General features: G+C 41.3%; 1 protein-coding gene across 4 annotated transcripts; it reads left to right on the plus strand.

The window, feature by feature from the left end:
• The first annotated feature begins 46,589 nt into the window (after positions 1 to 46,589).
• On the plus strand, positions 46,590 to 154,047 carry ST6GAL2 (ST6 beta-galactoside alpha-2,6-sialyltransferase 2). Of its 4 annotated transcripts, none has more exons than XM_036920902.2 (6): positions 46,590 to 46,962; positions 111,496 to 112,484; positions 126,513 to 126,610; positions 129,986 to 130,087; positions 132,403 to 132,577; positions 149,165 to 154,047. In XM_036920902.2, the coding sequence occupies exons 2-6, from the start codon at positions 111,548 to 111,550 to the stop codon at positions 149,434 to 149,436; spliced, it is 1,584 nt and encodes a 527-aa protein (XP_036776797.2). In that variant the 5' UTR covers positions 46,590 to 46,962; positions 111,496 to 111,547; the 3' UTR covers positions 149,437 to 154,047. The 4 variants fall into 4 exon arrangements, with proteins under 4 accessions (XP_036776797.2, XP_036776801.2, XP_036776789.2 ...); XM_036920906.2 differs by lacking the exon at positions 46,590 to 46,962 and adding an exon at positions 46,995 to 47,212; XM_036920894.2 differs by lacking the exon at positions 46,590 to 46,962 and adding an exon at positions 47,307 to 47,822.
• Positions 154,048 to 288,358: the final 134,311 nt, after the last annotated feature.

Raw genomic sequence — 288,358 nt, forward strand, 5'->3', positions numbered from 1 at the left:
GTGCCCTTTGTGGCACATGAGGAGCTTCTGCTGGGATTCATGTAGATAGGGCATCCTCTTCCTGCCATGCCAGACTGCTGCTGGGGCAGGCATGCTGGTCAAGGCAGAGACACAGAGAAGCACCACCATTAGGAATAAACCCCAAAGAGGAAGATGAGAGAGTTTCAGATTTTCCTCTTGCAAATGCCTGACCTGTTGGACTAAAGGAGGGCTTCGTCAATGTTGTCCACCTACTGTTTCTCCTCTGAAGAGAACTCCTCCAACCCTTGGCCCCTCCCACATACTTCCTGCTTCGGGCAAAACTGCTGCCTCTGTGCTGGGTCTCAGCAGAACCAACAGAGTGTGTCTGTCCTCCATAAGCAACAGGAATCTTGGTCCGCCAGAGAGCTCCAGCAATCCTTGGTGTCCAGCCCCACTGATCACCAAAGTTTAATCACCAAAATTAATCACCACAATGCAATGTGGACTCATCTTTCCAGAGCAGGTCTCCAGGGCCTGGTGTGCCAAATTGCTGAGTGTTTATCCCTTCACTACTCTGTTCTCTCCCTACTTGTGGACTTGTGGGCTGGGATGGGGGAGGGGTTTGGGTCCCAGTCATTTGTGGCTTTGCCCCTTTACCCTTCTCAGTGTGGTTCTCTCTTCTTCCCCAGGTGTAGGTAGTCTGTTCTGCAGTCATTGTGTCATTTTTAGGGTTAGTTGTATTTGCTGTAGTTGCTTCCTTGGTGTGTATGTGGGAGGAGGTTTCCACCCTGCCATCCTACTTCACCATTTTCCTCCCATAGTCTCCCTGTCCACGTACTGTCTTTGGAGAGGCCCTTTGTGTAGCTTTCCCTTAGTACAGTCTGTTCAAGAATGGAAGGGGGGAAAAAAAGCAATCCCCTGGCTCCCATTGCTCATTGGGGATCAAAGATATACTCCACAGAGTGTTAATCTTCTCACAATTCCAAGTGCACATGCATCAAGTGAGACCACTGTTGTCACACCTCAGAATTATCAGGGAAGCCTAAAGAGCAGTTGTGGATGGATAAGCAGAAATCACTACCAGCTGGTAGCCACCCAAAATCACTTGGCAGAGTTGGTTAGAACCTTATGGTTCACAAGGCATTGACTCTTTAAGTCTATGGTCACACTGAAATTATTAAAAGTACCTCCTCTTACTCTAAAAACTCTGGCAAAGTATATGGTTATATGGCTGGACCAGGGACAACTGGAAAATCCCTGGAGACAGGTGAATCTGAGACTATCTGGAGAGGCATCTAAGAGGTCCCTGATGCACAGTTTGGAACATTTTTATGGATATTTCCAACCTTTAAATATGCTATCTAGTCATCCACCACTCACTCTGAAAGGATGAGAATGGCTTTTTCTTTGTTCAAAAATGTTAGTCCTGATGTTCTGGGGGGCTAACTCTCTTCCCCCATTTGTCTGCTAATATCTTCAGATATTCACATAAGTAAAATGGCAAAATGTCCATGGTGGTGTAGAATAGTGCTGACCTGATATCCCAAAAGGAGGAGATGAGGTGTTTATGCAGATAAGGTATCCAGTATGACCTTAGAAAAATAACTGTATGGGGAGTACAATATTTAACCTAAAAATTACTGACTTTCAGTATTATTTTAATGGTGAGTTGCATTGATCAAGTTTAATTAACTGGCTTATAATGTACTATTAAAAGGCCTTTGTTAGAAACTACAAGAAAATGTAGTAATTTGGACATTACAGGATGCTAAATGCAAGCAAATCAAGAAAGAATATTATTAAGCAAAATTTATCTTTCTAAATAATCTCTATTTTCAATCAACCCATACATAATACCCTATGTACTGTTCTGCTCATTGTTATTTTGACTTCAAAAGAAAAAGTTAATTGGATGTATTGAAAATCTCAATGAAAGTCCAAAGGGGAGCAATCCACTTTACATATGAAATGTTCAGAGCATATCATGTGAGCTGTGGTCAGCAAACATCCAAAAGGTAGATCATGAGTTGTTCTAATAGGCAAATCACAAAGCAAGGGACAAGGTTTTTTCAAAATGTTTTCTCTCCCACAGACTTGAATATCTAAAAACACAAAAATGAATTATTGAAAGATTGGGGCAAAGCACTAGCAAGGAAAAGCATACCAAGAGGAAAAAGTAGCTATTAACTGCCAGAAAGCTCTTTGCTGAGTCATAAAAGAAAGAGTTGGGACAGGTGGGCCATGGAAATTCTTTAACCAGTGAAGGCAATAGAGAAAAAAATTGAGATATGGTTTTAGATAAAATATTGGAAAACAAAACTGCAAGAAGAGTCTGTGCCTCCTTAAGATACACACGATTTTCTTGATTGCATGACACCATGCAATAGAAGGTTCATCATTAGTGAAATGACAGGATTTTGGAGAAAAAATATATGCATAAGTTTTGTTTGTTTTTTTTAAATAACAAAAGTTTCACACAGATCATATACTAATTAATTATTCTTCCCTTCTATTATTACAAAGTCTTCCTACTTGTAAAGCTAAAGATTATCCTGAATGACTTTTGGCTATCAATAACTGTGGATAAGATTATGGTGACACATTATCTTTCAAAATCCATACTTGTTTGTGTTCCTGACATATTTAGCAGCTTGAAGATTAGCAGCATAATTTTGAAACAGATAATATTAGGAATTTGTCTACATTTCTTATGATTAAAAGGATAACTGAATTTTTTGTCTGATTTGAACTGTATTTTGCTTAAAGTTAAACAGTTCCTTTTGAAAGTCAGACAGGCAACTTGACAGACAAATTCACTGTCTGAATAACAGAAATATGAATTACTTATACCACCCATTCCAAGACCCATATGAGAGTTTAAGCAATTTCTATTACTTTTGATTTAATTGCCTGGAATGTGACAGGCATTTTATTTTTTGCATACAAAATGGTTGTATTCTTACAATATAGTTATAAAGTTATGTTTTTATATATTTTAAGCAATGAATACAGATCCAAAACAAAGTGTTATTTAAAATGCTTCTACTATCTATTTCTATTCATTTTGTGATGTATACATACATTAAATTATTGTGTTATACCTTAAATTTATACGATTTATATGTCAATTATATCTCAATAAAACTGGAGAAATGTTAAAATAAATAGACAAATAAACCAACACATCTAGCACAAATAGTGTATTAAGAAGACACATGAAAACAGTTTCTCTTCAGATAGGAAAAAAACAAAATAAAGACATTATCTTGCCTACCTAAACACCTACGGATGAAGCAAAACAAAACAGCAACAGATTCATAGATACTGAGAAGTGACTGGTGGTTACTGTGGGGGAGGAGTTGAGCTAAGAGGGTGAGATAGGTGAAAAGGATAAAGAGGCACAAAATGTCTCAATCATAAATTAAATTAATCAAGGGGATGAAAGTACAGCATAGAGAATATAGTCAATAATTCTATAACATCTTTCTATGTTGGCAAATAGAAATTACACTAATCAGGGTTAGCGTTTAATAATGTAGCTGTCAAATCACTATTTGTACACTTGAAACCAATATAATATTGTATATCAACTATATTTCAATTAAGAAACAAACCTCTGGAAATCTATATTTGAAATAGCTCTTATGCTTGCACTTCAAGAAAAATAAAGATTCATGAAAATAAGAACAATTGAAATGATTAAGAGAAAGGGATGGGCTAAACAATTAAACTACTCAGATTGGAAAGTCAGAGATTGAATATACAATCAATGGCCAGACCATCAATGACAATAAAACTCTGATCCAAAATCTATAGCAACTTCATGGGAAGATAACCCTTCCCTGCTGCAGCAAATGGCTGGGGATGTTCAGGACCTGGTCAATGACTGATGGCATCTCTGATCTTTGTCTTTGCTTCCAACTTAGGACCAACCAGAGAAAGCCAAATATGCTCCAGAACAGCTACATATGATGGCCCATTTCTGGAGAGCCACATCCAGCTCCCCATGCCAACAAACCCCACTCGGCACACCAGATTTTTATTTTATTCACTATAAAGTTTTCCCGCTCCGCCTGCCTTCATGTCCACCAAAATACAGGTGATGGTGCCTGATTCCTGGCTATGAATAAATAGCCTCTGCTTGTTTTCATTTAGTGACTCAGTTCATTTCCATAAAACAAAAGTTTAAGAGTTTTGAAAAATATCTATAAAATCAGGAAGGATATGCATAAGGCAAGCAGAGATTTTATCAATAGATTTGTTCTCTGACAAGGACATGGGAGGTTACTCAATGTCATCTAAACTTAAAGCCAAGGTCAGGAAACATCCCATATAAAAATGATTGTACTAATGTAAACATGTCAGATAATCATAAAGAAATCCATCTTAGGGCATTATTTGTAAAGCTGATACTGCTATATACAATGTTACCTCTGTTTCTTCCAAGATCAGGCTGTCCAGGAAATCTGACCAAAAGATCAGTAAATAATAAATCTGCAGTGAGGTACAGAAACCAAGGTACTTGAGAGTCAAATCCAGTTCAGTCCTTCTTCTTCCATGAAGTTGTTCCAGATCTTTGAAGCACGCCCCATCCCCTGCCCAACCTCTGTCTTGCCAATGGGTTTCAGCCTCAGGCAAGTTCGCTATGGATTCAGTGTGACCAAAGAAACTGACAGCAGTTCTTTGGGGTGAAAGGTTTTATTACCCGGCTTATTCTCTGGTGGTAGGTTGAGCACTAGCGTCTCTGCCTCCGCCCAGAGCACTGGGCTGAGCTCTCTATATAGCACAATAATAGCTTATTGCCTAAAGGTGTGGAAGCGGCAGCCCAGCAACAGGCCAGTTACATCATCAAGTGGTTTAAGTTCAGTGAGGATCCTGGCCATAGGAATCCCAACTTCCCCATACTCCACCCCTCCAGGATTCTCATCTTACAATCTACAAGCTTTCAATCTTCTGCAATGGTCCCGGTGCGAGAAAGCTGGAGCACTGTAACCAGATTCCACAATAGCAACAGAGGATAACAACAACTTAGAGATAATAAAAATTAAGATACAGCAAGATTCTGATACAAAAATTATAATAATCCTCAAGCCAGAGGAGGTTCCTAATCCACAAGGCTTTAGGGGCGATAAGACACATGTTTTTGTGCCACAAACATAGGCAAATCTTGTCCATCAGGTAGGATGCATGCAAGAGAGTGTTCCTGTGATAGGACTGTAGCAGGAAGGGGGTCCCTTCCAGGTCTAGTATACCACACTTTTACTCCTTTCCCCATGGGGGTTACTGAAGGGTCTATATGTAGTGTTACTGGAGGTGCATGCACTGGCCATAATGATAAAACAAAACTCCCTGGTAAGATGCTATCTTCTGGCCATTCAGGATATACTACTGTGACCTTTGGGGGCCATTCTGCTGTTATTCCAGGAATACACAGGAGGCCAGCTTTCAGGCCTTGTCCCCAAGATGCCAGGAGAGCCAGCCATCATTTGTCCATGTGTCAAAAGGTCCAAGGCCACATCCACTCAATGGAGTCTCTGGGGTTAAGTGCAGTTGGTGCTGGCAGCAAGATGTCATTCTGGCAGCCAAACCTCAGCTTCAGTGATTCTTCCTTGGTTTGTACTTGCAGTTGTATGGGAGAGGCAGCCATATGTGTTAACATGTCTACAGGGCTCAGGGCTCCCTCTCGGGGTCTCTCATTCAAACACTGTAGCATGGTCCATAAGCGGACTGACCATCCCCACAGACTATTGGTATCTGACTTCAGTCCAGATTTTAACAAGCCATTGTGCCTCTCTATCATGCCTGTTGCGGTAGGATTATATGGCACATGAAACTTCCACTTGATTCCCAGCTGTTGTACCCATTCTTGCAGTGTATGTCCAGTAAAATGGGTGCCCTGATCACTCTCAATCACCTGTGGTCGGCCATAGGCAGCAAAGAGATGTTCTAGGCCTCTTTTGGTCATCTGCTGGTCTGCACAACAAGTAGGAAAAGCAACCAGAAGTCCAGTAGCTGTGTCCACACAAGTCATCACATACCAATATCCTTCTGACACAGGTAGAGGCCCAATATACTCTATCTTCCACCTGACAAGGGGTATAGGCCCTTTAGCTATTGCCCCATGTTGCTGTGGAACTCAGTATAAGTCCCTTTTGGAGAACACAACACTATCCTGCTGGGCTCTACTATCTTTGAAGGCCAAAGGCAAGCCCCACCAATAGAGTGCAGCCCACATTGTCTTTTACCCTGCATGCAACAAACGCTGATGCAGCCATTGGACTACATCAGAGGAAGGCTTTCCTTCTAACCAAGATATCTGGGCCAATTTATCTGCTTCATCATTTCCTGGGGATGCCAGTGGCAAATGACCTGTCACATGGTATACTGTAATTATTTTAGTCTGACCACAGGCCCATAAGTCTTGCCCCCAAAGGGGTCAGTGACCAACCAGCCAGTTGGCATGGTACCAGGTTGGTAGCCACAGGGTCAAGCCCTGATAGACAGCCCAGCTGTCAGTGTAGACAAATATAGGGGAGAGCTCCTGGCTGATCACAAGCCACACAGAAAGCAACTCTGCCCATTGGCTGATCTTCCCCTCACCATCTTCCATCCCTATTGTCTCAGTCTTAGGATGGAAAGCTATGGCCCTCCATTTTGGTGGCTGCCCATGGCTGGAGCCATCTGTGTACCATGCATCTTCAGGTATAGGGGCTCTTCCCTCCCAATAGGGACTCTCTGCTACTAATGGTTCAAAAGCAAGTTATTCCTGCTTTTCACTAGTATATGTCACCAGCCCCAACAAGCATTGGAGTTCTTCACTCAAGGGGCTACTAGAGAGGGCGCTACACTGCTGTAGATAAGCACCCCACTTGGCTAGTGTGGGTGTTTGTGCCACACCACTCCTTGGCTTTTGGGTCCAATCTCGTACCCACCCCAAGATGGGATAGGTGGTTATTACCTTTATCAGGGCCAGTCCAGTGATGGGTTCTGTAGCCAGCAAGGCATGATACATGGCAGCCAGTTGTTTTTCTATCAAAGTGCATCGTACCTCTGCCCCTTTCCAGAGTTGTGACCAGAATCCAACGGGTTGACGAGTTTGTTCAAGCTGATGACAGAGACCCCAGCCATAACCATCTTCAGTGACATGAACATCCAGCTCACAGGGCCTTGATGGGTCTATCACACTCAAGGCTTGCACGGCCTTGACTGCCTGTTTTGCTGTAGTAAAGGCAGATGCACATGTCTCATCCCAGTCCCACCTGACGCCCTTTCGTACCAACCGGTATAAGAGCTTCAGAATCTGTGCCAAGTGCAGTATAAACACTCTCCAGTAGCCTAGAAGACCCAGAAACTCCTGTAACAATGCTACAGTTGTTGGGGTAGGAAAGGCCTGGAGTTTATCTATGACTGCTTCTGGTATAACTTTGGTCTTACCCAACCAGACAACCCCCAAGAATTTGACAGGCAAACCAGGTCCCTGAACTTTGGTGTTGTTCACAGCCCATCCTTTCTCCTGTAAATGTTGCAGCAGTCTAGATGCTACACCTTCTAGATCTGAAAGAGAAATGGATGTGAGCATGACATCATCAATATAATGGTACAGCTGCACCGTTGGTGGTTTCTCCCATGTAGCCAAGTCCTGGGCTACAAGTCCATGACAGATGGTGGGGCTGTGGAGGTATCCCTGTGGGAGGATGGTGAAAATCCATTGCCATCCTTCCCACATGAAGGGAAATAGTTCCTGACTTTCCTGCTCAATGTCAATGGTAAAGAAGGCATTAGCAAGATCTACCACATAATGATAGGTTCCTAGTTCATGGCTGAGGGTATCCATCAAGCCTGCAATAGAGAGGACAGCAGCATGCATAGGGGTATGACTTTATTCAGTTCTCTGTAATCCACAGTCATACACCAGGGGCCATCTGGATTTTTTACAGGCCACACTGGGGAATTGAGAGCACTATTTTGTGGCTTTATTATACCCACCTTTTCCAGCTCCTGGAGAATCTCTCCAATCTCTTTATGCCCTCCAGGCAGTTTGTATTGTTTGGTATTAGTCACCCACCGAGGCCCAGGCAAAGCTATGGGCATTGCCTAGCATGTCCCCTCAGAACTGCCTTCACCACATGTACTCCCAGTCGGAACTCACGTGCAGTGGTTTGCAACCATAGACCCTGCAGGATATCAATCCCCAAAATATACTCAGGAATAGGAGATATATGCACAGTATACTCTTTTGGGAATAGACGCCCTATTCCCAAAGGGATTTGGGCTTTTTTTCACCATGATAGCCTTCCTCCCATATCCAACTATGATAGTGGGGGTCCCAGGGAACCACTCAGGGTTTCCATGAATCAGTGAACATTCAGCCCCTGTGTCCACCAGAGCCAGGACACATTGTATGGTCACTGGGGACCAATGGATAGCTATTTCAACATGTGGCCTCCGGTCACCCCCTGGTCCCTCAGGGCAGTTACCTTGACCTTTCCCTCAGTCAAACTGTGTTCCCCAATCACCTTCCTGTGTGGGTTCAAGTGAGGTTGGCTCGTTCTCCAGCAGGAAGTCTTGCAGACACACAGGCTGGACTCGTGGTTCTGTCTCTGATCTTAATTGCTGGAACAGCTGCTCTGGTTTCAGCTGTTGCCACAGCTCCAGTAAGATCCTATTTGACTTCCCATCTAATTTCCTTCCATCTGCTCCTGCCCATATTAAATCAACCCACATCTGGGTCCTCATAATCTTCATAGGTCCCTGTAAATTCTTCTTGTGAGTAGCAGGTCTTATTTCTTTCTGGATTCTCGTTGCTTCTGCCTCTCCTAAGTCTGCTACTGTATGTGTCACCTTGCTTATGGGATGCCCTAAGTGAGGGGAAAGAATGGCCACTAGAGACCCAAAGAGGGATGTAGGAGCCATTTGACGTACAATATTTCTCATCCCAGTAGTGAAAATCTCTTCATCTGGGCCATAATTGTCTGGACTGTAGATGGCATTTCTTATGCCTAGCTCTCGTAGCACCTGTTGGAGCTCAACATATGTCTGCCATCTAAGAGGAGAGGATGGCAGATCACCTGGATTGGGCCACACAGCACGAAGTGCAGCCATAAGCCAATCGAGGAGGGAGTGACTACCTGGGGTCTGATGTGCATTTTCTAATCACTGCCTCAAGGCAGGCTGCACTGTCTGGGAAGGCAGCTTTCCCATCTCTGATCCCGACAGAACAATTCCATCCACCCCCAAGTCCCACAGACACAGAAGCCAAGCTGATATTGACTCGGAGAGCTTCTGCCTAAACCGGGAGCCCAAATCCACCGGCTCAGCCTGAGTACAGGGGCGGACCATAGAGTGCTCCACGACCTGGGGAGGGGGCTGCTCCTCTCCTTGGGGAACTTTCAGCTGCTGGGTCTTTATTTGTTTTACAACCACTGGGCGTGTTTTCAGTACAGGAGTGGCCAGTGCCTCCTGCACCACCCCTTCTTCCTTCCCCAGCTCCTCCATTTCTGGGGCTGATGCACCTTTCTCTCCCCTCCCCCAAGTGCCTCCTCTGCTATAGCCTTTACCTTTTCTACTGTGCCTTGCAGCAATGCTAGCTGAGTCTTCAGAAGGTCTCTTACCTTCAGCTCAATGCTGCGCAGCTGATGTTCTCATGCCACCTCCGCATGTGCTTCCCTCAGGAGCTTATCTTTTCCCTTGAAGGCCTCTTCTTCCTTCAGAGCACCTGGCAGCGCTGCCATCTTGTTCTATAAAGAATTATTTACCTCTCCAATGGCACCTTGCTGCCAGTGCTCTCGTGCTGCCTCCTCCCGCATCAAAGCCATCTCCCTCCTCAGGGAATCCACAGAGGTTTGCAGCTCATGTTCTCGTGCTGCCTCTTGCATCAAGGCCACTTCCCTCCTCAGGGAATCTACTGAAGTTTGCACCTCGCATTCTCGCACTGCCATTTCTTGGGACTCCTCTGTAGGCCTTTTTAAGACTGTGAGAAGCAGCCAACCCACAGTCCCCGCTGCCTCACGGACACTCTACTTCTCAAAGGATCTGCTTACTATACCAAGGGCCACCCCTACTGCCTCATGTGTCACCTCCACTTGCCTCCAGTCCTGGGGTGGGGCCCAGTCCTCTAGGAGGCAAGCCACCTCAGACCACATACCCATTGGGGGACGATCCGCTGTCTCCCCATTCACAGGGGCAGCCCACTGAAGAACCTCTCCCATAAGGGCAGCCTGTCTTTTTCCTTGGTCAACAGTGAACCCTGACAACTTTCACCAATTGTCTTGCCAATGGGTTTCAGCCCCGGGCAAGTTCGCTATAGAGTCAGTGTGATCAAGGAAATTGACAGCAAAACGTTCTTTGGGGTGACAGTGTTTATTACCCAGCTTGTTCTCCGGCGGTAGGTCGAGTGCTAGCGTCTCTGCCTCCACCCAGAGCACTGGGCCGAGCTCTCTATATAGAACAATAATAGTTTATTGCCTAAAGGTGTGGAAGCAGTAGCCTAGCAACAGGCCAATTACATCATCAGGTGGTTTAAGTTCAGTGAGGATCCTGGCCATAGGAACCCCAACTTCCCCACACCTCACACATTCTCATAAATTCTATTTATGTTGTACATGATGCATAATTAACTACTGTCATCTAGTCTACCTAGGGTTTCATGAGTTAATGTCAGCTTCGTCAGGCAAATGTTAATTTTCAGAGGGCCAGAGAATAGAACATGTGTTTTCTTGGACTGCAGTACCAACACAGTTGTCTGACCATTAACACGGATGGCGAAGAGCAACCACCCCACATCCCCACAAAATGCCTGATGTCCTGAATCACAGCTCTTCCCATAGTGTACTGCAGTTGCTTGTCTTCTTGTCTGGGTCCACCACCAACTAGAAAGGTGTTAGGGCAAAAACCAGCTTCTTCTGTTTCCCTGTTTAAGCCACCTGTATCTAGCTTAGTAGGTAGCAAGGCTCCTGATAGGGCTTTGATATTGAATGTTGGCTGTCAACTCCTGAGAAAGACATATGTGTGCACAAGCAATGATCTGACCAGGGCAAAGTTGGTGCCTTTCACATACAAGGGGTTGGCAAAGTCTCTGATAAAAAGGGGGCAGATGGTAAAGTTTGGACTTGCAGGATAGAGGGGCTCTGTGGTAACTAAACAGCTCTGCCCTCATCAGCTGAAGCAACCCTAGACCACAGCCAATAGAGGTGTGGCTGTGTCAGTACCACTTTCTTCACAAAAGCAAGCAGAGACCTGGCATTGGCTGGGGACACACCATCTGCCTAACTCTGATGTAGAATGTCAACACTTCAAAGAGAAGTGGAAGTCAGAAACAGCCAGTAAACCCAAGCAGTACTTCCTTACAGCATAGGCTCTGTCTCTGGAGACCAATCTCAAAGTGATGTCGTCTGTTGCCCACACTCATAATGGAAAAAAATGTTAAATTTCAGAGGTTATTGAAAACAAAAGTGAACCCTGAGAGAAGCCTGCCCCAGAAAGAAGGAATCTCTGCTTAGTCACCACAGTAACACCAGTCACTGAGGGATACATACCATGGGCTGAATACAGCATGCAGCTTCTTGTTCAGTCCTCAAAGAACACTACAAGATCGGCATCTTTGTTTCTACTTTATTCCTGAAGAAACAGTGATGTGAGTTAGCAAAATGTCCCAATTGAGATCACAAGGCTTGTAGAAGGAAAGGGCAATTTCCAGTCCAGGTCTGCTCAGCTGTGAGCTGTGTGCCCTTCAGACTCTTAGGCAGAGAAGCCAGTGTCTTGGGAGGTGTGCTGTGTGTATTGGACACTCTTTTAATTCTTGAAATCTGTCACCCAAAAATTGAAGAAACCCTATATGACAGAAGTAAACAACTTTGATTAACAACTGCATTGAAATCATATTCATTATCTTAGTAAAATGCAACAAATTGCACAGTTTTCAAGAAATAAATCTTCATGTTAAGAGTTCTAGCTATTTCTAAAGTAGAATATATAGTTCTTCTCTAACAACACAGACTATTTTAATTTAAACATATTTTAAAGTTGTTTAAAAGTTCTGGTTTTCGAGTTCTCACTAGCATGAGACTGAGCTTCTGAGGTGTACTGTTGATCTATAGCATTTATATGATGCTATGTACTCAACTTTTGGCAGATTTTCTTATCTCTTCTTCCCTATCCACAGTTTCCACCAGACAGATTTCCTTAAAAATGAGCATGAGGATTTGTGGGGGTGGGGAGTGTAGAATCACAAAAATCAGCCCTATAGTATAACTGGCTAAAAATATGCACTAAAAAGACTGTACATGTTGATTTGTTCGCCCCTGGATTTTGACCTAAGTTTGTTGCTGTCTCCTTTCAAAGGATTCAAACTTTATAGAGACAATGCAGAACCACTGGCTAGATTCCCAGGTGTATGAATGGAATTATTTTTGAGATGTTAATAAGGAAATTGTTTGTTTTTATTTGTTTCCTGAGTTTTAAACACACACCAAGCATTCACACACACTCACACACACACACACTCCAACAGTTTGAACAAATTCCTTGTTAGGGTTCAAAAGCTTCCAAGTCTCCTCTGGCCCAGGATGTCTTCCCACTGACTCTGACCTACCCTTGCTCCCGGGAGCCCCTCCTATGCTTGGCTATCTCAAAATCCTCCTGCCCTTCAGGGCTCTTCTTGCCCTGTAAGCCTATCCTGGAGACTTGGAGAAATTCTCACCTATGGTGTTTTGCCTCTCTTCTTGCAATGGTTAAAGACAGCACAAGTTAAGGCTCCTATAGCACTCTCACCCACGTGGCCCATGTGCTATATTTTGGATATGAAAGATGTTAAATATAAGCTTTAATAAATGCAGCGAGTCTAAATGAAGTCAGGAATCATGATATTTGTGTTTACTGTTTAACCACAATTTTGCTTTGCTGTACCAAGTGAAGACAGACAGACTTGCGAATGAGAAGAAAGGAATGTCATTGTCTGCTTGTTTTTTTTTTACCATTATTTAGACATATAGTATATGCTTCAAGTCTACCATCTAATTTCTAGTCCTTTTTTTTTTTCATTTAACATTTTACTAATCTCTTTTTGCTCTTCCTTCATAGCCTCACATCATGGCTTAAATATATGAAGAAGTAGAGAAATACATTCTTAGATAACAACTCTGTGGTATGTTTGGAGAGAAGATTGGATTGTGGTACATCAGGCTTCCTTGGGCTCATGACTCACGTGACGTGTGCTGTGATGACTATTGTGGTTTGTTTTGTAATTTGAGAATACTAATACGATTATGTAGTGAAGAGCAAAGCTAAGGGGGGGATATATCTTTGTTATTTGATTTCAAGTAGATTCACAAATAGCTTTCAACACTGACAAAAGGGCAATATTCAGGCACTCTCCTTGTCAAGTAATAGCAAACATCTGGATGAAAACTGGAAAAGGAAAATCAAACAAATTACCTATCATTGAATAGTCATGAAGTGAAACAGGTCTTTGGAAACATCAAACACAATCTTCTGATAAATGTATCCCTCTTTGATGCTAAAATTCTATGAAAACTGCCTTGTGTTTCTTGCATAAAATCATGGTGTCTTATGTCACAGAATGATACAAGTTAGAGAGAAGTGGGAGAGCCATGGAAAGGGGTTCTTGGGCTAGTATTTCCTCCAGCAGAGAAGGCAAGAGATGGATGGGCTCATCACGAGAGGTAGTTCTTAAGAAATGGAATTGGGGCAGCATCAAAAACAGACTAACAGCTAACATTTATTGAGGGCTCACTCCCCCAGGCATAGGCCAAGTCTGTGTACACATATCTCGTTTCATCTCAAAACAATCTCAGGATGTAATTTGTTCTGCTACTGTTATACTACCAGTGCTACTAATAATAGTAGCTATGACTTACTGAGTGATTATTATATATCAAGAACTGTTCTAGGCACTTATGTTTGCAGTTACTCATTTAGTCCTCATGACAACCTATTCAATTAGTCCCACTTAATAGATAAGGTCATTGAGATCGACAGAGGTCAACTTACCTAGGCAACACACCTGGGGAAGCCACAATCCATGTGTTGGTCGTGGTCCTTGAGAGTACTATGATGTGCAATGTGTTCTATTTGTCCTTGAAAATCCAGGACAGTCCAGAGGGGTTAATTAACTTGCCTGATGCCAATAACTGCTAAATAGGGGAGATTGGATTCATGCTGAGATTGAAGTTCTACATTAAATACTTCAGTGAGCATCGCCTGCATGAGGAATTTTGAGCAGGTACCCTAGTATAGATGCTGAGGTGAAGGGGCAGGGTCCTTGCCAGAGGGAAGTTAAGGGTCCATTGGAGAAGGCACACATAAACCAATGATCAAAATATCTTAAAACAGTTACTTTAATTAAATGGAAGTGCATCAGGAAAGCACTTTGTATAGGACATGGCACTTGGCCTAGCCTGTGAGGAACGTTGTCTGTCAGAGTGCTGCTGGGCTGGACGCCAAGAGGAGTCCCTGAGGCATATGCATTCTTGTACAGAGCCTTCTAGGGATGCCACAGCAGCAAAAGTTATTTCACATGCAAACGAGATTTCACTTTAAAGACACACAACTAGTAAGAGTCAGAGCTAGGATTCTGGTCCCTAGCTGTCTGGTGTGGCTTTCTTTCCATCACTGCCCCCAAATCAGGCAGAGATCTATTGAACTACTGACCTATGTACACAGGGTTAATAAGTTGAAGAACTGGACCTCCAATTCAAGTATCCTGAGTCCAGACATAATAATCTCCTTCAAAGATAATCAGCTAGGATTTATTTGCAAAGAGGTAGATTGTATATTGAAATGACAGTTGTTAAGACAATGATGAGGAGACATTAGCGAAGCAGAGAGCAATACAGTGAGGACGCTATCAGTGATCAAACAGAACCAGCTGGGCAATGGAAATCAAGGCATTGTGTGTTATTTTGGGTGATTGCCAGGTGTTCACACTTGACCACCTTCAAGATCCTGCTTCTAGATTAGACTCAGCTAGTCTTTTCTAAGCTAGCAAAAGCTCTTCTCCCTCATAAAAATCCTACAGATATCAGCAGTAAGAAAGTAAAGGAGCTTCTACTTTCTTATCTGACATATAAAGAGACTCAAAGTTATGGCTTCCAGTCACACAACCATGAAACTACAAACCAGAAGTCAACAACTTTTGTTAGATGCACCAGAGATTTAAGATCATAGAGCAGAATGCTATCCCCCAAACTGGAGAGACAGACAAGCAAATACAGAGAATCACAGTTAATGAAAGCAGAAACTCCTGGAGCCACAAACTTGTAGGAAAATTAAATTGTAATTGATGAATTGCTAGAGGCTTAGTGTGGACAAACGAGAGATCAGTGTGGAGTCCCCAACTCCCATGCATTTGTTAGTTTTAGCTCCAAGAACCTCATCAGTTTCTGAGTAAAGATCAGAGAAAAATCCCCTTCTTCTTGCAGGGGAAGAAAAGTAACCACTTAGAACTTTGCTATCCTCAATAAAGGGATTCCTCAAGGGGAAACTATTTTACCAGAGCCTAACCAATTTCAGTTTACTAGAACCTAAGGAAAGGGAAATACCCAAGTCCAGCCCCCACTAACCTTTCTGTCCACCTAAGTCAGGGAGGAAGCTGAGAAGCACTCATGAAGGTCACAGCCCAAGGACACAGGCTCACCAAATACTGAGACCTGCTCATAGGACTGTAGAACACTTCCCTCCTCTGAATATCTACATGATATCTATAGGCTCTGAGAATGTAGATAAATTATTCCATGGTATTGCTGCCTCATCATCCATTCTGTTTGGCTGAGTGGCCTGTGAAGGCCTTAAAATGACACTAGCCCCCTCATGAAAGTGCTTGACCTAGATAGCAACTTGCAGAGTCACAAGGAAGTGTTTAAGTTCCTGGTATGACTTCCCCAACAGTCCTTATGATCAACAGTGCCCCCTGACTCTAAGTGCCTGCATGCCTTTTATGCTCCTTAGGTAAGTTCCCCACAGGGCTTATCCAAAACACACTTTTTTGGTTTGAGCTGACCAATCCAGCCCTAGCCCAGGACCCTAATAAAGACCTCTGCCCCAGTTGTTACCCATCTGTCTGCAGTCTGCCTTGGAACCCCCTCCAACATACAGCTTCTCTAAGCATGCAATTTACTTCCTTCAGGACCTGTGAATGGTAAAATCCTCTATCTCAGTTTCTCTTGTGGTCTGCTGTTGGACTTCAGCCCACCATCCAGCACTCTGTGCTCCACTTAGCAGTTATTAATCAAACAAAGACATACCAATAGGGCTCATGTATAATAACTGCAGCTAAAAGAACTGTAAGCCCCAGACCCTACTTCAGTCTATAGGTACCCTAGGCAAAAACAGGGACACTAGAGGAAATTTTAGCCACTGCCACCATGGATACAGCAAAAAGTTAACACAACCAAACCCCTAGCCAGAAGACATAAAACCTCACACTAAAGTCTTGTTTACCTCATTTCTTTTTACCCAGCACATCATTTCTCACCAACAAAAAGCATGTGAACATGCAAAAACAGTTTGCAGAGACACAGCAGGAATAAGAACCAGACTCAAATATGACAGAGATTTTGGAACTATCAGATTGGGAATTTCAAGTAACCCTGACTGATATGCTAAGGTCAAATAGAAGAAAGTGGACCTGTGTGAATAGATAGGTAATATAAACAGAGAGATGGAAACTTTAGAAAAAAACAAAAGAAAATCATAAACACTACAATAGAAATAGAAAATGCCTTTGATGGGCCCATCAATATATTGAATACAACTGAGGAAAATCTCAGTGATCTTGAAGATACATCAGTAGGAATTTTGCAAACTGGAAACTAAAGAGAAAAAAAGAATGAAATAAAGAAAACAAAATATCCAAGAACTGAGAAACAATTACAAAAGGAGTAGCATATGAGTGATACATTTGTACAGAAGGAGAAGAAAAAAGAAATGGTAGAAACATTTGAATGGCTGAGAAATGTCCAAAATTAGTAGCAGGCACTATTTAACTGATCCAGCAGGCCGAGAGAATAGCAAGCAGGGTAATAAATAGCAAAAAAATAATAATAAATACAACTAGGCATAGCTTATTCAAACTCAAAAAAAATTAGACAAAAAGAAAATCTTGAAAGAAACTAGAAGGGAAAAATATGTCTAACCTATAAAGAAACAAAGATAAGAATTACATCAGAATTCTCTTAGAAATCATGCAAACAAAAAGAGACTGAAGTGAAATATTTAGTGTTGAAATAAAACCAATGAATTTAGAGGGCTGTGAAAAGATGGCAGAGTAGGAAAACAAGGTGAAAATCTCCTCCCACACACACTAAGGAAGCAACTACAGCAAATACATCTAACCCTGAAAGTGATCTGAGGACTGCAGGACAGACCATCTATGCCTGGTGAAGAGAAGACTGCAGTGAGAAGGATAGAGTGGTAAAGCCACAACTGATCAGAACCCAAGCCCTTCCTTCTTCCCAGCCAACAAGCAGGAGGGAGAGGAACTGAGCAGGGAAAGGATAAACATACAGGAATAAGTCATATCTGAGATCTGCTCCAGCAACACAAGTCCACATTACACTGGGCTTTGGTGATTAATGGGGCTGGACACCAGGGAGAATTAGAGCATCTGGAGGGCCAGGATCTCTGCCACTTGTATAGGACAAGCACACTCAATAGATCTCACTGAGCTGCATCACAGAGGTGACAGTTTGAAAGATATACCAGTAGAAGGAAGTGTGCCAGAGAGGTGGGGATTGAAAGGGCCCTTTCCAGAGAAGAAAGGGCAGATGGACAATGCTTCTCAAGCCCTACATCAGCCCAACTGGCAGGGCACTCCAGGATTGAGCTCCAAAGGCTCCATATACCTCTCTGGTAGATCATATACACAGTGGTGCTCCCCTGGGCACCTGCCTGCCTGGCCCACTGTGCTCAGCAGCAGCCACCACTACTAATCAGCAGACAGAGGTTAGCCACAATGAGTCCAAGCAGAAACACTTCACATCACACAAATGTCATGCAGAGACAAGCTGTAAGCCTCTGTGATAGAGATTAGTCAATGTTGGCAGACAGGCAAAAAGGTGGGCCCTGCCGATAGCCCACCAACAGCAACTTCAGCTCAGCCACAAAACAGAATGAACCAAAAGTGAGCAAAGAGTCTTGAGTTTCTGGGCACCACAGGACACATCTTTCATAAATCTGTTACTTTCTAGACCAAGAGGCATAGGTGATCTATCTAATACAAAGGAAGAAACACATATCCCCCCAAAAAATGAGGTGGCAGAGGAGTATGTTCCAAACAAAATAACAAAATAAGTTGTCAGAATAATGACTAAATGAAGCACAGATCACCAATCTTTGATAAAGATTTCAAACTAACACCCATAAAGATGCTTGCTAAACTGGGGAAAATAATTGATGATTTCAGTGAGAACTTCAAAAAAGAGGTAGAAAATGTTTAAAAGAGCCACTCAGAGAAGAATACCATAACTAAAATGAAAAATGTAATAGAGGGAATGAATAGTGGACTCCTGGAAGTAGAGGAGAGAATCAGTGTGATGCAAGATAAAGAACAGGAAAGTTACCAAGCTGGGGAACAGAAAGAAAATAATTCTTAAAAAGGGAAGCTAAAGAACTGTGTGACAACTCGAAATGAAACAATATTTGACTAATAGGGGCCCTAGAAAGAGAAGGGAGAGACAAAGGGAAAGCAAGTCTCACTGAAGAAATAATAACTGAAAACTTCCCTAACTTGGGGAAGGAAATAGACCATGTCCTGGAAGTACAGAGATCCCCTAACAGAAGGACCCCAAGGAGGACAATACCAAGACATATAATAATTGAAATGGCAAAGATTAAAGATAAAGAGAGAATCTTAAAAGCAGCAAAAGCAATGCAGACAGTTACTTATTAGGAAAACTATATAAGGATATCAGCAGATTTCTTAGCAGAAACTTTACAGGCCAGAAGGGAGTGGCATGAAATATTTACTGTATTGAAACAGAAGGACCGTCAACCAGCAATTCTGTAGGTAGCAAGGTTATAATACAGAATGGAAGGTGAAATTGAAAGTTCCCCAGATAAATGAAGGCTAAAAGAATTCAGAATCACTAAACCAGCCTTACAGAATATGTTAAAAAGACTTCTGTAGATGAAAATGTTCTTAAGTTTAAATATTTTTCATCAGTGAAAATAAACCTACAGTAAAGGCAATGGACCAATTATTTATTAATCACATCCAAAGATCAAATGAAAAAAGTAGTAAAATCAACTATACATAAAATTAGTCAGAGGGAACACAAAGGATGTAGATTATGACATCAGATACATCAACTGTGGAAAAGGAAGAACAGAAAAAAGTAGTACTTTTAGAATGTGTTTGAAATCGAGTGACCATAAACTTAATATACATTGCTATATATTTCAGAAATAACCTATAACTTCATGGTAACCACAAACCTAAAGCCTATAATAGATACAAAATAATTAAAAGAAAAGAATACAAGCATAGCACTACAGAAAACCATCAAATAACAAGAATATAGAAAGAAAGAAATGAACAGAAAGGAACTACAAAAACAACCAGAAAAAAATTAATACAATAGCAATTAGTACACACCTATCAACAATTACCCAAAATGTAAATGGATTAAATGCATCAATCAAAAGAGAGAGGATGGCAGAATGGATAAGACACAAGAGACTTCCTACAAGAGACTCGTTTCAGACCCAACGACATACATAGACTAAAAGTGAAGGGATAGAAAAAGATACTCCAGGCAAATAAAAGGTAGAGAAAAGCAGAGTAGCAGTACTTATATCAGACAAAATAGTCTTCAAGACAAAGAAAGTAGCAATAGAGAAAAAATTATGTTACATAATGATAAAAGGTTCAGTCCAACAAGAGGCTATAACAATCTTAAATATCTATGTAACCAAAATTGGAACACCTAATTACAGTAAAAAATACTAACAACACAAAGGGAGAAATAGACGGCAACACAAATACATTAAGGTATTTGAACACCCTGCTTACATCAATGGGTAGATCACCCAGACAGAAAATAAATGATGAAAGAGACATGGCATGATACATTAGATAGATGGAATTAAGAGATATATAAAGAGCTTCAATAAATTTAAAGAGATTTAAATTTTATCAAACATCTTCTCAGATCACAATGGTATAAAACTAGAAATCAATTACATGAAGAAAACAAAAAAATCCCAAAACACATGGAGGTTAAACAACATACTTCTAAATAATCAATGGATTAATGAACAAATCAAAGAGGAAATCAAACAATACATGGAGACAAATGAAAACAGAAACATTATAATTCAAAATATGTGGGATGCAGCAAAAGCAGTTCTAAGAGGAAAGTTTATATCAATACAGGCCTACCTCAAGAAACAAGAACAATCCCAAATAAACAATGTAAACTCACTACTAAAGGAACAATAAAAAGAAGAATGAAGGAAACCAAAATTAGAAAAAGAAGGGGCATAATAAAAATCAGAGCAGAAATAAACAAAATAGAGAATAAGAAAACAATAGAAAAAAAATCAATGAAACCAAGAGCTGATTCTTCAAGAAGATAAACAAAATAGACAATCCACTCTCCAGACTTATCAAGAAAACATAGGACACAAACAAAATCTGAAATGAAAAAAGAAATTGCAACTGACACCACAGAAATTCAAAGAATTACAAGAGAATTCTATGAAAAATTTTATGCCAACAAATTGAACAACCTAGAAGAAATGGACAAATTCATAGAAACACACAGTCTTCCAAAACTGACTGAGGAAGAAACAGAAAATCTGAACAAACCAAATACCAGTAATGAAATTGAATTAATAATCAAAAAACTTCCAACAAACAAAAGTCCAGGGTCAGATACATTCACAAGTGATTCTTCCAAATGTTTAAAGAAGTGCTAATACCCATCCTTCTTAAAGTACTCCAAAAAATAGAAAAGGAGGGAGTACATCCAAACTCATTCTGTGAGACTAGCATCACTGCAGTGCCAAAACCAGATTGACACTACAAAAAAAGAAAATTGTAGATCAATATCCCTGATGAACATAGATGCAAGGCAAACAAAAGCAAAAAAAAAACATGTGGGACTACATCAAACTTAAAATCTTCTGTACAGCAAAGGACACCATCAGCAAAAATTAAAAGGCAACATACCATAATGAATAATGTATTCACAAATGATATATCTGAAAAGGGGCTAACATCCAAAATATATAAAGACCTCATATGATTCAACATGGAAAAACAATAACCTAATTAAAAAAATAGGCAGAAGACCTGAATATGCATTTTTGCAAAGACATACAGAAGGCTAATGGGCACATGAAAAGATGCTCCACATTAATAATTATCAGGAAAATGCAAATTAGGACTACAAATAGCTTGCACCTCATGTCAGTCAGAATGGCCACTATACAAAATATAAAAAAAAACAAGTGTTGGTGAGGATGTGAAGAAAAGGGAACCCTCCCAAACTGTTGGTGGGAATGTCAATTGGTGCAGCCACTATGGAGGTTCCTCAAAAAACTTAATATAGAATATGATCCAGTAATTCCACTTCTAGGAATTTACCCCCAAAAAAACAAATCTCTGCTTCAAAAATATAGATGCAGTTTCGTATTTATTGCTGCATTATTTACAATAGCCGAGATACAGAATCAACCAATGTGTTTATCAATAGATGAATGGATAATGAAGTATTGTACATATATACAATGGAATATTACTCAGCCATAGAAGAAAAGAAATCCTGCCATTTGTGACAATATGGACAGATTTAGAGGGTATTATGCTGAGTGAAATAAACCAGGCGGAGAAAGACAAATGATTTCACATATATGTGGAATCTAAAGGCAAAGCAAAACAAAATGAACAAAATAGCAGTAGCTTCATAGACTCTGAGAATTGACTGGTGGTTACCACGGGGGAGTGGCTGGGGTGGGTGAAATAGGTGAAGGAGATAAAGAGGCACAAAATCTCAGTCATGGTATAAATTAGTCACAGAGATGAAAGCCCTGCATAGAGAATATAGTTGGTAGCTGTAACATCTTTCTATGTTGACAGTAACTACAGAGTTGGGGTGAGGATTTAATAATGCAAATAACTGTTAAATCTCTATGTTATATACTTGAAAACCAATATAACATTTTATATCAACTATATTGCAATAAAACTAATATATCCAAAAAAGCCCTCATTAACTTAGAATTCTGTATTCAGAAAAATTATCCTTCAAAAGAAACTATAAAGACTTTCACAAATGAAAATTGAGGATATTTTCACCAATAGACTTAACTTGCAAGAAATGTTAAACTTATTTGGAGAAAGGAAAATGATATACATAATAAATTCAGATGTACATTAAGAAATGAAAAAGCATTATTGGAGGAATAAATGAATCTAAAATAAAATCTTCCTTGTTTTTGGACTTAGTAATCAAGTGTAGCACTTTGCTCAAAATAATAACAATTGTTGAGTGATTATAGCTTTCAGGTAAGTGGAATGAATGATAGAATATCACAAGTGACAGGAGAAAGGAATTGAGAAGACTCTATTATAAAGTATTTCCACTAACTCTGACATGGTATAGTGTTATGTGAATATGGATTTAGTTGTAAATATATATTGTCAACTCTAGGCAACCACTAACAATCTTAAGAAAGAACTATAACTGATATGCTAAGTGAGAAAATGAAGTCAAATAAAATGTTCATTTAAAACCAGAGAGGATAGAAAAATAGCCTAGGAACAAAACAAGGACAAAAAACAAAGGCAACAAATAGAAAAACTACAAATATAGTAGATATCAACCAACTTTATCTACCATCACTTTAAATGTGAATGCTCTAAATATATTAGTTAAAACACAGAAAGTGGCACAGTGGATTTAAAAAAAAAAGACCCAACTGTATATTGTCTACAAAGAACCCACTTTAAGTATAAAGGCATAGAGAGATTAAAAGTAAACAGATGAGACAGATATATCACGCAAACACTGATCAAAATGAACATGGAGTGACTGTATTAATTTCAGACAAAGCAGATGTCAGTGACAGGAAAATTATCAGGGATAAAAAGATGCATTGCATAATGATAAAGAGGTTAACTCCAAGGAAAAAGTAACAATCCTTAATTCATTTAATGAAAAAGCATCAAAATACATGAACTAAAACTGATCAAACTGCAAGAAGAGACAGACAAATCCGCTACTGCAATTGAAGATTTCCAAGTGCCTCTATCAGCAAGTGACAGATCTTGTAGACAAAAAAAAAAAAAAAATTAAGGTCATAGTTGAACTGAATAACACCATTAACAGCTAACTCTGTCTTTTGTACAATATTTCATCTAATAAAAAAATACACTTTTTTTCAAGCTCACATGGAACATTCACCAACATAGAATGTTTCTTAGGACATAAAACACACCTTATCAAATATTTAAGAATAGAAATCACTCAAAGTAAGCTCTCAGAGCAAAGTGGGATTAAACCAGAAATAAATCAGAAAGACATAGCTGAAAAATCTCCAAAATATTTAAATATCAAACAATAACCTATTCCTAAATAATTCATAGATCAAAGAAGAAGTCTCAAGGAAAGTTTACAAACGTTTTGAACTAAATAAAATCAAAATACAACTTATCAAAATGTGCGGGATGCAAGAAAAGCAGTGCTTAGAGGGAAACTTATAGCATTTAATGCACATAAATGAAAAGAAAAAAGATATAGAATCAATGATCAAAGCTCTCATCTTAGGAAATAGAAAAAGAAATATTAAAAATTAGGGCGTAACTAAAGGAAATTGAACAAGACAACAATAGAAAAAAAACAATGAAACCAAAACCAGATTCTATGAAAAGATAAATAAATAAAGTTGATAAAATCGCTAGCCAGGCTAACCATGAAGAAAAAGAGAATACACAATACTCTAATACCAGAAATGAAAAAGAGGCAATCTCTACTGATACCATGGACATTAAAACGCTAATAAAGGAATCTTTTGATTAGCTCTATAACCCAAAATTTGTTAACTTAGATCAAATTGTTGCAGAGAATAAGAGAGAGAGCACTTCCAACTCATTGCATGAGGTCAGCATTGTCCTCATACCAAAACCAGACAAAGAAATTAAAAGAAACAGAAACTACAGGTAATCTCTCTCATTAACATAGATGTAAAGTCCTCAATGAATCATGAGCAAATTGAAGTCACAATGTATAAAAACAATTATGTACCATAAATTAGGATTTATGTCAGGTATAGGATCTGGCTCAGCAGATTACAATTAATATAATCTATGATATCAGCAGATTAAAAGATAAGAATTATGTGATTATATGAATATATGCAGAAAAAACTTTTGAGAAAAATCCAACAAACATTTATGATAAAATCCCTCAGCAAGCTAGCAATAGAAGTGAATTTCCTCAACTTGACAGAGTAGATCAATGAAAAACTTACAGTTAACAACTTACTTAATGGTGAGAAACTAGAAGCTTTCCCCCAAAGATCAGGAATAAGGCAAGGATGTCCCCTCTTACCACTGCCTGTGTGAAGTCCTAGACAATTCAGAAGATAAGAACAGGAAATATAAGGTAAACAGATTGAGAAGAAATAAATAAACTGTCTTTGTTTACAGATAACAAGATTATCTGTAGAAAATACCCAAGAATCAACAAAAAAATTATCCTAGAACTAATAAGTGATTATAGCAAAGTTGCAGAGGACAAAATAAATATACAAAAGTTTCTTGTATTCCAATAATGAACAACTGGAATTCAAAATTAAAACCACAATACTTTTTCCATAGCACCAAAAAAACAGAGAGAGAGAAATACATAAGTATATATCTAACAAAACATGTAGATCTATTTGAGGGAAACAACAAACCTCTGATGAAAGAAATCAAAGATTGAAATAAATGAGAGGTATTTCATGCCTATTGATAAGAAGACTAAAAAGTATCAAAACTCAGTCCTTCCCAAATTGAAATATAGATTCAATAAAATCTCAATCACAATCCCAGGTTACTTTGTGTATAAAAATAAGCTGATCGTGAAGTGCACATGAAAAGATTACAGATCCAGAATAGCTACAAAAATGTTCACTGAAGAAGAAGAAAGTGGGAAGATTGACACTACCAGATTTCAAGATTGACTGAAAAACAAAATAAGCATGGAGGGTACATACCTCAACATAGTAAGGCTATATGACAAACCCACAGTTAACATCATGCTTAACAGTGAAGAGTTGAAAGGTTTTCTCTAATATCAAAAAGATAAGGATGCCTACTCTCACCATTTTTATTCAACATAATATTGGAAGTCCTAGCTAAGGCAATTAGGCAAGAAAAAGAAATAAAAGGCATCCAAATTCAAAAGGAAGAAGTAAAACTGTCACTATTTGTAGATGACACAATATCATATATAAAAAACCCTAAAGATTCCATCAAAAACTATTCAAACTAATAAACAAATTCAGTCAAGTTATAGGATACAAAATTAATACACAAAAATCAATTGCTTTTCTCTACACAAATAATGAACCATCAGAAAAAGAAATAAAGAAAACAATTTTATTTACAATTGCATCAAAAAGAATAAAATACTTGGGAATAAAAATAACCAAAGAGGTGAAAGATCTGTATATTTAAAACTGTAAGACATTAATGAAATAAATTGAAGAAGACAGAGAGATAATCTGTGCTCCTAGATTAGAGGAAACAATATTTTTAAAATGTCCATACTACCCAACACAATCTACAGATTCAATGCAATCCTTATCAAAATCCCAATGACAATTTCAATAAATATAACAAATAATCGTAAAATTTGTATGTAGCCAAACATTTCAGAAAAAAGAACAAGGCTGGAAGCATCATGTGTTCCAATTTTAAACTATATTACAAAGCTACTATAATTAAAACAGTATAGTACTGGTCTTAAAACATATCCATAGATCAATGGAAGAGAGATCTCAGAAATAAATCCATGCATATATGATCAGCTAATTTATGACAAAAGAGCCAAGAATATACAAAAGGGAAAGGACAGTCTTCAATAAATGGTGCTCAGAAAACTGGACAGCCACTTGCAAAAGAATGAAACTCAACAGCTATCTTACAACATAAATGAAAATTAACTCAAAATATATTAAAGCCTTGAACATGACACCTGAAACCAAAAACTTCAAAAAGAAAATATAGTCAGCTGTTTGATAAAGGTCTTAACAATAACTTTTTTCAATATGACACCAGAAGCAAAAGCAACAAAAGAAAAAATAAATAAGTGGGACTATGTCATATTAAAAAACCTCTGCACAGCAAAAGAAACCATCAACAAAATGAAAAGGCAACTTACTGAATAGACTGTATTTGCAAATCATATATTTGTTAAGGGCTAAATCCTATTGCACATAGGTACCTCAGTAACCACAGTTCTCACTGTAGAACTTGGCTTACAGAGAACAATCATGGAGCTCTTCAAGCATGCTGGGGCTCCCCTCTCAAATTTGTGTCTCAGTTGTGGTGACAGGTATATTTTCTGGATGAGTAGATCTTAAAGCATAAATTTACTCTAACATCCCAATTTCCCGGAGCCTTTGAGTGCTTTCCTTCACAGTAAATCAAAGCAGGTCCGGCATTTCCAGTTTTCTCACTATTGATCACCTTTTTGTTCATTTTACAGTAAAACTAATCAAACAAACTGTTAAGAGTTTGAACTTTTTAAACCACCCCCAAGCTACAATATTAAAAGGAGAATCTCTGTTTAGTGGGCCCATATATCTATAAATTCAGCCCAATCCTAATTTATGTTCCTTCTGCCATTAATCTACACCCTTACACATTCCCATGTATATTCCTTAGATTTTGTGTCTGTATAAATTAGAAAATTCAACTTTCAGAAAGTATCCCACCTCCTCATCAGTCACGATTTGCACCTCACCTTTAATGGCCTGCCAGGACTCGAGCGTAGTTACAGGTCTAGAAGCAAAGAGAAGCCAAGTGGTGAGGTGGGTCCTGGGGAGAATCAGCAGTGTCTTGCATGACTAATGCCTCAGGGGAAGCCAGTATATTTTCCTTAGGCAATGAAAAGTTAATTCCCTGATATGAAGATGGAGAGGTATCTTCTACTGGCAAAGAAAATTCATTTGAATTTAGGGGCTTACTGTCTCCAGCTTCATAAGGGTCTTCCTGCAAATCCCCATTCTAATTTTCAGGGTCTCATTCCTTCTTAATCAATGCCCTCAGTTCAACTGTAGACTCCCTCAAAGTCTTTGTTACTCAGCTATTTGCAAGATGAGACTCTGAGCTTGGTTTTCAGCAGTCTCTGCCTGGTGATCACAGGAAATAAGGACCTCTTCCAGGGAAGACATCGAAGCTCTTAGGTCATTTAGGTGGCACTTGAGTTGGGGATTCAAATGGCTGAGGTTCTTTCCCTACTTTGTCCAGCAACATTAGAAGCAAACAGCCAATATTGTTATATCCATTAATTTGACAAAAGTATTTGAAAGTAACATATACATAGCCACCCAAATCTTTGCTCCTTGCAAGTATTTGATCAGAAGTATTCAGGGTATCTGACGTTTTGTGTATCTCTATTGTCAGGTCATGCCATGGACTATCTGTGCTCTCTTGGCTACTGGAAATCAAGTCATTAGTGCCTTTAAATCTAATCAGATTAGTGAAATTAGCGAGTTAATTCCAGAAACCCCAGAATAAATTCTGAAGATTCATCCTTAAGAGTTTGTTCTTCTAGAATCACTCTCAGAACCCAAATGTGTATTAGATAGTATTCTCCAGAGATACCAGACCAATAGGATGTATGCAATTTTTATATCCATAATATGAATGGAGATTTATTATAAAGGAATTGGCTCATGCAAATATGAAGGCTGGCAAGTCCAAAATCTGCAGTGTGGATTAGCAGACTGGAGACCCAGGAGAACCGACAGTGCAGTTGCAGACTGAAATCAATCTTCTGGAAAATTACCTCTTGCTTGGGGGAACAGTCTTTTTGTACTACTCAGATCTTCAACTGACTGGATGAGGTCTACCCATATTATGGAGGGCAATGTGTTTATTGGAAGTCAACCAATTTGAATGTTAATTTCATCAAAATGATGCCTTCCAAATTGACACATAAAGTTAGCTATCATGCCCTGGAGAGCATTACAAAATACTGATGTCCAAGTCCCATCCCCAGTGATTTTTTTTTCAGTGGTCTAACATGTATTCTGAGCATCCAGATGTGTAATAGTCCCCCAAGGGATTCTATTGTTAGGCTGGAGAAGTGCCCTGAAAACACAGGACCTCCTGATGCCTGAACAAAATCGGGGTTCGCAAGAAAGAAGAAGGGGCGGACAGTGGAGCATCATAGCAACTAGTTTGGGACTAGGATCTTATTGTCTCAGCCACAAAGTTTAAAAATGAATTCTTTTCCTAATTGCTTTGATTATTCATTAGTATTCTCTGTCCTCCTTGTTTTATATGTGGCCGCTTAAATTTAAAGCAAATCGATTTAATTTATTATGTCATTAATTATTATCGTAATAATATTTATTTTTAAATATCTATTAATTTTGTATTACATCTTTATAACACTTAAATGATAATGTTTTAATTTTTATTAATACTTGAAGTTAATAATTTAATAATTGATTTGAACTTAATTTAAATAAAATTTAAAATTCAGTTTCTTAGTTATACTAACCACTTTCCAAGTAATCAATAGACACAGATACCTAATGTCATGTGGCACAGATAAAGAATATTTCCATATTTAGAGGGATTTGTAAACCTTTATGTAATGTTGTTTTTTCAAAGGGCAGAAATCCTAGAAAGTGAAAATATGAAGAAAGAATGAGAAGGTGTTTGCTTTTCTGATATACCTTAATTTTACCATAATTTTAGTCCTGCAAAATACATTGGTTAAAGAAGAGATACTGGAATGGATTAAACAGTGGCCCCTTAAATAGTATATCTAATTCCTAACCCCCAGAACCTACAAATGCGACCTTATTTGGAAAAGGGTCTTTGAGGATGTGATGAACTTAAGGATCTCAAGGTGAGGTGATCCTGGATTGTCTGGGTGGTCAGTGTCACAGAAGAGACACAGGGGAGCAGGCCATGTGCAGAGGGAGGCAGGGATGGGAGCAATTCAGCCACAGCCGAGGGTCACCTGGAGCCACCAGACTCCGCAGGAGATGAGGAAGGATTCTCCCTGGGAGCCTCTGAGGGAAGGTGTTCCTACCAAAACCTTGATTTGGACTGCTGGCCTGCAGAACTGGGGAAAAATAAATTTCTTTTGTCATAAACCACCATGTGTGTGACAATTTGTTACAGTAGAATAAGAAACTAAGAAACTAAATACAATGCTAAATGCAAAATAAAAAACATAGTTTCCTGAATCATTCAAAACTTTGGTTATAGGAGGTATACACCTAAAACCAATTTATTTTTGTATTAATTCTTGTATGACATTAAAAAAGCATTAAACCAAATGCTCAATATTTTGCCAAAACTGTTTTCTTTCAAGCTAAGCCAGATTTTGGAAAAAGTCCCGGCCTGATTTCACAAACGGGCTTTGAATCCTATTTCTTAAGTCAAAAGCAATGCCATTTGTGACTGCCACTACAGGTGGCAGAGAAAGATAATATAAGGGAATCTTTATCTTCAAATGAATTTCATATTTCTTCTGTGCAGTAGAGTGTTTCTAACCATGTAAATATTTTGACAGTTACACTTAAGGCTTTTAAAAAGGTTTTCATTATATGGTTCCAATATCTTACATTTCAGGCCAAGATAAAACATGAAAAAAGGATAAAATTGTTATTATCCTTCAGGAAATAAGGGACACAATCTCCTCCATACATTTAAATAGATTTCTTCATATTTTTACATTTTTCTAAGGTTTACAGCAACCAAGAAGCAGAAGTGGATCTTCCTTCTTATAAAGCATCATAAGGTCCCCAGCAAGGAAAGCATCCTATGTGATTGTAGGGAAAATTAAACAGTTATGTTTTCAATTGACTCTTACTACGCCCCAGTGTGGTAGTTCAACATTATTTCTAGTCTCTTGACAGATGAAGAACCAAGGTGTTAAATTATTTTCCCCCAAAGCATTGGTGGCTCAGGAAATGACAGACCTCTGCCTCCCACACATCTGCATTAAAACACCAGGCCCAAGTGTCACTTTACTAATACACATGACTCAGAATCCAGTCTTCAGAGGGCACTACTTGTCCTTAAGCTGGAGCCAGAGGTGGACTGTTCAGGGACAGCTGTAGGTGGTAACCCATCGTGGTTGCTGGTGTGTATTATCAGGCCAGAGGAAAGCGAAGCTGACATTTCCCTGTCACCCTAAAATGGGCAACCACTCACAGAGGCTCCGATGCCTGAAATTATTGTCCGTTAAATGCTCATTCATTCCCCTCTTAGGATGTGACTCAGCCTGGAGTGGTTACACACTCAACTGCTGACATCTCACCCAAAACCTTGTTAAAGAGATGAGGCAGAGGGTCACTTGAGAGGACTAGGGACTGCTCTTGAGTAAGACTGGAATAGGGAATGTAGCCAAAAAGGGCAGTGAAGATGCTGAAACAAGACAGCTCCCCTCCTGAGCACTGTTAATGCAACATACAAAGAAGAAAATATCAGGGAGGGAAGGCTTCAGCTAAAGGAGGCACGTTTTATCTAGGTGTTTTGGTGTGTACCAAATGTGCCAATGGGGCATACAAGTACTGTTCCATTAACTGCTTGGTTGGCACTGCTGATGCTGGTAGTGCTCAGCTCATATGCCATCAGGCCTGTCCCGGGGGAGCATCAGGCTAGCTTCCTACTGCCGTCATTTCATCTCTCTGCTTGGGGACTTCCTCTGATAGCTGGAGTCCTCTAAGCCAGTATCAAAGAATTTAACACCCCCACCCACCTCCACCCCCCGCCAGCAGCCCGTGAGCAGAGACTAATAGGAACTAATGAGTGACCCCCGCTGGTCACTTTGTTTATAAAGAGTGCCCACACTGTTTATTTGCTTCACAATGCACTCTCCAGTGGCTGCCTCCACCTGCAGGCCCTCTCCACTCCCCCTCTTAATGTTGTTTCCTGGGATTGCCTCCAAAGCACTTCAACCATAAAACATAAATAAATTATGATATATTCACCCATGTAATATTATATAATAATAAAAATGGACAAATAACTACATGGAACATGGGTGAGTCTCACATGGTGTTAAGTGAAATCATTTGGTACTTGTCTTTCTCTGCCTGGCTTATTTCACTGAGCATAATACCCTCTAGCTCCATCCATGTTGTTGCAAATAGTAGGATTTGTTTTCTTCTTATGACTGAATAATATTCCATTGTGTATATGTACCACATCTTTTTTATCATGCATCTACTGATGGACACTTAGGTTGCTTCCATTTATTTCTTGGTTATTGTAAATAGTCCTACAATAAACATAGGAGTGCATATGAGTTTTTCAAACTGGACTGCTGCATTCTTAGGGTAAATTCCTAGGAGTGGAATTCCTGGGTCAAATGGTATTTCAATTTTTAGTTTTTTGAGGAACCTCCATACTGCTTTCCACAATGGTTGAACTAGCTTACATTCCCACCAGCAGTGTAGGAGGGTTCCCCTTTCTCCATACGCTCGCCAACATTTGTTGTTGTTTGTCTTTTGGATGTTGGCCATCCTAACTGATGTGAGGTGATATCTCATTGTGGTTTTAATTTGCATTTCTCTGATGATTAGCAATGTGCAGTATCTTTTCATATGCCTGTTGGCCATCTGAATTTTTTCTTTGGAGAAGTGTCTGTTCAGCTCCTCTGCCCATTTTTTAAGTGGCTTATTTGCTTTTTGTTTGTTGAGGTGCATGAGCTCTTTATATAATTTGGATGTCAACCCCTTATCAGATATGTCATTTATGAATATATTCTCCCTTACTGTAGGATGTCTTTTTGTTCTACTGATGGTGTCCTTTGCTGTACAGAAGATTTTTAGTTTGATATACTCCCACTTGTTCATTTTTGCTTTTCTTTCCCTTGCCTGGGGAGATATGTTCATGAATAAGTTGCTCATGTTTATGTCCAAGAGATTTTTGCCTATGTTTTTTCCTAAGAGTTTTATGGTTTTATGACTTACATTCAGCTCTTTGATCCATTTCAAGTTTACTTTTGTGTATGGAGTTAGACAATAATCCAGTTTCATTCTCTTACATGTAGCTGTCCAGTTTTGCCAACACCAGCTGTTGAAGAGTCTGTCATTTCCCCATTGCATATCCATGGCTCCTTTATAGTATATTAATTGACCATATATGCTTGGGTTTATATCTGGGCTCTCTAGTCTACGTGTGTTCTTTTAATAAAGTCTTTGCATGAACCTTTTTTAATACAGTTCAGAGAAATTAGCTATCCCAAAGTTAAGTTAGAGAGAGGCCAGTATGCTATCTCATTTCCATAATCAGCAGCACAGTTTGGGGAGGTGGAGGATGAAGTCCACACAGAAGTAAGGCTGCTGCCCTGCCGTAGCTTTGGTGCAGAGATGGGCAAGCAGTGCCCTCAGATCTGTGTGCTCCTCTGTGCCTATAGCGGGCTTCTACTGCTCAGAATGCAGATAGTGCTCAGCAACGGCTGAGAGAAGATTCACATTTGCACACAAATGAGTTCCAACCCCTCCCATCATTCTTTCATATCTAGGGATCCTGAGAATAAAATGATGAAGTTCATGAGACAATTTACCATGCCTAGCAATGGAGGACTAGGAAAAGAACTCGTAAAATTTTGCTTACTGTTGGTGGAAACAGTAGCCTGAGGAAATAAAGGTGAGCAAAGAATGAAACACCTCCCAGATTTCAGAGTCACCAATCCCATGCTGGAGAGGGTTCTTTTGATCTGTGACAAGTGTCATGATAATGCCACTTACCGCTTATGACATGGGAGCCCAAAGAGGAAGTGGCTAATGTTAACTGTAGACATGGAGAAGGTTTCAGATAAGGAGGGACCACCAGGCAGGATTAGGAAAGACTGATGTATCAGTAGCTTAGGAAGGAGACAAGAGTAAAAACCAAAGGTTCTCAAACCTGTTTAGTTTACAGCACCCTCACTGTCTCAGAAAGTTTTCAAGGTGCTTCTAGGCCAAAAGAAATGTCTAATAGTTTTGCATCATTTATTAATTAGTTAAGTCCAAGCAATGTTAAATGCATATATATATATATTCTAACATCTCAGTGCAGCCAATCCTCATCATTCATGGCTTTCATATTTGAGAATTCACCTCCTTGCTAAAAATTAATTTTAACCCCCAAATTAATGCTTATGGCACTTTAGTGGTCCTTCACAGACTGAGCATTAAAAATTTTGAGTTATGTGATAAACATGTTCCCAGTTAAGTTCCCATAAGGTCACACTCTTTTTGTTTCAGCTCTCATGCTGCAAACAGGTATTTTTACCTGTTCTATTAAGTGCCGTATTCCTCACATTTTTGTGCTTTTTGCTGGTGATATCACTTTTTTAAATGCCCACAACTATAGCACTGAAATACTGGCTACGGTCCTAGAGTAGGAAGCTATGAGATGCCTTACAAAGAAAATATGTGTGTTATATGTTTCCTTCAGGCTGTCAGCTGTGAGTTCAGTGTTAATGAGTCAACAATATATGTTAAATAACATCTTAAACAGAAACACAAATAAAAGTAACTAATTGATGATCAGTTAATGAAAATGTCAGGAGCTTGCAGGAACCAATCCTGTATTTCTGTTAGGAGCAATGATTAGGCATTCACTAATTCACTGTATGCAGGGACATTCTAGAACAAAACTACCACAAATAATGAGAATTCACCAGTTATTTGGAAAACAATACACATAAGTTGAAGGAAAAATAATACTTTTACTTCATTCATGCATACCCCAAATTATTTAATAGTATGTTTGTTGAACCAAACTTCCCAAACTTGGAATCAGGTGGAAAACTGCAGCCTTCATTTCTGATTCCTCTTTGATTTTTACTTGATACTTTTAATCACAGCAAGTACTGGAAACACAATTTCAAGGACATATGATGTCATCAATAATAATGCCGCACAATCTGATGCTGAGACTGTTGAGCTACCTTATCCCACTGTGCTTTCCTTGAATATTTAAAATATGGTGCAGCACCTCTATGAGTTTACTGTGGCATCCTGGGCACCTCGGCACACAGTTTGAGAACCACATGTCTAATTAAAGAAATAGTAAAGATAGTGAAACTGAGTATTCTGTTTAAGGAATAGTCAATTTGGTTATTTTCCAATACGGAAAAAAATGCACATTTACGAGAAATGAAAGATTATAAGGTAGGAAAATGAAGTTTGAACTATGAGATGAAGACTTTAAGACCACTTTAAAAGTGTTTGGTTTTTATTCAGAAGGCATCAGAGAGCCAAAAAAAGTTTTAAAGAGGGACAGGGCAGATTGGCTAATCTGTATCTAGTATATCATTATACTTCTTAAATATGTACTTCCTGATAATATGATATATAGATATATCTATGCACACAGACAAACCCATATATACTTATGTATATAAATATATGAATAATATATGTATATATCACATAATAAATATATGAATATATATTTACATATACAAATATACACAAATATAATTATATAAAATATATATTATATAAACAAATGAATGAATATTATATATATATATATATATATATATATATATATATATATATATATATATATATACACATATATACATTTAAATTTTGGAGGGTTGGAACACAATGTGGAGACCATACAGGATTGATTGAATTGGGGAGTTTAGATGCAGGAAGACCAGACAGTGCATTAGTTTTTGTGTGAGATGATAAGAACCTGACACAAAGCAATAAAAGTAAAAAGGAATATTTTTAAGATATGAGACAGATACAGGAATTAAAGTATTTAACTAGCATTTGCTGATAAAGGGGAATATGTAGTTTTTCTCTTCCAGCTTCCTAGCCTGGATAACTGGGTGGAAATTGATACCATTAACCCAGATATATTCATTCTATATTCTATGTTTAGAATTCTCTTCACTAGTATTAGGTGAGAAAGCTAAAGAGAAGCTCAGTTTTAGTTCACATGACAGTTGATGCTCAACACTCCTGCTGGTACCCAGTCACTGCTTCATTTTGCTGTCAGTGTTACATGATGTGGGTTGAGGGAAAGGACTCACAGACTGCCAGAAGAGCAGCCAGAATTTAGGAGCATGGGGACAGTGCAGTTGGGCGGGAGCCCCGCTGTGCAGCTGAGGAGTGAATGGCAGAGTCAGGCAGTTGGCCCCAGTCATTAGGCCGGGTAATAACCCCTTTCATCCCAAAGAACGTTCTGCTGTCAATTTCTTTGGTCACACTGAATCCATAGCAAACTTGCCCGGGGCTGAATCCCATTGGCAAGACAAGTAGATATTATTATTCTCCAAAAAAGTGAAATCAGGAATGTGTATATATTTTTCCCTTTAACCATTTCCCCATGAGTCAATGCACAGGAGCACCTCCCACAACCCATGAAAACCAGGGGAAAAAGTTGATGAAATTTTAAAAGTGCTAACCTTTTCAGAAGAACAAGCTGGTCACTGCATCTCATCAATTCCTTCCCCCTAAATTATAGGTGAGCCTAATAAGCAAAAGAGATCAATTCTGTCCCTCGAATATTTTTACACATCCCAGGATAATTGCTTCCCTCAGCCAAGTCACTCAAAAATTTAAAAATTATTTCTTGCATATAATATGATGCAGCTTACTTTTGTTGACTCTTTTCAACTTTGGTAGATTTTAGGATTAAGAAATTAATGGCTATTTAAATTGTGCCCCTTAATATATAACTTACAACCAACCTGTCATGTGAGAATTCTCTTGGAAGGCACATATGCATTTTAAACTACATTTAAAAGGAGCTAGAAATGTGGGGGGCGGGGGGAATAACGAATTGGACAAAAGAAATATCAGACAACTTAGCACTTCTCTAAAAAAAAATCTAACATTTACATTAAAAAAAAATTGTCCAAAGTTTCCACTTTGTATTCATGATTCTAATGTCTCTTAAATTAGTGTGATTATTACCCATTAGTTTCTATAGCTAAAGCTATTTTGTACCATTTCTATCACTGACTGAAAAAAAAATTAAATTGCTTTAGGATTTAGACTTCCGAAATGGAATGGTGTTTTCAACTCTTGTAATTGTGCCTTGGCACACGCTGCTTCACTTTAAAATGATTAGAATTTTGTGAGAGTTGTTTAACAAATTGCAGGACTAGTCAATGGGGAGATGATGATCCAGTGGTTGAGGTAGGTTTTATTTAATTGTATTACTAGTTTGTTAGAAAGAGGTTTGAAAAGGTAACCAAAGAAACAACACATACAGGCTGTTTGTTCTCAGGATTATTTTTAAAAAGGAAATTTCTTGACTAATCTTCAGTCCATCAACAAATCTTCCTGAGGGTTGGGGATAGAATTAGGTGTCTTTCTGGTAACTTTCTGATGGATTTCCCCTCTCCCTGTGCATTGAAGTAAATGAAGGCCACAGAAATGAGTATAAGCAAGGGCTCCTTATTCAGAGGCTTGCTGTAGCCAGCGAGTCAGCCACCATCACTTCCATCTGGCAGAGACTAAAGGCAGGGAAAGGAGTGGGAAATCTTTATAGCAGAAAGGATAAGAAGGCTTCAGGTATGCTCTGTCTGAGACTATTGGCATGGGGAAGCTGTCTGCCGATGCATTAATTCGGTAGGGCTGCCATCATAAAGAACAACAGAGTGGTTTAAACAACAGAAAGTAATTTTCTCCACAGTTCAGCAGAGGTTAGAAGTCCAAAATCAAAGTGACTGCAGGGTTGGTTTCTTTTGCGGCCTCTCTCCTTGACTTGCAGATGGCCACCTTCTGGCTGTCTACTCATGGACTTTCCTCTGTGGGAGAGTACCCTTGGTATCTTTCCCGGTGTCCTAATGTCCGCTTCTCATAGTATACCATTCTTACTAGACTAGGGCTAACCCTCATGACTCCACCTTAATCACTTCTTTTTTTTTTTCTTTTAGAAATCAAAATGCCTCTTTATTACATTTTAGCCACTACTGTATTTCTTTTCTTTTTTTTTATAATTTTTTATTAAGGTATGATTGATAAACACTCTTATGAAGGTTTCATATGAAAAAGCAATGTGGTTACTACATTTACCCATATTATCAAGTCCCCACCCATACCCCAATGCAGTCGCCCATCAGTGCAGCAAGATGCCACAGATCCACTATGTGCTTTCTCTGTGCTACACTGTTTTCCCCATGACCCCTCACACCATGTGTACTAAACATAATACCCCTCAATTCCCCTCTCCCTCCCTCTCAACCAACCCCCCCATACCCCTCTCCTTTGGTAACCACTAGATCATTCTTGGAATCTCTGAGTCACACTGCCATTTTGTTCCTTCAGATTTGCTTCATTGTTATACTCCACAAATGAGGGAAATCATTTGGCATTTGCCTTTCTCCTCCTGGCTTATTTCAATGAGCATAATGTCCTCCAGCTCCATCCATGTTGTTGCAAATGGTAAGATTTGTTTCTTTATTATGGCTGAGTAGAATTCCATTGTGTATATGTACCACATCTTCTTTATCCATTCATCTACAGATGAACACTTTGGTTGCTTCCATATCTTGGCTATTGTAAAAAGTGCTGCAATAAACATAGGGGTGCATATGTCTTTCTGAATCTGAGAAGTTGTATTCTTTGGGTAAATTGCAAGGAGTGGGATTCCAGGGTCAAATGGTATTTCTATTTTTAGATTTTGAGGAACCTCCATATTGCTTTCCACAATGGATGAACTAGCTTACATTCCCACCAACAGTGTAGGAGGGTTACCCTTTGTCCATATCCTCACCAGCATATTTTGTTCTTAGTTTTTTCAATGCTGGCCATCCTTATTGGTGTGAGGTGATATCTCAGTGTGGTTTTAATGTGCATTTACCTAATGATTAGTGATGTGGAGCATCTTTTCATGTGCCTGTTGGCCATCTGAATTTCTTCTTTGGAGAACTGTCTCTTCATATCCTCTGCCTATTTGTTAATTGGGTTATTTGCTTTCGGGGTGTTGAGGCATGTAAGTTCTTTATATATTTTGGATGTTAACCCCTTGTTGGATATGTCATTTACAAATATAATCTCCCATACTGTAGGATGCCTTTTTGTTCTGTTGATGGTGCCCTTTGCCATACAGAAATGTTTTAGTTTGATGTAGTCCTATGAGTTCACTTTTGCTTTTGTTTTTGTTTCCCTTTCTTGAGGAGATGTGTTCAGGAAGAAGTTGCTCATGCTTATATTCAGGAGATGTTTGCCTATGTTGTCTTCTAAGAGTTTTATGGTTTCATGACTTACATTCAAGTCTTTAATCCATTTCGAGTTTACTTTTCTATATGGGGTGAGACAATAATCCAGTTTCATTCTCTTGCATGTGGCTGTCCAGTTTTGCCAACACCAGCTGTTGAAGAGGTTGTCATTTCCCCATTGTATGTCCATGGCTCCTTTATCATACATTAATTGACCACATTTGGTTGGGTTTATATCAGGGCTCTCTGGTCTGTGCCATTGGTCTATGGGTCTCTTCTGGTGCCAGTACCAAATTGTCTTGATTACTGTGCTTGAAGTTGGGAAGCATAATTCCCCCTGCATTATTCTTCCTGCTCAGGATTTGTTTGGCTATTCAGGGTCTTTTGTGATTCCATATGTATTTTAGGACGATTTTCTCTAGTTTGCTGAAGAATGCTGTTGGTATTTTGATAGGAATTGCATTGAACCTATAGATTGCTTTAGGCAGGATGGTCATTTTGACAATATTAATGCTTCCTATCCATGAGCATGGTATGTGTTTCCATTTATTGGTGTCTTCTTTAATATCTCTCATGAGCGTCTTGTAGTTTTCAGAGTATAGGTCTTTCACTTCCTTGGTTAGGTTTATTCCTAAGTATTTTATTCTTTTTGATGCAATTGTGAATGGAATTGTTTTCCTGATTTCTCTCTCTGCTAGTTCATTGTTAGTGTATAGGAATGCCACAGATTTCTGTGTATTAATTTTTTATCCTGCAACATTGCTGAATTCAGATATTAGACCTAGTAGTTTTGGATTGAATTCTTTAGGGTTTCTTATGTACAATGTCATATCATTTGCAAACAGGGACAGTTTAACTTCTTCCTTGCCAATCTGGATGACTTTTATTTCTTTGCCATGGCTAGGACCTCCAGTACTATGTTGAATAGAAGTGGGGAAAGTGGGCATCCTTGTCTTTTTTCCAATCTTAAAGGAAAACCTTTCAGCTTCTCTCTCTTAAGTATAATGTTGGCTGTGGGTTTGTCATATATGGCCTTTATTATGTTGAGGAACTTGCCCTCTATACTGATATTGTTGAGAGTTTTTATGATGAATGGATGTTGAATTTTGTCAAATGCTTTTTCGGCATCTATGGAGATGATCATGTGATTTTTGTCCTCCTTTTTTTGATATGTTGGATAATGTTGATGGATTTTTTAATATTGTACCATTCTTGCATCCCTGGAATGAATCCTACTTGATCATGATAGATGATTTTTTTATGTATTTTTGAATTTGGTTTGCTAATATTTTGTTGAGTGTTTTAGCATCTATGTTCATCAGGGATATTGGTCTGTAATTTTCTTTTTTTGTGGTGTCTTTGCCTGCTTTTGGTATTAGAGTGATGCTGGCCTCATAGAATGAGTCTAGAAGTATTCCCTCCCCTTCTATTTTTTGGAAAACTTTAAGGAGAATGGGTATTAGGTCTTCACTAAATGTTTGATAAAATTCGGTGGTGGAGCCATCTGGTACAGGAATTTTGTTCTTACATAATTTTTGATTACCAGTTCAATTTTGTTACTGGTAATTGGTCTGTTCATATTTTCTGTTTCTTCCTTGGTCAGCCTTGGAGGGTTGTATTTTTCTAGAAAGCTGTCCATTTCTTCTAGCTATCCAGTTTGTTAGCATATATAATTTTTCATAGTATTCTCTAATAAATCCTTGTATTTCTGTGGTGTCCATAGTGATTTTTTCTTTCTCATTTCTGATTCTGTTAATATGTGTAGACTCTCTTTTTTTCTTGATAAGTTTGGCTGGGGTTTATCTATTTTGTTTATTTTCTCAAAGAACCATTTCTTGCTTTCATTGATTCTTTCTATTGTTTTATTCTTCTCAATTTTATTTATTTATGCTCTAATCTTTACTACATCCCTCCTTCTAGGGACTTCGGGCCTCATTTGTTGTTCTTTTTCTAGTTTCATTAATTGTGAGTTTAGGCTGCTTATATAGATTGTTCTTCTTTCCTGAGGTAGGCCTGTATTATAATATAGTTTCCTCTTAGCACAGCCTTGGCTGTGTCCCACAGATTTTGTGGGGTTGAATTATTGTTGTTATTTGTCTCCATATGTTGCTTGATCTCTGTTTTTATTTGGTCAATGATCCACTGGTTATTTAGGAGCATGTTGTGAAGCATCCATGTGTTTGTGGGATTTTTCATTTTCTTTGTGTAATTTATTTCTTGTTTCTTACCTTTGTGGTCTGAGAAACTGGTTTGTACAATTCCAATATTTTTGAATTTACTGATGCTCTTTTTGTGGCCTAGTATATGATGTATTCTTGAAAATGTTCCATGTGCACTTGAGAAGAATGTGTATTATGCTGCTTTTGGGCGTAGAGTTCTGTAGATGTCTGTTAGGTCCATCTGTTCTAATGTGTTGTTCAGTGCCTCTGTGTCCTTACTTATTTTCTGTCTGGTTAATCTGTCCTTCAGAGTGAGAGGAGTGTTGAAGTCTCCTAGAATGAATGCACTGCATTCATTTCCCCTTTTAATTCAGTTAGTGTATGTTTCACTTATGTAGGTGCTTCTGTGTTGGGAGCATAGATATTTATGATGGTTATATCTTCTTGTTGGATTGACCCCTTTATCATTACATAATGTCCTTCTTTGTCTCTTGTGACTTCTTTGTTTTGAAGTCTATTTTGTCTGATACAAGTACTGCAACTCCTGATTTTTTCACTCTGTTAGTTGTATAAAATATCTTTTTCAATCCCTTCACTTTTAGTCTGTGTATGTCTTTGGATTTAAAATGAGTCCCTTGTAGGCAGCATATAAATGGGTCTTGTTTTTTTATCCATTCAATGACTCTATGTCTTTTGATTGATGCATTCAGTCTATTTACATTTAGGGCAATTATCGATAGGTATGTACTTATTGCCATTGCAGACTTTAGATTCGTCATTACCAAAGGTTCAAGGTTAGCTTCCTTACTATCTAGAAGTCTAAATTAACTCACTTAATATGCTATTATAAACACAATCTAAAGGTTCTTTTCTGTTTCTCTTCCTTTTTCTTCCTCCTCCATTCTTTATATATTAGGTATCATATTCTGTACTCTTTGTCTATCCCTTGATTGACTTTGGGGATAGTTAATTTAATTTTGCATTTGCTTAGTAATTAGCTGTCCCACTTTCTTTACTGTGGTTTTACTACCTCTGGTGACAGCTATTACACCTTAGGAACACTTCCATCTATAGTAGTCCCTCCAAAATAGACTATAGGGATGGGCATAGTGCACCCAGACAATTTTGTCTTCCTGTCCTTTCTCCTGAGCAGTAAGCTCTGTGCAATCCTTGCCCGTTTAGCAGCCCTCTTGCTAAGGGCTTCCTTGTTAGGAAGTCTCCCAGACTGCCCGTCTTTCTTTTGTCCCAGATCAGCCAGGTATGGATTCCTGCTTTCCACAAGCAGCCAGAATCTCAGTCTCTCCAGGAATTCTGCCTGTCCTAGCTTTCCAATCCCCCAATCACGAGGGTGTCATGAAAGCACCACAAAACATAGGTTTGTGCTCCAAGAGCAGATCTCTGGAGTTAGGTATTCAGTAGTCCCAGGCCTCCACTCCCTCCCCACTCCATTTCTCTTACTCCAGCCTGTGAGCTGGGGTGGGGGAAGTGCTTGGGTCCCGCTCGACCACAGCATTGGTACGTTACCCTGTTCCGTGAGGTCTGCTCTTTTCTCCAGGTGTATATAGTCTGGTGCAGTCCTCCTTCATCGGTGCTCTTTCAGGATTAGTTGTATTAATTACATTTTCGTATTATATGTGGTTTTAGGAGGAAGCCTCTGTCTCACCTCTCATGCCACCATCTTTAATCCTCTTTGCTTAATCACTTCTTGAAAGACCCTGTCTCCAAATAGTAATACTCTGAGGTTAGGTCTTCAACATGTGAATTTGGGGGGACATAACTCAGCTAATAACTGTGGAATAACTAGAAATGGGACAGCTTATGTGATTGGTTAGGGGAACATATTTGGCTTTCGATATATGGTCTTGAGTTGGAAGTGGCAGAAAAATTGGTGAAGTGAGCAGTTACTAAACCCTGACTGGACTGTTTGGGGCTGATTATATAAAGGCTGTAGGTTGGCCTCCTGGTCTGTTTGCTACAGACTGTGGATCAGATCATATATGGTCTGGCTGTTGTTAGTTTGTATATTCAGTCTCTCTCGGAAAAAAGAGAAGGTAATGAGAGCAAGCAGCCGTTCTGTCGTTGATCTATGTCTGCACAGCCTAGAACTTAACCAAGCAGGTAGCTGGCCCTCAACAAATAGTTGCTGAAGGAATGGATTCAAGGCCAGAATGTTCCTTGTTAATAAATAGTCTTATGCATCTCTTAACTTTCTATAACCAGATTTTCTTACCTACAAAATGTTCATACACCCGTGCTTTTAATAACAACTATTGTTTCTTGGACAATTGTTATATGCTCAGTTGGAGTGATCACTATTGCATTTAATCCTGTGAGCAGCCCTTCACCATGGATTATTGCTCTCATATGACAGATGATGAAATAGATTCAGAGTTGTTATCTTGCCTGAGTTACTTACAATGACTAGATGTGAGATCCAGGACAATTCGCTTCCTTTCTCTCTGATCTTTCAGTTTCCTCTTCTTTAGAAAAATGCTGACAAAAACAGTTGCATCAAAAGCTTGCTCTGAAATCAATAAAAGGGGGAAAATAGAATCTCTTCCTTATGGTATAATGCCAGATGCTAAGTGTAAAGGAAAAATGGACCTAAAATTCACTATCATGCAGGGGAGAATCATAAATGGAGGCTAGAACTAGTGATCACCAGTTTGAGGAGAAACAGAGTATTTGCAAATTATTTCCACACAAACTGCTTTAATTATAAAGGAGGGAATAGGAACTTCACTGAGAAAACTGGCAGACACAGCCTCAACCAAGTGATACAAGTCACTTAAGATCACCACTATTGGAACAAATAAACATAGTGCATAATTTTGAAACGAGGCTCTGAGAAGATCATAACATTCTGGTATTTCCAGCCAAAAAGAAGCTAGGAAAAAGCATAACCTGAATCTAATATGAATTTAATCATGAGGAAACAACACACAAGTGCAAATTGAGGGTATTTAACAAAATAAACAGTCTGAATTCCGCAAAAATGTTAAGGGTATAGAGAGTAAGAAAATGTTCCAAATTAAAGAGAGCAAAAAGACATGGTAACTAAATATGGTGGTTGATCCTGGATTGAATCCTGGGCCTTATTATTATTGTTTTACTATAAAGGACATTAGCAAAACAACTGGTGAAATTTGAGTTAAGGTCCAAGATTAGATAATAGCATACCCAATGTTATTTTCCTAATTATGATAGTTGTACTCTGGTTACATAAGAAAACTTCCCTGTTCTTTGGAAAATAAAATGAAGTATTTAGAGATAAAGGGGACATGGTGCATGCCACTCCTCAGGAAAAACATACAGGGAAGGTAAAGGAACAAGAAAGCAGACACAGTGAAATGCAGTTTGGGGACCTGGGGGGATGGTATTATTTGTCCAGTTTTTCTGTAAGTCTGAAATGATTTCAAAATAAAATTTTAAAAATAATAGAGGTTTTAAAAAATCCCTTGTTCTAAGGATTAAATAAACTAATACCTACAAAGGACTTAGAATATAGGCTTAAAATATCTATGACTAGGTATTCTAAATATTACTACCATACAATAAAGAAGTGGCAGGGTCACCTCTGTATGACCCTTAATGCCCTCATTCTTCACTTTGTAATTCAGAGTTGCAGAAAATCCAATGAGATAATAGACAGGAAAGCCTTTACAGAACTGTGAAGTACTGAGCCCTGGTGAATATTTTGTAAGCTTGCGTTGTGAGCTGGGACTCTTGTAACTAACTGTGAAATGGGTTCACTTCTCAGCTGGGACACTCATTGAGCTTCCTGATTTGACTGCTAACCAAGGACAAGTTCCTGAAAACAGGAAGGAAAATGCTGAGAAATACAGACCATCATCAGCTCACAGTGGGTATAAGAAGAGTCCATGGGGGACCCTGAGTTTAAAAACAGAAAAGAAAATTCAGGTTGTTATGAGGAAACAGATAATAGGAAGCAGGTTTCTGATGCTTCCTATTTGTAGGAATAAGCTTCTTCTGTTTGTTGTTATTGTTGCTGTTGTTGTGTTTTGGCTTTGTTTAAAGTACAGGGATATTAAATGTGCCAGAAGAGCCTAGGAATTTCTCATGAATCTATAGAACTAATAAAAAATTAATCTTCTCCTATTTGGGGTGCCTCTAAGCAGTTAAACTAAAGGATGTCCAAATACTTTACTTACCATTACACATTGATGAAAACAGTCATCAAGTAATAGCTTTGTGTACATCAATGGACATCCAATTCTTTAAGAAAGCAGTAGATCAAGCCACGTTAGCCCCATTTCATTTATTAGCCCCAACCACAAATAATAAAGACAATCCACTTAAAATTTTACAACAATGATTTGCTTATCTGTCTTCATGTTCTACAAGCATAAAGTTAATTGTTATTTGGCCACTCTTATTTAACTTTTCATTGAATTTCCTTAGTCAAGACATCAACTTTTTGCACCATGTCTGCAAAGGAACAGGGAGTATATAAAATACAAATACACTGTAAGAGGTATATAAAAATACCTTCCTCCTTCAGCTTTCAAGTGTTTTAATAATGGTTACTATTATTTATTAATTACTACAATTTATTATGTATCACATTGCAGGCACTAGAGGAGACACTTGTAACACACGATCTCTACTTACACCAAATCTTGAGGCTGAGTACTGTTCACACATTATAGGGAAGAGAACCTAGGCCCATAGAATTTGTGATCGGCTGGGAGGGGGGCCCTCAGGTGATAAGGTGTGGATTTTTCTGTATTACCCCCTTTTCCCAGACCCACTAGCCTCCGGACTCTTATCAGGACATTAAAAAAAACAAAAAACAAATAAAACCCCCCAAAGAACCCCCTTAGTCTTAGGCACAGTGCTTTTAAAGCACACAAACAGCATTGTGACATTCTGTCCTTTCACGCAGCTGCACAGAATTCCAGATGGCAGAAACCGTTAACATAATGGGGGAAATACTGAGTAAGCGTTCTGGCCCCCACTTCTGATTGAATACTGTGGGTAAAATTGTAACATTTCCAGAATATCTCGCCTGGCTTTGGTACATCTGCATGTCAACAGGCGTTCAGAAGTGGAAGGAAGTATGGCTTGAGTGCATTTGCATCATTCCTCAGGGGTGGAGAACTTCATCTCCATACAATGGGTAATTACCTGGACTGTGGAGGGCTTATCTGTACCTGAGAGGTGAAGGCGGGGCCGTTTTTGCTGCTGCTGGAGCAGGAGAAAGAGATCGGCCCCACTGCAGTTTTGTAAGCAGTAAACGGGTTTTAAACTTTACTTCACCCTTTGACTGATTTTGGTTTTTAGAGGTATTTTGTCCTCCCCGGACTTACAATACGGAGTATTTTTACTAGTTTTACTTGCACTCCTGTGATATTTTACATTTCTGTAAGCTTCCTCAGGGTAGGAGAGATTTTATTCAATTTTGCATGTCGCATGTCTACTGCCTAACCCAGAGTCCCCAGCACAGAGTAGGCAATCAATAAATACCGAATGCATTGGGTATTTAGTTAATCTTCTAAAAATCCTCAGTTAAATGAACATACATAGGAATTTTTCAATAGTACGCTTAGTGTAGGACTTGTATCTCAAAAATGTTAGCCCCAGCAGGGACCTGGGACGGATAGAGAACGGCAGGTCCCTCGTCCCTCAAATGGGCACTACCTTGCCCCACCTGTGGGCCCTCCCACACCTGAACAGCTCGCTCGGTCCGCGAGAGGACCACGGGGTCCCGGGGAGCGGGGCCACCGCCAGCGGCGCGCAGCCCGTTGAAGTTCAGAGGAACGTGTTTATCAGCAAACAAAGGGCGGCGCGGTCAGCTGCTGCCGCCTTGGCAGAGCCGGAGGGCCGCGGTGACAAATGGACATTCCTCGCGCGGGCAGACGGACATCCAATCTGCGGCTCCCGGCGGCCCCAGCAGACGGCTCCAGCTGCCGGGCCCACAGCCGCCGTCCGCTGCCCCACGCGCGCAGAGAGCAGCCCCGGGCGCCACCGTTCCGCCAACTTTCCGTCCCTCTCGGGACTGGGGGCCGGCGGTGGGGAGGGAGCGTAGGCGGGGGCCTGCTCTGGGTCGGGCGGGCGGCCCCTCCCAACTGCGAGGGGGTCGCTCCCGAGTCCAGCCCAGCCCTCCCGCGCCTCCGAGAAGCTCTGGGAGCCAGGGCCCAGGCGGCAGCGCGGATCCCGCCGAGCGGGAGGAACAAAGGGAGCAAACGGGCCGGGGAGGATGCTGCGCTCCCCTGCGCCCCACCCGGGCAGCTCACGGGCGCTGCGTCGCGCGCAGGTAGCCCGGCCTTCGGCGCCTCAGAAAGGTGTGCGCAACTCGGGTACACAAAGGCTCACCTCCGCGGGGCCAGGCGCCCGGACTCCCCTGCCCGCCACCCACAGCCCGTCCACATTCCTGCAGTCCCGCCGACAGGGACCCGAGTGCCAGCCGGGTTCCAAGCGCGATGCCGGCAGAGCTCGTGCAGGTAACCCTCGGAGGGACCTGGGTCGGATGGGGGCGGCGGCCGGGGAGAGGTAAGCCTTCTCAGGCAGTCGCGCCTCCTGCGCGCCGCACGCCGCCCTGTTTAGCAGTCGCTCTGCCAGAAGCACGGCTCAGCGAGCAACCAGGCAGCGTCCCGCGGTGCTCCCCGCCTGTGCGAGCCAGCAGGCCGGGCAGCGAGGCCAGGGCGCGGGGGGCGTCCGAGCAACTTCCCAGCGCCCGGAGCCCGCCGCTAGGTGAGCCCAGACCCGGGGAAGAGGGGACACGAGCGGAGGCGGCGTTGGGAGGGGGTCGGGGCGGGCGGAGCCCGGGGGCGGGGCGCGGCGCAGGCTCGGCTCTGGGGCCCGGAGCTGCCTAGCCCCGGAGCTCCGGGCCTCGGTTCCACCCGCCGCCCGCGCCGCCGCGCTGCTGCGAACAATGAGGCGCGCGACGAGGGGCTGAGAGCAGCCCCGTGCCGGACCGAGGCGGAGTCCCGCGCCGCTGCAGCCTGCCGCCCAGGGCGACCAGCCCCGGCCCCGGGGAGGCGGTTTGCAGGCCGCCCGGGACAGCAGTGCGGGTCTCTCCGGGCTCCCAACGTGGCACCAGGAGGCTGCTTGGAGGCGGCTACCAGCGGGAGAATCTGAGCTGCGCGCTGGGCGTCTGCAGCCCCCAAGTCCCGCGGCGCGCGCTGGACGCGCCCGACCAGGGCCCCTCTCCGGCGGGCGTCCGTGGGAGCGTGGGAGCGCTTGGCGCGCGCGCCCGAGCGGCTGCTAGAGAATAAAATGTGACACGCACGGCTCCGACTCCAGCGCCGCGCGGCCGACGAGCGGGGGTCGGGCGCTTCCAGGCGCGCGGCGTCCGGAGAAGGTTGGTCAGGAGGCCCTGGGGGTCTGAGGGCGCGATGTCTCCCTCCCGGTCGCCGCAGCCTGTGCGCTACTCTGTACGGAGTTAGACTCGGTGACCAGGAGCCAGACCAGTTGTGGGGGTCTCGGAGGGGAAAGGAGGCGAGCGACGTTGATTTTGGGGGAGAAGCAGGAAATTCTTAAGAGAAGGCGAACGAACAGTAGGGCGTGCGCTTTGGGGACGGGCGGACACAGTTTGCTCACCAACGGTGATCTTTTAATTTGGCCCTGGAAGGGAGATTTTTAATCGTCTTTTACCCCGTGCAAAACTGCAATTCCTAAAGCTTAAAGGGTGTTCTGTTGATTTCTAGTTTTCTGTAGCTGTATTGTTTAGGAGCAGTAAGGATCCTTAGAATCGTAAATACCAGGCTGATAATTCTTACGCACTTGCGCAGGGAAAACCCGTGCTTTTGATTTGTTTTACTTCCCACCGTGTGCAGAGAAGATAGTAGATGCCTTCTTTTGAGTACGGAATATAACCCATTTCATTCAAATTTGACGGTGCTGGGGAACCAGTGAAGTTAAACTCGTGGCTCTCAGTGAGTGATGTCTTCCGAAGCGAGCCGAATAGCTGTGTTTGGAGCAGCCCTGCTTTCCAGGAATTTAAATGAGACTTTGTGATGACCAGCCAGGTCTCCCCTCTCAGTACCGTATTTGTTTTCTCAGGTTGAACTTTTAAAGCTGTTTTATAATCCGAGAAGCACTTTGGGAGAAAAGTAAGGCCTGGCTGGATTTTTGTGAACTTATTTTTAGTGGTTATGCTGAAAATGTGAAGAGAGGAAAACTATATTTGGTCTAAATCTTTGCTTTTCTGCGCCGCTGGCGTCCTAACCGTGGAGGGGTGCGCTGATCGTCCTCGCCGCGGCACTGTGCGTGGGCGAGGGTATTGTTGAACTTGCAAACCAAAGTACTTTCTGCACGTGTACAAAGCCTCATAGGGGTTCACTTGATATTTAAATCTCTTGAAATTTTGGTCACCGTATATTGCCATTTTGAAATGAAATCTGTGACTAATGAAGAATTTCAAGAATGAAAATGCTCTATGTCGTCCTGTTGCAAACAACGTTAATACCTTTTCTTTAAAGGAAAAGTGATGTGTGACCTTGAACTTATTTTACCTACTCTCTTCCATTAGCTTTTCTGAAACTGACAACCCACGTTTTTATACTTGAAGGCTTGCATTTTCTAATAATGCAATTAGAAAAACTGTTGTCAGGTGAGTGGATATTGTAATCAAAATGCAGAACAACCTAATAAAATAGGTGAATTGCCTTGAATTTTACAGCCAGGTTTTAAAAAAGGCACTCAAACATGTTGGATTGTGGTTTTTATTGTGGTTGAGAGAAACTGTAGCATTTTACCTTTTTGCTGATGCAGCTGAAGCTTCTGGAGTTTTGAGCTAAATTCTTGTGGAGGTTATAAGATAAGCTTGAGCTTTTAGGAAGTTCTGAGCCGCACAATTTAGAGAAGCGGTGGAGACAGTTGGAGTACCTGAGAGCAGAGACCAGCCTTTGGTGAGTCTACACAATCTAAGAAGTAAAGGTAAAGAAATGAGGATACTTACACTGGAGGATCAAGACTGAAATAATCTAAAATTTGAAAATAAGGGGATGGATTTATTATGTGGAGAAGGACAATCAACTACACTCAAGGTTCTGATGAAGATGATTAAGAGGGAAAAGATTTACTCCCAGGTGAAGGCTTCTCTTGGGTCTAAGGAAGGATCTGTGGCCAGCAGTGAGATTGGTTAAATAATGCAGTGGTTGTTGAACAATTCCTGTAGATGCTGGTTCCTGGGGATTTTTCCTTGAGATTCTCCTCCTTCTGAGATGATTTAAGTGTGTGAGTCTCTGATCTGTTGCTTGCATGATCTGAAATTTTGTACTGTAGATTTAGAATTTATCCAAGCATTTCTCAAGTGCTTATGCCTTTCCTAAAATGGCAGTCTCATTTCTAGGCCTAGTGAAATAAAGATGGTTCGTTACCCAAAACTTGGAGATATTTGCCCTTTGAGAAACTTTTAATTAATTTTCAGATTTGGCATCTCATTTTTGATATTTTTGAATAAAAATATCATGCATTGCTAATAGGGACACAGTCTTAAAAATATTCACCTTCTCTTTATGTTGTTTAGCTGTGTTTTCCTCCTCCTGATCTGTTACATGTTCTTAAATTTTAATTGTTTATTAAATGAAGTACCTTAATTAACTAGCTTAAATGTCTGAGTGAAAGATAGTGCCCTCATGGTAGGTGTATGTTAAGTTTTGAGTTTTTAAGCATTGACAGCAAGCTCCTCTTTAAAAGAAGAACCATGGGATGAAATTCACAACTGACTGTAAGAGAAATAATTAGATAGAATCAAGTACTAATTTTGGAATTCAGAAAGTGCAAGGGATACATTTAGCAGCAGTGTTCCATGTTCTTAACAGGTTGATGTCTATCTAGGCTGAGCACTGAGTGTACTGCAGAAGGTGACCAGCTATAAAATGAACTACTGTTTGCAGATGAACATCAGACTTTCAATTTCATATATCCTTCCTTTCTCTGAAAATCCACCTTCCTACTTGTGAGAGATCTGCTTGTAAATGTGGATTTATTATGCCCCTTAGCAAATCTCATCCTAATCTGAAATTCCAAGCTTCTCCATGAACTGATGGGGAACAGTTGTGATTTGGAAAGCTTGGCACCCACTCATCCTGTGGGTGGATGGCAGCCATACATTTGAAGCGTGTGAGGTATGAGCTGGGTAGTGCTAAAGGCTTTGAAGAAGTTGGTGATTTGGCCCAGCACTAGCGTTGGTCCCAGATGTGCCACTTGGGTAAAGCTGTTGCCTGGCTGCTATCTTCACTTGGTCACCTACAGGTTCCGGGCAGTCCCACAGCACCAGGTCCCCTCCCGCTTTTGGGGAGGAATTGCTCTGGATTGAGGTGACATCAGAGAAATGCCACCCACCGTCTGGGAGTTACATCTGCACAGAACTATCCTGTTCCCCCTCCTGGTTTCTGCTGCTCCCTGTGGTAGGAAACCTAGAGAACTAGGAAAAATTTCAGAATTGAAAGCAAACATTGGCTCTCACAAGCTAAATGGGTGTGAAGGTTGGGTTTGCAGTTTTGCACTTAACCTTTCCAGAAAGCCCAGCAGCAAGGAAAGCTTGTGGCCAGTACCCTCAGAGTCCCAGGGAGGGTTGGCCCTGTGGTAACCTGCCCCGGAGGAAGTCTGAGACTTGTTTGTCAGTGTCCGGGGCTGTAGGATCAAGATTTAGATTAAATCCTCTCCACAGTGTCTTCTGCTGCTGTGATTTCTTGAGATTGGTAATTGTGTATCTGTCATTCATAATTGCTATACTCAGAAGACAATTAAGCTTTAGTTAACATACTAGGCGTCCCCTGAAATACCATATAGCCCAGGGAGAGGAGTAATTCAAAGACTAGACGCTTCAGACTTACTGTGCACCACACCGTGCCATTTGCTACACACAGGTTATCAAAGTATGCTTGAGCCACAACCCTGGACGATTATCCCTATTTTACAAGTGAGGAGACTGAGGTTCAGAAAGATGAAGTGCCTTCCTCAAAAATCCCATAGTGCGGAAGTGACAGAGCTGGGACTGAACCTGGGGTTATGTGTCTTCAATGTTGTTGCTGTGAGACTCAGATCTGGCTCTACAGGGGAATATGACAGACTCCTGCTGTTCACGTGTTGGGGCCAGAGAAGGACTGTGACTGTGAGCTTCATGCCTCAAAACACGGCCGAGCTTGCTGGTTAGGAAGATTGTACCAGACGGAAGGGGTGGCAGGGGAACCAGTGTAGACAGAAGGCCCACATATTCCCCAGAACCTAGTGGCAGAAAGAGGCTTGAGCTGCAACTTAAAAATGACCCCTGAAATGTGCAATGTCCAGGCAGTGTTAGAATGAAATTCAGGCTCATGAAATGTGTCACAGCAAGCGAAATTTCCAAGGAAAATTTAAGCTAAGATTCGAGAAAATTATCCCTATGCTTTGAATTATTGGGTTGGTGAATTATCTGGTAAGCTCAGAAAGTAGTCTCTTGGGACACTTAGAAATATATTGGTTAACATATTAGAGAATACACTGTAAAGAAAAATCCTGCAATATCTTGATTATAAGCCTCTGCTTTCAGAAGTTTATAATTCACACATTAAGTTTTACTCTAGGCTGCTTCTGGTATTTGAGCCTGAAAGGAAATGCGTTATTAAATTTAAAGCAATTGGTTTTCCTTGTTCAAATTATAAAATTTTTCAAGTAGAGGTTCTTGCATGTTGGTAATTGTTGTGGTTTCTAAAATGACTTAACTGTAAATTAAATTTGGGAGAGGGTAAATCTCTTGGATAATCCAGTAGCTTTCATTATTCAGAAATGAATTTGAAAACTAGCTTCCTCACATGTGTAGTGATGATGTCTCTGAAATATATTACTATGTATACCTATACCTCACACCACAAATGGGTAGAAATAATACATTTGATGGAGGATCTGCTTTCTAAATGACATAGTTGACCCAATTACAACATGGAAATGATAGGTGCATGGTTAAATGAATGAATTTGCTTTTACTATTAGAAGAGGGATCTTGCTATATAAATTATATTTTAAAGTTGGGAAAACTATTCCCCATGACAGATCCCAGTGAAAAAAAGAGTACTGTCTTTAAAAAGAAGAGTGCACACACATAAAACTCTCACAGACGGAACCTGAGCTAGTATGTTTTTACTTTAGTGATGAGGAGTGGGAGGAACTTGAATTAGAATACCTAATTGTCTGGATGCACAGCTGTTCAACAAAAGCCAGGACTAGACCCCTGACCTTCCAACTGAGAGAAGAACAGTTTTTTTTCACTGTGTTATTTCTCTCTGAGAGAAATGCATGTTCCAAATTATCAGTGGCCTGGGAAAGATAGCAAAAATTGTTTAGGGTTTAAACTTCACTCATTATTTATTATAAATAGGATGTGTAGGGGAATGCACAAGTTTTATTTATGTGTGCATATGAGTGTGAGCATGTGTATTTCTAAGTGTTCATTATCCCAGCAGCATCTCCAGCATCCCGGGTGGCTTGCAGAATGTTTCTGACTGTTGAGACAAGCTGCTGAGGCAGGGCTCTCAGGCAGGGCACCCAGCAGACCTGGCTGGTGGCTGCCCAAGGGAGGCCTATGTGTTAGCGGGCTGTTTGCTGGGGTGAAAGAGGCTGAGCCATTTTAGGTGTCTTGGGCCAGCCAGAAGTGTAGGTGACTCCGTCTCTCTCCTGGAGAACAGATAGTTATTTGAAGTTGCCCTGAACTGTCATGTCCTCTAATCAATTTAGACTGTAGGGAAAAGAATTAAGTCAGCTCAAGTATTTTATTAAAAAAAAAAAGTACTATACCCCCTCTAATTCCCAAGATATCTTTTGAGCAATTTATGAATAATGTAAGCTGACAAGTGAAAAATAGTTTATATTTATGCATGTGTATGTAGATATAACTTCCATTCTTCAAAGAGCAGTTCTTTCCCTTTGAATCACAGTATAGTTACAAACTATATTTCTCAGTCCTATGTTCAATATTAGTAGCTAGGAGAGTTCAACTAATTAAACAATTTGCCTGACTAAATACTTGGTACTTTATAAAGACATTCACAGAGTGCCATTAAATAAATTACTCCATTAACTTTTTGAGTGGAAGAGTCAGAAATGGACTTGATAGTAATGGGAAAAGTCTATAAGGTATGACTTAAAATAATGTGATTGGTTCCATAATTTAAACTCAAACATGTCTATACTTACCTCACTCTACACTTGCCACTGCCTAATTACAGCATATCGTACTGTATTATTATCATACCCTAATAGTTCCCCATAAATTACTGTTTGATGCAGACACAGAAAGAGCTGAATTAATTTTTGTTTTTTGGTTTTTTTTCGATATTTTTGTGACCGGTAAGCATTCTATTAGGTATAAAACCAGAAATGGGCAAAAGAAAAGCTTTAACTGTGTTCAATAATGTGTTTCTTAAGAGGTATTCAGGAGAATCTTAGACCAGGGTACCTTAGTTGTTTCTCAGTGGTGTACATAATGCAATTATAATTTGGAACTCTGTGAATGTAATCAAATGCAGGATGTGCCTGGCAGTTACCCCAAATCTCCATGTGGGTCTCTGCCTCTCAGTTGCCCAAGTTAGATCTATCTTGAACTTACCACACCATACTGAAAATGCGAGGTGAGTTTATAATATGGAAATATAGAGAGTGACCCTGCATAGTGGCTGGCATATCGGTCTGGGAGTTACAGGGTCCCTGTGGTGCACGGCAACGTCCCTAAATCTACAGTGAGATCCTTACAGTCAGGCTCCAGATGCTGTCCACTAGGTCCTGCTCAACCCAGAGCATCACAGCTTGGCAGGAGGGCCATTCCTGAGGACCATTCCCTGCTGATCTGAAAGGCATACATAGATTGATTAATTTGCTTTCCAGGGCACATATTTCCTATGAACCAATTCATTTCTTTTTTCTCAAGTAAAAATTCAAGTTTTGTTTACGGTGAGAGGTAGAAATAGAACAGGCTTATAGGAGGTCATGTGTGTTTTGTTTGTTTTATACTGTGGATAGAAAACAGATTGATGATTGCAGTTAGGTATTTAAACATTCCTCTTGTTAAGCCCGTGTAGTTGCTAAACAACCTTTTTTCAGAGATAAAGGTAAAGTCCCTTGGAATATTTATTCACCTGTGTACTTCAGAATGCAGTTTCCATCCTTTGGTACTGACAGCTTGTAGGGTGGAAAAAAAGTGACAGAGTCATAGGTTCCATTATATGGGAAACAGATATTCAAATTTACTAAAAGAAATGTGTGCTCCAAGAATTTGTTGAATTCTGAGTGTTTGGAGGAGTGACTTCCTTGAACAATGCAGGACTGGAACAAGTCTTTTTTGACTTTCTGTGTTTTCATTCACCGGACTACATTTACTTTCCATGTGACATTATGCTTGTCAGATACATTCATACTCGCACATCAGATTTCATCACCCTCCAATCCAAAAGAAAGAGGTGGAACAGTGTCTGGAAACCACCTTTTGGGATCTCAGAAGGCTACGGAGAAGCAAGCTTATAGCTGTCACATTGCAAATCAAATGTGTGGTATGAGAATTTGCTAAAACATCCAGAGCTGGTGCACCAGTCAGGAAGAACTGCCCCAAGTCATGCCTCTTCCCCGCTAGTCCTGACGCTGAAGATGGATGATGTCACAAGGAATTTGGAAGGAGAAAAGAAGTACACAGAGACCTGGCATCCTTACCCGCCTCGCAGCTGCCACTCGGTTTTTCCCTCCGGAGTTCAGAACTCTTCATTTTCTTCTTCATTGAACTTGTCTGCCTCCGTCATGTGCTGCGTGTGTCCACCTAGGTAGGAAGGCAGCTGTACCACTTTTCCAAGCTTCCTTTTTACTCTGGCTTTGGAGCAACTACCTCACCTGTCTTATTTTCCTCAGCTCTTTTCCTAACCAGAGGATTGCTACATAGAAAGGTAATTATGAAATCTTCTGCCAATGCCAACTGTGCACAGGTTATAAGTGTAAAATCTGATGAATTTTCATAAGCCAAATACACTGTGTAACCAACCAGCTAGACTAAGAAACCACCAACTGCTACGAACATCTCGAAGCCTCCCCATGTCCCCTTGTAGTCACTGTCCCCCAAAAGAATAGATTTGTTTTGTGTCACCTGCTTACATTCAAATTTAGACCTAATACTTTTTTTTAAACAATTTAGTATGATTGTCTAGAGATAAAGCAAAGTTAGCCCGCAGTGAGCTACAGGTTGAGCTATTGAAAGCTTGTCCTTTGTTCCTCACTGAAACCTCGTGCTGTGTAAAGTGCAGTTTGTTGTTAACAATGTTAGGGTTGCTCTGCCTGTTGAATGCTTTACTACAGTTCACTATAGCACAGGACCAAAAAGAAATTGTAAAATGTACTAAAAGCTAGTACTTTATACCCTAAGTTTTAAAGACATTTTAAGTATTTCAGTTGATTAACATATCTGAACATACCATGTTTATATGGGGAAAAACACTTTAAAATGAAATTTTCTTTACTAACTGAATTTAATTTCATTTGGTAACTGTTACCCTATGAATTATGAGTTTGGAATGCTTTAATATTACAAGTGGATGCTGATACATGGATAGTTCTATAAGATATTTTATATAATATCATTAGACTCTCTGTGGGGAGATTTTTTTTAAGAAACAGTTTGTAGCAAATTCAGCAGGCCGTAGAGGATTAAAGTCATGCAAATTCCTTACAGAGTTTTTGTCTTCAGAGTCATGGCAATTTGGAAGAAAATGAAAATCTAAAAACTCAAGAAAGTAAAAAATCTAAAAACTCAGTCTAGGCCATCAGTTGCTAGGCCTGCACTTGGAGGGCAGTGACCAACTTTGAGAGGTTTCTGTTATACCAAAAACTAAAGTTCAAAGGGATATAAAGAAAAGTTAGAATTACATCTTAACATTTCGAGGAAAGGAAGAGGATAAGGAATGGAAATGTGATTTGCAAAGGAAAAAGGATAACAGAAGGATCCAATGTACTCAGATTATATTGTACAAGTTCAGGATTTTCCTGAAGCCAAAGAGATTGGCTTAAAGCCAAAGCCAGATGCCTGTAGAACCAGTTGGTATGAGCAGTGCATTTGGCAGCCAAAGCACACGGCATCAAGAGTCTCATGATTAGGTTTCTGTCTCCTAAAAAGGAAGCTGTATCTCTTACCTGCCTCTGAAAAAGCTGGCTTTTCCACAACATGCCCTTGAGCAGGTGCTGTTTAAGTGGCTTGCAAATACACAATTTTACCTCGTGTGCCTGTCCAGTCTTTCCTGATGGAGACAGTGACATTTACAGTTTATGGAGGGCAAAGTACTTCTTAGCCTTTGATTTCTAGGGTTTATCATATTCTTTATGTAAGGAAATGGAGGGAAGGCCTGTACTGCTGGTAGCAAAAGGAGCATTTCATATTAGGAGTCTTACAAATGTCTCCTTGCATCCTTGCTCACCTCCTGTAGCCCCATCCATTGTCCATATTGACAGAGAGTCACTTTTCCAAACCCTAAGCTTGGTCATGTGACCGTCTTTCCTTAGATGCTCCAGTTTCCCCCCATTGCATACAGGACAGAGACTGGAAGTTTTAGAACATCCTGTGCTTCTGGATTGGGCCCTAGTTTTTGTCTCCATGTTTCCACTTTCACACTCTCCTCTGATGCATATTAGGCTGAATCTAAGGATGGACTTGGCAGCAAGCTGTCTTCCTCTCTCCCTTTGTTTCTCACACACCTGAATGTACATACATGTGGTGAGTGGCCCCCTTCTGGGCTACAGCCTCATCCCTCTGTTGCTCTTTTACCATCCTGTATTATAATTGACTCTACTTCTCTGTCACCCCTGCTTACCTGGAAGGTCCCTGCAGGCAGTTCTGTAAGGCCATGTCCCAGCTCCTTAGCACATCTCGAGGGAAGGAGCTCTGTAGGTGCTTGATCAGAGTTTGTTGAATGAACAGAGCTAAAAGTACTCTTAGATTGAAAGGACTCCCATCCACTCCATGATGTCTACAAATTAGGGGGTGTGGGGGGACTCTTCTCTTTTTTTCGGCTGAACCCCATGCACATACTCCTCCAGGTATAGCAATCCATTTATAAACAGGACATTGTAAAACAGGACTGCGGGATCAGGTGGACCATTCTGTACAGACATTATCTTTAGAGTTGCAGTTAATCACTTTGGAGAAACACATTTACGAGCAATGCTAAGAAATCAAAATTAAACTATTCAACTTTATCATTTTTATGCCTCTTGTGAATCTCACAGAGAAATCCTGAAATTCACATTTATTTTCATGATTATTAACAAATGTGGTTGGGCAGCTTCCTTTCTGTAACAAAGTTTTCAGAAATGGGGGACATGTGTAATTGGTAAGTAATTAGTGAATGAATTGGGTGGGATCTGTCTGAGGAGATTTTATGAAAGCACTTTGTCTTGGATTCAAAAATGTTGTATTCTAACAGTTCAAGCTACATACATGTTCAGCACCTGGTGTGATAATAAAGGCTGCTCGGGAGCAAAAGGGCTCAGCACCATTCTGTTGTCAGGCTGTATTTTTTTCTGCCTGTCTATGAATAGATTTTAAAATTTGGAAAAGGTACTTCCAGACCAAGAAGAGTATAAAATATCAGCTGTCCATGAGGAATCATAAATGCCATGCCTTGACCACGAGTCCTTCAAGCTTGGTGCAGATGGGAAGGCTAGTACACACCTTTAGTTGAAGGTCTGGGGAGGGGCTGTGCTGTGTCCTTCTGTGTGTGTCAGACTCCAGGCTCTGACCTTGTTCTGCCAGGGCTTCCTGCAGAGACAGCTGCGCGGGCTGAGCGGCCCTTGCCACAGACAGAGGGTCAGTGTGCATTTGAGGTTGTTAGAGTTTATGTGAACTTGTTGTATTTTCAGAGTACTTCCCTGGACACATATAATCCTGAGTGGTAAGTGCTGTGCATTTCTCTGCCCTCTATTTGTTTAAGAGAGTTTAGTTTTATTTTGCAGTCTCCCAAAAGGTCAAGTTAGAGCCAGGGGCATGTCTGGGATGAGTCAGTTAATTAAAGAGATTCTTTACCTTATTTTGAATCCTGGAATTAAAATTAAATATGTTACCAGTTTGAAGTTTTGGGAGCCCAGTTCTCAGTGGTAAATAGAATTTTGCAGGATTCTAACAAAAGCACATGGAGTTTAAAAACAACAACATGAAGCATTTGAATAAATAATTTCCTTGCTTCATTTACGTGTGCTTAAAATGCAAGGGACCACTTGAGAGTAAAGGGAGAAGGAGCTAAGTGTGTATTTCCATCACCGTGGAAGTGACCTTCAATAGTTTTCGCCATCCAGGTAAGTGGCTTTGGGACTTGTCGTGCATTGGCTGTTGGCCTTGCTCTGCCTGTGGCCCTCTGGCAGCTCTGTGGGACGACCCTGCTGCTGGCCCAGGCTCGGGTGACCCACAGCATCAGCCTGGGACTCGCATCTGTCCCTGAATCCACACATGCGGTGCAGGAAGCTCTTTAAGGAAACTGTCCCCTCGTAGAAGTCTGGGTTAGGTGCCAGAGTGTCGGGGTGTTGGTGTTACTTCAAGTGTGTTACAGTTCGAAACGCTGAGAAAACGAGTTCCTTTTTCTGCGTGACCTCAGCTCTGCATAGCCAGGCCCTTCCTGCTTTCCTCCTGCATTGCTCTGGGCCGGCTTAGTAAGGTTTGCTTTGCCACTGGTTCGCCTGCACTTGTGAATCATATTGTTTGCCTGGACATGGTGTTTGATAACTGGATGTGATCAGAAATTCTGTTACTGTTCTGGATTCTGGTGCCAGCCAGGAAGGCCTAACCCTGTGTTCAAAGCAACCCACCAACTTAAGTTGTTCTCAGGAAACCCATGATTGTCGGGTATCAGGACTTGTTTCGAATGGGTCCCAGGCTTTGGGGCAAGGGGGTGAACTTGGCCTGGGTCTTTCTTTGGTAACAGGTTTTGCCTTTTGCCTGTTAACTTCTTTGATTTCTTTTTGTTCAACTGCCTTAGAGTCCTTGAGAAGGTTACTTTCAGACAAGTAAGCACAAGTGGTGGCCCCCTAGAAACAGGTGACGAATAATAAGAATCTAACAGGAAGTCATGCATTGATTTTGTTTGCATTTCATGAATATCTGGAGTAACTGAAAATTTCAATGTTAAAGGTCCTCTTAGTGAATTTCTACTGACATTCAGTTTGCACACCAAAATAATTGTCTTTTTTTACTTTTTGTGGGTTTTTTTTGAAAGAAGGGCCTTTCATGGGGAGGGAAGACCAGCATCCTGCAGGGTGGTAGGCATATATATGCCTTGGGCTCCCTGTGAAATGAAGCCTTGGCCAAAGGCGGGAGTGCTGCTCCCGCAGCAATGGCCTGTGCAGAGCTGCCTCTCCCTGCCCTCCTGCACCAGTCAGTTTGCAGGCAGATCCCTAGCAGTGGCCCCTGGCGCGTCCGCCACTCCATGCGTTGGGGAATGTGATTCAGCACCCAGGTTGGCTTTATTGATAATAGGCTGCACAAATACATAAATTAAGGGTGATCTGTGTCCCAGGTTCACGCATCAGGGCCTCCTGGGCTGTGCCTCCATTCAGTCCTGCTTCTGTCAGGAAGGGGTGAGGCACAGGCATGGGGAAAGGGTGTCCCCGTGGAGCTGGGGTGCTGCAGCCTGAGCCAGGGATCCTGCATTGTGAGGCAAGTGCGAGGTCTCAGCCCTCAGTCAAGTTAATAAGAAGGGCTCAAAGGCAAACAAATCTCTTCCTCCCTATCCAGGGTCATTCAGCCTTCTGGAAGGTTCTGACTGAGGGCTTGGAAGGCCCCACTGTTGCCCAGGGAGCTGAGGCAGTGGGAGGGGGCTTCTGCATTATGTGAACTGTCAGCCTTTCCCTTTCCTGACCTAGAAAACAGACAGGAACAGGGGCCCTCTGGCCCTGATCTCAGTCGGGACAGGCTTCCTAGGACAGCAACAGTTCCTGAGTTCAAGGGCAGTTGTTACGGGGCTTCTGGAGGAAATGATGAGATGAAATATGTTTTCTTTGTGCTGGAGGAAATTAATAAAGTCATCTGAGTTTGGTATTTCCCGGGATATCTGAGTGGAGGAGGTAGAGCTCTGAGGATAAGGGATGCCGACGTCCTTCCGCTTGCTCACTGGCCTCACGGCGACGGGGCTGCCTGGGTCCAGGACTTCCCCAGCACTGCCTCTGTCCCCCGGGGAACCCCGCTTGTGCCCGTGCAGATTCTGGTCACTGCCCCCAAATCCTCTCTTCCCCCTGCCCCAGGGAATTCTTAGATTTAGGAGTTTATCTAATTTACCTGTGTCCCCAGGGACTAGCAAATTCCTCCCAAAGACATTTGTTGAATGAAAGAAACTTCTTTCATGGTAGACATCAGCTTGTTGCAATCCAGCAATGGATCACCACCCATCTACTTTTTAAATTACTGGTAACTTACATCAGGATCTAATGCTACTCCTCGGAGGAATAGTGTATCTAAGTCCTTTTTTGTTGTGTGCCTCATTCATGCCCTACAGCCATAATTAACATATATGGGAACAGAGATATACAGAATAAAGGTACCTTCTGCAGTTAGGAAATCCTTCATAAGGGAAACAAGCCGGTTTATTATTGATTGTCTCTTAAGCTCCCAAGCTCTGCGCAGAATGGCAGTGTGTTCACACGGGCTCCCCTCGCCTCCCGCCGGGACGTGAGCGCCAGCACCACGCATCGCTGAAGCACCGCCGCCGGGATTCAGAACAGTTATCTTTGCTGCTGGGCTTGGACCGAGATACTAAAAATTTATGACCTGTGAAAAGTTTATTTTCACTGTAACTGAGGTCGGGATTGGACATTTAACCTGAAATCCCCATGACACTGGGTTGCACTGTATGTGAAGCTCTTTGTAAACCATAGAGGGCGGCCTGAGAGGAAAGTCAGGCTTTGGAATCGGCTGTGTCAAACTCCAGGGCCTCCACTTTCGGGGGATTTGTGTGATTTCCTTTCCTTTCATCTTTTGTTTGGACTTTTTAAAAAGTACAGACTTCTAGAGCAGTTTAAAACTCACAGCAGAACTGAAGCAGCGCGTGCAGAGATATCCCGTGGGCGCCCTCCGTGCCCGTACAGCCGCCCAGCTCCACGTCCCCACCGGGGTGGGGCCGTTGGGACAGTGGGTGAACACGCAGTGAGGCGTCCGTGTCGCCTGGATCAGCGGTTTGCGTGACTGCTCACTTTTGGTGATGCACAGCCTGTGGTTTGGACTAGTGGACATTCACAGGTACCCATCATTGCGGTAACCTACAGAGTATTTTCACTGCCTGAAAAATCCTCCGTTCTGCCTATTCATCTTTCTCCCTCAACCCACTGATCTGTTACTGTTTCCTTACCTTTGCCTTCTCCATAATGTTGGGATTATACGGTATGAGGCCTTTCCTGATTGGCTTCTTTCACCTACTGAAGGCATTTGAGTTCCTCCACGTCTTCTCCTGGCTTCTTAGTGCTGGATACTATTCCGTTGTCTGGATGCACCACAGTTTACTTAACCTGTTTAACTACAAAAGACATCTTGGTTGCTTCCAAGTTTTGGCAATTATGAATACAGCCGTTATGAACACCCATGTGCAGGTTTTTGTGTGAACATAATATTGCAGCTCCTTGGAAGGAGCACGATTGCTGGATCGTATGCAAAGAGTACAGGTAGTTTTGTAAGAAGTCAGCAAACTGCCTTCCCACCAGCAGTGAACCGGAGCTCCTGCAGCTCCACACCTTTGCAGAGTGTGGCACTGTCAGTGTTCTGGTCTTGGCCGTTCTCACAGGTGTCTGGTGATATTTCATGTTTGTATTAGTTTGCATTTCCCTGAACTCTTGGGGTGTGGAACATCTTTTCATGTGCTTATTTGCCATCTGTATATTTTTAATGAGTTGTCTAGGCCTTTGGTCCATTCTTTCATCAGGTTTTTTTTTTTATTGTTGAGTTAAAAGGGTTCTTTATGTAATTCAGTACCAGTCCTTTATCTGATGTGTCTTTTGCAAATATTTCTTCCAGTGGCTTGTCATCTCATTCTCTTGACATTGTCTTTCAGAGAGCAGGTATTTTTAATTTTAATGTAGCCCTGCTTATCAATTATTCCTTTCATGAATCATGCCTTTGGTGTTGGATCTACGCAATCATTGCCAAGTTTGAGGTCATCTAGGTTTTTTCCTATGTTATATTCTATGAGTTTATAGTTTTGTGTATATTTAGGTTTGATTTCTTCTACTTTTTGTTCTAACGAAACAGAAAAAATTAACCATATTCCAAGCTTCAGTTTCCACTTCTGTAAAATGAGAGTAAATGTTCTGGGTTTTCATGATGAACAGTATATTTTTTTGGTATCGTTAATGTACAATTACTTGAACATTATGGTTACTAGACTCCCACTATTATCAGGTCCCCCCCACATACCCCATTACAGTCACTGTCCATCAGCGTAGTAAGATGCTATAGAATCACTAGTTGTCTCCTCTGTATATACTGACTTCCCATGTCTGCCCCCCCCCGTACATTATGTGTGTTAATCATAATGCCCCATTTTCTCCGTTATCCTTCCCTTCCCACACATCCTCCCCAGTCCCTTTCCCTTTGGTAACCGTTAGTCCATTCTTGGGTTTTGTGATTCTGCTGCTGTTTTGTTCCTTCAGTTTTTGCTTTGTTCTTATATTCCACATATGAGTGAAATCATTTGGTACTTGTCTTTCTCCACCTGGCTTATTTCACTGAGCATAATACCCTCTAGCTCCATCCACATTGTTGCAAATGGTAGGATTTGTTTTCTTCTTATGGCTGAATAATATTCCGTTGTATATGTACCACATCTTCTTTATCCATTCATGTACTGATGGACATTTAGGTTGCTTCCATTTCTTGGCTATTGTAAGTAGTGCTGCGATAAACATAGGAGTGCATATATCTTTTTCAAACTGGGCTGCTTCATTCTTAGGGTAAATTCCTAAGAGTGGAATTTCTGGGTCAAATGGCATTTCTATTTTGAGTTTTTTGAGGAACCTCCATACTGTTTTTCACAATGGTTGAACTAGTTTACATTCCCACCAGCAGTGTAGGAGGGTTCCCCTTCCTCCACATCCTCGCCAGCATTTGTTGTTGTTTGTCTTTTGGATGTTGGCCATCCTAACTGGTGTAAAGTGATATTTCATTGTGGTTTTAATTTGCATTTCCCTGATGATTAGCGATGTGGAGCATCTTTTCATGTGCAGTATTTTTAAGTGCCAGCCAGCACATCTGGGCTGGGTTCATGGGTGGCATTTGTAGCTTTATTATTAGAACACAATACAATAGTCAAAGGAAGTGGAATTGACTGCATGTCTAGCAAATTTTCTTGGCTCACACTTAAGCACCCCTTGGAAAGGGTTTGGTTTTGTTTTTCTGATACTGCATTACCTTCTTATAATAATAACTTATTTCTAAGTGACTTATGGCTGATGTAACTTACAACGCAGTAAGTCATTTGGGATTCTCGAAAACTCAGAAAGGTTACACAGTGGAAATTCCCTGACTTTGAGTCCTCTATGGGACTCAAGCACACAGAATCTTAATATGCTGCTTTTCATCCACATTTGGTGCTCAGCTGAACAAGCTCTCTTTGAAAAGGAATGCCTGCTTAGCAGCCAAGTGCTCATTTTAGTCCCTCCTGCTTCCAAAACAGCACAGTCCTCTAAAAGATTGCACCTGCCATAAAATACAGCCTCTGGTCATAGAGGTAATTATGTACTGGGGAAAAGAAGCAGAAAGGCTTTGAAGTTACATAAAACTCATCATTTATTAGTTTTTATTAAGATTCTTAGAAATGACTTAGTCATCTTTGTCTCTAAAATCACATACTTCTGCTGATGGTCCATTGGACACCAGAATCTGTATTCCTGGCTTAGGGAATACTTGATAAGAATAGAGAAAATAAGGCTTAAGTGATTCAGAGAAACTAAGAAAGCAAAGAAAAACCAAAGGGACTAAACAATTAATTTTCAGCTGTCCAGACTGCTAATAGTGGAAAAATGCAAACATTTTCTGAAACTATATGAACTCTGTTGCTTTTAATGGGAGGCTAAATCAAATGGTGTTAAAGTGAAGGAGTTTTGGCATCAGACTGGGCCCCTTATAACTTTGTGACTGCAAAGGCTGGCTGCAGGATCCCATGCAAAATTAAAAGGCAGAGCTCCTTGTTCAAAAAGCAGAAAAATAATGTCCTTAATGACACCAACAGCAAAAGCTTTTTTCTTCCCTCCTTTCTTCCTCTTTCTTGACTTGTGTGCATAAAATGAGAGTTCCTGTGGCCAGGATTCTCACCTGGCCCTGGTTGACTAGCTCACTGCACACCTGTGGGCAATACATGGCTGTTGACTCTATATAAAGAGCTCCGTCCAGTGCTCTGAGTGCAACACGGTGGCAGGGCTGCAAGGCTACGGGAGAGCAGAGCAGAGTCTGGAGTGGTGGCAGCACTGAGGACAGAGGCCCAGATGATGGCTGTGCGGGACGACTGTGCAAAGAGTCCCAGAGGACGGCTGTGTGGGACGGCTGAGAGGACAGGACAGAGGGGCCCAGAGACAGAGACTGGCTTGCTGCATACAGCATGGCTCTGAGTGAACAGTATTTTAGTGACTGACCTGCCACCATGGAAATGAAGTTGGGTATAAACCCTTTCACCCCAAGAACGTTTTGCTGTTATTTTCCTTGGTTGCATTGAATCCAGAGCAAACTTGCCCAGGGCTGAAACCCATTGGCAAGACAACTTGTTATGGTGTTTTTTTACTATTGTTCTAAGTAAAGAAAAGTTAAAATGTAGTTATTAGCATGAATGTACTGTTCACCTTTATTCTGTGCAATGCCAGTTCTAAATGCAAATAGTAGAGCATTTAATTCTGTGGAAACACTGAGATCACATGCTTTGTTCCTCACAGCTGGCACATGCATACGTGTTTCATTCTTACCAGAACAGTGGAAAGGCTGCTCAAAAGTAACAGCTATTTTAATTTCACCTTGTGATATATGCACATCCTACTAATACTGTCTTCTGCCTTCTGAGAAGGAAGGAAGGACTTTGCCACAATGCCATCATTTTCAGCACCTGTGGATGGCTAGTACAAGAAAATAAGAAGGTGCCGGAAAGGGCCCTTGGTTAATTTTGTTTCTTAGAACACTGTTGCCTCTTTTTGCTTTTTAAGCAAATTCTGGTTCTAACAGAACTCATGACCTCTCAAGGTGTCGGATCCCCCTCAGTCAGAGAGGTGACATGTCTACTGTGGACTCATTGTGAGTTTTGCTGAGCTCCTTTTTCCACAGGGGACTCTGGAGTTGGGTGCTGGCGGGCACCTCAGAAGCTGTATGTGGATGGGGTGGCAGGAGTGGTGGACTCACAGATTGCATGCAGAGGATCTGCACATACCTGCTGTGCTCATGGGCATGCGCCAGTGTCCCGTTGGCCCACTCTCCCATCGGACTTTACATAGAAAACAGAGTCAAAGACAAGATTATCAAGAACCTCAAGACAGTACAGGAGAGCATTAAACCAAGTGTGGCTCTTCTGAACATGCGGCCCCATAGGACTGCACAGCCCACATGCCTAGGAAGCAGGCTCTACTGATGTCTGGGGGGTTCTTAACTTCAAGGACTCTCTGTTTCCCCATTGTAAAATTGAGGCAATAATTTCACCTAACTCACAGGTTCTTGTGTTTCCAGAAGGAGCCTGCTTGTCCTGTCAGTAGTACCACAGCTGGTACATAGGAAACCTTCACTCAAAGTTCATTCTTATAACTTCGTTACTGAGCAAGTCTTCAAAAAAGGCAGTTCGACTGTCGCAAAGACAGCCTAACGAAGATGCAAGCCAGAGTCATAAGTGTCACCTCTGGAACTGAGCAGACTGCAAAATATATTTCCTATGTCACAAATATATTTTATGATCTCTTTTGAAATGAGTCAGTGTTTGTCCAAATGAACAAGCAAATAAAACATAGTGCCTGAAGGGCTTTGAGAGTGAAGTGGTTTTATGAAAATGTAAGGCATTACGTCTAGTCCCATGGCTCTTCACCTGCGGGCACCTTGCTTTCCTCTGTCTCAGTTTCATCATGTGAAGGGAGAGTCAGATGTCTGGCAAGTATACTGAAAGTTGTCACTGCATGGCCTATGTCTTACAACAAGACTGGGCTTCAGATAAAACAAAGACATATGAATATATGCAGTCAGGACATGATGGGAGAGCAGCAGTAAATTATCACTACCATGTTGGCTGTGCCAGCTGTGTGTCAGCACGATGGAGCTCGCTCTTTCACTCTCCCCCACTCCAGCCAGGGCTTTGCCCAGCAGAACGACACACGTAGGCACTGCCTCTGTACCATACAGATGTGGGGTGTTTGGTAGCAGTGTTTCGTCCTCATCCAAGATCTAAGTATGTACTTTCTGCATCTGTTTAGAGAGCCCTGCCTGCATGAAGCCCTCCAGGCAGTTCAAAAACCCTACCTCCAGGAATTAATACCTTGTGTAGTCAGTGTTTTCTTGCTGAGGTGAGATACAGGGGTGTGATGGAGCTGGCTTGTAAATTTTTGGTAATTTTTGTGATCCAACTGTTAACTTCTATTAAAAACAAAGGTAGTAAATTCTCAAAACTCATCACTTCTACTTATTTCTTTACATTTTACTGTCTATTCTCTTGAAGTCATTTACATCTGTTGTGTCTGTATCGTGCAAAAACTAGTGCCGTGAAGAGCTGCTGTGCATCTCTTCCAACCCTGCTCTCACTGATGGTTTGGAATTGGCTGTGGCAGAAGTATTTGCACCTTGGAAGTGGGCAAATGCAAAAAAAGTCAGGTCTCCTCCCTACCCTTCCCCTTCCCTGAGAGCCAGTTGTGCATTTATCACCACTGTATGGAGTGGGCACAAAATGTGGTATAAAGTTCCCTTTGGAAGATGAGCTACGTACTGTGGCTATTGTAGAGCATTAGGAAGGGTAGAAAAGGAAAAAGAGAAGGAAATAAACATTCTTCACACATCTGTGTTGGCAGTACATTAGTGACTTTCAGATAGAAGCCGACTAAAATCCTCTTCAGGGCAGGCCGAGCTGTGTGATAGTCCCTCAGTTTTGCCATTGAAGAAACTGGCCCATGGTTTGGTAACTTACCCATGTTGATGCAGCTAATAAGGGAAGAAACATACTGGAAAAGCATATGAGTGTCAGTGTTTGTGATTCAACTCCTTATTATCTTTTTGCTGTAGAATGGACATTAGAATACACTTTGCAGAAGCAAATAGTGGTAAACGCTATAGTAAGGTTTTTGTAAATATAATTAATGCTACATATTTTTTCTTGCATTCATTTTTTTGTACATCAAGCATTGAAAGTGCCAGCCCCTTGTTGTGTAAGGGTGCAGCCTGAGGGAGATATAGGTATGTAGATAGGAAGTGATCCAGTGTGTCAGAAGGATGCTCAGCAGGCTGATATGAGGGGACAACTCAAGTTTCCATGTGGATAAAACAGCCCTTGCAGAGGCAGGTGGGTGTGTGCCTGACATCATGTATGGTCTGCAGGGCTTAAAGGGTGTGATGGAGGCCAGTTTTATAACAGGAATTATGGGACTGTGGTCAGAGAGGCATCTGGAGGCAGTTTGGGGACCTGCCGAGCCACCACCGAGGCACAGTGGGAGTGCTCGGCCCCCAGCCTCCCTGCTCGCAGGCAGTGCCGCCTTTTTGGGGCTGTGAGTACCTGAAGGGAAGCATCTGCAGGGCAGGCTCCTGGTTTGGTTCCTCCCCTCAGTTTTGGTTCAGCAAGTTGGGGTGGAAGCGAGGATGTTTCCCTGCTCACACACCTCCGCAGGATTCTGAGGCAGCCCCAGGCAGCCCGCGCTGAGAGGCCCCGTTCTGCAGCCTCTGTCCTGTCTTCACCGGGAAGAAAGGGCCCTCACGCTGGCCATAATGCTCTTCCCCACTTCATGCCACTTTGTGCCCGGGCTCTGTCTGTCCCCATTGTCACTGTGAGATGTTCAGACAGTTAATTACTCTTCTTACTTTATGGTTGAGAGAACTGAGGATGGCAGAGGTTAATTAAGTGGTGCCAGGTCCCACTGATGGCAGGTGGCAGACCCACACTTCCTAATATTTGCCCCAATGTATTTTCTTCAGGTGCATGGAACTCACGGGGAGCTGCCCTGGTGCCCAGGAGGCTGCCTTGTACAGTCAACCCTGGGGCCAACCTCAGAAACATTGTGCCTTGTACAGGGAGTCACCTGTGCTTCCCAGAATATTTTGAACTCCATTGGAGTGACTGCACAGACTTTACAATGTAGTGATTCTATTCTTAACAGTCCTCATTCTCAATTTCTGGAACATCCTGTGTAGCTACAGAACTTTAAAATACACAAAAAGTAAATCCATGATTTCATCTATTGAGTATCATTTGGAGACAAGCAGTGTACTGTGACTGGAGTAGACCTCTGTAGATCTTAAGTATTTCAGCCTCTCTCCATTACTAATGACAGAAAACAGGAGAGAGCAAGAGAGTGAGCTTGGGTCTGGAAACCAGTGTTTTCATTCTGTCTGCTCCCAGCTAGTTTTGTAACCATAGTTCACATGCTTCATTTCCCCAGAAATGAAGTTAGAGTCCTTGTGACATCTGTCCCGGCTTTTGCTAAAGCCCCTGAGCCTCCAGGATGGAGGGAGAAAATATCACCACTGATTTCATATTCCTTGGCTTTTCCAAGACAAATAACACATTTGCATTGTGAGCAAAGGACACATGATTCTGTTGTTGTATCACTTATTTGGGTGTTGGGAAAAATAGGAATGTATTTTATTCACCAAATAATTAGATTTCAAATAGTTCAGTTGTTTGTTTTCTCTAGAGCTGAGTCACTTTTCTCAACTGCCCTGCCTTGCCTCCATCTAGAATGTACTTTTTCTATATGACCTGCCTCCATTTAGTGCCTGGGTCATATGGTAAAGCACAGGAAAATTACACTATCTCAGCTCATGCTTCTCAGTTTTCACATAGAACTGATCATTTGTTTCACTGTAGCATTGGGACTTAAATTTTTGCTAAAATGAGAAGGGCAACCAAGTCAGAAATGCTTTTTTGACACAGAATGCAATGTAAACTCACAGTAGCCATATGGGGCTTAACTTGAACTTTATATTCTGAGAGAGTCAGAACATACTTTATCATATATTCTTTTCCCTTGAATTCAAAGTAATAGCTCCTTGCTGTTCAGAAATGAGTTCCAGATACAGATTTTTATCAAACCATCTGACATTTTAAATAAATTTTAGACTGATGAATTCAGTGTTTCTATGATAGAGAACATAAACATGTTCCTTTTTCAAAAAGCAATCTGGGAGTATATTTGTACTGTAGTTAATGCTGTGTTAAGTCAGTGTAATATAGCTTGCTGCAAACATTTGTGGAGCAAATCATAAAAAAAAAGCCTTTATTTAAATCTTGCCAAGAGCAGAAATAAAATGAGCAAATGCACACTGGAGTGAGAGGAAACATAAAGATAAGCGCTGTTTGATTTCTGTGGTGCACTGCTGTTAACACCTCATTTAAGTTGCATGTAATGTATGATATGATTGCTAATGATTTTATGTCTGAGTGTGTGCCTTACTCAACATGTTTTCTTGACTGAATAAATGTTGGATCAGTGACTTTTTTTACTTTTTTCTGCCATGTTCATTTACTCAGCATGGAAATTAGGTATAGATAACCTAATTGTAATACTATTTGTATACTTACATAGATTAAGAAATAAGACTAAATGAACATCAATTCCACTTACTAATGAAATATTCTTGGCTGACACAGGTACCATGAAGACAACTTGAGTAGTTATTTCCACTAATTATGGACTCATGAGGGAGAAGACTGTAGTATTTTCCTTTTAATCCTCACCAGCTAGAACAGTGCCTGGTCATATAATGTTTAATACATACTGTGTGTGAGAGAGAGGGAGTGGGGAGAGAGGGAGAATATTTCCATCAAGGGTAGGTGGGCAGTTTATATGCCACGACTTATTTACAAAGTAAAAGAAAGAGCTTTTCACAGGCCAAAGAGAAATTACAGCAGTAAAGAAAAGGAGCTGGGCTGGGCTGGGCTGGGGAGATAGCCACATTACTTGTTCACCACAGATAGATACTGAGGCAGAATTCCTAACAGCACATCCTGATTGATGACGTCATCTCAGAGGCACAGTTTTCAGACAGCATCTTTTATCTCCTTTGACATTCTGGTTGGTTCACCAAGTTCAAATTCTGTGGATTTCTCAGCAGCTATGGTCTGAGCCTTCTATTCCTCGTTTAACTGCTATGCCTGACGTTGCAGGAGTTGGGCCACTCCCTCTGCAGAGCAGATCTGGGTGTCCAGTGTCTGGCTCTGGTGCCAACTGTGGGTGTGATGACAGCAAATGTTTGGTTCTGCTGAAGCTCTGCAGAAGTTCTGTGTGGTCAATCAAAGCTCTCACTTTTCTCTCTTCTTCCTAGTTCTGTGTGGCACCAACTAAACTTCTAGAAGTCATACTTCTGATTTCCCATAGCTCAGTAGAATGTGGCAGAGTTTTAGCTAAAACCATCTGTGAGGGAAGGTTTTACTGAGCTCTCTAGGGAGGCTGAAACATTGTTTTATTTATGTCATTATATGCAGTAAGGATGTAGAAATTAGAGTGTTTCTCATAGGTTCTTGTTAGTATATTGTATGGAACCCAGCGTTTCCATATCGCCCTGTGTTTGGAGATGAAGCAACAAGTGGTTGGTATCTTCTAATGAGGTGGTTACATACCCACTGCCTGGCCCAGGCCACCAGACACGGTGCACAGATTCCCCACAGCCTTACTCTCCTCAGCTCTTGTTCTTCCACTTGAAATGCCCCCAAGTACCTAACTCCTCATCATCCATTTCTCAGCTTCATTTTATCGTGTTAGTCTAGGTACACCTTAGAGTAAAAGCAGGCGAAGTCAAGTTAGGGCTGGTGGTGGGATAGAAATGGATTTACATGGAAAGAAGAATCAAGAATGACACCAACGTTTGTGACCTGGGCGGCTGGTGAATGGCTGTGCTGTGTACTGGGTGGGAAGACAAGGGAGGAGAGGAGGGTGAAGTCTTCTGCCGGGATGTGGGAAGTTGGGATTCCTAGAAACCAGTTAAGTGGAGATGCCACGCGGGCAGCTGATTGGATGGATCAGCAGTTCAGGTGAGAAACAAAGGTCATAGGTGTAAATGGGGGTGGTCCCAGGAGAGAGCAGAGTTGTGGACACACCTTTAAGCAGTAGCAGGTGTCTGTTTCCCATCCACACCCACAAGGGCTCAAGAAATGCAGCTGTATCTAAATCCATCTCAAGCTGCATTTTGAGACCCCATTCTGCTCAGTTTTGGAAGATTGGACTGCCAATTCAGCCAACCTTTCTCCATTGATTAAATGGGGTTGACATAAGCAGGTGATTTTGGCTCTCAGTTTCCCCTCTGCCTCCTGGGGGCTTAGACAGCCTCATGACCCCAGTCATTAGCACCCCTACACACGTGTCCTGTTGGGGCGGGCTCCCTGCCTGGCCTTCCACCTGGTATCCAGTCCAGCGCATGCTGCAAGGTTTGGGATGCACAGTGGGGTACATCCCTTCTAGATTCAGCCCCCAAACTGACCTAGGGCTGTAAGGTCTGAGTTCTCTTGGAACTAACCCAGTGGGTCCGGCGTTTGCAGGTCATTAGAACCCTTTTCAGGGGCCCTGGCCAGGATCTAATTCTGCTTTAACTCCTACTTTCCTTTTTCATTAGCCTGGAGATGGTTTTTGTCTCCCCCTGGGCAAGAGAAAAGTGGCTCAGCAAGTGTTCTTTCTAGTTCATGTTCCCCAATCCACTGCTTAAATACAGCATCTGAATTTTAAAGCCCAGAATTAACATAACAGACTTCTGGTTCCTTTGTGAAATTATCCTTTGGGCATGAGGGGTCTTAAATGTTCATCCCCACGACTGGAAAAAAAGGTCATGGGTTGAAAGGGAATATGTGAAAAGAGCCAATTAGGACTGCACAGTGTGCTGCAGGGTTTGTGGCTCAGTCCTGCCTTCTCCACGCAGTAAGCTCAGGGAAGGCAGAAGTTGTACCTAATCGGCTCACCATTGTGCACCTCGACTCCAGTACAGTCGGCGTCCACCTGCCTCTACAGCCTGGGGCACACATCCACGTGCTCACGGATACAGCAAACAATTGTGCCGCCGTTGGCATGGAAGGGGGATGCGGTGACTGGCCCTGATTGTGGTTTTTGGCAAATAGAAGATATTATAAGGGTGACCTAATACTGGAGTTAGAAACTTCAGAAATTATTTCATAAGCTGGAAACTTGTTACTGGGTCTGAAAAATGATAACTGGAGAAGCATAGTGGAGAGAAAACAACTCAGCTGCGTCTGGGTTATCTGTGAGTCTGCCAGGGGCCGCACCGCAACTGCTCAGGCTGTTCAGAGGAAGAGCTCGGGACCGAGATCGTCCAGTTGAAAGCTCTCAATGGAGAAGTTTCTTTGAAGTTTCATGTTTTATATTAAATCTTCAAGTCGATTTTATGTTTTACCTCATAATATGTGTGTGTATGTGTTTAGTATACAAATTCGTGTGTTTCTCCCATGCCAAGCTCTTCTGTTACAATTACCACCCCAGGAAGATATGGCTGTCTTGTTCTGCTACTCTGGGAAGAATGTGTTCTGTCATAAGGAGCATGGTGCAAGGTCATTAACCACTTGGTATTTTCACCTAATATGGTTTTAAAGGGGCCATTCTTAAACCAATCTTTGGCAATGTGAAGGCCGCATCACTAAGATTGCTAATTGGCCTTACAAAGCAAACTACTGCCATCCCTACTTGCCCAGAAAATGTGCAACTGTATATGACTTTCACTGACACCTACCTCTACATCTTTTCTTTTTTATATGTATCAGGATCATGTTTTTACTTACACTTTTTTGATGAAACCAGAAGTCAACTAATATTATTTTGACATGATAATGAACTCTAAATACATGTAATTCCTCTATCATAAAAATGAGATGAATTTGCAAGACACCTAAATTTAGGATGTTCTTACTAGTACATTTTTTCCTTGGCTCTGTTGAACAACCCCAGTAGAAAGGAGAGCAGACATTCTCGCTGTCCCAACTTTGACTGCCTAGTTGTACCAGCTACTGTCCTAGGTGCAGTGTGTATTAATGGTGGGGCTTTTAAGTAAACTCACTGTGACTCAGGTTTCTTATCCCAAATGGGCTTCACCACAGTTCCCAGATCATAAGATTTGAGACACTGAAATAGTGACAGCTCAGTGTTTTGGTTGGTGTGTGGTATATGCATGCCCCACAGACGAGGTAAAGATGCCATGTGCATAACTGAGAGAGTCAGGCATAACTTGTGGCCTGAGTGTGGGGAACATGTTGGATTGCCATGTCCCCCTTTTCTTCCCCAGACTCCCAAATCTAGACTATGAGCCCTAGTTTGGTTCTGCTGAGATTCCTGTCATGATCGCTCTCTCAGTGGACTGGGGGCTCCTTTTCTGTGCAGAGGATTAGGGCCAGAGATGCTGCTCTGAGATCCTTCAGTATGCAGCACAGGGTGAGGAGAGAGTCCCTCTTCCTGGACACCAAGAAGGAAGCCATGTGGTATAGGTCCGTGCCCAGCACAGAGCCTGGCGCACAGGGAATGTGTTTAGACACTTACTACTTGTGGCAGTAACAGTAGATACTTGCTTTGCACTTTCTCATTTAAAATGTTTTTCTATAACAATCCTTGAAGGTCAGAATTATCTTCATAAGAATGAACCTGAGGCTCCAAGAGGTAAAGTAATTTTTATTTTTGCCCCAAATCATGTGGAAAGTCAGAGTGAGGGTGGGAATCCAGGTCCACGGTGAACTCGGTGCTCTCTTGTGCTTAAGTCATTGCAGCTTTAAGATATTCATTCATTTATTCCCATACTGATAATGTTGGCACATGAGAGTTTTAACCAAAGCTGGAGTCCAGTGTAAAATGTTAGATTTCCATCTTGTGCTACTGTATTATTAGCAGGAATTATTACCCAAAGAGATTGGGAAATAAAGAGGTAAATATAAACACAATTCATGATTTCCTGCTCTTATTTTTATAACTGTTGTCACAACTTCTGTTTTTACAACTTTTGTTACGTTGAAACATAAATCTTTAAATCTGTTGAAAACAGAATATAGTAAGTCAATTTCTAAACCCAGATTTAATACACGTTAATGTGTTGCCTTATGGCTTTGGATCTCTTCTTCATACAGAAGGAAGTGTTTCATTGCTGATGGTGTCCTCCCTCCCTCCTCAGAGGTGCCTGCTGCCTCAAGTGTGTATTGGCGGTCTAAAATTCTACACAAATGGCATGATTCTGTCTGTTTGCTTTCAGAATTCTGCTCTCCCCTCAGCCTTACACTGGAGGTTTACCCGTGCCAGCCTGCCAGGATGGAGCCAGAGCAGCTTGCGGGTTTCTTTTTAAGATGTGGCGCTTGCCACATAAAAATCTTTCTGACGGGCAGAGTGAGTGCCCCCAGGGCCTTGGAAGTCTTCTGACCTGGGCTTTCTGAAGCAGTCTTTCTTCTCCGGGTTCCTGTGAGAGGCCTGATTGTCTGGCCTGAGGAGAGATTTGGGGATTTATACTTTCTGTTCACTCTTTTGTTACTCAAGAATTTAAATCTTAATTTCCTTGAGAACTTAATTCATTTCCCCAAGGGCGAAGCATCATGTGATGTATATTCAGCTTTACATTAGGCATAATGAATATTTGTTGAATTATACCAGCATGAATTATAATGAGCTGATGAACCCACGAGAAGGCACTTAGCAGGCGTTCAGTCCATGACAGGTTTCCTGTTTATGACTGAAACACCAGAGAGAGGTCTTTATTCAGCCAGTTTTTATTTAATGCCGACTAGCTGGCGACAGGTGCTAGTGTTCACCTAACGTGGTGAGTCAGTGTGCACAGAGGGATGCCTGCTGGTACCGTCAGGTGTGTGCATGAGGGACCAGTCCTCATATGGTGAAATCCACACTTTGTATACCACTTTTTCACTTTTATGGAATTTCAAAACCTAAAGTGAAAAATAATACTTACTTAGCTTTCAGTGTGGACCAGGCACCATGCCAGCCATGTCCTGTGTGGTACTGTATTCATTCATCTCAGAGAGCAGGGGTGATCTAGGCAATGTGACTCACTCTGGATGAAGAAACAAGGCTCAGAGGATTTGTCCGAGCTTAAACGCCTAGTGAGGATCTGAACAGGCTCTCTGGTCAGCCCTGCCTTGCCTTTAGTCCTAATAGGTAGAGTCGTCCTTGTCACTCTGTGATGCCCAGTGTGTGGACCAGGGGCGGTGGCCCCAACGAACCATGTGCATAGTGCCAGCACCCCATTGCCATCACACAGACCCACTGTGAGCCCACGGTGATACTCAGGACCTGTCTCAGGCTGGGCTTAGGAGGCATGCATTTCCTAAGAAAGGGTGGTTTCTGTGGGCACAGAGGCCTCCATGTAAGAGCTGCCTGCTGGCTACCTGTATTTTTACCTCAAACCCACTTACATTTGAGGACTTAAAGTGAAACTTCCCAGTCTCAGTGGCAGAAATTCAGTGCTCCATATTTTTTACTATTAAACAGTGCTGAAGCTAATTTACAGCTTCTGTCATGAGTCTTGGCACATTTTCGGTATAAAGTATAAATATTTGAATGCTAATTATTACAAAACAAACAGGCCACCATGTCCCAAGCAGACGAGTGCTGTTCCAGGAAGCCCGCAGACCCTCACTAGTAGGCAGCTTGTGTTGTCTCTGAACAAGCAATAATAGACATCTGGCATCATTTCTACCTCCTCCTGCCCCACCAGCACCTGCCACCTCATGGCACAAAGTCCTGAAAGCTGAAAGCTGCCCAGAGTGGCTCACATATGTGTCTTTACCTTTTAAACTGTTTCCCATCTGTCCTGCTATTGAGAAACAAACCTTGTACTGCTGAAGTGACTTGCCAAAAAGATAATACCATTGTCGTGATAGGAGTGGTCCACCCATGTCCAGCCTGAGTTCATCACTCCTGGTCACCTGTCTGTGTACTATGCATGTTCTTATCCTAGGCACCCTTAACTCAGCTTTTCCACTGGCTGCAAATGACCAACTCCTTTCTGTATTGGTGTGTCCTTCAATGTCCTGCTCTAGTCTGCCTCCTCTTTGAAACACTCCAGGATTGCTATAATCCATATTGCTCCTCTGTTCATTCACCTGTCCTAAGACAGAGAAACAAAGCAGTTGGGATTGTTTTGGCTTCCTACCTAGATGGTTAACTTCCTGAGATCATGGGCCTTCACACCTGTTGCCTCTCTGGAAGTGATAGTGAATTGGCTTCCCTTTCTGATGGGGCGAAACCCCCTTAATCTGTGTGCTAGAGCTAAGCTCTGTCCAATGGCTGCTGAGCATGGCAAAGTGTGGATTCTGAAGCCTAACTCAGCTTCTGCAGCAAACAAAAACAGGGATGTTAGGGGGTCATGTGGTCTGGCTGGTGTACAGAGCTAGCCTGAGATTCACACATCACTTTGTGGCAGAGAGAGAAAAGCTCATTAAAATTGTAAGTGTGGTGCAACTTTCCCTGGCTTCCGGATGCAGTTCAAAGAGGTGGGTTTTGGAACAATGAGAGAACCACTTGGAGCCTCACTGTCTTCATGTGTTGAATGAGAAATTAACATTTACTCAGGAGTTTGTTGTGAAGGTTAATCTGAGGATGTAGAATTAAAAAGGCATGTAGATGAGGTGCTGGGCTGGGTGCCTGGCACTGCAGGCTTGTGGTGAATGGCAGCCACTGAGCCCACTGCCCCCAGTTCACTCTGCCACCCCAACTACTACTGTGACTGCTGTTTATAATACTAACCTAATCATACAACAACTGGTTAGGTTTGCCTGGAGCCACCCACACCCTCCCACTGGCCTGGGAAGGATAGCAATCAGTCTCCCACCTCCAAACTCAGCCAAGAGCCCCCATCCACAATTAATTCCAGTCACTTATTTATTTCAGAAATGTTCATTGGGGACCTTGCATGGGACAGCCGGTTTTGTTGGGAATGCAATACAAGACTGCATATAACACAGCTCACACTCTTCCCCACTGAGATTGCTCAAGCATCAGATTTTCAGTTCACCACAAGACCTGGCCTATAGTGTTTTAACCTTACACCTTTGTTAAGCAAGCTCCTTTGAGCTGGGCAGCCCTAGCTGTTCTTCTTCAGATACCGGATTGCTCGTCCACTCTGGAGTCAAGGGGCTCCTGGTCTCAAGGAGGCTTGGCCTGAGCCTGCAGAAGCTGCCTGCCCTGGGGTCACTGTGTGGGGGCCTTTCCAGGGGCTGCCCTTTCAGGGCAGGAATCAGCAATCCTGCACAGCATGTTAGAGGGGGGGCTTCCTTCCCACCACCAGGGGACTGACCTTTCCCTTTCTTTTGTCTGGACATTAGCTTAAGAATGGGTTGGGGCCAGAGGAACAGGTAGGGAGTGGACCCTTCTGTTACACATTTAGCAGTCTGGAGGCTTCCTTACATTTATAGACAATGAAAAAAGAAAAGAAAGGGGTTTTGTAAAAGGAACCATTGAGGTTGTGAAGTGATTGAAGAATCCAGCTGGGGGTGATACCTTCCTCTTTCCTGCAGGCTGACTATTTTCTTGGATATGTGACAAGCTCATTTTAGAGAAATGATTCTTGAAGGCTATTTAGATACATGAGTGTCTCAGTATAGCTCACACACTAAATCTCTATTATTTCAATGTTAAAATAAATACTTAGGTTTAAGATCATTTAGACAACTACACAAAAAAGGACATGTGTTTTTTTCAGACCAAAGAAAACCTGGCAGAGGGCAGTTGTAGCAGATCCATCCATCAGTGTGCTAAAGACTTGCCCTTCAAGAAAACTGGTGATCAAGGCTTGTCAGCCCCAGAGTGTAAGGGGGACATCCTTACAACGGCAAAGACTAGAATTCTCTTTGCCCTTGAACAAAATAAGAAGGTAGCTGAATTAACCCTGAGCTGCCCTGTGGTGTCGTTTGTGGCAGTGCTTATGTTTTATAGTTCCAGCTGACAACCTAATAAATTGTGCCTTTGGAAACTGTGATTTCTTTCTGAGCAACTAGGAGAATTTAAACACTCTTTTGTATTACTTTGAATATCTATGCAAAAAGTGACTCATCTCTTTGAGAATTAGTTTCTAAGGTATGGACACTGAAATTCCTGAGCACGTCGAACAATGAAATTTCTAGCAGTAGTTCATTCTTTATTTTGTCTGTAATCATTGTCTCAGTGTTACCACACAAGGTTCCTAGGCGCTTGGCTAGGAAAACAACAGAATGTGGGAGAAATGCAGCAACGAAGAGGAGTAGTTCAAGCAGGCAGAGAACGTTCACTTGGAATCTTAGCGTTAGCACAGCCAGCTAATATGTTAGAATCACTGTGGAAAAGAAGAGGCCACACCACACAAACTGTGCTTGCAGTATTGCCTACTGTCTTCCCAGAGGAACACTGGCAGGAACTCAACAGCTTCTGTCACTAAAGCCACCGCTGACAAAGCACACAGATGTATGATGAGGGGTACTTCTTCACTGGCACCCGGGGACTCATGACTTTCTGATGGGCCTCGTATGTCCCACTGATGTGATTTATATCACCCCAGTTAATGAGATGGGATACAGTGATGAGTATTACAGACACCGCTTTATTTAAGCTGTATCATACTACTTCAGATGTACAATATTAGAGAAAAAATTTTTTTCTATTGCTTGACCAAACATTTCTTCCTATTAGGCTGAATGGTCAATTTAAGGAAAGGAATGATTTACAGATATAACCTTGGTAATGTCCTCCACCTCTCTCTAACCTGGATTTTTACAAATATGTTGATGATTGGGACTCACATATGTATTGAGAAATCAAACACTTGAGAGACTGGGAAATCTCTGAAATAGGAGGGTTTATGTAGCCTTTACAGATGCAGCCAGAAACAGGACTGAATCCTGGGACAGGAAGTTTCCAGCAGCAAGGCCGGTTAACAGAAACAGCTTGTCTGCTAGACTCAAGAGGGACATGTTTATAATGGGTCTCAAGGCAAGAAAGTTCATTCAATTTACCAGATAAAGAATGTGGGCTAACTCGAAGCAGGAAAAGCCTGGGAATAGGTGGTTAGTCCATAGAGAAGGATCTCAGATTGATGATGGTCAGACACTGGTCACATGCAACAGGGATGCAGTGGTTCTGGGGACTTTCTAGGTGATTGCTCAAGTGACTTCACCCAGGAACGTGGAGTGTCTGGTTAGCTACAGCCCATAGCTACGACCCATTATCTTCTCATCTCTCTCATTCTCTGGCCTGTATGTCACTTAATTTAGGACATCTCAGAATTTTTCCATATCATTTCCCTCTTTTCATCAAGCATTTCATTGAAATCACTGCTGATGAATGTCTGTTGTACATTTAAATATGTTTAAATGGTCCTATGTTCAAGGTGTGGTCCCATGTTGCTAGGAAGTCTCATTCCTAGGAAGTCATGTTCCCTGGGGGATGGAAACTTAAAAGTAACTTTGGATGTGATGAGATGTCCCAGGCCAATATGGGCAACAAGAGGGTGAGAGGGAGGAAGCGACAGAGCGATCAGCCAACTCTTGTCAGGGATCTTCAGTTTTCTTTTGAAGGGTATTTTCCTCTGTAAAGGCATAGGTGGCTAATTCAGTCCGTCGAGCAAGATTAGTGTTGGCTGGGATTTAACAATCAAGTATAAAGTTTAGGTAAAATAACACCAGGCAAAATTAAAAGTGGGACAACAAATACAATCTGAAAGGTGGTTTTAATCCACAAACCTCATGTCCTGAACCATCATTTTAACATCTCTGTTAAATGGGGATTGGATCACTCAGGGCTCTTACTTTTGTAATACCAATAGCCAATTAAACAAATTCTAAAAATTGTGCTCAGGCGGTAGATTTCTGTAGGCTGACTGCCTATCTGTAGTGTCATTATCAACAACAGGAAAGGAAAGAAGGAATAGAGACTGGGGTGACTTTGAACCTCAGCATATCCAGGCCTGGTCCGGTCTCTGCAGCAGACAGCTTCCAGCTGCCAGCAGCTCCTCCTGCTAGTCAGGCAGTCTGAGATCAGAAACGGGAATGCTGGACCATTCGGGTGGCTCAGCTTTTTTAGGTAGGAAACATGAATCCAGGAGTTTGGCTTCACAGGGATTTACAGGAAGGACCTGGAAAAGGTCTTCATAGCAGAGCTGTTAAGAAATTTTATGGAGATGTTTTATTATTACTATTATTATTATTATTAAGGTATCATTGATATACAATCTTACAAAGGTTTCACATGAGCAACATTGTGCTTACTACATTCACCCTATTATCAAGTCCCCTCCCCACACCCTGTTGCAGTCACTTTCCTTTGCTATAGAGCCACTACTTGTCTTCTCAGTGCTATACGGCCTTCCCTGTGACCCCCCAACATTATGTGTGCTAATTATAATACCCCTTAATCCCCTTCTCCCTCCCTACACACCCTCCTTCTCTTTGAAACCTTCTAGTTCCTTCCCGGAGTCTGAGTTGGCTGTTGTTTTGTTCCTTCAGTTTTGCTTTGTTGTTATACTCCACAAATGAGGGAAATCATTTGGTACTTGCCTTTCTCTGCATGGCTTATTTCACTGAGCATAATACCCTCTAGCTCCATCCATGTTATTACAAAGGGTAGGATTTTTTTTGCTTCTTATGGCTGAATAATATTCCATTGTGTATATGTACTTCCTCTTTATCCATTCATCTATTCATGGACACTTAGACTGCTTCCATGCTTGGCTGTTGTAAATAGTGCTGTGATAAACATGGATGCATATGTCTTTTTAAATTTGGGATCGTGTTTTCTTTGGGTAAATTCCTAGGAGTGGAATTCCTGGGTCAAATAATACTTATATTGTTAGTTTTTTGAGGAACCTTCATATTGCTTTCCACAATGGTTGAACTAATTTACATTCCCACTAACAGTGTAGGAGGGTTCCCCTTTTTCCACACCCTCACCAGCATTTGCTGTCCCTTGTCTTTTGGATGCTGGCCATCCTAACTGGTGTGAGGTAATATCTCATTGTGGTTTTAATTTGCACTTCCCTGAATGTGGAGCATCTTTTTATGTGCCTGTTGGCCATCTGAATTTCTTCTTTGGAGAAGTGTCTGTTCATATTCTCTGCCCATTTTTGAATTGGGTTATTTGCTTTTTTGGGTGTTGAGGCATGGGAGTTCTTTATATATTTTGGATTTTAACCCCTGTCGGATATGTCATTTACAAATACATTCCCCCATAGTGTAGGATTCCTTTTTGTTCTGCTGGTGGTATCCTTTGCTGTACAGAAGCTTTTTAGCTTGATGTAGTCCCATTTGTTCATTTTTTATTTTGTTTCCCTTACCCAGGGAGATGCATTTAGGAAGAAGTTGCTCATGCTTATGTTCAGTAGATTTGCCTATGTTATCTTCTAAGAGTTTTATGGTCTCATGACTTACATACAGGTCTTTGATAAATTTCAAGTCTACTTTTGTGTATGGAGTTAGACAATAATCTGGTTTCATTCTCTTACATGTAGCTGTCCAGTTTTGCCAACACCAGTTGTTGAAGAGGCTGTTATTTCCCCATTGATATATTCATGGCTCCTTTATCATATATTAATTGACCATACATGTGTGGGTTTATATCTGGGCTCTCTATTCTGTTCCATTCATCTATGGGTCTGTTCTTGTGCCAGTACCAAATTGTCCTGATTACTATGACTTTCTAGTAGAGCTTTAAGTTGGGGAGTATAATCCTGCCAGCTTTATTCTTTATTCTCAGAATTGCTTTGGGTATTCGGGGTCTTTGGCGGTTCCATATGAATTTTAGAACTATTTGTTCTAGTTTGTTGAAGAATGCCATTGGTATTTTGATAGGGATTGCATTGAATCTGTAGATTGCTTTAGGCAGGATGACCATTTTGACCATATTCATTCTTGCTATCCATGAACATGGGATATATTTCCATTTATTGGTGTCTTCTTTAATTTCTTTCATAAGTGTCTTAGTTTTCAGGGTATAGGTCTTTCACCTTGGTTAGGTTTATTCCTAGGTTTTTATTCTTTTTGATGCAAATATAACTGGAATTGTTTTCCTAATTTCTCTTTCTGCTAGTTTTCAGGGTATAGGTCTTTCACATCCTTGGTTAGGTGTATTCCTAGGTTTTATTATTTTTGATGCAGATGTAACTGGAATTGTTTTCCTGGTTTCTCTTGCTGCTAGTATATAGGAATGCAACAGATTACTGTGTATTAATTTTGTATCCTGCAACTTTGCTGAATTCAGATATTAGATCTAGTGGTTTTGGAGTGAGTTCTTTCAGGGTTTGTTATGTACATTGTCATGTCATCTGCAAATAGTGACAGTTTGACTTGTTCCTTGCTGATCTGGATGCCTTTTATTTCTTTGTGTTGCCTGAATGCCATGGCTAGGACCTGCAGTACTATGCTGAATAAAAGTGGTGAGAGTGGGCATCCTTGTCTCGCTCCCAATCTTAGAGGAAAAGCTGTGAACTTCACTCTTAAGTATGATGTTGGCTGTGAGTTTGTCATATATGGCCTTTATTATGTTGAGGTACTTGCACTCTATACCCATTTTCTTGAGAGTTTTGTCATGTGTGGATGTTAAATTTTGTCCAATGCTTTCTCAGGATCAATTGAGATGATCATGTGATCTTTGTCCTTCTTTTTGTTGGTGTGGTATGTGATGTTGATGGATTTTCAAATATTGTACCATCCTTGCATCCATGGAATAAATCCCACCTGGTCATGATGGATAATCTTTTTGATGTATTTTTTAATTTGGTTTGCTAATATTTTGTGGAGAATTTTTGCATCTATGTTCATCAGGGATATTGCTCTGTAATTCTCTTTTTTTCTGATGTCTTTGGTTTTGATATTAAAGTGACGCTGGCCTCAAAGAATGAGTTTGGAGAACTTTCTACTTTTTGAAGAACTTTAAGGAGGATAGGTACTAAGTCTTCTCTAAATGTTTGACAAAGTTTAGTAGTGAAGCCCTGTGGTCCACAGGTTTTGTTCTTAGGTAGTTTTTTGATTACCAGTTCAATTTCATTGCTGGTAATTGGTCTGTTCAGATTTTCTGATTCTTCCTGGGTCAGTCTTGGAAGGTTGTATTTTTCTAGAAAGTTGTCCATGTCTTCTAGATTATCCAATTTGTTAGCATATGTCTTTTATAGTATTCTCTTATAATTCTTTGTATTTCTGTGGTGTCCGTAGTAATTTTTCCTTTCTCATTTCTGATTCTGTTTGTGTGTAGACTATTTTTCTTGATAAATCTGTTTAGGGGTTTATCTATTCTGTTTATTTTCTTATAGAACCAGCTTTTGGTTTCATTTATTCTATTTTTTTATTCTTCTCAATTTTATTTATTTCTCCTCTGATCTTTATTCTGTTCCTCCTACTGACTTTGGTCCCATTTGTTCTTCCTTTTCTGGTTTCACTAATTGTGAGTTTAGACTGTTTATTTGGGATTGTTCTTCTTTCTTTAGATAAGTCTGTATGGCAATATACTTCCCTCTTAGAACGGTGTTTGCTGCATCCCACAGATGTTGGGCTGTTGAGGTGTTGTTTTCATTTGTCTCCATGCTTGATCTCTGTTTTTATTTGGTCATTGATCCATTGATTATTTAGGAGCATGTTGTTAATCCTCCATATGTTTGTGGGCGTTTTTGTTTACTTCGCACAATTTGTTTCCATTTTCATACCCTTGTGGTCTGACAAGCTGGTTGGTACAATTTCAATCCTTCTGAATTTTCTGAGGCTCTTTTTGTGGCCTAGTATGTGATCTATTCTTGAAAATGTTCCATGTGCACTTGAGAAGAATGTGTATCCTGCTGCTTTTGGGTGTTGTGTTCTGAAGATGTCTGTTAGATTCATCTGTTCTAATGTGTTGTTCAGAGCCTCTGTCTCCTTACTTATTTTCTCTCTAGTTGAAGTCTCCTCAAATGAATACATTGCATTCTATTTCCCCCTTTAATTCTGTTAGTATTTGTTTCACCTACATAGGTGCTCCTATGTTGGGTGCATACATATTTATAACGGTTATATCCTTTTGTTGGACTGACCCCTTCATCCTTTTGTAATGTCATTGTTTGTTTCTTGTTACCATCTTTGTTTTGAAGTATATTTTGTCTGATAGAAGTACTGCAAATCCTGTTTTATTCTCCTTATTAGTTGAATGGAATATCTTTTTCAGTCCCTTGACTTTTAGTCTCTGTAAATCTATACGTTTGAAGTGAGTATCCTGCAGGCAGCATACAGATGGGTCTTGCTTTTTTACCCATTCTGTAATTACATGTGTTTTAATTGGTACATTCAGTCCATTTACATTAGGGTGATTATCGATAGATATATACTTATTGGCACGGCAGGCTTTAGAGTCATGTTTACCAAACATTCAAGGGCAACTTCTTTACTATCTCACAGTCTAACTTAACTCATTTATTACACTATTTCTTTTTCTTTATTTTTTATTTTTTATTTTTTTATTTTGGTATCATTAAACTACAATTACAGAATGAACATTATGTTCACTAGGTCCCCCCTTCAACAAGTCTCCCCCACAAACCCCATTACAGCCACTGTCCATCAGCGTAGTAAGATGCTGTAAGATCACTACTTGTCTTCTCTGTGTTGCACAGCCCTCCCCATGCCCCCCATGCACTATACATGCTAATCGTAATGCCCTCTTTCTTTTTCCCCACCCTTATCCCTCCCTTCGCACCCATCCTCCCCAGTCTCTTTCCCTTTGCTAACTGTTAGTCCATTCTTGGGTTCTGGGATTCTGCTGCTGTTTTGTTCCTTCAGTTTTCCTTTGTTCTTAAAGTCCACATATGAGTGAAATGATTTGGTACTTGTCTTTCTCCGCCTGGCTTATTTCACTGAGCATAATACCTTCTAGCTCCATCCATATTGTTGCAAATCGTAGGATCTGTTTTTTTCTTATGGCTGAGTAATATTGCATTGTGTATATGTACCACATCTTCTTTATCCATTCATCTACTGATGGACATTTAGGTTGCTTCCATACCTTGGCTATTGTAAATAGTGCAGCGATAAATATAGGGGTGCATCTGTCTTTTTCAAACTGGAGTGCTGCATTCTTAGGGTAAATTCCTAGAAGTGGAATTCCTGGGTCAAATGGTATTTCTATTTTGAGCATTCTGAGGAACCTCCATACTGCTTTCCACAATGGTTGAACTAATTTACATTCCCACCAGCAGTGTAGGAGGGTTCCCCTTTGTCCACACCCTCACCAACATTTCTTGTTGTTTGTGTTTTTGATGATGGTGATCCTTACTGGTATGAGGTGATATCTCATTGTGGTTTTAATTTGCATTTCCCTGATGATTAGCGATGTGGAGCATCTTTTCATGTGTCTGTTGGCCATCTGGATTTCTTCTTTGGAGAACTGTCTATTCAGCTCCTCTGCCCATTTTTTAATTGGATTATTTTCTTTTTGTTTATTGAGGTGTGTGAGCTCTTTATATATTTTGGATGTCAATCCTTTATCAGATCTGTCATTTTTGAATATATTTTCCCATACTATAGGATACCTTTTTGTTCTATTGATGGTGTCCTTTGCTGTACAGAAGCATTTTAGCTTGATATAGTCCCACTTGTTCATTTTTGCCTTTGTTTCCCTTGCACGGGGAGATATGTTCATGAAGAAGTCACTCATGTTTATGTCCATGAGATTTTTGCCTATGTTTTTTTCTAAGAGTTTTATGGTTTCATGACTTACATTCAGGTCTTTGATGGTCCATTTGGAGTTTACTTTTGTGCATGGGGTTAGACAATGATCCAGTTTCATTCTCTTACATGTAGCTGTCCAGTTGTGCCAGCACCATCTCTTGAAGAGACTGTCCTTTCCCCATTGTATGTCCATGGCTCCTTTATCGAATATTAGTTGACCATATATGTTTGGGTTAATGCTTGGAGTCTCTATTCTGTTCCATTGGTATGTGGCTCTGTTCTTGTGCCAGTACCAAATTGTCTTAATTACTGTGGCTTTGTAGTAGAGCTTGAAGTTGGGGAGTGAGATCCCCCCCACTTTATTCTTCTTTCTCAGGATTGCTTTGACTATTCGGGGTCTTTGGTGTTTCCATATGAATTTTTGAACTATTTGTTCCAGTTCATTGAAGAATGCTGTTGGTAATTTGATAGGGATTGCATCGAATCTGTACATTGTTTTGGCAGGATGGCCATTTTGATGATATTAATTCTTCCCAGCCAGGAGCATGGGATGAGTTTCCATTTGTTAGTGTCCCCTTTAATTTCTCTTAAGAGTGACTTGTAGTTTTTAGGGTATAGGTCTTTCACTTTTTTGGTTAGGTTTATTCCTAGGTATTTTATTCTTTTTGACACTATTGTGAATGAAATTCTTTTCCTGATTTCTCTTTCTATTAGTTCATTGTTAGTGTATAGGAAAGGTACAGATTTCTGTGTACTAATTTTGTATCCTGCAACTTTGCTGAATTCCAATATTATAGTAGTTCAGTGGAGTCTTTAGAGTATTTTATGTACAATATCATGTCATCTACAGACAGTGACAGTTTGACTTCTTCTTTACCAATCTGGATTCCTTGTATTTCTTTGTTTTGTCTAATTGCTGTGGCTAAGACCTCCAGTACTATGTTGAATAACAGTGGGGAGGGTGGGCTTCCCTGTCTTGTTCCCGATCTCAGAGGAAAAGCTTTGAGCCTCTCGCTGTTCAGTATGATGTTAGCTGTGGGTTTATCATATATGGCCTTTATTATGTTAAGGTACTTCCCCTCTATGCCCATTTTGTTGAAAGTTTTTATCATGAAAAGATGTTCAATTTTATCAAATGCTTTTTCAGCATCTACGGAGATGATCATGTGGTTTTTGTCCTTTTTGTTGATGTGGTGGATGATGTTGGTGGATTTTCGAATGTTGTACCATCCTTGCATCCCTGGGATGAATCCCACTTGGTCATGGTATATGATCCTCTTGATGTATTTTTGAATTCGGTTTGCTAATATTTTGTTGAGTATTTTTGCATCTATGTTCATCATGGATATTGGTCTGTAATTTTCTTTTTTGGTGGGGGTCTTTGCCTGGTTTCAGTATTAGGGTGATGTTGGCTTCATAGAATGAGTTTGGGAGTATTCCCTCCTCTTCTATATTTTGGAAAACTTTGAGGAGAATGGCTATTATGTCTTCTCTGTATGTCTGATAAAATTGTGAAGTAAATCCATCTGGCCTGGGGGTTTTGTTCGTGGGCAGTTTTTTGATTACTGCTTCAATTTCGTTGCTGGTAATTGGTCTGTGTAGATATTCTGTTTCTTTCTGTGTCAGTCTTGGAAGGTTGTATTTTTCTAGGAAGTTGTCCATTTCTCCTAGGTTTCCCAGCTTGTTAGCATATAGGTTTTCATAGTATTCTCTAATAATTCTTTGTATTTCTGTGGGGTCCATCATGATTTTTCCTTTCTCGTTTCTGATTCTGTTGATGTGTGTTGACTCTCCTTTTCTCTTAATAAGTCTGGCTAGAGGCTTATCTATTTCATTTTCTTGAAGAACCAGCTCTTGGTTTCATTAATTTTTTTCTATTGTTTTATTCTTCTCAATTTTATTTATTTCTTCTCTGATCTTTATTATGTCCCTCCATCTGTTGACCTTAGGCCTCATTTGTTCTTCTTTTTCCAATTTTGATAACTGTGATGTTAGACTATTCACTTGGGTTTGTTCTTCCTTCTTTAAATATGCCTGGATTGCTGTATACTTTCCTCTTAAGACTGCTTTCGCTGCGTCCCACAGTAGTCGGGGCTTTGTGTTGTTGCTGTCATTTGTTTCCATATATTGCTGGATCTCCATTTTAATTTGGTCACTGATCCATTGATTATTTAGGAGCATGTTGTTAAGCCTCCATGGGTTTGTGAGCCTTTTCGCTTTCTTTGTACAATTTATTTCTAGTTGTAGACCTTTGTGGTCTGAAAAGTTGGTTGGTAGGATTTCAGTCTTTTGGAATTTACTGAGGCTCTTTTTTGTGGGCTAGTATGTGGTCTATTCGGGAGAATGTTCCATGTGCACTTGAGAACAATGTGTATCCTGTTGCTTTTGGATGTAGAGTTCTGTAGATGTCTATTAGGTCCATCTGTTCTAGTGTGTTGTTCAGTGCCTCCGTGTCCTTACTTATTTTCTGTCTGGTGGATCTGTCCTTTGGAGTGAGTGGTGTGTTGAAGCCTCCTAGAATGAATGCATTGCATTCTATTTCCTCCTTTAATTCTCTTAGTATTTGTTTCACATATATTGGTGCTCCTGTATTGGGTGCATATATGTTTATGATGGTTATATCCTCTTGTTGGACTGAGCCCTTTATCATTATGTAATGTCCTTCTTTATCTCTTGTTACTATCTTTATTTTGAAGTCTGTTTTGTCTGATACTAGTATTGCAACACCTGCAATTTTCTCTCTGTTGTTTGCATGAAATATCTTACTCCATCTCTTCACTTTTAATCTGTGCATGTCTTTGGGTTTGAGGTGAGTCTCTTGTAAGCAGCATATAGATGGGTCTTTTTTATCCATTCTATTACTCTGTGTCTTTTGATTGGTGCATTCAGTCCATTTACATTTAGGGTGATTATTGAAAGATATATACTTACTGCCATTGCAGGCTTTAGATTCGTGGTTACCAAAGGTTCAAGGTTAGCTTTTTTACTACCTTACTGTCTTAACTCACTTATTGAGCTGTTATAAAGACAGTCTGATGATTATTTCTTTCCCTTCTTTTTCCTCCTCCTCCATTCTTCATATGTTGGGTGTTTTGTTCTGTGGTCTTTTTAGGTGTGCTCCCATCTAGAGCAGTCCCTCTAAGATGCCCTGTAGAGGTGGTTTGTGGGAGGCAAATTCCCTCACCTTTTGCTTGTCTGGGAATTGTTTAATCCCTCCTTCATATTTAAATGATAATCGTGCTGCATACAGTATCCTTGGTTCAAGGCCCTTCTGTTTCATTGCATGAAATATATCATGCCATTCTCTTCTGGCCTGTAGGGTTTCTGTTGAGAAGTCTGATGATAGCCTGATGGGTTTTCCTTTGTAGGTGACCTTTTTTCTCTCTCTGGCTGCCTTTAATACTCTGTCCTTGTCCTTGATCTTTGCCATTTTAATTATTATGTGTCTTGGTGTTGTCCTCTTTGGGTCCCATCTCTTGGGAGTTCTGTGTGCCTCCGTAGTCTGAGCAACTATTTCCTCCCCCATTTTGGGGAAATTCTCAGCAATTATTTCTTCAAATACACTTTCTATCCATTTTTCTCTCTCTTCTTCCTCTGATACCCCTATAATGCGGATATTGTTCCTTTTCAATTGGTCGCACAGTTCTCTTAATATTGTTTCATTCCTGGAGATCCTTTTATCTCTCTCTATGTGAGCTTCTATGCGTTCCTGTTCTCCGGTTTCTATTCCATCAATGGCCTCTTGCATCATATCTATTCTGCTTATAAATCCTTCCAGAGTTTGTTTCACTTCTGTCATCTCCCTCCGGACGTCTGTAATCTTCCTCCGGACTTCATTCCTTAGCTCTTGCATATTTCTCTGCAGCTCTGTCAGCATGTTTATGATTTTTATTTTGAATTCATTTTCAGGAGACTGGTTAGGTCTGCCTCTGCAGATCCTTTGTCAGGTGTTGTTTGAACTATCTTGGACTGGACTAAATTTTTTTGCCTTTTCTTGGTGATAGCGGTGGCTGTAGGCAGGTTGTGGGTGTGTCAACTGGGAGAAGAAAGTCCTTTCCTGCTTGCTGGATGCCTTGCCCTTCTCCGCTGCCTGTGACGGTTACCTGCACTCCTGGAGCAACCAGTAGGTTAGTCCCCTAAGCTGCTGTGGGCAGGGTCTCTGTCAGAGCAGCACGGAGCCCTGAAGAGAGTGGCAGGCATGCCAGGTGTGCTCCTCCATGCTAGCAGCACCCCTGCTGGGCAGCTGTGTAGCAACAGTGGCCTTTGGGTCTGGCCCTGGTGGCTGTGCATTGGGCTGGGATTCTGGTCGGCTGCTGGGAGTGCATCTGTTCCCTCTGGCTCTGCTTCAGGTGCACGCAGGGCTCTCCCGTGCGGGCCTCTACTGGGCTCCTCTGGTTTCACTGCCACCAGTGCACTCAAGCCATGCCTCGGCTGTTTGGTCACACTGCTGTGGGCTTGCACAAGCCTCTCCTGGTCCTGTCTGGTGCTGCTGGCGCACGGATCTGCTCCCGGTCCCTTCTGGCGCTGCTGTCCCCAGCACGCACTGCCACTCTCCCACTACTGGGCCAGTGTGTCGGGGTCCGCGCCAGTTGGAGGAACGACTGGTAGGCTGCTTAGTGCCGTGAGGGGCTTCAGAGCTGCACTGCCTCCCTGGGGTTTAGGGCACCTAAGTTTCCCCACGATTCTCAGCTGCTGGCTGTGTGTGCCGGGACAACTTCATCCAGCCATGGGGTCCCTGTCTCTTTAAGACTTGCAGAAAGCGCTCCCTTTTCTCTTGTTTCAGGGGCACCGGTTGCGGGGACCTGCCCACAGGTTTTGCTTTTCCGTTTCTCTATTATCCAGTCCCCTGTTTACCTTGTTTCTGCGCTCTGGGTGCGAATTTCTAGAGCTGGTTGTTTAGCAGTCCTGGGCATTCACTCCCTCCCCATCTGACTCGTTTCTTCCCACTGGGTTCTGGGGTTGGGGAGCATTTGGGTCCCACCTGGCCACGTCTTGTATCTTACCCCCTTCGTGTGATGCTGAGTTCTCGCAGATGTAGATGTATCCTGGCTGTTGTACTGCATCCACTCGTGTCCTTTTTAGGTATAGTTGTATTTATTGTATTTTCATAAATATATATGTTTTGGGGAGGAGATTTCCTCTGAACTACTGACACCGCCATGTTCCCGTGATCTCTACACTGTTTCAAACATGATCTAAAGGTTTCTTTTTTTGTCCTTTCTCCTTTTTCTTCCTCCTCCACTCTTCCTATATTACGTGTCATATTTTGTATTCTTTGTCTATCCCTTGACTGACTTTGTGGGTAGTTGCTTTAATTTAGCATTTGCTCAGTAATTAATTGGTTTACTTCCTTTACTGTGATTGTATTTTCTCTGGTTAAAGCTATTTAGCCTTAGAATCACTTCCACCTATAGCAGTTCCTTTAAAATACATTGTAAAGATGATTTTCATTTGTGGGAGGTAGATCCCTTCAACTTTTGCTTATTTGGAAATTGTTTAATCCCTGCTTCAAATATAAATGATAATCTTGCCTGATGGAGTATTCTTGGTTGGATGCCCTTCTATTTCATTGCATTAAATATATCATGCCTCTCCCTTCTGGCCTTTAAGGTTTCTGTTGAAAAGTCTGATGATAGTCTTCGTGTGTGATCTTTTTCTCTCTCTGCCTGCTTTTAATAGTCTTTCCTTATCCTTGATCTTTGCCATTTTAATTATTATATGTCTTGGTGTTGTCTTCCTTGGGTGCCTTATGTTGGGAGCTGTGCACTTCCATGGCCTGAGAGACTATTTCCTTCCTCAGACTGTGGAATTTTTCAGCATTTATTTTCTCAAAGAGCCTTCCTATCCCTTTTTCTCTCTCTTCTTCTGCTGTTATCCCTATAATGCAAATATTGTTCCAGTTGCATTGGTCACATAGTTTTCTTATTATTCTTTCATTCCTAGAGATCCTTTTTCCTTTTGTGCCTCAGCTTCTTTGTATTCCTGTTTTCTATTTCATTTACTGCCTCCTGTACCTCATATAATCTTATTTTAAATCACTCCATTGTGTGGTGCATTTCAGATACTGTATTTTTCGAAGTTTATATGTCTATTTAAGTTCTCCCTGAGATCTTGAACATTTTTCTGTAGCTCTATGAGCATGTTTATGATTTTTATTTTGATATCTTTATCAGGAAGATTGGTGATTTCAGTTTCACTTAGGCCTCTTTCTATTGTCTGAGGTTTGTATAAGATTCTTTTGCTATTTCATATTTGTAATGTTTACTATGGAATAACTTTGTTTAGGTGGTGCCTTCTATTGCCCAGAAGCTCTACTCTCTCAAGCTGCCCAGAACCTGGAGTGATGGTGGGGGTTGTGGACATGTGGCATTAGCACCTGCTAGGTGGAAAGAGCTCTTTCTTGCTTCCAGGCTGCAGTGCTTGCCTCTTCTGCCTTGGCCAGTGGGCTGATCCTCCTGGAACAAGCCTGTGCATAATCCCTGTAGCTGTTGTAGGAGGGCTGCCCTCCAGCAGGCCTGGCACAATTGCAGGAGCAGCAGGTTTGCCAACTAGTGCTGGCTGCGAGGAAGTAGTGGCAGGCTACATTTCACAGTTGGTGGGGGGCTCAGCACTGCACTGCCAGCCACAGTGATGGAGCACCTGAAGCTCCTAAATGTTCCTAGCCTGTTGGGCTGAGTGTGCCAGGACAATTTTGTCCACCTCTCCTTTCCCCTGAGCAGCAAGTTCTGTATAATTCTTGCTCCTTTACCAGCTCTCTTACTGTTAGGAAGTCTTTCAAAGTGCCTGCCTTTCTTTTGTCCCAGAGTGGCTGGTTGTGAGTACCTGTTCTCCACAGGTGGCTGGAATCTCAGTCTCTCCAAGTATTCTGCTGTCTTTGCTTTCCAACCACTCTAATCTCCAGAGCACCATGTAATGTGGATTTGTGCTTCTGGAGCAGATCTCCAGGGGTGGATGTTTAGCAGTCCTGGGCTTCTACTCCCTCCTTGCTCCATTTCTCTTCTTCTCACAAGTTAACTGGGGTAGGGGTGGGCTTTGGTTCTGCCAGATCACAGCTTTGCTACTTTACCCTTTTCTGTGTGGCCTTCTCTTTTCCCCAGATGCAGGACGTCTGTCACAGTCTTTAGGTTGCTCTTTCAGGATTAGTTGTATTTGCTGTATTTTCATGTTATATGTGGTTTTGGGAGGAGGTGTCTGCCTCACTTCTCATGCCGCTGTCTTTTTCTACTCTAAATGTTTTTGGAGATGTTTTTATCAATACGAAAAATCTCTAAGTTAGATTCTGTGAGGTGGAAAGTCACTCTCCTTAATACTGTAAAAATATTTTTTTACTGAAGAGTAATTTTTCTTAACAGTTTAATAATTCCTTGGCAGTAAGTAAGGATTCCCCCTTTTATAACTAAAGAGTCTAAGTGGCCTTAGGTACCTAAGGTATCTCAAGAAAGATGCATAGGTTTTCCTGTTATGATTTCAAAAGTGGAAAGCTTGTTTTCCAAAGGGAGTGGATTTCAGATTGCAAAGAATTATAAGTAAGATTTTTGATCAAGGAATTTTTAAGACCTACATAAATTTGGCTGAGCCTTTATAATTCCACTTATACATGTACTAACCCAGAGGATTCTGGATTAAATAAATTAAAATGTAATATTGGCCAGATGACATACCCCACAATTTTTATAGATCCTATCACTGCTGCCATTGCATGAAATCAGCCGAGGTATCTCCTTGAACACGGGTTCAGTTCTTTCAGTGTGAGCCTCAATTTTAATGACAACAATTTCAAAAGGTAAGAGAATAATTACAAGTGATACCATTGTACCAGGACCTATCAGATTCCTATGAATTCCACATAATTTTTAGGGTACTTTCATACCTACACAAATAAAACATGCAGAAGGCTTAGTATTACTTCTTATTTGACAATGTCTCCTATGTAAATTTGAATAGTAAATAAGTTAGTTTACCCATGTAGCATTTGACATGGGAAGCTTGTCAAAAGTGTCAAAAAGAGATTTGTTTGCTTTTCTAAACACTTGGTTAAATAGGAAAACCATGATGCAATTCTTAGTTATCTATTAAACCAAAGTGACCATTAAAGGCTTCCCAGGCAAATATAGAAGGTTACATAATTGCTGGTAAAACTTAGCTCTTTTAATATTAATACTTATTTTTCTTAAGTAATCAAACACCTGATGATAAAGATATCATGAAGCCCAAATTTTTGTTTGCTGTGCAATTACTTCAAGGACAAGGAGGAACCCTCCATAATCTCTTTTTATCACAAGCAAATCAATAGTCTAAGAGAACATTATTTTTTTGTTTTTGTTTTTAACAGAAAACAAGATTTTAACTTTGTGTAACTTTAAATAGATCATCTGAATCTTTTCCAGCTTGATCACACATTAAAATTCGCTTCCCAAGATTCCTTTTCACTAATCTTCTATAACTTTTTTCTTTACATTCAGATTTTGACCTAAGTTTTTTGTTTAGATAGCCAGTATCTCACTTTTAGAACAAAATTACTTTCTTTTTTCTTCAATAAAAATGCATTTCCATTCTTCATACCTTCTTTTACTGAAAGCCTACTTTTCGTGCATACAGAGACATTTCTCTTATTATTTCCAGTGGCTTTAATTACACTTATTACCGTTCTTATCTTTTAGAAACCTTAATTTCTGGTGAAAATTAAGTAGTAAGCAGTTGTGAGTTGTCCATTGCACCAGCATTCTTTAGACTGGCAAATTTATGAATACAATTCATAATTTCTAGAAATGTGTTTCTCCATAGTACAGTTCAGTAAAGCTTAAGTTTACCAATGGACCCAAATTTATCTTTAGTTTTCTGTAATAACAAGACAAAAGTAGGTAATCTTAAGATTTGTTTAACAATTCATGCTTCAGTATTTTATCATATTTGGAAATGATCTAGCCATTCAATGAATTCCCATTATTTAATTTAATTTAGTAAAACTTTAAGGTTTCAGTTTACCAAAGATTTTTGTAGTTATATGCAAGTAAAGTTTTTTATCATACCAAGTTATTGTAGACAAATTTTGTAACAGAAGAGAGATAGTATGAACTTATTCTTTGTAAACCTAGGTAAAATAAAAAAGGGAATTTAATGTTGATAACTCTAAAGACAAGTCTATTTTTACTAAATCAACAAATTTAAGCTGGCCTTACACTAGATCACATGAGCTTGAGAAACATTTGGTTTAGTTTCTATTATATTTGAGATTCAGAAGTGCTTAATTAAAATGCACTTATTTTTAAAACAAGTGGAGCTCTTGTACAGATTAATTTTAGCAATACCATGTGGAGGTAGAAAAATCTCACACATGTACAAAAAACACTACAGACATACTTGGACATATAGATAGACCCAGACAGAGACATTTTAGGAATTGAAGGTGATCCACATAATTGAGGATGATCTACGTAAGAATTATGAGTGTAATTTGTCATGTTCCTAAGCTTGTATTTCTGGTTTTGCAAGAATTGGTAAGATAAAGATATCTGCTCTCAACTCAAAGAATTGGGTCGTAACTTAAATAACATAATGACATCATATTATCCATCTACATTATCCCCAGTTTGCTTCTTTCCCTTTAGCTACATAGTTCTAATTTTAGCTTAGAAAAGAAAACCTTTAAAAATCCTATTAAGTTCTAAATACGATCTTCCAATCTAGCTCAATTTTTTTAACTGCAGAGCTACTAAAATTTCTTTTAAATACCTTGTCAGTTTCAGCCAGGACAAACATTAAATATGGTCAGCAGTATTGAATGATACACCTTGAGTATAGGAGGAGTCCCCAGAAGGGTGCAAAGGATATCGTCTTCCCCAAATCCCGAGCCACTCCAAAGGGAGCTACGAGAAGGAACCAGCACCTGCTATGTCCCAGGCAGGCAGAGAGCCAAGCCCAGTTTTAATGTAAAACAGGACAAGCAAGAAGGCAATAGGTTTCCTGGGAAAAAAAGGATCTTTAACCAATGTGTCTAGATTTGGAAAAGAAGAGACAACATTCAATTATTTTTCCACTCTCAACTGAACACTACAGACAGATTCAGAAAAGCTGCATCTAGGAAGAATTTTCACCCTCTCTGGGCATCTGCCAGTTTTTTCCGGATCCTCTACAGGCTCTGATCTCTACGAGAGTTTCCCCTTGACTGTTTAAGGGTATAACATAGTAATTGGAGTTGCATTCAGTCTTACAGTCTTTTTCTTTCTGTTTTAGGTACCTACTGTCTCTAATTTCTCATTAGTTCTTTGTAATGAAACTTTTAATGAAGCTATTCTGGAAATTTGAAGATTTTGTTTTTAAGTGCACTTCTTAAATGATTTTATCTAGGTGGAACGTTCCTCATAATTATTATGTAGTTATATAGTTACTACTCTAGGCCGTAGTTGCTCTAGGGTGTTCCTTCAGGGGCTGACAGCAGTTCAGTAGGACCCTAGTTGTAAATGGAGTTTTTACCCACATTTCTGCCCAACCATATCTGGCTGCAAATGGGGTGTAACTCACATTTCTGTCTGATCACAGGGCCTCCAACCTGATGGTTATTAAACCAACTTCTCAGGACACAAAACAAGCTTGGTAAGATTTTGCCATTTTTGCCAGATATTCACAGCTTCCAGACCATAGTTTTTAGTGATGGAAGGTGGCATGCTTGACTCTATAGAATTTAAAGGATCCCTTAGCCAAAGCCTTTACACAAAATTAGAAAATTTAGAGAGCAGGAAGACTAATTTTGCTAAATCCAAAGTGCTCCATTGGGAATTTCAATGACATAGCATGCTTAGTGAGGTTAACCCATTTAGATAAAAACACACATGATTTCTTACACGTGGCACTAGTCAGTGTTCCCGAAAGGGGGCCAGGGGAAGTTCTGGAATTTGACTTCCCATGATTAGACAGCTGCTGTCAGCTGACCCTGTGTTCTGGGTCCATGTGCTGTGCTGAGGACCACTCCCTGGAGTCCAAGCAGCGGGTCGTCAGCGCTCTGTGTTGCGGGTCCTGGATAGCACACGACATTGAGGCTTGCTCAAGTGCTGGGGGACCGAAACCTTACAGCACAGTGTCCACATAAGCTGGTAAGATGTTCCTTCTAACCCAGGAACAAGGTATGTTCTTCTGTAGGGAGCCCTGTGAGATGGCTACACATCATGGACCAAAGCCCAACACTTCGCAGTTTTCTTGTCACCTAGAAACACCCCTGGGCAGGCTGGAGAGGCAGTTCTCTCATCCGCAGGGGGAGTTCACTCTCACTCACTGACCTGAGAGCGAGGGGTATTTGATCAAGTAAAAGTAGATAAAATCCAAATTGAAATTGCACTAAATGGCCAAAATATCACTACATGAGCTCAACTATGTCAGATAAAGTAACCAAAAGAATCAGAATATCTCTAGATAAACAAAGAGTTGGAATAAATATATCTAGATAAACAGTTGCTGCCACAGAACAACAAAACCAGTTTGAGGGTGTCCCCTCAAACTCACCAGCTCCAGATTGGCCACATGCTGCAGCATCCAGGATGCCCATTATGGGCGGGCAGAACAGAGGAGCCCAATACAGCCAGAATGCAACCAGTACAAATTGCGGGTGCATAGTCCAAAGCTTTGGAGGGGCTGAGAAGAAAAGGAGGGGGTCACCATGATGTGATGGGTCACACAGGGACCACCTATGGGCGTCTGCACTTTGATTTCGAGGGAAAGGTGTCCTTTTCCACTCCTGAAGATTGGGTCCCACTACTGCCACCACATGACCAATCAAAAACTCTAGAGACCAAAAAATCTCTCAAATAAAAGGGTTTATGTAGCCTTTACAGATGCAGTCAGAAAAAGGACTGAACCCTGGGACAGGCAGTTTCCACTTCACCAGCAGCAATGCCAGTTCACATCAACAACTTGCTCACCAAACTCAAGAAACAAGGTACATTCATAAAGGGTCTCAAGGAAAAAAAGTTCTCTAGATTTACATGGGCTACAGATAAGGGTGGTGGACTAACTTAAAAATTGGGAAAGTGGGGGGTGGAGACAAGATGGCGGCGTGAGTAGAGCCGCGGAAATCTCCTCCCAAAACCACATATATCTATGAAAATATAACAAAGACAACTCTTCCTAGAATAAAGACCAGAGGACACAGGACAACATCCAGACCACATCCACACCTGCAAGAACCCAGTGCCTCGTAAAGGGGGTAAGATACAAGCCCTGGCCCGGCGGGACCCGAGCACTCCTCCCCCCAGCTCCCGGCAGGAGAAGAGTAGGCAGAGCGGGAGGAAGAGGGAGCCCAGGACTGCTGAACACCCAGCCCCAGCCATCCGGGCCAGAGCGCAGACACAGTGCGTGTGCGGGACCCTGGATACTAGGGAAACAGGGCAGCAAGAACGGTGAGAAGGTACCGGAGGCCTGGCGCCAGAGGACATAAGAAAAGCGAGCAGCCATTTTTTTTTTTCTGTTTTGTTTTGGCGAGCGCTTTTTGGAAGTCTTAAAGGGATAGGGACCCCAGTACTAGGGAAACAGGGCAGCAAGACTGGTGAGCAGACGCCTGAGGCTGGCACCAGAGAATAAAGAAAAATGAGCGGCCATTTTTTATTTATTTATTTATTTATTTTTAATTTTTTAATTTTTTGTTTTTTTTATTTTTTTTGTGGTCATTGTTTTGTTTTGGTGGGTGCCTTTTGGAAGTCTTAAAGGGGCAGGGCGGGACACTTAATCCAGAGGTAGGGAATCCGGGGATCTCTGGGCACCCTAATCCCCTGGGCTGCAGGGAGCACGGAGGCCCCTTACGGAGATAAATAGCCTCCGGGCGCTCCCCCTCCAACGTGACTCCACCACTTTGGAGGAGCGGCCCGAGCCAGGCCACGCACACAGCAAAAGCGGAGATAAACTCCATAGCAGCCGGGCAGGAAACAGAAGCCCTGTCTGCACACAGCTACCCAGCACAAGCCACTAGAGGTCGCTGTTCTCCCAGGAGAGGAAGGCCACAAACCAACAAGAAGGGAAGTTCTTCCAGCCGTCACTCGTTCCAGCTCTGCAAACTATTCCTATCACCATGAAAAGGCAAAACTACAGGCAGACAAAGACCACAGAGACAACACCAGAGAAGGAGACAGACCTAACCAGTCTTCCTGACAAAGAATTCAAAATAAAAATCATAAACATGCTGACAGAGATGCAGAGAAATACGCAAGAGATATGGGATAAAGTCCGGAGGGAGATCACAGATGCCAGAAAGGAGATTACAGAAATGAAACAAACTCTGGAAGGGTTTATAAGCAGAATGGATAGGATGCAAGAGGCCGTTGATGGAATTGAAACCAGAGAACAGGAACGCATAGAAGCTGACATAGAGATAAAAGGATCTACAGGAATGAAACAATATTAAGAAAACTGTGTGCCCAATCCAAAGGAACAATATCTGTATTATAGGGGTAACAGAAGAAGAAGAGAGAGGAAAAGGGATGGAAAGTATCTTGGAAGAAATAATTGCTGAAAACGTCCCCAAACTGGGGGAGGAAATAATCGAACAGACCACGGAAATACACAGAACCCCCAACAGAAAGGATCCAAGGAGGACAACACCAAGACACATAATAATTAAAATGGCAAAGATCAAGGAAAAGGAAAGAGTTTTAAAGGCAGTTAGAGAGAAAAAGGTCACCTGTAAAGGAAAACCCATCAGGCTAACATCAGACTTCTCGACAGAAACCCTACAGGCCAGAAGAGAATGGCATGATATATTTCATGCAATGAAACAGAAGGGCCTTGAACCAAGGATACTGTATCCAGCACGACTATCATTTAAATATGATGGTGGGATTAAACAATTCCCAGACAAACAAAAGCTGAGGGAATTTGCTTCCCACAAACCACCTCTACAGGACATCTTAGAGGGACTGCTCTAGATGGGAGCACTCCTAGAAAGAGCACAGAACAAAACACCCAACATATCAAGAATCGAGGAGGAGGAACAAGAAGGGAGAGAAGAAAAGAAACTCCAGACAGTGTATATAACAGCTCAATAAGCGAGCTAAGTTAGGCAGTAAGATACTAAAGAGGCTAACCTTGAACCTTTGGTAACCACGAATTTAAAGCCTGCAATGGCAATAAGTACATATCTTTCAATAATCAACCTAAATGTAAATGGACTAAATGCACCAATCAAAAGACACAGAGTAATAGAATGGATAAAAAAGCAAGACCCATCTCTATGCTGCTTACCAGAAACTCACCTCAAACCCAAAGACATGTACAGACTAAAAGTCAAGGGATAGAAAAACATATTTCAGGCAAACAACAGCGAGAAGAAAGCAGGGGTTGCAGTACTAATATCAGACAAAATAGACTTCAAAACAAAGAAAGTAACAAGAGACAAAGAAGGACACTACATAATGATAAAGGGCTCAGTCCAACAAGAGGATATAAACATTCTAAATATATATACACCCAACACAGGAGCACCAGCATATGTGAAACAAATACTAACAGAACGAAAGGGGGAAATAGACTGCAATGCATTCATTCTAGGAGACTTCAACACACCACTCACCGCAAAGGATAGATCCACTGGGCAGAAAATAAGTAAGGACACAGAAGCACTGAACAACACAGTAGAGCAGATAGACCTAATAGACATCTACAGAACTCTACATCCAAAAGCAACAGGATGTACATTCTTCTCAAGGGCACATGGAGCATTCTCCAGAATATACCGCATACTAGCCGACAAAAAGAGCCTCAGCATAATCCAAAATATTGAAATTCTTCCAAGCAACTTTTCAGACCACAAAGGTATTAAACTAGAAATAAATTGTACAAAGAAAACAGAAAGGCTCACAAACACATGGAGGCTTAACAACATGCTCCTAAATAATCAATGGATCAACGAACAAATTAAAATAGAGATCAAGGAATATATAGAAACAAATGACAACAATAACACAAAGCCCTAACTTCTCTGGGATGCAGTGAAAGCAGTCCTAAGAGGAAAGTATATAGCAATCCAGGCACACTTGAAGAAGCAAGAACAATCCCAAATGAATAGTCTAACATCACAATTATCAAAATTGGAAAAAGAAGAACAAATGAGGGCTAAAGTCAGCAGAAGGAGGGACATAATAAAGATCAGAGAAGAAATAAACAAAATTGAGAAGAATAAAACAATAGCAAAAATCAATGAAACCAAGAGCTGGTTCTTTGAGAAAATAAACAAAATAGATAAGCCTCTAGCCAAACTTATTAAGAGAAAAAGAGAATCAACAGAATCACAAATGAGAATGGAAAAATCACGATAGACTCCACAGAAATACAAAGAATTATTAAAGACTACTATGAAAATCTATATGCCAACAAGCTGGAAAACCTAGAAGAAATGGACAACTTCCTAGAAGAATACAACCTTCCAAGACTGACCAAGGAAGAAACACAAAAGTTAAACAAACAAATTACGAGCAAAGAAATTGAAACAGTAATCAAAAAACTACCCAAGAACAAAACACCCGGGCCGGACGGATTTACGTCGGAATTTTATCAGACACACAGAGAAGACATAATACCCATTCTCCTTAAAGTTTTCCAAAAAATAGAAGAGGAGGGAATACTACCAAACTCATTCTATGAAGCCAACATCACCCTAATACAAAAACCAGACAAAGACCCCAGCAAAAAAGAAAATTACAGACCAATATCCCTGATGAATGTAGATGCAAAAATACTTAATAAAATATTAGCAAACCAAATACAAAAGTATACCGAAAGGATCATATACCATGACCAAGTGGGATTCATCCCAGGGATGCAAGGATGGTACAACATTTAAAAGTCCATCAACATCATCCACCACATCAACAAAAAGAAAGATAAAAACCACATGATCATCTCCATAGATGCTGAAAAAGCATCTGACAAAATTCAGCATCCATTCATGATAAAAACTCTCCAGCAAAATGGGAATAGAGGGCAAGTACCTCAACATAATAAAGGCCATCTATGATAAACCCACAGCCAACATTATACTGAAGAGCGAGAAGCTGAAAGCTTTTCCTCTGAGATCGGGAACTAGATAGGGTTGTCCACTCTCCCCACTGCTATTTAACATAGTACTGGAGGTCCTAGCCACAGCAATCAGACAAAACAAAGAAATACAAGGAATCCAGATTGGTAAAGAAGAAGTTAAACTGTCACTATTTGCAGATGACATGATATTGTACGTAAAAAACCCTAAAGACTCCACTCCAAAACTACTAGAACTGATATCGGAATACAGCAAAGTTGCAGGATACAAAATTAACACACAGAAATCTGTAGCTTTCCTATACACTAACAATGAACCAACAGAAAGAGAAATGAGGAAAACAATTCCATTCACAATTGCATCAAAAAGAATAAAATACCTAGGAATAAATTTAACCAAAGAAGTGAATGACCTATACTAGGAAAACTACAAGTCACTCTTAAGAGAAATTAAAGGGGACACTAACAGATGGAAACTCATCCCATGCTCGTGGCTAGGAAGAATTAATATCGTCAAAATGGCCATCCTGCCCAAAGCAATATACAAATTTGATGCAATCCCTATCAAATTACCAGCAACATTCTTCAATGAACTGGAACAAATAATTCAAAAATTCATATGGAAACACCAAAGACCCCGAATAGCCAAAGCAATCCTGAGAAAGAAGAATAAAGTAGGGGGGATCTCACTCCCCAATTTCATGCTCTACTGTAAAGCCATAGTAATCAAGACAATTTGGTACTGGCACAAGAACAGAGCCACAGACCAGTGGAACAGACTAGACAATCCAGACATTAACCCAGACATATATGGTCAATTAATATTTTATAAAGGAGCCGTGGACATACAATGGCGAAATGACAGTCTCTTCAACAGATGGTGCTGGCAAAACTGGACAGCTACATGTAGGAGAATGAAACTGGACCATTGTCTAACCCATATACAAACGTAAATTCAAAATGGGTCAAAGACCTGAATGTAAGCCATGAAACCATTAAACTCTTGGAAAAACACATAGGCAAAAACCTCCTAGACATAAACATGAGTGACCTCTTCTTGAACATATCTCCCCGTGCAAGGAAAACAACAGCAAAAATGAACAAGTGGGACTATATTAAGCTGAAAAGCTTCTGTACAGCAAAAGACACCATCAATAGAACAAAAAGGAACCCTACAGTATGGGAGAATATATTTGAAAATGACACATCCGATAAAGGCTTGACGTCCAGAATATATAAAGAGCTCACACACCTCAACAAACAAAAAACAAATAACCCAATTAAAAAATGGGCAGTGGAACTGAACAGACAGTTCTCCAAAAAAGAAATACAGATGGCCAGCAGACACATGAAAAGATGCTCCACATCACTAATTATCAGAGAAATGCAAATTAAAACTACAATGAGGTATCACCTCACACCAGTAAGGATGGCTGCCATCCAAAAGACACAACAGCAAATGGTGGTGAGGCTGTGGAGAAAGGGAAACCCTCTTGCACTGCTGGTGGGAATGTAAATTAGTTCAACCATTGTGGAAAGCAGTATGGAGGTTCATCAAAATGCTCAAAACAGACTTACCATATGACCCAGGAATTCCACTCCTAGGAATTTACCCTAAGGATGCAGCAATCAGGTTTGAGAAAGACCAGTGCACCCCTATGTTTATCGCAGCACTATTTACAATAGCCAAGAATTGGAAACAACCTAAATGTCCATTGGTAGATGAATGAATAAGGAAGATGTGGTACATATACACAATGGAATACTACTCAGCTATAAGAAGAGGGCAAATTCTACCATCGCAGCAACATGGATGGAGCTGGAGGGTATTATGCTCAGTGAAATAAGCCAAGTGGAGAAAGAGAAATACCAAATGATTTCACTCATCTGTGGAATATAAGAACAAAGGAAAAACTGAAGGAACAAAACAGCAGCGGAATCACAGAACCAAAGAATGGACTAACAGGTACCAAAGGGAAAGGGACTGGAGAGGATGGGTGGGTAGGGAAGGGTAAGGAGGGGAGGAAGAAGGAGGGTATTAAGATCAGCATGCATAGGGAGGCTGGGAGAAAGGGAAGGGCTGTACAATACAGAGAAGACAAGTAGTGATTCTACAACATTTAGCTATGCTGATGGACAGTGACTGTAAAGGGGTTTATAGCGGGGACCTGGTATAGGGGAGAACCTAGTAAACATATTATTCTTCATGTAAGTGTAGATTAAAGACAAAAAAAAAAAAACGGAAGAAAAGGGGGATTACTCCATGATAGGATAAAACTAACTGTAAATCAACGATTAATGCATGCTTTAAATGTCCTTAACTTTGATCACTTAAAGGGTGTTAGATGATCGGCTATGGAGGTACACTTTTCTTATAATATTCTTTTCTCCTAAAAAAAAAAAAAGCAGTTCCTGTGTGGTGACCTCCAATGAGTTCTACACAATGGTATAAAGGGCAGATCAATGTGTGGGCAAAGGGTCTGTTTGTATTTATACAGAGGATCAAAGCCTAATTTGGCTACCCAGAAAATGAACTAAGATACGATATGAAGAAGAACTTCCAACATCAGCACTCTCTGGAAGAGTCATACCAGAAGATGATCATCAAAAAACCTCAACAAAGATCCAGGTGATGCTGCAGTTGTAGCTGCATTCATCCCACCGGTTCCTGTACTTGTTATTGGAATGAAGAAGGAGATATCTAAGCTGGCCTGTGCATACAGTAAAACAACTAATTTGATTGGATCTATACTGTCGGAACTCAACCAAGAATTAGGAGAAGTGCAAGTTGCAGCGCTCCAAAATCTTGCGACTATAGACTATCTACTGTTAAAAGAACATATGGGATGTGAACAATTCCCAGGAATGGGCTGTTTTAATTTGTCTGATTTCTCTCAGACTGTTCAAGTACAGTTGGACAGTATCCATCATATCACAGACAAATTTTCACAAATGCCTAGGATGCCTAACTGGTTTTCTTGGCCTCATTGGAGATGGCTGTTAATTATAGATCTGCTTTGGTTATGTAACTGTATTCCTGTTATGTTAATGTGTGTGTGCAATTTAATTAGTAGTTTGAAACCTATACATGTTTGAATTACTCTACTAGAAGATATGTCAGAGAAATAATCAATCTCCCCATGTTTTCTTCTGTCTGCTACCTCTATAGCTTTTCTTCTTCCTTCCTAATTACAACCCTTAAATAGAATTCGTGCCTCATATTGAATTTACCGAGTATCATAATTCCTCCAAGTGCTAAAGATACCTCAAGACAAATGCTGGGCATAAAACCCACAGGGCATAAATCTGCAAAGAAGTAAAAAGCTAACCTTTTCAAACAATAAGGCTTCTCTCTCACTTACCAACTTTACATCTCCCTGTATGGCCCCGGAAGATGACTGGTTAGCCAGAGACGGGTAAGATTCCTCAAGGGAGGAACAACCTAAGACAGGCACAGTCGCAGGGGGGCCATCAGGTGAAAAATTGGGGATCAACAGAGGTGAGGCTTAAAACCTCTCCCCCCCTGTTTTGAGAGAAATCTTCTGCATCCATGGATGTTTTGTTGCCCTTGTCTAGCTTGGATTAACACATAGTCTACAGGCACACACCTGATCATCTACATTTGCTCTCTTACAACACTAAACTAAGTTTTCTACCTTTATCTTACATCTACCTACCACTTCAGCATTTTATTAAAAAAAAAAATAATAATAATAATAAAGGGAAAAATGTGGGATCCACATATAAATCAAGTATAAAAATCAAACGAGTATTCATATTTGACCTGATTGTTTATGGTTCAAAATGCGTGATCAAAACCAAAAGTTTCTGTGATGACTGCCCTTGCACTGTTCACCATGTAAGAACTTATTCACTATGTAATAATTTGTTCACCATGTAAGAACTTGTTCATTATACTTTAGAAGATTGGAGACTGTTGAGAATTAGGCTTGGGGTTGATTAATGATTGTGCATTGAGTCCCCTATACAGAATTTTATTGTTGTTAACAACCATTTGATCAATAAATATAAGATATGCCCTCTCAAAAAAAAAAAAAAATTGGGAAAGTCTGGGGATAGGCTGTTAGTCCAGAGAGAAAGCACGCACATTGGTTGTCAGTGATGGTCAGACACTGGTCACACCTAAGGGCGTGGCACTGGTCCTGGGGACCTACATGATTGCTGAAATGACTGCATCCAGGAATGCTAGAGTCTGGGGAGCTATGGCCCACAGCTATCGACTGATTACATTCCCTCCTTTCTCCCTTGTTCTCTGACCCATGTCAGAAATTTTCCATATCAGTGTAATGATTTCTGTAGCATTTTGCAGTAGAGGATTTGCTGTTGCCCTGAGAATTAGTCATTTTGTAGAACGTTTCCTTAATTGTCAGCAGCAGGTTTGCAGGACTGAGGTTGCAGGGAAGGTTTCTGGAATATTACAATTTGCAGCTGGTCAGAGTTGAGGAGTGGTCCCACTCCTTTGATTACTACTGCGTGCCAGGAGCCACAAAAGTCCTGCCTAATGAGAAGCCACCGTCCTTTTTTTTGTGATACTTGGTGCTTTCATGGTGCTCAGGGGGCTTCACAGATCCCACCCTATTTCTCAGTAGAGTGGGAGGAGAACAAAACCTTCCCCCAGGGTCTTGGCCCCCAGCAACCCTCTCCATCCCACTAGGCTCTCCTTTACTTTTGTTGTGTCCCCAGACTTCCTCTTACTGTTCTCACCTGCTGTCATGTCTGAATCTCCCCAAGAAAAAGTAGGCTCGCATGTCTTCAGGTGGGAGCCAGGCATTTCCGAATAATGAAGCTTGCATGTCTGCTGCCTGAATCCTGCCATGGGACTTAGTGGGTTCACCTTCTCAGCTCCAGGTGCCGCAGCTTCCTGACCTGAATAACCAAGGCAGCTAAGGGTCCTCTGCCATGGGGGCGCTGCCCCCAGCTCCAGCCCTGGGGCTGGAGGATTCCAGTTTCTTCCCAACAAGATCAAGGCTACCTTTTTGAATTTCACTTACCACAGCTGTATGCACACACCCCAGCTTTTGACTTTGTATTTTAAAAATAGTCTCAAGCAAATGCTGAAATAAGCCTTTGTTTTGTGTTCCTGAGGAACCCACCTGGTAAGCCCCAAGCTTCTGCTCAGGGCAGGGCGACCAGGTAAGGAGGGTTTCCAGCCAGAGGCAGAAAGACTGCTGTTTTTTTTTTAATGGAGCACCTACTATGTGCCATGCACTTTTTTTTATTAAGATATTAATGATATACCCTCTTATGAAGGTTTCACATGAAAAAGCAATGTGATTACTACATTTACCCATATTTTCAAGTCCCCACCCATACCCCACTGCAGCCACAGATTCACTATCTGCCTTCTCTGTGCTACACTGTTTTTCCCCATGACCCCTCACACCATGTGTACTAAACATAATACCCCTCAATCCCCTTGTCCCTCCCTCCCCACCTGCCCTTCCCCACCCCTCCCCTTTGGTAACTGCTAGTCCCTCTTGGAGTCTCTGAGTCTGCTGCTGTTTTGTTCCTTCAGTTTTGCTTCGTTGTTATACTCCACAAATGAGGGAAATCATTTGGCATTTGTCTTTCTCCTCCTGACTTATTTCACTGAGCATATCCTCCAGCTCCATCCATGTTGTTGGAATGACTGCCTTTTACAGGAGCTGATGTTACAGCCTGCAGTACAGTGATTTATCTGGTTTTTGTCCTGGGGTCCCAGTATGGGGAGCTAAAACCCTGGGAATTTCCCATGACAGGAGGGTCTTTGATAAGCTGTGAGGTGACCCTTGGTGGGCCCCTAGATAGCTTGTTGGCTGGTCACCAACAAGACCAGCTGGGATTTGAAGGTGGGGGACTTTGGGACGCCTTGCCCTCTGGACAGGAGAGAGACTGGAAATTGAATCTATCACTCAACTGAATCAGTGACTGAATCAGTCATGCCTACCTAACAAAACCCTAGTAAAAACTCTGAATTTTGATGTCCCAAGCAGGTGATGTTCTCTGACACCATGGGGAGAGGTCATGGACTCTGCATTTAGGGTCCCCCACCAAACCTCAAACAACATGTATTATTTCCTAAAATACATGTAAGTCATTAGTATAGTGCTATCCAGAGTTCTGTCAGTCATTCTGGCAAATTATGAATGTGAGGGGCATCGTGGGAGCCTCCCAGGTTGGTGGCCACATGGTCAGAGCTGCAGGTGGCCTGGGGACCCCATTTAAGGCTGGCATCTGACGTGGGGACAGTCTTGTGGGACTGAGTCCTTAACTCATGGGGGCAGTACGAGCTCCAGTGGTCAGTGTCAGAATGGTATTGCAGTGCATTCAGTTGGGGTAGAGGCAGAATTACTGTTATTATGGGTAATTTTCTGATTTCTAATAAAAATGTTGGAATAGTGGAAACAGCTTCTAGATCTCCAGGTTGGGCATTATAGTTTGAAGAACTGTCTCCTGAGTGGACAGGTTTGGAAAGATGATTTGGCAGATTTCTTCTCAAAGTGTGGTCTGCAAACTGTGTATTACATTTCTGATGAAGTATGTACAGCGTTTGATAGTAAGCATGTAGAAACTTTTCCAGCAATTGGGCATTGCCAAGACATTAAGGAATGGAAATATAAAAGTATCAGATTGTGACAATTTGGAGAAAAACATGATTCTTCACACAGATTAGGAAGCCTTGTTTAGAATATTTTGCCTCAGTTGGTATGATCAGATGGAATCAGAACTTAAGGTTTTAAAAGTGTCAAGCACATGGGTTTGTGTACTATGTCTGCTGCTTGCTCTCTGTGGCTTTAGGCAAGTTATGTGACCTCTCAACTTCATCTATAAAATGGAAATAGCAGTATTTCCTACCTTACCACGTGTGGGGAAGACCAAATGTGGTAATCTGGGCAGAGCACTAAACACAGGGTTTGGCACGTAGCAAGTTAATTGTTGGTATGATTTCTTCTATATTCATTCTTGGCATCATTGTTTCTGGCTTGGTGAAGCATATTCTGAATATGTGTGTTTATGACTATAAATGAAAGATACAGCCTTACTTTCATGTGAATATGAGGCAAAGAAACACTGTTTGAAAAGCCACAACTTACACATTTAAATGAACACTGCTTTTTATGTAATCCCTCTGAGAGGCTAGCTCTCATACTCAGGATGCCACCGTTGTTGGAAGGAGAGGTTTGGGGCCCCTCTCACTTGGCATTTCCAGTGCCCGTCCTAACGATCCATTCTGGCAAAAGTCAGCTCAGAACTCAGTGGCTTAGACCAGCAGTCGTCATCATCGCTGACTGGGCTCGGCTGGGTTCTCACCTGGGGTCTTCCATGGTTGCATTCAGAGGTCGGCCAGGGCTGAAGTCATCTGAAAGCTCACCTGGGCTGGACATCCAAGATTACTTCACTCTTAAAGTTTGGCGCCCAGGCTGTGCAGCTGGAACAGTTCTGGGTTGGCTGGGTGTCTTTCAGTCCATGTGGCCTTATCCCATGGTTAGCATGGGCTCTGTATTGCATGGTGGACCAGGTTAGAGACACATCTTTGTTGGTGATTGGCTTCCCCCAGAAGGTTTTAAGAGGGAGGAAGTGGAAGCTGGGGCAGCTGATGAAAGCAGTCACAGAGGCCACCCCTCTTCAAGGGGAGGAGACAGAGACCCTACCTCTTTGGGCAAAGAGGGTGAAAGAAACAGGTATTCATCTATAATCAGCTACAGAGCCACACAGCAAACTTGGTTTTCTTACTCTAGCATGTATTTTTTCCACCACAAATGGTGGATAGCATCCCAAGGTGATAATGCTGACGCAAGAATCATTCCCTTTGATTTCAATTCTTACCTGAGTAAAAGCTCACCTGCTGCATTATGTCTCTGTTTCACGTGCCTTTGACTTTTAGGAGCGGTCAGTCTATGCTAGAGAAGGGCTTCCTCCTGTGAGCTCCTCCCATCAGACTCTACTTTCTGAGCGTCTGATTTACTAATGACCTCCTCTTAACCCGAATTGCTATCCTACACTCTTCCTACCCCACCTTACCTGCTACAAAGAAATCTGAGAACCCACACAACAAGTGCTTTTTGCTTGCTCAGGGAACTTCACCCCACAACCTTTCCCACCAAGTGTGTGGTCCAGACTCCAAATGTCTCTCAAGGCCTCCCCACGGCAGCAAGGGTGTAGCCTTCCAGTTTTCCTGAAATGGCCTCCCTACTTCTTCCAACCCCATCACCCAAGCCCACAGCAGCACACACCTGCAGACACACAGCCTCACGCCATTCTTTCAGCCAATCTTTACTCAACATCCAGCCATGCTGGGTGCTGTGCTCAGCCTTAAGCTCCAGCAAGCTCAATTATTATTGCACAATATTCCTTATATTCCCCCCTTTCTGGGGCTTTGCCTACATTTTTGATGGTTATACATGCATTTCCTTTATGTTTTATTGTTTCTCTTAGTACCAAGCATTGTGCTGCCCACAGTAACAGTGTAGCAATAAATGCAGGGTTGCAATACTGTCTGGAGTTTCCTTCTATTTTATCTTACACTTTTCATCTGCCTTTTTCACCCTTTCTGTATGGAGGCTCATCTTGATGCAGCAAGCTCTCTCCTCATCCTCCCTTATTCAAAATGTTAGCATATTTCCCTCATACTCCATCAGAGACTTGTGAAGGTGAGGTAGAAGGGCACAATGTGAGGACATTGTTGAAGTCCAGAGATGGCCTGGCACCCTGTCTGCCCACAGCCACAGTCACCAAAGCATTGCTTATGTAAGAGCACAGGGGGGCTTCTGGTATGTTCCACAGGACGCCATGAGGAGTCGCGTGTGGTTGTCACTCCTTAGAAATGCAGAGCAGTACTGCTGTGCAGTATGAGCTTTGAGCTTTGGTGCCCTGATATGCAGGTAAAAGGCAGCATGACCGCTTTACTGTCCTGCTTTACCAAACCAGAAGTCTGTAAACCCAAGTCAGGGAGAAGTGGTTGGCCTGGGCCCCCATTAGGCAGCTGTTACTGAGTTACCTCCAGAGGTTTTCCAAATGTACACCCACTTCATCTCTTCTCTCCCCAGACTCTCAGCAGAAATGGCAGGGTACCTTGTCTGCAGAGTTTGGGGGTAGGGGACGTGACACTTGAATTTAACCAAATGTCCCAGATGATCTCGGTTTCTGACATGACACTTCTCCTAACCTTCCCCAAGATAGGTTGTCCCCAACAGTGTCTGCAAGTGTCCCACGTTGCTAACTGTAGACCTGGCTGTTTTTCAGGTTCCACCTCCCACCGCTCTGGGACACAGGGTGGCGGCCCCACAGACCTGCCATGAAACCACACTTGAAGCAATGGAGACAGGGAATGCTTTGCGGAATATTTGCCTGGGGACTCCTCTTCGTGGTGATTTTCGTTTACTTCACAGACAGCAACCCTGCTGAGCCCGTGCCCAGCTCCTTAACCTTCCTTGAGACGCGGAGGCTCCTGCCAGTGCAGGGCAAACAGCGGGCCATCATGGGTGCCCTGCAGGAGTCCTCCCCGCCCGACAGCGGCGGCGCGAACAGGGGGCTGCCCGCGTCCGGCCCCTTTCCCGCTGAGCCGGGTGCCCTGCAGAAGTGGGCCCTGGTGCAAGAGGGGCTTGAAGATGAAGACGAGTTTTTCGCAGCCCAGATCGGGAGAAAATCGCAAAGTGCTTTCTACCCGGAGGAGGATGACTACTTTTTCGCTGCCGGTCAGCCCGGGTCGCAGAGCCACACTCAGCGCACGTGGGCAGCCCCTCCCCCGGGGAAGGCCGGCTCTCAGGAGGGTGCTTGGCTGGCCGAGCAGACCCGGCGTGGGCGAACAAGCCGAAGGCCGCAGAAGCAGGGCCGGCGCCACGTGACCGAGGATGGCAACGAAGCGGAGCAGCTGTACTCCCCCATGTCCAGGGCCTTCCTGCAGCGGCTCTGGAGCGGCGACGTGTCCTCCAGGATGTTGGCCCCGCGCCTGCAGAAAGCCATGCGCGACTACGTGAGCGCCAACAAGCACGGGGTGCGCTTCCGCGGGCGGCGCACGCCAGGGCGGAGCCGCACCCAGCTGATGTGCGCGCTGCAGCACCGAGTGCGCGTGCGCACGCTGGACGGCCGCGAGGCTCCCTTTGCGGCGCTTGGCTGGCGCGAGCTGGTACCCGCTGTGCCCCTGCGCCGCCTGCTCACGCGCGGCCTGCGCAGCTGCGCCGTAGTCACATCGGCCGGCGCCATCCTCAACTCCTCGCTGGGGGAGGAGATAGGTGGGTGCCCTGGGCGCGCTGGGGCGTCACCGGCTAGTACAGCCTGTCTCCCGGGCCCCGCTGCGGCTTCCCACCAAGCCTGGAGCCTTGGGGGCCAGACTGGAGCTACAGGCAGTGGGTTAGCGTGTCCCCACCGCGGCAGTGGTAGAGCAGAGGCCTCCCTGCGGGGCTGCCAGCCGCAGCCTTCGGGGCCGCCCACGTCTCAGAATTCCCCTCCCGCGGAAGCTGTTCTGCGCTGAGCGGTTCCCCGCCCAGCCCATGAAAGTCTGCTGCCCCCGTAATGCACAGAATTATGGGAGAGGAGCAGGGGAACGAGGCAGGCAGGCATGTCAGCTGCAGAGGCAAGTCCCAGTGGTGATCCTTTCAGTTCGTCAGGGACTAAGTGGATGATGTGGGCTCTCGGCAGAGCTTGACCGCTGTCCAGAAATTACTCTTGTAGGAACAGTGAGTTCAGACCTCCCACCCATTGGCACATCCAACCTTCAGGTCAGGGCCAGTGCACGTAGCAGGCGCCTTCTCCGAGGTGGTAAATCGCAGGACTACACCCTGAGCTTACATCTAACTCCATCACCAAATCCCTAAGTCTGGGAGCACATCTGTTTGGTGTTCCAGCCTTAGGCCTCTTCAGGGAAACCAGCTGATGGGATATTGTAGAGAGAAAGAGATTTATTTTGAAGACTTGCTCCTGCGATTATGGGGCCTGGCAAGTCTGCAATGTGTACGGCAGGCCGGTGGACTGGAAACTGACCTAAGAGTCTGCAAGGCAACCAACTGGCAGGCGGGAAACTTCAGTCAGGCTTTTCTGTTGCAGTCTGTATGCAGAATTCCTGCCCTCTGGAAACCGCAGCCGTGGCTTCCATGGCCTTAGACTTCCCTCTATGCCAGGCTCATTCTGTTGCTGCACCAGCAAGCAAGCAGTTGCCCCTTTAGACTCATTTCACTTATTTAACAAATGTGTCCAGCCCCCACTGTGTGCCAGCTTCTGTACTAGGTGTGGGAAACAAATGTAAATCCAAAGCTGTTTCTGCCTCAAGTCCAGTAAAACAACCAAGACTAATACATTCTTGGAGTAGACGGTGTTAGCTTATAACTAATCTGTACCTGATAATCAGGGGGCACTGCCCACCTACGAAAGGAACAACTGTTCTTTCTTGGGTCCAGTAGTTGTTCAGTGTCCTTGAGGAGTGGCTGATACTGCAGAGCCTTCTTGAAATGGAGTGATGCTGTTGTAACCAGGCTCCACAACCCAGAACTCATCTCAGATGTTCTGGGAGTGAGGCTGAATGTGAAATTTTTAAAAAGTTAAAAAGAACAAGGCGCAAGTCTGGGCTTGAGGTCTGGAGCCCCAGTGTCCCCATGCAGACATTACTGAGGGCTCATAATACTGTCACATATAGCTGAAGCCAGAGCAGAGCAGCCTGCAATTGATTAGGTACAGGCAGTGCTTTAGAGGCCCCTGGGGTGAAGTAACACCACAGTTCTTTCTAGTTTCTAAAGACTGTTATTAATAATGCAAGAAGGAGTTTAAGTATCATGCTTTAAAGCAGGCGGTCACTTGCTTCTGGTTTTGTTTTGCTTGACATTAAATACTTCTACATCCTAGTTGTATATTTGAATTGCTCTTGCATGTTAGGGAGAAGTCCTTTGCTCTTTATTCCTGCATAAATAGCCCTGACCAGAGTCTTGTAAACTCTACTTTATTCAGAACTTGGAGGAGAATGTGAAAGATGCTGGGAATTACACATTACTGGGGAACATGAAATGTCAGTTTTGTCTTTGTTAGTTTCTAGTATCCAAATTTTATTTATATTGTATGCAGTTACATGAAACTTCAGAATTAGAATTGTGGAATCATCACTGAAGAACACACTCAGAAGTTTTTAAAAAATTATCTTTGTTATTTTACTGGAATTCTTTTAAATCCAACTTTGTACCTACCATTTTATGAATATGTAACTAGCATAAGTCAGTGTGTAAGAACAAAGGTCTTTCATTTTTCTAAGCTGGTATCTCAGCATCAGTGCATGTGCACGCCAGCTGCTGACATTTCTTCCGATGCAATTGAATGTATACATGCTTCTTAACACATAGTTGCTTATTGCTCTCTTACTAAGAACAAATTCACATAGTAGATTCCTTCAAGCAACTCGGAGTATTGGGGCATGCTGTACCACTTAGGTAAATTCATCTTGGTCCTTAAATATATAACCGTGATTGGCTGAAGAAAGATCAAATGACTTAAAGAAGGTCATGGGCTTATGAAAAACTGTAGGCAGAGCTAGAAAAGTACCTGACTCTGGAGCCCTGCCTAGAGGCCAACCAGAGGGAACTGCGCCTGGATACCCTGCAAGTGCGCCTGTGCAGGAGAAAGACCCAGTACACCTGTTTGCTTATTGGCTGCCTTCCTGCTCTCTCTGCTGGGTGCTCCTTGGCACTGCAGTCCTGTCCCAGTTCTGTCAGACTGAATCACACTGGGTAATTGTTTTTGAGAATAGTGTGGCAGTTGTAAACACCTCCACTTTGAAAATGTTACTAAAAAGCAAACTGAACTGTTTTGGAAGCATGGACTGTTCTTTCCTAGAGCTATAAAATGATCTTTTTTCACCCGTACACATGAGCACACTATAGAGAAGAAATGTCTGCTGTGAACTAGCAGCAGCTGGGATAGAGTTCAAATCTGTGCCCTTGAAACTCAAATTCTGTTGAAGTTGTGAGAAAATAGAAGGGTAGGCCTCGTAGTGTGTAAGGAGTGGAGCATACGGTACTTGATGGTAAGAGCATAGGATTTGGCCTATCCTGATACATTACCTTTAAAAAAAAAAGGTTAAGCAGATCATATAGTCATTTAACAAGCATTGATGATTTATTGAGGCCTGATAGCCAGTGGTGAGACACACAGATCCTCTGCAATATAGTAGAGAAGTCAGCCTGAGCAGATAATTCCAGTATCATCATTAGGTGGAGGAGAAGATAGATATATATACTGACAGTGAGAAAGTGACAACAGAATCCTAAGACACCATGAAGACAGCTGGCTGGGCCAAGAGGGGGGGTTAGCAGAGGCTGCCCAGAACTGGACGATCCAGGCCGTAGGCTGGTGTAACAGGGAGGGGAGAAACAGCGTGGTGTGTGGCGCATGGGCGACGAGAGCTTCAGCAGCACTGGGAGGGGCAGAGGAGACAGTCGCTGGATGTGGGCAGGAGGTTAGCTCACAGATTTGTTTGTGCCCTTTTACAGAAATTAGACTAAGATTTGTAATTATAGGTACCACTCATAGGGTGCTTACCACAGACAAGGTCCTGTTCTAAATGCTTTTGTGCTAAGCCTATAACTCGAAGTGATAGGTATGATTATTCCTGTTTCACAGATAAGGACACGGAGGCCCCTGGAGGCACTGTGGGTGGAGCCTGGATTCTGGGTCTCCAGAAACTCCAGCTCTGCTCCCCCCACCCTGCCCTGGGCTTGCAGCACAGAAGTATTGCGATCTTTGAAGCAGAGAAGTGATGGGGCAGCTTTTCATTTTAAAGACATGACTCCAGAGCCTAGATCTGAAGGCACAAGGGAAGTCAGATTGCAGGAGTCATGGGAAGAGGTGATATGACCAGGGCAGTTAGTTGGGAGAGAAAAGCATCATCTCTTTGGCAGGCCGTTCCCCAAAGGCTAGAAGCTTTGGTTCCCTTGCTGTTTCAGATTTTATTTTCTGTGTGAGCTTGGGAAAGGAAGGGGAGGGCATGGGGGCGCATTGCCCGAGGCCAGGCAGTGACTTGGTGCCAGCACACCTCCTGGCTGGCCCCTTGCCTTAAAGTGTTTTAACCTTCCTTCAGTGAATACACTTAGCCTGGCTCTGTTCTCAAGGTCAACGTGAAAGGCTCTTGCTTGGAAATGCCTTCTCCACAGATGATGCTTTACTTTATTCCCTGTGTGCCTGCTGTCTGATCCATTCCTTCCTTTCTAAATATGAATGGACAGCTCAGTTTTTAGATGCATTATCAAGGAACTGCACAGCAGGCACACACTTAAAAAATATGTCTATGTGACAGACACACTCTCAGCCTGTCTTCCCCCGCTTGTTCCCTCTCCCACCCAGATCCAATTCTGCTCACTGACAGCTTGAAGGAGGCGCAGTCTCCGTCCACACCAGCTCCCATCCCTGCCTCCATGAAATTGGCCTTTTAATTCTTGAGACTCATACCACTCCCAGAGGACTTAAGCTAGATCACATTTCTGTTCCCTATGCCTTCTGACGTTTGAAAGCTTGAAGCACCTCAGTGTACAACACTACCATTTAAAATCTAGGGTGTTTTCAGGGTGAGAGTTAATTTGGAATTACCACCTAATTAATTTCAAATGCTCCTACTGCCTGGGGTCCTTGACTTGCTCAGCTGACCTTTAGACAGGCTGTGTCGAGGGCCTGTGGTTTAGTGGGGGACTGGTTTGGGGCTGCACGTGTCACATGTGTCCTCATTACCTCTGAGTAGCTGGAGGTCCCTCACTGTCTGCAGCCTCCTCTTGCTCTCTTACTCTGCCTTGTGAGATGGCTGTCCCAGATCCCCGGTTCACATGGTGTGGTCTGCTTATGCTTGGGGTCCCCAAGACCATCTTGGGGTGGGGGGTTCACTGGGAAAAGACTATTTTTATAATACTCAGCCTTGTGAGAGGGCTGTCCCAGGTCCCCAGTTCATATGGTGTGGTCTGCTTATGCTTGGGGTCCCCAAGACCGTCTTGGGGGTTCACTGGGCAAAGACTATTTTGTAATACTCAGGGGTCTTTTAAACTATTGACATTTACACTGATGATATAAAAGCAATGGTGAATGAACTGCTTCCCAGCACAAATGGCGGCAGTACCCAATCATGATTTTCCTCATAGTATTTGTCACATGAAGCATTAAAAGAAAAGAATTCCATTTTCACCTGTGGATATCCTGGATGAAGCAATACAAATGGTTGGTTTTATTAAATCTCAATCTTTGAGTATGTGTTTTATTTTTTAAAATATTTTATTAAGGTATTATTGATATATACTCTTATGAAGGTTTCACATGAAAAAACAATGTGGTTACTACATTTACCCACATTATCAAGTCCCCACCCATAACCCAATGCAGTCACTGTCCATCAGTGCAGCAAGATGCCAGAGATCCACTATGTGCCTTTTCTGTGCTACACTGTTTTCCCTGTGACCTCCCACACCATGTGTACTAAACATAATACCCCTCAATCCCCATTCCCTCCCTACCCACCCGCTCTCCCACACCCCTCCCCTTTGGTAACAACTAGTCCTTTCTTGGAGTCTGTGAGTCTGCTGCTATTTTGTTTCTTCAGTTTTGCTTCATTGTTATACTCCACATATGAGTGAAATCGTTTGACACTTGTCTTTCTCTGCCTGGGTTATTTCACTGAGCTTAATATCCTCCAGATCCATCCATGTTGTAGCAAATGGTAAGATTTGTTTCTTTCTTATGGCTGAATAGTATTCCATTGTGTATGTGTACCACATCTTCTTTATCCATTTATTTACTGATGGACACTTAGGTTGCTTCCGTATCTTGGATATTGTAAATAGTGCTGCAATAAACATTGGGGTCCATATGTCTTTTTGAGTCTGAGAAGTTGTGTTCTTTGGGTAAATTCCAAGGAGTGGGATTCCCAGGTCAAATGGTATTTCTATTTTAAGTTTTTTGAGGAATCTCCATATTGCTTTCCACAATGGATGAACTAGCTTACATTCCCACCAGCAGTGTAGGATGGTTCCCCTTTCTCCACATCCTTACACCAGCATTTGTTGTTCTTAGTCTTTTCAATGCTGGCCATCCTTACTGGTGTGAGGTGGTATCTCATTGTGGTTTTAATTTGCATTTCCCTGATGATTAGGGATATGGAGCATCTTTCATGGGTTTGCTGGCCATCTGAATTTCTTTTTTGGAAAATTGTATCTTCATATCCTCTGCCCATTTTTTAACAGGGTTATTTGGTTTTTGGGTGTTGAGGCGTGTGAGTTCTTTATATATTTTGGATGTTAACCCCTTGTTGGATATGTCATTTACAAATATAATCTCCCAAACTGTAGGATACCTTTTTGTTCTGTTGATGGTGTCCTTTGCCATACAGAAACTTTTTAGTTTGATGTAGTCCCATGTGTTCATTTTTGCTTTAGTTTCCCTTGCTTGAGGAGATGCATTCAGGAAGAAGTTTATCATGCCTATATTCAGTAGATTTTTGCCTGTGTTGTCTTCTAAGAGTTTCATGGTTTCATGACTTACATTCAGGTCTTTGATCCATTTTGAGATTACTTTTGTGTATGGGGTTAAACAATCCCGTTTCAGTCTCTTACATGTACCTGTCCAGTTTTGCCAACACCAGCTGTTGAAGAGGCTGTCATTTCCCCATTGTATGTTCATGACTCCTTTATTGTATATTAATTGACCATATATTTTGGGTTTATATCAGGGCTCTCTAGTCTGTTTTATTGGTCTATGGTTCTCTTCTTGTCCCAGTACCAAATTGTCTTGATAACTGTGGCTTTATAGTAGAGCTTGAAGTTGCGGAGCATAATCCCCTCAGCTTTATTCTCCCTTCTCAGGATTGCTTTGGCTATTTGGGGTCTTTGTGGTTCCATATGAATTTTAGAACTATTTTCTCTACTTCACTGAAGAATGCTGTTGGTATTTTAATAGGAATAGCATTTAATCTGTAGACTGCTTTAGGCAGGATGGCCATTTTGACAATATTTTTCCTATCCCTGAGCATGGAATGTGTTTCTATTTATTGGTATCTTCTTTAATTTCTCTCATGAGTGTCTTGTAGTTTTCAGAGTATACAGTGTGTAGTTTCACTTCCTTAGTTAGATTTATTCCTAGGTATTATACTCTTTTTGATGCAACTGTGAATGGAATTGTTTTCCTGATTGCTCTTTCTGCTAGTTCATCATTAGTGTATAGGAATGCCACCGATTTCTGTGTTTACTTTTTATCCTGCAACATTGCTGAATTCAGATATTAGATCTAGTAGTTTTGGAGAGGATTCTTTAGGGTTTTTTTATGTACAATATCATGTCATCTGCAAACAGGGGCAGTTTAACTTCTTCCTTGCCAGTATGGATGCATTTTATTTCTTTGTGTTGTCTAATTGCCGTGGATAGGACCTCCAGAACTATGTTGAATAGAAGTGGGGAGAGTGGGCATCCTTGTCTTGTTCCCAATCTTAAAGGAAAAGCTTTCAGCTTTTCACTATTAAGTATGATGTTGGCTGTGGGTTTGTCATATATGGCCTTTTATTATGTTGAGGTACTTGCCCTCTATAGCCATTTTGTTGAGAGATTTTATCATGAATGGATGTTGAATTTTGTCAAATGCTTTTTCAGCATCTATGGAGATGATCGTGTAGTTTTTGTCCTTTTTGTTGATGTGATGGATGATGTTGATGGATTTTCGAATGTTGTACCATCCTTGCATCCCTGAAATAAATTCTACTTGATCGTGATGGATGATCTTTTTGGTGTATTTTTGAATTCAGTTTACTAATATTTTGTTGAGTATTTTTGCATCTATGTTCATCAGGGATATTGGCCTGTAATTTTCTTTTCTTGTGGTGTCTTTGCCTGTTTCTATTATTAGAGTGATGCTGGCCTCATAGAATGAGTTTGGAAGTATTCCCTCTTCTTCTACTCTTTGGGAAACTTAAAGGAAGATGGGTATTAGGTCTTCACTAAATGTTTGATAAAATTCAGCAGTGAAGGCATCTGATCTAGCACTTTTGTTCTGAGGTAGTTTTTTGATTACCAATTCAATTTCGTCACTGGTAATTCATCTGTTCAAATTTTCTGTTTCTTTCAGGGTAGCCTTGGAAGGTTGTATTTTTCTAGAAAGTTGTCCATTTCTTCTAGGTTATCCAGTTTGTTGACATACACTTTTTCATAGTACTCTCTAATAATTCTTTGTATTTCTGTGATGTCTGTAGTGATTTTTCCTTTCTCATTTCTGATTATGTTTATGTGTGTAGACTCTCTTTTTTTCTTGGTAAGTCTGTCTAGGGGTTTATCTATTATGTTTGTTTTCTCAGAGAACCAGCTGCTGCTTTGATTGGTTCTTTCTATTGTTTTATTCTTCTCGATTTTCTTTATTTCCACTCTAATCTTATTTTGCCCCTCCTTCTTCTGACTTTGGGCCTCATTGTTCTTCTTTTTCTATTTTCTTTAACTGTGAGTTTAGAGTGTTCATATGGGATTGTTCTTCTTTCCTGAGGTAGGCCTGTATTGCAATATACTTTCCTCTTAGCACGGCCTTTGCTGCGTCCCACAGATTTTAAGATGTTGAATTATTGTTGTCCTTTGTCTCCATACATTGCTTGATCTCTGTTTTTATTGGGTCATTGATCCATTGATTATTTAGGAGCATGTTTTGAAGCCTCCGTGTTTTGTGGGATTTTTCATTTTCTTTGTGTAATTTATTTCTTGTTTCTTACCTTTGTGGTCTAAGAAACTGGTTGGTAGAATTTCAATCTTTTTGAATTTGCTGAGGCTCTTTTTGTGGCCTAGTATATGATCTATTCTGGAAAATGTTCCATGTGCACTTGAGAAGAATGTGTATTGTGCTGCTTTTGGATGCAGAGTTCTGTAGATGTCTGTTAGGACCATCTCTTCTAGTGTGTTGTTCCATGCCTCTGTCTCCTTACTTATTTTTTGTCTGGTTGACCTGTCCTTCAGGGTCAGTGGAGTGTTGAAGTCTTCTAGAATGAATGCATTGCATTCTATTTCCCATTTTAATTCTGTTAGTGTATGTTTCACTTATGTAGATGATCCTGTGTTGGGTGCATAGATATTTATAGTGGTTATATCTTCTTGTTGGATTGACCCCTTTATCATTATGTAATGTCCTTTGTCTCTTGTGACTTTCTTTGTTTTGAAGTCTATTTTGTCTGATACAAGTACTGCAACTTCTGCTTTTATCTCCGTATTAGTTGTGTGAAATATCTTTTTCCATCCCTTCACTTTTAGTCTGTGTGTGTCTTTGGGTTTGTAGTGAGTCTCTTGTAGGCAGCATATAGAGGGGTCTCATTTTTTGATCCATTCAGTGACTCTATGTCTTTTGATTGGTGCATTCAGTCCATTTACATTTAGGGTGATTATTGATAGGTATGTACTTATTGCCATTGCAGACTTTAGATTCGTCATTACCAAAGGTTCAAGGTTAGCTTCCTTACTGTCTAGGACTCTAACTTAACTCACTTAATATGCTATTACAAACACAATCTGAAGGTTCTTTTTTCTCTTTCTTTTTCTTCCTCCTCCATTCTTTATATATTAGGTATCATATTGTGTACTCTTTGTCTATCCCTTGATTGACTTTGGGGATAGTTGATTTAATTTTGCATTTGCTTAGTAATGAACTGTTCTACTTTCTTTACTGTCATTTTATTACCTCTGGTGACAGCTATTAAACCTTAGGAACACTTCCATCTATAGCAGTCCCTCCAAAATACACTGTAGAGACAGTTTGTGGAAGGTAAATTCTCTCAGCTTTTGCTTATCTGGAAATTGTTTAATCCCTCCTTCAAATTTAAATCAGAATCTTGCCACATAAACTATTCTTGGTTCCAGGCCCTTCTGCTTCATTGCATTAAATACATCATGATACTCCCTTCTGGCCTGTAAGGTTTCTGCTGAGAAGTCTGATGATAGCCTGATGGGTTTTCCTTTGTATGTGATCTTATTTCTCTCTCTGGCTGCTTTTAATAGTCTGTCCTTATCCTTGACTTTGCCATTTTTATTACTATATGTCTTGGTGTTGTCTTCCTTGGGTCCCTTGTGTTGGGAGATCTGTGCACCTCCATGGCCTCAGAGACTATGTCCTTCCCCAGATTGGGGAAGTTTTCAGCAATTACCTCCTCAAAGACACTTTCTATCCCTTTTTCTCTTTCTTCCTCTTCAGGTTCCCGTATAATGTGAATATTGTTCCTTTTGGATTGGTCACACATTTCTCTTATTATTCTTTCATTCTTAGAGATCCTTTTTTCTCTGTATGCCTCAGCTTCTTTGTATTCCTCTTCTCTAATTTCTATTTCATTTATCATCTCCATTGTATCTAATCTGCTTTTAGTACCCTCCATTGTGCTCTTCAATGATTGGACCTCCAACCAGAATTCATTCCTGAGTTCTTGAATATTTTTCTCTACTACCATGAGCATGTTAATGATTTTTATTTTGAAATCCCTTTCAGAAAGATCATGAGATTGATATCATTTGAATCTTTCTCAGGTGTTGTATTCATAATTTTACTTTGAACCAGGTTTCTTTGGCATTTCATATTTGTATATGGCGCCCTTTAATGCCCAGAAGCTCTACTCTCTGGAGCTGCTCAGCCCCTAAAGCAATGTCAGGGGTCGCAGGGGAGTGGTATTGGTGCCTGGGGGGAGGAAAGAGCTGTTTCCTGCTTCCCTCCTGCTATGCCTGCCATCACTGCCAGATCCAGTGGTCTGAGCACACAGGTATAAGCCTCTATGCTTTGCATTTGCAGTTGCTGTAGAGGGGGCTTCCCTCTCTGGGGGGCCTAATGCCAGGGTTGGATTTGCCGGTTTGCGAGCCAGGTGGGGCTGGTTGGGAGAAAGTTGCAGTAGGCTGCATATCATGGAGGGGGTCCTTCAAGCTGTGTATCCAGCCAGGGAGCTGGAGCACCTAAAGATCAAGAAAGTTCCCAACCTGCTGGGCAGAGTGTACCCAGTTTTGTCGACCTGTCCTTTCTCCCGAGCAGTAAGCTCTGTGCAATCCTTGCCCCTTTAGCAGCTCTCTTGCTGTTAGGAAGTCTCTCAGACTGCCTGCCTTTCTTTTGTCCCAGAGCAGCTGGATATGGATCCCTGCTTTCCACAAATGGCTGGAATCTCAGTTTCTCCAGGTATTCTGCCTGTCTTAGCTTTCAAGCCCCCTAATCACAAGAGTACCATGAAAGCACAGTGAAATGTAGGTTTGTGCTCCCAGAGCAGATCTCCAGAGTTAGGTATTCAGCAGTCCCAGGCCTCCACTCCCTCCCTGCTCCGTTTCTCTTCCTCCTGCCAGTGAGCTGGGGTAGGGGAAGCACTTGGGTCCCACCAGGCTGCAGCTTTGGTACGTTACTCTGTTCCGTGAGGTTTAGTCTTTTCTCCAGGTGTATGCAGTTTGGCACAGCCCTCTTTCCTGTTGCTCTTTCAGGATTAGTCGTATTAATTATATTTTCATATTATATGTAGTTTTTAGGAGGAATCCTCTGTCTCACCTCCCACGCCTCAATCTTTGAGTACATGTGTTTTAAAGACAAAGTGGGTAATGATGTGAAGGACACGTCTGCATAATAACACACCAAAAATACCAGTGTGTGGTTATGAGCAGAACTATCCACTTTTATCGTGAAACACAGTTTTTACTTGAAGTAAATGACTGACTGACATACTTTATTTAGACTTGGATGTTGGGCTGGTATTTTCTCAAAATGGAATTAAGTGAGCCTGTCACCTTTAGGAAAATAACTGATGGTAGCTGTTGCCATTTATCAGATTCAAGCATTCAGCATGAGTTTGGAAGCTTCCCAAAGCTCTTGAGATCCCTGGTAATGTTAACTAATGTAGTTTGATATTTGGAAGATCTGTGTGACTAACTGAACTGATAATTCCAAGAAATCATTGCAAGATGTTAGAAAAATATGCATGGGTGAATCATCCTTTTTAAGAGCAAGATTAACTAGTGGATTTTAATGTAACAGAGCATGGAAAGTTCATTGATACTGTTTCCCATTCCACACTGCAACAAACTTTTAAGATATTGGCACTTGTCAAGTTTTGATGAAGTATCAAAGAAGAATATTCCCAGTAATCTGGAAAAATTTAAACTACATTTTTTCAACAATATGTCTGGGCTTCTTTATACTTCACCTAAAGCAGTGTACTCCTGCAGCAGGTTAAATGCAAGAGCAGTTGAGAGAAACCTGGTGACTTCTAAAAAGTCAGACTTTAAGTAGACTTGCAAACATTAAAACATAGCCAGTCTCCTCCTAGTTTTTGAGGATAGTTAGTTTTTATAAAAATACGTTATTTTTAAATAAATTGATACTTGAAATTTTTCTATTTTGCTTTCTAGTGTGGTACATGTTGAAGGATTTTACACAAATAACAACAGGTTGTCAATAATTTTCAATGGTGTCAAGAGGTCCTGAGACCAAAAAGTGAGAACCACTGCTTTGGGTAATCTTAAAATTTCCAGCTCAGAGTTCATTTGATTTTTTATGACAAAACACTGTTCAATAAAAATAAGGCAGTTCACTACCCGAAAAAGTGCAAACAAGAACTTAAATCGTGATGTAAAACTCAGAAGCGTTCAGGTTTTTTTTTGGATCATTTACACAAAGCATTAGTCACCTGGAATACAAAGATTGGCAAACATATTTTTTAAGAGCCAAATAGTAAGTATTTGGGGCTTTGTGAGCCATAGATCTCTGTCTCAACTCCACTCTGCCATCATAGACAGTAGATAAACAAATGAGTGTGTCTGTTGAAGTACAACTTTATTTACTAAAACAGGTGGCAGGTCATACTTTTCCAAAGCCTGCAGAACATTCCCTAAAGGAACATTATATGTTTTTTTTTTTGATGACACAGCCAGGTACCCATTATGTATTCTTTTTGTTTCAAAAGTGCACTAATTTTGGTTCTCAAAACTGGAGTCTGAATTTTTCTGAGTTCAGGGCTTATCAAGAAAGGTACCTTTTGTAATGCTATTTTAGTGGTGGCATGCATGCAGAGTTTCTGCTGCTTTCTAGTCTGTTCCGAGGAAGCTACTCAGGAGGGGATAGCAGGACTCAAGTGAAGAAGGTGAGCTGCTCTAGAGACTTGTATCGGGAGTGGTCACCATAAATGTAGGGTGTATCCACAGGCTCACTGGCAGATCAGAAATACATAATCTCACCTCTCACTTTCTCACAAACAGGCCTTGTTATTGCTCTAAGTTAAACCTGAAATGTGGATGAAATTTTTGGAGCTAAAGATAGCTCATAGAAATAACCTTCTTGCTGATTAACCCTGGTGTCAGGCTGGTTTCCAAGAAACACATGAGCTGGCTCAGGAAATATCAAGATGTGTATGCATACAGACTGCTTTCTGGAAAGGAAACATATCCCCCATCCCATCCCTTAATCAGGTGAGCCGTCCTCCTCCACCTCTAGCTCATCATCTCCTTGGCAGCCTCCATGACACGGGAGCCTTGTTTTTGCCTAGGACCTCAGAGAACTTGTGAAAATCTGACAAGTGGAGTGAAGACACCTTTGTTTATGTTGTGATTGAAGCTCAGGGACGCAGGGTGTGCCATTGATGTGCCATTGTTGGGCATAGTGGGCTTCAGGGCTGGGCCTCGGGTGGTCCCTCCCACTCTCTAGGGCTGCAGCAGTAAGGCAGACCATTGCTGGGATGCAGAGCACTTGGAGATTGCCTGAGCATGGGTCTTCCAGGCATTTTCAGCAGTATGCAAAGATGCATGGAAGTCACTGCTGGTTTTCTTTTTAAGTGCAAACTAGCACCCAAAAGTGCTGAAGTTACATTGAAGGCTGTGATTTTCTAGGTAAGACACACACTTGATCTTGGAGGTGGCACCATCGGAGGCACTGAGCAGCCTCCCTGTTCTGTAAGCAGTAAGAAGCTGCAGACCACAGCCCCTGTTCTAGCATCCTTACCTGCTCCCAGAGATTCAATCTTCAAGGTATTTTTGAATCTTTAGAAGAGTAGCTGCACAAAGCATGTGAGCCCATAAGTATATAACTTAGATCATATGGGACCACTTGTAATGGATTTCTGTGTCCCATGTTCCAATTATGTGAGCATGTTCTGTGTCCATTTGTCCCCTAGCTAGGATGTTCTTGATAAACAATACACTGAAAAATATGTGTATGTACATGTTAACTCTATGGTGTCCAGCTAGCTTTAGATATTGAAAGATTTCCTTTAATATTTACCCTCTAGATTATGTTGATTCTACAAAGAAAAAAAAGTAAGCTTGTTAATCATTTGCCCTTAGATTCTCATGATGCAGTTTTGAGATTTAACTCAGCTCCTACACATGGCTATGAGAAAGACGTCGGAAATAAAACCACGCTGCGCATCATTAATTCCCAGGTAGGATGGGGAGAGTGTTTTCATGGATGTGAATTTTATAAGCAAATAGTTTAACTGAATGATTGAAAAGAAATTACCCAGTTATCCATGACCATGATCTTGCTTATTTCTATGAGTCTTGTAATTATAAAGAATTAATGAGGAAAAAATGCAGAGAAATGGGAATTTCTGTTTAACAGGATAGAAAGAAATGAGTAAGATTAAGGGGAAAAACCATAGTAGAAAAAAATACATTTGTATATATATATACTCAAACTTAGCATGTTGCATTTCATGAACTAGAAAAAATGGCAGTGAGAAGCGGCAGAGACAAGTGGAGAAAAGCAAAGGTACAAAATCCAAGGGTCAGTAAGGTAGCACAGAAACTTTTGTCTGCTGTTTAAAAATTTAAAAGTGAAAATGGATTGTTTAACTGAAAATGAAACAATTAATTTTCTTTGTGTTCTTTTTTCATGCTTGTAGTGCACTTTTTTTTTTTTGGTATCATTAAGGTATAATTACATGAGCAACATTATGGTTACTATACTCCCCCCATTATCAGTCCCCACCACATACCCCATTACAGTCACTGTCTATCAGTGAAATAAGATGCAGTAGAATCACTAATTGTCTTCTCTGTGCTATACTGCCTTCCGTGTGATCACCCCTACGTTATGTGTGCTAATTGTAATGGTCATTATTCCCTTTGTCCCTCCCTTCCCACCCAGCCTCCCCAATCTCTTTCCCTTTGGTAACTGTTAGTCCATTCTTGGGTTCTATGAGTCTGCTGATGTTTTGTTCCTTTAGTTTTTCTTTGTTCTTAAACTTCACAGATGAGTGAAATCATTTGGTACTTGTCTTTCTCCATCTGACTTATTTCACTGAGCATAATACCCTCTAGCTCCATCCATGTTGTTGCAAATGGTAGGATTTGTTTTCTTCTTATGGCTGAATAATATTCCATTGTGTATATGTACCACATCTTCTTTATCCATTCATCTACTGATGGACGCTTAGGTTGCTTCCATTTCTTGGCTATTGTAAGCAGTGCTGTGGTAAGCAAAGGGGTGCATATGTCTTTTTCAAACTGAGCTGCTGCATTCTTAGGGTAAATTCCTAGAAGTGGAATTCCTGGGTCAAATGGTATTTCTATTTTTAGTCTTTTAAGGAACCTCTATACTGCTTTCCACAATGGTTGAACTAGCTTACATTCCCACCAGCAGTGTAGGAGGATTCCCCTTTCTCCACATCCTCGCCAACATTTGTTGTTTGTCTTTTGGATGTTGGCCATCCTAACTGGTGTGAGGTGATATCTCATTGTGGTTTTAATTTGCATTTCTCTGATGATTAGGGAAGTGGAGCATCTTTTCATGTGCCTGTTGGCCATCTGAATTTCTTCTTTAGAGAACTGTCTGTTCAGCTCCTCTGCTCATTTTTTAATTGGATTATTTTCTTTTTGTTTGTTGAGGTGCATGAGCTCTTTATATATTTTGGATGTCAACCCCTTATGAGGTATGTCATTTATGAATATATTCTCCCATACTGTACGATGCCTTTTTGTTCTACTGATGGTGTCCTTTACTGTACAGAAGCTTTTTAGTTTGATATAGTCCCACTTGTTCATTTTTGCTTTTGTTTCCCTAGCCTGTGGAAATATGTTCATGAAGAAGTTACTCATGTTTATGTCCAAGAGACTTTTGCCTATGTTTTTTTCTAAGAGTTTTATGGTTTCATGACTTACATTCAGGTCTTTGATACATTTTGAGTTTACTTTTGTGTATGGGGTTAAACAATGATTCAGTTTCTTCTCTTACATGTAGCTGTCCAGTTTTGCCAACACCAGCTGTTGAAGAGGCTGTCATTTCCCCATTGTATATCCATGGCTCCTTTATCGTATATTAATTGATCATATATGCTTGGGTTAATATCAGGATTCTCTTTTCTGTTCCACTAGTCTATGGGTCTGTTCTTGTGCCAGTACCAAATTGTCTTGATTACTATGGCTTTGTAGTAGAGCTTGAAGTTGGGAAGTGAGATACCCCCTGCTTTATTCTTCCTTCTCAGGATTGCTTTGGCTATTTGGGGTCTTTTGTGGTTCCATATGAATTTTAGGACTACTTGTTCCAGTGTGTTGAAGGATGCCATTGGTATTTTGATAGGGATTGCATTGAATCTGTAGATTGCTTTAGGCAGGATGGCCATTTTGACAATATTAATTCTTCCTATCTAAGAGCATGGGATGAATTTGCATTTATTAGTGTTCTCTTTAATTTCTCTTAAAAGTGTCTTATAGTTTTCAGGATATAGGTCTTTCACTTACTTGGTTAGGTTTTATTCCTAGGTATTTTACTCTTTTTAATGCAATTGTGAATGTAATTGTTTTCCTGATTTCTCTTTCTGCTATTTCATTGTTAGTGTATAGGAATGTAACATATTTCTTTATGTTCTTAATAAGAAAGTTTTCTAAATTTATAGCAAAATTCTCAAAACCACAATTTCTATAATTTCAAACTATATAGAAAAATTTAAAGTGATGAGTGATTTATGATTTTACTTGCTGATCAAAAGATTAGCTTCCTGTGTAGTGCCCTGAGCCAGGCAGCCTGCAGCAAGGTAAGAAACACTTGACTTATTTCCTTAATTCATAGGTGCCTTGATTGCAACCTTCATCATTCATTTAATAACAGCTTTTCAGAGAGGAGGAGATAAACCTCACCAAATTAAAATAACATGGCACCTGAAAGATACATCCTAAGTTCAGAAATTTTAAAATGTGAAGGAAAAAGAGTACAGTTTAAAAAATGATAAGTTGCAGAAATTGCAGTTTAGAACTGAGGAAAAGCAATGCATTTTTTTTTTTCGCAAAACTGTGGTTAAAAAAAAGAAAGGTGATTGGCAGGGGAGATCGAAGGACTCATCCAGGACCAGAGAGGGCCACAGAGAGAGGACATACTGGGGCTGACTTGTGTCTGGCTCTCTGCATCCCATTTGTCCTGAGGATGGCACTCCAGAAATATGTTAATTCAACCATTTCTGCAACTCTCTCCAAATTCCCTGTGAAGGCCATTGAAGAGGATATGAACAAGGGGGCTGAAATAGCTAGTCAGCTGTATCTTCCAAGAGCCAATTCAGAACCACTAGATATGAGTCCAGAGCTGCTGACAATGTAAGAATCAGTGGGTTTGTAAAAACAAATCCTCATTTCCCCAGACATGCCTTCAAGGGCTTTTCTGTGCAATGCCAGCCTCTGTTGCTCCCCCAGAGGAAAACAGTCTGAAGAGCTTTTCTTTTTTTAATTTCGCTCTGATACATTTTTTAAGTTTTCATCTCTTTTTTCAAATACCATTTTGAAGCACCAAACACTTGTATTGAAATGATTTTTCATTGTATTTGCAGATATTGACCAACCCCCACCATCACTTCATCGACAGTTCATTGTATAAGGATGTGATTTTGGTGGCCTGGGACCCTGCTCCTTATTCTGCAAATCTGAACCTGGTAGGTGTTTCCTTTGGTGCTGCATCCCTAAGGTCACTCAGTGCCTTTGACTGACCAATAAATGGAAGCAAGTCAAGGATTAAGCTTTAACAAGACAGTGAAACTGATCATGGGTACTACCAAAAATACCCATGCAAACACAGCATTCTGATACCCATTTCCAGTAGCATACTTGGTGAACATTATCCATCTAATAAAAAAGGCCTTTTGCCCTGGAGGATTTTTTTAAAATGAAATACACATGTTCAGTGTCTAAATATTGAGAAATTCCTGGTTAAGCTGAAGGTCAGACTGATTAAACTCAGAATTTTTCCATTCTGGTGGGGTTACATCATCTTCCAAGTAGTTACAAGATCTTTTGAAATAAATTAAGAGATGCTTGGCAAGAAAATCTAGACTTTTTGAATCAACAACAGCTCATGATTGTTTCAGTGGAACCTGTTACAGGTTTTTCCTAAATGAGATACTTTTTGGCTTCTGCCTCAAAACCTTTTCCATGTTATATGATACAGCATAACCAAGATTATTACTAGCTACCAAAATATAAGCAAGCTATATTCATGACATTCTGGCAAATTATGCCTATCCAGGCAAGCAGCTCATTATTTCTTGGTGAAAACTTGGCTGAAAAGCCAGTGTACTTGTTTGCTTAAAAAGGGCCAGGAAAGATGGATGATAATTTAGCTTCATAACAGATGTTATCAGCTGTACCAACGGGAATCATCTGACTTGTTCTGAGCCAAGAGAATGCAGCCTTCTTAAGATGAATGTGGAGAACAGATCTTGGCCTCACCAAGAAGTAACTTTGCAGGGGAATCGCCCAAGGTTGAATGAGTCCCCCCGAAAGAATGTCCTGCCGGTATTCACTTTGAGATGAAGGTTGGACATTGACCTAGCATGGTTGCTAACTGGTTCCTAGCCAGGAGTGCAAATCAGAATCACCTGGAGAATATTTTTCCTTCAGGTACATCTGTTAGAGCCCTTCTCCCAGAAAGCCTTGATGTGTATTTTTTGAGAACCAGATTCAGCCAGAATCTCATACATGGCTTCTGTTGAGAATCAAGCATCAAATGGGTGTTTGAACTTTTTAGCTTCCTTCCCAGCCCAAAGTTCTCTGGTTTTAGGTTATGACAGCTTCTTTGCTCTGGTGGACAGACTGAGTGCTTCTGGCTGTTAGATCCTGTTTCTTCCTTTGCTGAAAGCATCCGAGCGCAGAGCACAGAGCTTTCTGATGTGGGGGTGTGAGCAGGGACAGTGAAATCTGTGCTTCCTATGGGGCCTGAGCTCTGACCCTGCTGGGTGGGGCAGGAGGATGGTGAAGAAGCCAGCAGGTCCCACACCCCTGATCTCCCACGGCCCAGCAGCTTGGGAACATGGTTACTGACTGAAGATGATATGGCCCAGTCCACCTCAGAATTTTTAAAACCACAGAACCCATTCAACCATGAAATATTACTTGGGACCTTAATACACACCCACTACTTACTGAAAGTGTCTGTCTGGGGGGTTTATGGGACCCTGGGAGCCCTAAAGCCAGTCTCTCCCACAACCTTCTCTAAAGCCTGTTTCATGGTGGCACTTGACACACTTCTGAAGACGTTTTTAAAAAATCAATCTTACTCATTTTTTCACACAATGATTTATGTACAGTCAATGTAACTGTACATTTGATGAGTATTAGCAAATTTATAGCATATACCCACCAGCAGTTAAGAGACGGTATCCCCGTCGCTCCAAAGAGTCCCCTGTGCCCTGCTTGTCTGGCTTCCGTAGCCCTAACCCCAGGGAGTAACTGCTAGGCACTCTGTCACTATGGGGTAGATTTGGAAAACATGCTTTTGAAATACACTGATTGGGCCCCGGGGTCAGCACACTATAGCCATGGGCCAAATCTGACCCTGTTTTTCTAAATAAAGTTTTATTGGAGCACATCCACTCCCCTCATCGTGTATCTGCTGTAGCTGCTTTTGAAGTTCAACCACACATTGGAGTGGTTGCAGCAGAGACTCTGTGGCCTGAGAAGCCTGATGCGTTTACTGTCAGGCCCTTTACAGAGAGGCCGCTGGCCCCTGCCCTGGCCCATCTCCCTTATTTTACTAGGGAACAAGACATCTCTCCTTGTACCCATTCTCTCCTCCGGTGAGGAGGTGCCGTGGAAGTGAGGGGCCATTCCCTTTGCCTCACCCTCGGCCTGGTCCCTCAGCACTGAAACAGCCCCTCACCTGTGCTGCCCTGTCTTGCTCACAGTGTCTTTCCCACAGTGTCCTCACAGTATGGGCCTCTGTACTTGATTGTGTTGGTTTTTTTTCTCATAGTGGTACAAGAAGCCAGATTACAACCTGTTCACTCCATATGTTCAGCATCGTCAGAAAAACCCAAACCAGCCATTTTACATTCTTCATCCTAAATTCATATGGGAGCTTTGGGACATTATCCAGGAGAACACCAAGGAGAAGATCCAGCCCAACCCACCGTCTTCTGGCTTCATCGGTAGGTGTGTATGGAAACTTGGAGTGATGGGGCAGGCAGGGGTAGGCTTCCTATGTAACAAATGCAAAGTCATGTCCTGTAATACAAGCAATTAACAGGCGGTTTTAGAGGAAGAACAGATTAACTGAAGAAAGTAGGAACACTGTTCCAGTTAGCTTTTAGTGCATAGTGAACTACCCCAAAATTTTGAGGTAGAAAGCAAGAGCTGTTTTATTTTCTCTCATGACTTTGTGGGTCAGAACAGACCTGGCTGGGTGACTCTCCAGGTCCACAGGGGTTGATGCAAGTCCCTGGGTGGTGCTCAGCTGCTTCCTGGATGGCTGTGCTCCCGTGGCTGCCCTGCTGGCAGGACTGACTGGGAGGCCAGGCCAGGGGGACTGTTGACTATGTGGCTGCACGTGCTCTTTTGTGTGGTGGTCTTATGGTAACTGGACTTGCTAAATGGAAGCTTGGAACTCCTGGCAAGTGTCCCAAAAGACAGGAAACAGAAGCCAGTTTTTTAAGGCTGAGGCCTGGAGCCTTGCACAGGGTCACTTGGGCTGTGTTCTGTGAGTCAGAACCATTGAGGGCACCGGGTTCCAGGGGAGGGCACACAGGCCCCACCTCAGCCATCTTCACCTCACCCAGTCCCCATTTACATTGCTTATGCCATTCCAGACAGGGGAGCTGAATCATGAAATAGGGTATTGCTGCAAGAAGGTCCAGGCTTGGATGAGACTAATTCTGGGTCTTTGTATAGCTCTCACCACCACAGTCTACCAGCTCTAAGCTAAAAATGGATTTTATGTAACAGAATCATCAGTCTGGGCTTATTATATATTTTTGCACCAGGCTTTGGTCCTCGAAGTTCATGGTCTTACCCCATTTATTTATCTTTGTTTTGGCCATCACCCCATTATTTATTTGATTTTGTCCAAGTAGGGTAATATTAAGGAGTATCTTAGATCCCCTTGGGAGTGTAAAAGTTGTAGTAGAACCAAAGTCCACACACACACAAAAAGTAATGCTCTCCACTCTAATTTCAATGAATTTTCAACCATGCACCTTAAATCATCTGTGCAGTGGATTCCTATTGATAAAGAAAAGATTTGTGGAGATAACACATCCTCCTGTATGAATACAGGCACATGGACATCTGAACTGACACCCACAGGTTGTGGAGGTTTATGGTACTGTAATGTGAAATATTTTACATAGAACTCTACAAAATTTACAGTATGACTGTATTATTTTCCTCTATCATAAGTTACCCTGCTTTTAAAGTCATACCTCCAACATTTTATTTCCAGATCACTCTTGACATCCTAAGTTCTTTATGTTCTGTGCAGTTTTGTGGGATCCTGTTGATTTAGGAAACAAAGTATATTATGGTTTGTCAGCGAAGGGTAAGCAGGGTGGAATAATGCTTAGACAGCATTTTAGAAAGCATAAAGTCTTTTTCATACTGTTACCTTCTTATGAATTCATGTGGCTAATATTTGATAAGAGCTAAAGTTTCGGAGCACAGTGGGGGCTATCATATGTTCACATGATCAATGAATAGTTTGAGAGGTTCAACTTAGGTAGTCATAGCTGGAGAAAAACATTTTCCTCTGTGTTCTTGTTGAAAGAAATCACGCCATGTATGTATGGCCAGCTTCCTTTCATAGCTGGTTACCAAGAATTTGGAGTCTGCAGAAGCTGATTCCTGCCCGTGAGGCCTCTTGTGCATGAGGAAGGGGGATGGCATTCTGACATCACTGCAGGAGTGCAGGTTGTTGGGGTGGGTTGAGTGTGAGCTCCTCTCTGCCATTTATTAGCTTTCTAACCATGGTCACTTAATCCTCTGAGCCTGAGTATGCTCATCTGAGAACAGGAATGATAATAAAACATTTCTAAAGACAAATTAAGTCAATTTGCAGTTGTTATTTCCTAGCACTGATCTGTCCGGTATGGTGGCCATTAGCCACGTGTGACTATTTAAATTTGAATTAATTAGGATTAAACAAGAAGAAAACTTCACTTCATCAGTCACGTTAAGCCTCATTTCAAGTTCTCAGTAGCCACATGCTGAATTGGGCAAGGCAGAGAGAATCTCCATCATCACAGAATATTGTGGACAGTCTGCAAAGTTTTGCTAACACAAGAGTGAAAGAGCAAGGTGATAAGGACTCAGTCACTGCTGGGCAGGCTGTGCTGAGGCGGGGAGGGGGCGCGCAGATGTGATAGAAGGCATGGCTGATGAGGTCACACTCACTGCTCTGGCGGGGTGGGAGATAGAGCCTGGGCAAGCTGTCCCAGCAGAGCACCGCCATGCACTGAATGCCCCACTTATGTCACTGCCATCTTTACACCCCTTCGTTGATCTTGCTCAGAAATGTGCTGAGAGCCAGAGTCTGCTTTATTAATACCTGACGTTCTTAAATAACAGTAAAATGAAGTCACCCACATCTCAATCTCTCTGTTGTAAGAGTTTTTAAAAATCAATGTGTGTTCTTTTCTGTTAGCAAAGTATTTTCCAAATACCCTTTGTGTTCTAAGGTAATGTTTAGGAACTATTGGCATGTTGTCTTACCACCTCCACATGACTGCGCCTGTCTGTTACTGAACCAAGAAGCCCTCGTGCAGCTGCTAAGCAGGTAAAATGTCTCAATGTGCACATTTCAGGGCTCTGCCCAGGCACCGGGCCTGAGAGACGTTCCCATCAGAGAAGAGCACCACCGAGGCAACTTCCCTGATGTCCTTTCCAGCCAGGGGCTCCATGGAGGCCAAGCAGGCTGAATCTCTCCTTTCTATTGACGTGCCTATCCATATGTGAAAAATAGTCTTAATTATTTATGTTTCTAAACCCACTGCACACATTTTCCTTCCTTATGTGTGTTCATGAATCTGCACATGTAAAACAGAGGGACTCTATAAGTTGACCCTTGAACACAAAAAACATTTCTGCGTGTGGAAATTTAACCAATGGCAGTTAGAGTCCCAGAGGAACACACCTGCACCCCTTAAACAGAGTCCTGTTTGTGGGGTCTGAATTCCTCATGTAAGAGGAAGGCAGCAGAGATGGAAGGGAAAGGTCATCTACCAAGTGGACATGAATTAACACCCAGGCACGAGGCTGGGCCCCAGGGGTATGCTGGGGAGGAAGCCAGGCGAAGGTCCTGCCCGCCTGGAACTTATAGTGCAGCAGGTGACAGACTAACAGCTGTGTGTTCTCTAGGTCAAATACAGTTACAAACTGGTCAGTGCAATGAAGGAAAAGAACAGGATGCAGAGGGACTGGGAAGCATCTGCCTTTCCCGTCACTGTGATCCTACTCTTAAGCCCGGCACATAGTAGGTACAGAAAGTAATTATTTGGAGAATGAATGAATGTCCTAAGAGCTCAGTGTTTCTCAGAGTTTAGCAGGCACCCAGAGAGCTTGTGTATTAGTTATCTACTTCTGCAGAGCAAATCACCCAAAGCTTAGATACTGAGAAGAACAGTGAGCACCTGTTTCCTTGCAGTTCCTGTGGGTCGGTTATCTGGGAGCAGCTTGACTTGGTGCCTTTCACGAGGCTGCAGCCAAGCTGTCAGGCTTGGGATGGCCAACCTGCTTTGAACTCACTTGTAGGTTGGCTGTTGCCTCAGTTCCTCACCGTCTGTGCCTCTCCACAGAGCTGCTCGGGTGTCCTCACAACGTGGCGTCCCCAAGCAAGGGATCCGAGAGAGAGTGAGGAGGAGGCCACAGTACTTTTTATGGTGTTGTAAACTGTCAAACTGGCTACAGGCCGTCTGTTAACACAACTCAGCCCCTTGCTGTGGGACAGAACTACACAAAGACCTGAATATAGTGGGGGTAGGGATCATCCGGGCCATGCTGGAGGCTGACTACCATAGCTTTCTAAAGCACAGGTGGCTGGGCCGCCCCGAGTTCTGAGTCAGCGGAGGTGGTACGAATGTTTCTAACAGGCTTTCAGATGATGCTGATGCTACGAGAGACTACACTATGAGAGGCACTCGTCAGTTTTTTAGTATCTTGAAAGTGGCGTAAACTTTAGAAATCTGCAGGTTCAGATACGCCCTCAAGCTGATAGGCATTTGGCTTGATAGGAGAACTCAGGATTCTACAAATACATTATTCTTTTTGTTTCTTTGGAGACATAGCTGTAAAATTTACTCCCATCATTACTAATGGACTCATTTTATGTCCTGAAAACTTACTGTGAAGTGAAATACATAACAGTGGACTGTAAATGTACTTCTTAAAAGAAGATTTTGTTTGTGTGGTTGGTTAGTTCTATCATCTTGGGACCCAGATTCTTGGATATACTGATTGGTGGGTTAAAGTTTGGGAACCAATAGGTAAGGCCCCAACTCTCACTGATTTCAGTGGTATTTGGGCAAATGATTCAGCCAATATCTTAAGTTCAAGAAGCATAACATCTTTTTGCACCTGCGTTAGCAGCCCCCGCCTGGCCTAGCACCAGCCCAATCGCGGGATGGGAGCTGGGGAAAGGGAAGTAATAAATACAATAGTCGCCTCTCACTTTGTGGGGTATGTTCCAGCACTCCCGGTGGATGCCTGAAACCTCGGATAGTACCCAGCCCAATATGGTTGACCCTTAAACACATGGGAGTTGGAGTGTTGACCCCACACACAGTCAAAATTTCATGTATAATATTGGCTCCCCATAAACATAGCTACTAACAGTTTACTGTGGATTTTATGGTAGTAAATGATAAAATAGACTCATACCTACATATATTTTATGTGTTTGTGACATTTTTTACCTTTCTCTTAATTTTTTTGATATTTCTAAGCTACCCAGTTCATTTATGAGTTTCGTATGTTTGAAGGAGTTTCAAACTGTCTCAAACCTCCAAAATTATTTTTGAACTATCTCAATTCTCCAAAAAATGTTCCAGTATATTTATTGAAAAAATCAAGCTAAGTGTATCCACACAGCTCAAACCCTGTTGTTCAAGGGTCAACTGTATGTACTGTTTTTTCCTAAACATGCATTCCTATTATAAAGCTTACCTCATAAATTAGGCACAGTAAGAGGTTAACAACAATAACTAATAAGTTAGAACAATTATTATGATAAAACATTTATAACAATTATAACAAAGTTATATGAATGTGGTCTCTCTCTCCCAAAACACCTTACTGTGCTGCACTGCCCTTCCCACGGCTATGTGAGGCGATAAAATGAGTGCTCGTCCTGAGGGACCTGCAGTAAAGGACACAGGCATGGTGACACAGGCTGGGCAGGTGCTGACCTTCTGACCACCGGTCAGCAGGAGGATCAGCTGCTTCTGGACCGCGGTTGACTCTGGGTAACTGAAACCATGAAAAGCAAAACCTTGGACAAGGAGAGACTGCCCTATCAAAGGGAGGAAGAATCCAGAAGCATTGTCTGCTTTGTGCACCATTCTGAGTGTTCTTGGTTAAAGCAGAGCAGGTTGGGATTCTTTCTGCATCAGCCTTGTCTTTGGTCACAATGCCCGAGTTGGCAGGACTGTGCTTCCTCCTGGGGTCTGTGGGGTTTGTATATTATCAGTTCTTACAGAGTTCTTTTGGGTAGGATGTCCTAGTAAAGTCAGATTTGAACACAAATACTTTGTTTGGAACTAGTAAATTATTCTTGTTCTGTCTGCGAATAATAAGACTGCTTTTTCTGCTTACAGACAAAGAGTGTTAAGTTGTAGGGTTTGAGGAACACAGTGACCTGGCATTAAAGGGAACTCTTTTCACTGAAACTCATTTATCATTGGAAAAACATTTCAGAAGTTTGTAATTCACATACGTAAAGAATTATCAAAGCTAAAAATTTATTATGCTTTCTTTATAATAAAGCTGAACTAGAGAATATATGTGAACAAATTATATTGACAATATAAATACATTTTAATATTAAGTGAATTAAACTATACTTTCATTGCAAGCTTACTTTAATAATTAATGAGATATTTATTAAAGTTCTAATATCTAAGATTTATAATAATTAGTCCTCTCACATTTGTAAATGAGTACTTTTAAAATCACGTTTTCTACTTTTTAAAATATTATTACCAAACAACTGTACCAAAAAAGATATTTTGAAGAAGCATTAAAAGGAGATGAGTATTTACTGCAGTTAAACATGAAACCTAATTCAAAGTTGCACAGTGATTACTGATAATTATTTATCAATACATTTTAATATAACTATGCAAATATATTTTGACATTTGGTAACAAGGTCATTATGTGAAAATTAGTGAAAACTTGACTAACTTCTTAAGAAATATCATTTTATTAACATGTAAGTCTAAGGAGATTTAGGGATTTTGCTCATCCTGACATAGATATTGGTCCAAAGCTTTCACCAAATCTTACAGAAGAGAATGACTTTCTTCCTTTATAAAATTTTTCTTTGCAACTTTTTGAAGATTCTTTGTAAAACTTTTAAAAGGGAAAAATGACATTAAAACTAAATATTTAAACATTGCTTAAAACACCAAGCCACACCCCATCCCCATACTGCCATCTTATTTTATTGTCATCTAATCCTCCCAAATCTTGGCCACATCTGCACATACTTACTCTTCACATTGTTATAAGGAATGAGCTCCCATCAGCACATAGCACCACAGCGGACACGCGATAAATGTTTTCTGGATGACTGAAGGGACAAACAAGTGGTTTAGAAGTTGTGATTTGTGTCACCTTGAAGACTGTTACCCTTGATTCAGCTGGTCTCCCTGTAGAAGGACACCTGCCTCCTGCCTTATCACTTCACATGTCCCCTGTAGTTAAGAGCTTGGGCTTGGCAGAGTCCAGGATCCAATCCTGGGCCCACCAGGCAACTAAATACGTGATCTTGAGCATGGTACGTAATGTCTCCAAACCTCAGTGCTTTCAACTAGAAAATACAGGTATTCATATCTCTATCTTCTAATCGTGTGTCTAGCACAATAGCTAATATATACTGCTTACTATTATTGCGATGTAGCTCATCTGAAACATCATGCTTGGTCAAACAGGACTGTATTCCTAAATATAAAAAGATCATTCTTTCATTAAGATACATATAATCTAGATGAAAATAGACTTTTGTTTTCTTTGGTATTAGAGACTGTATCATTACATCAATACATATAATCATGATTTATGCCTTTCCCTAGCTATTGAGTATTTAGGTTATTTCAAATGATTTGATTTTATCAAACAATTATATTGATGAGTCATTGCTACATCTATATCTAATACATACTATGGTTTATCCTAGTGTGAATATATACTTTCCTTTCCTTAATGAATTCCAAGGAGCATTAGTGCCTAGCAAAGGGTGTGACATTCTGATAATTGTTGGTGAGTGTTGACATACTGCCTTTTCTTTCAATGTCTGATCTTACAGCTTCAGGAAGAGGCACACTAGCCAGTACATGGGAAGTGTATTGCATGTACCATCCTCTTCACCTGAGAGGCAATTAAGGGATTCTTACACCTCTTGGACTGCACATGTGTTTTTAAATTAAAAGGAAATAACATGGATCAAGGTAATTTAGATGATCCATAAGGACTTGTTTCTTTGGAACAACCTTTTCATCTTACTAGATTCCTTACCTTCAGCCCACAGGGGAGCTACTTGTCCACATATGAGTAGCATTTCTCTCTTTCATCCCTAGGTGGGTACTAGCGATTCACTTCATTACTTGGCACTGTGAAGTCATTTTGACTGTACCATAATCTGACTGAGGATGAGGAATGATTTAGTTGGAATCCCATAGCTTCCATTTTGTTCTCATGAAGACAGGTATTTTTATAGAAGGTCAGTGAGCTCAGCTCGGGTCATAAAGCATGGCTGGATTGGTTTGTCCCCTGCGTGCAGAACGGCATCCACCAAGCCAGGAGGCATGCTTCAAGATCCCAGCTTATAGGCTGAGCACCGTCAGGCAGACAAGCCTGGAAGCCTGAGTACCCACAGCAGCATAGAGATGGGACTCACTCCTAATCCAACTGCAGTATTTTTATTGTAGAAATACCAACACCTCCCCCCACCTTTTTAAAATGCAGCCGTTACTGATTATAAGTAGTATTTATGGGATTCATAGATGCAAACACCATAATTCCAGGCTATTTAATATACGCACAAGAATAATATGCTTAAAAAACAAGCCATAACTTCTTTTCTTTTCATTTTATATTGCTTTTAGGGTTCTGATTTTCCAGTATACCATCCAAACTCAGGAAATAATAGCCTCTTAACACAAGACAATAAGCCACTTACCATGCATTTTTATGATTGCATAATGTATATCACAAGTATGTTAATTAGGAACAACTTCTTGCATTTCCCTGTAAATGATGAATCTTGAATGTGTTACCATCAAATAATACAATATAAGTGAGCTTAAAAATTTGCCTTCAAGTATTATTCTTGATTTACATGATTTTATTTAATATGGTAGATGCTTCTAGAATTATTATTTTATTACATCAAGTTCAAATTTCCAAAACACCTTTTAATTACAGATATTTTCTGGAAATATCACTTGAAAAGTCACTTTTCTTCCTTAAATAGTCTTAAAGATAATTCTCATAACTTTCCATTTTATGATGAATATATGGGGAGACCACAAAACAGCTGCTGGAGCTCCGTTAGAAGAGCACAGTCAGGACTGTGAAGTTTTCACCCTTCCCACGTGGTCAGAAATATGTGCTGCAAAGTTCTGTGGTCATTCCCAGGAATTCCTAATCAGCCTCACCTATGCATTACATTCAGGTGTTAACTGGAATTGATATAAGCCAGTATTTTTCCTGTCACTTGCATTATGTTCTGTTCATATCCATAGCTTGTTTTGCCACATGTTGAAAGGATATGTTCATCAAGGAAAAAATGCTATCCTTCCTAATGATTTGGGGTATTATTTTAAATATTTTGCCAGGTGAAAAGATAATTTTAGAGTAATCACAACTAAGTAAAGACTAACTGATTGAACTATGCTAGATTCTGAAAACACATCAAATGCATCTATACATGCAAAGTGGAGTTTTAGAGGAGAAACCTCATTCATCCAGAATTTGTGATAATCTGAACATGGGTTATGGTTTGCTTTTTATTCAGGTTTTGGAACAAATAAGTATATATAATGACTTGTTATGCTGAGTCATATAATGTGACATTTTATTAATACTAGTGAAATGCTTTTTAATTGGTTTGATAATTATATTGCATTATATAGTATTTAGGAACATGCAGTCTGGCAGATGAATACCTCTTGAGCGATAATTGCCTGGAAAAAATTGTACCTTTTTTTCTTCAGATGAGTCCCTAATAGTGATTCATTTATTAAAACAGGCCAAAGGAACTTAATAATTAATTGAATTATGCTTAAAAAATGTTTTAAAGCTGGCCACTTTCATTTGCCTTAGAAAAATACATTAAAAAGCTTTTCTTAACTTTGGTCTGCCCATCTAGAAGTGTGGCTCCATGTTGAAAGCAGTAGTTTTTGAGGTATAATTGACATATGGTATATTATGTTCAGGTGTACAACATAATAATTTGATATCTTAAACATTGTGAAATGATCACCACAGAAAACCTACTTTAGTATCTGTCACCATACATAGTTACAGAACATTTTTTGTGTGATGAGAACATCTAAGAAACACACTCTTAGCAATTTTCAGATAAGCAATAAGTATTCTAAACTATACTCACCATGCTATACATTACATCCCCATGACTGACTTATTTTTAACTGGAAGCTCATATGTTTTGACCTCCTTCACCCATTTTGCCCATGTCCTACCTCTGCCTGTGGCAGCCACCAAACTGTTCTCTGTGTCTATAAGGTTTTGCCTGTTTTGTTTTTTTAGATTCTACATATAAGTAAGATCATACAGTGTTTGTCTTTGACTTATTTCACTGAGGATAATGCTCTCAAGACCCATCCATGTTGTCACAAAGGGTAAGATTTTGTTCTTTTTTATGGCTGAGTAATACTCCGTTGTATATACACAGCACCTTTTCTTCATTTGTCTGTCAGTGGACACATAGGCTGTTGACATGTCTTAGCTCTTGTAACTAGTGCTGCAATGAGCATGGAGATGCAGATATCTTTTCAAGTTAGCACTTTTGTTTTCTTTGAATAAATATGCAGAAGTGGGATTGCTGGATCATATGGTAGTTCTATTTTTATTTTTGGGGGGCATCTCCGTGCTGTTTTCCATAGTGGCTGAACCAATTTACATTCATTCACATCAACAGTGCACAAGGGTTCCCTTTTCTCCACATCCTCATCTACACATTATTTCTTGCCTTCTCAATAATAGCTGTTCTAATGGGTGTGAGGTGATACCTCTGTGTGGTTTTGATTTGTGGTTCCCTGATAACTGGTATTGTTGAGTATCTTTCCATGTGCTTGTGGGCCATCTCTGTATCTTTAGAAAAATGTCTATAGCTTCTTCTGCCCATTTTTAAATCAGATTGTTTAGGGGGTTTTGCTATTAAGATATAGGAGTCCTTATATATTTTAGCCCCTTAGAAGGTATATGATTTGAAAATATTTTCTGCTGATCAGTAGGTTGCCTTTCACTCTGTTGATGGTGTCTTTTGCTGTGCAGAGCTGTTTAGCTTGATGAAGTCCCACTTGTTTCTTTTTGCTTTTGTTGCTTTTGCTTCTGGTGTGAAATCCAAAAAATCATTGCCACACTGATGCCAAGGAGCTTACCACCTGTTTTCTTTTAGGAGTTTCAGTTTTGTGCCTTATATTTAAGTCTTCAATCTATTTTGAATTAGTTTTTGTGTATGGTATAAGATAATGGTCCAATTTCATTCTTTTTCATGTAGCTGTCCAACTTTCCCAACACCATTTATTGAAGAGCTTTTCTTTCCCCATTGTATATTCTTGGCTCTTTTGTTGTAAATTAGTTAACCACATGTGCATGGGATTATTTCTAGACTGTCTATATCCCACTGATCTATGTGTCTATATTTGTACCACTATCATACTGTTTTGATTGCCATAGCTTTGTAGTATAGCTTGAAATCAGGGAGTGTGATGCCTCCAGCTTGTTCTTTCTCAAGATTTCTTTGGCTTTTGGGGGTCTTTGTGGTCCCATACAGTTTTTAGATTTGTTTTCTCTATTTCTGTGAAAAATGCCATTGGAGTTTTGATAGGGATTGCATTGAACCTGTAGACTCTTTTGGATAGTATGGACATTTTAGCAAGATAAATTTTTCCATTCCATAAGCACATTATATATTTCCATTTATTTGTGTCTCGTTCAGTTTTTTTCTTCTAAGTCTTACAGTTTTTAGTGTACAGGTCTTTTGCCTCCTTAGTTAAATTTATTCTGATGTGTTTTATTCTTTATTTTTCATATTCATAATTATACATGGGATTATTTTATTAATTTCTCTTTCTGATAGTTCATTACTGGTATATAGTTATGCAATAGATTTCTGTATAATGATTTTGTATCCTGTGACTTTACTGAATTCATTTATATTAGTTCTAACAGGTTTTTTGATGAAGTCTTTAGAGTTTTCTATATATGGCATCATGTCATTTGTAAATATTTATAGGTTTACTTCTTTCTTAGCAATTTGGATGCCTTTTCTTTCTTTTTCTTGACTAATTGCTATAGCTAGGACTTCTACTATATTGAATAAAAATGGTGAGAGTAGGGATCTTTGTCTTGTTCCTGATCTTAGAGGAAGAGCTTTCAGCTTTTCACATACTTTGAGTATGATGTCTCTTGGATTTGTCATATATGGTCTTTATTATGTTGAGGTATATTCCCTCTCTACCCACTTTTTGAAAAATTTTATCATGATTGTATATTGAATTTTGTGGAATGCTTTTTTCTACATCTGTTGAGATGATCATATGATTTTTATCCTTCATTTTGTGAATGTGGTATGTCACATTAATTGATATGTGGATATTGAACCATCCTTGCATCCCTAGCATAAATTCTACTTGATCATGGTGTATGATCCTCTTACTATGTTGGTGAATTCACTGAGTTAATGCATGGGTGATCCTTTTAATATTTTCTTGGGGATTTTTGCATCTGTGCTTATCAGGGATATTGGCCTATCATTGTCTTTTCTTGTGATATCCTTGTCTACTTTTGGTATCAGGGTAATGCTGGCCTTGTAAAATGAATCTGGAAGTTTCCCTCCTCTTCTGTTTCTTTGGAAGAGTTTAACAAGGTCTTTGAATGTTTGATGAAAGCAATAAAATCTTACTAGTGATGAAAGAAGTTATATTTTGGTAGTCTGTAAACAAACTTATTTAACATAAACATTCTTAAGTTATTTTCAAAAAATTCTTTACTGAATGGTATAGTATTAAGTGATTTATATTCTTCTTATTTCTTAGGTACTCTCGAGCTGTCTTAAGAGAGGAAATGAAAAAATAATAACATTTTTAGCATAACCAGATGTGAATTATCCATGCCAGACTGACATGGGGAAATGATTATGAAGTAACATACTTTGAATTTATATGTATATATATATAGTGTGTGTGTGTGTGTGTGTGTGTGTGTGTATTTATATATATAGTATTTCTGCAGAAAGGGTGTAACAGCAGGCCTGACTGCTGATTATTAGGCAGGCCTGCATACAAATTTGACCTTTGGCTGGCATCCAGAAACTTGGATTTGGTGAGGTTTCTCAACCCTGTAACTTTTAAGAGTGGTTCATCTGTGCCTAGGATGTTGGTATAAGAAATATGGTTTGTGCTAAACACCTGCTTTCCCTCTGGGAGTCTGGAATTTTGGTTCATGCAGCATGACAGCTGCCAGTAAAACCCTTGGGCCTGAGTGTCTGTAAAGCTTTCCTGACTGGCAGCCCTTTCACAAGTGTTGCTCACAACATACTCAGCCAACCCTGTGCAACTCCACTAGGAGAGGACTCTGGACGCTTGCCCCTGGCTCTCCTGGATGTTGGCTCCTGTGCCTCTTCCTTTGGTTGATTTTGCCCTAATAAGTCATAGAGGAGTTTGACTATATGCTGGGTCCTGTGGGTCTTCCTAATGAGTCACCAAACCTGGAGGTGATGTGGGAACTCAACATGGCACCTTATTTGTGGTAATCCAGAGGACATCTGACACCCAAGTTGTTGGTATTTATTGTGTCACTTACAGGCAAGAAGGCTCAGCATCACAGCACTTCAGAGGAGATGCTGGTGGTAGGGCTTATTTTTCTCAGTACAGTATTTAAGACACTTTCTTCAAGTCATCCTAAGAATTACAGGTTATAGGCTTACCACCCGTCTTTAATTTTAAACTTTCTTTAGGTTAATTTACTTACTCTTTTTTTAAAAGGAGCTTTCTCTAAATCTCCAGTGATGAGCACTGTGCCCAGTTGAATGATGTTGGATTGAATTGAAGAGGCTCCGACAGTCCTTGAAGTCTCTGGTCTTTCCCAATCTTGTCCCAGCCCTGCCTCCCTGCAGTGTCTACCCCACACCCTGTCCCCCAGAGCACACTCAGAACTGCGCCAGAGCAGTAGCTCCCTACACTGATGTCTACCTAGTGCCCTTTTAAAAAACGTGAAGAAACTTCATTTCCAGGATTTAGCCCATGAATACATACCATTAACTCTTAGGAATACTGATGTATAGATTTAATCACATTTAATAATAATGATGTTTAGTATTATGTGACAGGGTCTGAATCTAAACTCACATTTATGTGTAATGATAGCTTTAATAAAATAAAAAAGCAGAGTATGCATATGCCAAGTGAATTCACCATGCTGTCTGAAAAATTTTTGAATAATAAAAAATATTCTCCACTGTTGTGGTACCATAAATTTTCGGTATCTTTCTCATAAACCCAGCAAATCATAAATTAATTTTTCCTCTTCCCTTTGAAGATGCTGCCATATATAATTGGCTGCCACTTGAACACTTAGATTCTGTTGTTACTTAAATCTAAGGGTACTCTAGGCCAAACCTCAAGATTACAGGAAGCTTCAAGTTCACAAAAAGAGATGGGAAACCATTTTTCTAACTCTATATCAGATAGGCAAAAAGCAGGAGGAATTAGGCAGATAACTCAGGATAAGAACCCATATTTTCTTAACCTCTGTTGGCTTTCATTTTGTACTGTGATGAACTAACTGTCAAGTTTCTGTATTTCTAAAGTTCTAGAAATTATTTCAAAATATAAGCTATTTATATGTGACAGTGCTAAAACATACCTATTATAGTGAAACCATAACTTTTGCCTACACAAAATCTACACTGCATATTTAAAGTTAATAATTATTCAGCATTTTCTCCAGAATAAATTTCTCTGGAAAACTTCCTAGAAAAAAATAACGAGATTCTAGCATGCAGTAGCTCTTTGAGACCAAGAGTACAGCAGGGGCATCTGGAGAGACCACCCAAGGGTCTTCTTCCTTAGGTGTAGGCAGACTGTTCTTACGTACAGGATGTCTAGTCACCTGTGAGACAGCTGAAGGACCCCTTACAGCAGAGTTTTTCAAGGAATATGTGTGTTAGACCAGCATGGTCCTTAAAGCATGGTAAGCAGACCATAATGGGCCCAGAAACATTTATTACTGGTCTACAACTAGATCAGTGTAGAAACTGAAAGGCTTTAGAGACTTTTATAGCAATAGAGCATGGCATCCAAATATGTGATAATTTTTCATTATTATTTTTTAACAAAAGTATTGCTCTATAATGAATTAGAACTTTTTTAATGGCCCTTGACCACAGATAGTTTAGGAATACTTGTTAAAAATTTAGTCTCCTGGACTCCAGCATAAAGTAGTGGAACCTAGATCTCTAGGAGTGGGTACAAGGCCCCAGGAATCTTCTTGGAACAGGCTGCGCAGGTCATTCTTTTCCATGCTGAAGTTTTGAGAGCTGCTTTACAAGGAGGGCCAACAGCATGGCTACCATATTTCTTAAGTATGAGATGAACGCTTGAAATCCATCTACTTTAAGAACCAGAGTTGCAAAGATGACACTCATACACAGAGCAAAACATACTTCCGCAGACAGGAGGCTGTTCAGCTCTCCTACGAAGTGAAGTCACTCTCTCCTTTCCTCCCAATCCCGCCAGCTTCTCATCCTGCCCCACACATTCCACCTGGATGAGGTTGTTACTGGCTCACAACACAACTCTGGTAACAGACCTGTGGTTCTAGGTCCCATTCCATCACTAGCTTATGAGCTGCCTCTGCGTAAGACACTCTTGGAGACTCTTCTCTGCCACCTGCAGGAACATTGCGACGAATGATGTCCAGGATGTGAGGAATGTCTTTGAGGTGGCTCCTTGTGTGCAGATAGCTGGCAAAGCCACACACCATGACCAGGGGAGGGACAGCAACCAGCTCTGTGGTGATGCGCAGGAATTCATTGTGTAACTACCGGGAAAACACTGACGCTGTGCTCAGGCCCATAGACACAGCCCTGTGATACGAGAAAGAGCACACACATCTTGAGGGGTTCTTGTTTGTTGCTAGGTAAAGTAACTGGGAATAAATATTTAATTTTCCCAGGGCACATGATGTTCCGGTTCACCATGTCAATTCCTTATAGATGATTTCATGAGGAAGAGCAGAAAAGTGTTCCTAGAACTGTAAATGCTTATCCGAAGGAGACCTCTGTCTTGCCCTTGCTGCGTGTCTGGATGCCCCTGACCTCAGGAAGAAGGCACCCTCCTCAGTGGTTCTCGGCTTCCCTGGGTCACCAGCACTTTGGCCAGTGTGAGGAAGGGGCCACAGCCGGGCAGTGGGTCAGCCGTGGGGCAGGATGAGAAGCTGGCGGGACTGGGAGGAAAGGAGAGAGTGACTCCACTTCGTAGAAGGAGAGCTGAACAGCCTCCTGTCTGCGGGAAGTATGTTTCGCTCTCAGCCGCAGGGCGGTATCGTGGCTCCCGGGCCACACCTCTGAAGTCCTCTGTGGGGATGCACTGCCTCCCTGCGGCAGCGGCCTGCCTTCCCCCAGCCCTTGTTTGCCAGGCAGCCCCTGTAGCAGCCGCACTTCCTCTGGGTGACCTGTCTGGATCCCCCAACAAAACAAGGCCGCTTCTCCTCCTCTTCTAGCCTCCCTTACACGAGACTCCTGAGTAGTGATTCTGCAGCATCTTACTGCACTGATGGACAGTGACTGTAATGGGGATTGTGGGGGGGGACTTGGTGGTGGTGGGAGCCTAGTAAACATAATGTTCTTCATGTAACTGTAGATTAATGATAACAACAACAACAAAAATACAAATGACCTTGATATTGATGGTTCCAGCCAAGAGAATAATGTCCCTGATGTCTTAACTTTGAGTCTCTAATTTCATCTCTTCCCATTCAAACAACTTTTACAATCAATTTATTTTATAATCAGTTTTTAATAACGTGTTTCGTTGGCACATAAAAGCCTTACTGCTGCAAATCAGAGGGGACCATGTGTAGAAAGTGACCCATGATCCTCCGACGCGGGGTTGCCAGCCTGTCGCCCACTAGGGTGCCATCTAATACGGAATAGTAGCACCTGGGGGGTTGCTCGCCTGCACACCCTGCGGCACATCGGCAGAGGTAAGAGCCAGGGAACTAGTGTCTCGCCGCAGTTCCCCACCCCGGGGTTCATCGGCTTCTGCTTTGTGTCCACGGCAGGAATCCTGCTCATGATGTCCGTGTGCGGTGAGGTGCACGTGTACGAGTACCTGCCATCCATCCGGCAGACGGAGCTGTGCCACTACCACGAGCTGTACTACGATGCGGCCTGCACGCTGGGCGCCTACCACCCACTGCTCTATGAGAAGCTCCTGGTGCAGCGCCTGAACACGGGCGCCCAGGCCGACCTGCGCCGCAAGGGCAAGGTGGTCCTGCCGGGGCTCCGCGCCGCGCGCTGCCCCACGCCCAGCCCCGCGGAGCCGCGCACCTGAACAGGGACCCCCGAGAAACAATGTGCAATAAGGTACTACTGCTGTGCTCAGAGTCAAAAGGATACTTGAAGATAAATTTTAGGCAGTGTAGTCTTCAGTCTTTAAACTGTAATTCAGCGGTAGCCTCAAGAATTCTTTCTAAACCTTTGAGTATTTGTTACTGCTTTGAATAGAGGCATGAGATTAAAAGGAAAAGCGCTCAAGAAAGATGCAAAAAAATAGCTGGGAAGATGCAAATGTATAACAAATGGATGCTCTACCTCCAAAAATACTACCCTTGTGCTGTGAGCACCTTATCAGGCAGGGCTGGCTTCAGCTCCAGGTTTCAGTGATGTACCAGATACTGAAGTAGGTTAAAAACACCCAGGTCAAGGTACAGTGTCTGTGACATCCAGTGTGTCATTGTATAGGAGTTCATTGTTAAAGATCCGGGGGTTTATGGCTTGCCACTCAAAAGTGTTTGTTGTAACAGCACAGATGCCCAGTTATCTATCCTGTGATGTGCACGTGGTTCCACACCGTGGCAGCACCCTTCTCTGTTTCCTTTTGCCTACTGAATGCTTTGCTCTTTGTGTATTGGGACACATTCCTAAAACCATAAAGCATCCATCTTTGAGCAGTCCAAGAAAAGAGCCAGCTCTGGAATAGCACGACAGGAGACCCTTGTTTTTCCCACATGATTTCCTTATTGGACTAGAAACACGTTGTCCCCCACGTGGGGAGGAACACCACTGGAAGGTGAATGCAGGTGGTGATCCTGGCCGCATGCTCCCAGCTCCTGCTTTTCCACCTGTACCTCCTCCCCGCTGGTCCTGCCCACAGCCCTCTTGTGTCCCAGCCCAGTGACAGTGATGAGACCCCTGTGGGGAGGGCTCCTTCTAATCTAGAAGGAAGGGCTGCAGAGCAGCTATCCTGTGCTTCTGGGATGCACACCTATCTTTCTTAGACGGATTTCTTGCAGGTTAATGTCAATTACTGAGAATCCGACAGTCATGTACTGGACTTTGACTAATTCCTCCTGAACACAGCATTTAGCTGTCCCTTCCTTGTTTTCAGATGTTCTTTATGTCAGCAACATAACAAAGCCATACACTGAAGTAAAATTGTGTGAAAGCATCACTGTTTAACAATGAGGAAAATGCTTCTATGCTTCACAGGGAAAGGAAACAAGAGGGAAGGTTGTCATCAAACATGTTGGCTGTATTCAGTTTTGTCTTCATTTTTTTTAAGCTCAACTTTTGTCACTGGTATACTGGAGAAAGGTTTTTTGCTATGAATGTAGTGAAACAAACATTTTGAAATACCTAAAGTAAACATACTATTTCAATATATAACCAAAACCTATTTCAGTGGTACAGTTTAGAGTTTAGTTGCTTAATTCTTTTCTCCCTTGCAAGTGTGCGAGTTTTAGGAGAGTTCAGTGGAAAAGCTTTTTGCTCCAGGATCATTCTTTCTTGAGTGCTTTCAAGGCCACTTTCCTGAGCAAGAATGATTTACAGAAACTGACGGCTTCTGTTTGGTTAGTTGGCTCTGCAGAAACTGGGTTGGGTAACAGACATCTCCCATGGCTTATTAGAAGAGTGAAATAGGGTAATTGAGATGTTTTAATGATGGTGATCTCCACAAAAGCCCATTTTGAGAGCTATGTCTCTGGGCCTACAAAAAGAGAAGGAGAGCTGTGCCCTGCACATTATGTATGAGCAGACATGGTCAGGCCACTTCTGTTTCTGATTTCGTGAGAGAGTGGGGCCTTGTCCCACATTCAGGGAGTAATGGGTTCAGGGAGTAATGGGTTCAGGGCCTCTGGGCACTGGCAAGGTAGCTTGGATGCAGATTAGCAGCCTCCTGCAGCCTTGGTCCTCCTGGACCTCACAGGCTCTGCCTTCAAATGCCCGTGACATCGCAGTTCCTCTGACAGTGGGCTTCCTTACTGACATCCTTATCATTCAGGACAGTACCCTTTGGCGACATGAGAACTTGGTTAGAGGAAAATGTATAGGGTCAATATAAATATTCAAGTTCAAAAGCCCCATAAAATACTTCAAAGATTTTCAAATAACATTTTGTTGTATTGCATGTACTTGTAAAAAGTACTTTCAGTCTTGCTGGGTTACAAAAAAGCTTAAAGGAAATTTAATTAAACCTTTTGAATTTATTACAGCCTTAAAGACTCTTGGGTATCAGGGTTTGTTAAACATTCAGAAAATGTGGTATGCATATTAATATAGCATGGGCTAGGCATTCTATTTAAAGTTTAAATTGTTTAGCCTCTCAAAAATATTAGGCAGTTGTACTTAACACAATGACTGCTTCTAGTATTAGCAAAATTGGTCCTAAGTGGCAGTAGTTTGCCAGACAATAAGTCCTTACATGCTACATTTACTGAACTGTAGTAAATACACAGCCTTTCTGTGGAGGAGTTAATAATAAATGCTGACCGCCTGTCTCCCAAGCTCTGTCCCTTCCAAACCCTCCGTCTGCTTCTGTGAAGGGATGCTGATAAAACCCTTATGGTGCAAACTGAAGCCTTTAGGTGTCTCTTTGTTCACTCTCAGGACTAACAGAGATCACATGGCTTTCCATTTCAAGATAATTTCACCTATCTCCTTTGTTTTCAGTTATTGTTATCACAAAGAAACAAATGTTGACCAAGAATGAAAGCTTATCCTCAGCTAGATCTCCCTAACCAGTTTCCCCAGTCCCTGCCCTTAGGTGCAGGGTGAGGGAGGCAGGTGCATCCTTCTCCATCCCCATGGAGTGCCAGTTCTGGCCCCACCGAGTCCTTGCCACACTGCCTTTATCAAGAACTTTGTGCAGAGGCCAGGAGACAGCAAGTAAAACTTGCATGTATGCGTCATGCAGCATCAGGGGCGCATCAAAGCGGCCAAGTGTGGGATGTTTGCACATCTTTCAGTCAGTGGGTCTTGCCTTGTCTGCAAGGTGCAGAACTCAAGGCACCTTGCTCCAGTCCCAGCACTTCACAGTGTGCTGTGCCCTTATCTTGCCCACACATAATCCAAGCTGGGCTCTTCCGGAATCACCTGCCACTGTGACCAGAGCATCTAATTATCATTTTCAAAACTGGGAAATAAAAGTAATTGTCTGAAGTTACCAGGGGGTTGCTTATTACATGTTTATGTGCCAGTTCATTCTGGTGGAGTAGATTAATATCTCATGTTGGCTGATCCCTCAGGGTAGGAACACTTACATACATACACTGAATTAATTAGGTCCTGCTTGGCTGCAGAAAGTGAGGTCAGTCTCATGTGAGTAATGGTGGTGAGGAAAGAGTTTTGTGTGTGCACATCACATGATGAAAATCCTCTCTCCAGAAGCTCTTAGAGATCAATACACACAGCATGTTGGAGGCTAGTGGCCAGAATGACATGGTCCCATTTCTGCTTAGCTGTGGGGTGAGTCAGAGAGATGGAGGTGGGGGATTCTTGAGAATATGCAGTACATGCCATCTGAGTACATGCATCATACTGTGTTTCGACCTCTCACTTTATGACAGTTTAGAATTTTTACCCAATGGTTAAACCACTCATAGAGGCAGTATATTTAGAAATTAATAGATAAAAATGTACCTGAGTTCAAACTTGTTTTTTATACCCTGGATAATCTTGTGAAAATACTCTGCATGTTTCTGTCACTCAGGCATTATTTACATGACTGGTAAATGAAAGTTATTCCTCTGTCAATTCAAGGATAAAATGTAAGTTCTGATTCTTGTTTTACTAAATGAATGAAGCCTTTAAGTAAGAGAAAATAATCTGCACATTCCTCTACAAGCTTGGAATAATAGAACTTAAAGAATTAGACATTGATATAGTTCTCACTCTCGTGTACATGTAGATATAGTTATATAATTGTATATATACATATCTACACACAGGGTTTTATATTCTTTTATCATCAAATTTTATTTCTGCAACCTTTACAATAAATTTCATTTTAATTACATAAGCCAATTTTTTTTAAAGGAAGGAAGAAAATGTTATATGTCCTTCTGTTAAAAAAAAAAATAAGTCTTCCCACACACTCATAGTCTGTGCATATCCTGGCTATGTTAAAAAGTATGGCAGAAATGTTCAATGGCACTGTGAAGGAAGATGCACTACTTGCGTTGAATCCTAGTCAGAAGCCTACTTTCAGTCTGTGCTTCAGTTGAGAAGGTTGTCTAGCTCATGGCTTCTGTAGTTCAGGGGAAGAAACATTTGTTGGTTCTGTGGGAAATGGTCTTAATGGGTATGTTTCAAACAGATTAACTGTGTTGGTAGTGTTAAAACCGAGCATTTGTGATACCACACATCCTGCATTACTCTAGATAAAATACTTAAGAATTTTTCTGGTGGAATCCAGTGAACTTTTTTAACAGCTTTGGGAATTCTTTTGTATACTAATTTTTAAAGTGAAATGTGTACTCTTCAAACAAATTAAGGCTTTTTGAGGTTTTTCCAGGAGTCACATTTTAGAAGTGTTTGTACACATTTTAACACTTTGATATTTTCTATTTTGATTTTGTATATTTTTATGTATACACAGTGTACAGACTTTTTTCTTGTAAATAAAACATGTTTTCATTTGTCTATAAGTTTCTCTGTTTCAATTTGTAGAAGTCGCATGTACAAATGAGCGAGAGGAGAAAATAACGAGCCATCCCTAGTAACACTAGGCATAAAGCCGGAGTCTGATTAGAAGACTGTAGGAGAGCAGCCACATGCCTTCACCTTCAGAGTGTGGACAGCCAGGCCTGAAGCCGGAGGGGCTTGGTTTCTCCGTCCCCAGGTTAACTGCCAAACAGGGGAATTGCAGTGGCAAAGTCAACCAGAAAAGGCCTGTTTAGGCTAACGTATCCCGATGTTGAGTTAGTGGCCCAGCATTATGATTAATTTGTTGCCTTTGGAGACTTTCCCTGCTTGACAAGGCTTTAAGTCTTAGAAGATATATATTATTAGAAGAAAGGCTGGAGATAGTAAAATCACCTTAACCCACTACGGTATCAGATTGGCCTTGGTATTTTCGTCCTTGCCATGTGAAAGGAAAATCAGTCAATTAGGCTTCTGGAAACCTAGTCCCAGGCATTTGTACTTCCTGGTTAGAATGTACAGGAATTCCTGAGAGAAATCATTGAGAATGTTTGGATTGAGGAGACATAAATCTCTGACCTTTGTGCTGATCAGAGAAGACTCCCACCACCTTTACCTTGTCGTCATTTCTCCTTCCCCACAATGACTGTCCACTTCCAGATAATTAGAATGCAGGCCTGGCTCTGCAGCCCCTTTGGGAGGGACCAGAGGTGGACTCTCAGACGTTGTTGCTCTGCACCCAGCAGCCGGGGACACTGGGGCCCACACAGGGCACCTGGCGGCCCCCCAGATCTTAGTGCTTCTGGGAGGACTGGAGGAAAGATGAGGAATTGCCTTGGGTAACACTCAAGGAAAGGGGAAGGAGGGGGAGGTGAAGAACAGGTCCGAGAAAAGGGAAGGCTAAAGCAAGAGGGAGAGAAAAAAATGAGTGCTAGGGACATTTGCATATCAAAGTCATTAATTTAGGAACAGGACTCCCTCCTGACTAAAGGGTGGGCAGGTTGGCAGAGCTCTGTGCACAGAAATGTTGTGTTCAAGAAACCCAGGTCCCCAGAATCTGTCAGGAGGAAAATCCTGCACTAAAGACCTGCTGACTTCTTATTGCCTGTGTCAGGGATTGGAAAACTATGGCCAGCTGTCTATTTCTGTAAATAAAGTTTTATTGGCACAAGCCATGCTCATTTGTTCACATGTTGTCAGTGGCTGCTACATATGAAGAGTTGAGTAGTTGTAACAGAGACCTCAAGCCCACTAAGCCTAAGGTACTAATTATCTGGCCCTTTACAGAAAAGGTTTGCTGACTTGATTATAAATACGGTGGTCCCCCCCATCTGCGGTTTCACTTTCCATTTCAGTTACCCTGCCGATCACAGTCAGGAAGCAGATGATCCATCTGATGCACAGTCAGAAGGTCAGTAGTAGCCTGACACCACATCACCATGCCTACATCATTCTCCTCACTGCATCTCATCATGTAGGTGTTTTATCATCTCACATCACAAGAAGTGTGAGTACAGTACAGTATTTTGAGAGTGAGACCATTTTTACATAACTTTTATTACAATATGTTGTTACAATTATTCTTTTATTTATAGTTATTAATCTCTTACTGTGCCTAATTTATAAGTTAAACCTGACCACAGGTATGTCTGTATAGGAAAAAGGTATATACAGGGTTTGGTGTTATCCAGTTTCAAGCATTCACTGGGGGTCTTGGACTATCTCTCTGTCTGAATAAGAAGGATGACTATACAATTTACTGAGCACTACAGGTAAGCCTTGTGGTAGGTGGTGTGCATGTAATCCTCACAAAATCACCGCCTAAGGTAGGTATTACATTAGCCCCAGGAACATTGGGGTCATAGAGGTTAATCCATCAGCCAGAGATTACACAGCCAGGTAATGACAGAGCCAGACTAGCAATCCCTGCCTGACTTCAAAGCCTGTGCTCACAACCATTGTATCAGCCTTTGTAAAACAGCCTTTCCCTGAAGTACTGCTCTAGTACTTAAGATACCTGACCCTAACACACTTCATGGGTTCAGCTTTGGAAGACAGTCGTACTAAGAATATTTTGAGAAATTATGCTTTGAAATGTTTGCAGATTTACAGAGGATCCAAGCATTCAAGTTCTCCTAAATCCCCAGAACACTAAAATGTATCTGAACTACATGTGTCAGCCAACTACAGTGTTTATTGTGTTGTTAGAAGCCAGTCTTTCTGTGTCACAACCCAGTGAAAAGAGTACCATTGACATTCCATAAACTCTTCCCCAGCTCCTGTCCTAACTAAGTCGGGTCATGCTGGAGAAAAACGGTACTTAACTTGAGAAATGAGACCCCTGCTGAGAAACATCACAGAAATAAAAGTAAAAGAAAAATCAGTGACTTTGGAAAATACATGTGTCATTGCTGACTTCCTGATAGAAGGGTGAAGGAAGAAGAGGATTAGGGCAGCAGCTCACCACTTGGCTATTTTAAAAACAGTGCTGGCTGAAGAGATTGGGAGAGTACTTCTGAACTGCTTTTATTCTCTATGAAAACTGTTTGAGGGAGCCCAGGTGGGCACCAGAAACCCAGAGGAAGACATGCTAAGGCCCCGGCAGCCAGGGGGCCCCAGCAGATGAGAGCCAGCGGTGACGATGCTGTGGGCCCCTCACTTAGGGCTCAGCTGGCTCAGAGCTTATCCCAGAATGCTGAGCCAACAGTGGTGTCCCAGACAGCTCTCTTCTGAACTAGACAGCAGGTATGTATAGCAGGTCTGCATTTTCCCATAATTAAATTTCTGTCTTGAATCCCTTTTCCAACACAAGGTAAAAACTGCCATATTCCACTCAATCTAAGTCATCATCAAGGTGCACCTCTCTTTTCTGTACCACTGAAAAGGAAAATGCTGTGATTGAACTAGTGAGAACCACGTGCATGCTGTTGAATGTACTAGCTACAAGCCACTTACGGATATTGAAGAGTTGAAATGCGGCTTGTCAGAATTGAGACATGGAGTGTAAAATAAACCCTGGATTTCTAAGACTTGGTATGAAAAGGTAAATGTAAAGTATCTCCATGATTTTGTTATATTGATGACATGTTGAAATGGTATTTTAGCTCTATTGATTTAAGTAAAAATTACTAAAATTAATTTTACTTGTTCATTTTTAACATGCTTATTAGAAGAGTTAAAATGATATCTGTGCTCACATTATTGCCAGTAAACAGAGTAATTCAGACCTTACATGTTGAAAAAGCTTTTAGACTTCAACATAAATGTTTATCATATACCATACTTGTATATGCAGAAAGGCAAAAATGTGAGCATAGCAAATCATTTAAGTTGTTCTTAAAACATTCATATTCAGAGGCTTTCTCTTCTGAATCACTTTTTGAATAAGAGTCACTAATTTCTATGACTTTTCAGCCCAGTGTTGTCCTCTGCACTGGCAGAAGTAATGGTGACACCCCACTTCCAAAAGAGTGCTCTGCTGTTGTCTCCAGGATTCTCTTCTGAGGTACTGACTACTTCTGCAGTTTGAACACCCACAAGTAGACAATGACAGACTCCTTGGGACTGCTGACTGGCAAACAGTGATTGCAACTTACATGTCCACTTCAGATATGTTAAAATACAAAGAAGAAAAATAGGTATTGGTATTAATGAAAAGAAGTATTTCTAATCTAGCTTGGGTTGAACCCCATACTTTCCCCAGAGTTAACTTCTGGACTGCAGAAAAGCACTTCTGATAGGGCAGAGTGAGGGTTCCAGAAATCCACTTCATTCATAAAAACGGTAAGAACACTCACAGAAATTGTTGAAATCAAATTTTTTAGACATTGGGAAATTACCTAAGGGTTTACAACAATCCAAGGAGTGTTTATTTGAGGAAAATGGCTAAATGTCAGAAAAATGGGCTTTGTGGCATTTTAACTTGCCACATTCTCACCCCTTTCTCCCCAGCTCCATGAGAGTCTTGAACAACAACTTCACAACTCTGGTAGCTGTCAAAAACAGAATTCTGGTAGCACTAGAGGTTCAGAACAGCTTTTGAGATTTCTGAAAGCCCCAGAGATCTATCACTAATTGGCCTCTCTTGCATCTCACTGAAAGGCTCCATTCTCAAGGTTAAAGTTATTTTACCTGATTCAAAGCCATCTTGGGCCTAAAGGCCCTATTTCTAGGATGTTCACTGAAAACAACCAGCAGCAATTGTTTAACATCACAGCTGTTTGAGATAGTGATCCCAGTTGGGGCTAACAAGAGGGTGACCAAAACAATTATAAGGAAAAACTGAGAATGAGATGTCTGTAGCAGGCTTTGAAAAGCTCTAACTTATTCCTGTGAGTCTGGAAGGGCTTGCACATGTACAGGGATGTGTGAATGCCCAGAAAAGACCCGAGAAGGTCCCAATCTGGCTAACCTGTGGCTCAAGTTTGGGAGGCATGCTCCAACAAACATATAGACCCCTTGGCAAGGCTAAGTAGCATATTGTTTAAAGACATTAAAGGAGATGACTGGCCAATCATTAGCTGAACACTAGTTAACAGAGCAGAGATCTATTCAGCTGCATATAACAAGGAGTATTGAATTTACATAATTGTTCCTGCGAAGTCACTAAATGCACAAAGAACAAAAATACATAACCATGGAGAAGAGGGTAGAAACTGATTTCCAGAATTGCTATATTATGTTATTTAAAATGTCCAGTTTTCAACAATACATTATGAGAAATAAACAGGAAAATATAGCCCAAATGGAAAAAAGTTCTATGAGGAAGACAGAGTTTGGACTTACTAGACAAAGATTTTAAGTCAGCTATTATAATTATGTTCAAAACACTATAGTTACTATAAAAAGAACCAAATAGGAACTTTGGATTTGAATAGTAAAATACCTGATGTAAAAAATCTGCTAAAGGGGCTCAAAAGCAGATTTTCACAAACAGAAGAAGTAATTAATGAATTTGAGGACATACAAGTTGGGCTTCACATCCAATTAAAAGCCTTTGTGCTTCAGAGGACACCATCACAAAAGTAAAACAAGCTATGAAATAGGAGAAATAATTTGCAAAGCACACCTTTATTTTAGACTGGTGAGACAAATTTCAGACCCCTGCACTACAGAACTGCAAAATAAATTCTTGTTGTATGCCACTATTTGTGGTAATTTGTTATAGCAGCTGTAAAATACTAATGCAAAACTCAAAATCATTATAAACATGTATCCACACAAACATTCATGCAGGAATGTCCATAGCAGCCTTATTCATAATGGCCAAACTGTAGAAATAATTCAAATGCCCATACTGATGAATGGATAAAGAAAATACGGTATACATCCAGAGTGGAAATTTTTTGCTATATAAAAGTGGTGATATATGCTACAATGTGACTGAACCGTAAAAACATTATGTTAAATGAAAGAAGTCAGTCACAGACGGACAGATACTGTTTACATTTGTGTGAAATTTCCAGAATTAGGCAAGTCCATAGAGACAGAAAGTACATTAGTGGCTCCTAAAGACGTGGGCAGTGGGGGAGTAGGGAGAGACTGCAAAAAGGGTATGGGATTTCTTTTTGGGGAGGTGGAAATGTTCTGGAATTGCGTCATGACAATGCTTGCACGAGGCAGTGAATATTCACAAAAGTGCTGCCTCGTATCCATTAAAGGACAGATTGTGCATATGTGAATTATATCTCAACAAAGAAATCTTATAAAAATTATATTCAAATGTATTTATACTAAAAAATTACACAAGTTTTACTATGGTGAAGTTCTTGACTGTACAAAAGAGCAGCCACTCACAGCATGCGTGTGAGGCAGGAGGGCCGCCCTGGCCCTCAGCTGTCTGGTGCTCCCCACTGCCTGGTGTCCTGCTACAGGCTGCCTCCCTGCAGCCTGCGCCTCCCTGCAGCCTACAGCCTCAAGGCCTCTGAAGTCGGATTGTCTTGCAAGCTGCTGCTTTTCTGCTTCAGGGCTTGTGAGTCACTGCTATGTCTTGCTGGAGGGCTGGGGCCCCCAGACAGTCTCTCTGGTTCCTTGCTCACAGTCACATTTCTATGCCACCCTGGTGTGGGGCAGTGCTACACATCTTGCTGCCTCGCATGGTTCCTCAGGACAAGCAAGTGCTGTGTTTTCTGTCTGGAGATCTACAAACCCACTCTGGGGTTCTTGCATGGCCCTGACCTTGATTTAGCCTGGGGTCCGGAGGGACAGGGAAACAGCCCCTTGCTCTGGGCCACCAGAGTTGACCTCTCTCAATTCCAGCTTTTCTCTGACCCTCAGTTTAGCCTATCTGTACATAGATTAAAGACTAGCTCTTCACATTGACATATTCTTCCAAATCTTCTGTCTTAAACCAGCTGTGGCTAGTCAAAATCAGAAGCTAAAAATCTGACTCTTTATTTCGCTCTATTCTCTGAGGAATGGTATTAGTAACAGGCCTTAACTCCTGAGCTGGGAAGAAAGCCGTGGGTATTAGGAATTGTGTGGGAGAGAACCTTCTATGACTGTTTTATGATAACGTGGCCACATACCAAATTTGCAAAATGACTAAGTTCTGAGTGAGACACAAATCAAAGATTGTCATGGTTCGAGTTGCTCCTTATTTCATCCTTTAACTTAATGACTCTTCAATACCTGAAGGTCTTCATGAAACCTTAAACTAATGATATGCTAGATTCATCTGGTATGCTAGAAAAATTTTCTTTCCATGGAAAACCTGTCTCTCATATGTGTTCAGTGTGAAATTATAACTGTGGACACACCTGAGCAGCAGGAAGACAAATTGCTGAGCTAGGAATGAGGTTTGTTCCTTAGGCCGACAATCCATCTTCGTTCGCTACTTGTTTGTTTTGTCATTTGCTGTGTCACTAGCGTGCAAGCAATACTTGCTGCCAAAGGCTTAAGAGAAAAACATAGATGACACACTTCATACTGGGAACAGTCTGCCAAGAGCCATAGTTTTTCCCCTGCACAAAGGGGAGTGACTACCATATTAGTAAAGCAGATTGTCTCTGAAATAACTCCCAAGAATCAGATTTGGTTTTGCTTATATGATAGCTCAGTAGGGTGTCGGCCAGCATCCTTCCACATCCCCCCAAAAGGGCCACCGGCTCCTCTGACTTGAGGATCTTCCATCCCTGAAGGTTTCAAAGCCCTCCACACATCCTGTATATGTGCCCACTGGATGGGAGGGAGACAGCCTGCAGGATCACCTGCAACATCTCAGGTGTCAGGCCTTGAGATGCTGTGTGTTACTTCTGCCTAGAGTCCCCCACTGGAAACCAATCACATGCCCTTGCTTAATTGCAGAGGTCTGGGAAATGCAGTCTAGCTGTGTGCCAGCAGGAAAAAAGAAACGGCAATGCCTCTGGCTCAACAGCTCTTAATTTGAATTGGGGGGCCAACTCTTTAGGTATCTGCAGTTCGGGGAATGTATTTTGAGAAGGACTGCTTACCTAAAAGTGCTAACCACATCAGGCAGAAAGGCGACTATAAAGACCCCTTGGGTCTCCGGGAGCCGGCTGAAATGGCCACCAAACAGGAGTTCTGAGTCACAAGTAGGGCTCTGGGAACACCATAGGCAGAGGTAGCATGTACTGACACTGAAAGCAGCAGGTGTGCATGAGCTAGACCAATGAGTGATTGCCGCAGTGACTAGCACCATGGGTGGGAGGGCCTCAGGGCAGTATTTATTGTATTTTTCACATAGAGAAAGGGAATTCTCCTGGACCCACACTGTCAACTCAAATTATCCTTGGCATAATAATGCTGTGATGTGTTCCAATATGAAACTAGGTAAGTTTGTATCTGCATAGCTTTCCTATAACTGTACAACAAAAATGTATTTGAATTAAGTACAAGTAAGCTACCAAATGAATTAAATCCCTATTAACAATATTGATGTTACAGATAATATATTGTTAAAGCTGAATCACATGAGTAGGGTATGGAAAGCTATGGGGCAGATTCCTTTTAAAGTCTTATTATGGACCATTCTCCTAGCACTTTCTTCTATATGAAATTTATTTATATAGTGCCTTTTGACATAATTCGGCATTAAATTTGTGTTCTTGTCTCTACAACCCACATTTAAAGTACTACAATATGACACATTGAATGTTAAAAGAAAAAAATACTGAAATATGACAGTTCAAACCATGTTCTGCAACTAAATTCAGCTTGCTGTCTATTTTAGTAAATAAAGTTTTCTTAGTACAGCCAGATTCATTCATTTACATACTGTCTATGGCTGCTTTCATAGTACAGTAGAAGAATTGTATTTATATCATAGGCTGTATGTCTCTTAAAGCCTTAAATATTTACTCTCTGGTTGCTTACAGGAAATTTTTGTAGATCCAAATTGAGATGATTTGGAATAAATGTACATTATTGGGCTAGTCATCTACTGCTGCCTAATGAATTACTGCAAATGTTAAACAATGACCATTTTATGGAATCTGGTGAGTTTGTCCTTCCCGTCTTTATGCAGCACTTAGCTGACTGATTCTTCTGCTCTCTGTGTTCAGCTTGTGGACAGGCTGGACTGGGGTCTCCAAGGAGGCTTTGTTCACATGTCTGGCACTTGGCAAGCATGGTTGGAAGGCTGTGCTGAGCTGGGACTGTCTTCTGGAGGGTGTGCAGTTCACTCCCCCAGCACAGCAGTCTCAAGGGTGTTAGACTGTAAAAGGCAGCTCAGGGCTCTCAGAGAGTATACCAAGAGGGCAGAGTGGGAAGGTGAAGGCTTCTTATGCTCTGTCCTCAGGAGTCTCAAAATGTCTCTTCTTCCACATTCTATTGGTGAAGCAAGCACTACAGCCAGCCCCGATTCGAGAGGAGGCAGCTAGATCCCGCCTCTCAATGGGAAGAACAGCAAAGGATTTGCAGTCAGCTTCAGTCTATTACACCTACTTTTGATATAACTGAAATGAAAGCTTACAACTTAAAATACACATAGAGCATGCTCACAAAACCCTGAGCATACATCTGAAGAGGCTAATGAATCTGTAATCCTAGTTTGAGAAACACTGTGTAAGAAATAGGAACATGTAAGCCAGAGAATCTGAGCAATTACTTCAACTTTCAATGCAGAGGGTCTGTACGCATATGTGTGTATCTGTATTTACATATAGTATACTTATGTATATATACACACTGTGCAGTCTAGTTGAAAGAGCACAGGCTTTGATGGTGTGGGTGGTCACAGAAGAATATCCATATCCTGCTTTTTGTTTATTCATTTATCTGATCCAAGTGTGATGGGGATCAGAGATCCCAGATGTCCACAGTAATACAGGCCAGCAGGTCACCCAACCCTCCAGCAAGGTCACCAACAACCAAGCCCTATGGTAGGCACCTGGGATCACATGATGGATTAAAAAGGAGAAGTTCAAGGTAAATTACCTTCTCTCTCTGAAGTTTAGTTTCCTCATGTGTAACAGAGAGATAATAACAGTACCTACTCATTGAATTATTCCCATTATTAATTTAGCCAGTGCATGTGAATTATTTAGCACAAGACCTGACATATAGTGAATATGAATTGGTGGTGGTACTATTATTATATTTTGATCTCCTCAGTCTAATATACCTAAATAATTAATAGGAGAGAACATCAATGGACAGTAAACATTGCAGATGGTTGTTTTTTCAGAGAAGTTTCATCTAGTTAAATTTAAAAGTGAAATAAAGCTACGTCTTTAAGGTGATGATTTGTTGTCAAGGCTCTCTAAACCAAACTCTGCAGAATTCTTTCATGAAAAAGGAAAATGCACAAAAATATGGTTTTGAGCTTTTCTCTTGTTCCTCTCCTTTTTTTCCCTGATAGTCTGTACCTGCTGTCAGGAGATCTGCAATGTATTGCCCCAAAGAAGGGGTTAAACATCTCTTAAGTGATTCTTGTCAGAATCTATACAAACACTTGCTAAACAAAAGAAAACAAGCAAATAAGAATGGGTATCATAAATAGCATGGTTACTGTTTATTTCTTCTTCATGGCTTTTCAATTTATTTGGGCTTTTCTGCCCTCTGTTGCTGTATAGCAACCATAATGCTTAAAAAGTTCAAAAGCCATGTATTATTCCTCATGCTTCTTAGGGTTAATGAGTAGCTCCTCTGTTATTTCCTCCTGGGTGTACTCCCAGGGCTAAATTCAGTTATAGAGTCACCTGAACTGAATTGGTTCATCTCATTCACACATCTGAGGAGTGACACTATCAGGCAGATTTCACCATTTCTCTTCTGTGGGGCTGTTCATTCTCCAGTGAGCCAGAGATGCTCCCTTATAGTTGACCTTGGGGCAGAGGTCAAAGAGGATGATGGTGGAATGTGTCAACTCCTTAACGCCAAGGATCTGGAGCTAGTACACTACCTGCCACACTCTGTCCAAACAAGGGGGTGTCAGCAAACTGAAAATAGAGGGGAATTTTCTCAACTTGATAAAGAATATCTATAGATGCCTATAGCAAACATAAAACTTGATGGTGAGAAACCATAAGTGTTCCCACTAAGATCAGTAACAAGACAAGGATGTCTGGTCTCACCATTCCTTTTCACCATTGTACTAAAATTGTTGCTAATGCAATAAAGAAATAAATAGTATACAGATTGGGAAGGAAGAAATAAGACTGTTTGTTCACAGGTGACATGATTGTCTATAAAGAGAATCCAAAAGAAAAGAAAAGAAACTCCTGGAACACATAATCAATTATATCAAGGTTGCAGGATACAAGATTAATATACAAAAGTCTATCACTTTCCTATATGCCATTAGTGAACAAGTAGTATGTGAAATTAAAAACATAGTATCACTTATGTTAGCACACTCCAAAATGAAATACTTAGGTGTAAATCTAATGAAATATGTACAAGATCTATCTGAGAAAATTTAGAGAGTAATTATATCAGAGTATGATGACTGCACTGGAGATTTGGGAGAAAAGAGAGGGCAAGCTTAGTCCTTTATACTTTCATTTCAAGGCATGTGTAGGCAAGGGGAGCTTGTATGTCTGTCCTATAGAAATCTCTCAGTGCTCATAGACAAACAGCCAATACTTAGGAAAACCAATCTGAAGTTGAATCCTGAAGATGGCTGAAATACAGTCTACTAAAATCACAGCCTTGCCAGGTCTCTTATGTAAAGTTAGGGTGTGGATCAGGAAAGAAGGAGTCCCTGAGAATAGAATGCAATCAATAAGGATGATTCCTATGGTTCTAAGGAATCCCATATCCCAGATAGCCTCCCTTGCTAGAACGATAGACCTTCCTCTCCAGGCTGAGAGAGCCTCCCCTACCTTAAGATCATGTAATAACCTCTACCTGAGGTATTTATGTTGCAGGGGGTGCTAGTCCTTCCCCACACACCTCCCCCCATCTCTCAGTGCTTCCATACCTGTGCTCAGAGTCTAGTAACTGTTATGGATTTACTGCAGACCACAGGGGATAGGTACAAAGTCTAATCTCAAAGGAGGTGCTATACACGTCAAAATAATTGCAAAATTTTGCTGGCTGAGTGAAATCATAGGGCACCATATTTGGCCATGCTGTTTCAAACTGTTTCCCAAGTTATCCATTAGGCTGCTAGGTAAGAATGGTCCCCTGCTGAGAGAAGGCTCAGCAGCAGATCCAAACTGCTGGGCAACATGCTTTGCACAGAAGTGCTATTCCCTAGCAGATCCCTTAGGGTCTCTAGCAGGCCCTGATAAGAGATCATATGTACCTGATCTGCTAGAATTTTGTAGCAAGACCATGCTGCTGCTTCTCATAACTCTTGTCCTTTTAAAAAATAGCCCCTGGCTTGCTACTGGGCCCTGAGATACCCATGAAGAGCTGGGTGTTCTCTAAGTCACCAAGCCATAATCTTGGGCACAGTCAGCTGCTGTCCATTGTCAAGTAGAATAAGCATATGGGAAATTTGGCTCCAGCAAGTCCTAAAGGCACAAGTAAGTTGCTTGAACAAGCAGCTCAAATCCCTGTGCACCTCATCCAGTACTGACTTTTTCCCTTTAACCCATACCAATGGCCCAATAAGGGTTTCCCCGTGACCAGTTAACCAGACCAAAATATGTGGGTCATGTTTTCAGATAATTCTGCATGTAATGCTGCCTTACATGGTAATGGACTGCTACAACACTACAGCGCACATGGACGTGGGCTCAGGGCAGTGGGGAGGGAGATCCTCTCAGGCTTGTTCACTATGCATGCAAGGAGAGAGGGGAGAGGCATGGAACTTCGTTAATGGAAAGATCATGGCTAATTGTTTCATGATCAGGGGTTTGGAGAGAACAAGAATGAAAAATTAATGACAATTTGCTCTGGGAAGAAAAAGCATTTGGATGGGCCCTTCAGAAGTTACATAGTATGAGGGTATTGGTCCCGTGGGGATTCTCCCCAAACTGCAACTACCATAGACGTGGCTTTCACTCAACAGCAGGATAGGATATGTGGTCTTTAGGTATCAGTCACTGTCTCTACGGCCTTCTCAAAACCTGCCCAGTAGGCTTGTGCATATAGCAGCCATACTGGCATGTTTGGTGGTCATGCATGGGTTTCTACACAAAGACATTCTTCTTGGTGTCCAACCAGGCACCTGGTTGGACACATTGGGCCCCTATCCCAGCCATCATGAAGAGGAAAGGGATGTGTTCCATTGTGAACACATGAAAAATAACAAGAAAAATGCCTCCCCGCCCATCTTCCCAAGGACAAATCACAGAAATCAGTGGACAGGGAGGGAGAATAAATGGAGCTAAGTCAAGAAACTGCCCCATGCTGGGTCAGAGGGGGTCTTGCCATGCCTGTGAAGGGATTTCTTCATTGCAGGACTGCTGCATATATCAAATTCTTTCCTTTTTCAAATGGGAAATTTTTGTTGTGGTTATCTTGTCCCTGCTTCAGCAGTAGGGATGAGTGTAGTAGTGGTGTGGGGGCAGTGGTAGGGAGAGGATAAGTTGTCTTTAAGCTTGTCAAACCAGATGGAACTGCATTTGACCTGGTGGAGTAGGCTGCACATGGCCTGGAGTACTTGGATGTTAAGCTTGACACTGTAGTTGGAAAGAATTTCAACTGTCCCCGTTAGAGAGGGGAGTAGGTGTGTCCCATAAAGGGACAAGGATATGATGCCTGTTTGGAGAGTGGAAAGACAGACAGGGCTAGACACTGCCAGCTTCATGACCAACTTGCTCTCCTGCCTTTTGGATGCTCAGCTAGGTGTTTGCCTGTTTCCTTCACAGTTAACTACGGCACGTGATTGAGTTCCAGCCAATGGGAGTGACCAGACATGGTGGGTGTCACTTCCCAGCTGGCCCAATGCTTCTCTTGTGTGATGTTCCAGAGTCCTTCCTCTTCTTCCCCTGGCTGAATAGAGATGACCAAGAGATGAAAGTTTAAAATAGAGTCTCACTCAGCCTGGGTCTCTGAATGGCTACATGGAGCCAAGCTCCCAAGTGATCTGAACTACTCAGAATTGGAACATGAACAAGAAATCAACTGAGCTTGCTTTAAGCCATTATGTACCTGTAGGGGTGACATTTTCTATCCCAGCTTACATTAGCTTAAATAATATACTGATTGTCTATTTATGTTTTCCTGATTTCCTGGGCCACTAATCAAGGTTGAACATAAGAGGATGCAGTCAGTTACAACTTTACTGGTAAACAAAAAGGCATCCTTCTCCCTTCAAATGGTCCCTTGTGTCCCAGAGCCTAAAATTTCTCTCTTGGAGACACTTTCTTTAGTTTGCTATCTCTTTGATGTTGGGCGAAGCAGTGAAATTCCCCTCAGTTGTTATGTGGGGCTGCTCTGTCAGCTTGTCTTCATGTAAAGCTGAGGGACTGAGGAAATGAGTCCTAAAGGAAGAGGGAAGGGAAATCCAGTTTGAAGAGTAAGAACTAAGCTAAGGAACCCTGGAGAATCAGGAGCTAGTCCCTGGGGCAAGGCTGGAGTAAGTTCAGTTAACGGGTGGGGGGGCAACGTGCTTTCATAATGCAGTTTTCAGCCCACACAGGTAACAGGAAGGTGCCTGGGCCACCTTTCCAGACCTCCTGACTCACTGTCTCTGGAGGTGGAGCCTGAGAATCTGCATTATTTTAAAGTTTCTGTGGGATCCTTATCACTAACTTTTGTGAGCTACTTGTCTCTCCAATAGTAGTTGCTCAATAAATGTTGATTTTCTTTCTCCATTCTTCTGAAAAACATTTTGAAAGATCCTTGTACCTGGAGAATTATTTCCCAGCTCCAACAAAGCTGTACTTCAAAAAAAAAGAAAGAAAGAAAAATGACTCCTTTATTTGCATATAAATATTTCTGCCCTGGTTATGTTTCCAAAAGATCTATGTTCAAATAGTTGCCTCTTTTCTTTTCTGTTCCCCCAATCTGTAAACAACCTTGAAAAGTCTAAGGTCTAACTATCCTGAGTGATCTTTAAGCTTGTGTATGTGTCTGTGTGTTTTATTGACTGTATCTTCAGCACCCAGCACACAAAAGTTCTATAATGAATGCTTATTATAGTGTATTGAATTTTAAAACAAGACTATCAGGCTAGAATCTCACCTTGTTTATTGATAAAATTTTTTTCACATCATCCATCAGAACTTCTATAGAAAAATTCAGCAGTTTTATTCTCTATTATGAAATAGCATTGTTCTTGGTGTTCTTTCCATGCATTTTATTAATCACAATGGCTCAATAATATATAATTTTAAGAAGAAGTCTTGCATTCATAACACTAACTGCATCTATGTGTCTGTTAAAAATATGTCACAATTTGAACTGAAGAACCAAGATGGTGGTGTGAGTAGAGCAGCAGAAATCTCCTCCCAAAACCATACATATTTTTGAAAATACAACAAATACAACTCTTCCTAAAAGAGAGACCAGAAGACACAGGGCAACAGCCAGACTACATCCACACCCACGAGGACCCAGCGCCTTGTGAAGGGGGTAAGATACAAGCCACAGCCCTGCAGATCTGAGTGCCCTTCACCCCAGCTCCCAGCGGGAGGAGAGGAGTCAGAGTGGGGAGGAAGAGGGAGCCCAGGACTGCTAAACACCCAGCCCCAGCCATCCGCACCAGAGCGCAGACACACAGTGCGTGCATGGGGTGCTGGATACTAGGGAAACAGGACAGTAAGACCTGTGAGCGGGTCCCTGCAGCCGGTGAACCTGGGACAAAGAAAAGTGGGTGCTTTTTGAAAGTCTTAAAGGGACAGGGACCCCACAGCTGGACGGAAGTGCCCCGGGACACTTAGCCCAGCAGCTGGGAATCCCAGGGAACTCTGGGTGCCCGAACCCCTGCAGCTCAGAGGCCCCTCACCATGATAAACAGCCTCCTGCCTGTTCCCCCTCTGATGCAGCTCTGCCATATTGGAGAAGCAGCCTGAGGCAGGCCACACCCAGAGCAACTGCAGAGCTAAATAAACTCCATAGCGGCTGGGCAAGATCAGAAGCCCCATCTTCATGCAGCTGCCCAGCACAAGCTGCTAGAGGTCGCTGTTCTCCCAGGAGAAAAAGGCCACAAACTGGCAAGAAGGGACTTTCTCTTACCCAACACATGTGCCAGCTCCCCACAAATATATCTATTGCCATGAAAAGGCAGAAGAAATTGATACAGACCAAGATCATAGAGGCAAACCCTGAGAAGGAGATAGACCTAACCAGTCTTCCTGAAAAAGAATTAAAAATAAAGCTCATAACCATGCTGATGGAGCTGCAGAGAAATATGCAAGAGCTAAGGATGATGTCCGGAAGGAGATTACAGAAATGAAACAGTCTCTGGAAGGATTTATAAACAGAATGGATAAGATGCAAGAGGCCATTGATGGAATAGAAACCAGAGAACAGGAATGCATAGAAGCTGACGCAGAGAGAGATAAAAGGATCTCCAGGAATGAAACAATATTAAGAGAATTGTGTGACCAATCCAAAAGGAATAATATCCGCATTATAGGAGTCCCAGAAGAAGAAGAGAGAGAAAAAGGGATAGAAAGTATATTTGAAGAAATAATTGCTGAAAACTTCCCCAAACTGGGGGAGGAATTAATCGATCAGACCATGGAAGTGTACAGAACTCCCAACAGAAAGGACCCAAGGAGGACAACACCAAGACACATAATAATTAAAATGGCAAAGATCAAGGACAAGGACAGAGTTTTAAAGGCAGCTAGAGAGAGGAAAAAGGTCACCTACAAAGGAAAACCCATCAGGCTATTATCAGACTTCTCAACAGAAACCTTACAGGCCAGAAGAGAATGGCATGATATATTTAATGCAATGAAACAGAAGGGCCTTGAACCAAGGATACTGTATCTAGCAGGATTATCATTTAAATACGAAGGAGGGATTAAACAATTCCCAGAAAAGCAAAAGTTGAGGGAATTTGCCTCCCACAAACCACCTCTACAGGGTATTTTAGAGGGACTGCTCTAGATGGGAGCACTCCTAAGACTAAACAGATGTCACCAGAGAAAATAAAATCACAGCAAAGAAAGCAGACCAACCAAATACTAACTAAAGGCAAAAAATAAAATCAACTACCCACAAAAGCAGTTAAAGGAAGCACAAAATAGCACATAATAAAACAACCAACATATAAAGAATGGAGGAGGAATAAGAAGGGAGAAAAATAAAGAATGACCAGACAGTGTTTAAAATAGCTCAATAAGTGAGTTAAGTTAGACAGTAAGATACTAAAGAAACTAACCTTGAACCCTTGGCAACCACGAATCTAAAGTCTGCAATGGCAATAAGTACATATCTTTCAATAATCACCCTAAATGTAAATGGACTGAATGCACCAATCAAAAGACACAGAATAATAGAATGGATAAAAAAGCAAGACCCATCTATACGCTGCTTACAAGAGACTCACCTCAAACCCAAAGACTCTAGGAACAAAGAAAGACTGAAGGAACAAAACAGCAGCAGAATCATAGAACCTAAGAATGGACTAACAGTAGCCAAAGGGAAAGGGACTGGGGAGAAAGGGAGGAAAGGGAGGGATAAGGGTGGGGAAAAAAAAAGGGGACATTACGATTAGCATGTATAATGTGGGGGGGGGCATGGGGAGGGCTGTGCAACACAGAGAAGATAAGTAGTAATTCTACAGCATCTTACTACGCTGATGGACAGTAGTGTAATGGGGCTTGGGGGGGATTTGGTGATGGGGGGACCCTAGTAAACATAATATTCTTCATGTAATTGTAGGTTAATGACAACAAAATTAATTAATTAATTAAAAATATGTATATATCACAATTTGTGACTATTGTGTAGATTAACTATTAAAACTGTAGGGGAGGTATTATTTACTGTTGTTTATGAAATGTGTCCTAATTAAGACTATTGGTCTTGAATTCATTTTTGATCATTGTATTCTTACTGTACTCTTAAAACAATTCTTGAATGGAATGCTGGTTTTCATTACTCACAATCGAGTGGGAGCATATCAGAAAGTAAAAGTAAAGTTAACATCAGCATTGAACATAAACCAAAAAATTCTAAGTGGGTTTTTGTGTGATGTATTCAATACAAAAATGTGTTGAGCATACACTGTGTACTAGGCCTTATTCTAGCTGATGGGGCATTCAAAGAAGGGAAACACAAAGGCCTCATTCTCTGGAGATCCTGCAGGAGGGATACAAAATGTATGAACAAGTAGTTGCTGTTCAGTGGACACCATCTCTGATCTCACTCCCTCCCATGAACCCTAACTTTGTCGATACCTGGATCAGAAAAAGTAAGAGGACAGGGTACATAGGACACTCTGGAGAGTGGCATGCTCTGTTAACTGCCCAGGGGGCAGTGAGAAGTGGCAAGCCAGTAGGTAGAAAGCTGTGATTCCTGCCTCAGGGGACATGCTCTTTAGAGGAGCAGGGAATTGCTGTGCCCTGAGACTTTCTAAGGAAAATTTGTACTTTTTGCAATGTCAATGGGCCAGAGAGTAGGATGCCAGTCAATGCCTCCCCGGCAGTCAGCTGTCTGGCTCTTCTTTAGCACAGGTGGCTGCCCCCAGTCATAGAGTGAGTTCTGTGAAAGGGCCCCTGGCCTCTGAAAGTGTACAGTCCAGTTGAGTAGCAAAACAAATAAAGAGTCCAAGTAGCATAAAGGACCAAACTGCACTGATTCCGAGTTTATTGTCTGGCTCCCAGAAGCCTAGGCCACTCCATGCCCACACTAGCAGTGTGTAAGGTGGTGAATTACTAAAGGAACCTCAGTCTCTTTCTGTAAAGTCAGGCTAGGCTAACAGTACTGACCTTTTGGGTGGTCGCACTCTAAACCAAGTTGCCTGAGCAGTGCACACCTTATATTGCAGGACAAAGACAGTGGTTTTCAGAGGACCAGTGGCCATGGGTATGCAGAAGACACCCTTAACACTGTAATGGTAGCAGGGCTGTAAGGTTGGGGGCTGATCCTCCTGAGGTGCAGACTGCCAGGTTAGACCATTCTGGGATCAGTGGCAAAGCCACAGCCCCAGATGGGTCACTGTCTCTCAAACGAAAGACTCCTAATTCCTTCTCATGAGAACTGCACTTCAGTAGCTACCCAGTTGAATTAAAGGCATCTCAGGACTTAATTTAAAGAGACAATAAGGTTTGCCACCGTAATTAACCATAAAGAGACAAGACATCTTAGAAGAGACATTCACATTTTCCCAGTGCTGAAGTTAGTAAGAATGCTTTTGTGATTTTCTCCCTAGAAGTTATGTTGATCTGGCAAATTACTAGTGCCTCGGCTCCTTGGTATTCCTCATGGAGAATTTCTGCAGCAAAATAAAAGGTGATGACTGTGGAAGTATTGCCGCAAGTCCTACCTCCTCTGAGCTTTCTGAGGGTCCCCAGTGTACTCTCCCTTCTCTCTCAGAGCCTGGTGATTCCTGAGTATTCAGCCCTGGATCTCTATTACAAGAGGAAAGGGAGACAGCAGGTTTAATCTTCATACTGTGAGTAAGAAAGGCAGAGTTCATATGCTAAGAAATGGTCATAAATAGTGAAGAAAACAGCCAGTGAAGCAGTGAGGAAGACCCCGAGTCACCCAGCAGTACAGCTGTCACACCCCGAGGCAGCCCAGCATATCTCTGGGAAGCCAACTGCCTATCCACCAAGCTTCATTCACTCACCCTTCATTCACTTGTCAAATATTGAATAAGCATCGACTCTGTGTGGTGCTCTGCCATACTTTGGGAGTATAGGCATAAATCTCTGTGTGTCTTTGGAGATGAGGTATTTCTCGGGTCTAGTGTTCTGCAAATCTGTCTGCCTCTTTCAGAAGCTCAGTTTTAAGTTCTACCTTTATTATTTATTCCTTGCCTAAGGACTTTTTAAAGTTAGTATGTCCTTTCATTTTTCTTGATCTCCCTAACAGACATTCCAAAAACTTCTGGCGGCATCATATCCAGTCTCATAGTTTTAAATACTACATAAATACCAACAACTCCCAAGGAGATTCTTCAGCACCTGAATTCTAGATGTATGCCCAAATGCTTTCTGAACACCTTTGCTTGGACAGTTAGTAGAGGACAAGTTAGTAGAGGACAAGAGTCCAAACTGAGCTCTTGATATTTTCTCCAAAAACTCCCACAGACCCCCCATCTTAATAAACAGCAACTCTTTTCTACTATTTGCCCAGCATAAGAACAACAAAGTCATCCTTAACTCTTCCCGTTCTCTTATACCCCACACCCACCCCTTTAGCAAACGTTATCGGTCCCTACCTCTGTTAGATCCTGAGACACCACTGGTCTAAGCTACCGTCCTCTCCTCTGAGGAGTATTTCAGGAGCCTTCTAACTGATCTCCCTGCTTTCTTTCTTGCCTCCCTTCTGTTTAACAACTTTAAAAAATTGTTCTAAACTTGGCACAAAATAATCATCCAATCAACGTTTTTTGACTGAGTAAAGAATGTGGAGAATCTCTCATAATGTTACCAAGTCCAAGCTCATGCCACTCACTGCACAACATGCCAATAAGTCAAGAGACAAAGTGTCGGGTCAAGGAAAATGACTTTATTCAGAAAGCCAGTAGAACGAGAAGATGGCAGACTCATGTCCTTAAAGCACCATCTTAACTTAGGGCTGATTTCAAATTTCTCTCATATTAGGGAAGGGGGAGCAGGAACAGGTTGAGGTCAGGAAGTAACAATTGACCTCAGACATCTGGACATCAGCAAGGGTCTGAGGATGGTGATGAAACACCTTGTCCTTGGGTGGTTGGTTCCAGTCCCTTTGTTGATGTGGGTATGGCTTTGATGTTCCTGTAAGTACTTGGCAATCCAGTCATCAATTTTGTACATAACTTCTTTTTTTATTATTTTTGATTTATTGGTTTATTTTATTTATTTTTATTAAGGTATCATTGAAGGTATCTTACGGAGGCTTCACAAGAAAAACAAAGTGGTTATTACATTCACCCTTATTATCGAGTCCTCCCCAATGCTCCATTGCAGTCACTGTCCATCAGTGTAGTAGGATGCTACAGAATCCCTATTAGTCTTCTCTGAGCTACACTGTTTTCCCGTGAACCCACACACACCATGTGCACCAATCATGATCCCCACAATCCCCTTCTCCCTCCCTCCTCACCCGCCCTCCCCCAACCCTCCCCTTTGGTAACCACTAGTCCCTTCTTGGAGTCCGTGAGTCTGCTGTTATTTTCTTCCTTCAGTTTTGCTTCATTGTTACACTCCACAAACGAGGGAAATCATTTGGCACTTGTCTTTCTCTGCCTAGCTTATTTCACTGAGCATAATAACCTCTAGCTCCATCCATGTTGTTGCAAATGGTGGGATTTGTTTCTTTCTTATGGCTGAATAGTATTTCATTCTGTATATGCATCACTGCTTCTTTATCCACTCATCTACTGATGGACACTTAGGTTACTTCCATATCTTGGCTATTGTGAACAGTGCTGCAATAAGCATAGGGGTGCCTATATCTTTTTAAACCAGAGAAGGTGTTTTCCTTAGGTAAATTCCTAGGAGTGGAATTCCCGGGGTCAAATGGTATTTCTATTTTTTCCACAATAGTTGAACTAATTTACATTCCCACCAGCAGTGTAGGAGGGTTCCCCTTTCTCTGCATCCTCGCCAGCATTTGTTGTTCTTAATCTTTTCTTTTTCTTTTTTTTTTTATTTAGGTATTATTGATATACACTCTTATGAAAGTTTCACATGAAAAACCACAGTGATTATTACATTCACCCTTATTATCAAGACCCCCCCTCAAACCCTATTGCAGTCACTGGCCATCAGTATAGTAAGATGCCACAGAGTCACTGTTTGCCTTCTCTGTGCTACACTGTCTTCTCCATGATTCCCCCCACAACATGTGTGCCAGTCATAATACCCATCCATCCCCTCTCCCCCTCTACCCAAACTCCCACACACCTCCCCTTTGGTAACCACTAGTCCCTTCTTGGAGTCTGTGAATCTGTTGATATTTTGTCCCTTCAGTTTTCCTTCGTTGTTATACTTCACAAATGAGGGAAATCATTTGGTACTTGTCTTTCTCTGCCTGGCTTATTTCACTGCTCAGCTCCTCCATGTTGTTGCAAATGATAGGATTTGTTTATTTCTTATGGCGGAATAGTATTCCTTAGTGTATATGTGCCATATCTTCTATATCCATTCATCTACTGATGGGCACTTAGGTTGCTCCCATATCTTGGCTATTGTAAATGGTGCTGCAATAAACATAGAGGTGCATATGTCTTTTTGAATCTGAGAAATTATATTCTTTGGGTAAATTCCTAGGAGTAGAACTCCCAGGTCAATGGTATTTCTATTTTTAGTTTTTTGAGGAACCTCCATATTGCTTTCCACAATGGTTGAACTAGCATACATTCCCTTTAGCAGTAAAGGAGTGTATCCCTTTTTTTGGATCCTCACCAGCATTTGTTGTTCTTAGACTTTGATACTGGCCGTCCTAACTGGTGTGAGGTGATATCTTATTGTGGTTTTAATTTGCATTTTCCTGATAATTAGTGATGAGAAGCATCTTTCCATGTGCCTGTTGGCCATCAGAATTTATTCTTTGGAGAATAGTCTGTTGATATCCTCCACCCATTTTTTAATCAGGTTATTTGCTTTTTGGTTGTTGAGGCATGAGTTCTTTATATATTTTGGATGTTAACCCCTTGTTGGATATGTTATTTACGAATATATTCTCCCATACTGTAGGATGCCTTTTTGTTCTGCTGATGGTATCCTTTGCTTTACAGAAGCTTTTCAGGTTGATGTAGTCCCATGTGTTCATTTTTGCTTTTGTTTCCCTAGCCCAAGGAGATGTGCTCAGGAAAAAGTTGCTCAAGTTTATATCCTGGAGATTTTTGCCTATGTTATCTTCTAAGAATTTTATGGTTTCATGACCTACATTCAGGTCTTTGATCCATTCTGAGTTCATTTTTGTGTATGGGGATAGACAATAACACAGTTTCATTCTCTTATATGTAGCTGTCCAGTTTTGCCAACACCAGTTTTTGAAGAGGCTGTCATTTCCCCAATGTATGTCCATGACTCCTTTATTGTATATTAATTGACTATATATGCTTGGGTTTATATCTGGACTCATTAGTCTGTTCCATTGGTCTATGGGTCTGTTCTTGCACCAATAACAAATTGTCTTGATTACTATGGCTCTGTAGTAGAGCTTGAAGTTGGGGAGCAAGATCCCCCCAGCTTTTTTCTTCCTACTCAGGATTGCTTTGGCTATACAAGGTCTTTGGTAGTTCCATATGAATTTTAGGATGATTTTCTCTAGTTCATTGAAGAATGTTGTTGATATTTTGATAGGAATTGCATTGAATCTATAGATTGCTTTAGGCAGGATGGACATTTTGACAATATTAATTCTTCCTATCCATGAGCATGGGATGTGTTTCCATTTATTAGTATCTTCTTTAATTTCTCTCATGAGTGTCTTGTAGTTTTCAGAGTATAGGTCTTTCACTTCTTTGGTTAGGTTTATTCCTAGGTATTTTATTCTTTTTGATGCAATTGTGAATGGAATTGTTTTCCTGACTTCTATTTCTGCTAGTTCATCATTGGTGTATAAGAATGCAACAGATTTCTGTATATTAATTTTGTATCCCACAACTTTGCAGAATTCATATATTAGATCTAGAAGTTTTGGTGTGGACTCTTTGAGGTTTTTTATGTACAATATCATGTCATCTGCAAACAGTGACTGTTTAACTTCTTCATTACCAATCTGAATGCCTTTTATTTCTTTGTGTTTGATTGCCATGGCAAGAACCTCCAGAACTATGTTGAATAAAAGTGAAGAGAGTGGGCATCCTTGTCTTGTTCCTTACCTTAAAAGAAAGGCTTTCAGCTTCTCACTGTTAAGTATGATGTTGGCTGTGAGTTTGTCATATATGGCCTTTATTATGTTGAGGTATTTGTCCTCTATACCCATCTTGTTGAGAGCTTTTTTCATTAATGGATGTTGAATTTTGTCAAATGCTTTTTCAGCATCTATGAACATGATCCGTGGTTTTTGTCCTTTTTGTTGATGTGGTGGATGATGTTGATGGATTTTTGAATGTTGTACCATCTTTGCATCCCTGAGATGAATCCCACTTGATCATGGTGTATGATCCTCTTCATGTATTTTTGAATTCAGTTTGCTAATATTTTGTTGAGTATTTTTGCATCTATGTTCATCAGGGATATTGGTCTGTAATTTTTTTGTGTGTGGTGTCTTTGCCTGATTTGGTATTAGGGTTGTGCTGTTCTCCTAGAATGAGTTTGGAAGTATTCCCTCCTCTCCTACACTTTGGAAAACTTTAATGAACATGGATATTAGTTCTTCACTAAATGTTTGATAAAATTCAGCAGTGAAGTCATTTGGTCCAGGGATTTTGTTCTGAGGTAGATTTTTTATTACCATTTCAGTGTCGTTGCTGGTAATTGGTCTGTTCAAATTTTCTGTTTCTCTCAGGGCCAGCCTTGGAAAGTTGTATTTTTCTAGACAGTTGTCCATTTCTTCTACGTTAACCAGTTTGTTAGCATATAATTTTTCTTAGTATTCTCTAATGATTCTTTGTATTTCTGTGATGCCCATAGTGATTTTTCCTTTCTCATTTTGATTCTGTTTATGTGTATAGACTCTCTTTTTTTCTTGATAAGTCTTCCTAGGGGTTTATCTGTTTTGTTTATTTTCTCAAAGAGCCAGTTGCAGCTTTCATTGATTCTTTTGATTGTTTTATTCTTCTCAATTTTATTTATTTCTGCTCTAATATTTATTATGTCCCTGCTTCTATGGACTTTGGGCCTCATTTGTTCTTCTTTTTCTAGTTTCTTTAATTGTGAGTTTAGACTCTTCATATAGCATTGTTTTTCTTTCCTGATATAGGCCTGAATTGCAATATACTTCCCTCTTAGCACGGTCTTCACTGTGTCCCACATTTTTTGTAGTGTTAAATTATTGTTGTCATTTGTCCCTATATATTGCTTGATTTCTGTTTTTATTTGGTCATTGATCCATTGATTATTTAGGAGCATCTTATTAAGCCTCCATGTGTTTGTGAGAATTTTCATTTTCTTTGCATAATTTATTTCTATTTTCATACCTTTGCAGTCTGAGAAGCTGGTTGGTACAATTTCAATCTTTTTTAATTTACTGAGGCTCTTTTTGTGGCCTAGTATATGACCTGTTCTTGAAAATGTTCCATGGGTACTTGAGAAGAATGTGTATCCTGTTGCTTTTGGATGGAGTGTTCTGTAGATATCTATTAGGTCCATCTGTTTTAATACAGTATTCAGTGACTATGTCTCCTTACTTATTTTCTGTCTTTTTGATCTGTCCTTTGAAGTGAGTGTGCGTTGAAGTCTCCAAAATGAATGCATTGCATTCTATTTCCCCTTTTAATTCTGTTAGTATTTCTTTCACATATGTAGGTGATCCTGTGTTGGGTGCATAAATATTTAAAATAGTTATATCCTCTTGTTGAACTGACCCCTTTATCATTATGTAATGTCCTTCTTTGTGTCTTCTGACTTTCTTTGTTTTAAAGTCTATGTTGTCTGACAAAAATACTGTAACTCCTGCTTTTTTCTCCCTTTTAGTTGCATGAAACATCTTTTTCTTTACTTTCAATCTACTAATGTCTTTGGGTTTGAAGTGAGTCTCTTGTAGGCAGCATATAGATTGGTCTTGGTTTTTTATCCATTCAGTGACTCTATGTCTTTTGATTGGTGCATTCAGTCCATTTACATTTAGGGTGATTATCGATAGGTATGCGCTTATTGCCATTGCAGGCTTTAGATTCATGGTTACCAAAGGTTCAAGGGTAATTCCCTTACTATCTAACAGTCTAATTTATCTCACTTACTATGCGATTACAAACACAACCTAAAGGTTCTTTTTTTTTTTTCTTCCTTTTTCTTCCTCCTCCTTATATATTAGGTATCATATTCTGTACTCTTTGTCTATCCCTTGATTGACTTTGGGGGAGGTTGATTTGACTTGGCATCTGCCTAGTAATTAATTGTTCTACTCTCTTTACTGTAATTTTATTTCCCCTGGTTACAGCTATTTAGCCTTAGGAACACTTTCATTTATAATAGTCCCTCCAAAATACACTGTAAAGGTGGTTTGTGGGAGGTAAATTCTCTCAGCTTTTGCTTATCTGAAAATTGTTGAATCCCTCCTTCAAATTTAAATGATAATCTTTCTGGGTAGAGTATTCTTGGTTCAAGGCCCTTCTGTTTTATTACATTAAATATATCAGCCACTCCCTTCTGGCCTGTAAGGTTTCTGTTGAAAAGTCTGATGATAGCCTGTTGGGTTTTACTTTGTATGTGATCTTTTTTCTCTCTCTAGCTGCTTTTAAAAGTCTGTCCTTATTCTTGATCTTTGCCATTTTAGTTATTATGTGTCTTGGTGTTGTCTTATTTGGGTCCCTTGTTTTGATAGATCTGTGTACCTCCATGTCTGAGAATCTATCTCCTTCCCCATATTGGGGAAGTTTTCAGCAATTACCTCCTCAAGGACACTTTCTATCCCTTTTTATCTCTTCTTCTTTTTCTCGTACCCCTGTAATCCAAATATTGTTCCATTTGGATTGGTCACTCAGTTCTTTCAATATTTTTCATTTTTAGAGGTCCTTTTTTTCTCTCTGTGCCTCAGCTTCTTTATTCCTCTTCTCTAATTTCTATTCCATTTACCGTCTCTTCTACTACATCTAATCTGTTTCTAAATCCCTCCATTGTATGTTTCATTTCAGATATGGAATTTCTTAATGATTGATTCTCCATCCTAAATTTGTCCCTGAGTTCTTGAATATTTTCCTGTACCTCTATGAGCATGTTTATGATTTTGTTTTGAACTCTCTTTCAGGAAGATTGGTGAGTTCAGTTTCACTTGGGCCTTTTTCTGGTGTTTGTGAGATTTTAGTTTGAACCAGGTTCCTTTGATGTTTCATATTTGTATGTGGTGCCCTGTCGTGCCCAGAAAGTCTGGTCTCTGGAGCTGCTCAGCCACTGGAGTGATGTTGGGGATCACAGGGGAGCGGCACTGGTGCCCTGTTTCATGAGGTCTTCTCTGTTCTCAAGGTGTATGCAGTCTGGCACAGCATTCTTTCCTGTTGCTCTTTTAGGATTAGTTGTATTTTCATATTATATGTGGTTCTTGGAGGAGTTCTCTGTCTCACCTCTCTTGTCACCATCTTTAATCCCTTTACATGCAGAGTGAAGCAATGTTTTGTATCGCATTGTAAAAAATGAGAGAAGATCAGTGAAGGTATGCCACAAAGACAATGGTAATAGTCAGGTATGCCAATATTTCTAATTTCTTAGGTATTTTGTGTAGCCACATTCACAGAGGTAAATATTCCTAAAAGTCCTTGGCTGTTTCAAAGTACAGAGTAGAGCCAATTTGGAAAGTGCCTGGAGAAGTTTTATATGGAACAAGGCCTTTATGATGATCTTGCAGAAAGGCAGCTTTTGCACAGCCACTAGTGTTCCTCAGCACTCACTACACAAATTGACCTTGTAGCAAGGAAAACACACAGCCACATACAAAAAACTTCTGAAATTGGGAGGTGGCTGGGGCAGGGGCCTGTACATAACTTCTTTATCTCCTCAGGGATGCGAGTTTCGGGTAAAGCACTGGTTGCATCAGTCCTAATCCATAAACAAGATTCCTTCTGATGGTTAACAAGCCCATATGCAGGGCTGCAGAGCTGAGCCAAAGCTTTGGACCCAAAGATTAAGCAGCAAAGGAGACAGACACAGTATGGAGGCAGAGATGCCAAGCCTTTTCATTGTACTACAATAATTCCACAGCTAACATGCATTTCACATCATTTTGGTACACCGGTGCTACATTAGCTGGATGGTTTCTTTCCTGAACACCAACATGTGATAGTTAAACAAAGAAAACACATCATGGCTTGTATTTCTGTTCTGCAGAGTTCCCTACCACATCTGTCAACTATATCCACTGTGTACATTCCTTAAATAAGTGGGTCCACTCCCTCAAAAGATATGGTGCCCAGCAATAACCAACTCCCATTTCATGAGGAGAGGCTGCTCCATGCTGTCCTGGCCTGTCACTCACACCTTGTGGCACAGACCTTCACCTAGAGCAGACCCTGCTCTGTGAATTCTCACTCCTGCTGCTCCAGCTGCAGGCTGACAAACAGCCTTCTGCACTTCTTGGCTTATTGGTTCCCCCATCTGATTTTAAATCCCAATCAAATATGTCCTCCTATTTCTTGCCTGAGATTCTTTTGTCCCCTGCCTCTGTGCCATATGCTTTTGAATGCTGTCATTATTGCCTAATTCAATGGAAGAGTTTCAGGAGAGACTTGAGACAAAGCATACAATTCCCAATAAAGTTTAATGTGTGTTTTTTTGCTGCCATTACTGTCATATAGAGAAGGAACTGTTTTTAAGGGATTAACAATGTTGAAATTCAGGAAAGGTAATAATATCTGTGACTTGCTTCTATTAGAATTTACAGTTTCAGAATACATCTTGGCTATTTTATATAAGGACACAAAGGAAAAAGAAATAAATCATTTGCAAACTTTCCAGGAGGCAATTCACAAGATTTTTAAAAAATTATTTCTTCAAGTAAGGGATTGAAGTTTAATAAAGACTTTGATACTTTTTGTGAAATTAATATTCTTAAAATCTACTGTATTCCATTGTTTTTGATGAAACTTCTAGAATGAAAAAAGTAATAAATTTCTAAGAAGGCTTCTTTTCAATATATGCATATACTACTGTTCATCAATATTCACATTCAGATTAGATTCCTACTCTAATCTGGAGATATGGAAAACAGCATGTTTTAATTTTGCAACTATTGGAACATTTAAAGTCATTTAAAAAATGAACAACAAATATGTTACAGAAGAATTATTAAGAATTAGGAATCAATGGCCTCCAAACCAGAAGTGTTAAAGAATCATAGCAGCCAAAATGTCTGTAATAGACTATTTCATGCCATATGGGCAAGTCTGGGTGAAGTGTTTGCTCCCCAGTTCTGCAACTCTGGGAGCCACCTTCCTGAAACCTGGTGGATGCCTGTATGACTACTATGGGTAAAATTGCAGTATTTCCAGAATCTCTCACCTGGCTTTAGTGCATCTCCATATCAACAGGTATTTCCAAGGGATGGAGAGAAGTAGTCCATCTCCATATCAGTAGGTAATTACAGGGCCCATAAGGGACCACAGAGGTCCAGTGGAGTTCTTTTACTCTGCTGTGGTAGCCGGGTGGACAGAGACGTAGGACAACTGCTTATAAGCAGTGAACGGGTTTCTTAAACTTTATTTCTCCCTTTGACTGATTTCAGTTTCAGAGGTATTTTGTCCCAGGGTTTTGTCTCCCTGGAGTTATAATTACCTAACTTTAATCATCCTCATTGCTGTCTGATACCTCTTCTCAGGAAGGCCTAGTGACGGTCTGTGTTTTACTTTTTAATAGCATCAGAATTTTTCTTTCCTACCCCTTTTCTCACTTAAAATCAATCAAAGTCAGCAGTTCAATGGCATGTTAATCATGGGAGACCCATGATAAATACCGATGAACTGATTGCCGTAGTCCAAAAAGGCACAATAAGACTCTAGAAAATCTAAAGAGGGACAACCATATGGCCAAGGGAATAGACGACTAAAAAGTCCATTCTGAAATATGAAAGTTGAGACAGGATAATGGATCTATATCATGTGTAGGTCTAGAGGGTTTGAGCTAGGTATCTTCCAGTTCTAGAATATTAGACAAAAGGGCAGCTCTTAATAAAGTTCTACTCAGCATAGAGGATAGCAAACTTCTGAAATAAGTTATATCAAGATATTATAAAAGTTAAAACACATATATTAAAGAAGAATTCAATCAATTTATGGTTAAAAATTTTTATTAAATGTCCTCAAAAGGAATATAGAATGTTTAAGTAGTATTGCACCTTTTGAAGTGAGATTATAGGGGCCACAGATGTTTCTTGAAACTGTAGAAGACAAAAGAATTTCCTCTGTCCTCTTAGGTTCTGTGCCTGGGGCTGAGAATTAAAGTGACAAAAGAACAACAGGAAAAGAAGCATACAAATTTTATATGATATTAGTATTTTTACATGTACATGAATGCCTCCATATATAAAAATGAAAACTCAAAGCAGATAAGCCTGAAAGTTTATGCACCTTTTTAAAAAAGAATGTGGAGACCTGACAGGACAAAGAAAAAAAGGGTTTGTCCTGGGGTGGTAAGTTGAGGAAAAGTGACTAGGAAATATGTGGGGGAAACTAATGGAAGAGAATGGTAATTTTAGTAACTTTGTACAGACTCAGCTTAGAGTTGATTCCTCCATCCACCCCACCACCTCCCTCCCACCCCACCATCTCCAGTGATAAGAATTCACCTCTTCCTGGTACAGGGAGGGCAACTTTTTCAGGGAAATTTATGCCCTACTTTTAGATAGAAAGCAGGAGGTCAGAAAGCTATTCTTATATCTTATTTTTCTTAATTTCCTTCAGTTTAAAATAATTGGTATGCCAAAGCGCCATATTTTGGGGTGGTGTGTTCTGATCCCCTTCAGTATTATTATCAATGTCAGAAGAATAATATTGGATAAGAAATATTCTGGCAATATCTGTATCTTTCTGTGGAGTCTATGGTGCATGATTAGTCCCATAGAAATAAAATTGTTTTGGCTTGTTTTAGTGACAGAAGCTTCATGTAGAAAGCTGTGGTTTGCAACAATACGGGTGATTCTCAAAAAAATGTTGCTGGATAAATAGTCTTATATTAATGCATACCACAAAATAATATGCATTGTATGATCCCATGTACATGAAGTTCTAGTTCTAGTTCATAACTTAAAAAACCAATTTATGCACAAAAATAATATCAGAAAAGTAGTTGCTTCTAGAGGATGGGATTGAGGATTAACAGGGAAGGGGCATGATGGACCTGGGAGTTGTTATTTTCCATATACTGATAGGGACTTGTATTATACAGGTATATACTTATGTCAAAACTACACATTTATTGTATTTAAGTTTACATTATACTGAACTCTAGTTAATGATATTTATCAGGGAGAATGAACTTTCCCTCTACCCTGTTAAATTCAAGGACTAGGGACCTGCAATTTAACTGACAAAAGATAGATTAACAGATGAAAAGAAATATTTTTAATGCATGAGGGTTCATAAAAAAGAAGTGAAACTCCAAGAAGAAGGTAGACTCAGGGACTTCTATACCTTTTGAACAAAAGGAAGGGAGTGTAAGCTTTGAGGAATGATAAATTATGGGAGAGTGACTAGGAAATATATGGGGAAAACTAATGGAAGTTAAGGGATAATTTAGTAAGGTCTGTTTATGTAGACTCATCTCAGTGTTGACTCCATCTGTGGTGATAAAAGTTGCTTTCCTCATATTGGTGCACGGGAGAGTGATACCCTTAGAATGGGAAATTTATGCCCCAGAGAAAAGAGGAAGGAAGAGAATGCTTCCTGAATCTGTCGATTCTCAATGGTCATCAGCTCGAAATACCCCCTTATGCCAAAGTGGCCTATTTTGGGGTGACATATCCTGTCCCCCTTCATGATGCATGCTAAAGTACTTAGAGGGAAATGTACTGATGTGTGGAATTTACTTTGAAATGCATCAAAAATAAAATGGATTGATGAATATATGGAGGATTAGATAGATAAGTAGATGTTTAATTTTTTTAAGTATGACAAAATGTTAATGGTAAAATCTAGGTAGTGGGTATACTGGTGTTCACTTGTAAAATTACTTCAACTTTGCAATGTATTTGCAAATTTTCATAATAAGGTGCAGAAAACCATATAGTGCCCATAAGTAGAGCCTCCACTGTTCAGGGCGTGACATCTGACTGCCCCTTTTAATGCTACACCACTGGGAAGACCCACAAGCTCATCCCGTGACTTCTTAGAGTCCTGTCATCTCCCTGAAGAATTCTGTATTTTCCTGGAGACTCACATTGTCCTTAGAAGTTTCCAACTTGGATATCCTGCTTCTGAGGAATTCACATTCTCTACTTCCTAACTTGTGGCTCTGTGACTCCACTTCACACCCACACAGATGGAACAAGTCCCTTGGCCTTGATTTTCCTTTGAAAACCTCTGAGCAGACTTAACCGAAAGTCTGGAGAGACAAAGAAAGCTCTCATCACTAGCATACAAACAAAAATTGCCAACATACAACTGAATATTACAAACTCTTGGAAAATTGTGCAGCTCTTTCTGCTGTATCAGCCTCCCACCTCCAGCTCTGTTCTCCACCCACTCTCTCTCTTTTCAGACATGACCCTGGCACCTATCATGTCACTTCCAAGAGCCCATCAAAATAATATGCTTAAGACAAAAGCTGTTCTTTTCCCAGAGCATCACTGTCCAACGGAAATAGAATGCGAGCCACATATGTAATTCTAAACTCCCTGTTAGCTACATTAAAAGCATACAGAGAAATTCATCTGGGACAACATACATGAACCTGGAGGGCATTATGCTAAGATAAGCAGACACTGAAGAACAGACACTGCATGATCCAGCCACTTTAAAGAATCTAACATGAGAGAAACTCATGGAGGCTGAGTGACAGAAAGGTGGTTACCAGGGGCTTGGAGAAGAAGCCAATGGGAGATATTGGTCAAAAGGTACAAAGTTTCAGTTCTGCAAGATGCATAAGTCCTAGAGAGCCTGTATTATACAGTGGACCCCTTACCTGCTCTTTCACTTTCTATGGTGTCATGTCCCCATGGTCAAAGGCAGTCCAGAAGCCCATGATCGTTCATCTGATGTAAGGTCAGACAGTTCAACAGTAGTCTAACACTGTCACAGTGCCCACGCCTCACACGTAGGCATTTTATCATCTCACATCATCACACAAAGAAGGATGAGTACAGACAATAAGCTATATCAAGAGAGAGACAACATTCACTTAACTTTTATTACAGTATATCAATTAAACTGTTCTATTTTTTTATTTTGATATCATTAATCTACAATTACAGAAAGAATATTATGTTTATTAGGTTCCCCACTTCACCAAGTCCCCCCCACATACCCCTTCACAGTCACTGTCCATCTGCATAGTAAGATGCTGTAAAATCACTACTTGTCTTCTCTGTTTTGTGCAGCCCTCCCCGTGTCCCCCACGCACCATACATGCTAATCATAATGCTCTCTTTCTTTTTCCCTGCCCTTACCCCTCCCTTCCCACCCATCGTCCCCAGTCCTTTTAACTTTGGTAACTGGTAGTCCATTCTTGGGTTCTGTGATTCTGCTGCTGTTTTGTTCCTTCAGTTTTCCTTTGTTCTTATACTCCACAAATGAGTGAAATCATTTGGTACTTGTCTTTCTCCTCTTGGCTTATTTCACTGAGCAAAATACCCCCTAGCTCCATTCATGTCATTGCGAATGGTAGGATCTGTTTTTTTCTTAAGGCTGAGTAATATTCCATTGTGTATATGTACCACATCTTCTTTATCCATTCATCTACTGATGGACATTTAGGTTGCTTCCATATCTCGGCTATTGTAAACAGTGCAGCGATAAACATAGGGGTGCATCTGTCTTTTTCAAACTGGGCTGCTGCATTCTTAGGGTAAATTCCTAGAAGTGGAATTCCTGGATCAAATGGTATTTGTATTTTGAGCATTCTGAGGAACCTCCATACTGCTTTCCACAATGGTTGAACTAGTTTACATGCCCACCAGCAGTGTAGGAGGGTTCCTCTTTCTCTACAACCTCGCCAACATTTGTTGTTGTTTGTCTTTTCGATGATGGCGATCCTTACTGGTGTGAGGTGATATCTCATTGTGGTTTTTATTTGAATTTCTCTGATGATTAGCAATGTGGAGCATATTTTCATGTGCCTGTTGGCCATCTAGATTTCTTCTTTAGAGAACTGTCTATTCAGCTCCTCTGCCGATTTTTTAATTGGATTATTTTCTTTTTGTTTGTTGAGGTGTGTGAGGTCTTTATATATTTTGGATGTCAATCCTTTATCGGATCTGTCATTTATTAATATGTTCTCCCATACTGTAGGATACCTTTTTGTTCTATTGATGGTGTCCTTTGCTGTACAGAAGCTTTTTAACTTGATATAGTCCCACTTGTTCATTTTTGCCTTTGTTTCCCTTTCCCGGGGAGATATGTTCATGAAGAAGTCACTCATGTTTATGTCCATGAGATTTTTGCCTATGTTTTTTTCTAGGAGTTTTATGGTTTCATGACTTACATTCAGGTCTTTGATCCATTTGGAGTTTACTTTTGTATATGGGGTTAGACAATGGTCCAGTTTCATTCTCCTACATGTAGCTGACCAGTTTTGCCAGCACCATCTGTTGAAGAGACTGTCATTTCACCATTGTATGTCCATGGCTCCTTTATCAAATATTAATTGGCCACATATGTTTGGGTTAATGTCTGGAGTCTCTATTCTGTTCCACTGGTCTGTGGCTCTGTTCTTGTGCCAGTACCAAATTGTCTTGATTACTATGGCTTTGTAGTAGAGCTTCAAGTTGGGGAGTGAGATCCCCCCTACTTTATTCTTCTTTCTCAGGATTGCTTTGGCTATTCGGAGTCTTTGGTGTTTCCATATGAATTTTTTAATTATTTGTTCCAGTTCATTGAAGAATGTTCCTGGTAATTTGATAGGGATTGCATCAAATCTGTATATTGCTTTGGGCAGGATGGCCATTTTGACGATATTAATTCTTCCTAGCCATGTGCATGGGATGAGTTTCCATGTGTTAGTGTCCCCTTTAATTTATCTTAAGAGTGACTTGTAGTTTTCAGGGTATGGGTCTTTCAATTTTTTGGTTAGGTTTATTCCTAAGTATTTTATTCTTTTTGATGCAATTGTGAATGGAATTGTTTTCCTGATTTCTCTTTCTATTAGTTCATTGTTAGTGTATAGGAAAGCTACAGATTTCTGTGTGTTAATTTTGTATCCTGCAACTTTGCTGAATTCCGATATTAGTTCTAGTACTTTTGCAGTGGAGTCTTTAGGATTTTTTATGTACAATATCATGTCATCTGCAAATAGTGACAGTTTGACTTCTTCTTTACCAATCTGGATTCCTTGTATTTCTTTGTTTTGTCTGATTGCCATGGCTAGGACCTCCAGTAGTATGTTGAATAACAGTGGGGAGAGTGCACATCCCTGTCTTGTTCCCGATCTCAGAGGAAAAGCTTTGAGCCTCCCGCCATTCAGTGTGATGTTAGCTGTGGGTTTATCATATATGGCCTTTATTATGTTGAGGTACTTGCCCTCTATGCCCATTTTGTTGAGATTTTTTATCATGAACGGATGTTGAATTTTGTTGAATGCTTTTTCAGTATCTATGGAGATGATCATGTGGTTTTTGTCCTTCTTTTCATTTTTGTGGTGGATGATGTTGATGGATTTTCAAATGTTGTACCATCCTTGCATCCCTGGGATGAATCCCACTTGGTCATGGTGTATGATCCTCTTGATGTATTTTTGAATTCGGTTTGCTAATATTTTGTTGAGTATTTTTGCATCTACGTTCATCAGGGATATTGATCTGTAGTTTTCTTTTTTGGTGGGGTATTTGCCTGGTTTTGGTATTAGGGTGATGTTGGCTTCATAGAATGAGTTTGAGAGTATTCCCTCCTCTTCTATTTTTTGGAAAACTTTAAGGAGAATGGGTATTATGTCTTCTCTGTATGTTTGATAAATTTCCAAGGTAAATCCATCTGGCCCGGGGGTTTTGTTCTTGGGTAGTTTTTTTGATTACTGAATCAATTTTGTTGCTGGTAATTGGTCTGTTTAGATTTTCTGTTTCTTTCTGGGTCAGTCTTGGAAAGTTGTATTTTTCTAAGTTGTCCATTTTCCTAGGTATTTCAGTTTGTTAGTATATAGGTTTTCATAGTATTCTCTAATAATTCTTTGTATTTCTGTGGGGTCCGCAATGATTTTTGCTTTCTCGTTTCTAATTCTGTTGATGTGTGTTGACTCTCTTTTTCTCTTAATAAGTCTATCTAGAGGCTTATCTATTTTGTTTATTTTCTCAAAGAACCAGCTCTTGATTTCATTGATTTTTGCTATTGTTTTATTCTTCTCAATTTTATTTATTTCTTCTCTGATCTTTATTATATCCCTCCATCTGCTGACCTTAGGCCTCATTTGTTCTTCTTTTTCCAATTTCAATAATTGTGACATTAGACTATTCATTTGGGATTGTTCTTCCTTCTTGAAATATGCCTGGATTGCTATATACTTTCCTCTTAAGACTGCTTTTGCTGCATCCCACAGAAGTTGGGGCTTTGTGTTACTGTTGTCATTTGTTTTCATATATTGTTGGATCTCCATTTTAATTTGGTCATTAATCCATTGATTATTTAGGAGCATGTTGTTAAGCCTCCATGTGTTTGTGAGCCTTTTTGCTTTCTTGGTACAATTTATTTCTAGTTTTATACCTTTGTGGTCTGAAAAGTTGGTTGGTAGGATTTCAATCTTTTGGAATTTACTGAGGTTCTTTTTATGGCCTAGTATGTGGTCTATTCTGGAGAATGTTCCATGTGCACTTGAGAAGAATGTGTATCCTGTGCTTTTGGATGTAGAGTTCTGTAGATGTCTATTAGGTCCATCTGTTCTAGCGTGTTGTTCAGTGCCTCTGTGTCCTTACTTATTTTCTGTCTGGTGGATCTGTCCTTTGGGGTGAGTGGTGTGTTAAAGTCTCCCAAAATGTATGCATTGCATTCTATTTCCTCCTTTAATTCTCTTAGTATTTGTTTCACATATATTGGTGCTCCTGTATTGGGTGCATATATGTTTATGATGGTTATATCCTCTTGTTGGACTGAGCCCTTTATCATTATGTAATGTCCTTCTTTATCTCTTGTTACTTTCTTTATTTTGAGGTCTATTTTCTGTGATACTATTATTGCAACACCTGCTTTTTTCTCTCTGTTGTTTGCATGAAATATCTTTCTCCAACCCTTGACTTTTAATCTGTGCCTGTCTTTGGGTTTGAGGTGAGTCTCTTGTAAGCAGCATATAGATGGGTCTTGCTTTTTTATCCATTCTATTACTCTGTGTCTTTTGATTGGTGCATTCAGTCCATTTACATTTAGGGTGATTATTGAAAGATATGTACTTATTGCCATTGCAGGCTTTAGATTTGTGGTTACCAAAGGTTCAAGGTTAGCCTGTTTACTACCTTACTGTCTGACTGAACTGGCTTATTGAGCTGTTATAAACACAGTCTGATGATTATTTCTTTCCCTTCTTTTTCCTCCTCCTCCATTCTTCATATGTTGGGTGTTTTGTTCTGTGCTCTTTTTAGGAGTGCTCCCATCTAGAGCAGTCCCTCTAAGATACCCTGTAGAGGTGGTTTGTGGAAGGCAAATACCCTCAACTTTTGCTTATCTGGGAATTGTTTAATCCCTCCTTCATATTTAAATGATAATCATGGTGGATACAGTATCCTTGGTTCAAGGCCCTTCTGTTTCATTACATTAAATATATCATGCCATTCTCTTCTGGCCTGTAGGGTTTCTGTTGAGAAGTCTGATGATAGCCTGATGGGTTTTCCTTTGTAGGTGACCTTTTTACTCTCTCTAGCTGCCTTTATTACTCTGTCCCTGTCCTTGATCTTTGCCATTTTAATTATTATGTGTCTTGGTGTTGTCCTCTTTGGGTCCCGTCTCTCAGGAATTCTGTGTGCCTCCATAGTCTGAGCAACTATTTCCTCCCCCAGTTTGGGGATATTCTCAGCAATTATTTCTTCAAAGACACTTTCTATCCCTTTTCCTCTCTCTTCTTCTTCTGGTACCCCTATAATGCAGATATTGTTCCTTTTGGATTGGTCACACAGTTCTCTTAATATTGTCTCATTCCTGGAGATCCTTTTATCTCTCTCTATGTCAGCTTCTATGCGTTCCTGTTCTCTGGTTTCTATTCCATCAATGGCCTCTTGCATCTTATCCATTCTGCTTATAAATCCTTCCAGAGTTCGTTTCACTTCTGTAATCTCCCTCCAGACATCTGTGATCTCCCTCCGGACGTCTGTAATCTCCCTCCGGACTTCATCCCTTAGCTCTTGCATATTTCTCTGCAGCTCTGTCAGCATGTTCATGATTTTTATTTTGAATTCTTTTTCAGCGAGACTGGTTAGGTCTGCCTCTGCAGATCCTTTCTCAGGTATAACTATCTTGGTCTGGACCAGATTTTTTTGCCTTTTCATGGTGATTGCAGTGGTTGTAGGCAGGTTGCGGATGTCAGCTGGGAGAAGAAAGTCCTTTCCTGCTTGCTGGATGCCTTGCCCTTCTCCACTGCCTGTGACGGCTACCTGCACTCCTGGAGCAGCCACCAGGTTAATCTTCTAAGCTGCTGTGGGCGGGGTGTCCATCAGAGCAGCGCGGAGTCCTGCGGGGAGTGGCAGGCATGCCAGGTGTGCTCCTCCATGCTAGCAGCGACCCTACTGGTCAGCTGTGTGGCAGCAGCAGCCTTTGGGTCTGGCCCGGGCAGCTGTGTATTGGGCTGGGATTCCGGTCGGCTCCTGGGAGCGAGCCTGCTCCCTCTGTCTCCGCTGCCGGTACACATGGGGCTTTTCCAAGCAGGCTTCTACCAGGCTCTCGCTTCACTGCCGCTGGTGTGCGCGAGCCGCGCCCGGGCTGTTCCATCACGCCGTTGCGGGCTAGCCCTGTAGTACACGGATCTGCTCTCGTTTCCTTCTAGCGCTTTCGCCCCCAGCGCATGCTCCCACTCTCCTGCTACTGGGCCTGTGTGTCAGAGTCCGTGCCAGTTGGAGGAACAACTGGCAGGCTGCCTAGTCCTGTGAGGGGTTTCAGAGCTGCACTGCCTCCGTTTAGGGCACCTAAGTTTCCCTGGTATTCCCAGCTGCTGGGACAACTTCATCCAGCTATGGGGTCCCTGTCTCTTTAAGACTTGCAGAAAGCACTCGCTTTTCTTTTGTCTCAGGGGCTCTGGTTGTGGGGACCTGCCCACAGGTTTTGCTTTTCTGTTTCTCTTATATCCAGCACCCCGTGCACCTTGTGTCTGCATTCTCAGTGCAGATTTCTAGAGCTGGTTGTTTAGCAGTCCTGGGCTTTCACTCCCTCCCCAATCTGACTCCTTTCTTCCCACCAGGTTTTGGGGTGGGGGAGCGTTTGTGTCCCGCCTGGCCGCGGCTTGTATCTTACCCCCTTCGTGTGATGCTGAGTTCTCGCAGATGTAGATGTATCCTGGCTGTTGTACTGCATCCACTGGTGTCTCTTTTAGGAATAGTTGTATTTATTGTATTTTCATGAATATATATGTTTTGGGGAGGAGATTTCCTCTGAACTACTCACGCTGCCATCTTCCCATGATCCTCCACATCTGTTCTATTTTATTATTGATTATTGTTATTTCTTACTGTGCTTAATTTATGAGTTAAATAAGTCATAGGGAAGATGTATAGAAAAGCACAATATATATCAGGTTCAGTACTACACCTGGTTTCAGGCATCCACTGGGGGTCTTGGGAACATATCCTCTGCAGGTAAGGGGGGGGACAACTGTATAATTAAAAATTTGCACAGAAGTAATTCTTACATTAAATGTTCTTATCACTAAATAAATAAATAAATAAAGTCAGAGGAAACTTTTGGAGGTGACTATTGTGTTTACAAACTTTTTTGTGGTGAATACGTACCTCCAAATTTGGAGAATGGGTGTACATACTCCAAATGAACATTCGTTAAATATGTATAGCTTTTGGTATGTCAATCATATCTCAGAAAAGTGGTTTTAAATAAAAATAACATAAATAGAAACAGGAAATAAATGTTCACACTATGTTTTATTTAACCTGATGTATCCAAAATTTCAACATGCAACCAATATAAAATTATTGAGATATTCTATAAACTTTAAAAAATTCTTTTTATTTTTACTCAGTCTTTGAAGCTGGCATATATTATTTTACAGGTATAGCTCATCTCATTTTCGACTAGCCACATTTGAAGTGCCAGTCATATGACAATAACTGCATAGTTATTATATAGTCACATGATAATAGCTGCTGACTTATAACGTGTGATCAGAGGAATTCTACCTCTGGGTCTTTGAATGCATATGTGTGTGTGTGTGTGTGTGTGTGTGTGTGTGTGAGATTCCTGTTACATGTACTTACAGGATAAGTTGACACTGAAGTCCCGGGGAAAAAGTAATCAGGCTTCCCTTTACTTCTAGGAGTATTCCCTTCTTCATACCTCAGTTCACAGGTTCCTGGAAGCAGGGGGCTAATATGCATGGAAGCCTCCTTGTGAGGACATTGAACAGTTGTGATTTAATACTGTTATCATGCCTCTGATGTGTTGAGATGACTTTGTATAAGAAATCTGGCATACAAGGACCCCAAGTACCCAAAAGCCACCTATAGCACAGAAGAAAGGAAAGTCTAGAATGTTCCTAGGCTCAACCTCCAGGCCTAGACTATGAAGGGGAAAGACACAGTTCTGTTCACAGCACTTGAGAATTTTGGATGAGCTGTCAGGGGAAGTGCATGCTCATGTGCATGTGTGTGTGTGTGTGTGTATGTGTGTGTGTGTGTGTGTGTGTTGAAAGTGCCATGTAACTAGGCAGCTGCACTGGCAGTGAAAGAGCCCTGGGCAATCTAAGTGACTGCATCAGAGTAGGGCTCAGCCCAATGGACAGGGAGGCCCTGGGTGCCAGGGCACTGGGTGTGAGAACTGCACACTCAGCCAGCAGTGGACACAGATGCCCAGCCTGATGGGACAGGCTGCCGACCTTCTGCTCTAAGTGGATCCACTAAGCAGCGCAGCCACACTGGGGGCTTATTAGATGTGTGGTCGGGCCTCAACACAGCACACTGAGCCTGCCTTCCAGTGAGGCTCGGCGCATCACACACAAAGTTTAAGTGACTCTGCTCTTGAGGGTTTTCCTCTTTTTTCTAGAAGGCACTAAACCCCTGAGCTAACCTCTGGGTCTCGCCCAACATCCAGGGGATCAGGGAGAGAATAGCTCTGTTGGCTTGGCAGGGTGTAAGCTCCTAGCTGCTAAATTTGCTTAGTAAAAGGAACATGAGCTAGTGTGCACCCTAAGCTGAAGAAACAGGCTTATGTGTTACAATACTAACAATAATATTACTCTACACTTAAGTCCAAAACATTACAAGTAAAAATCCTGAAGGCCAAAATAATGATTTTATATATTTATATTATATTTGATGTTTATATCACCAGGAACTGGCTGGCTGTCATTGCCCCATGGACTTCTGTGGCTCAGGTGTTCGGGAAGGACATTAGATGTGAGTGTCCATTGTTGAGGGAGGCAGACAGTTCGGTGAGCAGCATTGTGGAGGTGAACAGTGGTTCATGGGAAGACCCCAGAACCTGGGCTCAGGATGACCACATCAACATTAGGGACCCCTCTGGTCAGAAGAGGATCTTAAGCCATTAAACTGGCTCACTGGGGGAGCATCGGGGGGTCACTGCAGTCATCTGCCCAGCGGACTTGTGGGGTGCAGGTGGGCTCTGCTTCTGTCTCCTAGTCTGTACCTTCTGGAAGATGGACTGTCAGGAGACATGAGAAGTATCAGGTTGGGTTCCATAAAAGGGAAATAGAAATGATTTTGTTCAGAAACTCATTCAAACTGTTTATTAAGGATCTATTCTGAACAGAGCACAGGGAGAGAGCCTTGGTGGATGGGCAGGAGCTAGTTGTCAGTCCTACAGTCCATCTGTCCTATGAGAACCTGACACCAGATAGTCAGGCCAAATTAAAGACAGGGCAACACTGGAAGGGTATGAAAGGGTCAACACGAATGGTATGGAGATGGGACCACAGGAATCTTTAAGGAGAGTTCAGTGAGCCTTATGATCATAATTCAGACCACCTTCTGTATCCAAGAAGAAAAAATGAATTGTCTGTATTCATATGTTCACCCTTCCTGAGGCATGCAGTTATCTGTGAGGCAGAAGTGTATGATTATCATCGCTATCAATATTGGACAAGTGCAGATTGACTAAGATACAACAATCACCAGGCTGTCAAACTGAGTCTCTTTCAAAGGACAAAAATGAAAGGCATCTCTCCCTCTGGTGTCTTTCTTGGAGGAGCATGGAGCCTGTCGCCAGCAGTTTAATGGCTTAAGATCCTCTTCTGACCAGAGGGGTCCCTAATGTTGATGTGGTCATCCTGAGCCCAGGTTCTGGGGTGAACCCATCTACCCACACTCAGGAAGAAAGATTTAACGGTAGTATTAGACAACATTGCCGCTTTGTCTAAAGTCCCCCTGGGGGTCCAGCTTACATCATTTCTGTGACCAGCTTAGCCTGAAACCCTCGGGATGGAGATGGCAATCAGAGCAGATTCTCAGGTAGGATTCTCTTTTCTAGCTAACACATCTTTAGGGTTTTGGTGTAATGCTGTGCTCTCAAGGGGACACTTTCATTGTCCCCACCAAGGCCCAAGAGCCCCTGTCCACCGTGAGAAGGGAGAGCCAGGCCCTGCCCTGGGAACCAGGGGCTGTGCCCAGGTTGGGATGCGTCCTGCTGTTGTGCACCTGCTGTGGAAGCTTCTCCACTGCCCACCCCTGGGTGCCCCCTACTTGGCCACTTTCATGCCAGTAGAGGCTCTTGCGTTTCCTCCCTCCTAAACCACATGCACTCAGGGTTCAAGCAGAAGCTACCAGAACCCAAATGTACTGCTATTTCTACTAGAACTGTTTTATACTCAAGAAACCAAATACTTTGGAACTGTATTTTTATGAGTCCAATTATAAAAGCTAATGTATACTTTTGGTCCTGCTTACACAGATGCCCCTTGATGATCCAAGAGCTGATTGACCCCCAAAGCAGGAACCATTCCTTTTTCTTGTATCCTTTTGGGCAAACAGATTACAAACAAATAAGATAAAGTTTAAATCAGGCTGGAATGGATAGACGAGTGGATGGATGAGTAGGTGCATAATAAACCAAGAGCAACATGGTGATGCTAGAATCCGGCGGACAGGCATCCCCAGATTACTTACCTAGAGCTGCCACAACAAAGTACCGCCCACTGGGCCTAGGGAACATGCGTTGGTTGTCTTACACTTCTGGGGGCTACAAGTGCAAGATCCAAGTGTCAGCCAGGTTGGTTCCCTCCGAGGGCTCGGGGAGAAGACATGTCCCAGGCCTCACCCCTTGGTTTACAGATGGCCAGCTTCTCCCTGTGTCTCCCCTATTTCTGTTTGTGTCCAAACTTCCTCTTCTTGTAAGGACACAAGTGAGATTAGATCAGGGCCCACCCTAATGAGCTCATTTTAATTTAATTACACCTTTAAAGACTCTATCTCCAAATGCAGTCACATTCTGTGGTATGAAGCTTAGGAGTTCAACATATGAATTTTACAGGGATACATTTAATCCATAAATGGGTGTTCACTACAAAACTCTTCCCACTTTGTAATATATTTAAACACTTTCATAACAAATGGTTGAAAAAAAATTAAATCAGGCAAATCTATTTCTAGTTTACAACTCTCCTGGGCAGTGTTGGCCAAGGAAGAGACTGTAATCCCTCAGCTGTGAGAAGGTTAAGATTTTCATGGATTTACACACTACGTCAGCCCTTCTTCCTCCTCCCAGCCACCCTGGGCCAAGATAAGAAGATGGGCTTCACACTTTGACTCTTCCTGACAATGGCTGCTAAAAATCTCACACCAATTGGCTAAATGTCTTAGTATCTCTGGATGATAGACACAGATGATATCAATTACCATCACAGTTAGAGACCTCTGTGCCTTAATCTACGGTGAAAATTCTTTAGTACGATTCAGTGCACTCTCCAACCTCCAACAACCTCTCACAACAGTCCAGGATGGGAGGAAGGCTGCAAACAGGAAGACCGGCCCCAGAAGGAGCCTGCAAATAAGTGGTGGAAATGCACCTGCAGCACCTGACGCAGCATCTGGGAGGTCAGAGAGCATGAATCTCTCAAGGATCAGATAGGTTCCACCGTTTATCATCTCTAAGAAAACAGAAACATACCCCAAGAAATCCTAAGGAGTAGTGAGAAACTGCTCTTAGCAAAATTAAATGGACACAATGTATGGTACAATTAGTATCCAGAGCAATTTACAAGTAGTAAGTTTGGCACTTATGAATTGATACATGGCAGCCTCCCATGCTGTCATTTCAAGACTATGGAAATTTTTAAAGTTATGGCGGGAATAGAGGATCTGTGACAGAGGAAAGAGGAGGGCTGCCTAAAATGTCTCAGCAGGCTGCGTCGTGCCTCTACCAATTTTCAAATTTGCACACACAAGAGCAGAGTTAGAGCCCCTTCAATTTTCTTTCAGTTCCTCAATAAAGAGTGATATAAAGTGAATTGTGGTTATTATTTCCTTTCCATATAGTTCATCCCACAGACTAATCATGGCAGGCAGAAAATGGATAAAGCTGCATGGTTTTGGCTGAAGTCTAAGAAATTGATGAGAAATGGAGGAAGTCAGAGCTTGACTGTCGACTGGTCATCAGCTTGTCGTGACCTCAAGAGAGTCGCTCTTTCTGCTGTAGCTGGCTTCTCTGTTAATTGAAAACGACAGTTTTAATCTATATCCTAGGAGAGCAGAAAGGAAGGAAGGGCTCAGAATACCCTGAGTGTCACTGTTTATGACATTTCAGGAAATGAGTTCCATGTGTTATATGGGGCATAAATGACCTCTTAAAGAAAAAGAGAAGAACTTTTAAAATACGCACGTTTAGCACACTACTTAGAGGACTTTGAGACAATATGGTTTCCCTTAGTGTTACACTCAGCCATTTGGCTTGGTCTGGGTGAAGATCAGTGAAAATACATGAATGAGCATGTGGGGTCCACAGGTGTGTGGACTTTGTGTCAATCAAGTCCTAGCAGAAAACATGTATCACACTCAAATTGCATCATTGTGGATGTTTAATAAAATGATAATTTGTACAGATGTGGCGTGATGTTGAGAATCACAGGGATACAGCACGCAATGGTACCTCAGGGTGGAAGGAGCTAGGAAAGGAGAGGTTGAGTAATCCCACAACAGGCAGCTACTGCAGGGGGCTGCCATGGAGAAGGCAGGACCTGTCCAGGATCACAGTCCAGCTGGAGGTGATCCGGGAGGGAGGGAAAGGGAAGAATAAGTACCCCCAACATCCTGTCTCCTTGCTGCCCCTGCTGGCACAAGTCAACAGGCCACCGAGTGCAGGGAGCTCACTGCACCTGCATGGACTGGCCTCCTGGGCCAGGAAAAGCCCAGGCAGGGAGGAGGATCCTGTGCTCAGAGCCTCTGCACAGACCTGGTGTGGTTAAAAACCTGAGATCTGACTGGACTGCTTAGGGCGACCCCAGGCTCCCCCACTTGCAGCAGTTGTATGAGCTGTGTAGATGTTCAGCAATGAGATTACAGAGTGAGCCAAAAATAATTGAACATTTCTAAAACTTGCTCCTTGTCAGTTTGGCAGGAGGAAGGAGTAGAAGTTGCTGGCCTGGGATGCTTTCACTCACTTTACCTGAGATGGCCTGGTCTCAGCTCCAGTCAGCTTGGCAAAGGGGAAAGATTCATGATATCTGGTAGGAGGACCACAATGTGTATTGAGAGCCCCTAGCAGGGGGTCCTGCCAGCAAATAACTGTTAGTAGATAAACCTGAACCTGTGCTGGAGAGATCATCACATGAGCTGAGCAGCTCTCTGGTTTTGCATGGAAACCCTCCCTGCTGAGTGGATGCCTGGTGGGTCTGACCCAGAAGAAAGCCCCGGGAAGCTCCACGGAGGTCCCAGACTGCTCCCCTCCTCCTCTGACACTCTGGATTGTATGTAGCCCAGAAATTACTGGTAGAGCTTGGTACAGGGTGAGCTCTGTCTTTTGGGCAAGGCTGACTTGACAGGCCTTCAGAGCGGGGACCAGCAAGAGGTAAGGGGGAAGACTAGACAGAGCCGAGCCGGGACTCCCTTATGGACTCCTCATGCAAACACATGTCGCCATGACGGCTGCCTGCAACTCTGCACCCTGGTGCCTTGAGCTGCCCTGGAGGTTAGTCACTCAGCCCCTAATCTTCAAAAGCTCAGTGGATGCCCTCACACCTCAGGGCTCATGTCAAGCCTGGTGTATGCTTCCCTGCTGCTCTATGTGTGCTCTGAGGAGCATTACCAGGCACCCCCAGACCCACAGATCAGTTATCTGCATTTCAACTCCATTGCTAGGTGAAGTGGATGGACACTGAGGTTTGACACTCTCCACTCTGCCTCCCTGTGACCTCCTGCGGCGTCTCACAGTTCAAGGCTCAAACGGCAGCCACGGTTTGGTTCCTCATCTCAGCCAAGCAGTAGCTGATGTCCAGTGCAAGGGGCATACGCAGTTATTGAGGACAATTTTCATACATGAGCCAGTTTCCAAGGAATACATTTTTAAAGTGCTCAGTCCCTTCTCTTTTTCTGTGTATCTGAGAGGGCTGTTGAGAATAATGGAGTAAATGGATACAGGACACCTAGAGCCTTCTGCTAAGGAAATACTCACTTGTGCTTACCACCCGAGGTGACCTCCACACAGGAAGGAAAAAGAACTGAGTTCCTTGATTTGAGGAAATAAACTGAGGAGATTTTGCTGTTATGTGTCTTGACCTTAAACTCCAAAATCAAAAGCTTCTTAATGTATTCCCAAATTGATGTACAGATCAGTACACTTGTAAGAGCCATGAGGCAAATGAACCTCACCCCCCCAACAAAGGGTGTGCTTCAGGTTTTTTTACACCTGGACTTGAGGATGATTGGTCTACAAAGGGGATCTGTCAATTGCCCATCATTCTGTACCAGACTGAAAATCTGAAGAGAAGATTTGCTGCCAGTTCCTGGTCAGTGAAGTTGTCCAAGGCAGTGGAGGAGGGCATTCTCGGGGCATACTTCAGAGAAAAGTCATCTAAGATCTCATGAAGGGGGAGAATCCTTCAAGTCTGGCAATGGCCAAGTCAAGTAAAGTAGCCAAGTTTTGTTTTAAAATCAAAGTTGATGGCATGTCTATTCTATTGAGAAGTTATTGTAGATAGTCTTTTTCAACTGTGGCATTAACAGAGGGCTAAAACTGTCATGTCTAATTCATCTATAATTGTGTCCAGCAAGTTAATGTCAGGGTGGAGCTAATGTTGGTGAACACAATTTTTTACAGTTCTTCACAATCAAACTTTTAACCCAAATCCCTGGGTATGTAGTTAGGAGCTCAGAGAAGTTCTGTCAATGTTGTGGAAGGTTTCCCTCACAGAGCTCCAAGGAGCAGTTGGCAGGGTGTGCGCTCACTGTCTTACAGTCCAAGGCCCACTGGATCACTAAACGATGTCTACAGCTTCGTAATGTCCATGTTGAAGCTTATAACTGTCCAAACAGTAAATTTCTGGGAGAATGAGAAATGTTTCAAATACCAGCTTGTGAATTTTAGCATTGGTATTATTTACATATGAAAACAAGAAAACCCTTGATTTTCAAGAAACTGGCTTGAAAAAAATCACAGTTAATTACCATTCAGTCCATACCCCTGCTTTTAAGGGCCATTGTCTGCAGAAGATAAGTGGCAACTCTTATAACTAATGAGAGTTTCAGACAGGAGGCCTTCTCAAGGAACAGGGCTGTGATAGCAGATGAGATATATTCAAGTTGTTATGTTAACAGTACAGGAAGGAAAGGTTTCTAAGGAAGATGCAGAGTCATTTCAAAACATGGAAACCAGCACAAGCAGATTAGGAGCATGGAGTGAGGTGGGGGGCAAGTATGAGACCAAAGCCAGTTCCTGAGAAAATGTCACGAGGCTACACTGAACTTAAAAAAAGAGAATGAAATACACACACTGGTTCAAGGTTGGGATTCAGTTTTGGACAAATTGATTTGAATTCCTGAGGGGCTTCAGGCTGAGCTCTCACTAATTACCACAGGTCCTGCTACAGCCTTCGGATTTCCTAAAACACTGGGTCGAGGATGCCAACAGGAGGTGGCAAAGGGAGTCAAAAGATTGTAAGCACTGAAAATGAGGGTGGAATGAGGAAGTAATTTCAAGCTAAGACTGTGGACTCCCTGCAGCCCACGGGAATCCTAGCATGTCCCCACCAGAGGGATGTATGATGCTAGCCTTTGCTTAGAGAGGCAAGCTGCCTTTCATGATTCCCTCTTATCTGCCATATACTCATATGATTTTCTCAGTGCCAAGGGTTGGCTGTTTTCTCCTCAGTTTCCAGACAAGGGAGCAAGCTTAGAGTTGTTAAATACCTAGATAAGGTTGTGTGGCTGGCTGGGGCCCAGTCCCATGAGTGAGTGCATTTCCTTGGTCCCAGAGCCACACTTCCCTCACAAGGCCTTGGCTGGGAGTGCATCTCAGGGAATGAACTGTGGAGTTTTGTAACCACAGCATATTAAATAAATCACCTGAGGCCAAAAAGGGATTCCATTATTAAACCATGCCAATTTACTAGGAAACCTCCGCTTTATGCAGAGAGATTGATGTGACCATGCAATAATATTATTTTGTTTCCTATTGGTATGTTAGGTGGAGATCAAGAATTGCATCTAAGATGGTTCATTTCAGGAAGCCATATGACAATTCTTGGGCTTTTCCGAAAGAACGTGCCAAAAGGCAGCCATTTGCCCATCCACACCCCTAGCCCATCATTTAATAATTAGGTATTCATGAACACATACACACTGACCTCCCTCCCTGAGGCTCATTCACACACACATTGCCATGTTCTCCACCTCTAACTACCACCACCTCAAGTTCATGTATAAACAAGAAAAAAGGTTATGAGATCAGAATTACATAATACACCAATCTACCAAAGGGCTTGGTTGAGTCCTCAGCAGATGCTCTGAGAGGACTATGGATGTCAAACTGCTTCACTTCTTATTGAACAAGGGCTCCATTTGGAACTGAGTTGAAAAGTGGCCAACGTTCTTTTCACTGGTGATTTACCCACATCCTAAGTTCTTGCTTCCAAAGAAGCAAGAGCTTGGGACTTTTTATGAATAAAGTCTGCCTCCTGCTCTGCACTGAGATTTTGCACCACCAGGAAACCAACCTTGTACCTGACAGTCCGGGTGCCAAGGCTGAGGCTGTCCAGGACTTTATGCAGAGAAGTTCTTGTTTTTTTCAGTTACGGTCCTCCAGCACTTTTTCTCATCAGTAAATCGTGCGTGTGAAGTTCAGCATTCTAATTTCCCTGGTTCAGATGGAAGACATACATGTCATGTTGACACTATAGGTTTAGTAAAAATGCATCGCTTGAGAGGAATCACATTTCTGAATTTTGCCAATAAAAGTAGACACAATTTCAAGAATATGAATTTTATTTCCAAAATAGAATATATATTACTTTGCACAGATAATGAGAATGCAATAATTCCAAAGTAAATGGACATTTTACTTCTAACTTTAAAATTCTTGGAGTTGGAGAAGCCAAGATGGCGGCTTGAGTAGGGCAGTGGAAATCTCCTCCCAAAACCATATGTATTTTTGAAAATACAACAAATACAACTACGCCTAACAGAGAGACCAGAGGATACAGTACAACAGCCAGGCTACATCTACATCTGCTAGAACTCAGCACCTCACGAAGGGGGTAAGATACAAGCCGCAGCCTGGCAGGATCCAAGTGTGCCCCCCACTCCACCCCAACAGCAGAGTCGGAGCGGGGAGGGAATGAAAGCCCAGGACTGCTAAACAACCAGCTCTAGTAATCTGCACCGGGAGCGCAGACACACAGTACACTGTGTGCTGGATATTAGAGAAACAGAAAACTAAATCTGTGAGCAGGTCCTTGCAACCAGCTCCCCTGGGAAAAAGGAAAACGAGTGCTTTCTGAAAGTCTTAAAGGGACAGGGGCTTCACAGCTGGATGGATTCCTCCCAGCACACTCAGTCCAGCAGGCTGGGAATCCTAAGGAGCTTCGGACACCCCAGCACCCTGGGAGGCAGGGCAGCTCTGAAGACCCTCATGGTGATAAAGAGCTTGCCATTCATTCCCCCTCTGGCATGGCCATGCCACAGCGGCCGAGCAGTCTGAGAGTGGCTGCACCCACAGCAGCCGCCCAGAGTCTCATCCCAGTACACAGCTGCCCAGGCCAGAACCGGAGCCACTGCTGGCATACAGCTGCCCAGTGCAGGCAGAGGAAGCCGGAGCAGGACATGAAGGGGCACTGTTCTCACAGGAGAGCACACCCAGCATGCCTGACTCTCCCTGCAGGGCTCTGGGATGCCCCGCCTGCAGTGGCTCAGGGGGTTAACCCAGACACTGCTCCTGATGTGCAGGGAACTAATACAGGCAGCGGAGAAAGGTAAGGTGACCAGCAAGCAGGAACGGACTTTGTTCTCTCGCCTGACACAAGCACCACCAGCCTGCAACTACATCTATCTCCATGAAAAGGCAGAAGAATTTGGTCCAGTCCAGAATTACCCAGACAAAACCTGAGAGAGGACTGGGAGAGACAAATATAACCAAACTTCCTGAAAAATAATTCAAAATAAAGGTCATAACCATGCTGAAGGACCTGCAGAGAAATATGCAAGAGCTAATGGATCAAGATAGGAGGGAGAATACAGAAAAAAAACAATCTCTGGAAGGAATTAAGAGCAGACTGGAGGAGGTGCAAGAGACTGTTAATGGTATAGAAATCAGAGAACAGGAATACAGAGAAGCTGAGGCAGAGAGAGATAAAAGTATCTCCAGGAATGAAAGAATATTAAGAGAAGTATATGACCAATCCTAAAGGAAAAATATTCGCATTATATGGGTACCAGAAGAAGAAGAGAAAAAGGGATAGAAAGTGTCTTTGAAGAAATAATTGCTGAGAAATTCCCCAAACTGGGGGAGGAAATAGTCACTCAGACTACGGAGGCACACAGAACTCCTGAGAGACAGGACCCAAAGAGGACAACACCAAGACACATAATAATTAAAATGGCAAAGATCAAGGACAAGGGAAGAGTATTAAAGGCAGCCAGAGAGAGAAAAAAGGTCACCTACAAAGGAAAACCCATCAGGCTATCATCAGACTCCTCAACAGAAACCTTACAGGCCAAAAGAGAATGGCATGATATATTTAATGAAATTAAAAAGAAGGGACTTGAACCAAGAATAATGTATCCACATGATTATCATTTAAATATGAAGGAGGGATTAAACAATTCCCAGACAAGCAAAAGTTGAGGGAATATGCCTCCCACAAACCACCTCTACAGGATATTTTAGAGGAACTGCTCTAGATGGAAACACTCCTAAGGCTAACTAGATGTCAACAGAGAAAATAAAATCACAACAAAGAAATCAGACCAACCAGATAGTAACTAAAAGAAAAAAAAAATAAAATCAACTGTTCACAAAAGCAGTCAAAGGAAACACAAAACAGTACAGAATAAAACACCTAACATAGAGGGGAGCCAAGTTGGCGGCATGAGTAGAGCAGCGGAAATCTCCTCCCAAAACCACATATATCTATGAAAATATAACAAAGACAACTCTTCCTAGAATAAAGACCAGAGGACACAGGACAACATCCAGACCACATCCACACCTGTGAGAACCCAGTGCCTCGTAAAGGGGGTAAGATACAAGCCCCTGCACGCAGGACCCGAGTGCCCCTCACCCCAGCTCCCAGCGGGAGAAGAGTAGGCAGAGCGGGAGGGAGAAAGAGCCCAGGACTGCTGAAAACCCAGCCCCAGCCATCTGGGCCAGAGCGCAGACACAGTGCATGTGCCGGGGGCCCTGGACACTAGGGAAAAAGGGCAGCAAGAACAGTGAGCGGGTACCGGAGACCTGGCACCAGAGGACATAAGAAAAGCGAGCGGCCATTTTTTTTTTTTGGCGAGCGCTTTTTGGAAGTCTTAAAGGGATAGGGACCCCAATACCAGGGAAACAGGACAGCAAGACCAGTGAACAGATGGCTGAGGCTGGCACCGGAGAATAAAGAAAAACGAGTGGCAATTTTTTATTTTTAAAATTTAGTATTTTTTTTTAATTAAAAAAAAATTTTTTTTGTGTGGTCATTGTTTTGTTTCAGCGGATGCATTTTGGAAGTCTTAAAGGGGCAGGGTAGGACACTTAATCCAGAGGTAGAGAATCCGGGGATCTCTGGGCACCCTAATCCCCTGGGCTGCAGGGAGCTCAGAGCCCCTTACGGAGATAAATAGCCTCCAGGTCACTCCCCATCCAAAGCGACTCCATCATATTGGAGCAGCAGCCGAGCAAGGCCACGCCCACAGCAACAGCGGAGATAAACTCCATAGCAGCCGGGCAGGAAGCAGAAGCCCTGTCTGCGCGCAGCTACGCAGAACAAGCCACTAGAGGTCGCTGTTCTCCCAGGAGAGGAGGGCCACAAACCAACAAGAAGGGAAGTTCTTCCAGCCGTCACTCGTCCCAGCTCTGCAAACTATTCTGATCACCATGAAAAGGCAAAACTACAGGCAGACAAAGATCACAGAGACAACACCAGAGAAGGAGACAGACCTAACCAGTCTTCCAGACAAAGATTTCAAAATAAGAATCATAAACGTGCTGACAGAGATGCAGAGAAATATGCAAGAGATATGGGATGAAGTCCGGAGGGAGATCACAGATGCCAGAAAGGAGATTACAGAAATGAAACAAACTCTGGAAGGGTTTATAAGCAGAATGGGTAGGATGCAAGAGGCCATTGATGGAATTAAAACCAGAGAACAGGAATGCATAGAAGCTGACATAGAGAGAGATAAAAGGATCTACAGGAATGAAACAATGTTAAGAGAACTGTGTGACCAATCCAAAATGAACAATATCCGTATTATAGGTGTTCCAGAAGAAGAAGAGAGAGGAAAAGAGATGGAAAGTATCTTAGAAGAAATAATTGCTGAAAACTTCCCCAAACTGGGGGAGGAAATAATCGAACAGACCACGGAAATACACAGAACTCCCAACAGAAAGGATCCAAGGAGGACAATACCAAGACACATAATAATTAAAATGGCAAAGATCAAGGACAAAGAAAGAGTTTTAAAGGCAGCTAGAGAGAAAAAGGTCACCTATAAAGGAAAACCCATCAGGCTAACATCAGACTTCTCGACAGAAACCCTACAGGCCAGAAGAGAATGGCATGATATATTAAATGCAATGAAACAGAAGGGCCTTGAAATAAGAATACTGTATCCAGCATGACTATCATTCAAATATGATGGTGGGATTAAACAATTCCCAGACAAACAAAAGCTGAGGGAATTTGCTTCCCACAAACCACCTCTACAGGACATCTTACAGGGACTGCTCTAGATGGGAGCACTCCTAGAAAGAGCACAGCACAAAACACACAACATATGAAGAATCGAGGAGGAGGAATAAGAAGGGAGAGAAGAAAAGAATCTCCAGTGTATATAACAGCTCCATAAGTGAGCTAAGTGAGGCAGTAAGATACTAAAGAGACTAACCTTGAACCTTTGGTAACCACGAATTTAAAGCCTGCAATGGCAATAAGTACATATCTTTCAATAGTCACCCTAAATGTTAATGGACGGAATGTACCAATCAAAAGACACAGAGTAATAGAATGGATAAAAAGCAAGACCCATCTATATGCTGCTTACAAGAAACTCACCTCAAACCCAAAGACATGTACAGACTAAAAGTCAAGGGATGGAAAAACATATTTCAGGCAAACAACAGCGAGAAGAAAGCAGGGGTTGCAGTACTAATATCAGACAAAAGAGACTTCAAAACAAAGAAAGTAACAAGAGATAAAGAAGGACACTACATAATGATAAAGGGCTCAGTACAACAAGAGGATATAACCATTCTAAATATATATGCACCCAACACAGGAGCACCAGCATATGTGAAACAAATACTAACAGAACTAAAGGGGGAAATAGACTGCAATGCATTCATTCTAGGAGACTTCAACACACCACTCACCCCAAAGGATAGATCCACCGGGCAGAAAATAAGTAAGGACACAGAAGCACTGAACAACACAGTAGAACAGATGGACCTAATAGGCATCTATAAAACTCTATATCCAAAAGCAACAGGATGTACATTCTTCTCAAGTGCAGATGGAACATTCTCCAGAATAGACCACATACTAGGCCACAAAAAGAGCCTCAGTAAATTCCAAAAGATTGAAATCCTACCAACCAACTTTTCAGACCACAAAGGTATAAAACTAGAAATAAACTGTACAAAGAAAGCAAAGAGGCTCACAAACACATGGAGGCTTAACAACACGCTCCTAAATAATCAATGGATCAATGACCAAATCAAAATGGAGATCCAGCAATATATGGAAACAAATGACAACAACAACACTAAGCCCCAACTTCTGTGGGACACAGCAAAAGCAGTCTTAAGAGGAAAGTATATAGCAATCCAAGCATATTTTAAAAAGGAAGAACAATCCCAAATGAACGGTCTAATGTCGCAACTATCGAAATTGGAAAAAGAAGAACAAATGAGGCCTAAGGTCAGCAGAAGGAGGGACATAATAAAGATCAGAGAAGAAATAAATAAAATTGAGAAGAATAAAACAATAGCAAAAATCAATGAAACCAAGAGCGGGTTCTTTGAGAAAATAAACAAAATAGATAAGCCTCTAGCCAGACTTATTAAGAGGAAAAGAGAGTCAGCACAAACCAACAGTATCAGAAATGAGAGAGGAAAAATCACAACGGACCCCACAGAAATACAAAGAATTATTAGAGACTACTATGAAAACCTATATGCTAACAAGCTGGGAAACCTAGGAGAAATGGACAACTTCCTAGAAAAATACAACCTTCCAAGACTGACCCAAAAAGAAACAGAAAATCTAAACAGACCAATTACCAGCAACGAAATTGAAGCGGTAATCAAAAAACTACCAAAGAACAAAACCCCCGGGCCAGGTGGATTTACCTCGGAATTTTATCAGACATACAGGGAAGACATAATACCCATTCTCCTTAAAGTTTTCCAAGAAATAGAAGAGGAGGGGATACTCCCAAACTCATTCTATTAAGCTAACATCACCCTAATACCAAAACCAGGCAAAGACACCACCAAAAAAGAAAACTACAGACCAATATCCCTGATGAACGTAGACGCAAAAATACTCAACAAAATTTTAGCAAACCGAATTCAAAAATACATCAAAACCATCGTACACCATGACCAATTGGGATTCATCCCAGGGATGCAAGGATGGCACAAAATTCGAAAGTCCATCAATATCATCCACCACATCAACAAAAAGAAAGACAAAAACCACATGATCATCTCCATAGATGCTGAAAAAGCATTTGACAAAGTTCAACATCCATTCATGATAAAAGCTCTCAGCAAAATGGGAATACAGGGCAAGTACCTCAACATAATAAAGGCCATCTATGAAAAACCCACAGCCAACATTATATTGAATAGCGAGAAGCTGAAAGCATTTCCGCTGAGATCGGGAACTAGACAGGGATGCCCACTCTCCCCACTGTTATTTAACATAGTACTGGAGGTCCTAGCCATGACAATAAGACAAAACAAAAAAATACAAGGAATCCAGATTGGCAAAGAAGAAGTCAAACTGTCACTATTTGCAGATGACATGATACTGTACATAAAAAACCCTAAAGACTCCACCCCAGAACTACTAGAACTGATATAGGAATACAGCAAAGTTGTAGGATACAAAATCAACACACAGAAATCTGTGGCTTTCCTATATACCAACAATGAACCAACAGAAAGAGAAATCAGGAAAACAACTCCATTCACAATTGCATCAAAAAAAATAAAATACCTAGGAATAAACCTAACCAAAGAAGTGAAAGACTTATATTCTGAAAACTACAAGTCACTCTTAAAAGAAATTAAAGGGGACACTAACAGATGGAAACGCATCCCATGCTCATGGCTAGGAAGAATTAATATCGTCAAAATGGCCATCCTGCCCAAAGCAATATACAGATTTGATGCAATCCCTATGAAACTACCAGCAACATTCTTCAATGAACTGGAACAAATAATTCAAAAATTCATATGGAACCACCAAAGACCCCGAATAGCCAAAGCAATCCTGAGAAAGAAGAATAACGTAGGGGGGATCTCACTCCCCAACTTCAAGCTCTACTATAAAGCCGTAGTAATCAAGACAATTTGGTACTGGCACAAGAACAGAGCCACAGACCAATGGAACAGACTAGACAATCCAGACATTAACCCAGACATATATGGTCAATTAATATTTGATAAAGGAGCCATGGACATACAATGGCGAAATGACAGTCTCTTCAACAGATGGTGCTGGCAAAACTGGACAGCTACATGTAGGAGAATGAAACTGGACCATTGTCTAACCCCATATACAAAAGTAAGCTCAAAATGGATCAAAGACCTGAATGTAAGTCACGAAACCATTAAACTCTTGGAAGAAAACATAGGCACAAACCTCTTAGACATAAACATGAGTGACCTCTTCTTGAACATATCTCCCCGGGCAAGGAAAACAACAGCAAAAGTGAACAAGTGGGACTATATTAAGCTGAAAAGCTTCTGTACAGCAAAAGACACCATCAATAGAACAAAAAGGAACCCTACAGTATGGGAGAATATCTTTGAAAATGACACATCCGATAAAGGCTTGACGTCCAGAATATATAAAGAGCTCACACGCATCAAGAAACAAAAAACAAATAACCCAATTTAAAAATGGGCAAAGGAACTGAACAGACGGTTCTCCAAAAAAGAAATACAGATGGCCAACAGACACATGAAAAGATGCTCCACATCACTAATTATCAGAGAAATGCAAATTAAAACTACAATGAGGTATCACCTCACACCAGTAAGGATGGCTGCCATCCAAAAGACAAACAACAACAAATGTTGGCGAGGCTGTGGAGAAAGGGGAACCCTCCTCCACTGCTGGTGGGAATGTAAACTTGTTCAACCATTGTGGAAAGCAGTATGGAAGTACATCAAAATGCTCAAAACAGACTTACCATTTGACCCAGGAATTGCACTCCTAGGAATTTACCCTAAGAATGCAGCAATCAAGTATGAGAAAGACCAATGTACCCCTATGTTTATCGCAGCACTATTTACAATAGCCAAGAATTGGAAGCAACCTAAATGTCCATCGATAGATGAATGGATAAAGAAGATGTGGTATATATACACAATGGAATACTACTCAGCCATAAGAAAAGGGCAAATCCAACCATTTGCAGCAACATGGATGGAGCTGGAGGGTATTATGCTCAGTGAAACAAGCCAAGCGGAGAAAGAGAAATATCAAATGATTTCACTCATCTGTGGAATATAAGAACAAAGGAAAAACTGAAGGAACAAAACAGCAACAGATTCACAGAACTCAAGAATGGACTAACAGGTACCAAAGGGAAAGGGACTGGAGAGGATGGGTGGGTAGGGAGGGATAAGGGGGGGCAGAAAAAGAGGGGTATTAAGATTAGCATCCATAGCGGGGTGGGAGAAAGGGGAGGGCTGTACAACACAGAGAAGACAAGTAGTGATTCTACAACAGTTTGATACGCTGATGGACAGTGACTGTAAAGAAGTATATAGGGGGGACCTGGTATAGGAGAGAGCCTAGTAAACAAAGTATTCGTCATGTAAGTGTAGATTAATGATTTAAAAAAAAAAAAAAAGCAGTTCCTATGTGGTGACCTCTAATGAGTTCTACACAATGATATAAAGGGCATATAAAAGTGTAGGCAAAGGGTCTGTTTGTGTTTATACAGAGGATCAAAGCCTAATTTGGCTACCCCATAAATGAACTAAGATACGATATGAAAAAGAACTTCCAACATCAGCACTCTCGGGAAGACTCATGACAGAAGATGATCAGCAAAAAAAAAAAAAACTCCAACAAAGATCCACGCACTGTCACAGGTGTAGATGCACTCATCCCACCAGTTCCTGGACTTGCCATGGGAATGATGAAGGAGATATCTAAGCTGGCCTGTGCATACAGTAAAACAAAAATTGGACTGGATCTATACTGTTGGAACTCAACCAAGAATTAGGAGAAGTGCAAATTGTAGCACTCCAAAATCTTACAACCACAGACTATTTATCGTTTAAAGAACATATGGCATATGAACAGTCCCCAGGAATGGGTTGTTCTAGTTTATCTGAATTCTCTCAGACTGTTTAAGTTCAGTCGGACAATATCCACCATATCATAGATAAGTTTTCACAAATGCCTAAGGTGCCTAACTGGTTTTCTTGGTTTCACTGGAGATGGCTGGTAATTACAGGTATGCTTTGGTTAGGTAACTATATTCCTATTATGTTAATGTGTGTGCACAATTTAATTAGTAGTTTAAAACCTATCCATGCTGAAGTTACTCTACAAGAAGATATGTCAAAGAAATAATCAATCTTCCCAGGTTTTCTTCCGCCTGCTACTTCTATAGCTTTTCTTCTTCCTACCTAATCACAACCTTTAAATAGAACTCGTGCCACATGTCGAATTTACCGAGTATCATAATTCTTCCAAGTGTTAAAGACACCTCAAGACAAATGCTGGGGATAGAAGCCACAGGGCATAAATATGCAAAGAAGTAAAAAGCTAACCTTTTCAAACAATAAGGCTTCTCTCTCACTTACCAACTTTACATTTCCCTGTATGGCCCCGGAAGATGACTGGTTAGCCAGAGACGGGTAAGATTCCTCAAGGGAGGAACAACCTAAGACAGGCACAGTCGCAGGGGGCCATCTGGTGAGAAAATGGGGAGCAGCAGAGGTGAGGCTTAGAACCTCCCCCCTCATGTTCTGAGAGAAATCTTCTGCATACATGGATGTTTATTGCCCTCGTCTAGCTCGGATTAACACATAGTCTACAGGCACACACCTGATCATCTACATTTGCTCTCTTACAACACTAAACTCTGTTTTCTAACTTTATCTCGTATCTACCTACCACTTCAGCATTTTATTAAAAATAATATTAATAGAGAAATGTGGTATCCACATATAAATCAAGTTTAAAAATCAAATGAATATTCACATTTGAACTGTGTATAGTTCATAATGCATGAACAAAACCGAAAGCTTCTGTGATGACTGCCCTTGCACTGTTCACCATGTAACTTATTCACTATGTAAGAATTTGTACTCCATGTAAGAATTTGTTCGTTATGCATCAGAAGATTGGAGACTGACGAAAATTAGGCTTGGGGTGGATTAATGATTGTGCATTGAGTATTGACCCCCCTATACAGAAATTTATTGTGGTTAACAACTATTTGATCAATAAATATGAGAGATGCCCTCACAAAATATATATATATATATATATATATATATATATATAAAGAAAAAAGAAAAAAAAGAACATATACAACTCAGCAACAAAAAGACAGCCCAATTAGGAAACAAATTTGGATAAATATTTCCATAGATAGATAAATGCCTAATGGACTCATGAAAAAAGATGCTCAGTAGCAGTAGTCATTAGGGAGATGCAAATCAAAACTACAATGAGATGACACTACACATGTACTAGGATGGCTATATAATAATTAAAAAGAAAGAAAGAGAAAGAGGAAAATGATGGAAGGAGGGAAGGCAAGAAAAGAAGGAAGGGAGGGAGGGAATAACAAATGTTGGCAAAGACATGGAGAAACTGGACTGGAGCCCTCGTACATTGCTGGTGGGAATATAAACTAGTACTGCTGCTGTGGAAACAGTTTGGTGATTCTCCAAAAAGTTAGTCATAGAATTACCAAGCAATTCCACTCCTGGGTATATACCCAAAAGAAATGGAAAGAAAAGATATTTAAACAGACTCTTGTACCCACATGTTGACAGCAGCACTAATCCCAATAGCAAAAAGGTGGGAACAAGCCCAAAGTGACCAACAGATGAATGGATAAACAAAATGCTTTGTATCCATAAATGGAATACTATCCACTCACAAAAAGAAATAAAGTAGTGATACATGCTGCAACATATAGGAACCTCAAAAACACTATGCTGAATAAAAGAAGCCAGACACAAAAGGTCACATATTGTGTGATTCAGTGTTTGTAAAGATGTCCAGAATGGGTAAATCTATGGAGACGAAAAGCAGGTTGTTGGTCACCAAGGCTGGTGGGGGGAGCGGGGGGCTGCACCACGGGCTTTGCCTTTGGTGTGATGAAAGCATTCAGGAACTGGATGTAGGTGGTGCTTCCCAGTACTTTGAATGTACTAAATGTCACAGAACCATACTTTCTCAATGTTAATTTTATATGAATTTCAACTCAACTTTTGAAAAACTGAAAAATAAAATGAGTTCAAGCAATTTAAGAATAGCCTGAAATTATATCCCTCCCAGTCACTTGAATTTGAGTAAAACTTTTTGAGTTGCCAAGCGAATAGACAGCAGGAGTTTGGGGGTGACCAGTGAAGAGGTCATGCAGGATGCATTTGTCTTGTATATGGTAAAAAAAGGATAAAATCTTATCGAGGACTGTAGAATCTTGAAGGGTCTTCCAGCTTCGATATCCTAAACGCTGACAGTGTGTGATGGGCTTTTCTCTGAGATGAAGATTAATTATCAGACTTATTTACATAACCAAGGAACTCTTCAACCCAAAAGCTTATAGGAAAGTTGCAATATCATTAAAATTTCTATTTCTTCATATGCTCTTAGGAAAAGACCAATATGACATATATTCTGAAAAACTCCTTATTTAACCTTCAACTGTAGAATTTTGCCCCTGAAACACTGTATCTCCTTTTATCAGTATTTAATACCCCACATACAAAATGGAATGGCCATAATCAGTCATTCTATAACACTAATCCACCATTAAGACCTAAATAAAAAAGTATGTCCCCCATTCTGTAAATACATCTTAAATTCCCTGTCGAGTATGTGGAAGTGAAGCGATGATAAAACCAGAATGTATGTGGAAGCACTGAACCATATTCCACAAGCTGCGGCTGGGGGCTGGAGACGGGACGGAGAGGGAAGGCATTGCCAAGCAGACCGCATGGTGCTGCTGCGTCATTTTGGATAAGCACTGCTAATATCTAAAGTGTAGTCATTTCTTAGGAGGATGGTGGCACTTTACAGAGAAAGTATAATGGGCGTGAAGAATGCCTAGGTGTCTGCCATGCGCAATTTAACTAAACAATTTTCCAGTCCTATCTTTTTAAAGTAGCATTTATAACACTTTCATAAAGCAACAACATGAAAGATAGAAACATCTAACATCTATTCAAAAAGACAGCCAGTTCTTCTACTGAAAGCACAGGACCAAACATAGATCCCATGAGTTAATAGGATGCAGAACCGAATGAGAATTCCTAGAGTCACTAAGTGACACAGAGAATCAGTTGGATTCCTTAGTTAGGAAAGAAAAAGTACTCACTTGATACAGGTTCTCTTATTTATAGTATCACAAAAAATCATTCTTTTTCTTTTCTCCCTCTGTTTTTTTCCTCCAAATGTAAGAGTCCCAGACTTAGGTACAATTTCAGAACAACAGATGATGTAGGTCAAGCCTTTAGTGCCCAGTCAGCAGGAAAAAGAACAGGAGAGAGAAAGATGTTTACTAATAAACTTACAGTTTCCTATGAGCTGCTATCCCTGGTTGCAAATTCCCACAGACAACTGGCTCCAAATCCCAGAGGAATTTAACAAAATGAGTGTGAAAGAGAGGGTTCAATTAAGGGAGAAATGTTATTCCTAAAATGAAAAATAAAAAAACCCACATCTTTTTGTGTGGAGAACAACAGCTTTAAAGAGAATTTACAGGTGAGAGTAACATGCTCTTGAAAGCGGAGGTGAGCAGCGCTGCTTACTATCACCCTTAGATGAAAGTCGGCTGAAGTCGTCATCATAGTCCTTTCTATGTAGAGAATTTTGAAAAACCACGCTTCTACATATATTAATGAAGACAGTTTGATGTGCCTCAGAACCCACGAAAAAGTTGTCTTCAGACAGCCGGAACCCCGTAGAGACCCGGAAGGAAAGGGAACCTGGAAGCCTGCCGTCCTTTCTGTGGGCTCACCTAGCATGAAATTTTCAGGTGGATTTGGGGGACATGGAGGCCGCCCCTCTTCATTCCTGTTTCTCTGAACATTTCTAGTTGTGATGGGGAGGAGGAGGGAGGTTAGACAGTTCTTGGTCCCCACAACTCTCTCATTTCACCAAAAAGTTAGGAAGTAAGGGTCAGTTATAGGAATGGTAAGTCTTCTCCTTGGTTCATTCTACATTTTCCTTAGCTCTCTCTGTTAATTTAGAGCACTCCTTAGCATTCCAGACTGCCTGGGCAAGTGGCAGGAGGTGACAGCATTGTGTCAGGAGAAAACCTTCTTGGGGGACCCCACATACGCCATGTTGGGGCCCAGAGCCACCACCTGGAAGTCAACCGGGGTTGGAAACGTCTCTTTTTCTGAAGTTCAGCCTCCATCATAGTCTTTTTTCTCAATTATCCCCCTTCTGTGAGGCCCATGACTCCATACACTGCATAAGCTTAGTACTGAAGAAGGACAGACTGCCACCTGCTGTGAGTGGAGAAAGGAAAGTGCATCTGGACTGGGTGGAAATGACACAAGGTAAGTCATGCAGGGGTCGTTCAGAAAAACAGAAGTCGCTCTGGACATTTCGAACAGACAATTTAACTCTGAATCAGTTACATAGGTGCTAAAAGAGCTGAGAACATAAAGAGGGGGCAGGAAGGCCAACCAGAGGCGTGTCCCAGCTAGGGCTAGAGGGACGAAGTGATGAGGTGTGTCAGTGGGTCCAGGACCCCAGGAACCCCCACCGCCACCAGAAGCTGAACCACACCAGGACTGACGAGAGTCATCCACATGGGAGGCCTTCTCCTGGGGAGCTCAGGTCCGTGAAAGAACCTGCCAGAAATGCCACCACGCAGAGCAAAGGGGTGGACATACCCTAGCTTCGCCCTTCCCATGGCCCTCCCATCGTGGGCATGTGCCTCCCATGGGCTGCACCTGCCTGAAATTCAAAGGCAAGGAGACCCGGGAAAAACTGAGGTCCCTGGGATGCAGGGCAGAGCAGGGGGAGGACAGGGATGGCCCTGGGGGTGGCAGGCAGGTGACTGGCAGGGATCTGGGCTCAGTGAGCTGGGAGTCAGTGAGGACGATGTGGGGTCCGTGTCATTCTCATCTCTGAGGGCTCCCTGTCATTTACACCAACTAGGGTGAATCAGTTTCACTTTATGCCTCCAATTCCAACCAGTTAGTAGCAGCTGCCTGGAGGTCTGCATTTCTGAGGGTTTTGGGACTAACAATGGGCCCCGCGGAGGAGGGTGGTGGCCTCTGAATGGTGTCTGTCGCAGATGCCGTGGAGCTGCGGTGACGTGGGCACTGTGCTTGTCGTCCATCGTCCCCGGGCTAACGCCTGGGCATCCACCCCATCTGCTGCCACTGTCAGGTGCCCTTTCTCCTGTGGACCACCGCGGAAAGTCTGCGGTCCACCGTGTGTGCCCCACGCCGTCACCTCCCGGCCCTGGCTCATGTTGTCCCCCTCCTTTCCTCACCCTTATCCAGAGGCCCCTCGCCCTGCGTTCAAGACCCAGGCCCGGATGTCAACCCATGCTTGCTTCCTCCCTGCCAGGCCAGGTGAGGCCCCACAGCCGGGTGCCCACCTTCTGTCACCCCACCGTTTCTATCGGGGTACTGCCCATGACACACTGGGGTGCTCTTCAGCCGGATGGCTGCCTTCTAGCTGTGTCCTCACGTGGTGGACACAGAGAGCTTTGGGGTCCCTTTCTCTTTTGATAAAGGATTAACTCTGTGGGCTCAGGGCTCCACCCTCCAGTCTCATTTACTAATCACCTCCCTCAAGGCCCGTGTGCATCACACCCACTTGGGGGTTAACAGCAGGCGGTCTTCTGAGGCTGCTCCCCTCAGGTGCTCTGGGGCCACACTCAGGAGTCAGAACGCTTTCCCCGTTATTCCAGGCTCCTACAGAGAGCACTCTCCCAGGACCCAGGCTCTTCGGTCGCCCCTCCAGGCGTCGGACCCAGCGGACGGAGAACAGACCCCAGCTCTGTGCTCCCGTGCAGGGGTCGCCAGTCGAGGCCCGGTCCCCGGGGCACATTGTGCTCCCTCCGCTGGCCGCCCCGGCCACAGTTGGACTGCTAAGACCCAGCTGCTGGGAGCTGGACTGGAGACGGAACCCGCGTTAGGAATGAACACTCACCTTGAACAGGGCTTCCAACACGGTGGACGCCAATTACTTGGCCCCTTTTGCTGTTCACAATCATAATGCAATGATTCGCTGGCTCTCACTCTGAAAATCTCTATGTTGAAAAGTTCTGGACCACTTAAGATTCTCCCACCTCATGTCAAAGCAGCACGCCCCATCTGATTGCTGGCTGCTCCTTTCAGAGAAGGAACCGAGTGTGTTACTCGTGGTCTTTTGATGTTCTTCCAAGCATACATCATCCATTCCACCATCTCCAGCATCTGAGTCAAATATACTGGGAGAAAATTAAATAGAAACAGAACAAACCTCATATCCCAAGCCAGCCACCAAATACTTGGAAAAAAAAGAGACAGGAAAAGGATTTATTTGTAGGGGGCTATGGTTTGAAGAATTCGTGCAATTTCCTCCTTTTCTCCTCTGTTTTCTGAAGCCCTTTTTACACTTCATAGTTTGATAAAGACAGGCTAAAAAGAGCTGTTTCATCTCTAGCTATTATAAATTGGAAATGGATTTTTAGTAATGCAGCAAAATTCTGTACCACAAAAATCAATACACCCCAAGGACTATGTTAGAGTGATTTGACCTATTTAAGAGAAGCTATAAAAGATTAATAAAATGTCATGGCAAGTCCCGGAATTTTGTGTTTCCCCGGCTCACCTCCTCTTCACTTGCATGCGCCCAGGCGGAGGGAGGCCTCCCGCCACAGCCGCCCACCTGCCTCTCCAGCCACAAAGCCCAGGGCGGGCGCGGCTGGGCTGGCTTCCTGTGGCTCATGTGCCACTGATCCCTCTGCTGTGATGCCGACCCTCCCACTTCACTCGTCTGTTCAGCACTGTCCCAGACTGTCTCTTTCTCCACAAAACCCTTCTATCCCGGCCCCTCAACCAGCAAGCAAACCTTCCTCTTCGCGCAGGACCACACTCACGCCTCTCGTGTCTGTTCTCCTCTGCCACCCTTGAAATCCTTGAACAGAGACAACACCAAGACTCTAGTGCATGGCACTGAGGACAATCCTGAATGAACCATTCTGGGTATTGTGACCAGCTGAAATGGGCATACAGCCCTCCTCCCACCTCAGTGTTTTGGTTCATTGTGGTTCATATCTACATGGCCCCTCCTTTGTTCTCTTCAGTTGTTCAAATACTAACCATCTGCTAAGAACAAGATCCATTCTCACCTCCTTCATGAAGCCCTCTATGACTACCCATTGTTGATTCTTTTCCCTTCTAAGCCCTAGAGCAATCTTTATACCAGCCACAGCTTGGTTATCAGGGAAAAGTTATTTGCTTTGCAGTGCTTTCTGTTTTGTTTCTTTTCAACTATGTGATAATGCCCTTGAACAGAAATCAATATTACTGAGTAGCTGAAAATACTTTTCATGGACAAGAGATCCTTCCTGCCCACCCAACACGTTTCCCTAACCATTCATCCACTTGCAGTAAGACTTCGTGGCCAGCCCTCCCAGCCTGCTGGCTGCTACTGTCTGTACTCTGAAGATTGGCAGGTGGAGGGATTAGAGGGGGAGCCTTTCTCAACATTCCTAGTTCTATTACTAGGTATCAGACTTTCCCAGGCCACATTACAAAAGCAGTGAATGACAGTGACATTAGTCAGTCAAGTGGCATGTAAGGTCATACACATCACTAAGGCCAACCATACTTTATAGATGAAGGAACGGAGCTCCTTCTCGAGGAATCTGCCCGTATGACTGGGTTCTGGACCCACAGGGCAGTGGATAGAAGGTATGGCCCATGAGCTTGGGGGCATAGTAACTCCTTATTGCTGCTGTGACAAATTACCACAAACATGGTGACTTAAAACAACATAAATTTGTGCTCATACAGCCTTGGTGGTCAGAAGTCTGAAATTGAGGTGCTGGCAAAGCTGCAGACCTTCTGCAGACTCTACAGGAGAAGACAGCCCTTGCCCTGCTTTCAGAGTTGACTGGCATCCTGTGCCATGGCTGTCATTTCAGCCCCTGGTCCATTGTCACACCACCTGCCCTGACTCTGACCCTCTCCTGCTCCTCCTCCAAGGAGCCCTGCATTACACTGGCCCCGGGACACTCTCTCCATCTCAAGATCTTCACCTTAATCACAGAGGCCACCTTCCCCATGCCTTATAAAGTACCGTATTCACAGGTGTCGGAGGTTAGGATATGGGCATCTTTGTAGGACTGTTATTCTGCCTACACAGGTGGGAAATAATTATGCCTTAATTTTCCTGATGGTAACTGAAGTTTGCTATTCCTTCGATTAGGAATGTAGGCAATGCACCACCACAGGACTAGCAGTACCACTGTGCTGCTACTGAAGATATCCTGTGGGCCATGTACCTGCATCACTACTCAAAATCACTGTAAGTTATTAGGCTTTGCACTGAACCCTGTTATTCATTGTGATAATAAAGAGGCACACACCATGCCAGATTTTGAGAAGAAATTTTGACAACTGGATTTTCTATTTCTTTTTTATCTTAGGTCAGATGTCCAGACAAAAGACCCTGATATGAGGATTCACGTGTCAGTGGTTTATGAAGGAGTGCCCCTGGGAGAAGCTGGCAAGGGAGTGAGAAGCAGGGCAGGGAAGGAAAAGAGACACGCAAAGCTCTGACCTCAGGCATTGTTTCAGCCTTCGCCTGATCCAGCTGGGAGCTCCGAAGTGCAGATCAAAATCAGGGTATGTCCTAAGCACAGGCAATGGAGCTGGGGTTGCAAACTCTGAGAAGAGACAGTCACTAGCTAAGGGAGTTCAGAAGATATACACTGTCGGGCATCCTTGGCTGTCTGTGGGCAAAGCAGTCCTTTGAAAAAGCTCAGAGGTTTCAGTCAAGAAGCAGAGCACACAAAATCTGAGAGCAAGGCACACAGAAGTGGTGAAAGGATCCCACGTGGATCTCAGCAGAGCTCCAACAGCATCTTGTATACTTTGCAGCCATGCATATTTTATTTTGTGCATTAAAACAAAACATTCTGAGGAGGGGTCCATCATCTTCACCAGATTGCCAAAAAAAGTCACATATGAAAAAAAGTCATGGTACAAGAAAAGTTAAGACCTTCTGCTCTGTGGCCTAACATCGTAAGTGGCTTTCTCAATGGTTGGGATTTCCTGTCCCAATGGAGACATAAAGGATATATTCAAGCAGGGTAATGAACAAACAACACACACAGAACCTTCCCACCATCAGCTTCCCTCTCTACATATGCCATCCTGCATGCTTATTTCAACACAATCATTCTGTGTTTGTAGGTACCACATCCGTTCAAGAAATATAAATTCAACTTGTGGGTACTAAAATGTTTCTCATAAAAGAAAAATATATATCATTACTATAGATCTTTTCCATTAAAAAGTTGCCCTTTAAAGGTGGGATCTCTCAAGCTTAATTTAAGATCTGATGTGCCACTGAGATTATGATGGGAAAGGTAGAGGTGGCCAGCTTGCCGTGTCAGGCACACACGCATCTCACTGCAGCACACTCAGTTAGAACGAGCCCTGTAACTGTAGTAACGGAGATTAAGAAAGTACAACAGAAGCATGTGACATAATGGCTTTTGTGTAAAGATAATCATGGAATTTTTTTAGCTATGTATATGAGCAGTCATCTTAAAGGATATTTTATCTTTAAAAGTTATTTCTTCTAGGTTAAAACATTCTTAAATTTTCACTGAACTTCCAGGCTGAGTACAAAAAATTCATTTTTCTAAAGATAATGACAGTACTCCTCAGTTCAAGCAAAATTCATAAATTTTATAGAGGGGAAATGAATTTCCAGGATCAGGGTTACTAGGGTATTCTGATTTGAGTGTTTCCTGAGGGGAAAAAAAATGGTATGTACAGCCACTCACCAGTTCCCTAGAGGTGAGAGCAGCAGTGTTTTGTGTTTTGTGACCATTTTCCACTCAGAAGAGTCCTTTGACAGTAGCGTGCGCCCTCTGTGAAGGACAGCTTCCTTCACACAGTAGTCCAGTTGATGGGAAAATGAAAAGATGTGCACACACACACACTGATAGAAGACTTTGAGGAGAAATCACCCTTATGCAATATTAGTTAATAGCAAACCTTATCCATAACTAGGATCACAGAAAGTGTATTTAAAATAGAAGCATGGGATTATCATACAAATGCAAGAGTTTGGCTTTCTTTTGCCCTAGATTTGAAACTTGCTGAAATGATCAGCATCACATTGGCTGTGGGCAGAAAAATGACATCTGGACAGGACAATACAGCAAAGGCTAGGATCTGTTTGGCTGAGGTGTACGAAGTCTTCTAAGTTTTGGAGCTGGTTCTTCAAAACTCCAGCTATACCTTAGATCACATCTCCTCCCTGATCTCAGAAAACGTGATCTTTTCACTCCTTTTCTACATATTTCTTACCATAATTGTTCACTGTCAATAACTGTGAAAGTTTGAGATTTGATCCAACTGGTAAGCAAATGAGTCACCTGACACAATCTTATGGATGATGGAAGAAGATACAAAACTCATGCATCGGAAACAAATGATTTTATCACTCATAGCACAGCCAACGGTATTAGCACCAGCCTGCTGACACAGGGCAATGTGAGGACCAGGGAAAGCCTGCACTCATAGCGGGAGCGTTACAGGAACCCTGAGCTCAGGGAACCCAGATTGTTTATAATGGGCACAAAGCCTGCCTGAGCTCCATCCCAGGAGACATTGTCTTGTCTACCAGACAATAAACAAAGCTGTCCTTTGCTCAGAGGAAAACACTGCCTCTGTCTTGCAAAGCTATTCACCACACATTCTTGAAAGGACAGTTCTGAGCAAAGGCAGTCCACACCTCTGCTTGTGAGACAGGTAGAAATGTGAGGGACCCAGGGAGAATTGTCTGCCAACATGTACTTAAGACTTTCTCACCACTAAAAAAAGAGGAATCCCTTGGCCCCTTTTCTCTTTTGCTTGCTAACCTACCCGCTCCTTCCCCACAGCTGACTATGTCAGAGCATTTCCATCTGTTCGTCTTTGAGCCACTTCTCACACCACTGCATGCTGACTTTCCCTGCTGCTCCTGAATCCAGGGGAGGCTTTGCCCTTGGCATCTATCCTGTCCTCTCAGCAGGATGCAGCTTAGGATGACTCCTCCCTTCTCGAAGCTCTCTCTCCCACAGGCTTTCCTGAAGTCGTACAGCTGTGCCTTTCTTTGCCCCTTCCCAGTCTGTCCCAGTTCCTCCTTGTCTCTGCATTAAACCTGGGTCTTCTTCTACCTAGGACCCGTGACTCCACATACCATCCCCGGGTGATTTCATCCACCACCACATCGTCACCATTTTCTTGGTGGTGGTTCTTCCTGTATCTTCACTCCTGCCCTGAATCCCTCTTTTGAGGTGGATAGATTTGATTGCTTCCTTGGCTTTGACAGATCAAACACTGAAGCTGAGGACTTTCTTCTCCAAATTTTCTCTGCTGCAATGAGCCCTTAGTCATGCACATTAGACCAGGTGCTCCTTCCACAGGACACTTCACTTCCATGGATGGGAAATCATTCATAATACAGTAACTTTGTCAGGACAAGACACTATCTCCACCAGATGGAAAACTGTTGTTATAAAAATAGAAATCCATGCTGTCGGTGGTATAAATGGCATCCCTTAGAAGCACCACCATCTTTCGCTGCTCAGCCTCTGGCACACACCTGGTCTCTCTAATGGATGCAAATACAGACAATTTCTCCATTAAGAAATACGGCAGTGTTTTATTTGGCATTGGTTCTGAATGTTTACTGACAGAAATAAATACTTAACCTTAGCATCAGATACTTTCATGCTTAAAAAAAGGGAAAAGAAAATAAAAGCAGGTCATTGTGAAAACTGTGCTACAGAAAAAGCCTCTGCGAGTGACAAGGACGGGAAGCACAGCATTCTTTTCACTGTGACACTTGGGGGGGAAATGGGAGGTCTCCGGCAAGCAGCTGTTCATTTTCTCCCCTCTCCCTACCTGTCTCTTTAAAATGTAAATCTTGACACTGCAGACACAGTGCTGACTCTAAAAAATAAAATAAAGGGAGAAAAGACCTGTGATTTTCCAGCTTGAAAGAGTAATAAACAAATTGCTCCCATGATGCAGCTGTGCAAATGCTGATGAACAAGCAACTTGAGAGAGAAGATCCACATTCAAAGCAATGATTAACCCTAGAGGCTCAGCGATCATTTGATAAGTCACAGCTCAAATGAAAGTCTTTGCCCTCAACTTCTAGCTCTATGCACATGAGTCTTTCAGAAATATTAAAATGTAGATTTTATCAAGCTTCTGCATCTGTATCTCAAATATGGTGGGACTTGTTTTGAGAAATACAGAAAATATCAATTAAACGGTGCCATCTTTGGAAATTTTTCTCAGTTCAAGTTTGTCATTGGCCCATAAATTACATCCATTCCTCTAATGTTTTAATGTGTCATTAAATTTTGTTATATTAGCATCAGTTATAGAATAAGATTTTATGAACATGTTTGATATTTGTATTATATATTCTGAAATATAGCTATTGGTATGTGTACTATACATAGTATTACAGATATATAGCATGCATAGTATAGTATAAATAGGAAATAGTATATATCGTAGCTCATCTGTAGAAATTTGTTGATTTTTACTTGAATAGGCTAACTTGCCACATTCAAGCTGGCCCTTTGCAAATGCAGGAAATTCTGTGAGACAGTCCAGAATCATTCACTACAGTCATGTGCTGAGCACGTCCCTCTGACAATGAGTGAGCTGGCCTAACTCAGGGAGCAAATAATAGCTCAGTAAAGATGGAGGAGGGTCCTACAGTTAAATTTTCAACAATGTGTCTGCAAAGAATTTAACTATGGAATAAAAGGGAGAAAATAGGTAAGGAAAAAGAGCCTGCATCAAGCATCTTGTGATAAACACAGATTTTTTTTTAATGGAATAAGAGCTACACACAAAGAACTAATGTAAAAACCAATAAAATCAAAATGAGGACCAGACACTACTCGACTTCAAGACTTCCCATAAAGCTACAGTAATCGAGACAGTTTGGTGCTGGCAAAATAGATGAATAGATCAACAGAACAGAATAGAAAGCTTGGAAATAGACCCTGAAAAACAAAAACAAAATGCTGTGCCATGCTGGCTGGCCCCCGCTTGCCTATATCACTGGCCGTCTCCTCACGGGGACATGAGGAGGCTCAAATTTTGTCCTGCGGCTCTCTGAAGCCAGAGCTGAAGGGGGCATTGCACCTCCCTGACAGCACGTGCCCATGGGATCTGAGCTTCCCTGTCCTGGGGCCCCTGCCCTGACGGCTCCAGGCTGATGGGAGCCCCAGGCAGCTGTCTGAATGGGTGGCATGAGTGGGCTCACCAGAGATAAATACTTAACCTCAGCACCAGATACTTTCATGCTTAAAAAAAGGGAAAATAAAATAAAAGCAGGTCATTGTGAAAACTGTGCTACAGAAAAAGCTTCTGCGAGTGACAAGGATGGGGAGCACAGCATTCTTTTCACTGTCAGTCCTGTCACACCTTCTCAGTCCTGTCATTAACTGGTGCTGCCAGAAATCAGAAGGAAGAAGAGTGAGCTTGATGTACTTATTCTCACGTGTCCCTCTGTGGCATCCCTCTAACGAAGGCCTCTCCACCGCGCTACCCTCCCAGGTTCTGGCAGACCCTCACCTTACTCCTCTATGGCTGTTAGTAGCTTTGGGGTGTCTCACTATTCCTCACTGGTTCCTATTTCTTTCTTTTTTAATGGTGGTAAAGCAACATAAAATTTACATCTTAACCCTTCACAAGCACCCTGTTCAGTGGTGCTAAGCACATTCACGTTTTTGTGCAACCATCACCACCATCCATCTCCAAAAGTCTGTTCATCCCACAGAACTGAAACTCTGTTCTCATTAAACAGCAGCCCCACATTCTGCTCTGCCCAGCCCCTCGCACCCACCATCCTACTTTCTGTGTCTACGAATCTGGCTACTCCAGGTACTTCTTATAAGTGGAAACATACAGTGTTTGTCTATCTGGCTTATTTCACTCAACATAATGTCTTCAAGGTTCATCCATATCTGAATCCAAAGTCCAGCATGGGTGAAAATGTCTTCCTTTTTAAAGCTGAACAATATTTCATAATGGATATACCATATTTTGTTCATCCATTGATTGGGCTGCTTCCATTCTTTAGTTACTATTTTTAAAAAACCTTGTTGATTTCTGAAATCCAGCCTATATATTTAGAACAATTCCCATATTAAGTTCGCTTGAATCACCCAGTGGGCAAGCCATCTATTTTCTGCTGGGACCCTGACCAGCAGAAGCCAAGTCAGCCTGCCAAACAGTCCAGCCAAGGAAGAGAGAGCTCCTAGGACACAAGGAAATCACATTCCAGGAAGACTTCAGTGGGCTGAGTGATGTACCCAAATCAACAAGTTGAATTAAGTACAAATAAAAGTAAAACTCTTGCTTTATGTCAGAAAATTAATTATACACCAACTGCTCACCAGCATTTCACCCAACAAACAGAACGTCCTGGGAATTGCTCTAGAGCAGTGGGTCTCAAACAGGGCTGATTCTGCCTCCCAGAAGGTATCTGGCAATTTGGGGAAATATTTTTGGTCACTGCTGGCATCTAGTGGACAGGCACTGAGGATGCAGCTAAACACTAACGTACAGGTCAGCCCTCACAATGGAGATTTGTCTGCCCCCAAAGATGTATAGTACTATGGGTGAGAAGTGCTGCCCTAAAATACAAAGTAAATTCAGGACTAAGAAGGAGGAAGTTTTCAACTTGTTGGTGAAAACCAAACTTCTACTTTTATAGATGCCCAGCAAGGGGGCAGACTCCATCGTAAAGTCGTGCTTGGAAACGGCGGCAGCAGGGGCCTGCTGTCACGAAGGGACAGGAAGGTGCTGGCCTGGGAAGAGCTCTGGGAAGAGTTCTAAATCTCTTCCCGCATTGGGGTATCCTACTCCTTTTCGATTGGCCAACTACTATGAAGATCCCTTGGAAAGACAAAGACTCAACATGGTGTCACTTCTGCTGGGCGAAATCACCAAACCAGGGCTTAACACTCACCTAATTGCAGTTTCAACAGCTCCCAGAAAGGTAGTCAGCCAGGAATTTTCTGGTCAGCATCCATAAGATAATGTCACTCTGCCCTCTCCATCCCTGAAGGATGAGGTTGTCCGCCTAGGAGACCCTCATCTCATCCCTGCCTCCTCTCACAGCATAGATTAGCACCTGAATGCATGTAGCAGGGTCCTTTGGGACACTAACGAGCTGTAACCATGCCACACTGCTTGACCTATGGATAAATGCAGTCTCTTTTCTGCATGCATCCCCTGCTGTAGAAAAAGTATTTAAGATGTGTGCAAACAAAGGGGCTTTGGAGTGGTTTAAGAAAACTCTTCTCAGGTTGTTTCACTGGCCATAATCCTCAGTAAGACCACGAATAAACTCTAGCTTTCCTAAATGTAACAGTCATGTTGATTTTAGTCAACACTCGGTAATTGCAAAGCCTTCAGAATAGACAGATTTTTCCAATTTTATATACCTACCACCTAGATCCTACCATTCAGATATATTTTAAGGAAGAGTTTTTCTTATCTTTTTCACATGTTCATGCTGAAAAAGTGAACTGTCAAAGACTAAGTGGACTTTTAAATGATGCAGCTAGTCATGTTCCATCAAGTAAATGGCATATGAGCATTATTCTTGACATGGAAATTTTACTCAGATGATACATTTGACATAATAGTGTTTATAAAACTCCATTCATGGATCTTTAAAATTTCAGATTTTTGAAAGTATGCATTGGTGCTTCATCCTTCATAAATTCATGAGCGTTAAGTTCTCAAGTACAAGTTAGCCCTGAAAACACACACCTGTATACAGCCCCTTGTCAGAACAAAGACTCAGGATCAGCAGAGTCTGATTCCACACTTACCACTCACCGATCTTCATCATTGGCCAGCCAAGTTTTGATAATAATTGAAACCACCATCACTATCAGTAGCATCATTTTCTTTGTTCTTTAGCATTTCTGTAACATTTCATGTTTTCAAAGACCAATACAATCAGCACTTCTCCTAGTCACACAAGAGAATAATCTAGCTGCATTGCATCTTTTCTCTGGGATGAGTGTTAACTATAATGAGTAATATTCAGAAGACATTTTTAGTTCCTTCCTCCAAAAGGAAGCAGTCTTAAGAAAATTCACTCTGCAGTTAAATGGTTACTAAAAAGGAAGAAAGATGTACATACTCCAGGCAATAAGATTTTGTAGAGGTACATTTAAAGGCAGTCCCATCCTGTAGGACCCATTTGGTTTGGTTTCCCACATGTACTTTAGAGTGCAATTCTTACATAGGGCTTTGTCTCCCCTTCTTTTAGGCCCAAATCTCCATCTTCCAGAATATTGAACATTCACGCCCAAAATAAACTTGTATTAGCCAAACTTCTCCTCCCCCATCCCATTCCCTCCTGTTCCTTGCCATCACGTCACATGGCCATTTACCGTATTGGTTTTAAAAACACTGACAAGCAGTGAATAGAATCCATAAACAAGAATGTCAGACTCAACTGGCCAACTCAAGGGAGCAAATGGCTCAAGGTCAGGTTCAACTTAACGGTGCAAAGGCCAACAATTCCAAGACCTGGTAGCTAAGGGGGAATTGCCACAGGAAACAGTGATTGAATAATCCATCTTAAAAAAGCAGAAACTGAGTGTAACAATAATCAGAGCTGACGGAGGTAGACAAATGAAAGGGCAGAGTAATTTCCTCCCTTTCCAGAGCTCCAGCAACAAAACAGACTGAATCAGAAGACTTCCAGAGAAGAGCTTAGACTCAAGTATATCATTATACTTATGCTAACTACTATACACTTAAGTCAATTTCATAAAAATACATGAAGTTTTATTGGCAGGTTAATCATATCTGACAGCCAAAAAAAAAAATCCATCTTGGAACACACAAAAACAGTGACTAAAAGCAAATGATCCATTTTGCCTACAATTGCAAAAAGGAGTGAAGCCAGGGCTGGGCAGCTTCTGTCTGTATGTATTCACAAAAGCTGCTCTTTACAGGACAGTGAAGAGCTTCACCATGCCTCTCTATGAACCTGCCGATTCTCAGGTGACCTCTTATTGTAACTAATGCATGGTTTGAGTGAAAATGAACAGGAATGCCTTGGCCCATCATTAATGATTTGCACACTCACAGTAATCTGCATTGGAGAGCACTTCATTCCTTCGTGTTGGCACCATTCATCTTCACTAGACTTTGCAAAGATCCATATCCCTTATAAATATTTCAGAAGCCATTTATTACATTTTTCCAATGATGTATGATTCCTCCACTTTAATGGATCTATACATAGGTAGGCTTAAAGATTAGGTGGATTTTAATATGTATTAATATACATTCACACCTGTGTGTGCATAACACAGAGAACTATGAGTATTTTCCATACTGGACTGAATTTGAATTAACTGGGCTTGTTTGGGGGCACATTGCTTCTGGTTCTTTGTCACTGATTGTCTATTTCTGCTTGTGGGGAAGTTGGGGTTCCTATGGCCAGGATCCTCACTGAACTTAAACCACCTGACAATGTAACTGGCCTGTTGCTAGGCTACCGCTTCCACACCTTTAGGCAATAAGCTATTATTGCACTATATAGAGAGTTCAGCCCAGTACTCTGGGCGGAGGCAGAGACGCTAGTGCTCGACCTACCGCCAGGAGAACAAACTGGGTAATAAACCCTTTCACCCCAAGAACGTTTTGCTGTAAATTTCTTTGGTCACATTGAATCCACAGCGAACTTGCCTGAGGCTGAAACCCATTGGCAAGACACTGGTATTTCCATTTTTAATGTATTTTTGAGAAAAAGTCAACACGAATGACATTTAACTGGGATGTTTATACATTGACATTTAAAATTGTATATTAGATAAGAGAAAATGCTATGTGGAAACTAAATAATGTAATTTTGTAGTGCAGTGAGCCAAGAACCATATGTATCAAATTGAACCTTGTGGTATGAATTATCATATTTCCAATTTCAAGTCTGAAGTCTACTTGATCTTATGCCATCCATTATGTGTAGAATAAACACACGTAGACAAGGACTTAGACTCAAACACTAACATAAGACAAAGCAACGATTTCCACATTGAGTTAACCAGGGGTTTCACTGTGTTTCAACTCTCCAGTATCTTTATTTTACAGAGGACATGTATGCATTTGTCAGAATAAAGAACAAATACCAAGATCGTACCTTGCAATATCTAATGCAAACTGGACAATATAAATTTCAGTTCTAAATGAAGGCAAGTACAAGCTGTTATCTAATATGTAATTAATCCCACAGAAGACCTGGCTTCTCAGTCACTGATCTCATTTCCACATGCCTGGAACTAATGTGAATCATTATGTGGACAACAATCTATTAACAACAAAAGTGAGACGGCAGTGATGCTGGTACATGGGGTGTTGGTGTAAGACTTACCTAGTTAGAACAGGTCCATACCACCTGGTGACCCTACAAACACAGTACTGAAATCCCAAGCCATGTAGTCCTCATCTAGCAAAGGTTTAAGAAATAGGCAATACGTTTATGGCATTTTGATTCTTGCCTTGATTTGTAACATGGAGTTTCTGCTGCTTCTGTAGTTTTCAATTAATTTTTTAAGTTTCCTGAATTTCCCAGAAGAGCTTCTTTTTCCTAATATCAGTAGCTTATAGTCTTCATGGTCATGTTTGTTTTCAAATTGCTTAACTATTTTTCCCATGTCATGGTGTTACTTGACATTTGCATAAGATGGCATCAGCTCCCCCTTGCAGGGCAAGGGGCCAGTAGCAAGCCCACTCAGGGTGACAGGCACAGGCACAGGACAAGATCTCAAGACCCAGATGGAAAGGAGGTGTGTTGTCTAAGGCAGATGGAGGCAGAAAACAGAGACCATGTACAAAGCCCGAAGAGCCCAGCTGGGGGGAAGGTGTTGCTGCTCATCACATCTAGAGTAAAAGGCAAATCCAAAAGGGGGACAATTCCCCAGAAGGCAGAAGGAAGGAGGGTGATAATGGCGGGGCTGGTGGTCATAGGCCCGAACGTGCCTACACTGCCCTCATGTGTACCTGATGTGGAATGTAGCTGCTGGGCAGCAGCTTACACAAGCACGCAGGGATCGTATGAAGCATTCCTTGTCATAAGCAGCAATGGGGAGGCTCTGTGCCACAAGCTGCCCTCGAAAAAGGGCTCCAAATGACCATCAATGAGTATGAGGACCAGTGTGCTGGATGTGCGATCTCTGTGTCGAATGCTCCCACCCTCTGCCAGGGCACTGCCACCTTCCCAGAACACATGTCCATCAATTCAAACACATTGGATTCCAGAGAGTTACTCTTTATTTCCAATGTGTGCATTACAGCCCTAACAATCTGCAAAATAACTCAGGAGCTGCCCCAGATTGTTGACAGGCAAGTGGAAGCCAGTGAACAGCAGACAGAGACCAGGAGGCTAACTAATAGCCACAGGTCCTTGCCCCCCTCTTTCTGTTCTCAGCGAGCTGGGTCCAGTTGCACTGGGGCAAATGCATCCTACCACAGTGTCACTCAAGTACACTCTGGACTTCACGCCGTTCGGGTTCACGTGCAGAAGTAAAGGGGATGCTTTGCTGGGTGCATGTCACCAGCTGACTCCCACAATGATGGTGGGTATCCCTGCTCATCGTGGCTGGAGCTGATCCCACCGCCAGTATGACTGTCCTGCATACCGTCAGCCATCCGTGGGGCCGTCCCTCTTTGGTTTCACTGACTCTCCAGGGCTGTCTGCTTATTCACATCTGGCAGCCTCCTTTGCCCCTGAAAGTTTAAGTTCGGCACCTCAGTTGCTGAATTGAGTCCTGAAATAGCCGCATATGCTACTCTTCACAGGCTAGAGAGGGAGTATGAGGGACATGGCCTGAAGGCAGATTCATTTGGATAGAGCCATGTTCCAAGGCCCAGACAAGCTGCCACGGTACACTCCTGGCTTCTCATGACCCACCTCCATGCCTGGTTGGCGAACCATTCTCAGTAATGCAGACTGAGGAAGGATTGAGTCGGCGTACTTTCCAAGGAGTGGCTTAATATTCTCTTATCCTTTGATGCATCACTATTTCTACAAATTGGAGAATATCACCCAGAAATTTCAAAGGCAAAGAGAAAATGCTCCTGACACCATCAAGTAAAAGGCGATGCTACATGATTGCAGAGCACATTGGGTCTTCAGCCTTCACCAGTGTCCCCCCGGGTCTCCCAGCAATCTTCTATGCCCCCCGATGAGTATTATCCCACCACTGACCACTGGGGAAGAGTTGTACATTTCCATGCCACATTTTCTTTTGTTGTAAACACCATATGGAATTTTTCCTTATTCCTCTCCCAGCAATAAAAACTTACAAACAAAAAAGTGAGCCCAACTTTTATTTAAAATTGTCTCAGTGGATTCTGAATCAACTTGCTGAATTAGGAGGAGAAAACAAGTATTTCTACCAGTCACATGTTCTGCCATTTTATAGCCGCCCATTTCCAGAGGGAACATCCATTTGTATCCACTCAACAACCAAAGCCACCTGCATTTCATAACCACTGCTGAGAACATCAGAAAGGGAAAATGCACATGTACCATTACAGGAAAACTAGTTGAGTGGAGAATATACAGTGAGTTCTCAGAGGGAAAAAGAGAAAACACCTCCCCAAAATTTATTACACATAAAAGCAAATACTATATTCCTAGGAAATGATATGTATTCCTATTCTACATGAAAATAGAATTTTGTTGAAAAAATAGGAATAGAGAATGAGGCATTGCAGTGAAATATGTATGCCATAAACATCAACTCCTCATTAAAATAATAATAATGTGCCTTTAATAGGGTTGAACATCTGATTTAATAAGAATACATTGATGTGAGGCTTGAGTTAACTGTAAATTCAACGTGGATCACTTTGGGAGACCTTGTATCAGAGAAGGAGGACCCACGGAGGGTCCAGCTCCAAGGAATAAGTCTTAACTCCTTTCAGCAAGAGGCCGAGGAAGGAGGGTGGGACCTCATCCATTAGCTTATGGAGGCATTTGCAAAGGGGGAGAAAAATAAAATGAAGCAGGCATTCCTTTAGAAAAATGTCCCAAATATTAACTGAAAGAATTAATAGATTCTTTAAAGTCTAGAGGCCTGAGTATGTGACTTAAAAGATCCATTAACTATTTCTTTAATTCTCAATTTAATGAATTAATATATTTAATATGATTATATTAATATCATATTAATGTCATAAAATTCAGAAAACCAATATTTTTTTGAGAATTTAAACACTGATTACAAATTAGATTAATTATACATCTAGAAATATTTTAAATGATAGCAACCAATTTAACAAGGCTTATTCATTCAATAGTCCAAACACTGGAAGCATCAGAAAAAATCAACATAAATAGAATGACTACAAAAAAATGTTTCTTCAGTTATACTCAAAACTATTCTAAATTGTCAACATCATGGATTTGCTTCATTTCTTTACCACTTCCATTGCTATTTTAATACATTCCTGGGGTTACTGATTTACTCACTTTGACATTTTCACCGTGGTTAAACAGGAATAGTTTGGTTCCTCCCCATACTAGAGGCAAAGGGGTTCCTTTTCAGGCCAGACGCAGCTCAGGAAGCTGAGACACCCAGACACCAGCCATAGTTTATTTCCCCAGGGGATTCCAACTGGAGCTGCAAGACATCAACCTACATTTCCTTTTTATAATTAAGTTCAATGGGATTTTATTTTATTGTGGTCACCAAATTTGAAGGCATACAACATGGTGTTGTTAGGCACAATTTCGTACAGCCAATCTCTAGAACGTGGTCATGTGTAACTGCAGCTTTATGCCCATTGAATAGCAGTGAAATGAGGGGTTGCTCATCAATAAGACCTTTCATTTCTAGACCTTCTGCCTAGGTTTTAGGTTTTTTTTATCAATACTAGTTACACTCTCCCCTTGAATGGACTAAATAGTGGCCCCAAAACAGATGTCCTCACTATCAGTCCTGGAACCTGTTAGTGTGACGTTATTTGCACAAAGGGTTTCTGCAGATGTAATTTAGTTTACGCTTTTGAGCCAAAGAGATCATTTAAGGTGGGCCTTAACTGCAGGGACAAGTGTTCCTTTAAGAAATCCTCCGAGGGGATTTGACAGAAAGGAGGAGGAAGCAGTGTGGCTGCAGAGGCTGAGATGAGAGTTGTGCAGCCACAAGCCAAGGCTCACCCAGACCCACCCAGAGCAGATTTGGGGTCTTCCCTAGAGCGTGCCAAAGTAGCGTAGTTCTGCCAACACCTGGAACTCAGGTCTGTCTAGGGAACTGTGGGGAACCAGTGTCCATTTTTTCACAGCAAGATTGTGGAAAATTTGTTACAGCAGCCACAGGAAGTGACTACATGCCCCAAAAGCACTTTATTTATTTATTTTATTAAGGTGTCATTGACATACAAGCTTATAAAGGTTTCACATGAACAACATTGTGGTTATTACATTCACCCATATTATTAAGTGCCCCCCACACCCCATTGCAGTCACTGTCCATCAGCATAGTAAGATGCTGTAGAGTCACTACTTGTCTTCTCTGTGCTATGCTACCTTCCCCATGATCCCTCTACATTATGTGTGCTAATCATAAAACCCCTTAATCCCTTTATCCATCACTCTCCACCCACCTGCCCAACCTCTTTCCCTTTGGTAACTGCTAGTCCCTTCTTGGAGTCTGTAAGTCTGCTGCTATTTTGATCCTCCAGTTTTGCTTTGTTATTATACTCCACAAATGAGGGAAATCATTTGGTACTTGCCTTTCTCCACTTGGCCTATTTCACTGAGCTTAATATCCTCTAGCTCCATCCATGTTGTTGCAAATGGTAGGATTTATTTTCTTCTTATGGCTGAATAATATTCCATGTGTATATGAACCACATCTTCTTATCCATTCATCTACTAATGGACACTTAGGTTGCGTCTATGTATTGGCTATTGTAAATAGATAAACATAGGGGTGCCTATGTCTTTTTGAATCTGGGATCTTGTTTTCTTCAGTTAAATTCCTAGGTGTAGAATTCCTGGGTCAAATGATATTTCTATTTTTAGTTTTCTGAGGAACCTCCATATTGCTTTCCACGATGGTTGAACTAATTTACATTCCCACCAACTTGGTAATTTACATAAACCAAGTGTAGGAGGGTTTCTCTTTCTGTGCATCCCTGCCAGCATTTGTTGTTCCTTCTCTTTTGGATGTTGGTCATCCTAACTGGTGTGAAGTGATGCTTCACTGTGGTTTCAATTTGCATTTCCATGATAATTAGCAACGTGGAGCTTCTTTTCATGTGCCTGTTGGCCATTTGTATTTCTTCTTTGGAGAAGTATCTGTTCAGATCCTCCACCCATTTTTTAATCAGGGTATTTGCTTTTTAGGTGTTGAGGCATGTGAGTTCTTTATATATTTTGGATGTTAACCCCTTATGGATATGTTGTTTATGAATATATTCTTCCATACTATAGGATGCCTTCTTGTTCTGTTGGCGGTGTCTTTTGCTGTACAGAAGTTTTTTTAGCTTGGTGTAGTCCCATTTGTTCATTTTTGCTTTTGTTTCCCTTGCCCAAGGAGATGCATTCAGGAAAAAGTTGCTCGTGTTTATGTTGAAGAGATTTTTGCCTATGTTTTCTTCTAAGAGTTTTATGGTTTCATGACTTACATTCAGGTCATTGATCCATTTCGAGTTTACTTTTGTGTATGGATTTGGACAATAATCCAGTTTCATTCTCTTGCATGTAGCTGTCCAGTTTTGTCAACACCAGTTGTTGAAGAGTCTGTCATTTCCCCCATTGTATATCCATGGCTCCTTTATCATATATTAATTGACCATAGATACTTGAGCTTATATCCGGGCTCTCTATTCTGTTCCATTGATCTATGGATCTGTTCTTGTGTCAGTAGCAAATTGTCTTGATGACTATGGCTTTTTAGTAGAGCTTGAAGTTGGGGAGTGCAATTCCCCCAGCTTTATTTTTCCTTCTCAGGATTGTTTTGGCTATTCAGGGTCTTTTATGATTCCATATGAATTTTAGAACTATTTGTTCAATTTTGTTGAAGAAGGCCATTGGTATTTTGATAGGCATTACATTGAATCTGTAGATTGCTTTAGGCAGGATGGCCATTATGACAATAATTCTTCCTATTCGTAACCATGGAATGTATTTCCATTTATTGGTGACTTCTTTAATTTCTCTCATGATTTTCTTTTATTTATAGGTCTTTCTGGTTAGCTTTATTCATAGGTATTTTATTCTTTTTGATGCAATTGTAAATGGAGTTTTTTCCTGATTTCTATTTCTGCTAATTCATCATTAGTATATAGGAATGCAACAGATTTCTGTGTATTAATATTGTATCCTGCAACTTTGCTGAACTCAGTTCTTAGTTCTAGTAGTTTTGGGGTAGATTTTTTAGGCATTTTTATGTTCAATATCATGTTATCTGCAAACAGTGACAGTTTGATTTCTTCCTTACCAGTCTGGATGCCTTTTATTTCTTTGTGTTGTCTGATTGCCATAGCAAGGACCTCCAGTACTATGTTGAATAAAAGTGGGGAGAGTGAGCATCCTTGTCTCGTTCCAATCTTAGAGGAAAAGCTTTCAGCTTTTCACTGTTAAGTATATTGTCTGTGGGTTTGTCATACATGGCCTCTATTATATTGAAGTTCTTGCCCTCTATAAACATTTTGTTGAGAGTTTTATCAAAAATAGATGTTGAATTTTTTTATGGTTTTTCAGCATTTATTGAGATGATCATGTGATTTTTGTCCTTTTTTTTTGATGGGTAGTATAATGCTCATGGATTTTTGAATGTTGTACCATCCTTGCATCCCTGGAATAAATCCTATTTGATGATGAAGGATGATCTTTTTGATGTATTTTTTTAATTAAGTTTGCTAATATTTTGTTGAGTATTTTTTGCATCTATGTTCATCAGGGTTATTGGTCTATAATTTTCTTTTTTTGTGGTGTCGTTGCCTGGTTTTGGTATTGGAGTGATGCTGGCCTCATAGAATGAGTTCGGAAGTATTCCCTCCTCTTCTACAGTTTGGAAAACTTTAAGGAGGATGGTATTAGGTTTTCCCTAAATGTTTGATAAAATTTAGCGGTGAAGCCATCTGGTCCTGGAATTTTGTTCTGAGGTAGTTTTTTGATTACCAATCCAATTTCATTATTGGTAATTGGTCCGTTCAAATTTTCTATTTCTTCCTGGGTTAGTCTTGGAAGGTTGTATTTTTCTAGAAAATTGCCCATTTATTCTAGGTTATCCAATTTGTTAGCATGTAAGTTTTCACAATATTCTCTAATAATTCTTTGTATTTCTGTGGTGTTTGTTGTGATTTTTCCTTTCTCATTTATGAATCTGTTTTTGTGTGTAGACTCACGTTTTTTCTTCATAAGTCTGCCTAAGGGTTTACCTATTTTGTTAATTTTCTTGAAGAACCAACTCCTGGTTTCATTGATTCTACCATTTTATTCTTCTTGATTTTATTTATTTCTTCTCTGATGTTTATTATGTCCCTCCTTGTACTGACTTTGGGCCTCATTTGTTCATCTTTTTCTAGTTTCACTAATTGTGAATTTAAACTGTTCATCTGGGATAGTTTTCCTTTCCTGAGGTAGGCCTGTATTGCAACATACTTCCCTCTTAGGATGGCTTTCGCTGCATTACACAGATTTTGCGATGTTTAGTTGTTTCCATTTGTCTCTATCTATTGCTTAATCTCTCCTTTTTTTTTGGTATCATTGATCTACAATTGCATGAAGAAAATTATGTTTACTAGGCTCCCCCATTCACCAAGTCCCCCCCACATACCCCTTCACAGTCACTGTTGATCAGCATAGTAAGATGCTGTAAAATCACTACTTGTCTTCTCTGTGTTGTACAGCCCTCCCTGTGCCCCCGACACATTGTACATGCTAATCGTAATGCCCCCTTTCTTTTTCCCTGCCCTTATCCCTCCCTTCCCACCCATCCTCCCCAGTCCCTTTCCCTTTGGTAACTATTAGCTAGCCCATTCTTGGGTTCTGTGATTCTGCTGCTGTTTTCTTCCTTCAGTTTTCCTTTGTTCTTATACTCCACATATGAGTGAAATCATTTGGTACTTGTCTTTCTCCTCTTGGCTTATTTCACTGAGCAAAATACCCCCTAGCTCCATCCATGTTGTTGTGAATGGTAGGATCTGTTTTTTTCTTATAGCTGAGTAATATTACATTGTGTATATGTACCACATCTTCTTTATCCATTCATCTACTGATGGACATTTTGGTTGCTTCCATATCTTTGCTATTGTAAATAGTGCAGTGATAAACATAGGGGTGCATCTGTCTTTGTCAAACTGGAGTGCTGCATTCTTAGGGTAAATTCCTAGTAGTGGAATTCCTGGGGCAAATGGTATTACTATTTTGAACATTTTGAGGAACATCCATACTGCTTTCCACAATGGCTGAACTAATTTACATTCCCACCAGCAGTGTAGGAGGGTTCCCCTTTCTCCACAACCTCGCCATCATTTGTTGTTGTTTGTCTTTTTGATGATGGCGATCCTTACTGGTGTGAGGTGATATCTCACTGTGGTTTTAATTTGCATTTCTCTGATGACAAGCGATGTGGAGCATCTTTTCATGTGTCTGTTTGCCATCTGAATTTCTTCTTTGGAGAACTGTCTGTTCAGCTCCTCTGCCCATTTTTTAATTGGATTATTTGCTTTTTGTTTGTTGAGGTGTGTGAGCTCTTTATATATTTTGGATGTCAACCCTTTATCTGATCTGTCATTTATGAATATATTCTCCCATACTGTAGGATACCTTTTTGTTCTATTGATGGTGTCCTTTGCTGTACAGAAGCTTTTTAGCTTGATATAGTCCCAGTAGTTCATTTTTGCTGTTGTTTCCCTTGCCTGGGGAGATATGTTCATGAAGAAGTCACTCATGTTTATGTCCATGAGATTTTTGCCTATGCTTTTTTCTAAGAGTTTTATGGTTTCATGACTTACATTCAGGTCTTTGATCCATTTTGAATTTACTTTTGTGTATGGGGTTAGACAGTGATCCAGTTTCATTCTCTTACATGTAGCTGTCCAGTTTTGCCAATACCAGCTATTGAAGAGACTGTCATTTCCCCATTGTATGTCCATGGCTACTTTATCAAATATTAATTGACCATATATGTTTGGCTTACACAGTGTTATCTTTTAACACATCCTCATCAATACTTAACTCTCATCTTTTTTATGATAGCCATGCTAACAGGTGTGAGGTGATATCTCATTGTGGTTTTTATTTGCACTTGCCTGATGATTAGTGACACTGAGCACTTTTCATGTCTCCATCGGCCATTTGTATGTCTTCTTTCAAAACAAGTCTACCAACTCCTTCTTCCTTTTTTATTGGAATACTTGATTTTTTTATGTTGTGCTGTATAAGCTATGTTAATATTTTGGATAAAACACCTTACCAAATTTATGACTTGCAAATAATTTCTCCCATTCCTTACACTGCCTTTTCATTTTGTTGATGTTATTCCTGAGCAGAATTATTTAAATTTTTTAAATCTATTGTTATTGTTATTGTTATTGTATTTTGATTTTTTATCGAAGTATAGTTAATACCCTCTACTACATTGGTTTCAAGTATAAAGCACAATTATTCAACTGTTATATACATTATTAAATCCTCATCCCAACTGCTGTAGTTACTACCTGTCAACATAGACAGATGTTACAGAACTATTTACTATATTCTCTATGCTGTACTTTCATTCCTGTGACTAATTTATATGATTGAAATTTTGTGCCTCTTTATTCCCTGCACCTATTTCACCCACCCACCCAACTCCCCGACTGCCATGATAACCTCCAGTCTCTTCTCAGTGTCTATGAGTCTATTGCTGTTTTGTTCAGTTTGTTTTGTTTTGTTTTGTTTTGTTTTAGAATCCACATATAACTGAATTCATATGACATTTGTCTTTCTCCACCTGGCTTATTTCACTTAGCACAATACCCTCCAGATCTATCCATGTTGTTACAAATGGCAGAATTTCCTTCTTTTGTATGGCCAAGTAATATTGCATTGTGTATATGTACCACAGCTTCTTAATCCATTCATCTACTGATGGGCACTTCAGTAGCTTCCATATCTTGGCTATTGTAAATAATGTGGTAATTAACATACGGGTGCATGTATCTTTTCAAATCAGAAATTTTGTTTCCTTTGGGTAAATGCCTAGAATTAATTGGTCACATGGTATTTCTATTTTTAGTTTCTTAAGGAACTTCCTCATTGCTTTCCATAGTGGCTGCACCAATTTACATTCTCTCCAACAGTGTAGGAGAGTTCCCATTTCTCCACATCCTTGCCAACACTTGTCATTTCTTATCTTTTGGACAGTGGCTACGATAACTGGTATGAAGTGATAGCTCATTGTGGTTTTGATTTGTATTTCCCTGATGATTAATGATGTGGAGCATCTTTTTATGTGCTTGTTGGCAATCTATATGTCTCATTTGGAAAAATGTCTATACAGGTCCTCTGCCCACTTTTTAATCAGGTTATTTGTTTTTATGGTGTTGAGGTGCATGAGTTCTTTATATATTTTTAAATGTTAAATCCTTATTGGATAAATCATTTGTGAATATATTCTCCCATACTGTAGGTTCTTTTTTGGTTCTGCTGCTGGTATCCTTTGCTTACAGAAGCTTTTTGGTTTGATGTAGTCCCATTTATTCATTTTTTATCTCCCTTGCCAGGGAAGATGTGTCCAAAAAAATATTACTCATGTTTATGCTCATGATATTTTTGTCTCTTTTTTCTTCTAAGAGTTTGGTGGTTTCGTGTCTTATTTTTATGTCTTTAATCAATTCTGAGTTTACTTTTGTGTATTGTGTAAGGAGTAATCCAGTTTCATTCTCTTGCTTGTAGCTGTCTAGTTTTCCCAATACCATTTATTGAAGAGCCTGTCTTTTCCCAATTGTATATTCATGGCTTTGTCATATATTAATTGACCATATACACATGGGTTTATTTCTGGGCTTTCTATTCTGTTCCATTGATCCACGCATCTATTCTGTGCCAGTACCATATTGTTTTAATCACTGTAGCTTTATAGCTTAGCTTGAAATAAGGAAATGTGATACCACCAGCTTTGTTCTTCTTCCTCAAGATTTATTTTGCTCTTTGGGGTCTTTTGTGGTTCCATATCAATTTCAGGATTATTTGCTCTAGTTGAAAAATGACCTTTGTATTTTGATAGGGATTACATTGAATCTGTAAATTGCTTTGGGCAGGATGGCCATTTTGACAATATTAATTCTTCATATTATGGGCATGGAAGAGAGTTCCATTTAATTATGTCTTCTTCAATTCAATTTCTTTCATCAGTTTCTTATATTTTAGAGTACAGGTCTTTCACCTCCTTGGTTAGGTTTATTCCTAAATATTTTATTCTTTTTGATTCAATTGTAAATGGAATTGTTTTCCTGATTGCTCTTTTTGCTAGTTCACTGTTAGTATATTGGAATGCAACAGATTTCTGTATATTGATTTGTATCCTGCAACTTTGCTGAATCAGATTATTAGTTCTAAGAGCTTTTTGGTTGAGTCTTTAGGGTTTTCTATATATAGTATCATGTCATCAGCAAATAGTGACAGTTTTACTTCTTCCTTACCAATCTAGATGACTCTTGTCTCTTTTTCTTGTCTGATTGCCATTGCTAGGACTTCTCATGCAATATTAAATAAAAGTGGTGAGGGTCAGCATACTTGTCTTATTCCTGATCTTAGAGGAAAAGCTTTCTCTTATTCACCATTGAGTATGACATTAGCTATAGGTTTGTCATATACAGCCTTTTTTATGTTGAGGTATGTTCCCATTTTGTTGAGAGTTTTCATCATGAGTGGATGGTGAATTTTGTCAAATGCTTTTTAAGCATCTATTGCAATGATCATGTGATTTTTATCTTTTTTGTTACTATGGTGTAACACATTGAGTAATTCATGAATATTGTACCATCCTCACATACCTGGAATAATTCTCACTTGGTCATGATAGGTTATCCTTTTGATGTATATTTGAATGTGGTTTACTAATATTTTGTTAAGGGTTTTTGCATCAATGTTTATCAGGAATATTGGGCTGTAATTTTCTTTTTTTGTATTGTCTTCGGTTTGTGTATTAGAGTGATGCTGGCCTCATAGAACAAGTTTGGAAGTATTCCCTCCTCTTCTAGTTTTTGGAATACTTTAGAAAGGATGGGTATTAGCTCTTCTTTAAGTGTTTTGTAGAACTCAACTGGGTAGCCATGTGGTCCTGGACTTTTGTTTGTTTGGAGTTTTTTGATTACCAATTCAATTTCTTTCTGGTAAATCAGTCTATTCAGTATTTCTGTTTCTTCCTGGATCAGTTTTGGAAGATAGTGTTCTTCTAGGAATTTGTCCATTTCTTCTAGGTTTTCCAGTCTATGACATATAATTTTTCATAGAATTCTCTAATAATTCTTTGCATTCCTGTGGTGTCATTTGTAACTTCTTCTTTTTTGTTTCTGATTTTGTTTACTTGTGTCCTCTTTTTTCTTGATAAGTCTGGCTGGAGGTTTGTGTATTTTATATACCTTCTTGAAGAGCCAGCTCTTGGTTTCATTTTTTAATTGTTTTCTTATTCTCTCTTTTACTAATGTCTACTTAGATCTTTTTATAAATGTCTCCATGTATTGTTGTATTGTTTGATTTCCTCTTTGATTTATTCATTAATCCATTGTTTAGAAGCATATTGTTTAGCCTCCATGTGTTTGTGGGGTTTTTTGTTATCTTCAAGTAATTGATTTTTAGTTCCATACATTATAGTCTAAAAAGATGCTTGATTCAATCTCACTCTTCTTGAATTTATTGAGACTCTTTTTGGGTCCTAATATGTGATCTATTCTGGAGAATATTCCATGTGCACTTGAGAAAAATGTGTATCCTCTTGCTTTAGGGTGGAGTGTTCTGTATATATTTGTTAAGTTTATCTGGTCTAATGTGTCACTCAATGCCTTTGTTTCCTCATTTATTTTCTGTTTGGATGTTCTAACCATTTATGTTAGTGGGGTGTTAAATCCTCTAATATGATTGTGTTTCTGTCTATTTCTCCCTTTAGGTCTTCTAGTGTCTTTTCTTTAATAAAATAATATGCTTCTGTATTGCACACATAGATATTTACAATTGTTATATCCTCTTTTTAGACTGATCCCTTTATCACTATGTAATGTCCTTCTTGGTTTCTTGTTGCTTTCTTTGTTTTGAAGTCTATTTTGTCTGATATAAGTACTGCTACTCCTGTTTTTTCATTCCTTTTATTTGAAATGGAAAAGATGAAATATCTTTTTCCATCCCTTCACTTTCAGTCTATATATGTCTTTAGGTCTGAAATGAGTCTTTTGTAGGCAGTATATAGACGGGTCTTGTTTCTTTTCTTTCTTTTTTTAGATAATTATTTTTTATTGAAGGGTAGTTGACACACAGTATTACATTAGTTTCAGGTGTACAACACAGTGATTCATCATTTATATACATGATAATTCTAGGTACCAGCTATCACCATACCAAGTTGTTACAATATTTTGACTATGTTCCTTATGCTATACATTACATCCCGGTTACTTATTTATTTTACAATTGGAAGTGTGTACTTTTTTTGTGTGTGAGGGCATCTCTCATATTTATTGACCAAATGGTTGTTAACAACAATAAAATTCTGTATAGGGGAGTCAATGCTCAATGCACAATCATTAATCCACCCCAAGCCTAATTTTCATCAGTCTCCAATCTTCTGAAGCATAACGAACAGGTTCTTACATGGAGAACAAATCCTTACATAGTGAATAAGTTACATGGTGAACAGTACAAGGGCAGTCATCACAGAAACTTTCGGTTTTGCTCATGCATTATGAACTATAAACAGTCAGTTCAAATATGAATACTCATTTGATTTTTATACTTGATTAATATGTGGATGACGGGTCTTGTTTCTTTATCCATTTTGCCACCCTATGTCTTTTGATTGGTGTATTTAGCCCATTTACATTTATGGTAATTATTGATAGGTAAGTACTTATTGCCATTCTGTTCATTGTTTTCTGGTTGTTTTCTAGTTCCTCTCAGTTCCTTTCTTTCTATCTTATACTCTTCTCCTATTATTTGATGGTTTTATTTAGGGTAGTGATTGGATTTCTTTTTTTAATTTTTTGTGTATCTGTTACAGGCTTTAGGTTTGTAGTTGCAATAAGATTCATTGATCACTTCCTAAATATATGATAGTCTATATTAAGTTGATGGTCACTTGATTTTGAACACATTCTAAAAGTACTACTCTTTTGTTCTTCCTCCTTCACACTTTTATATAAAATGTCATAATCGACATCTTTTTTGTATCTCTTGACTAATTTGTATATAGTTGATTTTACTACATTTGTTCTTTGAACTTCATACTTGTTTAATAAGTAATTGTTCTAGTACCTTTACTGTGGGTTTATTTTCCTTGATGAAAAATAGACTTAAGAACATTTCTATCTACTGAAGTCCTTTAACATATCCTAAAAGGCAAGTTTAATGGTGGTGAATTCTTTTAACCTTCCTTTACCTGGGAAACTTTTAATCTCTCCTCCAATTCTGAAGGATTACCTTGTTGGGTAGAGGATTCTTGGTTGTAGCTTCTTCCCTTTCAATACTTATTTCATGCCACTCCTTTATGGCCTGCAAAGTTTCTGCTGAGAAATCTGTTGATAGCCTTATGGAATTCCCTTTATAGGTAACTGAGTCCCTCTCTGGCTGCTTTTAAGATTCTCTCCTTACCCTTAATCTTTGTCATTTTAATTATTGTATGTCTTGGTACTGCCTTCCTGGGGTTCCTTTTGTTAGGGGCTCTCTGTACTTCCAGACCTGGGTGTCTAGTTCCTTCCCCAGCTTGGGGAAGTTTTCAGTTATTATTTCTTCAAAAAGACTTTCTATCCTTTTGTCTCTCTTTTCTCCTTCTGGGAGCTCTATTATGTGAATATTGTCATACAGCTTTCTTAGCTGCTTCTCATTTTTCAAAATTCTTGTTTCTCTCTGTTCCTCAGCTTGGATACTCTGCTTTTCTCTATTTTTCATCACACCGATTCCTTCCTATATTTCCAGTAGTCTGCCAATCCTCACTCTATTATATTTTTCATTACAGTTATTGTATTCTCCAGTGCTGAGTGGCTCCTTTTCATATTTCCTTGTCTTTGGTGAAATTCTCACTGAGGTAATCAATTCATTTCCATAGGTTAGTTAGCATCTTTATGACTGTTACTTTGAAGTCTTTATAGAATATTGCTCATCTCCATTTCATTTAGCCTTTTTTCTGGTATCTTACTTTATTCTTTGGTTTGTAACATATTCCTCTGCCTCGTCATTTTGTCTGAGTTTCTATGTTTCTTCCTATGTATTAGATCCACTATACCTGCTGGTCTTGAAAGTAATGGATTTATGAAATGGGAATCCTGTGGTGCCTAGAAGCTCAAGACTCTGCTCACCAGTGCCTGGTTCTCCTTTGTAGCCATGCTGCAGTTTCTGCTGGTTGGTTGTGGATGGGGCCCACCTTTCTGCCCACAGTGCTGGATACCTGCAGCTTGCCTCTGCATGCCCTTTATGTGACTTGAGGTGCTTTGGCTGGGATTCTTTGTAGGCAGGGTTGCCCTCTACCTTATGATCAGCAGTGGTGGCCCATTTCTGGGTCACATGAGCCAGCCAGGTGGGCATGCAGAGAAATACCACTGCAGGGCTGAGCTGCCAACAAAGGAGCTGAAGAGTTTCAGATCTGGCTCCCACAAACAACTGACCAGCTGGGCTGAAGGAGGGCTGGGAAAGCATTTCCTGCCTGCCCTTCCTTCTCCAGAGAGAGCTCTCTTCAACCCCCACCTCTCTTTCATACTTCCCACTGCTGGTATATCTTTCAAACTGTTGCCTCTGTGTTCTCAGCATGCCTGCTCTCCACAAGTGACAGGAGTCTTAGCTTCCCAGGGTGTTCCAACTCTCCCTGGTGTCCATCCCCATTAATCATCAAAGCCCAGTGCAATGTGGACTCATATTCCCAGAGCAGATCTCCAGGGCTAGGTGTGCCAGATTCCTGAGCATTTCTACCCTCCTCACCCTATTCCTCTCCCTCCCACTTGTGGGCTGTGATGGGGAAAGGGCATGTGTCCCACTCAATCATGGCTCTGTCCCTTAACACTTTTCAATATGGTCCTCTCTGCTTCACCAGATGTAGAGGTCTGTTCTGAAGTCTTATGGTCATTTTCAGGGTTCATTGTATTTCCTGTAGTTGCTTCCTTGTTGTGTACTTGGGAGAAGGTTTTCACCTTGCTATCATACTCTGCCATCTTTTCACCAAGACCCCCTTGTTGGCTTTTAATGTATAGTCTTTAAATAATATGTGCAAATTAAATAATATGTACAAGTCTTTATACACAGTAAATGTCTTTTTCCCCCTTAATGCTTAAATATTTACTTATTTTTTCTTCTTTTTCTATTTCCACTAGGTTGATCAAACTATACATATGTCCTATTTTCCCCTCTACTAATTTAGAGATTATGCATTGTATTTTTATTAGTTTACCCTTAAACTTTTAACATACTTAGACATAATTTTTAATTTTCTAAACAGTAGAATAATCAATATCTCTATCCTCTTCCCAAACAAGACAAAAAGTTTAATACTAACTTAACTTCCCTCCAAATTTCTCACCCTCTTAATCCCCAACTCACATGCTTAGTGTTCTTTTATTTCTATATGGTTGTAAACTCACAAACACACAAGCATTTTCAGTTTTGTTCTCATTAATTTTTTTTAATCTTAAAGTGCATGTGTATCTAAATATGCCACAATGTTCCATATATTTTTTTCCTTACTATTACCTCTTAATCCTACTGTTTCCTTATGAATCATTATTCTTAAGTACTTTATTTGTATTTCATATTTCTTGCTGTTAGAGTCTTTAAATAATTTGTACAAGTCTTTGTATACAGTAAATGTCTTTTTCCCCTTAATCCTTAAATATTCATTTATCTAAGCAATAATTCCAAGTTCACAATATTTTCCCTCAGGACTTCAGATATTTCAGTCTATAGTCTTCTGTCTTCTTTCATTTCTAAAGAAAATATTAAAGTCTATTAGCCTGTTGTTCCTTTATCAGTGACCTGATTTTTCTCTGGTGGATTTTAGAAATTTCTCTTGCTGTTTTGCAACTTATTACATATCTTTGTGCATGATTAAAATTTACCTATTTTAACTTTTCACTTTGAGGGGTGTTTTGCTTCTGAAAAATTCTCAGTATTATCTATTTTCTTGAACATTGCTTCTGCCACTCTCTCCATAACCTCCTGGAACTCCAATTAGAGGTATATTGGACCTTTCTAGTTTTGTCTTCCTTATCTCTTTTCTGCTTTTCATTTCATCTTATTAGTTTTCTGTGATGATTTCTAAAAGGTTCACCTAATCTATCGTCCATTTTACTGATTCTCCCTACATCTTCTCTAGTGTATCATTAAAACTCTTTCATGATTTTTTTAAATTACTAGGTTATTCTTCATATCTGCTGTTCCATTTCATGACCTCTTATTCTTATATCATGTTTTCCCTTTTACCTCTTGGCTTTTAAACATGTGTATTTAAGTTGTATTCATATTCTTTTTTTATTGTTTCCCCCCTAAATATGCATTCACCAATTTGGAGTCTGGAGTTAAGGCTGGGGAGTATTGTACACCAATTTTTATGGAACCAACTCTGTCAAACATTGTCCCATATGACCTCATTTTGCATCATAGGTTCTCAATGAGTATTCTTTCTCTGGGTGTAGGGGTTTATTGATTGTCTTTGCCCAAACCCTATTGTGAGTCCTGATACTAAATCTCTGGTGGGGTGTAACTCAGTGAATTCTAACCAAATGCTCCATAGGCTTGAAGTTCTGCTCATAGATGATTCTGTCTACAGCATGACCAGGAGTGGTCAGTTTGCTCTTTGCTCTGTCCTCATCCTAGTGGGCAGATGGTCCAGCCCTATTCAAGGACAGGCAGCAATTTCCCAGTCCCTGGTTTCATGTAGGAGCTCAGTGTGCTGCCTGCTCCAAGTGAACCTGACAGATCTGTTTCCCAATCCCAAACAGTTTCCAAACTCTCTGTATCAGAGGCCATTATCCAGGGACTAGCTCAATTCAGCTTCTGCTCATTTCTGGGGTTTCCTTCTTTAATTCTCAAATTTTTGAAAATATTTTTAAATAGTTCATCCAGAATTTCTCTGTGTTTGAAATAGATGGAAATTCGTTATGTTCAATTCATCAGTATGACTAGAAGTCAAGAGCTCTTTTAAAAGGAATATTCCACTTTGTTTTAAATCTTGAAGCATCTCTGCATGCTGGGTATAGGCTTATCTGTGAAAAGACTAGATTGACTAGCTTACTTAGCCTCTTCCACATCACCGGGTGTAGGCATATCTGTGGTTGAAGTTAACCCACACCATACTCAGCTGTCTGTCTGTTTTTGCCAATTCATACAGGAGTCAAGGAGCCTCCTGGAAAAAGAGTTCAAACCTTGTTGGATAGTGATATTCAGATCCTTAAAAAGAAACAGCCATAGGTACATGAGAAACCCAACTTGCCAAGCCACTTCATGGCAAGTACAGCACTAGGAAGCAAAATGATGTATAAATTAAAAGGGAGTTGCTTGGACCAAGCTACTGTGCAGCAAAGTCCCTCTGTAAGGATGGTCTTCAGAAGAGGAGATGCCATTTCCCTGTAAGCAAAAACAAGGTAAAGCCATACGATGGCTTCCAGGAAGTAGAAATAACAGGGCATGTGACTGGCAAGTTTCAGTGTCATGGCAGCAGCTCCTGCAAACCAGGAGATTATGTTGACAGTGCAGACATGCCCTCTCCACATGCACCTTTTCCAGGGAGCTCCACAAAGGAGCTCAAATCCCATTGCTGTGTAAATGGAAACTTTCAATGAAACAAATTTAATTCTAAATAACAAAGTGCCTCAGTTGTGCCAGAGATCAGAAGAGAGCTTTTATCATGTATATGAAGGGAGATTTCAGTAAATAAAATTTCCAGACACTTAGGGGAAATAGTGGCCAACAGAAGTTGAAACAATAGCAACACTAAGAGATTGAGCCAGAAAATTAGATAGTTTCACATGATTCTATTTCATTGTCTTGGCAAGTAGGGGAGGAAGGTACTGGTGACCTTTGCTTTTAGAAACTTGAAGTTAAGTTCCTGAACTAAGGTAGCAGATGTAGGGTTTAGAGTCTGAACTCATATCTACCTCGTTCTCCTGTATTTTCCCATATCACATATCCCCCAAAGCATATATATTATATTCACATATACATTTTCTTATTTATTATTTTTGGTTTCAGCTTCTGATAAACTGGTGCGTTAAGAGTATGTATTAACATTTTGCAGTCACTTCCATCTACACTTTTATTATGTGGATAGAAACCACAAGATCAGAATCTCCTAGGCAGCAAGTTGTCATTTGGGGGATACACCTGTGCTGTAGCCCTCATTATACCATTTGTCAATTCGTTTATTTACCTTTTAGTTCCAATCACTTCTCCAAGACCCACATCCCATGACTTCCTTGAGAATGAGAACTTTGTCGTATTCACCTTAAGTCCCTAACACCTTGTAACTTTCTCCCAAAGAATGTGAACTTGAAAATAACTTATGAGTGAATAAATGATAAAGGCAAGATTTGTTTAATGCAATAACCACTGTAAAGGGCTTTTAGAGTGTCTGATTTCTACCCTAGTTATAACTTAAATACTGAGAATTAGTGGATTCCTTTGCTTATTTCAAGATTTTTCAAATGCTTTTGTATGTAATGCATTTTGTAGATATGCATCTGATGATGAAAGCAATAACCCTCTGTCATTTCACTCTTGAATGATAACTTTTGATGTGGAAGGGGCTAAGTTAGCTAGTCAATCTAGTCTTTTTACAGTTGATGAAAGTTTGACCTAAGAAAATCTGAGTGTTTAAGTGACCTGCTTAGACTTGCACAGTTAGACAAGCAGAGTCAGGGTGGTTCTTCAGATCTCATAGTTCCCAGCACAGAGCTCATTTCACTCCTACAGGCTGCCTATCAGTTCTGAACCACATGGTATTCTCCATTCCCCACAGAAAACTCATCTATCCCTTTGACAAGTGTTAAGTATTGGTTACATTTTATTAAATTTCCCAGGCACCCACGCAGCAAGAAAACCAAGTTCTTTCAGATGGGATTGAACCTGCATTTAATTGTTAAAATAAGGTCATCTGCTCATGTAAATATAAAGGGGTGCATACACACACACACCACGCGCACACAGCAGGACAATACTTAGCAGCTAAAGCTTTATTTTTGAGCAACAGATGGTTTTTTATTCTGTATTTTCCTGGTAGTGACAACAGGGCCAAGCAGGGAGAGCATCAGTCTGCTTGCCAATCCCCTGGAGAGCTGATTTCAGGTGACAGTGTTTTCAGCTCTCTTCCTCCTGCAGAGGTGCACCCGGACCCACTCACCATTCAGCATGTCACTGAAGGTCAGCAGCTGTCAGTCTCCCTCCCAATCCTGTAGCCTCCCCTCTGTCCTGCAGGCCTGGAGTCCTTGCCCAAGAGGACAAGGAGTATGGTCTACAGGATGAGCCAGTCCCTGAATTTCAGCCCTCATCCCCTATGGGGTACAGTGTCAGGTTTGGTGGAAGACCAAGTCGATGCCCAACATCCCTGCGAAGTATGGGCCTGGGAGTAAGTCAGCTTATGACAGAATGATAGCTGGAGGAAATGCCACGTGCAAGAACTCTTCGCTAGTTAGGCTACTTCTTGATCATTCTACAACTTCTCCCTTGGCATCACTTCATTATAACATTGCTTTTCACACAATATTTTAAATAAAACCTTAACAAGTTCCATAAACTCTAATAACAGCATAATATATCTTTCATGAACTCTTATTTTATCTGTATTCATGGTTGCAATTTATTTAGTGTGTGTTATTAAGAATGTACAACTAGTAATATCTGGTTTGCTCTTTGGAGTTAAAATTTTCATAGCACTAAAGCCAGAAACTGTATTACTCCCCCCCAGGACCAAGGTCCATGATAAGAATATTTCCAACAGTGAAATGCATGCTCTTCAGAAAAATATAACAATTTCCTTTCTGCTGCCCAAACATTCCTGAAGAGAATGAGGTTTCCTTCAAGGACTGGGACATGACTTCAATGGAAACCACTTAGATTATCAGACAGGCTCAGTTAAGCAATGTTCATTCTCTGCACAGAGGCTAGTGAAGTGGTATGGAAGAGGTAAGTTGGTTGTGGGGAAGCTGCCTGGGCAGGATCAAAGGAAGAAAGCCACAGAAACTGGATTCATGCCTTTGCATGTGAGTCTAAGTCTCTCCAGTGAAGAGAAAACAAATCTCTACCTTTATGAAAATCAGTGACAAAGACAAAAAGGCCAGGGAAGTACTTTGAATTTCCAAAGTAAGGTCAGGGTCAATCCAGCAGTGAACTGGACAGCTGAATAACTACTCATGATATGTGTGGAGACACCCTCAGACTCACTGACATTTAGACCGAATCCACACGCTTAGAGAGCAGGTGTGCGCTAAGGGAACCCAGGGGTTTGCTAATGGAGCAGCTGACCACATCTCCTGTCCCCAAGTGCCCCTCAGCAACTCCACAAGGGGCAGGAGGAAGTGGCAGAGCCAGGGCAGCACTGTGGAGGTGTAACACATCCAGGCAGGCTGCTGAAGCACTGCATCTCTCCAAGCACAGGAGCAGTTCAAGGAGCACAGCTGACATGCTTTCCCACTTAGGAGGCAGAACACTCACAAGAAACAGAAGTGAGTGAGGCAGGGAGATAAGGAAAAACAGTATTTATGTATACAGACACATTCCCTGGGGGCACATTTCTGCAAAACAGACATTAATTTCAAAATTGTACTATATTAAGTGTAGTAAATACAGGCATACGTTGGCACATGAGCACAAGTCCAAAAAAAGACAGGAAATGAATCAGATGGCTGGCACAGGTCCAAACGGATGGAGGGGGATCAGGGAGAGGTGTGCATGTGCACATGCACACTCATGAACACAATGCTCACATGTGTGCACACACAGACACACACAATCCTACAATAAATTGCCTGCATGGTATGAATTACAGGTATGAATACATATGCACAGAGCAAAGCATGAAGAAATGATCATTAGAAACTGAATGGTGGTTATCTCACAAGGTGGTAGAATTTTGGATGATTTCACTTTCTTCCTTATATATTCCCTGCACTGTTTGGATATTTAGTCATGCCCAAATGATATTTGAAGAATCACATTATTTGTGTTATCAGGGAAAAAACAATGAAATATTTTCATCATGAGCAAGTTTTGTCCTGGAGCTGCCGTGATGTCGGGGCCCTTACAGGAGCCACTGCCAAGTGTGACCTGGAGCCCTATCCTTGTCACCATCTCTCCCCACAGCCACAGAACAAGAATCACTTCCAGCCGTCTCCCTCCCCAGAGAATGAGCCTGTTTTCTTAATACCAAAGCTCATCTATAACCATGAAATTCTTTTCATTCTGAGGCAAAACTTTATGCCTGATTAAATATAATTGCACATGGTATCGTTTCTCACTCAGCAAAACAGTCATTCCCGTTTCCTCCTCCAGCTCCCGTCTCCCTCGCGCCCACCCTCACTCCTCTCCTCCTTACAGTATCTCTCCCGGAATTGTTAACCCTGGTAGTAGCACCCTGACCAACAGGAATATCTTAGGCATCCAGATTTTGTTTTTAATGGAACCTGTATCTTGACGGTACCTCTGACTTTTGAAGAGTTCCTCTGTGCTGTCCTTATCTGCCCTTCTGCTGGGTCTGCGTATCTGCTCCTTGGGGACACTTATGGGCTGAGTGGTTCTTATCAAAATTTATGTAATGCAATCCTAACCCCCCAGTACCCCAGAGTGTGACTCTGCTGGAAACATGGCCTCTAAAGAGCTGATGAGTTAAAATGGGGCATTACCGTGGGCCCTGATCCAATCTGCCAGGTGTCCTTCTAGGAGGAGGGAACTCGAGCACAGAGCCACCAGGGACGGGAAGGGCCATGTTGAGGACACAGCGAGAAGGCGGCTGCCGTCGGCAGGCCACGGAGAGAGGCCTCAGGAGAAACCAGCCCTGACACCTGGGTCCTGGGCTTCCAGCCACCAGGCCCTGAGAAAATTGATTTCTGTTGTTTAAGCCACCCAGCCTACAGTACTTCATTATGGCCACCGGAGCTGACAGGCGCTGTGCCTTTTCCCAGTCTGGGAGGATGCCGGTTCTCTTCCTCTGCGCCCTGTCACCGAGTGTCTCAGAAACCCCATGACTCCGCCTCCCAATCTCCCAGCTGTCCCTCAGCCCAGCTCCGCCAGGCCTGCCCTAGGCTCCCACCGCCCAGCCATCAGAGTGCCAAGCTCGCACGCGGGCTTCTCCCCTCTCTGGATGAAGTCCAAACTCCTCCATGAAGCCCAGCGGTCCTGAACGAGATGGTCTCTTGTGATCTTGCACCGCCGTTCCCGTCGGCTACGCTCGGCCACACTGGCAGATTTCTCCGGGTCAAAACACAAGGTTGCTCGGTGCGGAACTCTGCCCTGGCTGTGCCCTCTGCCTGTGCCTCACGAGCCTCTCCCGGCAGGCCTCCTCCTCCCCCTGGGCCTCAGGAAGGCTTACCTGACCACCCCATCCAAGGGGCTCCACCGGGGACTCTTACCCCATTGACTTTTTTTTTTTTCTTCAAGCCCTGATTTCTGTTTTAAAGGTGTTATCTGGCTATCTGTGTATTTGCTTGTTTTCTGCCTCCACCACCAGGATGCAAGCCCCAGGGGAGCCTGGAGCCTGACTGGACGTGCTGCTCCTGCTCCAGCAAACAAATGTGCCTCCTAAATGTGCAGTGCACGCCCTCAGCGCACAGCGCCTGGAGCCTCAGGTGCCCAGTGACTTTTCGTGGAATAAGTGGATGAATTAAATCGTGTCTTGAATATGTGAAAAAATATATCTCTAGTGGAGATGAATAAGGGTATAACTGTATGTGTTCTTGAAGGGGCCATTTTTCTTTGAATTCCATTTTTGCCAAATCTAAATTCTAGATTACTGATCAAGATGTGGTTTGTATTCACTCTCATAAGCACCACAACAATACATTTTTTTTCTTAAGGTATTGTCAGAAATATTTCTAGTTCTCCTCTTTTAATGAAAGGAACTTTAGGTCTCATCTAAAAAACTTCTCAAGAATACCACACTCAGAATTATGTTTATAAAATTCCATTTTATAGTAAATAATAGAAGAAGTTACTTTCACACAAATTGCAAAAAAATAGGATACTGTAAGCATAACATGGTCACTACTAAGAAATCTACAATTCTAGCAACTCCACAATAATCCAGGTGAGGACATGCTGAGATTAAAATAAAATAGATTTCACTCCTTTGCTGCAAAGAATGCCACGTGGTATAGTTTATTACTGAAATATTCCTGAAGCTTCTGAGAACGCTCCTTCTTTCCCAACAAAAAGCTACAGGTTCATCTAGTTCTGCCCCTTGACCTTCCCCTTCATCCTGCCTGGAGGTGACACACCCATCTTGCAACTGTGAGTTCAAAATCCTCCTGCAAAGAGCAAGAAAACACCAGCTTCTGGGTGACTCCTTTGCTGCTCCACACTGGGGATCCTGCAGGATCCCCGCGTACCATCCAGCAGAACACCAGACATGCCCCTCTGATTACTTCCCTCCAAGCCATTCTCTATGCTGCAACCAGAATAATTTTTTTAAAAAGCAAAATGGATTATCTTACGCTGCTGATTACTTCCATGCATCTTGCTGCTCTTACAATAAGGGCCTAAATACCCAGCCTGGCTTGGCTCACACATGCTGCTCCCCAGCCTGCCCATCATGTTGGCTTGTGGCCTCCCTGACCTGTGCCCCCACCCATCTCTGCCCAGTGCCCCTCTCTCCCTTCTGCTCCAGGAGACCAGGCTCCTCTCAACAGCGTTTAGCTTGATGTAATTTGGCCCTGGCTGGGTTGACGGGATTCACAGTTGTCCCTGCCCTATGACTTCGGTTCCATGAAGCAGAGGGTGAACATTTTTACTCACCAGCCAATGCCCAGGGCCTGCTGTACAGCATATCCTCACCTGAACATTGGTTCAAAAAACACTTCCCTCTTGTTTTATATGCTAGTAAACCATTGGTTATTTCTAATAGGTTTGTTCAGAATGACAGCTCATATTATGTTAGAACAATCATATAACATCAGTAGTATACAATGCTTGGTTTGTGTAATTTCCTTGAAAAGATCCTTGAAGTCTACTAAAATAACCTCAAGCAAGCCCTAAAACACCATGAGCTTTCATTTCTTGTGGACACAATGATAGAAAGAGCAAAGAGTAAAAACTGTGCATCTTTTCCTTACAGAGTGGTCCAAGGGGTTACCTGGTGTCCAGATTTCTCACTCCCACCTCACACCCTTAGCCCATGCAGTAGGGTCAGAGCCCCATGATAGGGAAGCTCCTTCTCTGCCAGGGTTCCTCCATAGCCCCACTACTGACATTTAGGCTGCATAGTTCTCTGTTGGGGGGCACCCTGTGCATGCAGGGTGCGGGCATCCTCTCTGAGCTGGATCTATGGGAGGTCAGCAATGCCCTCTCCCGATTATGACAAACAAAATGGTTCCCAGACATTGTCAAATGCACCAACGGTGGTGGGGGGAGGGCAAACTGTCCTGGGCTGAGAACCATTGCTCTCCCAGGGAACACTGACGTGGACCTGACGTCGGTCCATACTAGGTGCTCGGTAAGCCTCTGACCCAGAAGGGCTTCTAGGGAGGTGGAGGGGGGGGCGGCTTTCATCATCATCATTGTCATCACCATGGTTTCCTTCCCCTTAGTGACATGGCTCCCAGCCCCTTCCACAGCAAAGGGACCTGTCTTCACATCTCAGCTGCTGGAGACTGGGCTTCCCAGGATTTTTGTCACACTTGCAAGAAAACGCCTTCTGAACTTAGGGTTTCATTACTTCAAATCACACACTTCGGGGGTGAAGGGGAGACATTAATAATCTACAGGGGAAATCACCCCGGGCATTGCTTTCTGGAGTGAAGGTGAACACTGAACACAGAGAGCCCCAGAGACCCGGGGCTTGGCGAGAGCTCATGGTTTCTGCTGGGTGACAGTGCAAGGCCGCGGCTCCTCCAGACACAGGCTCCGGGAACTACCAGCTCAGAGGGACAGAGGAACACACACTGGGCCCTTGAAGAACATGAGTCTGAACTTCACGGGACCACCTATACCCAGATTTTTTTTTTAATTAATGTATCGGAAACATTTTTTCCGTGTTAACAGTAAGGCTTATGTTCAACAGAAGGCAATTTGTGGTTAGGCTTTGGGTAGCCAAAAGTTGTACGTGAATTTCCGACTCTGTGGGAAGGAGGTATACTTGACCCTCATGTTGTTCAGAGGTCAACTGTATATAAAAAATCATACATGTATGTATATATGAAATAATAATCTAAACAAAATCTAACACATCTAACAAATCTAAATTCATATATATATGAAACAAAATTTCATTATTTCAAATATTTTGGTGAATAGTGTCTAGCACACTAGATTCTAGCACCACTCCAGTTTTTACCTATTCAATTAGACGAAGTGAATGGAAATTATTTACATTTACGTAGACTTTACATCTAAAAATTAAATGTCTGGAAAACCAAAGGAAAGCCAGTTTTCCATACCCATATTCATATTGCTTGAGAATTTCTGACATCGAAGCCAGAGCAATTTAAAAAGCACTTATTACAGAATTAAGTCACTTACGGAGTCTGTTGTTTCCCATACTGGGGTGTTTTATTTGTTTTTGCTTTATTTGTCGGGGAGAAGTTTTGAGGACAGTGCTTTTAAAAAAAAGTTATTTTGAATATGAAACAACTTCTGAATTTGCTATAAAAATACAAATAAGGGAGATACATACATTCATTGAATTAAAATAAAGGTGTGACTATTGTTAAGGTCTGAGTTAGCTTTTGACAGCTAAACTTTACTTACTTTGGCTAGTAACTCAGGTTGAGTGACTTTATGCTGTCTTTTGGCCAACGTTAGGAAGTGGGAGAACATGATAATGGCTACTATGTTCCAAGTTCTACAATTTTAATTTTAATCCTCACTTACTGAGGCCCTACAACAATGCTAAGTGGCTAGAGCCCCACTTAAGACACGAGTAAGTCGAGACCCTGAAAGATCAGTGTCCTACCTGTGAAGCTAGGATGGGCCAGGCAGATCCCATAACCCAGTCACAACTTTAAATGCTTTTCAAGGCACCTGCACCTCCAGTGGGGTTTATCAACATGTGAGGATGGTGACAAGTGACTGAGCAAAAGAGACCAGCACCACCTTGTCGGTCCTCCCTCCTGCCCCCACGTGCCCAATATCAATATAACAATACATGTAGAAAACCAGTTTCAGATCATTGCACATACAAACAACTTTTCCTCTAAACTGACAGTTTCTGGAACCACTATCTGTGGTAGAGACGAATGACACTACTCACTGTTGTGCAGGAGAAAATTCTGGGGCTGATGTACTTCTTTCTGGCATTCACCCTCACTCTATAAAGCCACACCCTGGATGGCTTCCTCGTGTGCAGAGTTATCTCTCAGACAGATTACTGTCTTTCATCTCCCAAAATTATATTATTATAATGACCTAAAAAGGTCTTTCCTTTTCATAATGACCCTTTCTTTTTTTCTCTGAAAACAGATACACTAAAAGACAAACAAATAAAAAAGTTAATACTCAGTTTGGCATTCTCCTCCATGGAGATGAAGAATCTCTCTGTCAATTCCCTACATATTTTCAGGGTAAATTCTGAATTCCTTTCTAAAAGAAGATTCAAAGTCCTTTTATAATATAAGATAGTTTTTTGGGTTTTTTTTATTTCTCTATTGGGATTTTTATTTTGAATATGAGCAACAAAAAGTCCAGTGCTTCTGAGATTAAGAATTAAGGGTTCTTGTCACATTTTAAACAGTAAAGAAGTATGATTCTAAAATGAGCTGAAATCGAAAACGCAATCATCATTTTAAAGTAGTATGTCACCCATCTTTCATCTTGTCTAAAAAGAAATCTGGTTTTAAAAACACAACATCGCCACCTAGTGCTCTGCGTAGAAATTATGAGTAGGAAGGTGGAGAGTGCACCTCTCCTGTTCTACTCACTGCTGTGCAGGAGAAAATTCTGGGGCTGATGTACTTCTTTCTGGCATTCACCCTCACTCTATAAAGCCACGCCCTGGATGGCTTCCCCGTGTGCAGAGTTCTCTCTCAGACAGATTACTGTCTTTCATCTTAAATGAATTCCATCTTAAATCCTATCTTAACTGGGCAGAGTCTAATCACACGTATGCATGAATGAATAGGAGGAAATTTACCATAGAGCATAAAGTTGTGGGTAGGATTTAATAAACCAGTAAGTCACCCCGTACTGTGAATGGCATTTTGCAGATATATTTCCAAATTTTAAAGAATACTTATTGTCTCCCAACTAGAATTATTGCCCACATTCCCTCCACAAGTAGTCTATGTGCCCTGCATGTGCAGAGGAGATGTAAAATAGTAGTATCTTAGAGTTTGAAAGTCCTTATGGAACATCTCATCCAACGTATACTTTTCACAGATGAGAACACTCTACCCAAATCCACATGTCCAGAAATGGCAAGACTGGGACGTGAGCCCCGTCTCAGCAATGGCCAAGCAGCTAGCTTCTATGTGCTCACCTGTGTCCCCTTTTTAGCGTGGTGTGCCAACATCAATTATCAAGTCCAGTAAATTCCCTCACCTGGATTTCAATGCCCATATCCTCACCCTCCACACCAGGGCTCATGGACCCAAAGGGCTACAGCATCCAAACAAGGGACAGAGATTACAGAAGCCAAGGATGAAATACAGTGGGGAGTGGTGGAGACTGCAGTTAATTGGCATGGCCTATCTAAAGGACCGTCATGGTGTTTGTCATTTCCTTTTAAAACACATCAGAATGGAAAGTATGGTGCTATGTGTGTTAGTTCAAGCTGACTAACTGCTCCAACATGATAACTACAGTCCTGAGGTGCCTCAGAGTTGGGGGGTGATGGTCCCGGCAGCAGCCTGTGTTCTAGAGGCAGCTGTGTGAATACCCTGCCATTCACATCTCGACCAACACTGGAATCTCTTCTAATGATCACACTAAATGTCCAGAAGCAGTTTTCACTGAGAAAATAAAGGGCTGTTGTAGGATGTTGGAAGTTAGAAATGGGCTCTCACTGTAAGGGTTAAAGTACTTGAGATATGTAGATTGGTTAAAATATTGTGGACACTGCCCGTCTTTGCAGAAACAGGGCACAAGGACCCAGAGAGGCCTGTGTCCTTTCCTGCCTTGGAATGTCCCCATGCCAACCTTGCACAAGCCCTTGATGACAAGTGGTGACCAGAACCCCGAACAGGACAAGCCTAGAGGCTTCATCGAGCCGACAGGATAGGTGCGCCAAAGCTTTGTGCCTGCTTGTTAATGAATGGCTATTCACTTAATGCCAGTACCTGTGGCTGAGTTTCCCTGGGGCTTGCTCTTAACAATTGGCAGTGAAGCAGGTAGGCGGGTATGGAGAGAAGCTACCCCTCCTCACCCTCTCAGACTCTTTGGTGACGACTACTGCAGTCTACCCAGGAGAGCATACAGCTGTCTGCAGCCAGGTGCTTAGGTCTTTTACCAGAAGATTCAGAATTATACGTACTGAAATCACTTTACCATTCAAGCCAGTCTCATCCAAGAGAAAAACTGGCCCCAAGGAGGCCTTTGATCTTTTGGGTCCACCTTACACCTTCAGACTTGACTCTCATTGCCCCACACATGTTCACGCAAAAGCTCAGACCAGTCCCCTCTTGACCTGTAAGTGCTGATGCTGTTGAAGCACATGCAGAACCAGTTACATAATTTGTGGGACCCAGCAAAAAATGAAAATGGGGTGCAGAGCTGTTAGAAAATAATCAAGAATTACAAAATGCCACAGCAGCACACTAGCCAAGCATGAGGTCTTTTAAGCACACAGTCTTGTGCAACTGCACAAGTCACATGAATCCACCCTGATCCCATGGAATGCTTCTCCAACTCCACCCTAAACCTACCAATTCCAGAAGCCAACCTCACACTTACCTGTTTATTTAGCACACTCAGGCTTTCTGGGGATACACAGGTGAAAAGACATGCTTCAGGGGGACTTCATGCAGCCTCCCCCATGAACCTCATTAGCCACACCCATGTCTCTTCTTTGGACTTCCACAGAATTACCCACAGTGAGATACATTTGAGCACTTTATTATATTATTACTATAGATCTCTACCTAAGTCTAATTTCCTCAACTGAATCATAGACTCCTTGAGGACCAAGTATGTAATATTTTTCGTGTCCTCAGCAGCTAGACATTTGGTGAATGCTTAACAAATAATCCCCTACTGGACAGGTAGGAACAGATAATACACATTTCCAGATCAAAGTTAGACTTGAACATTTTTCTCACTTGAATGATGGTATCTGATTTTTACCACATGGTTTCTATTTTGCCAAATGACTCGGTTTACTTCCCCTGACAATCAGGCAATCAATAACTATGTATTATGCATCAACAGTGCACCAAATATTGTACTGGGTATTGAGAAAACAATGATAAACAAGTAAACAGGGTCACTGCCTCATAGTGTCCCAGGATAGCTTTAAGTCAGAATGAGAAACTTAACCAATGACTCTTCGAAGATATGAGCTTTTCATAGGTTTAAATATCAACACACCTATTCCTACTTCCAAATTCATTTGACTCATAATAAATATAGGGAGAAAATGAGTTTGTTGTCAAAATTTTTGCCTTTACTCCCTCCAACTATCTTCTATATCCCAATGTTGTTTTTTTTTCAAGCTTTATTAACTCTTTGGTACCAACATCTTAAGTCATTTCTGGAATAAGAAAGGAGATTAAATGCATACATACATAAAGAACAGGAAAGAATGTTGAGTATTAGTTTTCTAGGACTGCCATAACAAAGTACCATAAACTGTGTGGCTTAAACACAGAAATCTATTGACTCACAGTAAATTCTAGTTCCAGAAACTAGAAATCTGAGATAAAGGTGTCAGCAGCGTGGCTCCTTCTGAAGACTAAGGAAGAATCTCTCCAAGCCTCTCTCCTAGTTCCCAGTGGTCTACTGGAATTCTCTGGTGTTGCTCAGCTAATATATGCAACTCTCCAATCTCTGCCTTTGTGTTCACATGAAGCTCCTTCTATGTATATCTGTCTCCAAATATCCCCTCTTTATAATGACACTATTGGATTAGGGGCCCACCCTCCTTATCTTAACTAATTGTGTCTGCAACATCTTATTTCCAAGTAAGTGAGGTAGGGGCTCAGGACTTCAACAAAGGAACTTGGAGGGGACATAAATCAACCCATTACATGTCTTGAGATTAAAATGCAAGAACAGACACCAAGAGTGAAGGGAGAGATATGATGCAGGTATCAGAGGATTCTTTGAACTAGAACATCATCTCCAACGTAAGAAGTAACTTGTCTGTGTCAGTTGATGATTTCACATGACAGCCAAAGGGGGGAAAAAAAGGATGGGGAAGAAGAGGAGGAGGAGAAGTGAGAGGAAGTGGAGGGGAAAGATAAGAGGAAGGGACACAGAAAGAATTAGAGTAAAAAAGACACACATTCCTCCAGCAACAGCGAGCCTGAGGTTCAGACCGCAATGTACTGCAGTGAAATTCTAGTTGGGTAACAAGTATATGTATATTAGTGCACACAGACACCTGATGGTTGTTTAATAAGTGGCATGTAATTAGCTCCACAGAAACCCTCAGGCAGTTTAAAGGAGGTACATCTAAGCCATGTGGGACTGGATGATGAATACAGTGTCAGTCCTGACCCAGGAGGAGACCCGGGAGGGCTCCGGGGCAGATCAGGCACCTGCAGCCTGCCCTGCTCTGCGAGGACACATCTACATACGTTTTAGGTTTATTTTTTTTATTCTTGCACCAAGAAAATTATATTGAAGCCATAGTACTTTACCAAATACTACATTTATTTATGAAAACCCACACATACCTTTCCAGAGCTATTTTACCACATCCCTCTAGGTGCAAGAAACAAAATGCACCTTCACCTTCTCTCTGCTTCTGAACAGAACATGTGACTGCTCGGTACACTCAAGTTTTACCTTCATGGACCAGGGTAATGCATACCTGTCAGCTAGCTTTAGCCAGCTTTTATCAAATCTTCATCTTAAATGTGAATAAGGGGTATTCCATTCAGCCAACACCACAGCCGAGGTCAGCAGTGAACCAATTCTGGATCTCACTTGTTCTTCCACGCCTCGTCTGTTGCGCCTCTGGAATGTCTCTCTCTCTCACTGTCCCCTACGGGCCTCTCCCTGCCAGCATCACTCACCTGGAGTTTATTGTCTTGTGTTGCTGTGTTTTTGTGTGTGTATGGCTAATATCCACACGGTTTTTCAGCCCTTGTGGGCATCGACTCAGGAATCATCACCCACCACCATCAGCCCACACACACACTATGGGATCGACCTCCCCAAAGCATTGCTTCCTCGTGGTCCCTGACTCCCAGAATGCCAGCTGTTCGTGCCTGAACTCGGCAAGTAGCAACATTTCCCTGCAGATTAGTGTCATTGTTAATGACGATGATGCTGGCACATAGGCAGACAGACAGATGATACTTGATACATGATAGATAGATGATGATACACACACACCCCTGAACCTCAGAATTATTTTACTATCACAGGTATATGCACATAACTTATAATAGTACACAGGTCCACCAAACATAGGCTTGTATGAAACCAAACCTATCCTTTCTCTGACCACAGAGTCCAATTTCTGTCACACCCTCTAGTCTCTCCACGATTTGGCCCTAATGAACTTTACCAGTCTCATGCCCTCACAATTCTCTGCATTCATTCAACTCCCCCAAATATTCTTACCTTTGCAGCCAAGCTACCCCTCTCTCAGCATCCATTTTTGAATTCTTTCTCACAACGAGACCAAGAACCTGTCTCTGGTAACACTAGTACCTCCAAATGGAACTGTGTTTGGATGACACGGTCTTTTAAAGAGGTGATTCAGTCAGAATGAGGCCACCAGGCTGGGCCCTTATCCACTCTGACTGTGTCCTTCTAAGAGGGGTTTAAGGCACATAGACACCAGGGATGCACGTGCACAGGGCAGAGACCATGTGGACCCAGCAGAAGGCAACCGTCTGCAAGCAGGGAGGGAGCCCTCAGGAGTACCCAAAACTGTTCTCACCTGATCTGACACTGTCTGGTTTAGGCTGCCCAACCTGTGGCACTCTGTTATGGAGACCTGAGCGGGCACCTTTGGAGAAGGGCTAAGATTGGTGTCAGCAGCTCCCAAATGGTACCTGCCTCCCTGTCCTGTCCAGCTCTAACCTGAACGGGACACTATCAGTGGGATGGGCTGGGCCCACATCTCAAGGTGAGGTGGACATGGGGGCTGCAGGCATGGCACCCGCCCTCCCTTCCCCTCATTCTTCTGGCTGTTGGCTAGCAGGAAGCACCCTCAGACCTACCTGCGGCTTCCTCAGACCAGAGGCTGGAGGCCAGAACAGGGCAGGAGGCAAGGAGGTGCTGACGGTGGAAGGGGAATCACTGGAGCCGTGGTGCCGGCCAGATCCCAGGAGCTCGTCCTGACTGACGTGCAGGGAACGTGTGCACATCACAGGACACTGTGTGTTTGGTCTCCGGTAAACCACAAAGGTCTTCCCCACCCTGTACTGTTGCCTGAGACACCGTGGGCCTGCTCCGGCCATGCTGCAGTACCCTCAGTCTCAGCCGTGGTCGGGCCTCGGGCTGGTGAAGAGGGGTCCACACAAAGCGGGTGCAGGAAGGTGTTCACACGTGCTGAAGCACGGGTGGCCAGATCCTCTTATGCAGCACCGGCCCAATCCTGGATGGGCTGCGCTTCTCCACCGCGGGGGCTCTTCATGCAAATAGTGTGGGACTGAGGTCCACACTGGGAAAAGTGCCTGCGGCCGTTTGTGGGGAGGCTGTGCCAGCCGACTCAGTCTGGGAGAAGGAAGGCGGTTGAGCGGGCTCACCGTGGTGAGAAAACTTGAGGATCTGTTTTGTTCTGAGACCTGCATTACAAGTGAACAGCACAGCCACCCGGGAGGGAGTGGGAGGTAGGGGGAGGGTAACCTCTGTGACTGGGAGGCAGTATCTTCCCCGAATACTGTAGGAATACAGACAAGAAGAGCCCTGAAAGTGCCCTAATCTAATCCGCAAGTGCATTTCTCATTGAAGAAAGGGTTAGCGGGTCTGAAAACAATTCAGGTACATAGTCAACCTGAGCAAACAAAGAATATTCTGAAGATAATGGAAGCAGGTCCTCACTATTAGTGAAAGAAGTTACAGGTAAGGGGAGGCAGAAATCTGAAGTGGGGCCTGTGCCATTGGACTGGAGTCTGAACTGTCAGCATAAATTTGTGGCTTTCATGTACATGTTCCTGGGCAGACAAACACAGACACACAGATGTGCGAATACCATGTGCTAGGATGTACGCACATTTTCCCAACTCTGTCTGTCAAGAGGACAATGACACCCGGTCATAACCAACACACTTCATGCTCAGATCTTGTTTCCAATCATCTTTCAACAATAAAAGGAACCAGGGCTCTTTGAGCAGTGGTTGACTCCAGTGCAGAAGCAAGGAAAATGCGAGATAAGCCTGGAGCATCTTGTGGTGCCAAAAAGCAGAGGAAATTCTCAGAAAAAGACAGGGCTTTAGAAAGACCACAGGAGCCGACCTGAAGGAGATTCTAATTCCGTGGATGGACCCATTTAAGGAACAAAATAGACAGTGATGCTATTTAGTTATTACCCATATCATAAAATAAACTTCCTTGAGTCCTTACTGGTTATAAAATTTTTAATTGATATAATCAACAAATAAATGGAGAAAAAGAGAGAGCTTGTCCTTATAGGAGAAATTCAAATAATGAATGTAGAAGGACAGAGGGAAACAGAAAATCCCCATTAGGCAGACAATAAAGTCATAACTGTTACTGAAAAGATCCAAAGATAGATGCTAAACTCCATGGGTAAAAGTTTCAGAAGAAACAGGGTTTGCATAGTCTTCATGTATCTTCCCCAAAATACTAACTGCAAACGGAAGGAGAGTAAGCCTCAGCAGAAATCACCCTCACCTAGTAAAAATCACCAGCACTTACATACCTCAACACCTGGAACCCTCTGATATTGAGAAAGACACACCGTCCTTCCCTGGTATACTTGACAGAAGTGTACAACCTCAGGACAATCAGGAGTCTCATCAGACATACCCAAACTGAGGGACTCCCAGCAAACTAACTGACATAAAAAACAGGAGACAACTGAAGAATTACAGATTACAGGAGAATAAGGAGAAATGAAAACCAGATGCAATTGTGTAGTCCTGGGGAGGATTCTGGAACATTAGCACAAAACAAGATCAGAATATGGTCTTTATTTTATTAACAGTTTTCTAATAGTGTTAATTTCATGGGTTTAGTAATTGTTCTGTAGTTATGTAAGATGTTAACATTAAGAGAAGTCTGGTGAGGGATATATGGAAACTCTGCTTTGACTTAGACTTTTCTGCAAGTTTAAAATTAGTTTAAAAATACCATGTTTTTAAAAACGTTAATCCAAGCACTATTGTGTGGATAGCTGGAATAAATTGTCCTGTTCCCATTCAGGGATCACTCTTGCCTTGTTCCTTTTAAAACCTACCTTGAGCACTTGCTTTGAGCCATGTGGTCCTAAAGAAAACAAGTTTCCAGTGCACAGCCAGCATCATGAGTTCTGAAAACGCTGAAAGGTCTGCACTCCTGCAGTTTCCTCCCTGGCTCGCACACTATCATCCCCACTCACTCCATTTACCATATGTTCTGTTCTCTTTTACTTCTGGGAAGTCCGTTCTGCACCCTCTGTTTTATTACCTTCTAATTTAACAATAGGTTGAAGGGATAAATCCCATTTTATGGCCTGCCTAGCAGGGTGCTTATGTTTTCTTTCCTGCTGCCTAATCCCAAACAAATAACCACAAAACAGCACTTTCCTTTTGGTAAGCTGAGACAGTGCAAAGGTAATTCTTTGCTAGAACATCAGAGAAGGAAGCAGTTATGGGTATGAGCTGTCATGAGCCAGACACCCTCTCTATAGGACTGAGAATGTTTCATCCCTGCTGTGTTTACTACAGGGAACTGACTACTTCAAGCTGCTCTCCAAATGGAAATCACCTCAGCCTGACACTTCTGATGGAAGTCCATGACATGCTTGGGGTTCAGTGTGGGGAGAGGATGAGGAGTTACCGGGAGAGGGAAGATAAAGAGAAGATTTAAGAAAACAGATATCTCCACAACCAGCACACACACACGGCTTTAATTCTACAAAGTGCTTTCCCATTTGATACAGCAAAACTCTGCAGCATGTCATAGTTCGTATCCCTATTGTACAGACAAAGAAAAGCTGAAATCTTGGAAAAACCTAGAGGATTTATGAGGCCTGCTCAAAACAAAAAAGCGAGTTAATATGGAGCCATGACTAACATCTATTTTGACACAAAGTTTTGAACTTTTCTAACACTAAGTCCTATTATTTTCTTTCTTTAAGAAGCCCTCTCCAGCTGATAATGTTGAGGTGCCCAAGATACCAGCTCTCTTTCCAGAGGAAGCCATCACGTACTGCCCTGTGCTCCCTCTGGCTTAGCAGTTGCATTCTCTAAGGCCAATGTGGATGGATGGCCATGTAACCACACATGCAACATAGCCCGGACTGCCCCTGAATGGGGCCAGCTCTGAACCCCGGCAAAGGAGACACAGGCTGGCTTTCCAAAGGATATTAACTAACACTGATCTCACGTAGAAAAATGAACTGCCAAACCACACCATTTCACCAAACACATGCAGTCCACGTGATGTGAAAAGCTCTGCATGCCTGCCATCCCTCCTTGTACTTGGATTTTGCCTTTGAGAGGGTAAAAAGGTTCTTTGGGTGGAGGCCATAAAAACCAAGAAATTCAATGGGGCCCATCAAAGTCATATCAGCAGCCAGGGAAAGAGCAAGGGAAGTAAGGTGTGGGCTGTAGGCCTTCTCTGAGAAATGAGGGACAAATGTCCTGGCACAAAAAGAGCAGGAGCTCTGGCTTTAAAAAGCCTGACCTGTAACCACATACACAGGACCATCCTGGGCTCAGTTCTGTCTCCTGCAAGGCTTCTTGTTCCCCAGAGAATTGTGCTAATGCCTAAAGAAGATGATAAAGAAAAATAAATCATTGTTTGGACTTAAACCATTAGCACATGCTTAGTCTTACTAGAGCTTGTTTCTAAGGTATATATGTAGTGTGTGTTTATGGAGATACCAATGCCGATGTGCAGGTGCAGGGAAGGGCTCTGAGACACACAGAAAAGAAATGTTGCTCTTTTTCTTTTTAACTGCAGAGTATACAATGGTATTTCTTAATCACAATTCTTACCAGCAAGTCAGTGGCTAAAGCAATGATTGTCTCATACATACGGCCCACACTGCTGCCAGGCTCACTGTAAACTACTCTCAGTTTGCAAACACAGATGAAAACAGGTGTGCGGAAAACAGAAATGCCTGCTCTTATGGAAGCTTAAAGCACTGTGCTCATAGTTCCTCTAGCAATTGCTTCTCCTCTTCCCTGAAGATCAGGCAATCTTGATGATTCATAAGGAAGATGTTGGTCGTTTCCAATATGAATACTAATGACACTTGATCGAATGTTTGTTTGTTCTTGAGATAATCAGCAAATGATTTTGATTTGAAAATGCATGTACATAAAATTATATACATCACAGGAAAAGGAGCATAAGTGTGTCTGAATTTTTTATTATTTTTAATAATGACTAAATAAAGGCAAGATGAGAAGTATTCTTTCTCCTTGCTGTGATGATATGCAGCTTCATATATTTGGAGGTAAATAGGATGTTACAGAATTTTTTTTTTTTTGTAGATAATTATTATTTATTGAAGGGTAGTTGACACACAGTATTACATTACATTAGTTTCAGGTGTACAACATAGTGATTCAACATTTATATACATGACAATTCTAGGTACCAGCTATCACCATACCAAGCTGTTACAATATCTTGACTATATTCATTACATCCCGGTTACTTATTATTTTGCCATTGGAAGTGCGTACTTTTTTTTTTTGGTTTTTGTTTTTGTTTTCGTTTTTGTTTTTTTTGTGAGGGCATCTCTCATATTTATTGATCAAATGGTTGTTAACAACAATAAAATTCTGTATAGGGGAGTCAATGCTCAATGCACAATCATTAATCCACCCCAAGCCTAATTTTCGTCAGTCTCCAATCTTCTGAGGCATAACAAACAAGTTCTTACATGGAGAACAAATTCTTACATAGTGAATAAGTTCTTACATGGTGAACAATACAAGGGCAGGCATCACAGAAACCTTCGGTTTTGCTCATGCATTATGAACTATAAACAGTCAGTTCAAATATGAATACTCATTTGATTTTTATACTTGATTTATATGTGGATACCACATTTCTCTCTTTATTATTATTATTTTTAATAAAATGCTGAAGTGGTAAGTAGATACAAGATAAAGGTAGAAAACAATTTAGTGTTGTAAGAGAGCAAATGTAGATGATCAGGTGTGTGCCTGTAGACTATGTGTTAATCCAAGCTAGACAAGGGCAATAAAACATCCACGGATGCAGAAGATTTCTCTCAGAACAGGGGGGGTGAGGTTCTAAGCCTCACCTCTGTTGATCCCCAATTTCTCACCTGATGACCCCCCTGTGACTGTGCCTGTCTTAGGTTGTTCTTCCCTTGAGGAATCTTACCCGTCTCTGGCTAACCAGTCACCTTCCGGGGCCATAAAGGGAAATGTAAAGTTGGTAAGTGAGAGAGAAGCCTTATTGTTTGAAAAGGTTAGCTTTTTACTTCTTTGCATATTTATGCCCTGTAGCTTCTATGCCCAGCATTTGTCTTGAGGTATCTTTACCACTTGGAAGAATTATGATACTCTGTAAATTTGATATGAGGCACGAATTCTATTTAAGGGTTGTAATTAGGAAGGAAGAAGAAAAGCTATAGAAGTAGCAGGCGGAAGAAAACATGGGAAGATTGATTATTTCTTTGACATATCTTCTTGTAGAATAACTTCAGCATGTATAGGTTTTAAGCTACTACTTAAATTGCGCACACACATTAACATAATAGGAGTATAGTTACATAACCAAAGCATACCTGTAATTACCAGCCATCTCCAGTGAAACCAAGAAAACCAGTTAGGCACCTTAGGCATTTGTGGAAACTTATCTATGATATGGTGGATATAGTCCAACTGCACTTGAACAGTCTGAGAGAAATCAGACAAATTAAAACAACCCATTCCTGGGGAATGTTCACATTCCTTATGTTCTTTTAACAGTAAATAGTCTGTAGTTGTAAGATTTTAGAGTGCTACAATTTGCACATCTCTGAATTCTTGATTGAGTTCCAACAGTATAGATCCAGTCAAATTTGTTGTTTTACTGTATGCACAGACCAGCTTAGATATCTCCTTCATTCCCATGGCAAGTTCAGGAACTGGTGGGGTGAGTGCATCTACAGCTGTAGCAGTGCGTGGATCTTTGTTGGGGTTTTTTGATGATCATCTTCTGGCATGAGTCTTCCAGAGAGTGCTGATGTTAGAAGTTCTTTTTCATATCGTATCTTAGTTCATTTTCGAGGTACCCAATTAGGCTTTGATCCTCTGTATAAACACAAACAGACCCTTTGCCTACACTTTTATATGCCCTTTATACTCTTGTGTAGAATTCATTGGAGGTTACCACACAGGAACTGCCCTTTTTATTTTTTTTGGTATCACTAATCTACACTTACATGACGAATATTATGTTTACTAGGCTGTCCCCTATACCAGTTCCCCCCTATAAACCCCTTTACACTCACTGTCCATCAACATAGCAAAATGTTGTAGAATCACTACTTGCCTTCTCTGTGTTGTACAGACCTCCCTTTTCTCCTACCCCCCCCATGCATGCTAATCTTAATACCCCCCTACTTCCCCCCACCCCTGATTCCTCCCTACCCACCCATCCTCCCCAGTCCCTTTCCCTTTGGTACCTGTTAGTCCATTCTTGAGTTCTGTGATTCTGCTGCTGTTTTGTTCCTTCAGTTTTTCCTTTGTTCTTATATTCCACAGATAAGTGAAATCATTTGGTATTTCTCTTTCTCCGCTTGGCTTGTTTCACTGAGCATAATACCCTCCAGCTCCATCCATGTTGCTGCAAATGGTTGGATTTGCCCTTTTCTTATGGCTGAGTAGTATTCCATTGTGTATATGTACCACTTCTTCTTTATCCATTCATCTATAGATGGACATTTAGGTTGCTTCCAATTCTTGGCTATTGTAAAAAGTGCTGCGATAAACATAGGGGTGCACTGATCTTTCTCATATTTGATTGCTGCATTCTTAGGGTGAATTCCTAGGAGTGCAATTCCTGGGTCAAATGGTAAGTCTGTTTTGAGCATTTTGATGTACCTCCATACTGCTTTCCACAATGGTTGAACTAACTTACATTCCCACCAGCAGTGTAGGAGGGTTCCCCTTTCTCCACAGCCTCGCCAACATTTGTTGTTGTTTGTCTTTTGGATGGCAGCCATCCTTACTGGTGTGAGGTGATACCTCATTGTAGTTTTAATTTGCATTTCTCTGATAATTAGCGATGTGGAGCATCTTTTCATGTGTCTGTTGGCCATCTGTATTTCTCTTTTGGAGAACTGTCTGTTCAGTTCCTCTGCCCATTTTTTAATTGGGTTATTTGTTTTTTGTTTGTTGAGGCATGTGAGCTCTTTATATATTCTGGACGTCAAGCTTTTATTGGATGTGTCATTTTCAAATATATTCTCCCATACTCTAGGGTTCCTTTTTATTCTATTGATGGTGTCTTTTGCTGTACGGAAGCTTTTCAGCTTAATATAGTCTCACATTCATTTTTGCTGTTGTTTTCCTTGCCCGGGGAGATGTGTTCAAGAAGAGGTCACTCATGTTTATGTCTAAGAGGTTTTTGCCTATGTTTTCTTCCAAGAATTTAATGGTTTCATGACTTACATTCAGGTCTTTGATCCATTTTGAGTTTACTTTTGTATATGGGGTTAGACAATGGTCCAGTTTCTTTCTCCTACATGTAGCTGTCCAGTTTTGCCAGCACCATCTGTTGAAGAGACTGTCATTTCGCCATTGTATGTCCATGGCTCCTTTATCACATATTAATTGACCATATATGTCTGGGTTAATGTCTGGCTTCTCTAGTCTGTTCCATTGGTCTGTGGCTCTGCTCTTGTGCCAGTACCAAATTGTCTTGATTACTATGGCTTTATAGTAGAGCTTGAAGTTGGGGAGTGAGATTCCCCCCTACTTTATTCTTCTTTCTCAGGATTGCTTTGGCTATTCGGGGTCTTTGGTGTTTCCATGTGAATTTTTGAATTATTTGTTCCAGTTCATTGAAGAATGTTGCTGGTAGTTTCATAGGGATTGCATCAAATCTGTATATTGCTTTGGGCAGGATGGCCATTCTGACGATATTAATTCTTCCTAGCCACGAGCATGGGATGAGTTTCCATCTGTTAGTGTCCCCTTTAATTTCTCTTAAGAGTGACTTGTAGTTTTCAGAGTATATGTCTTTCACTTCCTTGGTTAGGTTTATTCCTAGGTATTTTATTTTTTTTGATGCAATTGTGAATGGAGTTGTTTTCTTGATTTCTCCTTCTGTTGGTTCATTGTTAGTGTATAGGAGAGCCACAGATTTCTGTGTGTTGATTTTGTATCCTGCAACTTTGCTGTATTCCGATATCAGTTCTAGTAGTTTTGGGGTGGAGTCTTTAGGGTTTTTTATGTACAGTATCATGTCATCTGCAGATAGTGACAGTTTAACTTCTTCTTTACCAATCTGGATTCCTTGTATTTCTTTGTTTTGTCTGATTGCCGTGGCGAGGACCTCCAGTACTATGTTAAATAACAGTTGAGAGAGTGGGCATCCCTGTCTAGTTTCTGATCTCAGAGAAAATGCTTGCAGCTTCTCACTGTTCAATATAATGTTGGCTGTGGGTTTATGTAGATGGCCTTTATTATGTTGAGGTACTTGCCCTCTATTCCCATTTTGCTGAGAGTTTTTATCATGAATGGATGTTGAACTTTGTCAAATGCTTTTTCAGCATCTACGGAGATGATCATGTGGTTTTTGTCTTTCTTTTTGTTGATGTGGTAGATGATGTTGATGGACTTTCAAAGGTTGTACCATCCTTGCATCCCTGGGATGAATCCCACTTGGTCATGGTGTATGATCCTTTTGATGTATTTTTGAATTCGGTTTGCTAATATTTTGTTGAGTATTTTTGCATCTACGTTCATCAGGGATATTGGTCTGTAGTTTTCATTTTTGGTGGGGTCTTTGCCTGGTTTTGGTATTAGGGTGATGTTAGCTTCATAGAATGAGTTTGGGAGTATCCCCTCCTCCTCTATTTTTTGGAAAACTTTAAGGAGAATGGGTATTATGTCTTCCCTGTATGTCTGATAAAATTCCGAGGTAAATCCATCTTGCCCGGGGGTTTTGTTCTTTGGTAGTTCTTTGATTACCGCTTCAATTTCGTTGCTGGTAATTGGTCTGTTTAGATTTTCTGTTTCTTTCTGGGTCAACCGTGGAAGGTTGTATTTTTCTAGGAAGTTGTCCATTTCTCCTAGGTTTCCAAGCTTGTTAGCACATAGGTTTTCATAGTATTCTCTAATAATTCTTTGTATTTCTGTGGGGTCCGTCATGATTTTTCCTTTCTCGTTTCTGATACTGTTGATTTGTGTTGACTCTCTTTTCTTCTTAATAAGTCTGGCTAGAGGCTTATCTATTTTGTTTATTTTCTCAAAGAACCAGCTCTTGGTTTCATTGATTTTTGTTATTGTTTTATTCTTCTCAATTTTATTTATTTCTTCTCTGATCTTTATTATGTCCCTCCTTCTGCTGACCTTAGGCCTCATCTGTTCTTCTTTTTCCAATTTCGATAATTGTGACATTAGACCATTCATTTGGGATTGTTCTTCCTTTTTTTAATATGCTTGGATTGCTATATACTTTCCTCTTAAGACTGCTTTTGCTGTGTCCCACAGAAGTTGGGGCTTAGTGTTGCTATTGTCATTTGTTTCCATATATTGCTGGATCTCCATTTTTATTTGGTCATTGATCCATTGATTATTTAGGAGCGTGTTGTTAAACCTCCATGTGTTTGTGAGCCTCTTTGCTTTATTTGTACAGTTTATTTCTAGTTTTATGCCTTTGTGGTCTGAAAAGTTGGTTGGTTGGATTTCAATCTTTTGGAATTTTCTGAGACTCTTTTTGTGGCCTAGTATGTGGTCTATTCTGGAGAATGTTCCATGTGCACTTGAGAAGAATGTGTATCCTGTTGCTTTTGGATGTACAGTTCTATAGATGTCTATTAGGTCCATCTGCTCTACTGTGTTGTTCAATGCTTCCGTGTCCTTACTTATTTTCTGCCCAGTGGGTCTATCCTTTGCGGTGAGTAGTGTGTTGAAGTCTCCTAGAATGAATGCATTGCAGTCTATTTCCCCCTTTAGTTCTGTTAGTATTTGTTTCACATATGCTGATGCTCCTGTGTTGGGTGCATATATATTTAGAGGGGTTATATTCTCTTGTTGTACTGAGCCCTTTATCATTATGTAGTGTCCTTCTTTATCTCTTGTTACTTTCTTTGTTTTGAAGTCTATTTTGTCTGATATTAGTACTGCAACCCCTGCTTTCTTCTCACTGTTGTTTGCTTGAAATATGTTTTTCCATCCCTTGACTTTTAGTCTGTGCATGTCTTTGGGTTTGAGGTGAGTTTCTTGTAAGCAGCATATAGATGGGTCTTGCTTTTTTATCCATTCTATTACTCTATGTCTTTTGATTGGTTCATTCAGCCCATTAACATTTAGGGTGACTATTGAAAGATATGTACTTATTGCCATTGCAGCCTTTAAATTCGTGGTTACCAAAGGTTCAAGGTTAGCCTCTTTAGTACCTTACTGCCTAACTTAGCTCGCTTATTGAGCTGTTATATACACTGTCTGGAGATTCTTTTCTTCTCTCCCTTCTTGTTCCTCCTCCTCGATTCTTCATATGTTGGGTGTTTTGTGCTGTGCTCTTTCTAGGAGTGCTCCCCTCTAGAGCAGTCCCTGTAAGATGTTCTGTAGAGGTGGTTTGTGGGAAGCAAATTCCCTCAGCTTTTGTTTGTCTGGGAATTGTTTAATCCCACCGTCATATTTGAATGATAGTCGTGCTGGATACAGTATCCTTGGTTCAAGGCCCTTCTGTTTCATTGTATTAAATATATCATGCCATTCTCTTCTGGCATATAGGGTTTCTGTCGAGAAGTCTGATGTTAGCCTGATGGGTTTTCCTTTATAGGTGACCTTTTTCTCTCTAGCTGTCTTTAAAACTCTTTCTTTGTCCTTGATCTTTGCCATTTTAATTATTATGTGTCTTGGTGTTGTCCTCCTTAGATCCTTTCTGTTGGGGGTTCTGTGTATTTCCATGGTCTGTTCGATTATTTCCTCCCCCAGTTTGGGGAAGTTTTCAGCAATTATTTCTTCTAAGATACTTTCCATCTCTTTTCCTCTCTCTCCTTCTTCTGGAACCCCTATAATACGGATATTGTTCCTTTTGGATTGGTCACACAGTTCTCTTAACATTGTTTCATTCCTGTAGATCCTTTTATCTCTCTCTATGTCAGCTTCTATTCGTTCCTGTTCTCTGGTTTCAATTCCATCAATGGCCTCTTGCATCCTATCCATTCTGCTTATAAACCCTTCCAGAGTTTTTCATTTCTGCAATCTCCTTTCTGGCATCTGTGATCTCCCTCCGGACTTCATCCCATTTCTCTTGTGTATTTCTCTGCATCTCTGTCAGCATGTTTATGATTCTTATTTTGAATTCTTTGTCAAGAAGACTGGTTAGGTCTGTCTCCTTCTCTGGTGTCTCTGTGATCTTGGTTTGCCTGTAGTTTTGCCTTTTCATGGTGATAGGAATAGTTTGCAAAGCTGGGACAAGTGACGGCTGGAAGAACTTCCCTTCTTGTTGGTTTGTGGCCCTCGTCTCCTGGGAGAACAGCGACCTCTAGTGGCTTGTGCTTGGCAGCTGCGCACAGACAGGGTTTCTGCTTCCTGCCCGGCTGCTATGGAGTTTATCTCCGCTGTTGCTGTGGGCGTGGCCTGGTTCTGGCCTCTGCTCCAAAGTGGTGGAGTGGTGTTGGAGGGGGAGTGGCCTGGAGGCTCTTTATCTCTGTAAGGGGCCTCCCTGCTCCCTGCAGCCCCGGGGTTAGGGTGCCCAGAGAGCCCCGAATTCCCTACCTCTGGATTAAGTGTCCCGCCCTGCCCCTTTAAGACTTCCAAAAAGCACCTGCCAAAACAAAACAACGACCAGAAAAAAAAAAATTTTAATTAAAAAAAAAAAGGTGGCCGCTCGTTTTTCTTTATTCTCTGGCGCCAGCCTCAGGCATCTGCTCACCGGTCTTGCTGCCCTGTTTCCCTAGTATTGGGGTCCCTATCCCTTTAAGACTTCCAAAAAGCGCTCGCCAAAGCAAAACAGCCAAAAAAAAAAAAATGGTCTCTCGCTTTTCTGGTGTCCTCCAGTGCCAGGCCACCGGTGCCCACTCACTATTCTTGCTGCCCTTTTTCCCTAGTATTGGGGGCCCTATCCCTTTAAGACTTCCAAAAAGCGTTCGCCAAAACAAAACAGAAAAAAAAAAAATTGGTCGCTCGCTTTTCTTATGTCCTCCAGCGCCTGGCCTCCAGTGCCCGCTCACTGTTATTGCTGCCCTGTTTCCCTAGTATCCAGGGCCCTGCACTCTGGCCCGGATGGCTGGGGCTGGGTGTTCGGCAGCCCTGTGCTCCGTCTCCCTCCCGCTCTGCCTATTCTTCTCCCGCCGCGAGTTGGGGGGATGGGCGCTCGGCTCCCGCCGGGCCGGGGCTTGTATCTTACCCCCTTCACGAGGCGCTGGGTTCTCTCTCAGGTGCGGATGTGGTCTGGATATTGTCCTGTGTCCTCTGGTCTTTATTGTAGGAAGGGTTGTCTTTGTTATATTTTCATAGATATATGTGGTTTTGGGAGGAGATTTCCGCTGCTCTACTCACGCCGCCATCTTCTGCCCCTCCCTCAGAATTTTGAAATCAGAAATTATAGGAAACTGCCCATGAAATTAGCAAATGTTTTTTAGGTAGTACTCAATGAAGGGGAGGGAAATGAAGCAAGCTGACTTACCACTTGCTAGCAGAACTGTAATTTCTCACAGCCTTTCAGGAAAGCAATTGAGCAGTGTATCTCAGGACCCTTACAACTTCTCTTACTCTGCAGCCAGTAGTTTCTATTTTAGGAAATATTCTGGAGAAATAATCCTAAATATAGGCAAAGGCTCCACAAAAAATGGGGCTTGTCACAGCATTTTTAAAACGGGAATATTAGAAACTAGTAAGCAGATGTAGAAGAGCGGCCTCATCAAAATGGTAGAATACAAGGGTCCTACTGCCTTCCCCACAAAAAAACATCAATTTTAATAGTCACCCACAGATGAGAGGACATTGGTGGATGTTCTATTCATATTTTCTCTTCCTTGCCCCAAGCAGAATACTCAGTTGTGCTGCCTGTCTTCAGGTAGGGTGGGGCTGGAAGAACAGCAGCCAGGGCTCTAGAAGTGCATCAGAGTGATGGGGATCCTACTAATTGACTTGCAGACTCCGTAAGGAAGCCTGTCCATAAACCACTGGGGACAGCTTACCCACAGATCACCCTAACTCATCCATGGGCAACCCCAACATTTCACATGCCTCATCCATGCAAACCCCCACCCTGTGGCTGGCTCCCCGTGCATGCTCCCAAGGGAGGTAGGTGCAACTCTCTGTACACAGCTAGTGAGCATGCACAGAAAGCCAAGCAGACTCTGCAGATTGGGAGAAAACATACAAATGTGAGCATTTAGCACCACCCTGGAGCTGGCACCTTATCTAGCTTTGCAATCTAGAGAAGGCATGTAATCTTAAGAAATCCACTCAAGAGGTAACAAGAAATGTGGAGCAAGCTCATCCACAGAAAAGTTCAGAGAAATCCTCAGAATCCCTAGCAGAACTGACAGAGGTATTTCTCTCCAAAAGTTAGTAAGCAGACTGAAATAGATGACTACTACTTCAAATGCAAAGAGAGCAACACAAGACTTGAAGGAAGACTAAAATCAAGGAACATGATACAACCAATTTTCCAGCAACCAGCCACAAAGATAGGGAGATCTGTGATTGTCTAATAAAGAATTCAAAATAGTTGTGAGCTACGGGAAACACAGAAAGACAATTCAGTGAAATCAAAACAATACAAGAACAAAATGAGAAGTTTGACAGACAGAAATCATTAAAAAGGAGCAAATAAATCCTGGAACTAAAGAATAAATTCAATGAAATGAAAAATACAACAGAAAGCATCAACAACAGACTTGTTCGAGCAGAAGAAAGAATCTGTGAAATCAAAGACAGGTCATTTGAAATGACCCAGGTAGAAGAGAACAACACAAACAGGAGTGAAGAAAGCCTACAAAACCTTGTAAATGGGATTTTCCCTTAATTTCTTTTTCTAATAGCTCATTATTGGTGTATAGAAACACAACCCATTTCTGTATATTGATTTTGTATCCTGCAACTTTACTTAATTCATTTATTAGTTCTGATAATTTTTTGATGGAGTCTTTAGGATTTTCTACATATAGAATCATATTATCTGCAAATAGTAAGAGCTTTAGTTCTTCCTTTCTGATTTGGATGCCATTTTTCCCCCTAATTGCTGTGGCTAGGACTTCCAATACTATGTTGAATAAAAGTGGTGAGAGTGGGCACCTTTGTCTGGTTATTGATCTTAGAGGAAAAGTTTTCAGCTTTTTACTGTTGAACATGGTATTTTCTGTGGGTTTGTCATACATGCCTTTCATTACATCGAGATATATTCCTTTATCTCTACTTTGTTGAGAGTTTTTAATGATACCTGGGGGTTGAATTTTGTCAAATGCTTTTTCTACATCAATTGAAGTGATCATCATATGATTTTTATCCTTCATTTTTCAATATGTTCTATTATGTTGATTGATTTGAAGATTTGGAACCCTCCTGGCATTCCTGGAGTAAATCCCACCTGAGCATGGCATACAATCCTTTTAATGTATTGTTTGCTCATATTTTCTTGAGGATTTTTGCATCTCTGTTCATCAGAGATATTGGCCTGTATTTTCTTTCCTTTTTTTCTTTTTTTTTTTGTAGTGTCTTTGTTTGGCTTGGGTATCATGGAAATACTGGCCTTGAAAAATGAGTTTGGAAGCATACCTTACTCTTCAATTTTCAATTTCATGGAAGAGTTTAAAAGAATAGGCATTAGATTTTCTTTGAATGTTTTGTAGAATTCACCAGTGAAGCTGATCCTAGGATTTTGTTTGTTGGTAGGATTTTGATTACTGACTCAATCTCTTTACTAGTAATCAGTCTATTCATATTTTCTCTATCCATGTCTTCTATCTTTTCCAGTTTGTTGACATAAAATTATAGTAGTCTCTTATGATCTTTTGTATTTCTGCTGTATCAGTTGTAACTTCTCTTTTATTTCTGATTTTATTTGAGCCCTCTCTTTTATTCTTGGTGAGTTTAGCTAAAGGTTTGTCAATTTTGTTAATCCTTTCAAAGAACCATCTTTAGTTTCATTATCTTTCCTGTTATTTTTTAGTGTCTACTTCATTAATTTCTGCTATGATCTTTATAATTTCCTTCCTTCTATTAATTTGGGGCTTCATTTATTCTTCCTTTTCCTGTTCCTTTAGGTGTGAACTTATTTGATTTTTTTCTTGTTTCTTGAGATGGGCCTGTCACTATGACTTCCCTTTTAGAACTGCTTTTGCTGCATTTCATAGATTTTGAGTTGCTCTATTTTTATTTTAATTCGTCTCAATGTTTATTTTTATTTTCCCTTTGATTTCTTCATTGACCAGTTGGTTTTTTAGAAACATATTGCTTAATCTCCACAGATTGTGTTTTTCCCAGTTTTCTTCTTATAACTGATTTCTAGTTTTCTTATGACTGTGGTCAGAAAATACGTTGTTTTCATTTAAAAATTCTTAAATTTATTGAAATAATTTCATGGTCTAACATGGTATCTATCCTGGAGAATGTTCCATGTGCAATTGACAAGAATGTTTATTCTGCTGCTTTGAGAAAGAATGTTCTGCAGGTATCTATTAAGTCCATCTGATCTAATGTGCCACTGAAAGCTGATGTTTCCTTGTGGGATTAATATATAAATCAAGTATAGAAATCTAATGTATAATCGTATGTGACTTGATTATTTTTCCTGTAGTTCCTGATAAGTGATCAAGAACAGAACAAACAAGACCAAAACAATTTTTGTGATCTAATTGCCCTTGCTATTGTTTCAATACCATGTAAGACATCATGTCCCAGGAGATTAGAGACTGCTGAGGGTTAAGTTTAGAGTTAGTTAATGGTTGTCTATTAAGTTCCCCACACAAAATTCTATTGATGTTAACATGTATTTGCTCAATAAATATGAAGGGTACCCTCTCAGCACCACTCTTGCACTGTTATGCCTTGAGTCGCCTGGCTGGTCCTTTCAGATCTTCAATATCTCATTGTGTCTCCTCCCTTGTCTGCCGGTCAGAGGCAGGGAGGGACCGACAAGTGGCGCCTGAACAGGGACCTGAAGTTCAGAGCAGGGAAGCTCCAAAGATCGTCGATCCAGTAAGATTTCCAGGAAAGCGTACGTAGGGACAGGGTCGAGACGTCAGGGACACTATAATGGGCCAACATGAAACTAAAGCAGATAAACCAGAGGATTACTTAAAATTACTCCGTGCCCTCCTGAAAATGTCAGGAGTGAAAACTTCTAAAAAAAACTTTGCTCAACTTCACAAATATATTAAAAAACATTGTTACTGGTTGCCACCACAAGGAACCCTCAGACAAGCTGATGGGAGTAATGTATTAAGAGATTTCAAAAAGGCTCACAGACAGGGAAACATTATCTCTGTACCTGTTTGGGTGGATCAATGGCCCCTCAATAAAGAAAAACTGGCAGCCTTACACACATTAGTTCAAGAACAGCTTCAGCTAAATAGATTAGAATTTTCCACAAGCCCGTGGAATTCCCCTGTATTCGTTATGAAAAAGAAGTCCAGAAAATGCAGACTCTTAGATGACTTAAGACAAATTAATGCAGTCCTTAAACCTATGGGTCCTTTACAAGAAGGCCTCCCTTCTCCAGCTATGATTCTGAAAGACTGGGACATGGTTATCATTGACCTTAAAGATTGTTTTTTTTTTTACAATTCCTTTAGCTGTGGCAGATAGGGAAAAGTTTGCTTTTACTATACCATCCTTAAATCTACAAGCTCCATCAGAAGAGAAAGTACCACCTCAAGAAATGTTAACAGCCCTACAATTTGTCAAAACTATGTGCACGGGGCTCTTTTGTCCCCAACTGGTGTGAGCCAGGAGCTCTGTCTGTCTGTCCTCTCACTGTAACCTTCACTCTCCTACCTTGACTGTTCGCTAAGTTCATTTATCAGCTCCGCAGACAAGAACCCCAGCATCATCTTTGGGGGCTCGTCCAGGATTAACTTCGGAGGTGAGTGTCAGCATCCAAGCCTGCCTTTTCTCTCACTGTCCTTATAGAAGGAAGCCGTCTATGGCTCACAGCATTGGGCGCTCGTCAGCCACTTAAATGGGACTAGCCTGGCTGCCGATCTCAAAGTCTCGAGTGACAGGTTCCCCTGTGTCTCCCTCAGTGGATCCCCGTTCTCTCTTGGGAGCCGGGGAAGTCAGCTGAGTGGAGGCCAGGATTCCCCTTCAGAGGCATCTCCCTGGATGCGAGGGACTGAGGAAGGCCGTGGGCAGCTGTGAGAGTCTAGGCTGAGGCTACACTTCAGCGGCTCCTCAAAGGCCCGCATGTCTGGAATCAGACCCTGACAGCCCGACTGGGTATCCATGAGGAGTGGCTCTCTCTCTGTCTCTCTCTGACTTCCAGCCTGCTTCTTCAGGCCAGCCTGACCTCTGAGTGAGGCAGGGGATGTTCCTAACTCTCTCCTAATTTCATCAGTTTCACGGAACCCAATGCCCACCACCACAAAGTAAGAGATTGCTCTTATTCCCGACTAAATGCTGTATTCTTTATCTAATAAAATGTGTCTGAGCACCTGTTAGCCACTTAAAAGACAATTAACGTTGGCTACCAGTCTTAAGTCTCTGATTAGAAAGGCTTGGCCCCTGAGAGAAGTATACAGTATAAGATTATGCAGCTAAATATATTTTGATGCAAAAAAGGGAAATGGTCAAAAATCCCATAGACTACAATATGAAACTAGTTTTCTAAATTATTTTGGTGGAAATCTATTCTTACTGGGTTCATTATTATCTTCAAAAATTGGGAGGTTTTTAAACTAGACTCCCTGAAACAGAAGAAATTTATCTTCTGCAATATAGCCTGGCTTTAAATGACTGGTGCTAGAATTGTACTTGTGTTTCATTTCCAGCCCCCTGGACACACACAGTCCCTATCAGTTCAGAGCCTTCATCGGCCCTGTTAGTCTGAGGCCATCTAAACCTTAACCCAGTTATGTAAACTACTCACCCTTAGAGTGTATTCTTGAAAATTGAGATACTTTTAATCAAGTAAGCTAAAAATAGAGAAGGCAACTTAATATTAGTATCAAATCTTTGTATCTGTCTGTGTATATGTTCTTTTATGAAAAGTGTTGCTAACTGTAGTCATTACATCTCAATCTGTATGTTTGTGTGTCTAAGTGTATAAATGAAAGATATTCTTCTACCTCCAGATGGTATTAATAAAAATTGATTTAAAGAAAAGTGATTGTGAAAATTGGGCATTCTAAAACTTCCAGAAAATTCTAATAGAAGATATTAAGCATTAATGCTAATTTAAATTGAACTAAAATGGACATGTCCTTATAGTTATCAGCTGCCTAAGTTTACCTAAAGTCATTGAAGTTGATATTATCTGTTAAATCTTTCAAGAAAAAATGCTTAAATAGAGGCTTGACTCTGTCCATTGCTTGATAAAAGTTTTGTGAACATAGTTATTAGAAATGAGTAAACTAAATAAGTGTAGCAAGTAAACATCTTAATAATAGTGTGTTAATGTATTACAATGTGTCACAGTGTGTATACCTAAAAACAGCCTGAGAATCTTTGTGGTAACCTAAAATCTTAACGTTTTGCTAAGTAGACATATTTTGTGCTTAGAGATTATGCTGTAAAGCACATGGTTCCAGGAATTATAAAGTGTGTTCATAAATTTGTTAATCTAAAGAATGCTAGTGCAATGGTTTACAATAGCCCACTTCTCAGAGTTCACTGAAAATTAAAGTTTCTAAGGGTCTTAAAGTCTAATTAAAGCTACTTAAAGTAACAAAGAAAACATCTCTACTTGCTAAAAAGGATGTATGTTCTAATAAGTGAAGGTATAGGAATGGAAATTCGTTTTTTTGAGGGTAAAAGAAGGTAACTGTTCTAAAGTACAGCTGTTTATTTAAAGAGGGAGAACACTAAATGTAAAAAAAAAGTTGTAGAAAGTTTATAGAAGAATTATTGATATGGTCATGCTATGTGAAATTAAAACAAGTAAGTCTTGATATCAGGTACACAGCAAAATTAGAATTTTGTTCTCAGTTAAAAGGACAAAGTTTTCTTAAACTGTTAGTCTGCTCTTAATGTTGAAAGATTGCAAAGTGTTTTCTAATTGTTTTATCAAAACAGTTTCTCATTCTTAAAGTCTCAACCAGTTGTCTACATATTTAAGAAAATGAGATCTTAATATTAAAAGGACTAAAAGCGAAGCTTTTCAAACAACTGTGTAATCTTCTGTATTTGCCTTTAAAATCTTTTATTGTCATTCTGGTTAAATAGGTAACTATTGTTTCATAGTGACTTATGATTCTATTTAGGCTATTTAGGCAAGTGCCTTAAAAATTTTCTGACAGCTTTCCAAAATCAAATTCAAAAAGGTGCTTTTTACCTCTAGTTCACTCTGATATTTTCCAGAGGGCCCCTGGAACATGTCAGAGGAATTTTTTCTCCTCATTGGGGAAAATATTTGGCTAATTTGGCTTATTTATCTAATATATTTTTACCTGGAAAGCACTGTCAAAGGGAATGATGCTAAACTTTGTTACTGAATGTTTTATGTTACAGAAATATCCACATTTTCTTATGTCAACTGTCTTATAGTAAGCTCTCATTAGATCTTTAACCATAGTCATTTGTAAGTCTTTTGACATTTACAGTCACTGTTTTATTACTCCTAAACTAGTAAAGAACTGGATTTCAGCAGAATAAGTATTGGTTACATAAGATTAAGTAAACTAGGGAAATGATTTTGTGGCTTTTTGTTTCAAATTTTGCTAATAAAGTGTTTTAAGCTTTTTCTCTTAAGCTGACTGACAACAGTTTAGTAAATGACAATACCTTTTTAAGCAGAATTGAAACGTTTATCTTTCTCTCTACCTGACCCCTCCAGAATTTAAAAGCTTTCAGTATTTTTATATTTTATGGAAGTGTGTTTATTTGCATAAGCCCAGTAAGAATATGCTTTCCTTATAACAGGACCAATTAAAACACTGGTTATGTTACTAAGGCTTTGACTGGAATGTCATACCTGAGAGACATGTGCATAAACTCAGATATGAACAGACAGCTTTAAGGAACTAAGGTTGACTTTATAAAGCCAACAAAGCCCCTTGGAAGAACTGGCCTGGTACCTTGCTTACAGAGTTCCCAGCTGCCTTACCAGGTGAGTAAGGAAGGTCACTTCCTGGCAGGTGCAGGAACCTCAGGAATGTCTTGGGAACCTCAAGAAGAGAGGAATTCACCCATATCTACAGGTACTGCAGGCACAACCTGATGGAAAGTCTGGCTTGGCTTTCTGGCCTCGAGAGGGCTTTAAAAGTCCAATCTGTAATTCCTTATTAAAAGTTCCAGCAAAGCATTTTAAAAGAGCCTATGTAATCAATTGCTCTTCTTGCTGCACTTATGCAAACAGTCAAGCCAAGTGTTTATTATTTTCTTAATCTAGTTACTTCTAATAAAAATGAGGGTGATTTTAGAGAAAAGCATTGTTTCAATAATGCAGCCTTATCTATACTAAACCCTAATACTAATCATTGGGACATAGACTAGATCCAGAATTCTAGTTTCCCCAAAATATCTAGCTATGATTCTCCAGATGTTTTAGTTTTCTCCCATAATTTCAATTAAAATTTTATTGTTTCTAGTCCTCATATTCATCCATGCATTCTTAATCTTGTCACATTGCTTCAAAAAAGAAAATCCAACTCCAGATGTTGCTACTTAACCTAATAACACATGTTCTATCTTGCCTAGAAGCTATAAAACTGCAAATAGTAATAGAAATGGAACCTGGAATAGAAGCACCAATCTTCCAAGGCCCTCTCAACTGACCACTGATGGAGACCTAACTGCACCCCTTATGTGCCCCTCTCAGCATGAAGCAGCCAGAATGGTCGTTGCCCCTTTTCCCTAGTAGCAGCTAGCGTCTCTATCTGTAGAGTGGGAAATGAGACAGAGACCATGGCCTTAAGACAGAGTAGGGTGAGGGCCTCCGGAAAAAGCAAGGCAGGATATTTGCAGTCAGAGCAGTGTAACTACATGCAAGGAAACCCCCTACCAAAACTCTGTGTTAAACATTAAGCTCTAGAGTCATTCTTCAGTGAGATCAGTTAAAGTTCAAAAGGCCAGGAGCAACTTGGCCTGGAATGTTTGAGTGTTCTGCAAATAAAGAAGGGTATCTCAGCATAACCTGCGACTTCACCGTAAACAGCCCTGGCAAACAGACAACAACCCAGCCCACCTTAGGGGCAGGGCAGGTGGTGCAAGTCCACACCCTAAGCCCTCTCTTCACATTATCAAGGTATATGTGGGGTGGGATGCATCCTTCCTGCTCTAATAGATTATCCCAGAGATAGTCATGAAAGATTTCTCCGAGCTCTACCGTCTGATTGTGACGACAACTTTAAGCTTTTAGATTCCACCTCTGTTGCAGTTGCAGCTGCATTCATCCTGCCAGTTCCTGGACTTGTCGGTGGAATGCAAAAAGAGATATCTTAGCTGGCCTGTGTATACAATAAGACAACGAATTTGACTGCTTCTGCACTATCTGAACTCAGGCAAGAGCTAGGAGAAGGGCGAGTTGAGGTGCTTCAGAATCATGCTACTATAGATTATCTGCTGTTAAAAGAACATATGGGATGTGAACAGTTTCCAGGAATGTGTTGTTTTAATTTGTCTGATTTTTCTCAAACTATTCAAAATCAATTAGATAATATTCATCATATTATTAATAAGTTCTCACAAATGCCTGGGTTTCCTAAGTGGTTTTCTTGATTTCATTGGATATGGCCAGTAATTGTAGGTCTGCTTTTGTTATGTATCTGTATTCCTGTTCTGTTAATGTGTGTACGCAATTTAATTAGTAGTTTGTTAAAACTTATACATGCTTACGTTACTCTACAGGAAATCATGTCAAAGAAATAATCAATCTTCTCATATTCTCTTCCATCTGCTACCTCTATAGCTTTTCTTCTTCCTTCCTAAATACAGCCCTTTACTAGAATTCGTGCCTCATACTTAAAATTACTGTGTATCATAATCCTTCCAGCTGGTAAAGATACCTCAAGACATGTGCTGGACATAGAAGCCATGGGGCATAAATCTGCAAAGAAGTAAAAAGCTAACCTTTTCAAAGAATATTGCTTCTCTCTCTTACCAACTTTACATTTCCCTGTGTGGCCCCAGAAGATGACTGGTTAGCCAGAGACGGGTAAGATTCCTCAAGGGAGGAGCAACCTAAGACAGGCACAGTCACAGGGGGGCCATCAGGTGAGAAATTGGGGGCCAACAGAGGTGAGGCTTAGAACCTCACCCCCCCAGTTTTGAGAGAAGTCTTCTGCACCCACGGCTGTTTTGTCACCCTTGTCTAGCTCAGATCAACACCTAGTCTATAGGCACCTGACCCCCTACACTTGTCTTCCTACTGCACTAAACTCTACTTTCCACTTTTGTTTTACATCATGAGATTTAAAACATACATTATCTTTTATGAAAAGGTGAAGTGTGTTAAAAAGCTTTCTATTAGAAACTGTCATCTTTATTATGTCTACCTACTACTTAAACATTTTATTAAACATATAAGGGGGAAATGTGGGATTAATATAGAAATCAAGTATAGATATCAAATGTCTAATAGTATATGACTTGATTATTTTTCCTGTAATTCCTGATAAGTGATCAGGAACAGAACAAACAAGACCAAGACAGTTTCTGTCACCTAATTGCCCTTGCTATTGTTTCAATACCATGTAAGGCATCACACCCCAGGAGACTGGAGACTGCTGAGGAATAAGTTTAGAGTTAGTTAATGGTTGTCTATTAAGTCCCCCACACAGAATCTTATTATTGTTATCTTGCATTTGATCAATAAACACAAAGGGTGCCCTCTCAGCACCAATCCTGCGCTGTTAAGCCTCGAGTCCCCTGGCTGGTCCTTTCAGATCTTTGATATCTCATCGCATCTCCTCCCTTATCTGAGGGTCAGAAGCAGGGAGGGACTGACATTTCCTTATTGATTTTCCTTCTGTGTGATCTATCTACTGATGTAAGTGGGATATTAAAGTCCCCTACCATTATTGTATTGCTCTCAATTTCTCCCTTTTAGTCTGTGAATATTTGCATTACATATTTAGGTGGTCCTATGATGGGTGCAAAATATTTACAAATGTTTTATCCTCCTGACAGATTGACCCCTTCATCATTATGTAATGTTCTTCTTTATATTTTATTACAGTTCGTTTTAAAGTTTATTTTGTCTCATATCAGTATAGCAACCCCGCCCCAGCTTTTCATTTCTATTTGCATGGAAAATTGTTTTCATCCTTTCATGTTCAGTCTATGTGTATCCTTAGATCTGAGGTGAGTCTCTCATAGGAAACATATAGATGAGCCTTGTGTGTGTGTGTGTGTGTGTGTGTGTGTGTGTGTGTTGTGCATGTGTGTGTGTATGTTTTGTCCAGGCAGCCATTCTTGATTTTTGATTGGAGAATTTAGTCCACTGACATTTAAAGTAATCATTGATAGGTATATACCTACTGTCCTTTTATTAATTGTTTTCTCGTTCTTTTGTTGATCTCTTCTGCTCCTCTCTTCTCTTGCCGTCTTCCCTTGCAGCCTGATTAATTTATCTAGTATTATGTTCAGACTCCTTTCTCACTATCTTCTGTGTATCTACTGTTGGTTTTTGCTTTGTGATTACCATGAGATTCACTAAAACAGCCTATATACACAGCTGCCTAATTTTAATCAGTAGTAACTTAAATTTGAATGCATTTTTAAAGATCGAATTTTTAGACCTATGCCCACATTTTGTTTTTAATGTCATATTTTATATCTTTTGATTTTATTTATCCCTTAAGTAATTATTGTAAGTATAGTTAATTTTACTGCTTTTGTTTTTGACCTTCATACTAGCTCTCTAAGTGATTAATCCACTACCCTTACCATATATTTATTTGCCTTTAACAGTGAGGCTTTTACTTTCATATGTTTTCTTGTTATTAGTTAATGCATTTTCTTTTCAACTTATAGAGGACTCTTTAACATTTTTTTACAGCTGGGTTAGTAGTGATGCTGACAAACTTTATTAGGTTTTGCTTGACAAGAACACTTTTTACGAAGTTACCTTTCTGAATGATAGCCTTGTTAGGCCGACTATTCTTGGTCAGAGTTATTTTCTTAGAACATTTTAAATATATCACGCCACTCCTTTCTGGTCTACAGAGTTTCTGCTGAAAAATAAGCTGATAGTTTTGGGGGAGTTCCTTGTATGTCTCAAGTTGTTTTCCTCTTGCTGCTTTTAAGATTCTCTCCTTACCTTTAACTTTTGACATTTTAATTATAATGTGTCTTGCTTTGGATCTCCTTGGGTTCAGGATTCTCTGCTCTTCCTGTACCTGGATTTCTTCCCTAGATTAGGGAAGTTTTCAGCATGATTTATTCAAATAAATTTTCTACCCCTTTCTCTCTCTTCTCTTTCAGTGGCCCTGATAATGTAAATTTTATTCTGCTTGATGTTGTCTCATAAAGCTCTCTTCACTATTTTAAATTATTTTTTTCCTTTGGGGAATGTTCCACTGGCACATCTTCCAGGTCACTGATTCATTCTTCTCCTCTGTCTAGTCTTCTGTTGAATCCCTCTGGTATATTTTCCAGTGCAGTTATTGTATTCTTCAGCTCTTTGACTTTCATTTGGTACTTTCTTACATTTTCTATCTCTTTATTGAAGTTCTCACTGTGTATATCCATTCTT

This window comes from Manis pentadactyla, chromosome 2, assembly GCF_030020395.1.
Source record: "Manis pentadactyla isolate mManPen7 chromosome 2, mManPen7.hap1, whole genome shotgun sequence".
NCBI classification, from domain to species: domain Eukaryota; kingdom Metazoa; phylum Chordata; class Mammalia; order Pholidota; family Manidae; genus Manis; species Manis pentadactyla.

Coding starts and splice junctions, on each gene's coding strand:
- ST6GAL2 (XM_036920902.2), top strand. CDS start 111,548: ATGAAACCACACTTGAAGCAATGGAGACAGGGAATGCTTTGCGGAATA. Junction 112,485..126,512: donor CTCGCTGGGGGAGGAGATAG/GTGGGTGCCCTG, acceptor ATTTGCCCTTAG/ATTCTCATGATGCAGTTTTG. Junction 132,578..149,164: donor ACCGTCTTCTGGCTTCATCG/GTAGGTGTGTAT, acceptor TGTCCACGGCAG/GAATCCTGCTCATGATGTCC.